Consider the following 262,500-nt stretch of genomic DNA (forward strand, 5'->3'; position numbering starts at 1 on the left):
GTGCTTTTATTTTGATGTAGTCTTTGGATTGTTTTTTTCCCATTTGTTTGAGTTGTGCTTTTGTTTTGATTGTTTTTTTCCCCATTTGTTTTGAGTTGTCATTTTGGTTTGTGCTTTTATTTTGTTCCAGTTCTTGGCATGTTTTTCCCCCTATTGTGTTGGGGTTAATGTATTTTGTGATTTCAGATGTCATTTTGTGTGGTGCTTTTATTTTGAAGGTGTTAAGTATCAGGGAGTGGATACCAGTGATTTCTTTTGTTTTTTTTCATTACACACCTTATATATTGACTCTCAGTGTCTCTTGACTCACCTTGCTGCTGCTGTCTGGTGGGATTCGATCCCAGACCTCCCGGAGTCTTCTACACTATCTCTGGACACAAGATATTTCACCTGATCTGAGGTCTGTGACTCTTTACATTAGATTTATGAACTGATCTGAGGTCTGTGACTCTGAGTTACTGTCTTTACATTAGATTTATGAACTGATCTGAGGTCTGTGATTCTGAGTTACTGAAGGGGTCTTTACATTAGATATCTGAACTGATCTGAGGTCTGTGGAAGAGGTTTGAACTCGTTTTTTTTTTTAAATCACACTTGCTTTTCCAGTCTTGGTATTGAACTCAGCTGAGACTCTTTCCAACAGAGGTTATCAGTCAGAGGAAGGCTTCCATAAAGCCTTGCTGGTCCAGTGGATAGAGAATCTGTCTAGTGATCAGAAGAGCCTAGGTTCAAGGACCAACTGTGTTTACTGTTCTTATTTCAACCAGCTGACATGGTGGGAATTCATTCAGCAGGGTTTATCAGGTCAGTTTCTCCAGATAGGAGATGTGGTCCAGTGGTCAGAGAGCAGGACAGGTAACTAGAAGGTCCCTGGTTTCACATCCTCCAGCTGGTAGTAATAGTGTCTATTAATAGCAGTGCCTCCTTTGGACTTTGAAAGTTGCTTCAGATAAGAGTGTCTATTAATAGCAGTGCAGCCTTTGGACTTTTAAAGTTGCTTCAGATAAGAGCTCATTGTAAAGTCTAGGAGGCTATATATAACTTTATTAACCAACCATCTGATAATACAACCAAATCATCTGGTTGCTTAATTTGGATTAAGTTCAAATTTGTGCACAGTGGCTCCTGCACAGACGCTCCCAGGAACATTAAGCACATATTTGGCTCCACCAAGTGACCAAACAAAGTCAATGCAACAGACCTTTCTACTCCATGTTGTTGTTTTAGTCAGGCTCTCATTTGGCATCAGCAGACAGAAGAGCAGGATTCAAATGAAGTGACAGGAATGGCTTTTAAACCTTTATTTATTCAAGGAAAGTGGACTGAACACACACACGCTCTTTTTCAGCAAAGCCCTGCTTCATATTCATACAGTTACACACATTTCTTGTTAACATACAGTACAGTGGTACAGTCTCATACCCTCTAAATTTTGCTCTTTGCTCTTACATCTCTGTTTTTCATTGGTTTATTCCTTGATTTAATGAAGTGTGATCATGGAGACAGACAGACAAATCATACTACACTAACGCATTCAAAACATCATACTATTTCATAATGTTTTAAAAAATATGACATACTATACTGTGACAGCCAGTAAATAATAATACTATGCTACAGCAAAATATAAAGGTAACACTTTACAATAAGGGTCACTAAGTTAAGGATTATTAACAGTTAACTGATGTGTCTGGTAATCATTTACTAATGGTGTTCATGTTAACTAAGGTATTAATTTATACATGATTTAGGCTAATAGTCATCTTTATAAACTATTAAATAATGTATAAATTAATACCTTAGTTAACATGAACACCAAGGTGAATTACACATTAGTTAACTGTTAATTAAGGGTTATCTAATGCTTATTAAGCATTAACTAACCCTTATTAAGCATTAACTTATTGACCCTTGTTGTAAAGTGTTACCAATATAAAATACTATCTGTACTATAATACTATATATAATACTATATATAAAAAGTGCGTTCACAAAACAACAAACTATGGGATTCAAAAACAATCATACTATATTATAGCATTAAAAAAATGACATGTTTTATATTTAATTTTTTATTTAAAAAAAATATTATCATACTACATTATGCTGTTCAAAAGGTGATATAACATGGCATTCAATAAACAGCATACTAAACTATGGTGTTATAAATATGACATTATACTTTGGTGTTCAAAAATGTTCAAAGTGTAATATAAAGTTAAAAAATGCTATGTTACTTAAATAAAAAAATGTTAACATCATCTATACAATGGCGTTGAAAAACCAGCACATTATACTATTGTGTTCAAAAGAAGTCATACTGAACTGTCTTGTTTAAAAAGATGACAACATACTAAGATATTTAAAAGTCATCATCCCATCCTTTACTGTAGTGGTGGAACTGTATCATTCAAAACTCATATGGCATTCAAAGAATATTTTAAAGATTTTATCCTTATCATATGAAGAGTGCCTTGGATTCGCTTTTTTTTTGACAGAGGTTATCAGAGGAAGGATTCCATAAAGCCTTGCTGGTCCAGTGGATAGAGAAACTGTCTAATGATCAGAAGGTCGTAGGTTCAAGGACCAACTGTGTTTACTGTCAGTAAAGTGTAAAAATGTCCTGAGGCTGCAGATCTGTCTGTTTATTAGTGAGCTCTTCTTATTTCAACCAGCTGACATGGTGGGAATTCATTCAACAGGGTGTATCAGGTCAGTTTCTCCAGATAGGAGATGTGGTCCAGTGGTTAGAGAGCAGGAAGATCCCTAGTCCAAATTCTCCAGCTGGTGGTAGAGTGTCTATTAATAGCAGTGCGGCCTTTAGACTTTTAAAGTTGCTTCAGATAAGAGCTCATTGTAAAGTGTAGGAGGCTATATATAACTTAGTTAACCAAGCAGCTGATAATACAAACCAAATCATCTGGTTGCTTAATTTGGATTAAGTTCAAATTTGTGCACAGTGGCTCCTGCACAGACGCTCCCAGGAACATTAAGCACATATTTGGCTCCACCAAGTGACCAAACAAAGTTAATGCAACAGACCTTTCTACTCCATGTTGTTGTTTTAGTCAGGCTCTCATTTGGCATCACAACAGCAGACAGAAGAGCAGGATTCAAATGAAGTGACAGGAATGGCTTTTTAAACCTTTATTTATTCAAGGAAAGTGGACTGAACACACACACGCTCTTTTTCAGCAAAGCCCTACTTCATATACAGTTACACACATTTCTTGTTAACATACAGTACAATGGCACAGTCTCATACCCTCTAAATTTTCATTGGTTTTTCATTGGTTTATTCCTTGATTTAATGAAGTGTGATCATGGAGACAGACAGACAAATCATACTACACTAAAGCATTCAAAATTTGTCTAATTTAGTATGCTGTTCCAAAATTCAACATCTACTATCATGTTAAAAATACATCATGCTATTTCATGTTTTAAAAATACGACATACTACACTGTGACAGCCAGTAAATAATAATACTATACTACAGCAAAATATAAAACACAATATAAGTGCGTTCACAAAACAACAAACTATGGTATTCAAAAACAATCATACTATATTATAGCATTAAAAAATGGCATATTTTATATTTTATTATTTATTTTAAAAAAATATCATCATACTACATTATGCTGTTCAAAAGGTGATATAACATGGCATTCAATAAACAGCATACTAAACTATGGTGTTATAAATGACATTATACTTTGGTGTTCAAAAATGTTCAAAGTATAATATAAAGTTAATATAAAATGCCATGTCACTTAAATAAAAAAATATCAACATCATACTATACAATGGCATTGAAAAACCAGCACATTATACTATTGTGTTCAAAAGAAGTCATACTGAACTGTCTTGTTTAAAAAGATGACAACATACTAAGATATTTAAAAGTCATCATCCCATCCTTTACTGTAGTGGTGGAACTGACTGTATCATTCAAAACTCATATGGCATTCAAAGAATATCATACAATACTATGGTGTAAACAACCTGATACAGTACTATGGCATTCAAAAAACATCATACAATAATATGACATAGAAAACATCATACTGTCCAATACTATGACATTCAAAAAGATGGAAACATACACTATGGTGTTTTAAAGTTATTATACAATATTGTTAAAAAATGTCATGCAAAAAAAAAAGACATTATACTATGATATCCAGAAATATGTTGTACTATACTATGGCGTTAAAAAAATATATATATATACTATGATGTATAGAAATCATCATATTATACTGTGGTGTACACAAATCATAATGTTCTATGGCATTCAAAAAAAGACATACCATACTATAACAAAACACAACATGCTTTACTATGGCATTGAAAAAGCAACATACTATACTAAAGCCTTAATAAAACAACATGCTATACTGTGATGTTTACAAATCATCATATTATACTCATGGCATTAAAAATACAATATACTATACTATACTATTACATGATACGCTATGGCATTCAAAACATCATCATACTATAATATGACATTTAAAAATGTTACATATTATACTATAGCCTTTATAAAATGAGATGCTATAAAATGACATGCTATAATATGACGTTTAAAGAATATATTTTAGCATTAAAATATGGCAGTATAATATGCCATTCAAAAACTATCATACTATACAATGCCATTCAAATGATTAACATTTCCTAACGAACACGCTGAGCTACTGCATCCTCCAGCCCCACACAGACCCACTGCATCCTCCAGCCCCACAGACCCACTGCAACCTCCAGACCCACTGACCCACTGCATCCTCCAGCCCCACACAGACCCACTGCATCCTCCAGCCCCACACAGACCCACCCTCATCCTCCAGCCCCACAGACCCACTGCATCCTCCAGCCCCACACGACCCACTGCAACCTCCAGCCCCACACCAACCCACTGCATCCTCCAGCCCCACATGACCCACTGCATCCTCCAGCCCCACACCGACCCACTGCAACCTCCAGCCCCACAGACCCACTGCATCCTCCAGCCCCACTCCGACCCACTGCATCCTCCAGCCCCACTCCAACCCACTGCATCCTCCAGTCCCACGCTGACCCACTGCATCCTCCAGCCCCACTCCAATTCACTGCATCCTCCAGCCCCACACAGACCCACCCTCATCCTCCAGCCCCACAGACCCACTGCATCCTCCAGCCCCACACCGACCCACTGCATCCTCCAGCCCCACTCCGATTCATTGCATCCTCCAGCCCCACAGACCCCACTTCTGCCACCAACTCCTGGTTTCCTGAGTAGGAATCAGACCCGGATGCTGATCTTTAACCAGCACACCATCTGGCAGTTTGGTGGAGTAGCTATAACATATTCATGTATGTTATAGAGGGCTTTCAAGTAACATTTCATCACCTGGCCGGCGGCCATATTGGAGGTCTGCAGCTCTTAGGCAACAGTGGCTGTGAATTGATTGTGTTTCTAAACGTTCAAATGGCCTTCTCAACATAATTCAATAGACATGCTTCATTTCTGGGCTGGTTTGACTGATCACTTCAACACTGATACATCTGATTGATTTTGTTTAGATAATGTCGGCTTGTTAGCTAGGTAACCACAGTATCTGGTCAGCTAACCATCACTATGTTCTTGTAAACACATCTGATTAGCACACTAGCTAACACATCTGGTAGGGGCTACAGCCTTAGTGGTGGCTAGGAGTTGCATTTGAACTTTAACATCAGTTGCTTTGCTAAATTGCCAAACACAAGGCATCTCTCTTTTTCTTGGCCCGTTGTTACAGGCTAGTTAATCATTTGAGCACAACCGGTTCTCCACTGGACCTCCATGATGGCACCAGATGTGGTTGCTAGGAGATTTGTGATGCAACTGCTAAGCCTCTGTAGCATAATGTAACACATTACACTATGGTGTTCAAAAATCATCACACTACACTATGGCATTCAAAAACAATCATATAAAACTATGACATTCAAAAATCATTATACTAACCTACTCTATGCTGAGGATTAGAGAAACTGTCCCATCTGAAAGGTCATGGGTTCAATCCCCCCAAATCTAATCCCCCATTGTGTCCAACAGCCATCTCTCCTGTCAGAGCCCTCGAGCAACTCACTGACCCTCTACCTGCTCACTCACTGGAAGGAAGCAGCCCTGGGTTAGAGCTTCAGCTCTACAAAATAAATGTAGATAAAAAAAAAAAAACCATGATAATGAGTTTGTTTATTCAGATCCCATAAATCATTTCATGGCCCTCCAAACTGAGAGGGCGACCCCCTGGGAGGTCCGGCGCCCCAGGTTGGGAGCCAGTGGCCTGGGTCATTATTTTGGGTGGTGAGGGCTCAGCAGACGCACGAGCCTTGGCCACCTGCCACTGTTCTGCTGTGTGTGTCAATGGAATATGCTTCAGGCAGGCTGCGGAGACTGGCATCACAGACAGTAAAAAACACTGGGAAAACCAATTAATCATTTCTTGATGCAAGGACTGCAGCTTGGGGTAGGGAAGGCTTTCAGATAGAAAAACAAACAAACAACAACAACAACAAATCAGACAGACAAATCCCAAATAGACATACACAGCGATAGGCTACATGATATGAAATATAATGAGCTATTCGTTGTATTCTGTTACATCACCACAGATGATTGCAAATGACAACCACAGCCAATGAGCTGTGTATATGGTGCCATATTGATAGGAAATGCATGTGGTCTATCATGGGAATACTAACATGACCATGGAGCCACGTAATATAGTTGCAGTCCTGACAAGATGTTATACGGTCAGTGTGATTAAAGTAGAATAGCTCACCAAATGATCAGCTTAGAGGAAATATTGGTGCTGAAAATATTGGTGCTGAATGCTCCGCTCATGTGAATTCTTCAAATTTCTGTCCTTTTCTGCTTGATCTTTGCCCTCCATTATAATGATATGGCCTAAACTAAAAGTTGAACTCACTTCGGCGAAAGTATGGTGAGTGCCACACCCTGCCATACCCAAACGATGTGTATTAGGCTACTTGCTGGAATAATAAATTCCTATTATTATTATTATTATTATTGTTTAAATATGATTGATTAAAAATAGGCTAAATGATTTGATGAGTTCTATCTTTTTTTTTTTAATTAGTGTGTTAATGCTGTTTTCAATCATGCTTTTGCTTTAGTAGCCTAATGGTGGTTCTACTGCTAAATCTATCCCAGCTAGCACATCCTAACATGCAACAACAGGAGTTGGCCAATTAAGTTCAATGGAAACCCAAACCAAGCATAACATTTTCATATTATGATATTATGTAAAAAAATAATATTAAAACAGCTTTGGAAACTGTTTTCAAGTGACATCAGAAAGATCGGAGTCCTGATTTCCCAAAAATGAAGCAGTTATGGACCTGAAGTCATCTCAGCACTCATTTTCATATTCTTTCTAATAGCCTACATCTATTCACTGTCAAAATATTTGTTGGGATCACTAAATTAAGTCATGTATAAATTGCATTAACGTGGATGTGATGATTTTTTTCTGACTTTCTGATTACTTTTCGGCTAAAGGAAATTGGGGTCGACGTCGGTCACACCCTGTTGTCACACCTGACCTGTCAATCAAACTCGGTTGCCGCGCACACGAGAACGCGCACAGCCGAGGAGGATAGAGAGCGAGAGGGAGGGAGCAGAGGATGCGGGCGCTGCTCTAATGGACGGTCTCTACTGATGCTCGAGTCTGCGAACAAGTCTGTTGTTCTCCCGCATCGGCTTCCAAGGTCGGAAACAGGCTCTGAAAACTAAACTCGTAAGTACTAAGCTCCCTTATAAACTATATACGGATCGGGTTTTGACTTCCATATCAGATGAAGCATGACGAGGCATGGCAAGTTGCAGGTGCACGATCCTCTTAGAGGGTTTTTATTTATTTATTTATTTATTCATTTTTTAATTAAACTTAATCTGAGTAGTTTTAATTGGTTTAGAGAATCTTGACGCAATAACAGTTATATATTTTTTTTAAGTTAATGTCCTATACCAGTAATTATCCATTTTAGTGAGAACAGAATAATTGCAAATTCTATGCGCCAGTAAAAACGCCAAATAGTTTCGGCATCTAAACAAAAGGAGCGAACTATAAAGGGAAATCTACCATAATTATCATAGAACAATCTAATATCTGGAAATCTAAACGGTCTTGGGTGTAAAAGGCTCATAGTTTATGGTAGTATTTTTTTAATATCAGGATAGAGTGGCTGTGCTGTGTTATTGGGAGACAGTGAAAGCCTCCATCCACTCACTGTATCGCAGCAGGAATGTCATGAATGAAGTCTGCTGTATGTGTGAGTTGGCGGTTCTCCCACACGAGACAAATAGGATTGTTCTCTGACATTTCGCCCCATATACACTACATGGAGAGTGAAGCGTGCTGTCAGACTTCAAGAAGACAGTAAAGGACACTTAAAGATTATTATTAGATAGGCTGTTGTTATTATGTTATTGTTTATTATTATTTGATTACCTTTATCACTTCTATCACTCCTCCCCTAAAAGCATCCCAGAGCAGCATTTCCTTTCACTGCTACCATCACAGCAGATAGGGAGTGACTGTTGATGTAATGTAATACTTCCTGCCTTCTGAATAATAAATGGACAAGACACATTCATTGACCATTATATACTGATTTGTTCTCCCTCTCTCTCTCCCTATCTCTCGTTCTCTCTGTCTCACACTCGTTCTTTCTTTCTCCAGTGTTGTCTCTTGACAACGTCAGCCCTTTTGTTTGAAACCTTACTCTGAGCTTCCTCAAACATCCTCTGCCAGGGAACAGCGAGGTGCTAAATGTCACTGTACTGAAAGCGAAGCATCCCGAAGACACAGGAAAAGCTCTGGGAAGCTTCTCCTTGACGACTTCTCAATAACTCTGATGTCTTTGATACTCTGCTGTCTCCTCAGGTGGTCTCTGTTGATAAGATGGGGAACGGCTCGATGAAGTCTAAGCGCTACAAACACGGCGACGGCAACGGCGCCGCTGCCAACGGGCGAGCCCACAAGGAGCAGGGCGGCGGGGTCAAAAGCTCTTCGTCGGACGCGCTGAGGGCCCGGGTGGAGGAGCTGGAGAGAGAGGGCAAGAGGAAGGACGAGGAGCTGTGCGCCAAAGATCACCAGATCAAGGGCCTTCAGGATCAGCTAGCCAAACAGACGCGAATGCTGGCGGAGCTCAGCGAGGAGCTGCAGAGCAAGTGCATCCAGCTGAACAAGCTGCAGGACGTGATGAAGAGCCAGAGCGGGGCCGCGGCGTCCCGGCCCTCCTCGATGAAAGTGAGCAGCAAGAACAGCCCTAACCTCAGCGGTCGCATCAAGGAGACCCTGAACAGGAGGAAAGGGGCGAAGGCCGGGGTGTCGGCCGAACCCACGTCCAGGACCTACGACTCCAGCAGCCTGCCCAAGTTCTCTTTCGAAAAGGCCCGCGTACCGAAGGACGCAAGGTGAGATGTTCGTCTTCAGGTGGGTTCAACACAGCATCAGAAGGGAAAAGGAAGGAGCATCCTGGTGACTCAGTGATCTAAGGCATATTCCCAATGTTCTGGGTTTGAATCCGACCCAGGACCTTTGACGTATGACATCCCCCTCCCCATTCTTTCCTGTCTCTCTCGACTTCGAACTGTCTAATAAAGGCAAAATGCCAAAAAATGATCTTTAAAAAAGGGAAAAGAAAACCAGCCAGTTAAAGGGTCATGAAACCCTCAGGCTGAGCGTTTCTCTGCTTACTGCCTGATTTTGAAAGTTGGCAACAGTAAGCCAGGATTTGCACAGAAAATCCAGTCAAAAAGCATTATGATGTATCATCAAGATTATGACCTGGATGGATGTGTTTCATCATAAAATTGAACAACAACATTGAATAACAGTTGAAAAATATGACTTTTAGGTTTCATACTCCTTGACATGAAAGAGCTGAGATGATACAAAGGTTCTTTTAATTTGACATGGGGCAAAAAAGTGCAACAAATGAAAAGTGAAGATAAATAAAGTTAAAGCAAACGATTCAGCCCACCAGCCTGTCACTCCGCCTCTTACTGTCTTTTCTCGAGGCTCCTTTTCCCTTCTGATGCCGTTTTGAACGATGCTTTAGAGCCAACGCCCCCAAAGTAATCATTAGAGCCTTAGTCCAGTGGTTTTCAATCATGCGCCATCGTGAGCCAACAGTCGGCAGGTTTTACACCACAGCAGCCGATTTCACTGATTAACACACCTTCAGCCACAGAGGAGGAATTCATTAGTGAAAGCAGCTGGTGTGGTGATTGGTTGGAATTAAAACCTACAGGCTCTCGGGTCGTGTTGGCGCATGATTGGAAAGCGCTGCCTTCGTCAACACAGGTGCCGTATCACATGTCTTTATTCACAATGTCTTCAGGCTGGGAAATTATACACCAGCCACCAGCTAAATGTAAGCGTGTGTACTCAGACCTGACAGATTTTCAGACTAGAACAGGACCTCCAGCAGGTAACCAACCATGATTTGGAGGTCCATTCTAAAAAAAGTTGGCAAAAACATGAAATTGGCCAATTAATTTTGAGATGTAGTGTCACTGTGGCTGGACAAAACAAGTTCTTGTTTCCTGCTCTGTTTATTTTTGTTTTAATGATTTCTGCTTTTCAACTCTTAAAGGAAGAAGGGAGCTTGAAAGTGTTCAGCAAACAAGGTTCTGAGCGGTATTCTTGATATTACTCAAGTATTTATTATCAATTACATAGTTGCAGATTTCATATGAATTCACCTGAGGATAGAGTCAGGTGCAGAGGGATCGGTGGCCTAATGATTACAGTTTCTTTCCCATAACCAGAAGGTCACATGTTTGATTCCCAAAATAGCCAATGTGTGTCCTAATCAGAGTCGGGGCCGAAAATTCCAATTCAATTCCTGGAGTTGGAATCTGAATGTCACCCAGCTCTAAGGAAACAGAGTTGAAATTGAATTGGAATTATGAATCAAATAAAAGACAGTTCAACAAATCAAATACATTCAATCATAATGATTTACGATTACATGTTCTGCATCAAATACCACCTGATGAATTACCAGACTCATGAACTGGAATTGATGAGTTCATTCATGAATTGACCCCAACCCTGGTCCTAATGTTCTGAAAAGTGGCTGTCCCATGACAAGAAGGTCACAAGTTCATTTCCCCCACCACCTCATCTATGTCCATCAACAGTCATGTGTTCTAGAGCTGCAACGATTAATCGATTAGTTGTCAACTATTAAATTAATCGCCAACTATTTTGATAATCAATCGGTTTGAGTTATTTTTTAAGAAAAATAAGTCAAAATTCTCTGATTCCAGCTTCTTAAATGTGAATATTTTCTGGTTTCTTTACTCCTCTATGACAGTAAACTGAATATCTTTGGGTTGTGGACAAAACAAGACATTTGAGGACTTTGGGAAACACTGATCAACATTTTTCACCATTTTCTGACATTTTATAGACCAAACAACTAATCGATTAATTGAGAAAATAATCGACAGATTAATCGACAATGAATCGTTAGTTGCAGCCCTAATGTGCCCTGTCCAAGTGTCCTGGAGCAAGACACCAAAGTCCTACCTGCTCACAGTGTCAGTCGCTCTGGCTAAACGGCAACAACACTAAGAGTCTGACAACCCCACCACGTTGAATTTTGTGGAAGCATCTCTGCCGGGAATCGATCTTGGGTCTCCCACTTGAGAGTCTGCAGTCTGTGTGTTTTCACAGGTTCCATCATTTCCACGCTTCCCATTCATTTTCTATGTAAGTGGCCATGCAATGCATTCTGGTATAGCGCAGCGGTGTGTTTCGAGAGACGGCGCGTGACGTCGGCAGCTCCACATTTGCATAAAGTTGAGGTCTAGTCCAGTGAATCTCAACCTTTTTCATATCAAGGACCCTAAATTATTCCACATTAGAGCCACGGACCCCATTTGATGAGATTTTGTCTCTCGGACCCAAATCTGAGAATATTTTGACTGTTAGATATGATTTTGTCCAGAATTCCATGACTATCTGTATTGTAGGTAGAGAGATAACAGTGAAACTATGATCAAAACATTCTTCTACATTCTCTAATTGTGTTAACCTGTAAATGAAATAATGGTGAAGTTTAACAATTCATCAATTTGCTGGCGACCCCCCTGGAATCCCCTCAAGGACCACTGGTGGTCCCCGGACCCCACGTTGAGACCCACTGGGCTAGTCTACTTTATGCAAATCAGGGGCGTCCGACTTGCGTGACTCGCCGGCTCTGGAAACTCCTGAAACAAACTTTTAAACTAGCCGCTGTCGACCTAAAATGAAGACAGATTCAGCAGCTGCACGGCTTATTTCTCGCCTCAAATGTTTGCAGAAACACATTTCGGTGAACTATTTTCGTAATATAAGAGAAAGTTTCCAAACAAGCCCGACGAGTGAAAGCGTTCGTCCAGTCAGGTGCAGTGTTTGGTCTGTGGTCATGGAGGAGAAACCCATAAAGTGGTGAACAGAGCGACCGACCGACTGACAATGCCGTCCATAGAGCCCCTGCTGTCACGGGGCTAAAAGTGAATTTTGCTGATTGGTTGAAAGAGACTTATTAAAGCAAGAACTTTCTTCTCAGGATCTCCAGTAATGACTTCTCTTCATACGCTGAGCCAACAGACAGAAAAGCTGGCCGCACACTACAAGGCTTTAGGTCCAATTTAGCTGTCCCAGACAAGTTCTGGAGATCTGAGACAGAATCCCCATGATGGAGCCAACTCTGTGCCACCGACGCTCATTAAGTCTGAGCGGATCAGAGAGGCGGTGTGACCCGGTGCTTTGAGCCGCCTCAGACATCCGGAAGTTTTCAGACAATGTTTGATTTTGTCAGCAGAAAATCTGCAGCGCTCAAAAGACAAGTACGGAGAAAAGTGAGCAGCAATGGCCAATGAGAGCTTCCAAGGAAACCAGGCAGAAGAGGTGGAAACTACAAAACAACACGTTCTCATCATTTCTTTATAATTTACCTCCAGCTGTCTCTGCAGAACGATGCTGCTTACGCTTTCCCAGCCATTATTTCCTCCAAATTTGGCGTCTAGGGCTCTTCTTGTTTTTCTTTTTCGGCACAAATGAGCGCACACACAATAAGTGCTGCAAGCTGCTCTTTCTTCTCAAGCTCCATTTTAGCACTACCAGGTGAAAAACAAAGTCATGTTGGCGAGACAGCAGGGTATTGAGATCCCTCACGACCAAATCCAAGTGAAGAAAGAATATTTTAATGCGTGACCTTCCTGTCTGTGCCACATCATTTAGTGTGCGCACCAATACATCGGACAGGAAATGAACGTTGTTTAATGTGAGCGGTACAGAGATCGCAGGTTTCCGACAGTTGTGTAGTTTGTGCTCGGTATAAGTCTTGATAGATCTTCTAACATCAAAGCAAATCTGTTTTTGTCGCATTGAGTAAATGCTCGTACTGCGGAGAGCCTGGTTTGCTCGGGCCAGCTGTTGTCCAGACAGACAGCACAAAGCACGCTGAGTCCTTCTCTCACCCCGATGCTCATGTTTTAAACATATGCCGCTAATAAGCCTAGAATGCATTCCATAAGCAACAGGGATGAGCTGAAGTGTTTGGTAAATTAGCCCGTCTGGTACACTCATGCACACACTGGCCCTCTGAAACAGAATACTCATCTTCTGTGAATGACAATGCTACAGATGGCTGTAGTGTGGAGTAGGTAGGAGTGACGCATCTAGGTGGGAGGAGAGGCTGTGGGCTGAAAAATAACGGACTGGACGTCATTTGTTCTTGTTTTATGAAGCCCAGAGTGCTCGTTTGTTTTGGCTGAACGGACCGCCTGCCCTCCGCACCACTCACCTCTCTGAGCGGTGTCACATGTCATGATCTATAGTCAACGTTCTGGACCCTTTCGGCTGGTAACTCCCAAAAGGAACTGATGTCTTCTTACCCGCCCCCCCCCCCCCCCCAGCAGCTGTTAAAATGCAGAATGGTGAACTTTGACACCAAATGATGATGATTTTTTTTTTATTTTCGCTGTTTTACTTGATTCATTGCTGGAAGGAGCCTGGAGGCTCAGTCATTATTTCACAAGAGAAAAGTATTAATCACACAGACTGAAAACAAGATAAGAAATGTGCATGTGGGTGTCCTGGTGGCTCAGTGGGCGAAGACACATATCATGTACCATGTGTTGGTTTAAATCTGCCCAAGGACCTTTGTCTCAAGTCATCCCTCTTTTAGGGCTGGACAATATTGACAAAAAATCGAATTGCCATTATTTGACAGAATATTGCAATTGCGATTTGAACTGCGACTCATATCACAAGTTTTTCTTGTCATAAATTGTTTAGAACTTAGAAAATTGTTTAAAGAAAATTGGTTTTGGTAAAAAAAAATAGATGTCAGTGTGCAGGATTTACTGAGTTTGAGTCTGATGAAAGGTTTTGAATCATAGACCAAAGATTACCTGCAGCTCTAAAACTCCTTTGTTTACAAATCCATTTTGGACGCCCCTCTCTCTTAAGCAGTTAATTGCAGCCTCTGCGATTGCAGAAGTTCATATTGCGATTTAACATTTGTTTTGATTAATTATTGAGCTGAATAAAAGCTAAAATGCCCAAATGCCCATTTTATAAATAAACTAGCACTCCCACAAATCTTTTTGTGATGTCCTGTGGGTTAAATCCTCACAGATCTTACAGTTTTATAACCCTAACCCTAACAAAGCTTCAAAATGTTAAAAATTTGTAAGTTACTGACTCTTGACAGATAACACTTCCAACGACATTTAATAGCACAGCAGAAGTCCCATTTTTCAAACTGGTCTTTTAACTCTTCATATGTTGTTGTCTGTGGCAGTGTGAAGAAGCTCCTCACAGACGCCCTGAACAAGAACCAGTACCTGAAGCGGCTGGAGCTGCAGCAGATCAAAGACATGGTGGAGTGTATGTACGAGCGGACCTACCAGCAGGGAGAGTACGTCACCAAGCAGGGCGAGCCGGGGAACCATCTGTTCGTACTGGCAGGTAGGCCGAGTCGCGCCAAGGCCCCCGTTTGATCAGGTTGTTTGATCCTGATCCTGTTCTGGAGTGACATCAAGAACGGGTCTGGACACTAACTTTATTTGTCCGAACTGCTGAAGCCTAGTCTTGTACTAGTCAATTTATGCATTTGGATTAGACCAGTGGTTCTCAACGTGGGGTCCGGGGACCACCAGGGGTCCTTGAGGGGGTTCCAGGGTGTCCCCCAGCAAACTGATGAATTGTTAAACTTCACCGTTATTTAATTTACAAGAAATTAACACAATTAGAGGATGTAGAAGAATGACTGTTGTGATCATAGTTTCTCTGTTATCTCTCTATACAGTCAAAATCACGTGACAATAAAAATATTATCAGATTTGGGTCCGAGAGACAAAATCTCATCAAATGGGGGTCTGTGGCCCTGATGTGGACTAAATCATGGTCCTTGATATGAAAAAGGTTGAGAATCACTGGATTAGACTTTGGGTGAAGATAGTAGAGTGCGTTAGGGTTGAGCGATAATGTACATTTGAAATTATTGTGTCATCACAATAAAAAAATAAAAAAAAATAAAAAAAATCTGATGAAGAAGTCTACATTTTAAAGGACCAAAGACCAAGATAATTTAAATCGGTAAAGAATCAGCAAGGGAATTTCCACCAAGTGTACATGCAACAGAAATGTAGCCTAGCCTTGTACTGTGGCCTTGGCTTCTTGGACCGGATCAGGAAACTAACGTCTTCTTCCACAGTGGTTGGTACATCCCATAATTCACCAGCTCCTTTCTCCAAGTTACCAGGCAACTAGATTTTTAGTCTGGAACAGGACATCTAGAGGAGGCTGGTCACCTGCCAAAGTCATGGCTGGAGAAGACAACTTTACCAGACACAGACAAAATGTACCAGCATTTGGCCGGTGGCTGGTGTCACAGTGATTTCCCACCCTAGGAAACCATAGCAGTTCGTACAGTAGAGCACTATCTCCAGTAGAATATTATCTACTGTACCAAACTGATCCTGAGAGCCCAGGAACAATCAGATACAAAATCCAGCCAGTCGGGTCTCAACACTCCCAGAACATAATAAATTACATATTACTTGTAACTCATTTTAAAAGGATTACTTTACTTATTCCCTTATTCCTCCTCTGTATGTGCTTACAGAGTCACAGCTTACTGATACAACACTGTAAACACATAGGGGGAAGTGAGGGGAAAGCAAATCACATGGATCATTCAAATTCTGGTGCATAAGAGGAATGATAAAATAGTAACAAGTAACATGTTTTTCATTTTTAACTGGCAACTGGCAATGTTTTTAAAATTGAAATAGTCCTTGGTTACACTAATTGATACTGAGAAAAGTAATAATAAAGGCTAACTCTAACTGTGTAACCACCAACACTGAGTCCAACATGGCCTTTGCTTTTATGCTGACAAATATGTGTAAAATGTAGAAGTTATTGAGCTGTGACGATTGTTCAATGACAAAGGCCCTGAAATCATCACAGAGACTTCAAGAGCCAGTGATTCATTAATCAAGTCTTTAATATGAATCATATTTCATGCTGCCGATGATGACACCTCAGGAATCAAATGCCTAAAAAGACATTTTTGTTTTATGCTACACTATTCACTTTATGGTGAATTCCTCACCCAGTCTGAACCCAAGACCTTAAATACACCCATACTGTCATGGGGGGCAGGGATGGTGGGAAGTTAGGAGATGAGAGGGATATGTTTTTGTTTTTCTTACATATTTTTTTTTAACCTTTATTTATTCAGGTAGTCTCAATATCTCTTTTTCAAGAGAGACCTGAGAACAGCAACAGATAATATACAAAAACAAATCACAAATATCATTAAATAAGTCAGCAATTAAGAATTTAAAATCATCTAATGGGATAAGATGTACTAGTTTCAAAGTCATAGTGGAGTCTTAGTGGATTTTTTAGTGGCTTTTTTCCAAAGCCTACATTTTTAGCATAGTTGGTCCCAGTGGGAATTCTTATATTGTATTTTTATATTGTTATTTTCATGCATTCCAAAGTCTGTGAAGAATCCCTAATGGCTGTAAAAACACCAACAGCTAATAGTGCAGAAAGTAAAATCTTTAAAGTCTGCACGCACTTATTTTTAAAGATTCACATTTTCATAACACAGAAGGTGGGAAATTTCCACCATCAACTTGTCAAATGTTAATAAAATGTTTGCAAATTTTGCTGTGACTGGTAAGTTTGTCTACTCTACCAGCCACATTGGTAACCAACCATCATGTATTTTTTTTTTCTACTCGGCTGATAAAACGGTGAAAACAGAAGATGGATTTTGTGATGTGGTAGCCACAGGATCTGCTGGATGAAAACGTTAGCTTCTTGTCCTGTTGTAAATTAATGAAAATTAAATGTCATTAGATTTGGCCTGTAGCGTGTCTGTGAACCCGTTCCTATTGTCCAGTGAGCCTATTTGTCTGTGTCCTGAATTTGGGTTTGATAAAGTTATTGATTGTCCTTGTTTCATATTTACAGATGGGAAGCTGGATGTGTTTCAACATAACAAACTGCTCACATCGATAGCGGTGTGGACTACGTTTGGGGAATTAGCCATCCTGTATAACTGCACAAGGACTGCATCTGTGCGAGGTAAAGCTCTCCGTTTTTTCACTTTGTTCAGTACAAGCACTAACACTGAACTGAAGCTCTTCATTAAACATGTATTTCACATTTTAGGTGTCTAGTTGACGCTGTTATCCTGAGTGAGCAGGGTTCAGTGTCTTGTTCAGGCACACTGGACAGAACAGACAGCTGTTGATGAATGACACAAGTCACTTAATGCAAGTCAAGTCTCAAGTCTGAGTCAAGTGTCAGACGATCTGCTTAAACCACGACATAAATCATAACATTAAAGCCAGCTGATTCCATTATGCCTTATTTAGCTATTTGAATATGAGGCACCGGTTAAATAAAATGATAATGTAACCTAAACAAAGCTATAGATAGGAGACACAAGTGTATATTATCACTTCATACATTATACGACCCTGTAATAGGAAAAAAACACAATAAAAGTTCAGACTAACTTGTTAAAGTTAGAAACTGTAATTGGCCTTGAAGCGTGAGCATCTCATGAATATGTCAGAGATCAGAGAGAGAGGAACCTTTACTTTAGGTTTCTGGTTTCACATCACTCTTTCCTTTCAGCCTTCCTGAACATCACTGATGGGATACAACTTGACGTCTTCCTCCTCAAGGTCCTTTGAAGTGATTTCACTCTCTACTGCCAGGGTTTTATCTCTGTAACTGTAACTGAATAGAGATCAGATCACAGCATTACTTACAGATAGATTAAAGTGGTAATTCATGACATAAGCAAAGTCTGTATTTTACTCGAATTTACTGACATTATCCCCCAGATATGATGTCAAAATGTTCCTTACTGCATGCTGCCATGAATGTCATCCATCTCGTCATCTTTCGAGATTTCGCTCTTCTGATGGATTTGAGCTTGCTCTTTTTGCGACTGGGTCTCGAGATGAGCCTCCTGAATTTGCACCCAAAATGCTGTCAAAACTTTCATTTATAATTTGCCAACACAGCCTCCATAATTCTCGACTGGAAAAGAGGCAGAAAAAAGGCTCAGAGAAAACAAAAAACCTTGAAAAAAAAAAAAAAAATACGACCCCAAATCACCGAGATGCCGATTCGCACGGGACTAATATTATCACATGACCTCTGTGTTTGGCGAAATATGGTCGGTAATTTGCGGTGGAATTTTTACTTTACAAATTACGGACATGGCAGATTCGCACGGGATTAAGATCACAGACGACCTCCGCAATTATTACAAATTACTAGAGGTCCCCAGGTAATACTAGTCCCGTGCGAATAGGGCTCTAGAGATCAGTTTCACAGTTAAAGTGTCACCAGTACCATGATGTCTTCTTCCTTGGATTTTCTGTTGATGCAGTTTAAGTTTCTCTTTTCTCTGTCTGTTCAGCCATGGTGGCTATCGCTGCTCATGCTAACTACCCGGTTCTTCTTCTGTTTATTACAAAACAAACCACTGACTGTTTCCAGGTTTTTTCCTGGTAAAGACCACCGTGGCATCGGATGTTTAGAACAGCAAATGGGAAAGCTTTCATGGCCTGGGTATATGTGGAAACACTACTGTGTTATATCAACTGACGATAGGGAGTAGCAAAACTGACATTTATTTATATGAAAATGTCATGGATTATTAGTTTAATTTCTCTTGTGACGTCAATCTGCGTTTGTTCCAGTATCAGAATGGGAAATTAATAGTGAAAGTTGCTGGTCATTTTTGGTATTTACCAGCCATTGTGACAGAGCAAATTAGCTTCCCGCCCTTCAGCAGCATGAGCCCCTCACACACACTGCGGCCTGAATGCAATCTGGCTCTTCTCTGACCCTTCCTAAAGCCGAGGAATCATCTGATAGTGAGAAGAAGAGAATCAGATAGGTCATTAGACAGAAGCAAACAAGCTTGTGCGCGGGTGTGTTGACAAAGGCTTTACATCATATCCACAGCGCTGCATTCTGATTGGCTATCACCTCCTTGGCATTTGGAAGGCGCATACCATGTATGTGAGTGCTCTTTGTCCGGAGGGTCCGCGAAGGACGTATTTGTATATTTAACCAAGTAACTGGCTGGTGGCCCTTTGGGGGACGGAGTGGGAGGTGGGAGGTGGGTGGGAGTGGAGGTGGCATTCAGTTGACCTCAATATTCTGAGTCGGAAAAAAACCTCGACAGATTGACAACTCTCCTCAATTCATGACTCTCATTGAGTTGTTTTTTCACGATAACATGAATTGGATAAAGGGGAATTCTGTTGGTTGCTCTTTCTGCAGTAACAATTCACAGCAAACGTCCTGCCTGTCCCAACAGAGGCCTGCCTGAGGTTTGCAGATTGGATAGCGATCAGTATACCATGTTGAAGGAGTGATAGACAGCCAGAGGACAGATTACAATGTTGTTGCCACTTCCTCCTTCCTCCTAACAAAACAAACTAAAAAAAAAAGCCTAATTTCTTTGTGATGGTAGAGGGTTCAAATTATAGCAGAAAAAGAGGAGAAAGATAAGAGAGGAAGAGGTGAAAACATTAGTCTTTCCTCATGTTGTCACTCACTCCTCCAACATGGCGGGGTGTCCCTCGTAACCACCGGTAACCGCTCTCCAAGCTTTCCGGGCCCAGCTGTCGTCTGTCTAGTATTTACTAGCCAGGGGTGCAGGTTAACTGGTTTCTATAGTTGAAAGGTCAGAGCCTGCAGCCTGTCCTGCTGTCTGATGGGTGTGATGTTGCTCTTCTCTTGCAGCGGTCAACAGAGTGCGGACGTGGGCGCTGGACCGCGAGGGGTTTCAGAACATCATGAGGAGGACCGCCGAGACGCGCCACGAACAGTACCGCAACTTCCTCCGCAGGTTAGCCCCAAGCTAGCCGATAAGCTGACACCGCCCTCCTGCTACGGTTCATCTGCTGTTAGCTGACTCTGCTGCACCAAAGCCTATCTGATGGTTGATTGTAAGGTGGGAAATTACCACCAGCCACTAGCCAAAAGCCAAATGCGAGTACATTTTGACTGTCTGGTAAGTCAGTCTAATCTACCAGACACTTTGGCAGGTCACCAACCACCATCTGGAAGTCCTACTCTATTGTAAAAATCTATCTGGCTTAATGGCAAATTTGACCTAACTGTCCTTTGGGACACGATTAAAGCGATTAGGAGAGGAAAATTAATATCAAGGGCAACATATCAGAAGACAGCTAGATTGGATCTATATGAAAAACTGCTTACTGTTAATTTAAGGAATTGGGACAGCAACATAAGAATACCAAAGACATAGCTAAACTGCAACAAATAAAAGAGACAAGAAGACAAATAGGAAAGAAATATGACATCCTCAATAATGAAACTGAAAAAAAAGATGAGGTTTCTGAAATAAATCTAGTATGAATTAGGTCCTAAGGCATTGAAACGCTTAGCTAGAGGCTTATGGACACAAGCTTCAAACACAATACACAAGAAGAAGAAATAGAGAGGGTTTTTATGGACCATTATAGAAAAATGTAGGTGGCTGGTGAAATATATTTAAAGTGGCTGGTGCAAAATAGTTTCCTCCGCTGTTAGACTCCTATCTAAAGGCTTGAGATCCAGTAAAAATGATGATTGTCCCCATATTTACAAGACCAGAGAGAGAAATTAGTGTTTGCTTTAACAAAATGAAAATTATACAATTAAACATTTATTTAATCACCTTGAACAAGTTTTATTCAGCTGTTCTGAAAGACACTTGGGGGTCTGAAGTAGATCCAAGCATTGTTTATATGTATGCTATCACAGAAAACATAACTTTATTAACAGATAATGAACATGCAAACTACCGTAAGTCTAGGTCATGTGATTTTCTTTAAATGAACAATGCTGTCATTCACTCTCTCTGAAAAAAAAGGTGTATCATTGGATCCCTTGACGCAGGAAATGTACTTTTACAAGAGTTCACTGGCTCTGTGTGTATAATTTGGACCAAAATGTACCTGCAGAAGTTAATTGTCATCATCTGTGCTTTGTCTTTTTTTTTTTTGTCAGTGTTTCACTCTTGGCCAATCTACCAGAGGACAAGCTAAGCAAAATAGTGGACTGTCTGGAGGTGGTAAGTTATCCTGTCAAACTATCTCTGTTTCTATTGGAGGGACAATTTTACTTTCATTGTAGTGCCGAACCGTACAGCACAACCCCCTGACAGCCTGCGGGAGCCCCAGCGTTGCAGATAGCTGCTGTCAAAATATCATTACCATTCGGCCATATACCATTACTGCGTGTCAGCATATTCTCTCTACCTCCAGTCGGTAAGACCTCACAAATTACCTTGTTGATGAACAGCTCCGATATTATTCCTGTCATCGCCGGGCCCTGTATATTGTTACCATAATTATTTGACCAAGGCCCCAGAAAGTGTTTATTCAAACGGGGGACGAGTGATTTCTTAAAGATGTGCGAGTGACAGGCTTTTGGTGTGAGAACGTGCAAGTGTGTAAAAATGTATGTGTGTGTGTGTGTGTAAAAACACCCTGGAGAATGGCTTACTCTGTTTCTCCTCCAGTAAGCATTGTATTTCGATGGTGAAAGAGAAAACGGCGTGGCTCTTGTCAGCTGCGGGTCAGAAAAGCAGCTCTCAGCGTCTTTTCACAATGAAAACTTCAAGGACATTCCTCTCAGTTGTTGGTCCCACCGGCTTCCAAACGGGAGAATTTCCTTATTCAATCATTTCTGATGGAGCTGATTATGTTGCGTCTCAGGGGGGATCGCCTGAAACCTAATAGCGGGGCAGATGTTCCTCTAGAATCAGGCAGATAATATTGAAGCCCCTTGTCATTAAACAGTGGGGGAATGGAATTTGGTGTGTGTGTGTGTGTGTGTGTGTGTCTGTGTGAAGGAGCCAAAACCTTGTTTTTAGGGTTTTCTGTCAAGTTCCAAGTCAAATCAGCAGATTGGAGTTTTAGTCGCACCCAGTGGTGGAGCTGCTCTGAGGGCTGAAATAATCTCATTGGTTGAGTTAAACCTCAGTGGGCGGAGCCAAAGAACCACAGTTTTTCAGAGTGCAAGTTCTAACTGGCAAACCTGAATGGCAAAGAAGGGACAAAATATCAAAATATAATTAAAAAATAAATGACTTCTTTTTCCTTCATTTATGACCATGGCATTCATGATGTTGAAGGTCAGCAGCTCGCTAACTAGCTTACCTACCTAGCTATAGGCTAGTATGGCTAGTTTGAACTTGAAGGTCAGCTAACTAGCTAACCTAGAGATAACTTAGTATGGATAGATTGTATTGTTTCAGTTAGCAGCAGAGCGCTAGGCTTCATAATATTAGCCTCCTCCTTCCTTACCTCTTGTCTTTTTCACTGAGCTTCAGTCTAATGTTACTTAGCCAGAAAAACTGTAGTTCTTTGGCTCCACCCACTGAGGTTTAACTCAGCCAATGAGATTATTTCTGCCTCCAGTGCAGCTCTGCCTCTGAGAAATGTTTGTAAAACTAAAACCCCAGTCTACATCAATTCAAGTGAAACAGTAGTATCCCGTATCTCAGATCTGATACCTTGTGCTTAAAAATGACATAATAGTGCAGATAATCGTTTAAAAACAGCATCTATGACATATTTACGTTTCACTTTTTAGGTGTTTAACTGACACTCTTATCTGGAGCAACTCATAATGACTACAACAGCAGAATTAGCATAAATTCCTAGATAACCTAATAGATAGAGAAGTGCTAGAACATGACGTCCTAATGAGAGGTAAAACAGGTTTAAAACAAGCGCAAATTCACAATAGCTGCGACCACGTATGCGCATGCATACACGCATGGGGAAATTTTTGTGGACCAACCAACCGACCGACCGACAGAGCGAGCTATAGAGCTGCTGGTCGCAGCTAAAAATAAAGATTGGGGCATATTAGAGCAAGTAGATGAGGAAGATATGGGAGAAGGGGATGTGATTCAGGGGGAAGGATACTTAAAGTATGTCTTGAAGAGATGTGCTTTAAGCTTTTGACTGAATATGTCCCATTTCTCTCCTGAAAAGGTAAAGGTTTTGGCTCAACTTTAGGGCAGTGATTCAAGCTTGGCAGCTTGGCATAACAAACCCGAGACACCATTCAAACGCTGTCACACCAATGCGCGGATATCGTCCAAACAGTCTTTCTAAACAAAACCTTATGTTGTCTCTGCTGTCATGGACGGGTGTTAAACTCGCTTGTCCTGGAGCGTAAACGGGCCGCAGCAGGTTTGGGACGCTCAAGGAAAACGGCACTTGTGTCAAGAGCGTGGACGGTAAACACGGGGAATGTTTACGCGTGGTTGCTCTGATTTGTTTGTTCACTTTTTACTGAGGTCCTCTACTGTCAACTGGATTACAGCGGCGGACAGTTCTCTGAGCTGCGAGGATTTGGCGCTCATCCCAGAGAACATTTCATCCTGGTCACCTTCACTCTTTGCACTTTTCCTTCTTTACCTAAAAGCTTTAAAATGGAAGGCGATCGCGCAGCCTGCTGAATCAGCTAACCGGCTTTGAAAGTGTGGTCGGCATGGCGTTCTAGGTCACTGGGTAATGGCGAAAGACTGACAGGATGTATCGGTCGAGAGCAGGCTGTGTCTCTGGATGAGATCTCACTGCACAGAACATACGTCAATATTTAATTCAAGTATGTTTCAATGTTTAATTCAATTTCATGAGGGTCCTAAAATTGAATTACACCTGAAACAAACTCTCTGTCAAGTGTGATCATATTTCTCTGGATAGATATTCTGCATGAAGACAACACACTGACTCAATGGAGCGCAACCGTCTTCCTACCAGCTGAGAGCATACTGTCTATTTATCAGACAAAAGTTTCTAAATTAAAATCCGCCTGTAGCAGTTGACATTTCCAATTGAAAATCATTCCTTGGGGTTGGCCATTAGATTGGATCAGATGAGATGAAACTTGAATGATCCCCATGGGGAAATTTGGCCGTTGCTCTAATGGCAAGTAGCCATGAAAAAGTGTCTGTGTCATGAAGCTGTTATTCAGCCGTTGTGTGCTGTTTGTTATCTTATATTGTCCTTACATGGGTAGTTATTCTATTTATCACAAACTGATTTTTCAGTTGATTGATGAATAATGTAGGTTTATGTATGAGTAGCAGGCAAACACCTCTAATTTGCCCTTCTCTAGACTATAGTATCTTAAATATATCCCAAACCTGTTATAGGTCTAAAACCATAAATTAGCTTCTATTGAAAGCACCAGGAGAAGCCACTGTAGGAAGGACGCTGCTGACATGTTAGACCTGTTGAGAAATGTCCTGTCAGAGGTGTTTCATATGGTTGGCTGAATGAGCGGAGAGAAGGCTAGATCAGTGGTTCTCAAAATAAGTGGTCAACCTGCTGTCGAAGGCATAAGAGCGCAGAATGGCGAACTTTGACACCAAATTGTATTTATCCTTTAAAGCCCCAGATACTACAAATATTCAACACTCAAAGATTTAAAACATTTGTATATGAAAAGTAGGCCTACTTTTTTCCAGATTCCATAAATCATCCTGATGCTCATTTCGAGATTTCTTGGACTAATTCAAGAGGCACTCTAGTCCAAAAACAGTCAAGTGCAACATTTACCAAAACACAGCATCGGATGTATCGGGGGGGGGGGGGGGGGGAGCATTCATGACAGACATTAAAACATGATAATAAACTTGAACTTTTGAAATATATTTTTCACATTTTGCGACTCTCATAACCCCCTAAAATCACCCTCCGGCCTCCTGTGGGGTCCTGATCTCCGGGTTGAGAACCACCGAGCCAAATGAATGAAAGTGCATCATTGATGGCTGCACTCCACCGCTCATCCCGCGGGGGCTCGGCTACCAGGAATCACACTGGCCCGGGTCGATTGGCTAAATCAATGCAATGCTTCACGTCTGACTGTTGTCCACCACACAACCCCCTCTGCATCCCCCCCCACCCCCCCCTCCCTCTTACCTCATTAGGAATACTATGACAAAGGAGAGTATGTCATCCGGGAGGGAGAGGAGGGCAGCACCTTCTACATCATCGCACAGGGGAAGGTAACGTGTTTTCTCATGCACTGTCACAGGTAGCACAAACAAGCGCACACACACACACACACACATTTTTGTCTGACTATCTTTGTGAGGACCTTACATTGCCTACATTCATTCTCTATTCCCTAACCCTCGCCACTAAATGCTAAACCCTTACTCTTTCCTAATCCTAATCTGAATAATGACCTTAACCCTAAACTCTAGGCTCTACCCTAAACTAGAAACTCTTGAAAAAGTGACAACCGGCCAAACATGTCCTCACTCAGAAGGTCTAACACTCAAACTGGTCCTCACAAGGATAGACACACACACAAAACATACCACAAAGCAGACACACACACCTACAAACTGTTTCCATCCTTTCCATGCTGTGAATCTTCCATTCAGTCCAGGACTATCTTGCTATGTTGGCAGTTTGGGCGTAGAGTTCGACTGATATGTGTTTTTGAAGGCCGATACCAATACTGATATTATTGTATTGAAGCTGCTTATAGCCAATACTTTGCGGCAATATTCAATATTTTAAATTTTTTCTATAGTCATGCCAAAATATTCAGTATTCAGTGTTTCCCCTCAGAATTGTATGCTTGTCAGGGTGGAAAAACAGCATTTACACCATCATGGGACACTAAAACTCTCCATTGAAATCCAGACTAATTACATTTTAGCAGCTCTTTAAGACAGAGTGACCCACCCCCTATTCAATGGCAGGGGAACTACCATTAAATGAAGAATTACTTTACAAAAAACATAAGTAAACAATTAAATTAATAAATTAAATTTGCAAAGAAAGTAAAATTTCATTGCAGATTTTTTAGCTTGTTTTTCTGTAGCTGTGGTCAGGAGGAACCTCCATCATGATGTCTGATATCTGATATTTAATAAAAGGCCAGTACCGGTCCTAACTCTATTTGGGCATGGGGGGTGGGGTGGGGGGGGGGCTATGACTCACCCGCCTGTCTGTCTGATAAGTCGGCAACCTGACACCAGGCAGCGAGGGGAGCGGCAGAGGGGCCACAGCCTCCCACAGGGGGCCTTCAAACTGCCATTAAGAGCCGATCTGAGACAGCAGCTCTTCAGCGCTAAGCTAACCAAACCAGAGAGAGACATATGTTGTTTGGGAGGAAGCTAATACAGGAAATGGTTCCACTGCACCCTCCCCCCCACCCCCGACCCGCCCCACCCCGCACCCCGACCCCATTCTGTCCCAGACCCCCTGACCAGAGAGGGAATATAAAGTCTGAGAGCGCCTGCCTGCCTGCCACCAGGAAAAACAAGGGAAGTGAGGGTCAGCGAGGTCAAACGGGACGCTTAGCTAAAACACACCCCGCTCGTTACGGCTCTGATGTCATTGTGGCGAGGCTCTTCGACGGGACGGTGCCACAAGTGGGATGTTTGACCTCCTCTGGGGTGGGCCGCGGGGTTTTAAAGCCTCGCAAATTATGGAGTATAGGTTCAACACACTCCCCAACATGCAAGCTGTTGCAGAGTATTTGTTGAAAACTGCTGTTTCTAGCAGGCAGCGTTTGAGTAACTTCAGTCAGAACAAATAGAGGGGGTTGATTTATATGTTCTTGCAATTAATGCCCACTTTGGGGTACAGCATTTCACAAGAAATCTGACACCTCATCACTCATAGGTTGGGCAAGTTACTCTGAAAATATAATCAATTACTCTTTACTTATTACCAATTTAAACAGTAATCACATTATTTTACTAATTCCTCAACAGCAGCCGTAATTAGTTCCATCCCTCGTTCCATTACTTTGTGTTTCGTTGGCAGCAGCGGCTCCTTGTTTTTCCCTGAGTTTCTCATCGCTGTGTTTCTGTATCAGATGCTTTGATCAGCTGGATGTTGTGCTTTTTCTCTGTGGAAAGCGTTTTGCTGCCACACAAAGTTTACAACGGACCAGAATATTCTTTGATCTTCGACTGAGATCAATTCAAAGTAACAGGAAAACTTCCAGCTGCTGAAAGTCTGCGTCTCTCCCTCACCCTCCATCTTTTGTTTTGCTTTTTTTTTTTAGCAAACAGCCGACATAAACCTGCTGCATGTCCTGAAGATACATATGACAATAAAACCAAACCAGGGATTTAACACATTGCCGCCCAAAACTGCTTTCAATTATTAATAATTTGATTTAAAAAAATGATTTGGAGCAAATTGCTAGCACCAGGACACTGACTGCACTATGAATAAATGAAGAGTGCGTTGAGTGTCTGGATACATCACATCTTTTCTTCTCACTAGCTGACTGTGTTGTGCAGGTGAAGGTGACTCAGAGCACCGAGGCCCACAAGCTGCCCCAGATCATCAACATACTGCAGAAAGGAGACTACTTTGGGGAGAAAGCGCTCATAAGGTAACTACAAACATCATGTGACCGCAGACTCTCATGTCACTCAGCTCCTGCTGTGTGTCCACTGGGTGCTTCTGTGTTGTTTTTGGAGGGGAATTTGGGCAAAGCGCTAAGCAAAGCAAACCTGTTTGAATAATATTGCTCTTTTGATAAAAGTTGAAATATTTTAATCTCTGGCGCACTGCGATTAGCGCAACAGCATGCCACCATGAGGGTGAAGTGTTGGGAAAACACAACAGTGCGCCCGTTCCTTTGAAAATAAGAGGAAGAGGAAGAAGCTGTAAAAAGGTTTCTGGTGGAAATGCAGCCTCACTATTGGACAACTTTCAAAATCTATAGATGAAGCAATTGCACAATTCATTCCAGTTTGCAGACTGTAATTTATATAGTATCTTCACCTTTATGTTATGTTTGACCATTATTTCAAGATGTGCATCGTTATGTCTGTACCTATAAACTCACAATGTAAATGTCTTTTCCCATCTAAACATGTTTCTGAGTCTGTCGATTAGAAACATGTTTCTAATCAACAAGTGATGCCCTATTTTTTTCAAAAGTATGCAATCTCTTCTCTTTACAGTAACTGCAAATATTATAGATCGACACATACACATACAGTAATCACATAGATGTTATCTAATTACATGTAATCTGTGACGTTCTAACCCTGCCAAACACTCGCAACTGTGGCCTTGTTCTCACTATTGCTTAAAATCCAATTTTACTGCAACTTTACTGAAGCCATCTTCAATCTTCACTGCCTTGTTTACAGCTGTACTGAAACAATTTGTTTAGGTTTAGCAAAGTATTCCATATATTTAAATTACATCCTATTATGATTTTAATTCCAAAGGAAGTACACTAAACTGCCTGCACAGAACTAACCCTAACCCTAAAATTCTAGATGCAATTTAAATACACAAAATATCTTCCTAACACTAAAATCATTGTCAAAACAGTGGGAGCAGTCAGCAGTGTGTGTGTGTATGTGTGTGACGTACATCTCTCTCTGTGTCTTTTAGTGATGATGTCAGGTCAGCCAACATCATTGCTGATGAGAACGGGGTGGAGTGCCTCGTAATCGACCGAGAGTGAGTATTCTGAAATTTGCAGTGTGTGTGTGTGTGTGTGTGTGTGTGTGTGTGTGTCTTCATGGTGGGAAATGAACAGCAGCCTCCCGCCAAAAGCCGGCAGGTTTTCACTGTGACTGGCAAATGTTTCTTCTTCTGGGAAAGAGGAAATTCCAGCGACTTGGAACTGTTGTAGTGCTGAGAACAGAGATTTATTAGTACAATTGATGTGTTTTGGCTCGTGGCCTTCGTCATCCACATCAGTTCTACTCATAAATCTTTAAACTCAATACTGCAAATAAGAGAATTTCCTCTCTCTTGTTACCTGCATGAACACCTTGTTAGTGGGTGAAGTTGTGCCAGAATGCCTTTTCAAACAAGTCTTTCTTCATCATCAGCCATTTTGACAAGTGACTAACTATTATTAGGTGGTTCCTTTCAATTGTGAAAGTCATGTTTATATTGCATGTTTAAATAGCAAATTTGGTATCAATAAACCGTGGCGGCCGGTGGGTGAAAAAGTTAGTTTCTTGCCCTGATTTTGTTTTCTGAAAAAGAGGCTGTTCATCTCAGTGGGACTAGCCAGCTAAATAAAAGCTTATTATCCAAGGTATTGTGGTTATGAAATATATGAGCCAATATTCCAGTGGTTGCAGTGTTGGTATGCCTTTGTTGTTTCTCCAGGACATTTGATCAGACAGTCGGCACCTTCAACGAGCTGCAGAAGTACCTCCAAGGCTACGTGGCAACACTTGATCGTGACGACAAGAAGAGACATGCCAAGTAGGTGCAGCGCTGTTCCCTCCATTGTTATTCAACTAACCTCTCATCTTTGCTGCATAATGTATGAGAAAAACATTTGTCAATCGATGTCCACAAGTGGAAGCTGTAAATATGACTTGTCGCCCATTCTAGTGCTTTTGGTCAGAAATAGTAGTAGTAGTTTTTAGTAGGTTTTGGTGGCGGTTGTTTCACTTGAAGAATCAAGCAGCTCAGAGCTATTTTGAGCTGCGGTGGCAGAATGAAGTACAGAAAATCCATGTCAGGCATTTTTATTGATGTTTTATTTAATTTATTAAAAACAGACATGTGTGACAACTGAAAGTTAAGCAAAGAATGAAAGTAGAAATATCAAAACAACAATACAATCAACCAATACCAATTATTTACGTGCAATGCCAGATATAAACATGTAGCAATAAAACCCGTCGTAGTTACCACTTTGTTGGGTTGCGTTCATGTGCGCTGAACTCCATATTTCCAACAGCACTTGAAGGCAGCAATTCTATCCATAGCTTCCTCATATTAGCAACCGTATCCATGACTTCCTCCTGGGTGGGTGGATCAGGTCTCTGCGTATCTCTGTCAGGCGGTCGGTGTCGCGGCACCAGAGCCAGCCTCTGTCCCCGGACGTCATCCAGCTGAAGGAGCTGGTGTCCACCTTCCCTCCCGCCAAGCCCTTCGACAGCCTGGACGTCATCACAACGCTGGGAGTCGGAGGCTTTGGAAGAGTAGAGCTGGTGAGACCAAGTGACTCAGCATGTGACTGACTGACTGACTGACTGACTGACTGTTAGCTTGCCTGCTGCCCTTCCAAGAACATGAATGAATGAAAAAAAGAAGTCATTGCCATTTATATCTTTTATTTATATTTTGACCAGAGTTCCTTCTGGTCTCACGTTCTGAGGTTTAATCAACCAATGAGATGGTTTTCTGCGTCAATGTGATCTCATAAAAAGTTGTGAAACGCAAATTCTGAAACGTACTGACAAATTATGTGAAAATTACATTCCTCCACCACAAATTGGATTCTGTGGCTACAGCCACAAATTGGATGTGGCATTTCAGGTAATAGTTGGCGAACGGTTAAGTTTAGGCAACTAAAACAACTTGGTTATGGGTAAATAAGAAAAACTTTAGCTAAAAATTTAAATTTCCCTCACAGTAGAAATTTCCTATCCATTTCATAACTGTTTCGCGCTGGGAACACAGAATTTTAACACTTTATGTTCCACCAACACATAATTTGGTGTTAAAAAGTCTGTTGATTGATTTGGCATATTTGTTTGAGATGAGGTCATTCTGCCTCCAGAGCAGCTCTGCCTCTGGGGAATGTTTGTCGAACTAAAACACCCTGTGATTTCCCTCTGCAGGTGAAGGTGAAGGGCGAGGACGTCACCTTTGCCTTAAAGGTCATCAAGAAGAAGCACATCGTGGACAACAGGCAGGAAGAGCACATCCACTCGGAGAGAAAGATCCTCGCCGAGGCCCGCTCACCTTTTGTCGTCAAGTCAGTTCGCCCGCTCAGCCTCCCCGCTCCTTTCAAACCTTTTCTTCTCCATTAGTCTGGGAAAACAGCGCAGGGCTTATTAGTTTTTGATGAGATCACAGTCTTGGCCCCAAGCAGATTACACCTTCTCAATGGGAACAGAATGGCAGGGGATATTGAGATGTCTGCCAGGAGAATTTAGTTATTTGTTTTGAAATATTGCTGCACTGGCTTTTCCTTGGCTTTTGTTAGATTACACCACTCGCACCGCAACAGGCTGAGATATTAAAGCCATTCTTCACCTTCTGTCACACTCCTTCCCCTCCTCCTGACCCTTTTCTATATGTCATGTGTTTGTCTCACCTTTTTTGTATGTTTTTACTATTTTCTCTCTTTTTTTTACTCTTTTTGTGAGGCTGATTGTATTATTACATTAGTATCACACGCTCCTGGGTAGCTGAGCCTGAGAATTTGACTACAGGGATCAATAAAGTATAACTAAGTAATAACCGATACGTTCAATAACCTCTGTGAGCTGCTTTCTTTTTCTGGCAGCATCATTATTTCCCCTCCCTACTGCTCTTTGTACATGGTTTATCAGTTTACCATTTAACAGGGAGGACTTTTCACAGTAAATCAAGCCTGAGAACTCAAGAAATGAAACCAAATGAAAGCACGAGACAGATTGTTGGGGCTGCTGGTCGTAACATCGACTGTTCACCACTAATTTCACAGTTACATGTTAAACAGAAAATCCTACACACAGCACCTTCATTTTAGCGTCTTTTATTTTAGATCAGAAAGTGACAAATTTTTATATTGGAGCATGACAAAATAATAAAATAAAAAATCATTGATCTGGCATTGTTGTATTTAACAACTAAACATAAAATGACACCTTTTGGCCGCATGCCTTCATCATGGAGTGATTAACACACACATTCAGCAGCATTCACAGCAAATAGAGGAACTAATTGATAAAGGAGCAGAGCCGCTCTGCATAGTTCTGTTCAAAGGTAAAAGTAAACCCCACAGAAAAAGAGAACAAGCAAAGAGGTGCAGATTATATATTACTGAATTGAAAGTTGTATAAATCTTCCATAAATCAGCGCGAATGTTGATGTGGGGGATTAGAGACAACAATAGACTGTTATTCTAACATGGCAAAGCTTACCAACCAAACCAACAATAACCTTACATATCATAGAAAAGGAATGAAGTTTATGTCTTTATTTAGGTCTGGGTATTGCGTAGCTTTTGATCTGAAGATCCAAAAGTTTTCGGCCTCCTCAAAAAATGTTAAATTGCTCTGTCTCTGTCTCTTTCTCTAGATTGTACCGCACGTTCAAGGACAACAAGTATGTGTACATGCTGCTGGAGGCCTGTCTGGGCGGGGAGATCTGGAGTCTGCTCAGAGACAGGTAGGATGGGCCAACCGCTGTCTGGGACAAGGGGTCAAAGGTCAGGACAGATCTGCCCCACAAAGGAAATTGGCATCAGTTCAGTATTGACGGAAATTAGATTTTGTTATTTTTGACTTCGGTCACACAAGGATAGGAGACTAAAAAATAACCTCTTAATCAACAAATCACATTTTCAAAGATCTTTTAAGTCATTTAGTTGGGCCAGTTTTCCTAGTTTCACAATGTAGTTACAGTAGAGACGTTAAAGATATTTTTAGACGGAGCTTCTCTCGAGATCATTACATGATATGAAATTGCTCCCCAGCAGCTCTAAAATCACTTCAGTAAGTGAAACCATGCTCATTCATCATATTCCAACAACACTTCTGCGTCATATATTATAGCTTGAAGGGACAGGAAATTCAAAGTCTTAGCCTCACACATAATCATACTCACTAATCAAAATCTTTTTTAAAGTTCACTGTTGCAGCAAATATCTTAAATCCAACACACTGGAACATGGACGATGGGGAAAGTGCAATCAAAAGTACTGACTATTTTGTCCCTTTTGAGGTCATACTAGCAGCCCATTTCATTAGCAACTCAGTCATCTAGCATTTTGTTGTCTCTCCCCACAGTCCCGCCCCTGTTTGGTACAAATATATAAATTTGGCTCACTCTCCTGTCTGCAGGGGAAGTTTTGACGAGCCCACTGCCAAATTCTGCGTTGGTTGCGTCACCGAGGCGTTTGACTACCTCCACCGCAAGGGCGTCCTCTACAGAGACCTGAAGCCTGAGAATCTCATGCTGGACACAGACGGATACATCAAACTGGTGAGTTTGCTGTAATACTGCAACAAACCATATTCTCAGTCATGAAAACACAAAATTAACTGAAGCTGACAGCGGCAGGGTGTTTTTTGCAAATACATCATCCTGTATCTGAAGAGTCAAAGGTTTGATCCTGTGTTACAATTAGTGTTGCTCTTTTCTGAGCAAGACACTGGACCTGCTACAGGGGGCACTACTTCTGACTGACTCTGCATTGCAACCACTTTTGTAAAATGCAATTACATGGAGGTATATCACATGAGCATGCACAGCAGATTTAACAGAAGCATGGGCTACAATAGCATTTGTGGCAGTGACACATTGTTTAGCTCCTTACACTTACTGTTTTGGATGCAAAATGGCATAAAGAGAATGAGATTCAAATACAGACTGTCAGCTTTAATTTGAATGTATTTTCAGCCATCTCAAAGCATATTGTGTTCACACTCCTCCACAATCACAATGGCAAAAGGGTCTGGACAGATTAAGATTATCTTTAAAAATTAGCACTTTATAAAGTAGTACTTTTTTATCATATAGTCAAAAACTCTCACTGTACAATCACTGGGCAATTGAAGAACTCTGCAACCTCAACATCACCAGACTCTAGTACTTTATTGTCAAGTTCTCTTTCCAACTATTTTGTATTTCACTGGCAAAACTGGCCATTTACATTCATACTCACTGTATTATTTAAAGTGATACAATTATGGAGCTAAAACATCAAACAATATGCTACATTCTAAAAACTAGGAGTTCATCTGGTATTCTTCTGAGATCCCAAAGGAGGCATTAAGCACCTTAGGGTTTCTCAATAAAAATATATCCCTTAAGGGTTCCTTAACTAAGCCTCATGTTAGAGGTTGTGGAAGTCCAGTCAGGTTTTATGAAACCTTTATGAATGGGTTTTTTGGGGTTCCTCTTTGGCTACAATCTGAAGTTTACTGTTTAATTACTGTATGTCTATGGTTGCTAGAAAAGTTGCTAGAGATTCCTTAACTATCTCGCCTTCCCAGGTTGACTTTGGCTTTGCCAAGAAGATCAGATGTGGCCAGAGGACTTGGACCTTCTGCGGGACACCGGAATACGTGGCTCCGGAGATCATCCTCAACAAAGGCCACAACTTTAGTGTGGACTTCTGGTCTCTGGGCATCCTAGTCTTTGAGCTCCTTATTGGCAGGTTTGGACCATGAGAGCATGCTATACAACAGGTGTCAGACCTATAGGTTGAAGACTGAATCTTCAGAAGAGATAGTGCTCTGTGATCTGTGATAGTGATCTGTGTTTCCAGTCTAGCGCAAGCATGAATGGATGGATCTGTTGGATTTAAGCATATTATAATAATCCTTCACTTAGTTATAGCCATCATTCACTTTGATTTCCGCTGTATGCTCAGTTACTTTATCATGTACCTCTGAGCTTTGAGGGGTAAGTTGTCTTGAACCTAATGTTCCTGGAACAGGAAAGAGGTAAGGGCTGTACAAAGGCACCCAAACTTCAAAGGAGGCATATTTAAGTGTTTTATCACAGCAGAGTAATTGTCTCCTGACTCACCCTTTCCAGGAACATCCCTGCTGCCCTGGTATGCAGTATAAATGATAGGTCTGCTCAACACTTAGTTGAGAGACCATGCACATGCTTTATGGTATATATCGCTCTCCTTTCTCTCCTCTCTCCATTGCTGATTTGTAATGAAGTATATTTGGTGACTGGAACAGACTCCACTTTCTTGCTGAAAAGTTGGTTTGCTCCAACAGATCTCAGATGACTCAAAGGCTGAAATCTCTGCCCCTTTGTCTCCATCCCATAGTCCTCCGTTCTCAGGGAGTGACCAGATGATGACGTACACTTTCATCTTGAAAGGCATTGAGAAGATGGACTTCCCCAAGAAGATCACCAAGAGACCTGAGGACCTCATACGCAAGCTATGCAGGTACAACATAAAACACGCAGAGTAACCAGCATTCAAATTTGGAGTATATGAAGCTTTAATAAAATACATATGTATATGTCTACTTCAGGGCAAGACACTAACTTTTTTGTCCACAATTGCTGGTAAATCCAAAAATGTACCTGCCACTTTTACTACTTCCCAGTCACCTAATATTTTGGGGATAGAACAGGACCTCAAAATGATGGTTGATTACCTGACAAAGCGTCTGGGAGGGTAGACACATTTTAGCTAGACCTCCCATCCAGCTGTAGCTGGAAGGTGATGGTCTAGAAACTAGACAGTCTAGTGAGAAAGAATGCTCTCAACCTTTGAGTGTTAAGTTTAATTGGTTGCCAGATATGTCACTAAAACAAGGGTAGGCAGCGTCATTAGGTTGCTTAGCACCTGGAATTTACCTGATGAACAACAACATGGTGAACGTAAATATTAACACCCATCATTTGAAGCAAGCAATGGACGCAGCTGTAAGCGAGCTTATAGCTGTGGGCAACATCAAAGAAAGTCCCCTGATTCTTTGGGTCAAAGAGTCTGGTTAGGACCAGGCAAGACAAATTCACCAGCCACAGACAAAATTTACCACAATTTGGTTTGTGGCTAGTAATAATTTCCCACCCTGGTCTACTTCACAGACGAAATCCCTCAGAGCGACTGGGCAACCTCAAAAATGGAATAACTGATATCAAGAAGCACAGGTAAGAAAGAACCAACTAATTTTGTTGCTCATCACAATGGGAAGCCTAGCAAATTAACAATGATTGGAAAACACATCAGGAAACATGGGGCACAGTGGTTCATGACCTGAGCAAAGGTTCCTTGACACCGGGTCAGTCAAATTTTAACACTAAAGGGGTGTGCACTCGGTGGAATTATTGATTTTAAGCATTTGTAGCTTATTCCTTGGGGCTGTCAGAGTCAAGATCACAGAATACTATGTGCACAGACATAAAAAAAGACATGCAGAATTACTTATATGCTCTCTATAATGTATCTAAAGGTGGTTTAATGGCTTCAACTGGGAGGGACTGAAAGCCAGGACTTTACCATCTCCACTGAAAAGAGAAGTAAGTAAAGAAATCTACCTATCTACCTAAACCAGGGGGGAAGGTTGGAAGGGGCAAGGGGGTCTTTGCAAGTTCTAATACAATGCAAATCTAATGACAGTAGAGGCACAAATATAGTCTTTATTTAGACTTTCTTTGATTTTACTTTATTTAGGCTATTTTGTCAGCTCCGCTACCCCCTGCTTGCCATGTGTCAACACAGACGGCAAACATCTTTCCCCACTGGGTGTTAATTGAAGGGAGCATCCCAGAAAATTAATCTCTCACCCTTTTCTCTTTCCATGTCTTTTTCCACCAAAGCTTACGGGACCTACAGACCACAGCTACTTTGACAGCTACCCTGCAGACGAGGAAACTCCTCCTGATGAGCTGTCTGGCTGGGATATGGACTTCTGAGAGCTTCTCCTCTGTCTGTCCCCAGTTCTCCTTCCACTGCACACTTCCAACAGCAAAACCTCACATCTATAGAGGGTTTTCGGGTGACCTACCGCTCCCTCTGGCAGCCATAGTGGAGGTCCTCAGCTCTTGGGCAACAATGAATAGCTGATTGTGTTTCTAAACATACGATTTGGCCGTCTCAACACAAGTCAATAGATATGGATCATTTCTGTGCTGATTCTGATTGGGAGCTGATCATTCAACCACTGACACATCTGATTGATTTGGTTTAGATAATGTCAGCTTGTTAGTTAGCTAACCATAGTGTCAGCAAACACTGTCCTGTTGTTATCACATCTGATTTTCATGCTAGGTAGTGTATCTAGTAGAATCTAGCGCTGATAGTGGGTAGTAGTGGCGTGTTACCGTTAAGATCAGTTGCCTTGCTAAATTAGCCTGCTGGCTAGTTAGCTAGCTAACAAAACCCAGCAGTTTGTTCAGGTTAACTGAGCTAACTCTTCTCTAGCTACAATAGTGCTTTGGAGTAGAGACTGAGACAAGACGGTGTCCTGTGTCACATTAACCTAATATTCATTTTTACTTAATTAACCTATACCCACACAAGTATCGTTTTCAGATGTCTCTCTTCCTCTAGCCTGGTTGTTATATATTTTACTGTTATTTGAGCACAGCCAGTTCTTCTCTGGGCCCGATGGCGCCAGAAGCGGTTGGTAGGAAATTTGTGACGCAACTGCAAAGCCTGTATTCCTTACAACCAAGGGAGTCTATTATTGTATACATTGTATACAGTTTGTTTAGGGATGGCTGTAGAGGAATGTAAGTGTGTGGAGAGGATAATTCTGGCTTCATGTCACTGGAAGATGGCAAGCAATTGGGAACACACACACACACACACTTGGGAGGAGAAATTCTACTTTACTGTGCAGACACTCTCCCATCCCCCTCAACTATCCCAACAAACAGCTTATGAATCATTTGTGCTTGGAGCACCAGAGCTCCTTGTGCCAACAGTGTTAACGTCGCAATTTCCCCACTGCGCACACCACACACACACACACACACACACACACACACACACACACACACACACACACACCACTTCTCCGCTTAAGTTATAGAGTGTGAGCATCCCAGGGCAGGGTGCCAGACCTGAGGAAATATTTACCTTTTTGAAGCAGAGTCAACTCTGTGGTTCCCAGCTTCTGCTCAGCCTGAGGCGTTGATGATGTGAGGAGTTCAGCACCGAGGCAGAAACCCTTCAGTTTAGCTGACTGCCTAAAAGGTCCAAGTGCATTTTCTGGAATTTAGTTAATACTATAGTTTTGTTTTTTTGGCACTTGAGGTTTACAGTAAATTGACTATATACTGTGTCTATATATACAGTACACTGTAAACCCCAAGCATAAAAAATACACTATTTATACAATCCAAACTAAGCTCTAGAAAATCCACTTGGCCCTTCAAGTAAACTATAAAATTTGGGTTGGCGAATTTTGTAAATATCACATATATATGTATATACCTATGTGACTGTGAGCATGTGTGTAATAATTCCTGTGTGAGGGAGTACCTTAAATGCCTGGGGAAGCTGTGGCCTTAAGATAGTGATTTCAGGATACAGCAATATTAATTAATATTTCAGTTAATGGCACAATTCAGTTTCAGACTTTTATCAATTTAATTAGGTGGTGAGCTTAAATTGGTCCCTTTAAATTTTGTTTTAAAGTAATCTTAATCTACATAGACTCTTGACTGATTCATACCTCAAAATATAGCCCCATTTTCACTCCAATATACACAAACAGAAATGTAAGCCAACTGTTAAAAGCTTTAATATACATTTAAAACTCATGTTCAGTGAACACGTAAAGTCAGTTCTTGTTCCAAAAGCGCTATCAAATGTCTCCAAGCGCATGATTCAGTGTTTAGAATTTAGATTCACGATTGGCCTTTTAACACAAAATGTAAACAGAGAAGAATTTTTTAAATACAAAATTTAATGTGTGATTAGTACACACATTTATATGGAGGATTAGGGCCACAAGTGGAAAATGTATTTGAGTTCTGAGATTAATCTCTCTGTACATTTATGTACAACTGCCTCTGCATAGTGCAATCCTACAAGTATATACCTGTATATAAAATGTAAATATTGAATTTTGGACACCTCAGTATCTGAAAATTGTAGAAGAGTTTCACTGTACATTTATGTGTGCGTTTAAGTTTTCTTGTTGAATTTCAAAAGTTTTGATCCTGTATTTTGGGCAGAATGCTGCCAAGGAGGACATGAAGGAAATAAATTGTGAGTATTTTGCTGGTTTGTGTATCGTTTTATGTCAGTATCTTTCGACACATTTGGGTTTATAAAGAAAGACCTTGATGGATCTGAGTCTTACATACTTTTATTCATTTCTTTGAATGCTTTGTCAGGAGGGCCAGTGCTCAAAGGGGGGGAGACCTTTACAGTTCACCACGCTTTCACATCAGTAGTGACAAATGTCCATCACAGATATAAAGACCATCAACATATCCAAGCTTTTGTCCCCCTTTCCCAGCTGTCTGTGAAAACCGCCCCTCCACAACAATGCACAAGATATGCAACATACAGAAAATAAATAGATGCATGTTAAAGGTCATTTCCATATACAAATATATTTTCTTATGAAGCTTATTGTACAAGCATTTCTTTTTACCTACAGCATAACATTTACAAGATAGGATTGAACAGTGTAATAGAGGAAGCTCTTATAAACTGGTGATATATATTACAAGTGAGTGTCTTTGATATGTGCACTCCAAAAAATGTTAGTGGGGTTTGACAGTTGAGGCCTGGGTTGAGTCACCAAGGCAGTGAAACTAAAGGGCTCAACCGAAGATGTTGGGAATAGACTCGCTATACCAACAGTCTTACTTATGTACGCAGTGTTTGGATAGGTTGTACTGGCACAACATTTTAACCGCAGAGGAGGGCACTCCAGTCAAGAGCATGCATCACTAAAATCTGTATTGGCACAAGATGAGGAAGCACATATTGGAAAAAGTGTCAGTACAAAATAGTCGTATATAAACTAAAACAATCTGCCCTTAGCTATTGACACAAAATAAATGTCTCTGAAATATCAAAATAGTGAATTGTTTTGCAATACAATTAGGAATAAATTCCATTAGCGATCATAATTATCAAAAGAATATGCTCTAAGTTCACTCCTATTTTTGTACCATTACAAAAAAACCTCTTCTCAGATGCTTGCTTTTGACAGCTTCATTGCAAACTGAGCTCAGTTCTCTGTGCGACCGAGCCATTTTGAACAGGCGATGAATTCAAATCAAACTTTATCAAAGGCAGAATCCACCCATTCAAAAGGCACTTCTATCTCAAAGAGACATCATTAGAATATCATCAAAATATAGCGCGCTATATACAAAAACAATGTACAAGTCTATAGAAAAAAAAAAGTTAGCCTCTATATTTCAGTCTATCTGCTCTGAATAAATATTTGGTTTTATGGACTTCATACGACAACAATGCACAACCCAAGGCAAGGGTTCGGCATGTTAGCGGTTCTTTAAGGTGTGCCTGCTGACAAATTAGAACACGTCTGTTACATGTTGACCTGACTCAATGCACATGTGATAAAATAACACACCGTCTAACGTTTTATGAGAAGTCCACTGTATACAGTAATGTTAAAGGCTTGTGAGAACTTTACTGAGCTCCCTCTATTGGCCACAACAGAATTAGCAGAGTTCTCTGCCAGAGAAAGGCGGAGACCGTCGTTTGAGCGGCAGAAATCATCAAAGCTCTCAGGTTTGGGAGTGCCGACCTAGGATAACAGATCAGATCCCCCTGAACACCTCATTCATTATGATATGTAAGACAAAACTGATTCCAGACCAGCAGTTTTAATTAGAAGTGCTCAGATAGCATTTTTTGTTCACCTGTTTACCTACGATTACCAATGACCAACTTTGAGTACTTCTTGATTCCGAGTAGCTGACAAAACCGAATACCAATCTGTGTACTTTCAATTTCTCGCTCTTCTACTTGATCTTAATATATAAAGAACCGCTCAGTTTAAGACTGTAAAGCCTTAGTAGCTTTTAGTCTTCATAACTGCCACCCTATGCTGTAAATCAGATAGCACTTTATTAATCCCCTTGGGGAAATTCAGGATAGATAAGATAGAAACATAACTTTAAACATTATGAATTATGGCACTTTCTTCTGAACTTTAACAATACCGAGAACAAATACTATCAGGCTCATTACCACCACTAGTATTAATCTTAGATGTTTGGTAACTCCCAGCTGTGATTTTATTTCCTTCTGAGGTCTTCCCGTCCATAAGAAGGTCAAACATGCCTCACAAGCATCAAGTGGCTTTTAGACTCTTGTGGTTTTACTCCTGTAATAATATCAAGGTAATATGCCTTGTTTAATGTAGTAGCTTCTTCTTTTAATATGCTTTATCCCTTTATCTTTTAAAATGAAAACTTAAGTTTCTGGACAAATCGCAAACATTTTCTTGGCGTAATGACGGTGTAGTGTGCTTTATAAAGACTGAACACAACAGTTTCTCAGAGAGGGTGATATATTGGTACATGGGCTTCCTTGACCGTTATTGAAGACCACACAAATAACAAGTAGCTTACTCTTCTGCATAAAAATGATTCTTAAAATGTGTGTTCTGTACAACTATGGAGCAGTGATCTAAACACAAAAACATAATGCAATCTACTGTCTACACCACAATTCTGGCTTTGGAATCTAATATATCTCTCTATAGCAGCCAAGGCAATAATTATGCAATAATTTGTCATATAGTGAGTAACACAGTGATAGTACAGACATAAATACATACACATAGTAACAAAAACCATGCAAGTGCGAGCAGAGGTGACTTTGTGGTAACGGTCAAAGGCAACTTCAAGCTAGGAAGGAGGAAAGATGACAAGGACCCTCCTGAAGTCATCAGTTCAAACTGAGGGTGTACGTTCAAGACTTGAAGAAAGAGAGAAAACTTTTCCTGAAATTTTTCCAAGTGTTTTTTCTTTCAGTTTTTGTCTCTCTTACAAGATCGCACCTCAGTCTGTCTCGGGTCCTCTGTATTTCACGATCATTGAGCTCATGAATGCATTTGCCCTGCTACTTTCCAATGGATAATGAGCAGCGATGATGACGACAACGATGATGCTGATGATGACAATAATGGTGAAACTGGAACATAGAGATACGACTTTCCGTTCCAGATTGCTTCCACGAGGAAGACACACTCGATCCGTTCCTTCCCGTGAACGGATCGGTCGACAGTCTCCTCTTCACCTGGAACAACAGGCAGTACTCTCCTCCAGTGCAAAAGGGAAGTGTGTTCGATGTGTGTGTGTTTGCATGTGAACGAGTGTATGACTGTGATGAAACGGGAGGAGAGAGAGTGCGTTCTTGGCTGCGTGTTGTGTGTGACGTGAACCTAAGTGTGTCCTCTTTTTCGTACGATATGAGGTGTGTGTGTGTGTGTGAACAAGCGTAGAAAAAAAACAAAAACATTATCTGCAGGCGCAGGAATCGACGGTCATGTTGGGGTAGACTTTCAGCACCACGTTCTTGTCCTCGTCGAAGAAGAGGATGCTGAGGGAAGACATCTTCTCGGGGACGCAGCAGGGCTCGGGGATGCCCGGCACGACCCCCACCGCCCGCACTATGCTCTGGATGGTGGCGTGGTTGGAGGGCTTCAGAGCCTGAAGAAGAGGGGGGGAAAGAATTGTCAACTACTGGGAAAATTAAAGGTTTCATTCCCAAAAACACCATGTCCATTTTGAAAATGTTTTGCTAGCAGGAAAAATGATTGCAATACTGAAAAAATCAGTATTGCAAAAACACAGATGATTCTAGTGTCAAAAAAAAAAATTTAAAGTGAAGGTTTTAGGAGGATTCACATCTTAATAATAATGCACTTTAATTTCATGCAGCAATCATTTTGTAGAAGGTGTGCATATTTTCATGGTGGATATCTCATTTTGGGTTGAAACTCTTCAGATATAGTTTTCTTGAAGGGCATTTCTTAAGAAGCATTGTCTCCTAATCAATTGGGCTTGAACTCATGCTAACAGCAATCAAATTTCATAGCAACTTTCTCAAGTCAGAAGACTTAACATGCATTATCAATCTGCACAGGACCATTTCATCATCACTTAAGGTAAAGCCAAGAACTGATTTTAAAGGAGCAACATGGAGGAGACACTATATAAGTGTGTATCCAACATGTCTCTCTCTGCCACTGTAAATAGATCAAAGCTGGAGTCCAAGAGCTGGCTCCGTCCCCAGCAGTTAACACCTGTGTGTGCATGTGTGTGTATGTGTCACCTGCTCAGCTGCCTCTCATACCTCAGCGGGATCCAATGAGTGACAGGATTCTTCCCACAAATCACAATAACCTAGGTTAGAGCACCTCCTAATAGCTGCTATTTAGCAGCTTCTAAAGCGGCAGCCTGACAAAGGAGGCAGAACATCACAGGGCTGCCTGACTACACAGCAGACCTGTGGGGGTGGGGAGGGGGGCAGTTGCCTTAGGCCCTAGGCCCTACTTCTGGGACTAATTACATCTGACTACAAAGGCAGGCGACTCCGAACTAATGAATTAAGTGGATGAAACCTGTGCATTCCGGCCATGTTTAAAATACCTGTGATCTTATCTTGTCACTGGGGCCACGAGCTACGAGGGGAGCTGATGTTTAACATCAGTTGAAGCAGAGGTTTCTTTCTTTGTTTACCTTCCTTCTCTCTTTCCTTGACACATTTATAAACCTGTATGATGCTAGCATGTGAAGAGAAACCTTCAAGGACAGCACAAAAGAGTCCTTGACTTCCTTCTGCCTAGGCAGGGTTATAATTTATTATATTAGTTATATTTCTAGGACTGCCGTCTCCTCCTGAGGAAGAGGCAGGTTTATACTATTGGGTTTTATCCATTTAAGCAGGACTGATTTTCATGATTTGCTACTACGCCTATTTGGATGTAGTCATTGTAGTCTTAAGTCTTATCAATTCCTACTTTTTACTGCATGCTTGCTAAACTAGTACCTCACATTGGACGCATCATTTGTGCCAATTTACAAGTTTGGTTCTGATGTATAACATTCAAGAATTAATGCAGGATAGATGCAAGATGAATGCATGGAGGACTTCTATAAGTGCTACTGCAGTAATCTGTTGATCCTCGTAGTTGAAGTTGCTTTAAGGATGGAGGTTTCAATTTCTGACAGTTTCTGTGGCTTTATCATCTGTAGTAATTATAATAATTCCCAACCACGTGAGGACAAATAGGCTATAGGGAGTTATGTCTAATGTTATGCATGTTAACATACTATAGAAAAAAAAGCTATTTGACTAAAGTTAAGTTAAAGACTTTTAACTTAAAGAATGGCAACATTGAAAGAGGTGAAATAAATGGCACTGATAGCGCAGCCTGGCCTCTCCCACTCACATAATGCCATGCTGCCTGAATGCAAATAGTGACTGAGTGCTGAATATATATTTATACAGTGATATATATAATCTTATGTCTATTGTCTTGCACTGCATATGAGGTCCTGGTCTCCTTCTACCATATGTCAGTATAGGGTTGTCAATATGTCTCCAATATCCCCCAATGCATCTAAGACAAATTCCTGTACTGTATATTAATCATGCTTGGTGACAAGAGAGATTTTGATTCTGACAAGAAAACTGAAAAGGTGGACCACCAGATGGTGCTAAGGTTCAAATGTAAGAGGGCTGTTGGCCACAGTAGGGACTTTACCAGCACCTGGCCTTCAATTTGTAAACTATTGACATTAAAGAAAAACAACAGATTTCCAGGAATGTTGGACCAAAGAACTAACAGGCAAGATACACACCATACATACACACCACATGTGTGTGCAGCATTCATATTTACATAAAAAGGCTCACCTTTGGCATGGGGAACTGACAGGACCCTGAGCAATAGTAGGCGTCAAAGGACTTGGGCGAAATAATCCATTCGCTCCAGCCGATGTCGGCAAAGTCCACTTTCAGGTACCTCCGTGCGCAGTTCCTGGGCTCGTTCCACTGCTTCTTTCGCGCCTTTTTAATGGTCTGCTCATCGAACTGCAGCAGGGGCATCTTATGCCGCTGATTCTTGCGTGTCTTTTTCCGTGGCCGACGGGCCTGCTTGTTTTCAAATGGTTCGTACGGACTGGTCTCGTCCCAGCCGGTCGTCTCGTACGGGTATTCGGGCCCAGGGAGTTCGTTGTTTTGTAGAGGGAGCAGAACATTAACCGAACGCTTCTGTCTAGGCCGCAGCTGCTGCTGCGCGGTGTTATTGCGTACGTGCAGTCCCAGTTTGTGGAAGCCAGGTGCGAGCGAGCCCTCTCCTGCCACCGAGTGGTGTCTCTGCAGAGTGGTCACCACACTTTCGGGTTCCGAAATGGCAGAGTCATTGGCGTAGACCAAGATGTAGGGTGAGCGGTCAGAGAGGAGCCTCTTCCAAGGCCTGGGTCCTTGCGAGGCCACGTCGATTCCGATGAGCAGCTCGTCGTGATGTTTGGCCTGGTTGACCACGCGAGTTATGTCCTTCCACTGCCAAGATATGAAGTCCCTGTACAGCGTGGACACGTTGATGACAAAGTGTCCCAGAGTCCTCGTCTTGTTATCCACAGAGGCAAAACTCCAGATGACCATTTGGATGTGGCCGTGTCTCCTGGGGCCGTGACGCCCACAGCTTTTGGACCTGGAACAGCCGTGGGTGCTGTTCTGAAGGTCTCCAATGTAATAGTGGAGTGTGGCTGACAGAACATCTTCTGACTTGGTTAGGGAGGTGAGGTTGAAAATCTGCAGCTGCTTCTTGTTTATAGTGCCTGTGTACATAATGAATAACAGATAATTTACACAGAGCAACACAATTGTCCAGTATTTCAAGAAGTCAGAGGGGCCTTCTGTGTCAAAGTAGGCCTATTCATTTAAAAAATATAAGGCTATGACCACAGGTGCGTTTATTTATAATTCCAGCCTGATCCAAAATTAGGCTTAAATTATTAAATGTCATGACACATAGCTGCCAGTCGATAGGAGGCAGTATACTCTTACAAACTTGGACTCAACGTGCAATCTGATAGTCGTTAATAAAGCCCACCTCCAAGTGATAATAACACAGTGTAGCCTGCAAGCGATTTAGAGCTTATCAGATTTACTGTAACACTAACTGGAATAAATAAATAAGCACCTTCAAAAGCAGTAACCCACCACACTGAAGGCTCCTGCGCCTAAATCTACAGCGTTCCGTGTTGTTTGGGCTGTTGCCAGATACACGTTCCAAGGCAAATCTTACTATCGTTAAATCCTAAGAGGTAAAACAATTGTCTGGCCAAGTGGTGTTGGCATGCAAAGGTCTGATAGAGAACCTCTGTTCAAATCATGCCCAAAGCGTAACAGGTTGCTGACATTTCACAACAAGGACTGGATCAACAGGTGTATTTCAGTTTCAGCTGAGCAGATCAGCATATGGCAGAGTGAGACGTTACCCCCCTTTTGTCAATCACGTTTTAGTTTCAAGACCCAAAACGGGAAAATAAACCCTTCTCTGCTGATATCAGTCGGTATTTTCAATATGCGTAAAATGCGCACACATTTTGTGGATACATTCCCCATTGCGCTTTGAAAGTGCGGATAATTTCAGTTGAGCAAACCAGTATATGGCAGAATGGGACGTTACCCATTTCCAATCAAATTTAACAATTTCATGCACTAAGACATGCATCTAAGCCCTTTCTCTACTGATACGAATCGTGTTATCAATATGCGTAAATGCGCACACATTTGGATACATACCCCAGTGCGCTTTGAAACTGCGGACAGTGTTGCCGTCTTTGAAGGGAAATCCAGCCTGGTTGTACTTGGCGTAAAGCATCTGCATGTGTTCCGTCATTGTATCCTGTAAAAGCAGATCTCCGTCTTCCTTCGTCGGATGCTCTTTATCCTCCGAATGCGTAAAATCCACCTTTCTTCTCGCAGCTAAATGGTCTTTTTTCAACATCGCGCAGTATCCAACGCACAGATAGCTCCATCCGTAAATCAGCACGACCAGAAACCGACAGTAGAGAGCCATGCTTGAGCCAGAACGGAGGGACCTTTCAAAGGTAACTTGGCTGGTGGCAAAACAAAAAAAAAAAAAAAAAAAAGTTGTGGAAAACTGAGCGCGTTTCCAAAAGTGGTCCCTATCTCCAAAAAGACATAGCATCACCTGAAGAAGAGAGTTCTGTTAGAAAATGATACCATCACCTTTGGGACAGGACACTCGCAGCAAGAGAGGAAGGTGAGGAGGGGAAAAAAATAAGAACGTAATCCAAGTTCTCTCTCTCTCTTGTTTTGATAAGTTGTAGAAGATCTAAATGCTCTAAATTCACTTAATGAGTGATAAAGTCCCGGCGCGCGGCTGCAGGGTGTAGTATAAGGTGTAGTACTAGGTGCAGTAGTACTACTAAGGGACCGAAGCTCTTGGTTTTGTATCCGAGGTCTGGGCTGATCTCAGGACCAGCAGCCAACCGTCCCCCTTCTCAGCTTTCATTGAAGGTAAAGCATGTTGTGCTTGGTATTATAGGGCTTGTGGGACCAGCTGGGTATTCCTCTCTCATACAGGGAGAGAGAAAGAGAGAGAGAGAGAGAGAGAGAGAGAGAGAGAGAGAGAGAGAGAGAGAGAGAGAGAGAGAGAGAGAGAGAGAGAGAGAGAGAGAGAGAGAGAATAGTTTCCTGTTCAAGAAACTTTTTTTACGCAAATTCACACTAGGGACAAATTATCTGGATTCATATTATCAAGATATTATTATGATTGCTTATTCAACACGTGGAAAGGCTGTCTTGTGGGATATCACAATGCGTCCAGAGGGACTTTATCCATTAAAGGATATTCCACCAATTTGCTTGATATCCATTTAACACCTGAAAACTGGGTTACCACCACAAACCAGCCCCTCTGTGCGCCAGTGAGTGCGTCATTTCTACTCCGCAAAGCTGTGCGTCTGGGCCGCGCTGGTGAATGAAGCGGCTTATTGTCGGCATTAAAGGCTCTCTCCCCTATTTAGTTTAGTTCAATGGAGTTAAGCACACACATCCTGTACCATCACGGTCCGATCCGGATGCTGTACTGCGTCCCCCCCCCCCCACCAAAACAGCAGATTCATGCGGGGTTTAAACACCCCACCCCCCGCCACTGGGGCTTCTCTTTCAGGGGCACTCGGGAGGAAATGATTAGGCCCATTTCCCCGCCCTTGGACATCTGATGGCAATAATATTAGCATGGCATGTCCTTCATACCAGTCAACACACTGAAGGGATTTAACCCCTTCAGCTGGGAAGAGATGAGATGGAGACATTCAAAATAAACAACAACAAAGAAACCGCAGGGCGGGAACTTTCTGGTTAATGAGCTTGGACACTATTGAAAGAGATTTGAATGAGATAAAATTATGTTGTTGTGAGTTTTAATGGGCCTTTTTAATATGTCTGCTTTGATTTTTTTTTTTTTTTTTAAAAAGCTAACAGCTGTGTGGCGTTTTTGCTGTCAGTACGTATCAGGACGTCCCCTCTCAATCTATTATGGGCTAGTAGTTCAGGTTAAATGGACCAGTAAAATGGCAGGCTACATGCTATATTTAAGTTGAAATTGCTTTATTTAGTGCAATTTTAACCATACATTGACAAGACAACTGTGATTAATATAAAGCCTATCACACTGATAATACATTTCACTGAAAATGAAGAATTGAAGAGTTAAACTCTTACAGGCCTAACTTGGCAAAACAAACAAGAAAACCCGTTCTGTGTGTGTGTGTGTGTGGCCACATGCAAGTATTGAAGTAATTTTAGCTGAAGAATAGTCTAATTTATTTTTTCAAAGTGTATTCAGCAACAATCTGCACCAAACATGGCCCCGAGGTTTAATATTGCCATTGTGTTGATGTTAAACATTTTGAAGTGTTCATCTGTGGAGGCGTGGCTCGACCATTATCCAGTATTGTTTTTGAAAAAGCTCATCAAAACATTGATCATGTATCACATCCTTTGCTTCTAGGCTTATTTCTCAATAATGTATTAATCTTATTATTGACAGGTGAAGCTTTACATGCCAGGCTGCCTCCCATATCAGGTATCATCATCCCCATACATGTGGATCAGCAGAGGCCTACTACAGTAGGTTCAGAGGGTTGGCATCATCCACATATGCTCATAATGGCATAGATCAGTTTAATTCATGTAAATATAGCACCAAAAGTTGAGGCAATGGTTGAAGTCATCCATTGCTGCTACCTGCAACGTTTTGTGAAATCAGGACCTAAAAGTCTTCCGGATATTAGTTCAGAACAGTGGAGTGTTTTAATATGAATTTGCACTATGCCAAAGGGTCATAGTGTGAAAATTGCTTGTGCTTGTTTGGGCTGAAATCAGAAGACATCAGACTAGGTGAAACTGGGTCAGTTTCACAGAGAAGGCAGAACAGTATCTCTATCTGTATCTAAGGCCATTTCAACCTGAATTCACCTCTTTACCTCATGTTGTGTATATTAGGGGCAAGTTAGGCCTCCAACTAATAAAACCACGCTTCAGCTGAAACCCCAACAGCTTAAATGCCCAATAAAGGAAATGGAGAGGGATACAGCCGTTTGGTTTCAGTATTTAATTTAGACTTTATTGTGAAATCTTTAGTATTTACCGACACATGATCTGTCTGAGTGAATTCTAATGACTTGTTTTCTTGGGGTTAGGTCTTCCTGAGAGGTGAGGCAAATAAAAAAAGCGGCCAGTGCATTTCATGAGCCTTACACTTGCTTGTTTGTCCAACCGCCACCCCTCACACCACCCACCCCCTACCCCCCCACCTTTCAGTTGCCTATTTTTCATGTGCACATCTGCTGTTTTGATTGGTAGGTGTTTGGAACGACTTGTGCCACTTTGAGGGAGGGAGGGAGGGCAGAGCGGGCAGTTTCATCACCGCCATTGAGCCACATGAATGTGCCGTGGCCCGTAAATCTAAACAGCTGTAAATGAGGGTGAAATGTTCATTTGCCACCCAGCCGGTTTGAGGTCTTCCTTGTGACTGAATGAAAAAAAAAAAAAAAAAAAAACCCACAAAAACAAATGGCAGAGCAGATAGGGAGATAGTGAGGCGGACGGTCGGTTGATTGCGACAGCCTTTGCCTGAGGTGAAACCCGGGCTTGTGCACAGAGGCCATAAACAACAAAAACAAAGGTCAAAGAGGAAATCAGACCACCAGCACAAGTCTTCTGCCACCTTTGAATTTCCCCTCGGGGATCAATAAAGTATTTCTGATTCTGATTGTCATCCTTGTCAGTCCAGTTACGGTTCAAACCCAGTTGAAACAATGGCTGAAAACCAGTTTCGTTCAAAATAACCCAAAATAGACCTACTTTTTTATCATTTCAAGAAATACATCATCAACAACAAAGAACACATGCTTACATAAAACAGAGGGAGAGACAGAAAACACAACAGGACCGACCAGACAAGACAGAAAAGAGGAAAAGAAAACAGAGAAATCGAAAAACAGGCATCCCCCCCCCTCACCACCCGCCCGGTAACCCAGTCCATGAAGTCTATTAAAAAGTCCATGAGGCATTCCCAGCCGCCGTTGTTTATCCACACCCCAAAACAGAACCAGAGCCCACATCCCCGAAAACCAGAACCCAGACCCCAGACACCAAAACCCGTAGTTTTACAGAACCAGAACCCACATCCCCATGCAAAACAAGTCATCATCCCCCCCCCCCCCCCTCTAATCTTTCACCATACATATTGTTTCAATGAGGCCACTGGATAATAGTCAACAAGGTATAATTCAGTCAAAACAAACAAACAAACAAACAAACAGATGCAGCCATTGGAAGTCTGGCCTGGCATCTAGTCAGCTGATAGACATTAGAGGTTTGTGTTACAATGTCGTAATTTGTTTCAACCTCATAACATTCAAGACAGAAGTAGATGCAGGATAGATGCAGAATAAATGCATGTAGGGGAACTTCTAATACAGATGCCACTGTCTCATATATACTTTTATTTTAGTTTTAATTCTTCAGCTGTCACCTTTTTATGCTTCTGGGATTCACTCTATTACTGAAACACTGAACAAAGATGACATATTCTACTTTTCCTTTGCAGTGCTTTTTTATTAGACAACATTTTGTGGAGCAGTTTGAATTGGGGAAACAAATGCATTCAGGTGTCAGTAGTTGATTTACTGTATGTATTAAAGTGAACATCCTGATCCACAGATGGGACTGTACTGTAATTCCTCCCAAGAGCCGGTTCTTGTGTAAAATGAATACCAACATTTCTGTCTAAATAGAAAAAGTATGTTTTTTTTATAAATTTTTAACACAATTTTTAACATGACGTCATCAAACAATCATTCGTCCATTTGGAGGCTTTGCAGTAATTAAATTCAAAATCTACAGGAAACAGACATTTCTGAGCAAGCCTACTTAATAAAGGCCAAGTTAGTTTTTAGCCATTCGACATAGCTGATGTTACTTCTGGTGGGCTTGATTCCTAGCACGTGTTTCATTAATAAAAGCAAAAAAAAAAAAAAAAAAAAAAGAAGAAACAACACAATCAAAACAAACTAAAAGGGAGCCAGCTGTGAAGTGCCTGCCGCCGTACGAATTTTCTGAAGCAGGTTATTTGCAAACTTCTCTTCCATTCAAAAACAAAAATGTCAAAGTGAATGACTAATATGTAAATGACAGAGCACTTTGATGTCCCGTAAAGTCTGCCTGGCATCTGGGAACATGCGGAATGCTTTAAGCCCATTTCCCTTCGCTTTGTGAAGACTGGCAGCATTCTTCCAGTCCAATTGGAGCTACCGCAGCCTGGGGGAGGACATAAAAGCAACCCCCATCATCTTTCAAAGCTCTTACGCCTTTAATTTGTTTAGACAAACAGCCCAAAACATGCCGGGCCAAAGGATGAGACGAGCCTGGGGTCCCGGAGCAGGTTCCTGCCCCTAACTAAGACCACCGCTTTGGGGACGGCAAACAAACTGGGCCAAACCGGGCCCGGCCTTCACTACAGGGAATACAAACAATTAAAGGCCTAACGTGTGTGTGTGTGCATGTGTGTGTTTGCTTTGGCTGAACTGAAACGCACTCCTTCAAACTCATGTCCAGTTCGGGTAAGCTTGCAAAGTCATAGCAAACTTATTATAGCTCTAAACTCAGCGTCCCAGCATCGTAACGGCGGCCTGCAGTCACGCACTTGGCAGGAGGAGTGCGAGCTGCGGCCGCTCCCCGCCAAGCCCGCTGTCAGCCAGAAAATACTTCATTAACAGCCCAGCAACTCTAAAACAACAGTCGTTATCTTGATCGTGTTTCTCTAACTTAACAGGAAGATGATTTCCCAAAATCTAAAGTGACATATGAAATCTCTGGTTATTTGCAAAGGAAGTCTGCAAGTCGTCCGGCCGGTCCGTCCACCTCTTACTGCAGCTGAGAGCAGCTTCTTTAAGAGCCGCTTGCCTGCAGCGCCCTCCGCCCAGATGGCACGCATGATATGAGAGGAACAGTATGCACATGATGGTGCGACTAAAACAACTTTTATTTCGATCAAATTAAAGGCTTCCAGTAATCTCCAATATGTGCTTAATTGCAGTGTGCGTCGGCGGCAGCCTCTGAGGCCTAGGCTGTCCTGGTGATGTGGTCGTAGAAGACGACTTGGATGTAGAGATCCGACTGCAGGGGCGTCCTGGTCGAGCTCTCACCAGGTGCCGCCTGGAACCCGAGCAGACGTACAGCGGTTAGCAGGCTGGCCTGTAGTCCTGATACAATTTATTCAATTTGACAGTTTAGGACATCCAATTTAGCTGAAAAAATTAGGTGTAGTTACTGACAATTATACTTGATTATTGGCCTGGCATTTGCACGTATGTAACAAGCAATCCACCTCTATCTAGTTTGGACAATGTTGTAGCTTGTGGCTTGTGAGATGTGATAATTTTAAGCCATGAAAACTGCCTCAGATATGTTAGCAATTAAACAAAATCATAGATATCAACAATACATTTCTACATAATAATAGGCATATTAAAAAGGATGCCAAGTGCAACATAATTTGAATGTCAAAACTGACATGGCCCCTCCACTAAGATGTGAAGCCCACACCAGCTGGGAGCATTTATTTAAGGCTAAGTGTGTCAAAAGCCTCTAGTGGGAGTGGACACATAGCCAACCATTACACTCAATTTACACTTTTACCTCAAACACACTTGTGGGTGTCCTAATAAGTAATGCAGTCTTCAGTCTTCCTTCACAAGTTCAAAAGAACGTCAATAAAAATAGACCAATAAAAATGACCTCACAGAAGCATTGAGAGCAAATGGGAAATGCTGGGTCAACTAAATGATAAGCATCTATTTTTATGGAAACCAAAAGGTGTCATTACACTCACGTCATCCGAATTACTAAAACACTCTATACATTTAGAGTTGCAATTTGCTGTTTTTTGGCATAGATTGCATCATGTCATTCCCACAACTCAAACTTAAATATGACTTTTTTTTTTTTTTCCCCTTTTGGCGAGAACAGACAAACTGGTCATGGTATGATAAAGGCAGAAAAACAAACAAGCCACCCAAAATGAGTTGATGTGAGCCTTGATTCTGGAAGGTTCCCCCGAGGAACTGTGGCCACATGAGCAGCTAGTGAGCTCATGGTGGGTTAAAAGCTGGACGGTTCTGTGCCGCTGCATACCGAGCCAATCTGGGCTGAGCTGAGCTGGGTTCTGGGCACACGGGTGGTTTGCTGTGTCTGGCTTCCTGTGCCTCCTCTTGTGTTTTTAATAGACAGCCTGGTCGGGGCGGTGCTCGACCGCAGCTAGAACACTGCGCTGCCATTTTGGCCCTCGGCTTCAAAAAACGCAGTCCCCAAAGCTCTGTCTGCAATTTCAAAATAGTTCGGCCCCACCAACTGACTTCCCTACCCCCCAGCAAAGAGAGAAACCAGAGGGAGAAAAGCTCTGTCTGTCAGTCGTTATTCTTCCCGGGCCCCTGTCGGACTGTCAGCATGGAGGAAGCACCTGTCTCAACCCCTTGATCCTCCATTCTTCATGCAGGTGGAAAGCAAACATTTCTTTCCCTCCCCTTGCTTTCTTGCTCTCTCTCTCTCTAACTGTCTCTCTTATAGGGTTGCTCTGAAAATTACTCATGTCTGAATAGATATCTGCAGCTGATTAAGACAGTAGCTGAGCCTTCAAGTTGGAAGATGGGCTAGAACTCACTGTTTTGTTAAGATTTTTGGCATTTTTGCCTTTGTTTGACAGTAGAAGCTGGAAAAATTGGGAGAGATTGAGGAGTATAGCATGCAGCAAAGCTCCAAGGCCAGATTCAAATCCAGGACATCGTGGGCACATGGTAAGCGCCTTAGCCAACTGAGCTACCAGGGCGCCTCAAACCGACTGTTTTATAGAACTCTGTAGTGCAAAAAAATGGATTTGAAAAGTTTATTTTGTTGCCTTATACTGTTTGCTTTCCTTGGAAATGTTTTACTGGCTCTCAACAGGTGAACGTACGATCTAGTCAGCCGTACCATTTGTCTCCCTGGGGCTTTAAAACAAAGCCAAAAGGCAAAAGGGGAGCAGGGAGTGCCAGACCGGTGTCAGTGTTGGAAAAAGAACAAAAACTTACCCATGGATCCACATTCAGGATCTTTCTGTCCCTCTTGTTCTTGAAGAGCAGGCCAGTGGGGTTATCATAAATCACCTGGTAGTTCGGGCTCGAGTTGGACGTGGACATCTGTGTCTTCCAGTTCTGGTAGCTTTGAAAATAAAATAAACCCACAGTTAGATGATACAGATGTAGCCATTGTGGAGGCCCGAGTTTTTACTGCATGCTTCCCAAAGAGGTTTTTGGGAAGAAGTTGGGGAGAAGTTTTGCTCCATTTTAAGCCAGTCTAAGTTTACATAGCAAGGTCTGGGAACCAGCTCAGAGACACTAAAGTTGTGTGTTATGATGTGCTGCTTTGGTTCTACTAACATTCATCAGTTATCTGCAGCACTAATGCAGGATAATGCAGGATAATGCAGAATACATGCATGAAGGCAGACTTTCTTTTAACTGAACATAATGCAAAAAATGGTAATAATATACAAGTCTTAGGCACATGTAAAAAAAAAATCCATAAAGTGAAGATGCTTTCAAAAATAATGAAATGAACAGTTTCTAAATAGAAAAGAAATAACTATAAAGATCAGTCTATTGACACACTAATGCAGAAAACAAATAAATAAACATCTAAGACAAAAGGTATATACAAATACTGTACTGTACTGTACATATTTCTTTGCATGGTAGGAAAGCTGATAAGGCAAAAAACATGCTGTTGATATGCTAGCGGTGTGTGCTACCTGGCCGTTTGACATGCCTTTATGGAACATTTTCATTTATGGGCTCAGTCAGCAGGAGGCTTTAAAACACCCGGGTCATTCTCCAACACATGCCACATGAGCACCGTGCTGAGGTCACGACTTCGCATGTTTCATGGAGGAAACAAAACATCACGGATTGCACAGTATTCAATGTCAATGTCCGACAGCTGGTTATAAAACACATTTGTTTAGCCGAAAAAAAAAGGAACGCAACCTGCAGAGTAATGTCTCTTTTTGTAAGAGTGGGAGCAAGTAAAGTCTGTTTCCAATTTGATTTGAGGGTGCCGTGTTGGAGTTCGCCAAGGCCAGGCATTAACGTAAAGCTGTGGCTAATAAGCAATTGAAACCATAGAGAGGGTTGAGTTCCAAAATAAATGGCCGATTAATTTACGGCATCCGATTGGATCCTCCGCTCCTTTTCCGCTTTCTTTTATTGACACAAGCAGAGCAGCAACAGTGTGCGATTGTGTTTGCAACACAGTCAGAGCTGAGGGAAAAATAACCGTTGGGACATTTGAGCTACAGTAATATGTTTAAAATGTAGTACATCAACTGGAGGATCTGATTTTATAACATGTCAGTTTGATGTATTATGCATTTAGCAGTAGTTGTGGTGTTGTTCTCTCATCACTGATCAAATAAAGCCCTTCAAGCAGATTGCTGGAGATAAGATTCTTGTTGAAGAAGAGCAGGAAAGAAAATCCATCCATATCAACCTGACATTCCCTAACCACAAAGTTGGCAGATCTTTCGCCTTTGTTGATGGGAATTACAATGAGGCTGGTTGGGAATTGAAAACATCTCATTATAGTAGTTTTGCATTTTGCATTGTTCCCATGGTAAGTTTGCCTGAACTCATTGCAGGCTCACAAGAAGAGTACAAACTGCAGTTGATGTAGTTTTACATAGTAAAAGCTAAGATACTAGTCTCAAAATTCTGTGGACTGTCTGCAGCATGACACCTTTTGGAGTTGGACAACTTTATGTTTGAAGCCTTTGTCCCCTTTGAACATTTAAACCCAAGATGTCTCCCATGCCACAAAAAGGCCCCACAAGTATTTTGAATGTACAACACTCAACTGACCGAGCCTAACGACAGACAGCAGCCTCAATTACACTGCGGTGGTAACAGGTTTGACTGTTATCACAGCACTCGATAAGTAATAAATAAGCTGTGCTCCTGGTGGAGCCGTGCTCCAGACTGTAGTGACATTCTGGCCCTTTTCAGTGGTTCTCATCACTAGCTCCAGCGGTGCGAGAGCCAGCTGCTTTGCAGTAATACAACTCCAAATGTCACACTTTGAGGCGCTCAAGGTTGCTTTAGTGGGCCTCGGCTATTCCCCAGCAGTAGTTTGTGGTCCAAGAACAAAGTTGGACCTTAGGGAGGAGGCTCTGTGTAAATCTGGGGGAGAGGCACATTGTGCAGGGGGTAGAGCGGGTGGGGCTGAGGGTCTCCGCAGCAAGTTGTGCATATCGAATGGGCTCATAACATCATGGAATGATGCCAGCACACTACATGTTATATTTCACTTGCTGCATTGCTTTACTGCAGCCCATACATGATGAACAAGAGATGTAAAATATTAATGAGCCAGACCATAAAAAATAAATCTCAAAATGTTTACATTTACATTTTGAGGAGACGGCAATCTTTGAAATATTGTCCTTGTTTGGCTGGTGTCAGACTACAGTTACGTTTTCTCCAAGATTTGTTTCAGTGGCAATCTCTAGTGCCACATAAAACTTGTTCGCAAATACCCATTTGCATTTGGGCCATAAAAATATTTTCTGACTACAACATATTAAGTAAGCTTGCTACAAATTACAAGCAAACATATAGCACCAGCAACATAAAAACCTACCCATGTGGCCTTTCCAAAACCCACAGACCCCCGCCACGCAATTATGGGAAATGTAAATACGTATCACTGCAGAATGACCTGTTTCTGAATAGCTATGAAAAGGACCGTTCCAGCCAATAAAGGGAGAGCAATGGAGTTTACTGCTGGTATCTTGGCAAGATGACTTTCCTGGATTGCTTGCTTGTCATATACCCAAAGACAGTAATTCAGATTGAGGGGAAAGGATTGACCTTGATCACACCATGGCTAAACTTCTCAATACAGACCGTAGACCCAACTCATGGGACCAGGAGATGTGGCCGACCCATACTGAAAGACCGCTGGCCCTCTCTGGTCATGCTGCAGCTCTGTTCTTCTGTAGGAGCCACCCTCCTTGACATAGAAGCACGAGACTAATCAAAACTAGTAGGTTTTGCTATGACCGTTCCATAGGCTACAATAGTTTTTGTACCGTATGAAAAAACAGACAAACGAAACTCGTTTTCTCGAAGTGAAAGCTGATGGCTCCTGTTAGGTCTCGGCTGGATGCCATCTGGTGTCTCAGACGTCTGTCAAACATCTCCTGTCAGCTTCTGCAGAGGACTGCTCCTGCAGTAAACACACACACTGGACTCCTCCTGACACTGACAGTCCAAACTTTGTGGGGAGATACACTGATGCATAAAATTATAAGGTATGATAGGACGAGAAGTCTGGACGTTTTTTTTCTGAACTGCCAGCAGCGCTGAGTAACGCAGGTTCAGAATAGACTACTGCAATGCCCCAATTATGAAATACAAATTGAGGTTTTTTCCCCCCAAAGCTCAGAGGAAAATTATATTGTCTGAGACTTGCTCACATAGACACATGCATACTTCCTCTCTTTGCAAATTAGGTTTGACAGCGTTTTCAGCGACTATTTATACCGAAATGCCATACAACAATTAACATTTTTTTGGTAGACCACTTTTATGCCATGGTGAACCGCTTGCTTTTGGTAGAGAAATGGGACAGATGTGAGATATTTTAACACTGAACATGAAAAAGACTGACGGAAAGTGTAAAAAAAAAAATGAAGAATTTTTGAAGTACGGCTGAGAATTTCGTACAGTACGTTACTTGGACTTGCCGATCGGACCCGCCTCCTTCACAGTCCCATATGAAATGTCACCGGGGCAACTGACTTCATGGTCGGTGCGCATTTGGTCACAAAGAAAGCCCCAGCAGCTGGATGGCACCACACCCAGACACATGGACCAGTAAAAGTGTGAGAACCTGGATTTGGTGGAAACAATGACGGTGCTCCCTGATCTTAGCACCGGTTCCTGGTTTCCCTATGCATTCACCACTGCCGTTTGACACGTGCACTGTGTCCTTTCACTTTCCATAGTTACCGTGCTTAGCTCTATTGTTATCTCCAGGCGGTCATTTTCCAGAGTAATGTCAACAGTCTCATTACAGGGCTCAGAGGAGCTAAACTCTGTGGACTGGATGATATATATTACAAAAGAGCAAATACCTAGGGTGCATATTCATTCAGCTCGTTTTTTTTTTTTGTCGTAAATGAAGAATACTGGTCCAATAACTGTTTGTCAATTTAATGTTTGCAGTGTAGATCAGAATGGGTCTAGTCAGCGTTGAGAGCAGGGGGGGTTGGGGGGTCCATAATTTACTATGAAGCCTTCTGGGGGTGTCATGGGTCCAATTCGAAGACACATTAGTGATGGGAGATACACACTTGATAACCTCAATGACATACACACATTTACATGACATCCAAGCTGGGATTTAAAATGGGGGGTTCAGTTTAGGGTTCTCACCCTAAACTGCATAATGGATAGTTACATCATATACAGCGCATAGGTATGTATGGCCAATTTAAAGTGATGGTGAACTTTGGTAGCACCTTGGGTTGTGTATCTTCCTCCATGATAAAACCCCAAAATCTGTGAGTCTCTGTGATCTGTTGCTCCAGCAGAGGAGACTTGGAGAATTGTGTTTTTTCTCTCGCTGTTCACTGCCATTGTATGGAGGAACAGTCTGAAAATCACACTTCTAGCACATAAAGGAATGCTGACAAAGCAGATTCTGACAATATATAAAAAAAAAAACTAGTCAAGCTGCTAAATTGTTTTTAAGTGAATTGCTTTATGTTTATTATTTTATTATTATTTCAGTGCAACGCCGAAATCCAGTCAGAGGACAATTATGCCGATGGAACAAAGAAAATTGTATGTTTACTAACTGTAAATAGGGACGAAAAAAAGTGAGACTTGTTTTTTATATAATGGCAGAATCTACTTTGTCAAAGTCCAGTCTCCCAGCTTTTGCCATTTGCATATTAACTTTTTTTTTCCACACGTGAGCTCCTTATTTTGAGCCTATTACACCACATGCTCAAAACAAAGAGAGACCATTTGATGTATTTCAAGGTGTTGTGGCTTGCTGTCAGGTCCTCTAATAGAGCTACACACACACACACACACACACACACACACACACAGGCCAGAGGCATTACATAATGCAGTGACACAATTGGGTGTTATACTCTATTCCATATGACTGGAGCTCAAGAGGCTAATAGCACCTTGACCGAGAGAGGTTAACTATGCAGCGCTCCCTCTGGGTCAGCCTCAGTTTTTAAAAAGGGCCTAGAATAATACCGGGGACTGGCCCAATATCTTCACTCATATTCCAAGAATGCTCACCAACTACAACTTATCAGTCTGGTATGATAACACTTATAACAACGACAGCGGAGATTTATGGTCGTTGATAATAAAGTCTTGAAAGCTTGTGTCATTTTACAGTCCTACTTTGAGCTTTAAAATGTGGACCACTGCAAAATCAACTGATTGTTTCAGACATTAAATCTTAATTATTGCTGACACAGAAAGCCTATCAAACTTGGCAGGAGGTCCCAGATGATGCTATCGCTGGTGGAGCACTGCGTTAATCTATCAAAGCAATCCAAACAGTATCAGCACAGAGAACAAACAATCCATTTGAATGTTGCCCTGAGGATCCAGCCAATAAAATGTGTGTGCGCACCATGTGTGAAGATCGACACACATGACGTGGAACGTTCCGGCTTACCGGCAAATATTTATCAGAGCTGGCAAACTCCATTGTAACAGAATATCCCACCGCCCCCATTAAAGCACGGACACAATGCTTCAGGCCGACCTGCTAAATCACCTTCAGAGCTGGAACAGTTTCTCTTTTGTATTAAAAGTTAATAAAGTAGGACAGCAGTGCAAATATTTTCACAGCAGCAAATGAAGCCAGACACACAGGTGCATTGCAGAGGCTGAGCATGGAGGCAATATGGTTTTGGCCTCAGAGGAGGCATGCGCTGTTTTTCTACTGAGCAGATCCTTCAAGTTCAATGTTTCAGTCTGTCGCCAAATGCACACAGCGTAGAGCTAGCACGCAGGCAAGATTTATAAGTTCCAGCATTTCAAAAAGCACTCTTCATAGCAATTCTGCCTTTGTTACATAATAAAGCTATGCTACTGCTGATCTCAGATGAACATCAACTACATTTACCAGTTAACAGGTTTAACATATAGCTTGAAAAATATTTAGTTTGTTTGGTAAGGCTCTTGCTCTTTTCTGCTTCGGGCTCATGCCTTAACATGGAACATAACAATGTACGGTCCAAAAGCACAGTAAACCAATTAAGACCACTATCTATGCAAGATGGCGCCCAGCCTCTCCAAGCCCTTATAGTGAGTAGAGGGAATAGAGAGCAGGAGACAGAGAGAGAAAGGAGGGAAATGGCCAGAGTGCATAAACAGATGGTCACTTTGCTGGGGAACATTAAATAGACATCAGAGATGCTGGAGGCACATCTGGAGTGGCAGGAAGCTGGGTGCATGGAGCTGCAGATCTGTGGGATAATTAGGTGAGGGTCAGGACTATCGTGTGTGTGTGTGTGTGTGTGTGTGTGTGTGCGTGCGTGCTGGAGGCTCACAGTAAAAAGTAGAGACTTACAAAGCGAAGAGGAATTTGTATTAGCTTTAGCTGTAAGCAAATCCAACATGATACTGTGCATCGTCAGTGAATCACAATGTGTTGTTACAGTAAATATGCGATATACAGTAACTTATATTATTTACTAAAAGCTCAGAGTTTTGATGGTGATTTTGATCCTGGGTGACAAAAACTAATTCAGACTATTTTCACGATTATCATCTCTCTTGGTCTGACATTGCTATACTCATTCATAAGTTTCAGACAAAGTTCAGCAAATCTTAATCAATTATCATCACTCATAATTAATATGCACAGCACTTCTTAACTTTGTCAAGAAAAGTGCTATACAAATATAGTTATTATTATTCTATGTTTTTGTATTTTAACTGTTTCCAACATATCGACTTTCTACAGAAGCAACAAGGGACATCCCCCGAAAAACGCTGCGCTTGATTTATTTTTACCGGTTTCCCAGGAGGGCGGAGGCTTACAACATATGCCTTTACAAATGATGTTTATATGACCCACCCACCCAGTGTGCCTGGTAAAATAAATCAAGCTCAGCGTTCAACTGATTTTGTCCCTTGCGGCTTCTATAGAGTGAACGCAAATGCAGAAATTATGGATGTGAATGAAAGTGTGAAAGACAAAAAGAAAATATGAGAAAAAAAACAAATGTATGAATGAGTTCAGCTCTGTCAGAATACAACTGACCAACCGTTCTGTTTGTTTGGTTGTTATTTGGTTGTTTTTGACTGCTTCTTAAAGATGACTTGTCAAAACACAGGGATCCATTAATGGCTATGCATTAATAAGTCAGAAACCATACGTTTCTCAAAAAATAAAGTTGTAGTTCCTATCATTGTGAAATACAAGTCCCGGCTATTATTATTTTTATTATATTATTATAACCCGGCATTTGTATGGTGTATTGCTTCCGTAATTTGACGCATTTCCAGTTGGAACAGGATGTTGGGGCGGGACATAACACAGGGAGGGACTGTTCAAAAGTTTTCAAAAGTTAAAAATAGTTTGTACAAAATCTTGAGCTATAATTATCAATTTTGATTTTTCAAAATGAATACATTCCAGCCACTGGGGATGAACACCCAAAAATGCACCACTGCACCATGCTGGCTCTCGTGTCATTTTGAAAGCTGTGAAATTGCAGGTTTTACATGATGGGAGGGGCAGAGGGGGGACTGTCCAAAAATCTGTGATTATTGGTTGAGAGTTTTAGGGACGCCTACTGGTACGTGATGAAGTAGCCACTAAAAATTTTCCAGTAAGTAGAAGTGATGGGATTTTGACATAAAAATACAAGAACATGAACATTTTGTATTTTTTTTTGGCATTCACTGTTGAATAGGTTTATGTTATGATATGGATAATCATTTTTCATATCATTATGACTTTAAACACGTTCAGGTCTGCACATTGCCCAGTACAATAAGAGTTTATAACTTAATTAATTCCACTGGAGCAGGTAGGTGTTAAAGTGCCTTAAAGCAGTGGTTCTCAACGTGGGGTCCGGGGACCACCAGGGGTCCTTGAGGGGGTTCCAGGGGGTCCCTAGCAAACTGATGAATTGTTAAACTTCAGCATTATTTCATTTACAGGAAGTTAACACAATTAAAGAAAGTAGAAGAATGACTGTTTTGATCATAGTTTCTCTGTTATCTCTCTACCTACAATACAGATAGTCATGGAATTCTGGACAAAATCATATCTGACAATAAACATATTCTCAGATTTGGATTCGAGACAAAATCTCACCAAATGGGGGTCTGTAGCTCTAATGTGGACTAAATTAGGGGTCCTTGATATGAAAAAGTTTGAGAATCACTGCCTTAAAGGGCTTTTGAAAGTTATTGTCAAACAAGGGAAGAGCAAGTGTGCTTGAGTGTCCAGCATCCAGCTTGTGAGTGTGCTGGAGTTTTGTTATGAGAATCCAGACAGTAGCTGGCATTGGTTTTCTTGAGATATGAGTCTCATTATTCACATAGCACTCTGAGATTAATCACACAAAGTTGGCCCGTCAAGATACGTTTTCCTCGCCCTGATGCTGCTTTACTGGTTCGCTCTAGCGCGGAGATATACTTTCCAATACATGCCAATGACATTACTTTCTTCAAAATGCATCCAACTCATTCATTTGTCTTCTTCTTGTGTTCGTATTCTACATAGTTTTTTATCAAGGGAGACGCTCGCTCTGCGACTGCTCAGATTGCCTGTGTGAACCTATCCACCCTTGCTGGAGGTGGGAGGTGGAGGCTGGAGCTGGCGCTGGTGTCGCTGGGCTGCGTTCTTTGTGGCTGTGGAGGAGGAGGAGGGACAGGATTCAGAGTCCTGCGGTGGGAGGTTTGGTGCACCGAGTGGGCAGCAGCTCCAGCATCTGCTCCCTCTTAGTGGCAACCACACTGGGTGTTATTGTTCCCGACAGAGAGGCAGAAAAAAAAAAAAAAAAAAAAAAAAAAAAAAGCAAGGCGGAGGAGGAGATAGGAAGGCGAGAGGTAGCAAAGCACAGAACCAGAGTTTGCGTAAGTTGTAAATAAATACAGATACACGTAGAAGGCAGAGGAGATACAGATTTAGAGAGTGGAGGAAGAAAGAGATGAGGAGGGGGAGTGAGACGTCGGACGGGGAGGAGGACAGGGAGACCCATGGAGGGGAACGCCTCATAAAAGCATCATTAGGGAGGAGGAGGCCGTACCTCCAGGCATGCTCGCTCACTGACTCACACCTCCAGCTCGTTAGGGCTTCCACTCCACAGAGAGGAGGCAGAGTTCAAGGCTGCGAGCGGTGAGTGTGTGTGAGTTCACATGGTGAGACACGGATAAATAAAACAACAAAGCTTTACACTTCGGACACTTTTGTGCCCAAGAAAAGGGAAAACCACTTCCAACAATAAAATCAGACCCTCGTTCTTCGTTCTCCTTTAATTGTGGAAGTAAAAAATGTTTTCTACAAACCGCAAACTGTTCCACTTTGAACACTAATATGCTCATTGTGTTTAGAAGAAGACAGCTTTCTGAGGAGTTTTGTGATTATCAATAGCCTCTTTTCCACTAAGGAACTTAAGCCCAGGAACCTAAGCCTAGGACTTTTTTTGTTTTCCACTTTGATTTTTGGACCTTCAGTGGGGCTTACTTGGGGCTTAATTCAGGTGCTTAAGGACCAGCTAAACACCCTGGTCCAAAACTGTAAGCCCTAGTGCTTATATTACGTAGATTGCTTGTTGTCACAGAAACTACTGATTAAACTTCTACTAGTGAGCAAGTTTTAGCATTGTAGGCTATTCTATTTTTAGTAATTCTATTTATATATTTTACATATTTTGTTCAACAAAAAATGTCTAGACAACACAGGTGTCTAGGTGCTGTCTACTGGGTGGACCGCAATATCCAGAAGCAGCTGGTAACACTTTACAGTAAGGGTACATTAATTAAGGGTTAGTTAATGCTTAATAAGCATGAACTAACCCTTAATTAACAGTTAACTAATGTGTCTGGTAATCATTACTAATGGTGTTCATGTTAACTAAGGTATTAATTTATACATTATACATTATTATTTAATAGTCATCTTTATAAACTATTACATAATGTATAAATGAATACCTTAGTTAACATGAACACCATTAGTAAATTACACATTAGTTAACTGTTAATTAAGCTTATTAAGCATTAACTAACTCTTAACTTAGTGTACCCTTATTGTAAAGTGTTACCGACGAACCAGTGCGGAGAGATGCGCCATACAAAATCAAAATCATACTTAACGAATTGGCCAAAATCAGTGGACACATATCAGGCCAAATAGCAACAGACACAGAGTCATAACTGTCAGCGTCATTTTCTTGCAAGTTGTTAAAAAGTTACACTGTTAAGTTAAATTGTCCATTGCCCGTTGCCATGTTTTTTTTTATTTTTGTGTGATGATCATGCAAAAATAAAAAATTGTTTGAGGCTTAAATTCTTGGGCTGAAGTTTCTTAGTGGAAAAGGAGCTAATGGCGTAGGTCGTCCTTAAACTGCACCTCATGAGAATGCACGATACCTATTGTAGAATGACAGGACATTGTATGTGTTATACTGCTTGACATGCAAGGAACTTGTCATTATTGAGAAACAATATTTATGGAGGCATGGTTGAGACAATTTATACTCTGTGGCATCCTGAATTTGGAATAGTAGATGGGGTTTTATAATTAGTGAACCCTAAAAACATTCACATCTTGTTTTTTTCTAAACTGGAGCATTTAGAAAACATGTTTAGTCCTAACTGTGGAATTTGGAGCTACGGTGTCACTGAGGTTGTACGGGTTGCCTGTTGTTTGGCTAGGTGTGAACATAACCATGTAATACACACCCGCATTCTCTCCCCTGTCCAGGTGTGTTTGTCCTCATGGGATTTCTAGCACATATCTGAAATGTAGGGAATATGTTACTATGCAAGAACATGTGGAATGTGGGATCGCTTTTGGTTCCAAGGATTTGCTGCCAGCTCTCTATGTACACAGCTCCACTGTTAGACAATTACGAAGAAGATGTTACCTGCCCTGCTGAAGGATGCAGGCGAGATTTGAGCTTTCACCCATAAGTTCAGCAGTTCAGGTGGGGGATGACCTGGAATCGTTCCATTGGCACTGACACATGTAGTTAGCTGTTGAACATAAGTCTGTTTATCACTGTCTTGACGGCTAAATACCCCCAAATGAATGGAGACAGGAATAATAGGATATATTCTTGCTTAGTGATTCAGCCATTTATATAAATTCAACTTGCTGCTTGATCAGATGGCAGTGGCCTAGAGGTTAGTGAGGCAGGATTGTGACCAGAAGATCACCAGTTCAAATCCCAGACTGGCTGGACAAGTGGATGAGAGCGTGCTTCCCTCTTGCCCCTGAGCAAGGCATTTAACTCCCAATTACTCCAGTAGAGCTGCTCAGTAGCCAAAAGTAGGAAACTGTCACATGTGTAACTGTGCAGACGTGAAGCGGGGTGTTGCTGAAAATGAGCATGCGTGCTCATTCAACTTCCCTTGGATCAATAAAGGTTAAAATAAACATAGTTGACAAAGGAGGCGTTCCTTGTTTCTTAAGTCCAGGCGTAGTCTCAGCCTGCAGCCCTACTTTTGATTAGGGATTCAGGATTACAGTCCTACTTTTGTGTGTAAGGCTTCTTTTAGATTTTTTTTTTCCTCTCACTGATATCTGTTTTTTTTTTTCCTTTTACTGATATCTAGTGTAGTACTGGATGTAATCCATGTATGAGAATTCAGGCCTTAACATTTTCCATCAAAATGAACTCTAAAGACAAACTACAAGATTTTTTACTTGATTCAGCTCTAATTTAGGCTGCCTCTCAAATTTAGAAGATTGCAACTACTGTGTGTTTGTGTGTATAGCTGCTGTAATGCTGTAATTTCCTTCTGTGATTAATAAAGTATCTATCTATCTATTTATCTATCTGGGTAAAAAAAAATTGCAAGCCTGGAGGCCTTCCCAGAGCAATAATATCTAATAAATGTATCCCAGATGACAAATTTAGATCACAGTAAATCAAGATCCAAATCTCATAGTTTAAGCGCACTCTAAACTTAGCCCATCATCCCAACTCAACCTAATCATGTCTGTCTTGTCCAGGCAGAGTCAGCGCTTTGGCAATTCTTTTCTTAGCTTCTCTTGAGTGTATATTTATTCCACGTCGATGTAGAAAGGAGATTTGGTGCCTTGATGGTGTGCTGAAGCCACAATGGCTGGTGTTGTACATACTAACCACACCGGCCCTTTGCACAGTTCCTTCCAAGCCTGTTGGTCTCTCACGTCAAACTAAATCTTTAATCCCGGATAATAAGATTTCCTTACCCTTCACATCTTGTCAAATCCCACTCAACTCAAGGCCTCCCCAACCAACGTGGACATGTTACAATAAAAGTAGACTCACCATAAATCAGATCGTCTTGGCATGAGCCTCTTCTTTCCGCTGAAATATGGTTCAAAATCTTCGGTTTTGAGTCTGTGGGCGTAGTCTATATAGCCAGACACTTCCTGTCCAACGGCATTATGGTCCCTTATGAAAATGACTGACTGTAAAAAGAGAGAAGAAGGAGGAAACCCTGTGTAAATAATCATGACCATCCAGCCTCCTGAGTAAAAGCCAAGGAGGCCAATGTCACTTGTTAATAGTGGAGAGATAGAGGGGATCTGTTACAAATACACCCACTTTGAAATACAAAGGCTCATGTTATACTATGTGAATCGGCCTCGAATCAGAACGACTCCAGCTTGTGTGAGCCTGCGCCGGCCCGGCCGACCGAGGTGGGCTGTCAGCAGAATATCCTGCTCAGACAAGTGAGTGGGACTCGGGTTGAGTCCTGCGACTTAACTAGAGTCTCAGTTCCGTTCCAACACACCTACGGCCGGGGCAAGAATGCAGCAGATATAATATTCAGCTTGAAATGACAGCGGGGCCCTGAGTTAGGTTAGGCTGTGTGTATTGTTTGGTTAAGGAGTGCAAAACAGAAATGTACTTCCACAGTCAAAAAGATCAAGAGTATCAGAATGATAGATGCTGCTTTGGAGGTAGAATTGCTGAATTTAGACAGCGTAAGCCTACAGTGTAAACACTGACTTCTGATTGGGACAGTACAAGTAAGGATAACAAAAAGTTGGATTCTTCGATGCAAACAAAACACTTATTTCTACAGATTGCTTCCCTGCAGACCGTCAGACACCAGTTCTTTGAAGTGAACTCAAACTATGTCTACCTAGACAAAAGAGGGGAAAAAAAACGGATGATAAATGAGTTTGTCACCAGATTCAGACAAAGCAAATGAAAGGCAAGTTGTCCAAATCCCCTCGGGTGACAGCAAAACATGAAATGATCTTTTCATGTTGATTTGATGGTTTAGATAACACGCGATGACAATGGACGGGAAAAACTCAAAACAGAATACACACTCAGGTGTGAAGAGGGTGTTTTGTCTGCCTTCACAAAGATAAAAAGGAGGCTTTTCTTTCTTTTTTTGTCTGCCTCTTCTTGGGAAAGGAGGCTTCTTTTTGTGTCTGACTGGTCTTGTTTACTCTGGGCGTGAATGAATCCCACTTGTCAACCTACAGTAACACAGTAAGAGGATCCGAGCGGAATACCTCTGCCAGTGATATCACATTTGTATTACTGTCAGGACACGGGCCATCTGTGGATCCCTTTACTAAAAGGCGTGAGATAACTAGTGCTCCAGAACTCCAAGGAAAAGAGGGCTCCTCTCTCTCTCTCTCTCTCTCTCAAATGTTTAAAACAGATGCTATCAGGTTCACAGCTGGCCGGGGGCCGGGGCCAGCTACCCTATCGACTAGCTTCTGTGCTCCCGCGGCCAGCCTTGAAAACACATCATCAGGTGGAGCTGGCAAGAGCAAAAGATAGCGAGTAACAGTTGGGTAGCGGCAGAGTTCGAAATTAACACCCACCAAGTGCCAAATGACAGTAAATTTTGTCTTAGGTGGATAAATAAATAAATAAGGGTCTTCTGCCATAGTGGCCAATAACTTTTTCTTGTAAACATCTCACTTATATACAGTCTTCGGTCTTTGCCTGTATTCAAACTTTGTACATGCTGACCACTGTACTCTCTCTGACTGTAAGCCAATCAAATTAAGGTAAAAACAAATGGCTCTGTATCAAACAGGCTCCTGATTGGCTGCCTGTTATGCTGCTCTACACAAAGCGGTAGCCTCTAAACTTCTGTTTCTCTGCTGCCTGGATGGTTAACTAGCCCAACATTAGTGGAAACTTAATGTTGTTCCCATGTGGCAACAACTAGCAGGTGTGAGGCCACCGAGAGGAAACAGATCCACTGTACGAGTAAACAAGTTTTAAATTGAATGAATTGATCTGAATGTTTCACACAATACCTGAATTGATACTGAAAATAGCCCTGAAAACTGGTGACATATTGCTGTGAAAAAAGTTTATTAACTACTGGGTAGCGGGGGGGGCAGAAGGATCAAGTCAGACTCTGCTGCCTTTAGTTATTGGCTACAAACAAGCAACACTAGTTTCCAGCCTGAGTCTTGCAGGGAGACGTGGGACCTTCACCTTACACCATGGAAAACAAATGGAGGCCTTACGTCACCTGCCAGCAATTACCGGGAACAGGTGCTGTGACCTCACAGGGCAGCGAGCGAGAGGCCCCCGCTTTATGGCAAACATCCCTCCGCTTAGCGCCTGAGAAGCTCCGCGCCGCACAGGTCCCAGGTAAAGGCTGGCTCTTTGTGATACTCAATATTCAGGTGCTCCTCTTTGAAACTCTTTTTTTTTTTTTATGTGTACACAGTTGAAATTTCAGATGGCTGGAAGGAAAACACCGGTGACCTTAAGATGAAGGTTACATAAACCACTACAGAACAGTAGAGCGGGAGTTCCCTTTAAATCCATGATCCGTGCAATTTATAAACACAACAAAGCATCTCAAATCCTCTTGGGTACCCCACCCTCAAAAAATCCAATATGGACATGTTTATGTGCTCGGAAACAAACAGTGAAACTTGAACACTGTTGACAATTGTAATCAGTGAGGTCTGTGAAAACCGTGGAGGGATCCCCTGCCTCTTGACAATCACCAAAACCTACACAGATGTGAATTACTCCGCAAACCCTTAGCTAATCTTTCAAAGCCCCGTGGCTGAAAGAGAGGGATTTACAAATTCAAGTCAAACAGAAGCTGACAGCAGACTGACACGTACTGTGCTGCTCCTTTGTAGTTTGACAATGTCCTACAGGTGGTGACACAATGGTCGGACCACCTGACATCCTGTGGCATGAGGTGTGTATGTGTAAATGTGTGTGTGTGTGTGAAGTGTGTATGAGAGAGAGAGGTGAAGAGAGCGATAGAGTAGAGCTGACTTGCCACCCTGTGGTATCCACCATCCATCCATGGTTTCTCCCAGTAGCAGGGAGGAAATTACTGAGTGGCTTTCATCACACAGTAGCACCCACGCATAAAAGGCTGGTTTTCCATTGACACATGCATCTGAAGGTATGTGTGTGTATTACAGCTGAACAATTAATCGGGGAAAAAAATCGAAATCGCTATATGAACTTACTGGTGAAAACCTTTCATCAAACTCAAACTCAGTAAATCCTGCACACATTTTTTTTTTTTTTTATATAAAATCACTTTTCTTTAAACAATTTTAAAGTTCTAAAAAATGTATGGCAAAAAAAGTGCAGTTTAAATCACAATTGCAATATTGTTTCAAATAATCACAATTAGATTTTTCGTCAATATCCTTCAGCCCTGGTGTGTATGTGTGTGTGTGTTGTGAGAGAGAGTGTGTGTATGAGATGTAGGTGTTAGCACCAGGTCAGCGAGACAGCACCCTCACAGCGGAGGATAATACTTTGACTATGTTTACTTTAACTACCCCGCACACACACACACACACACACACACTCACACACACAAACACACACACACACACTACCACCAACCCCTCCATCAGCCCCCATGCCCCCCATCCGCCGGCCCACCTCTGCCCACACCAACCCCCCAATCCCTGGGAACAATCCTGCACTGTCAGGGAGCTGTGCAGGTGTCTTGCGGTGTCAGCTGCCATACTGTTTATTATTGGTGGGCTGCGCTTTAGGAGGAATCCCGGGCCATCACTAACAACTGTGTAAATTTGTTGGGGTAATGAAAACACGGCCTGTACTACAGGAATGTTTTAGGTGGGAGTCCTTTTTTTTGGCAGACTTTGCCCTTGTCCCCTTTTTAGATATTCCTTGAGGGGTGCGTACGAGTGTGTGTGTTGGGGGTTTGGGAGGGGTTGAGGAGTAGGATGAGGAGGGGCCGTTGCTTATTTGACTTGGAAGTGACTTCACACGGCCGGCTTGTGTAATAGATGCGACGGTGGAAACCATATGTGCTGAGGTGTGCGGCATCTGCGGGGATCTACCCGAATTACACATCCTGCAGGATATGCGATCCAGAGCTCACTTACTGAGCTGTTTGTAAGCACCAGCCAGGTCACCAGTCGCTAACCTGCATTAGCCAGCGCAAGGGGACCAAGAGCACTAAGCCTGAGAGAGCACCAGGAACCCCTATTAACTGCTCCTAACCCTAACTCTTCTTTTTCTTGTTATTTTCAATGTGAAGGTCACTCTGAGAACTTGTTTTAACAATCAGATCACCAAGCTCTAGAAGTTAAAGCAGAATTCCAGCTATTTTAAACCAGGACACTATATTCTCATCATTTTCCATCATACTGATCAATTCTGACCAAAATCTCCTCCATTGCTTCACTATATAGCTACTTACATATATTTACATCTGGCTTACCTGGGCTCTCCAATACAGTCCTAATGTGCCAACAGATACTCAAAACTGACCCCAAAAGCACCCAGAGCATGTCTTTTTTTAAAATACTTTGCTCACTCTGTGGTACATGCATATATTTAACTTTGAGATTATCCATGACCTGAGAACTTTCACTATTTATTTTGCACTAATTTACACAGTGGATGCGTTTTACCTTGTTGAAACCACTGTATCTTTCAAAATCGCCTAAAAAAGGTACTTTAAAAGGATGCTTCCTATGTGTCCTACCCAAATGAGACCATACTACAACTTGAAAATTTTTAATTTCCAACCTAGAAATGCTAGCTAAAATATCAGTAAAAGTCAATAAAGATCAATAAAGTGCTATTTTATCTTATCTTCTTATTTTTTGAGACAGAGCCAGGGTGTCACAATATCCCAAATAATTGCAATAATTATTTTTACGAATAGCCTAATTCAACTCTTCAGAACAGCAGCTGAATTCAGTTCAAATCAGAGCTTTGTAGACAGATAGGAAGTAACGGGCTGCAAAGACACCACACATGCACACACCTACTGTACACACTCAATCAGGCCCGTGGCTTTGTGCAATGTGTCAGCGTGTGTGCTCTGACAGTATGCTTTTTAGATACAGGAGCAGGGCTGTGAGCTGTTTGCACTGCACAGTGAGTCACGGTAATCTGGTTGAGCAGCCTTTAACACAACCTCTCATCACAAGCCTCTGCATGGACGGTTGATAGACTGCACCCACCCTTTCCACACTCCGGACACTCTCCTGGCAAACGTGCGGCTTTTCCATCCACCCAGAAATTTTAATCCAAGTTATATTTATAATAGGTTTATATCTAAGAAAATAAATAAAGACGATAGCTTTGATTGTTCCCTTCCTGGACAGAGATGAACACATTTCAACTTTTCCCAATAAATTCAGTGGCTGCTATGATTTTACTGTCTACAGTGTAACCACGGCAGTTTAAATCTTGTCATTTCTGTCACCGTCTAGGATTCCACTGTGCCATCATGTCACTGGGATACCCCCCACCATGCAGAAGAAAGGAAATCCCAAAATAACTACTTTTCAATTTCTAAGGTTTCCTTTCTTGTTGTAATGGTCCTAACAGGCCTGATTGTGTGCGCACATGCATGCAATAAGGATGAAAATAATCAAAAGACGCTGTTTCCTTTTCGTTTATAATTATAGGGTGTGTCACTAGACAGATGTCTTGGCACCAGAAACAAAAATGCACAAGTTAACTGTTCAAAAAGACTTCTTGCTCTGCACAGTGGTTAAATGTTATATCTGTATTCTCTTGAAGCTCTTCACAGAGCAGGCCAGCCAGGCCACACAAAAAAAAGGTGCAAGGAAACTTTTGTTTGTTTTTCTTTTGAGGGTGTCTCTGTGCAATAATGTTAGCAGCCTACAACACACTTGCGGATGGGACCGTTTGGTGATTCGGTGATTGGATTGAGTTGTACTCTGTTGCAGTGTAATTTTTTGTGCTCAGGTGTGTGTATGGGGGAAAGCAGTAAGAGAAGGTGTGTGAGCGCGCATGGATATGTGTGTGGGTGTGTGCGCGTGCATGTGGGATAAATGTAAGGGAGGGTGTTTGTGTGACTGCATGTATGAGAGAGGAGGTTTAGAGTGACTGGTTAGGAACAGTACTATGTTTTTTTTTTTATTTCATGTTTCTGTGTTTTTATGCATTCATTGACCACAAGAATTTCCCCGAATGGGATAGTAAAGAATACCTTAATCTTGAAAATATGCAAAGGACAGAACGCCGACCAGTGCGACCAAGAGCTCTGATTAGAAAATACTGCAGTGTTTATGTTTGGCTAAATGACACTTCTGAGTGATGTGTGGCAAACTGCTTCAAAGGATGCATTATTCAAATAAGGATGCTAAAATATGGGGTGTTTGGATGTTGTTTAGAAAAAAGGGGGATTTGGGCATTTGTTTACCCCATGTGCTCTCCATCTGCATCCATAAACAGAATGCATGGGTGTTTGTGCAAGAGACGGAATAAATAAATCCAGCGGCAGGTGTCCTCCTATTGGGCTTTCTAAACACCCAATGGACAGCTACGCCCAGTGAGGTTAGCCATGAGGGCAGAACAACTGTGGCCAGATACCAAAGGGGAAGCGGCTTGGTCAATCAGTCAGGAAGGCAAGGCAGCTAGCTCAACCCTGGGTTGCGTTGGCCTCTGCCTTTTCAGAGAACTCACCAGTAAAGCCATTACCACAAAATAAGTGGCTTGAACCCACACACTTCAAATTACAGGGCACTCAGAATCAGAAAATGCTATCCTGCTTTTCGCAATTGGTGTTTTAGAAATTCTATTAAAACCTCCTTAGTTTGGCCCTTGGTATAGCTTTGCTTTTTGTTCCAACTGCACAAGTTCGCAATTGCTGACAGAATTTCTTTTTACCATTTGAGCTTTGTTTGGGAATGTTCATTGTGCTAACAAATGGTGCATTACGATAACTGGCCAACATAGAGTAAACATGGCTACATGCAAACATTGTGGTGTGATAGACAGAGCAACAGAGCGGTTTCTGATCTGGAAGTTGTCCAGATCCTATGGTTGTGCTCAGAAGATATGTCGGGCCTGTCTGTTAGAGTGTAGAGCTTACAGGGGAAGAGCATCAAAGCCTGAAGCCACACCATGCTCTTAGTGGAGGCAGAGCAACTCCCTGCTGCACCATATGGCGGTAATGGGTAGGAAACATCACCTGGACCAGCTGTTCTCAAAACCAATACTTCAAATATCTTAGAGAGGGACTGAACCTTTGTTACAACCCATTCAAAACCTGTTTTAATGTTGATTCTTGTAAAAAGGAGTCACAAACTAAAAAAGGCATTGCCTGTCATATCTGATCAGCTAACTCCTGAAAATGCTACTCAAACTCAAGTAAAATATTCCTTAAAACAGCCTAAAAGACCAAAAAGCTGGAGGAAAGTCAAGTACAGACCCATATAGATATTTGCATCAGTAGACCATCTACTGTGCAGTTCAATATAAAGGGAAGGGGTTTACAATGTTGAAAGCCTGAGTTGCTTCTGCTGCCACAACAAGACACTGTCTCCCTGTAGCCTGAAGAGACCAGGATCCACATTCACTATCACCAAAATGGGCTGCAAAATAAACAGACAAATAGACATAGAGTACAGTAAACTAATTGAAACATTCTGGAATATCAGCAACCTGCTGTGAGGGTTAAAGGTTTAAAATCCTTGGCAGGTGGCAGACATTTTCCTGGTCCCCACAACTGCAGCTGATAAAGGCCCTCCCCATATGGAGAATAAGCTGTCAGCCTGACAGGTGGCATCACTTACAGTGCTTGGTGGAGAGCCCTGTAACAGAAAAGGGGTAAGGTTTCTGCTCCATAGAAGAAAAAAAAAAAGCCTATCCCTACAGTAAATTAGTCGCATGCCTGAATTCAGGGAGGAATTACGGGTTGAGAATAGCAGGCGGGTCTGGCACATGTGGTCGAAACACAAATCAGTCAAACGCCGTCTCAGCTACAGATTTCAGACACCAAAGTGACCAAGCAAGGCATATCTTTTCCTCCCCCTCCACTCCTACAATCATTTTCCACATTCCACTGGCTTTCAAATTACCGGTGGGAAGAAGAATACAAGTTTAGCCTAAAATATATGCGAAGCAGTGCAGCAGAGTAGCTTGTGCCTTGGTGGATCTGTAAAACCCTGTCCAAAAAATGTAAAACTGGGATTATGGTCTCATTAATATTGTGGACACTTTTACCCTCTTCGTTGCATTTTCTTGTCCTGTTAAGAGACCAATTCGTATATTTTATTATCTTATATGTCTGACGGCCAAACTCAATTGGGCTTACACAATGGAAAATGAAAATGGTCCGTACATTTTCTTTTTGTAAATATCACCCAGTTTGCCTACATGTTGGAAAATGATCTTACATGATGAGAATAGAAAAGTACTATAGTGAGCCTTCCTTAAACAGGAATAGCCCATACAACAGGACCTCTATCTTGTCTCTGTAGCGTGAGGCAGACTGATAGAGTTATATTGTAAGTCCCCCTTCATGCCTTTGTCCTGCATCCATGTTTCATTAGTACTGCAGACAACTCAGCTTTGAAGATTCTAGAGCAGAATCAAACTACTATACTGCAACACAAAACTCTACTGTCTTTAAACCAACTAGTTGCCACCTTGGGGTAAATTTGGATGGCTGAAAACTGAGCAAAACTTGTTTTTTTTATCCAAAAATAATTCCTTTGGGAATGCAGCCACTGTGCAGCAGTAGTTCAGCAAGCATGCAGTAAAAAGTGGGACCTCTACAATGTAATTCTGCAATGGCTAGGCTATATCTGTGCAAGTACATTCCCTTAACAAGAGGCTTGTCTATCACAAAGCTTTACCCCCCCCCTTGAAACACTACAGTACTGTAGGCATTGAATTGAACCTAGTCTGTAGGCAGACTAGGTTCAATGGTTTTACAGTCTTTGGCATTATCCAACTAGAGAGCCTGAACCTTTCATTTTCAAACAACAAGGACACAGAGCTGGGGTTAGGTGCCATGCTGTAGGGCATTACAACAAAACATGAAGGAATAATATTAGCATTGAGATCAAAATAGTGAGTTTTCTAGGTCATCCTGAACTGGACAGCAGTACGGCTTTTTCTTAAACAGGCCGTTTGTCTGACTAGGCAAAATTGGGGTAGAGGAAATTTTGCATTTAAAGAGAAATTTCATGAAGTTGGTAAGCTGGTCCTCTACCACTGTGGTTGTCAGCTGTTTTGCTCATAACCACCAAAAACAAAGCAATGCATAACTGCAACCTCTTGTTGAAAGCGTAAACGTGCAGAATGGTGAACTTTGACACCAAAGGATTATTTTTATTTTCCCCTGTCAGGCTATTTTACTTGAATAATTATTGGAAGAACCCTCAAGGCTACAAATACTAATTATTTAACAAATATTCTCAGATTCCATAAATAATCGTATAATGCCAAGGTTGAGGATCTCTGCGCTGCCCAACTTAATTCCTCTTCCTTTCCTCTGCCTTTTACGAGCAGGCCTTGAGAAAGTCCTGGTGCCTTGTATGAACCAGAAACCATTTTGCAAACTAATGAAGAATTTTCTGTCCTGAGGGCTACTCCAGGAAAACACTCTTGTTTTGAAACCTCTCCTTTTATTAAAACAAGACCTTAACATCTGTACAAAAGCATGCAGCACACAAAGATTGTGGTGTACCAGCATTAACCCACACTCATGACATTCAACCCCAACATGCTTTTGATAGTGAAGCTGTGACCCAATATTTGATGCATGAGATAGCACTGATGAGTTGTACAGTAGAGGAGCCTAGATTTATTATGTTTTCTAGGAATGATAAAATACTAGGAGAGAGTTGATGCGTGACTTTCTTTACTGCATGTGGAGTAGTAGAAGTGGAAATAGTATAACCAATGTCCAAGATACTCACTGTCATGCACTCTTTTATTGTATAATCTTTTAAAGCTGCATTAAGCAAATTAATATGTAAAAATAAACATAAATCATACATTGGGGCTGCCACTGAGAAGAGTGTGCCATCCCCACTAATTGAGACCACAAAGATTCCCAAATTAATTTCTGGTGTTGGGTATGGTCACCGGCGGGACATTTTCAAGGCACGTGGGAAATGACGTAAAAAAAAAACCTACGAGCGAAATACAAAACTTTGTCCCCGCAGCGAGCAGTCCATCTAGAGAAAGGTGGACTCACCAACGATGGCTGAACCGCTTCACTTTTTAGTGTCCCAGGTCACTATTAAAGTCCCCATGAAATGAACTCCCATTACTTTTTACTTCCTGGAAACAAAGTATCTTTCATACTGACCTCATGCTGCACTAGGAGGTGTAAATATAGATTTCTAACCAATAAAACCATCAGATTTTTGAACAATGCCACTGCACCATGTATGAAGATTACTTAGGATGTTCTCAAACCACATTTTCTATCTTTAAAGGTTCCATCTCATGGAAAACGGGATTTCCCTTGCCTCTGTGATGATAAAGGAGTTGGATGGTCTATCTAAACATGGTGAAAGTATCAAAACGCACAGTCGCCAACTAAATCCACACAATCCATATTAGAAAAGCGAGCCTCTAAATGAGCTGTTTGGACTTCCATAACTTTGTGGCGTCACAAAGGTTTGCTCATTATCATTTTTGTAAGAAATAATAGACTAACAAAGTGCTTTTTTCAAAGCGGTTGAGCGTCACATTTCACTCTTGAAGTTAGCCAATCAGAACAGAGGGGTTGTTAATATTAATGAGCCTTAAAGACACAGCAACAGTCTGTTCTTGGCAAGGTTCAGAGAGATGCTGGAAAATGGATTGAGAGGCAGGTACAGTTTTTGGTACATGATACCACACAAACGGTTTTTAATGGACCTCAAGACATAAAATAAACACTGGAAAGTGTAGAATATGGTACCTTTAACAATTGATTGTAAATTGTCTCTCCCACTCTTTTTTTTCAGTGAGACAGTGGTGAATGTTTGCTCATACATGGCGAACTGTCCTAAGAGCATATGAAAAACGTATTTGTGTTGCTGAAATCGGTGGTATTCACCTTTCAAAGTACCAAAGATTAATACAAAACCTAAACTGCTAATGCCCAGAGGATTGCTTGTGCAGGTGCATGTAACGGGTAGCAGCTTGCGATTTGTAAAGCAAGCTTTTATCAAGATTAGAGTCCCTGAGAATTTGCTCATAGGCTCCTGACATCAAAGTTTTGAGGTTTTTCTTGCCTTTGTTTTTCAGTGGGGGACTGCTCAGAATATTAGCTTATGTGTTTTCTTGGGGGAAAGAAAGCCAAGACCTTCAGGTAACCTTAGCTGTGTTAAGGATTTTACTTTTCATACATCTGTGTGAAAAGGGGGCATGCAAACAATATTACCATCTGTGGTAGACGCCATCTCATCTGTGAGAACTGCTTCAACATTGTGCAATAACAAGGTTATTTTTATTGAAAGTGATATGCTAAGAAATTAACACAAGAAAGTGAGACTGTCAATCATCACATTACTGGGTTGTCTGGAATAATAATTCCCAGAACAAGTACAGGTCATCTTTCTAAATAGACCATCAAAGGAGCAGTTAAAGGCTTTAGACTTTAAGACTTGGGTGACCTTAGGATTACCCCTTTCACATGGATTACAATGTTAGCCATTGTAGAAGGCCTTCTTCATGCTGAAACAGGGTTCTCCGCGCATCTTCCAGCAAAATGCGGCTGAATCAGGTGCTTCTCAGCTTGAGGACAGCAAACTTCCAGAAAACAAAAGGGACTGGAGCACACTGATAGATTCACAGCCTTTAATTGTGCAAACAGACTAACGTTTCGACACTACTGTGTCTTCATCAGAGTCAAAGTGGACAAAGACATGAGGCAAACAACATATATAGTCAACCTAGACCAGGTGTATAATTGTCATTGGATAATTGGTTGAACAGGGTTTCAAATCTATTGGATAATGAATCCAAGGGTGGGAGTTGCCATAGTCAGTGTCCAAGTGCCACACCCCTAACAACATGTCAGAAACAAAAGAACATAGACCTTTCTTAAAGTTACAAAGATAAAAGTACAAAAAGTACAAGTACTTCTTCATGCATTTGTCCTGCATCTATCTTGTATTAGTACTGTAGACAATTTGTTACAGTACAACAAAATTATTATCATTATTATATTGGAACACAAACCTCAAGTGTCTCTCTACCAAATCCACCCACTGCATCTTTCAAAGGCTGAAGGGAGAAAAACCTACTTTTTCCAAACATTTCCTCTTGGGGATCAAGAGTGCAGCAGCAGTTCAGCAATCATGCAGTAAACGTGGGACTTCTAAAACGGCTACATCTGTACATCTGGCTAACGCACAGAACACATGAAACATTTTTTGTCTGATGTTAAAGGCTGTACATTACAAACATCCTAAAGCCGGGAAACCACTCAACTGGAAACAGAAACAAACTCGTCTTGGTGGGTCCAAACACTTGTCATTGTCACCTTGGAGACAAATCATTACACTGTGGTTCAATTTATCATACACAGTTACCCGCAGTCCAGCTATGCAAAAATTACAGTCCCCTCAGTTCTAAAGTGGGCATGAACAAGGCCGCCACAAACAACTTTATTTTTGAGTGCACTCCCTTCCTGTTATTTGAGACGGATGTTTTAACAGATTTTTGAGTGGAGGCAAATAAATGTTATATTGGTCAGCTGCAACTGAGCTTGACAGATACAGCAGCGCACTGTTTTCTCACAGATGCACAACCTTACATACTGTAGCTTAGGTTGCGCACAATATGACCACAGAAGTTGACTCACTACAATAACCACATGATGAAGACCCGGCAGCAGTAGGCGCATACCAACCTTTCACTCAGTCACCAAAATTAGGAGGGTGACCTACACTGTCACCCACCACAAAGATGATTGGGATCTGAGCATCACTCCAGCTTTCATCGCTTATAACCAGGAAAATATTTACTTTGAGGCAAGCTTAAAGAACATTGCACACAAGGCGTTGGCACCAGCACAGATTACAGAACTGCTTTCTAAGTGGGGGATTTGTGGAAAACTATCACATACATTGGGAAAGGTGCAATGCACTACAATCCCAAAAAAAGACATTGACATTTTATAATGTACATTTTCAAACACACATTTCACATAAATCATTGGTTTTCAAGGCTTAATGGGAGTAATAACCAATTCCTGCCAAGTGAAGGAAGCACAGCTGTGCATTTGACTATAATTTCCTAGATGCACACCTGCACCAGATTTCAAAGTTTGCCATTACGTTTACTTTTGCTTAATTCGGTAACAGCAGCTGCTCCGTAACTTCAGCTCAGAGAGATAACAGGACTTATGTCACCTGATAGCACAGACTTTTGTAGAGAGGGGAAAAATTATCATTCCTGCAATGGACCATGTGCATAAAGCACGTCAACAGAGATAAAGTCAGCAAGCTAGTGTCCTATCATGCTCTGGAATAACTTGCAAATGTAAACTTATTAAGTATTAAGTATTTATAATGAACAGCATTTTGATAGAAGTATGCTGCCTCACAAGCCAGTCACCAAACTAGACAGCTGATCCCACTACGTAATTGATCTGTAAATGGACAGTTTCAAATGCACCCTGATAATATTTCCAGCAGGTGTTACACTTGTGTCCAACTCTCCTAGCTTATCCTCCCCTCTGTCAACTTACAACTCAAATACATTCAAGCTGCACAGACAGAAAGTCCTCAATAAAATATGGGGACATACAAGTTTGTCTTGTTTATCTGTTGCATTGAGCCCATGCAGATGCCTTGCTAGCTTTGCCAGATGGTCTGACCCTGTCAATACAGGGGGTAGTGTGAAACAGAACCCAGCTGTGGGAGCTCATCCTGCATGTTTATAATTTGAAGCCCCCAACTTCTTCGCGAAGGAGTGTCAAAACAGAATTTGTTTGCTGTTCTGGTGGGAAGTTCAAGAGCAAAGGGCCATTTAAGATTTGATGTCTATACGTAGGTATGAATTCCAAGTGACTTTGATGAGCTTTGAAGCCAACACAGGTGTACATCGCCTTCACTTCAGTGGAGGTGTAGAAATGAGAAGGTGAAAAAGACAAGAAGGGCAGAGAAAAAGATGAGGATGTTGAGTGGGAGTTGTCCTCTGAGTTACCTCTGTGAACACACACACTCACCAGAAAACCCCTGAGACGCAATTATTTTCCTTCCTTCTTTTTCTTGGACATAGGTTGGTTGTGCTTTTGTCAGATGAAGTGAGACTAAGGAGTTTAGTGTCTTTATTTCCCACGTTTTTTACTGACTACATGTCTGTGTTCTGATCCAACAGTGGCATAGATGTCCACTAGTTAAAAGATTGCCTCTCTGTGTGTTTGGAATTGAGTAAAAGAAAACTGGTAGCAATTGCAGAAGTGGCATTTATCCTGCATCTATCCAGCATTAATACAGCAAGTTCTTTCTTGAATTTTATACAGTACAAAATTCATATAATCTGACACTTAACTATAGTGTCTCTCAAACAGTTATGTTACCAGACCATTCCTGGAAACGTCTGATAGCTGAAAATAGAGAAAAGTTTAATTTTTCCAGATACTTTCCAAGCACCAAAGTGCAGCAGCAGTTCATCATAGATTCAGTAAAAAGTGAAACTTGTGTAATGGCTAAATCTGTGTCACAATGAACAGCTTTCAGAATTGCTCTGATTATATTATTCGTTTTAGTTTGCTGATTGAATAGTATAAACATGATGAAAACCTAACAAGTGTGTGACACTATGAACAACTTGATGTGGTGTGTCTGTCCCCGCTAGACGTTGTGTGTCTTTGTCCAAATGCTGCCGGAGCAGGATGTTGAAAAGGTCACATTACTCAAAACCATGACCAACCACATAAGGCTGTAAAAATTACTGAATCTCAAAGTCATTTCCTCAACATCTTGCATCCTCCGATACAGGAAGCCACATAGTGAGTGCTTCATGCATCTTGATATTGTTTACCACAATCCAAACACCAAGCGTAAGTGCACAAGTTACATGTACGGATACTATCATTGTTTGTGGAAAAATATCCAATATAAAAAAAAAAAATAACATGGATTGTAGAGCTGAAAACATCTTTAAAAAGTCTACCTTTCTTCTTAGCTCTTATTTCTACTCTTTTCGTGCACTTTGCCCTCGCCTAATGATTCTAGGGTCACAGGAATATTGTCAGAGCACCATGGCTCTGACCTTTGACCTCCCTACTTTTGGTTGCTTGTAATGTTGCCAATCTATGAATTAAAGTTTATGCTAATATTGCATTCATTATACGTTGCTCTAGATAAGAGTGTCAACTAAATGCCTGAGATGTAAAATGTACAATGTAATACCACTGTACATAATACTGTGGGCTTTTCTGAAAACACAGATATTAGGAATTTATCCTGCCTTCACTCTCTTTCTGAGATGTAGAAGGACAGGAGAAATATAGTTTACTTTGGAATTTATAGTTTACAGAAAACAGAGTAGTCACTTGGCCCTGGAGAAAACCCGGTGTGGCTCAAATGTGTTAGCAAGTCATGTAGTAACTCATAGTTGACCTTTTTATTTAACAGTCAAACTTTATCAGCAAGCTGGTGAATTTTGGCAAATTCTCACTTTGATGGCAAATGTCATGGCATCCCAAACCTTTCCCCTCTTCAGAAAACGGCCATGATACACTTGATGTGGAAACAAATTTCAGCAGGTTTGTATGAGCAAAAGGACACATTTCTGAGAAAAACAAAGTGTTGGATTGGCTTTGGACTGGAAATAAGAGCTGAGGAGAGACAGCGAGAAAGGAGTCTTCTTTATTCTAAGATAAGAGCATATTAGAGCAAGCAGAAGAAGAAGACATGGGAGAGGAGGATCTGGTTCAGGGGGGAGAGGGGTTATGATTTCATACGGAGTAGCTGCCTTCATTGTTGCTCCAGTACACACATCCCCCTTCCATGAGCTCAGCTTCCTCCAGCTTTTCATGTTTTAGCATAAACTGTCATTCCTTTGACAAAAAACATGACTTGAAAGCCATTGGGTGGGGCATCATTTCCTCCTAAAATGTTTGGAGATTGGTCTGATCTTAACAAGTCTACCAAAACGCAATTTGGAGGCACTAAACAATTAACTCTCTGTTCAAAGCGAGTGTGCCATGCGTTATTACAAATCCTCTACTGAGCCATTAAGACATTACAACATTCCACCTCTCCAGGATCTCCAAAAGAACCGGGCGACCCTCGTTTTCATCAAACTGAAATATATTTACGATGTTACTATTTGTGCTGTGCGACTGTCGCAGCAGGCTTCTCTTTGAGGGATTGAAGTGAATAAGCACTTTTCTAATTGTCAGCTCTTGCTCCCACTGCACATTAATCTGGGTAGTGCAGCCAGGGATTAGCTCCAAAAAGAGGGGAAGTCCCTGCCTGTTGATCCCACATGAACCACACACACACACACACACACACACACACACACACACACACCACACTTACCCACCCACCCGCACCGAACGTGCATATGCATGCGCATGCATACACACACATGCAAACAAGCACACACGTATGCACACACACACATACACACACACAATATTGAATCCAGTCCATGTGCTAATGAGAGCCATGCTTTTCTAACCGCTCACTGCATATGACATGATGGAGTTCCACTGTATTAAGTCTGTTAACATTTAAGAGTATGACTGAGTCACGCCAGGAACCATCGGTGTGCCAGAGGCAGCAGGGTGGCCTCGTGGTTACAGACCACCTCGTAACCAAAAGGTCACAGGTTTGATCCCTGCAATGACCAGTGTGTCCATAAACAGCTGTGGGTCCTATCAAAGTGAAGCCAAGTCACTTCATTCATTGTAACTTACTCTAAATAAGAGTGTCAGCTGAATGCCAAAAAAGCAAATGATATGCGTTGCGACTGCTATGGCCTCCAAAAAAAAAAAAATAGATTTTTAAAATTCATCGGTGAGAAGTTCTGTTCTTATGCATATGAGACCCTGACTGTGAGTCCTGCTAACTTTACTAAAGACTGTCCCTTTCCATGTTATATGACATTGACATGAGTTGAACCTGCTACATAGTTAAATTAAAGTAAAATTATGATACATTTGTTTTAGGTAAGAACACAGATTGAAGCTGCACCAGGCAACTTTGAATGTTGGCGGCTCCAAATGGCAATGAGAAGTAACTGTTTGAAAAATTTGAACTTCAATACCCAGAAAGCCAGCCAGTCTGTGATGCTTTATACCAAAGGAGACCAAAGAGACGAGAGAGGAAAAGATCCAACGCTGGCGAGTCCAGCTTTCTCTGGACGGAGCGCTGCTCACTGCTGTTTAGGAGACAGTTTGGATTTCACTCTTAAGTTTTGATTTATTGCTTCCTGTGGTGAAGTGTACATACCCGACACCAGAATTTAATTCGGGAATATAAAATATAGGAATATAGAATCTGCGGCGTCTCAATTAGTGGGGATAGGACACTATTCTCTGTTGCAGCCCCACTTGCCTGGCGCAGCTTTAAATAGAAACATTGACTTGTGAACTGTTGGTGTTGTAAAGAGACTCATGTGTCTAGGAACTGAGCCAAACACATAACCGTTGTAATGGAGCCCCGCTCACAGCATAATGAGGAGTTGTTCCGTGATTAGTGTTTACTCTGGTTAAAATAACTTATAAAACAGGTGCAGCGTTATCACGGCCTAATATTTGTGGACGCATTCCCCAGCGGACAAAGCCGCAGGTGTTGGGTTTTGAAAGGGAAAGTGTACACAGCACAATCAGTCCTCAACACAGACAAATGACTGCCAGGGCACAGGCTGGGCACAGCTTAAGGAGAAGGTTTGCACTCAACTCAATTACTGTTGTTCATGGGCTATTGAAAGTATTTGTTAAAGGCAGATTCCCAACATGGGAAAAAGCATTATTAGTTTGCAAATAAGTGCAATGCAAAAGGTGGTTCAGTGTGTAATAACACTTGAGGCACTGGGTCAGTTTTCTCACTGCCCACATACTGTAACAGCAAGGAGTTTTATCTATCTGCAAAACAGAAACAAAACAGGAAGATTTGTCGATGTGCACTTAAGTCCAAATTCTTTTTAAAAAACTTTGTGGAAGCAAATGAAAAGTGACAAAACCCAGCTTTATATATTTCTATGCACATGGAGCAAAAATATACTACTCTTTTCTGTTAGAGGGACAGAGGGGAAAGTTTGGTCTCTCGATTATGCTCATATCCACATACATGTTCCCCCCCACAAAATGTGGTAACATTTTATTGGTGGCTAAATGCAGATAATAATTTAAGTGGTCAAACACAATCTAACAAATGAAAGACCTGCGAGAGATTGATTTTCAGTTTGGTAATTAAAGGTTGAGCAGACAGAAATAAACACAGCAGAGGAAGGTTATGATTAGGCCTTTGAAGATGCAGATAGGCTTCAGGATGGAGGGAACTATATTTAGAATTCAGTATGACACACTGAGCATTGAAATACTTGAGCTTTAGTCTTCCATAAACGCAATGTGAGTGACTGAGCTGCACATACTGAAAATAAAGTATTTGGAAGTGATTCTATTATTTGTAAATTGTTCAAGGCAGCAGGGCGGCCTAGCAGAGGAAGACCCAGTTTCAAGCCACCTTGTCAGCAAGCATCCGCCCTGCTCCAGGGCTGCTGCTCTGTATCTGACCTCTGACCTCCCTGGAGGTGAGGATGAGAAAAAGAGTGTCTAGAAGAAGAAGAAGAAGAAGAAATTGTACATCAAAAGACATAGTTACAGCTGAAATTACTGAGCGTTTGATTTGCACAGGATTGTTATTATCAGGGAACCTCTGTTTTCACCTAAATACAGTAGGCAATGGAATTTTACCTTACAACATACAGACAGGCAGATTCGCATGGGATTAAAATCACAGACCAAATAGGGCTAAAGTAACACATTATTTTCCATACTTGCTATTTGGTTTCGGTGCAGAGTTCACCAGTGTCTCTGTTTGTCATCTTGATATTTCTTCACTCTTCAAGTTACATTTCACCCCAAAAGAAGTCTGACTTCTTAATAACTTGGGGTTTCATTGCCTCTCCCGCACAGATTCTATTTCTTCTTCCTGATCATTTGCATACACAAATACACGTAACTAATGATGGAATACACACGCACGAATGACAAAAAAAAAAAAAAAAACTCTTGAAGGTGTTTTAGATTCACGTAGATTCACTAAAATTGTGGTTTAATGTAAGAGATAGAAAAGCATCAGAATTTTAGAGAAAACTTTATAGTATGATCCCTGAACCATATCAGCTGGATCGACATAATATATAGTAAACAAAGGTATGGGTTACTATAATTTGGAAGTATTTCTAATTGATTCAAAATCAATTGTCTAGTCTTTTGAGTCCATTCAGTGGGCTATCCCTTTAAAATAGCAATGTTAAGCCACCAAGTAACATCAATAAGCTAACAAGGCAAACATGTGTCCTGGTAGTCAAGCCACAATACCCCTAAGCCTCGGTTTCAGCTAATCTGAAAGTATGCTGAGTGTCCTTGTGTGGGGAGAACAATGAGGGTGTGTGGTGGGAAGAGGAGGAAATCTTACACATACCAAGCAGGGCACACAAAATTAACTGAAGTGTGTTTTTAAGAGTGGGAGGGACCCAAAATAAATCTTGAAAGACCTGACTATCATGCTCCTTGTCTGACTCTTATCCAAGTTTAGCCACGCACACAACTAGAGGTTAATTCTTTTGACCTGAGACAAACTCTTTCCACGTTATTAGGCATTTCTGCCGTTGACAGAAGCTTTCAAAGCCTGTTCGTTACAGACCAAACATGTCAGAGAAAGTACCAAGAATGCCAACCATCTCAATGAGCCTCCTATTTGGTGGTCCAAATGAGTGAACTATTCATAGGACTGTGAGCAACTATCATATGCAATCACTCAGCTATCGGTTTCTTTTTACTTGCTCTCTATTGAGTTACAATCACCCAACCATACCGACTGTTAATATCACAACTGCAACAGAAAAAAAATATTGAAGCTACATCTTTATAAGATGGGCATTGGTAATGTTTTTGAATTTTACTTTTAAAGGTCTTAATTTAACCTTTACCCTGCTTCACATTCATTCACTTACTCACATTCACATCTGGGAGCTGCCCAGTACAACCGCAGTCTTCTACTGTTTGCCACTGGCAGCTAGGGCTGAAAGATATTGACAAAAAAGTCTAATTGCAATTATTTGACAGAATATTGCAATTGCGATTTAAACTGTGAATCATATCATCATAAGCTTTTCTTGTTCTAAATTTTTTAGAACTTTAAAATTGTTTAAAGAAAAGTGATTTTGTTACAAACAAAAAGTAAATGTCAGCGTGCAGGATTTACTGAGTTCGAGTCTGATGAAAGGTTTCCATCAATATTGTACTTGATTCATGGACCAAAGATTACCTGCAGCTCTAACACACCTTGTTTAGAAATCCAGTTTGGACGTTCCCCCATCTCCTCCCCTCGTCCCTCTCATCCCTCCCTCTTAAGCAGTTAATTGCAGCCTCTGGGATTTGGAAATTGCTGAAGTTCATATTGCGATTTAGATTTTTTTTTCTGTTCAGCTCTATTGGGAGCATCCCAGTACAGCCACAGTCTTCTACTGATGCACACTGAGCTCCACTGCAGCAGCTGGGGTTAGGCACCTTGACGCTGATTAATAAGTTCCCTTGAGCATTTGTCACTCACTTCCCCAGTACAGATCCTTCCAGTCATTTCCAGGGATTCAAACTGCCGATCATCCGGTCACAAGCCCACTTCTCTAACCTTTAGGCTGCTGCTGTAGTTTTTCCCCAGCACCTTTATGCAATGGGATATGTTTATTTAGAGTACCTCTTATTAGTTGTGTTTACTCTGGGCGAAGGTTAAAACGTTACATGGCTGGATGAACTCACTCTTAACATAGGCTTAAGTTCCAGTGAAAACATTTCCGTAACGTTGTCAAGCTTTCTCGCAATCTAAACCAATCAGTGTTTAGAAATCCAGATGGCTTGTTTATCTTATGAATGGTAAACATCAAGGTGAAAGATGTAAATCTAAACATTCAATGCATATTATTCCTAACATCTGAAGTATTAAAAAACGGACAAAATGTTCAAAAATGTGTTTCGAAACAAAAGGGTATTTTTCACACCGTTATCATGTTTCATGATTAGACTCAATATCAAGTTATTAAACTAAAAAGTAGGAGTGTGCTTGATGAGGCCGTGATCAGGCTACAGGACATGAAAACATCCTGTAGCCTGTATACAGTATAGTCATCATGCAACATGCTGTTATTCCATTTTAGATTAGACATTACATTAGATGTGATGACTCCTTGTTTTCCTGATTGATGAAGCTGTCTCACACAAAAAAACGTTTTTCTTATCCACAAAAAAAATTGTGTATGTTGAGCTCAGTTTCCTGTGGGATAGGAATTTGTTCAATAATCATTATGCGTTATTAAAACTTGCTCAATATGCTACTGGCCTTTTCATTATTATTCACTATCTGCAGTATTTATTTTAATACAGACCCACTGAGAAAATAATGATTCAGCCATAGGCTTCTCAGATGATTTTTTTCCAGTGAAATTCAATTCAGTTCAAATCTGTATTGTCCCATACGGGTCAAAATAAAGACACTTCACAAATAACCGCAATACCATGAGAGACAATTAACAAACATACAAATAATACCTCGACGTGATTGATGAATCACAAGATTCACAAAAATATGTTGTAAAGTCATTTGGTAGCCATTACAGGTGAAATTCTTCCCAATTTGACTGACAAATTGCTATGATCACGGCAGTCATAAATAAATGGAGCGAAGCCAAGCGTGTTGAGCTGGCACAGCTAACAGCTGGTGATAATGGGGTCAAGTGCCACAGAGCTCTTTACCAAACAACTCACACCTGCGGACGGTAAAAGATGGAGGCACCATAATGACCACAGAGCTGTGACACAAAGCAGAGCTCCTCCACTCCTTGTAATTTGAAAGTTATTTTACAAACCATTATCGTAAATTTCTCTTTGCAAGCCCTTTCTTTAGTATCAGTTTATGATCCGCCAGTAGGGCCTGAGGGGCAGGGAGAGGGAGTGGGGGGCGGGGGGTGGGGGGGCGCTGGACTTGCTCTCTGTAGGCTAAGTGGCAGCTCAATGTGTCATGGGAAAGAAAACATGCCCCCTGTGGCTGGCCTGTTTAAGGTATCCTTTCAAAGGTTACCGTCTCTCTTTAATGCCAACATCACAGGCTGGTCTGGCCCCGAGCGAGTCGCAAACAGGAAGTCTCTGCTAATCCTGGTCTTCCCTAATGACGCAGAGGAATTCTCAATATTCCCATTGTCTTCCTTGTGCACTTCCTCCAAGTCTTGGACCGCATTGTTTGGTCCTGATCCTTTTCAAGAACTGGGCAGATTAGGGTTTCCAAAAACCATTCTCACTATATTAAGAGTATCGATTTTAAAAGTTAAAAGGGTAATCCAAGTAGATTCTGTTTTTTTGGTTTCATTTTGTTGGCATCCTTGGTGCTCAGCACTCATTGCTATGGTGTTTCTGCACTGCACTTCCCAGAGATCACCTGTCAATCAAACAGTGTGGGTGGGACTGTGACGAAATCTTTTTCCTTGGATTTTCTGTTGATGGAGTTTGAGTTTCTCTTTTCTTTGTCTGTTCAGCCATGGTGGCTATCGCTACTCATGCTAACTACCCAGTTCTTCTTCTGTTTATTCTAAAGAAACCAATGTTGCTGCTTTCAGTAACGTTAAATGAATGATTTTTCCCAGGAAAGACACATCCAGGTCTGACCGGGTGTGTAGAACAGCAAAGGTAAAATCTTTCATGAGCTAGGTATAGGTTGAACCGCTATTGTGTTAAATCATTATATATCCATATATATCATGATTGAGGGTAGCAAAATGGAAATGTATTGATATGAAAATGCCACAGATTGTTAGTGTAAAAACAGTATAATTCTGTTGGACTATGATAACTTGAGTGCATGCAGAAGTGTTGTCCACTGACAGAAGTGCTAAATGTTACTCTAAATGCTGATGCGTCGATTAAAGCCCAAGCCTGTCATGGGTCGTACAGTCCAGCTCAGCTCCTATCAGCATTATTCTAAAGCACTCATCCATGACATCTGCCAAGAGGCCTGCTGCAGGGTTTGGCCTCATCGCCAGGAACATATCCAAGTCAAATATTGTTGCCCTCGCACATTGTGGGGCAATACCCTGTCACAGCTCCTCTTTAACTAGGAGGTGATGTTTATGACAGTGCTCGGAAAATTAATGGCACTGTTTCCATACAGGGAAAAAGAAAAAAACACGTGGGAGGTACCACATACCACACACACTCATACGCTTAGGAGGTGGTGGTGGTGGTGGTGGTGCGGGGCGGGGAGGGGTGTCAGGGCTTTTTTTTTTTACTGCTCTACATCACAAGTTGACCAGTGTTATCGGCGGCAGCTCTCCAGAAGAGATATGTCCTACACCATGTTCCAAAAAAGTAGGATCAAAGTGGATGACATAAGCCAGCAGAGCCTTCAGAGGAATAAGATAAATGTACAGAGCGGAGTCTTTATCAAAGGCTTGCCTGTTTTAAGATCCTGATTAAAGCGTGCGGAGCTCCCCCCCCCCCCCGTCCCAGTGGAAATAGGTGTTCAAACATGATTCTGTTTTAGTTGGCCTGCAGCTCTGCTGAGAAGCTCCCCCTTTGGGCTTGCCATGAGACTCAGCAATCGCAGGCTGTCACATTACGGTACAAGGAATTCACAGTGTTTTTACTGTGTTTTCTAAACCATGAAATGCACTTCAGTTCAGCCCTGCAAGAGGAAAAGAATAATAGAGACTGTGATTTCCTTTGATCTCTGCTTTCTGTGGCTTTGAAATAACTAAAAGGGGGCTTGTGGTTTAAGACAACACTAACATTGTCCGACCCAATAAGAGCAACGTTACACGTCTGGTAGTGAAAACATGTTTATCTTTTTCACCCTTTTCCTGGTCTCCGCTGACTGATATCAGACTGTTTTCCTCTTGAGTCAAGATGAGCAGATTTTTTTGTCATGGGGGATAAGATAAATGAGGGGGATATCCATATTACAACCAGGCCACCGCTGTGATATCAGCTGTGCCAGATGGTGGCTGGAAATACATAGCTGATAAATAAAAGTCAAGTAGGAAGTGAGAACACACAATGAAAGAGACCAATAGGGCAAGGTGGGAAGTCAGTACCAACCCTCAGCCAAATGCTGGGGAAGTCTGGCTGCGGCTGGGAAGTTTATCTACTCTACCAGCCACTTTGGTAGGCAACCAAAGAAAACATTGAGAGTGGCAGGTGAATTTTGGGATGTAGCAGCCACTGTGGCCAGTGGACTAAAAAGTTAATTTCCTGCCCTGCCACAGAGGGTACAGTAGATACGTGATGTGGAGTGGAGGAGATACAGGTATGCTTACAAAAAATGGGCTGTAGTGAGCTACAGATATAAAAACTAATTTATACCTTGTGCAATAACCTTACTAAATTTGCACAATGTCTCCATACACAATACACAATGCACTTACAAGGGTGTAGCATAGGAAATGTACACAAACACACAAAAAAACACACAAACGCATATAAGTACAAAGTGTAGAAATGCCAATGTTTGTACTCGCATTGCATTGTGACAATCCCACTACTAATAGTAATAGTCTGCGCAGGCGGCGAAAACCAAAAGTGAAAGGAGTAAGATGTAGGGTTCGACTGATATGGGTTTTTAAAGGCCGATACTGATAGCAATATTTTTGGGTTGAAGATGCCAATAGCTGATATTTTGTGCTGAAATTCAATATCTTTAAATTTGACTATTTACATGCAGTGTTTCCCCTATAATTGTATTCTTTGCAGGGCAGAAAAGCCTCTGAAACAGCATTTAGACTCTGGGAAACTAAAACTCTGCAGATAAGTCATATCTTCATGACAGAAAGTACTTTGTCTCCATTGGAAACTGTGTGTCCGAGCAGATGGCCATGACCTGCGAGGTTCCACAGGGGTCCATTTTGGGACCTCTCTTGTTCAATCTCTATATGCTCCCTTTAGGCCAAATCCTACAAAATAATAAAGTAGCCTACCATAATTATGCAGATGACACGCAAATCTATATATCACTTACACCAGGTGACTATGGACCTGTTGAATCTCTGTGTCACTGCATCAAACAAATCAATGACTGGATGCGGCAAAATTTTAAACAGAGATAAGACTGAGATAATTGTCTTTGGAGCACAGAAAGAAAGACAGAATGTCGGCTCTCACCTTGACTCCCTGTCTCTCATAACTAAGAGTCAAGCCAGAAATCTTGGCGTTATCCTTGACTCAGATTTAAATTTCAATAGCCACATCAAATAACTTCATAACTTCGTCAGCTTACTACCATCTAAAAATATTGTGTCTAAAAAAAAAAATAATATTGAGTCAGAGGAATAATGTCCAAACAAGACCTAGTAAGGCTTACCCACGCCTTTATTTCCAGTAGATTGGATTACTGCAATGGTCTGTTCACAGGGCTTTCAAAAAAAGCTCTTCAGCAACTCCAACTTATTCAGAACGCCGCTGCCAGGGTCCTGATGAAAACTAGGAAATAAGACCACATTACACCAGTTCTAAAATCCTTACACTGGCTACCAGCCACTCAGAGAATTGATTTCAAAATCTTGCTGCTTGTCTACAAATCACTCTGTGGCTCTGGGCCCAAATACATCTCTGACATGCTTGTGCCATATGAACCTTCTAGGACCCTTAGGACACCTGGGACAATCTGTCCCAAGAGTTAGAACAAAACACGGTAAAGCAGCATTTGTTATCATGCAACACAGACCTGGAATAACCTCCCAGATGATATTAGACAAGACCTGACTCTGACCACTTTTAACTCAAAGCTTAAAACTTTCCTATTTTACACTGCCTACTCTACCCTGTAATGGCTAAAAACTTAGCTTTTCAGCTTAGCATTTAAATAGCCTTCATTTTAACTGTTTCTGTTCAGGATCCCAACAGAGCTGACACGGGCAAGTACGAATTTTCATTCGTCTTGTCCGGGTAATGCTTACTTACGCATGAGTGAACACTATATGTGGGGGGGACAGAGCATCTAGGAACTCAAAAGAGCTAGATGACAGAGCTTATCTAGGAACTCAAGAGCTAGATGACAGAGCTTTATCTAGGAACTCAAAAGAGCTAGATGACAGAGCTTTATCTAGGAACTCAAAAGAGCTAGATGACAGAGCTTATCTAGGAACTCAAGAGCTAGACGACAGAGCTTTATCTAGCAACTCAAAAGAGCTAGATGACAGAGCTTTATCTAGGAACTCAAAAGAGCTAGATGGCAGAACTTTATCTAGGAACTCAAGAGCTAGATGACAGAGCTTTATCTAGGAATTCAAAAGAGCTAGATGGCAGAGCTTTATCTAGGAACTCAAGAGCAAGACGACAGAGCTTTATCTAGGAACTCAAAAGAGCTAGATGACAGAGCTTATCTAGGAACTCAAAAGAGATAGATGACAGAGCTTTATCTAGGAACTCAAAAGATCTAGATGGCAGAGCTTTATCTAGGAACTCAAGAGCTAGATGACAGAGCTTTATCTAGGAATTCAAAAGAGCTAGATGGCAGAGCTTTATCTAGGAACTCAAGAGCAAGACGACAGAGCTTTATCTAGGAACTCAAAAGAGCTAGACGACAGAGCTTTATATAGGAACTCAAAAGAGATAGATGACAGAGCTTTATCTAGGAACTCAAAAGATCTAGATGGCAGAGCTTTATCTAGGAACTCAAGAGCTAGATGACAGAGCTTTATCTAGGAACGCAACAGAGCTAGATGGCAGAACTTTATCTTGGAACTCAAGAACTAGATGACAGAGCTTTATCTAGGAACTCAAAAGAGCTAGACAGAGCTTTATCTCCTGTATGATTCTCATCCATCTGTGGACCAAGAGGAGAATCTATGATTCTCGTCTGTCTTAGGCAGTGAGATCTGACGTAAATATCAGATCAAGAGTAGAATCAGGAAGGACAGGGGATAAGAAAATTAAAGAAAAACATATGGGTTCACTCACAATGTGCATCTAAAAGTGGGAGTATTTGTTGTGTTCTTTTATCTTTCTATTTCACTTGATTTGAACTGTACTAGTTTACTTTTTAAGTCTTTTATCTTTTGTATCTCTTGTCTGTACTTTTGCACTTTTTAATTGTAAATCTTTTCCCTTTACTGTATTTTTTATTACTCTGTAAAGCACTTTGAATTGCCTCAGTGTATGAAATGTGCTATATAAATAAAGCTGCCTTGCCTTGACTTGCCAGATGATATTACTACTAATAATAATAATAATACAACATATTCATTTGGGTGGAATCTGATCAAAATATTGCATTAGAGATGTTGCAACAATAAATATGTTCTCAAACAAGCATATTAATCGTTTTAGAGGTGCATGACAGTGAGTGGTCGCTATCTATTTTTTATTTTATTTTTTTAATTACTATTATTATTATTAGATGTTTCCATGCCACAATAACCAGCAGGTTATTGTGGCATGGAAATATTGGTGGCTTGATACAAACCCCTGTGATCAGTGACATTATTCAAATTAGCATTCACTGTGTTTTTTAGAACTGCAGACTGCAGTTTGACAGATTTAATTGATCAGTCTTTGTACCATTTCCAAAACCACATATATGTAAGCAAGCCTGTGGCATCAGCTGTCATTGTGACAGAGAAAGATGGATATTGTGGATAAAGCCAGCTTGCTAGCTCGCTAGATGACTAACATTGCCTAGCTAACTTTGACTCTAAATGGCTTAACTTACTTGGCCAGAAGTTAATCCGTCTTCAACCGTCAGGTGACTGTGTAAATGATCAAGTTGTTGCCTTCGATAATTTTCACTTTCATTTTCACATCGGGAGACTGTTGGATTGAGTACAATGCTGCTGGTCTGCTGTCTGTACATCTCCACATGACAGACATGACGTGATGTGACTTCAGGCGCATTAGAGATCAATTTAGATAAATTTCTACACATCGACCAACTTTTTATTTTGTGGCAGAGCCACACATGAGCCTATGTAGGAGAAACACTGCATCTCACAGCTGAAGATGCCCTCTAGTGGCCATCTGACGAAGCATTGATGGGTGGCTGACAAAGTTGATGTGACAGTCCCATATCAGTCACTATCACATTTTTTGTTGTGTTTCTGTCTGTATCAGGCAAAAGAGTGCAATAAAAGTTTCTATTAAAAATAGTTTTCCCGAAGAATCGTGAGAGAGAATCATGATCTCAATTCTAAGCAAGAAAATCAAGATTCTCATTTTATCCAGAATCGTGCAGCCCTAGCACCTCATCATTTAGAATAGGGGGATAAGTTAGGCAGGGGGTTAGGCCTATATGAACATGCACAATACCCAAAAACCCCCATCTCCCAACCAATCACATTCCACAAAGCCACTGCATAAATTTCCCATCTGCAAAAGTCTTAAAAACAATGTGATAAAGAAAGATTGAGTCACCCAATATGAAACTACATTACTATAAAGTCATCCTGAAGCATTTAAAATACATCACAAACAAATCTTAAGAGCGTACTATCTGACATAAGATAAATAAGTTACATATTGCTTTTGCGACAAACATGGGTGTGCACATTTTCACGCTTGTGTTTGCCTTCCAACAAAGATCATTAAAACAAATACCTTTATCAGTTCCAACACCTATATCACAAATATCGCAGAGCGGAGCACTGGTGGCATAATAAGAGAAATTCTGACCTAAATGTTTACTTCACTTTTCCATGTACCACAGCGGTTAGTGTTCTTTCTTGTTTTACAAGGGCACATCTCATTTGGTAAGACACTCTTTATGCAGACTACTATTTTAAAAAGAATGAACTGTGTAAACAACCTTAGTATGTTTAATTAATGCCTCTAAATGTTTTACTTCTTCATGAAAAGAGTTAAATGATACAAAACTAGGTCAGGGGCGGCATTCCAACTGTGAAAAAAAGACTCATCTCAATTCTTCACTTTGCTGTCTTTTTCCTTCTTTTTTGTATTCTGATCCTTTTTCTTTTATTAGGACCCATGCTGACACATTACAGCCTAATTTTGGTGGCCTTAAGGTTTAGTTTTCCCTTAGCGTCCATTAGCACCCAGTCAAAGTTGGAAGAACGCATTTGATTTCTTTTTCCTTTTAATTAGAATAATAAACACTTCTGATAATACCCTAGTTTTAAAGTGTCTTCTAAAATCTAGGTTAGTACTGTCATGACATGCAAGAAAAAGTTAACTCCATGGAAATCAAGTTAAGGTAGCCTATAACTAGTTGATGTCAGGTAGCTCTCTGACATAACAAACTCAAAGTCGTTTGTATTTGGTAATGGACTCAAACCATCTGCACTTCTCTCTGGCAAGAGCCCTGTACACCTGTTAATACGCATTACAATGACGTGCAAATATGCAGAGAATTTGGCATGTCTGGATTTCAGAAACTTGAAGTTAAACTATGAGCTCAAATCTTTGGTGTTTCGATAGAACTGTATATGGGAAAGAGAGACAGATACTGCCATCGATTTGATGTGAAACTACTCGCGGTAAGCAGCTGGTCCTTCATGATATGAATCAAAAACATGCATTCCTGGACTTCCTCTTAGCTGGCAGGGAGTGGTAAGGCTCTGTTATTGGGCTGGAGATTGGGAGAGACAGGGCAGAGGGGCCGAAGCCTGCCTCTGGAAGACATGTGCACTGACCTAAGTGGGAGAGATGCCGTGCAGTATTTACTCAGGTGGAATAATACACAGCCAAAGCAGGCCAGTGTGTAGTGATAAAACAAAGAAGATTCCAAAGAATGTGCTCCATGTGTTGCTAAGAGTGCATGAGCATAAGCTGAATTCCCAGATCAAGTAGCGCGGCTTTGACCATAAACAGACTCCTTCATCCCTCACTGGGATACCTTGCTGCAGATTAGCATCCCTCAGAGCTAAACTGAAAAAACTAGATTCAGTTTGAGGTTTATACAAACAGATATTCAGAATTTCTGAAAACCGTCACATCCATTTGTAATACTGTGATGAGCGTGGCAAAATGAATGGCAAAATGGTTAGCTGGCAGATTTATGCTGTGCTTTAAGGAGATTCCCTAGCTACTGCACAGTCAAGTCAGTTTTATCATATTACTGAGCCTGGGTTTTACATTCCCTTTTCACTGATGAACAGAGACTTTTCATAATCCATGTTCTGATTCTAGCTACTTTATACAGTTAGACAACGGGTAGTTTTAACCAAGTGATTTGATTGGTCAAAGTCACGTCCCAGTCACGCTAATAATTCCTACTAGCTATAGGCTATGTTATCAAAATTGGTTGCCATTTTAACACTTGCAGAAAAAAAAAAAACTAATAATATACAAATAATTTAATTTGCACAAAACAGTGAAGTGCTAAAGACAGCAATAAAAACAATGCTAAAAAAAAAAACAGAATAGAAAACAAATACAAATTTGAGATAAAACAAAAAAACCCAAGGGGCTTACCAAAACATCTCATCTTAAATTGTTATCATTATTAAGTTTTTCAAAAATTACAATTTAAGTCTTCACAGAAAGACAAAGTGTTTATTTGGAGCTTTGGCAGTCTAAAAAACACTGCCTGAGCATGGCAGGTGCACATTCCTCCTGGGATGAGCCTTTTGGTAGTATTTAACACAGAGGTTAAATGGTTCCTTACCCGTAGCAAGCACATGCGCCCTGTGTCATCCTGATAAATGATGACTGCGGATGGGAGTTGCAGGAATAAAAACACGCCAAGGTTTGTGAGTCGATGAGACAAGTGCAAATGAAAGGAATGCAAAGGGCAATAAGGGTGTAAATGATGTTTGATTACAGCAACGGATGATTTCAATCTCACTGTAACTGTGCAAGACTATATTAAATACTGTATAAAATACTGAGGTGCACAGTATGGCCCAGCTGAACTCAGAAGTAGTTTTGATTGTTTTTTTGTTTTTGTAGGTAAGACAAGGCACTGCATATTGCAGAATGTGATCTGCTAGTGTTCTACATTAGCTTACATTGTAAAGCTTCACCAGTCCAGATTTAATGTAAAAACACATAAAAACACACAAATAAATAAATAAATAACAAATGACATCACAGTTTCCCAAGCTCTCCACCCAAATTATATTATTTACACTTTGTAATGACATTTTTAAATTGTTTACATTCTAGCAAGTCAATGCCATTGCTAGAAAGATTTGTGTCTCAGAAATAAACATAATTCTGCACAATCAGACTTTGTTGTCATTGAACATTTATTTGTTCCATTGTATTGTGGTTGGATTGAATCGTAAACCCCATATTGCATATCGAATCGTATCGTGAGATAAGCATATCGTCCCATTCCTAGTATTAAATTGAATGTGTAAAAGAGGAGGGAGTTTATTGTGTTTGGGATGGTATAATGTGATAAAGTCCCAACAGTAATCCCGCCTGCTAAAAACCTCAGATTGGGATAAGGAGAAAAACCGCCCAATTTCATAATGAATTCTCCTTAATACTATGTTATAACAAGAGCTCCATCAAGATTCCTTGTTTGCTTGTAAATTAGGAGACTCATGTAGTGCAACCTCTTTTATTCGCAACCTCTTTATATCAATTGAGATTTGGGACTTTTAATATATCTTGCAGGATGCCTTTGAGGGGCGTGTTGGGCCACCAGTGTCACAAAGGGACTGAAACTGGGGATAACCATTGAAGTGAGTTCTTCCCCTGTATCTAGAGTCCTCTTTGCCAGTGACTTTAGAGGTATTAATAGAAAACAAAGCACAAGAGACTGCCTTAATACCAAAAGAAAATAACAGAATCCCTTCAATCATCTGCCTCCCTATAAATCTTCAACTATGTCCAAAATGAGAGCTCTTAAGACTGGCGGCATAGAACAATTGTAGTTTATCCAGACTCCCAGATGGCCTCCACTTAATGCAAGAGTTTCCTTTGATACCAAGTAGAAAGCTTAATACAACTCCCCATCTTCCCAGTGGCAAATTGGGCTGATGGATGTTTTGATGGTGATGGTTCGCAGCCCAAATGTGTTCCGAATGTATCTGAAAAATCCACTAAACGCGTGAGTAAGAGAAAAAGCCCTGAGAGATTAGATTAAGTGTATCCTTTTTCATTTGCTCTGAAAATGGTCCAGGGGCCACATTTTTTGGGCCGAAGTCTCAGGACGCCTGCAGCTGTTCGCGGGAGGGGCGGGGCGGAGGAAATCATTAAAGAGGGGCTCATCCAGGCACTCGGAACAGAGAGGCCAGTAGTGCCACTTGCATTCTGGGATGGGTCTGATATATTACGTGATGTTTGATTTCAAGGCTAAACGAGCCTTTCATCCATCCTCGGACGGCTTCCAAATGGCCTACTGTATGTTCTCACTGGACTCGGCTTTTGTAATTTAAGTAACTTATTATGCTTTCATTCAAGGAAATATTGCATGGGAAAGCCCTCCCATTGATGGCAGCTGCGTCTCTCAGAGGAAACTACGTCTAAGTATTTCAAATACGCATAATTCAGATGGATCACATTCTATTATTGTCTTTGGAGTGTCATTTATTAACAGTCTTGGAAGACAATGGCATATCATTTGAGGTTAGTTTAATCTTCTTTTTCCTCCCATCTCCTCCAAATCCCTCAGTGGCAGATACGGCGCATCTAGAGATGGGGCACAGCTGCCATGTTGGCTGTGTGGGCTAACATAACACATAATGCTTTGGCTATCCATTTTCTTTTTATAGACTAAGACACTAGCCATGAAATCCATGTCTTGTAATCAGCCAAGAGTAATATTTCACAGTTAAATGTTGTGGCTTTCCTCTAGACCTTTTAACTGTGAGAAAATGGAGCAAGTGAATTGTCAAGCTTAAGTATTACAGTTCAATGCTTAGAAAGTGTGGTCACAAGAATTAAGAACCAAAAATCATAGTTACAGGGTTTATGTCATTTATGGTATATCATATAGGTTTCATATCACTTTGGTTTCAGTCTGTAGAAAGTGAAATAAACTCTCGAAGAAAATAGTATGTTTATCAATAATTGTAAATAGGCAAAAAAAGGTGGGAGACAGGACTTTGACAAAGTAGATTCAGCCAATATATAAAAACAAGTCTCTCACTTTTTTCCCACCTATCCGACCGGATTTCTGTGTTACACTTGTTCAAACTTTACCTTGCGAGGCAGCTGGATTCGCGAGATCATGATCACGCGAGAATCCATCTTGCCAGGCTTCAAGTTATGCGTTTGTGGCCGAACCACAGTGGATCCGACCAATCAGTGTCCTATGAAGGCAGCTGTGGGTGTGGTTTAGGTGTGACGACAGCGAGAAGCGACTGTTCGTTCACAACAATGGCGGCTCCTAAAGAGGCTAGCGTAGATGCTGCTATAACATCAGTTAGTCCTGAACTGGAGAGTATTTCTTCATTGAAAGAAGAGCAAAGAACGGCACTGAAGGCTTTTCTGGATGGAAAAGATGTTTTCACTCTTCTCCCGACTGGCTTCGGCAAGAGTTTGTTTATATGGTTCGTTGATCTGATTGGTTGAAGTTAGCTCGTGATAGACGGTGATAGACAGATGGTTCATCCAATCACCTGTCAAGTATTTTTTGAAAGTGCCTGCCCTTTTCCAAACAGTTTCCAAGGACGACTTCCCAGATGGTTCTGTGTAACAAACCATCTGGCGCGTCAGGTTAGTTCAAACTGAAAGGTTTAATAAAAATAAAGAAAGCGATTCACTGACTGTTTTTTTAATATACATACATATATATATTGTCAGAATCTGCTTTGTTGGCGTTTGTTTGTACTAGAAGTGTGATTTTCAGACTGTTCCTCCATACAATGACAGTGAATGGAGAGAAAAAAACACAATTCTCCAATCTCCAAAAAAAGATAACAGAGAATCACCGATCTTTGGGGTTTGGGGTTTTACCATGGAGGAAGATACACAACCCAAGATACTGCCTTAGTTCAACTTTAAAATTAAAAAAAAAAAAAAAAAAAACTTGATTAGGTGATTCTCGTGCATCACAATGGTTGCTTCTTCACACAAAAAGTCCTTTTTGTCCATTTGATAGATGGTTGCAAACTGGCGGGGCCTTATCCCCACCTCTCCTCAACTCTGTGACACCATTCAAGTCAAGGTCATATGATAGCCTGCAGGACTCTTTCCTTTCTAAAGGCCGTCCACCTTGGCCCTGCTGCTTTGAAATCAAACTTGCCATTGTTATTTTTACTGCCCATGACAAGGACAAAGGGACTGGGCAGTGGGGACACACACATGGCTTGTAATGCAATAGGGCTGGGAATTCCTCTTTAATTTCAATGCTATACTTGATCTCTGGGCTGCATGACTGACCACCTTATTATCTATAGCGACAGGAGCTTATCAATACAGAACTCACTGGGTCCACAGACCAAAGACAAACACCTCCTTTATACAGGACGTCCCCCCTGGGCATGGGACACGCAGCAGAGGCCAACCACCTAAATACCACAACTGAAAGGGTGAGAAGCTGACAACAACTTCCAAATAGTCAAATTAAAAACCAAATGCAGGCTAAGGTCTTACTGACACTGGAGGACGAATGTCACCTCTTGAAGGGAGCTCTCCTCAAAGTCTGATTTAACAGAATCTACATTGGTAATTAACACAATATTTCACAGGAGACCGTATGTAAAGTTGAGTATTAGCTATAGATGAGATAGGAAACCTGTCTCTTGATGATGAAAAATGTAAGGCACCACGTTGTTTACAGTTCCACAATAATAGATAGGCTACATCAGCAAGCTAATCACAAAATAATTAAGCTTACAAGTCTATGTTGGTCTACCATTGTACCCCTGTAATCTACTTAAGTTATCAAATATCCTTGCTTAGCCAGATAATCTACTGGCTGAAAAACATTAAAGTCACAAATCAAAAGAAGAAATTTGATGCAGATGGAAAAACAGCAAGACATATTTAAGAGCTCTGGAAATATGGGGCAAGGATCTCTCCTTTTTAGTCCAAAATACCTACCTGAGATGGCATGACATTTACTTCTACTTACTACTTCATTTCAATCTTTAGCGAAAAACTAAATAAATGAACAATTCCCTGTGCAAAATGCCACTGACCTCCCTATTAACAGTAACTCATTAGTAGTTTGTTAACTGGAATAGATGTGATGCCATTACAGTCTACACAAATGTTCCCTTTGACCTCATAAGGCAAGGCACAGCTAACCATCATTAACCCTACACACTATATCATGAACCGGGCAGCAATTCAAGGATGCAATAAACATCTCTAAAGAGAGAGGGAGAGAGAAATCTGACAGGTGTAATGTGCCTCGTCTCAGATGGGTCCTCACTAAGTCACAAACAACTTCTGTGATAGCTTTGCTGCTTGGGAATGAGCCAGGAGCGAACATTCACTCTTTATGCCAAAGCAGTTTGCCAGGTGCATTGTTTTCATGATTAATTCCCCTCTTGTTGCTGACTGAGTGATGGCTTTACAGATGAAATAAGAAACATATTTTTTATTTGCGTCTTGAGGGCAGAGGATATTTACTTTCAGGGTACACTATACCTCCACTGGTAATTGGAAAATCATTTGTAACCAAGGAAAAAATGATTCAGCAACATTTGATGGAGATGAAACTACATCAATCTTCTCTCTGTAACCACATTTCTTTTTAAATGTCCAATATTATTCACTTTTAATGAATTTATTTCAAAATGTGCTATGCCTTGGGTAGATGACTAATATGCCTCACAATGTTTGTCAAATAAATGTGGCTTAGTTAATAGGGGACTTCTTCAATGAATTTAAAGAATAACTTTTCACTGCAGTTGTTCAGGGAGGGGGGCCTATCAAGACCAAGTCCAGATGTGATGTATTAACTCTTAATCTGAATGTAAAAAAAAACAAAAAAAAAAACTTTTTTCTAAAAAATCTAATCACTCAAACAAAATTCAAATTTGAAAGTGTCTTAATTAGTTCCCATTTAAATAAAAATACAGAAGCAGAATGACCATTTTTAATTTGCATTTTTATTCAAATCCCCATTAGTGTACGCCATAAACCCCATCTCTCTGTGTATATCAAATTTGTCTGAAAAACCCTGGCAAGTAATTTATTTTTCTCATTAACACATTAGCTTTGGCATTTCTCTTTTAGTTAGTATTAGTTTGATGGTGCAACTTCACGCTGATATCATCAGGGCCTTTCAACAAACGATTGAAAACAAATAAGGAGCGGGGTGGGTGGTGGCAGGACACCTTCAATTTCAGATGCGAACCTCCAACAATGGACACCCTCAGGCATCCTGTGCAGGTGTGACCTGGATTTGATAAAAAACTTAACTTCTTACCCAGTGCAAATAAAGCCAAAGCTGCCCAGGTGCACCTTTTGTTTGTCTGTGGAGCGGCTTTCGCAACAGGGCCGGGGAAGAAAAAGCACAATGAAGGCTAGGCAGCAAAGGCTTTAGAAGTTCAGCTGATCAGAAAGATAGTGCAAGGCTCGGGAGTCGTTCAGCAGCCCAAATGCTGGCTGCTCATACGAACATTTAGAAAAATAGAGAAAAAAAACAGTTAACTGCAGCAAAGTTATTATTTTGCAGTCAAAGTGGGAGGCAGGAGGCCTCGGGACTCGATTGACTTCCTGGGCATGAAAGTTTTTGTTTGTCTCGATCCTAGAGGGAGGGAAACAGAAGGGGGGCAGGGACTCCACACAAAGGGAAGATGAGCTGTTCATTAAGAGTCATGTCTGCTATCAATCTTTTGTAACGCCACTCGGGGCAGGACAGATGAGACAGATTGACCTGAGAGTGTATTAACTGACAGGTGTAATTTCAACCTGACTTGAAAGGCTGAGCACGACATGAAAGGAGGATAAAAGAGTGACCCCTCTGACGAATGAGACAGAAGATGACATGGAATATATCATGCATTCATATGAAAGCCAATAACTCAACTTTAAGTATTTTCTTTTCCTCTTCTTTTGTACACCTAAAATGGATGATGTTCTGTGTCCTTACAATCGTTCACAACAATGATGAATCCCTCATGATGAATTAGCTGAGTGATATTTGAGACTGAGTCAGTCAACACTGGTTGAATTTACAACAAAGATTGGTTTAAATTGAAATAATGTGAATAAGGCAATTTGTGTTTGCTTAAGATTTTGATTCTCGGAAGAGAACCCTGACCTACTTTATAATATGGACTTTGATCTCAAATCCAACCAGCTAGCAAAGAAATCTTAAAAATGACTGCATTTTTTTTCCAGGAGTGGTGGGTCTGCTTAAAAACAAGATAAACAAGATACAAAAAACAAGATAAAAATAATGCACCAAAAGTGAATAGCATGTGAAGAACAGGGGCTGCCTTCCATCAGAGTTTGGGAAAAGCCTTGTAACTGACCAAGGGGACATGAGGACCTGGAATGTGTTAGTGGACTGATCCTGAGGTTTGAGGAGTGAGGCCAGTAGGGGCTCCTCACGCTGTGCCCTCTCTGAGTCGTGTGTTTCTACAGTCCATCAGGACAGCTCAAGCTGAATGGTGTGCATGATACCTTACGCCACTGGGTGGTCTTATTATTGAACCTTATCGAAGATTAACGTGGGTAACTGGACACTTTCATAAAGAGGATTTTAGGCCCAACGGAGGACCTGGTGAAAAAATCTGAACCGTGTTTTGTTGAGATAGACAACAAGGACTTAGTTCTACCAAAAGCTCAGATACAGTGCACTAACAAAAATGAGCCTTATCCGAATCCATGTTCGAATTCTTACTACTTCACAGATGCAGGAACAACAAGACTAGGGGGCCTATTTTCATGAATCAAGGTGCAGATGTAGGTGGTGGCACAAGCTAACGCGGGCATGACCAACAGATTTCTGGGAATTTTGTGACCACAGGTGCTAGCACACCAGTCAGTCATGGCCAATTAAATCAGCTCTTCTCATCCCATTTAAAAGCAGTGCATGGTTGAGCCACCAGGGCGCCCCCAATCTTGATTGTTACTTACACACCCCCTACTGTGCCTCTCCTTCCACTTAGGCATAGTCATGTTCATGCCAAGTCACCAAAATACCAAACGGGCGCAGGCAAGAAAAAAACTCGAAACATGGGGACAAACATTAGAATCAAGCAAAGCAGAAAATAGGGCGTAAACTAATATTATCGAATGACTCCATAAACCCAAATATTACACATCAGAAGGCTCATTGGATATCAGATAAATTAAAATTACATTCATACCATAATCATAAAATAAAGTATTAATGATTATCCACAATGAGAATATATGGCATGTATCAAACTACATACAACAAATCTTGCATATGCCCACACATGGGCAAATGTTGGCTGGAATATATTTGAGTAATGTAAACATACCAAAGAGGTCAAGCCTCGTCAAACTGTATTAAGATTACCTGTTACTCAAACAGTTTCAAAGAGAAGAGGTATTAAGTGCTCAAATGTGGGTTCGATTTTAAACAGAGAGCGGCTCGGAGGAAAATAAACATTTTCCCAGCGCAGTTTTTCAGCAGAGGAAGCACTTTAGTGAGGAAAAATAAAAAGAGGTGGGGGGAGATCATGTCAGCATAACATTGTTGGTGATACACAACATGATATTTTGTTCATGTTTTTTCTTGCTCTAGGTATTAGACACTACTTGATTTTTCACTTACAGAGGTTTCTTTGAAAGGAACAAGCTGTAGCCGATGTCTCTCTACTGGCCTAGGTTATGAAGGGCTGAAAAGCCAGAGTGGGGGCTTCTGCATGGGATTGTTTACACAGTCAACATCCAGTGGGAAAAATCTGTTTCTGGTGTTACTACCTCTACTCCCCTCCATGCACTTCATGTGATCTCATAATTGCAAATCCCACAGGGGCAGGTAAGGGGAGGTCAAACAAAACCCCTTTTCTCTGCACTCTACCCCCACCGTTTTGGATGAATCATTCGAAGCCTATTAGCACTAACTCTCCTTGCAGAATAATGCCATGCGCAATCCCTCATCTTCTGAAATGTTTCACATTCCATTCGTCAAATGTTCTCATATTCTAGCTGTGTCGAATGGGGCCGGAGAATGGTGTGAAGAGTAATGCTTGTAGTCATAATAAATAGTCAGCCTGACAATAGAGGTTAAATCCTCTCCCTGGTGCCTCTTCGTCCAAGTTTCATTTAGCGTGCAGGCTTCGCCTATTGGGCGAGCACCTCTCCGTCTGGCCCCTCAGGCCCACTTATACAGCTAGGCTGACTAAAGCCACCAGACTGATGTGGCAGCAAGCAATAACAGAACAATACAGAGGAAACCCAAACAATGTGTTTGCAGTACTTTCAGAAAACTAAATGTCCGTTTTGCCACTCTCCATCACCGACTGACATAACAGTCGTGATTTAATTTAACCTATAACCATTTGCTGCTCTAAACACCCGCTGCCGGTCTTTTCCAGGAAAAATCCTCTGGTGCACAAGAAGTGATGTGTTTTATGTTTCCGGCAACGGCAACAACCTTGTTTGGAATAAATAGAAGAGGAACTGTGGAACTTGATAGGTAGCATGACCAGTGATAGCCACCATTGGCTGAACAAAGAAAGGAAACTATGGAAACTCAAACTTCATCAGCAGATAATTAAAGGAAAATGACGTCACAGTAGGTCATACTGTTTTGATAGTCAAGTGGTCTCTGGGAGGTGCAGTGCAAAAACACCACAGCAATGACAGTTTAGCACCAAAGATGTCACCAACGATGTCACCAAAATAACAAAAAAAATAGGATATAAGAGATAAGAATTAACCCTAACCCTAACCCATTTCCCATAACCAAAAAGTCGCAGGTTCAGTTCCCACAACAGTCACATTAACCCCATTTACACCTGGCATTTCATATGATTGTATCCGGATGCAATTTCCAGATGCAATTTCACATTACATTTACATTTGTTATCAAAAATGTGTCTTCGGCAGCCAGACAGAAAACCGATTGCCCACCGCACTTTCCCCTGCAATATGCCAATTCCATCACCAATGACAGTAAACAACATGTTTCATTTGTACTCTGCTGTAAATCTCATCCATATCTAACCAATGGTAGAAGTTTTTGCCTGTAGCCTGATCCTGTTTGCTTCCTCAGCTCAGCTCAGCTCCGCTCACATCAAAACAAAACTGTGTGCTACTTCTCTTTCCGGCTGGGGATGTAATGTTTTGGGAGTAGAGATTACGTATGTGGCTTGAAGAAACATTTCCATTTATACTTGGCCAATTTACGGCCACAATGCCATCTCAAACCACCTCCCAAAGTGTTTTAAGCAATCAGATTTTAATCCAACCCCAATACATCTTGGGTGCATTTACACCTGGATTTCTATATAGATAAGTGCGTTCGGATTGCTATCCAATCAGTGAAGACACATTATTAATGCCAGGTGTAGCCTAAAGCGTCACTGTGTGACACTGAATCCCAACCTGCTCACTCACTGTAAGTTGCTCTGGATCAGAGCATCAGCTACTGTAAATGCCTAAAATGTGGAAAATATCATCCAGGTCATTGTTTGTCTTCTTGGTCATTCTCTCTTTTTTACCATTGAACTAATGGAGTAAAAATGAAACAAAGTTGCATTTGGGGCCACTGTCAGCTTAAAGCCACTGTCTTTGTTTTTTTTTGTATCTTAATCTTTGCTAGCAAATTCCTTTGCTGTTGCAGAGGTTGTGAGCTATGCGCCCTGCTGAGAAACTACAGTACAGTAGAGTTAATGGCACCTTTTGAGCCACATTTTGGTCAAAATGTTCTCTAGCCATATTGTATGCACAGAAAATTGCTTGAAAAAAGCTTGAAATGCATCACAATTATTGGCAGGGCCAATCAGGGCCAAGCTTTCCTCAGATCAGCACTTTTCTTAATTTATGAATACAGGTTCTGTAGATGGAGGAATTTTAAAATTGCACTAACACAAGCTTCCACTTGTGAATACAGAAACTATAGAATGTTTTGCACTTTTTTCTGATAATATTCATGCTACTGATTAACACCTTTAGATATCTCTGTTTTCATATCCATTCCTAGGTGGAGTATATGAATGTTTCAGCAATGACAAGCTTGCGTGACAACCTATGGGGCCCAAGGTGTTTGACAATGTCTATTTTTATAGTACGTACTGTTTTTTTTGTTTTGTTTTGTTTAATGCATTAGTATAAAGCATTAATGCCTGAACACAGGTAGATTGATGGGAATAAATAAACTTTGTGACAAAGCGTATGGGATGTGGAGGTGATAAGTAAACCCAGGGGTAGAGACACATAAATAAATCTCCTCTTATATATACAATAGCAAGCAGACGTGGATGAATATATGCTATTAGAGGACCCCAAGGAAACTGCAAACATCCACTGACTGAATGGAATACAGAGTGCCAGGGAATAAATGCAGTATAATGAAGCACATATCGTTCCAGACTGAAAAGAACAGGAAAAAATGATAGTGAACCTGAACCTGAATTTACAGAAATGTGAATTCAGGATAGGTACCATCCAGAAGAGTAAGAAGATAGTGCTGGTTTTAAAAGACATGTTACTGTTACTGTTTATTCCATCACATTATCATTAGGGCTCTCTACACAGACTCAGAACTGACTACAACCCCACTACTGTTATTGTTTGGTCCATTCTATTTAATATTGCCTTGTTTGCGTAACCTTACGTTCTGTCTGCACACAGTGGTGCACATAGACTCTGAGTGGGGCAGGGGGGGAAATCTCAAAAGGGCATTTCTGGGGCGTCCTGGTGGCTCACTGTGATGATGTGGGTCTGAATCCAGCCTGGGACCTTTGTCACTGTCCTTCCCATCTCTCTTGTCTCTCCTCACCGTGAACTGTATAATAAAGCCGAAATGCCACTAAGATCATCTTTAAAAGGGCAGTTCCCCAGACATGCTGCGGGAGGCAGGGGGGCATGATACTCCCCCGGAAGGATTGTTTTTTAAATCTGCTTGCATGTACGTAATTTTTCAAGGGAGAATATACAATATACTTGCATTTCTGACCTATTGCCGAGATTAGCATGTATCCAATCTAAAAATTACAGGTATAAAATGAAATGGAAAATGAAAAAGGAAATTAATTTCTTTGTTTAGCAAGACAGCTTCCATTTACATTTTCCAGAAACTAAGAAAAAACATGTTTTATACAAGCACTCAATCAGTATTAACAATTCAGGTCACTCAGTTTACACAAAATAGCTAACCTTGGTATTCAGTCACTAAAATTTCCACTTTCCACCATTTTAAAAATATGTCCGATATGCAGATAAAAAGTAATCATACAGTTAATGATGTGAAAATTAGGGGAAGGGGTCTGGGCAAGGTTAAATAGCATGCATGTACTGGGAATACTGATTCAGATTGGTTATGTTGCTTTTAGCTTACAGCTCCTCAGATAATGCAGTAATGCCCCTTTAGAAACTACCTTGGTGGTTCAGTATGAACAGGGCACCTAGGGCAAGGTAGCTGGAGTTGGGTAACTGGTTGTGGATGGGAGTGGGGCAGGCAGCTGGCTCTCTTGGTATTTGGAGTGGGGGGAGAGGGGGGGGGGGGCATTTCCACTCAACTTGACACAGTATGGATTTTGTTCCCGTCCTAATGGAATAGCAGAAATATTTGAGGGGAATCCCATTACGTAGCAATTGGAGTGCTGTAATAATGTACTCACAGTCATTTTCCCACTGCGGTTGGCCTCCTCTCGCTCTGCCAGGGCTTTCAGGAAGTTATCTTTGAGTTCTTTTCCTGCACTTGCCAGTGTCCTGGAAAAGACAACATTGAAACGGTTTGAAATGTTTCTTTTAACCCAAAAAAGGCACATGAAGCCTTAAAGGTTCTTTATGGAAGCTCTGTACCTTCTAACATACTGTAGCTGCGAGCTACTTTTTCCTATCTCTGCTCTAATTAGTAACAATTAAGTGAACAATGGTCTGCGTTGAGATGAAGTGAGTAAAACTTGGCTTTGGTTTGAAATCATAGCAGAGGGATTTTCCCTTTCCATGAGTTTCTATTAGTTGTTGTTTCAACTGCTTTCTCGCAAGTAAGGAAAGTAAGTAACACTGTTTATCCAATTAAACAATTTTATCAAAAATCATTAGAGAAAAAAACATCAAAAATAATAATAGAATAACAAACTGATCGGGGAAAAAAATCATTTTCTAAATTTGCCTGTAATGTAAAATAAAAACAATGTGTAGTTAAAAACCCATGCTAGAGCATTGCTAAAACAAAAAACAAAATTTCAAATGTTTTTTTCAAACCAGACTAATTGTATAGCATTTCTGCTTCACTGGGCAGCATAATGAAGAGTAACAGGCGAGGGAAGGGAGGAGGGTATGAAAGATCTGAGCCAGACTCGAGCCTACAACACTGTCACACTGCCAGGCCACCAGGACACTCCCCAATACTCCCAATACTGTTTCTTTACACAAATGATCCTCGATACTTTTGATACAAGTACATTTTGTTATTCTAAAAGAAAACTGCAAAAAATCATGAAGACTGTCAGATGTCATTGACGCTTTTGCTAATTAATCACACTTGCAGAGCCAGTATGCAGTGTAATATTAATTATATCAGGATTAAATGATTTTCTATCATATTATGACAGCTTCTTACACTTAGGTTGGCCAGTTTCCATGGAACATGGTTTTGGCGCACTACTAATATCTCCACACCTGACAAAACATTGGCACTAATGTTTCGTACAGTTAACACTGCTGCACGAGCAACAGAACATTGGCACTCATCCAGAATTTACTGTGCAAAACATTCATCAGGTCCACACCAAGTTAACATCTTTAAGGCAGTAAACAGCTCACTGGAAACCTTTCAGTTGTGGTTTAGACCGTTTTCAGTGCAGGGAAAACTACAAAGAAAGTACAAGTAGCAACAGAAGAATAAAAGTAGGAGAAAGTGGAAAGGTCATGTTTTTTTAATTAAAGTGAGTTAAAATTTCAGCAAAAAAAACAAACAAAGCAGTAGAACCACTGTTTATCTGAACCTGGACTATCTGAACTGATGGATTATCTGCATAAACAAGATTTAATTCTACATGTTGTCTGTATGTGACATTATTGGAAGTTTCATGTTAACGCATGCAAGTGTTTCAACCCCAAATATGAGTTTTGTATGTGTACGTGTGCACGTAGATTACATTTTTTTGTATAACCTTTGGCCAAAAGCTTCAGTGTATTTCAGTCATCTTTTCTCTACTGTGAACTAACTCCATCCTCAAGTGATTTGGATAACCAAGGTTTAACTATATATTGGATTAGTTTCATCTTTATAGAAAATTAACAGAAATTTTACAATTGCAGTTATTTGTCTCAACCATTATTCATGCAGGGAAAGTCGGGAAATTCTTTTTCAGCAGCGCTTCACATTCACACACTGAACACTTGCACAGGAGCTAAATGGGGGTTTAAGTGCCTTGCTCACAGGCACTTCAGTGGTAGTTGAAGTTCAAATCAAATATAACATGACAGGGACATATATTCACTCATTAAAACACTGAAAAAAAATACTAAGGGCAGGGGGCTTCCCACGCTCCTTGTAAAAGAGAAACACAGACACCTCTTTTTGCACCAGAGTAGCCTACTTAATGCAATCCTCAGGACTGTGATAATACCTCCTCAATTCTCAGAGTATCAGGGGATAAATAATGAGCTGTAATGGGCCCCTCCTGTGTGGGAAATTAGCACCAGACACTACCTAACTCTTGGTAACTTCTGGCTCTGGCTGGCAAGGCTGTCTACTCTAACAGCCACTTTGGCAGGTAACCAACCATTCAAATTGTCTGCTAAAACAGTGAAATGGCAGGTGAATTTTGGGAGCGTCCAGCCACTGTGGTTGATGGATGAAGAAGTTGTTTTCACACCCTGGTATCTTCCATAATAAACTCCATGTGACCTCCTCTATAGAGCAAGAGACATCTGTAGCACCACAATGCAAGCCAAGGTGAGGGTGACAGCTGAGCTCAGGAATGCAAGGGGAGAGAACAGAATTTTGCCAAACATTTATTGACGTTTTAGTCATTTAGTTCATGCTCTATCCAGATGAACTACAGTGAGTGAGCAGGTGTCTTGCTCAAGGACACTTCAACAGGACAGATGGCTACAGGAGTGTCTCTCTAACACTAAGTAACTCTGCCACCATTACAGTCATTTTTAACCTTTATTTATCCAAGGAAGGATGTTTGCCCTTTTTGTGCACCACCCAACTTTACATTCATATAGTAACACACATTCACACCTGGGAGCTTCCCAGTACAACCACAGTCTTCTACTGTTGGCCACAGAGCAGCGCTAGAGTCATTTGGGGTTAAGTGCCTTGCTCAAGAGCACCTCAGCACCACCGCTCCACCAGTACTTGTTGAGAGAGAAGGGAGTGATACTCATTCACTTTCCCTACACAGATTTTCCCGGCAAGGCTGAGGATCTGAACCAGCAACCTTCTGGTCACAGATCTCTTTCATCTTTAAGCTACCGCCTAACATTCAAAATCACTGATCCCAGTTCTCTCTGCTGCACTAGTCAAGGAGAGGACAAGTTCACTTATACTCTGCATTAATGGCTCCCCAAATCCACTTTCCACCCACGGAGCCCTGTAAAAAGCCGGCTGCCGCAACAAGCACTGAAAACTGTCCAATTGCTGCTCCTTGCCTTGCTTAAAATTATAATAATAGAGAACAGGATCTGAATGTTCAAATTTACTAGAATTCGAAAAAGGAATGTAATTTATACTAGTCTTTTGGCCCGTGCCCCATAATGAAAGTCTTAGAGGAATCACACAGTGGTAAAAGTGCAGGGACAGCACATATTTGGAGGCTGGGAGCTCACTCCATCTTCTGAGTGAGTGAAGGATTGCTGCTGGATCATGGGGGCCGAGGCCCCAAAGTAAACACAGGTGTTGAGGAGGCAAGTGACTGGGGTTACCCCATCCAGTAGCTAAAGAAACACACACAGTCACGCTTGGAGAGTGAATAATACCTCAGCGAAAAATATGGAGTGCTGCATGTTTGAGTTTCCCCTCCATCGACAAATTTCTTATCAAGCCTCATTTAGGAGGGATAACAAGAATTTGGCTATTAGACGGTGGTTATTAGGGCTAATGACCAGGTATTAAGCTAGCTGTGATTTAGCCATGTTTTTGAAGTGTCTCATGTTTGGCTTGTGGTCCAGGCAGGTGGGCTCTGAAATCTGTGGAAAAATAGAAAGGAAGGGATGCGAATAGTCATCAGCTGGCTTGTTGAGAAAAGCACATTAGCATCTGTCCTAACAGATGAAACTACTTTTGCACTGTATGTATGCTGTCGTGCTGAATATTGCTTTCAGTCAAAAGAAGGCGGCACCGCAAAAAAACATATAGCACATCAAATTTAGCAGGTGAACATAGGAGTATCAGTGCTTCTGATTGGAAATACCAACGCTGCTAGGATATTTTTGTATTCCTAAGTCTAGGTTTCAGGATTTGGAAAAATTGTCAAAATTGCATCATGAATCCTTGCGCAATGTTTTTGAAAACTACAACTCTTAGGAGATGTCTCTCTGTTGGCTCCACGCCTCCTTCGCCTCAGGGGTGGGACTGTTTTGTTATGGGAGTGTAGCAAAATGCGAGCAAATTAGCCAGTTAGCTGGTGAGCTCTGCTTATTTCCAAAAGCTGAGGTAACTATGGCTGCAGACAGGAATGCCACTGTCAAAAATGCACAAAAAGTCACATTATCAACCACATTTTACCAGAATCCACACTTGAGCCATTCTTGTATGAACCACAATACATTACATAAAATACAGTAGATGAAGCAGACACAGTAGAAAACTACTTCTAAATCTAAGACACAATAAACCCTCCACTTTAAAAAATACTGAAAGGAGAGGATCAGAATTTTAAAACTGAAATTGAGACTAAGATGGCTCCTTGTCACATTAGAAAAGGTGAAAGGTGTCTCTTCTTCTACAGTTGATAGTGTAAAGAACTGTTCAAACTGGCCTCTCTCTCTCTGTAATTCATTTTGTTCCATCAGCTAGACATAGTAGCTTTATATTTTGGTTATCGTTTGTGTCTTGGAATTGAGAACTTTTATATTATTACTATTTATTTTATATTACCCTAATAGAGCGGACCCATTGTTTAAACAATGTCAAATCACTATTATTATTTTTTTCCTGCTATTTATCCATGAAGATACAAGTAATGTATCTTAGTGTCATATGTCCAAATAAGGGATTGCGGATAAAACTGCAAATCCACACCCTTCCTGGCTGCAGTTGTTGCTTAGGACACGTCAACTGTCTTTATCCAGTAAACGGCCTCTCTGGTCTTTCAAACCTTGAGGAATTTCTAAAAAGACACTCAACTGTGACATCAGGGGAAAGTAAAGGCAATTCAAGTGCAGTTTCCCAGGTCTTTAAGACTTGGGCTTTAAGACTTGGTTAGTGTTGTTGAGGTTCCACTCTTGACCTGCTCTACGGTCCACGTCATGCACTAAACTCTGCTTTTACTTCAGTGTTTACTTCAATATTGTAAACAACCCTTTACAACCTCGAAATACATTTAAAACACATGCATAACTGTCACATACTGCCAGTCGTTGCTTCAATAGCTTAGTCAATTTATTTGAGGGAAAAAAAACGTCTTGAATCAAACACATTAGATTAATAAAGGCAGTGTTTCAACATGGGATGCCATAATGCAATCATGGATAAGGGCTTTAAGTCATTCCTTTATTATTTTGTAAAGTCCACTGTCCAAGACAACTATGGAAAGAGAAAAAACAAAAGCATGCATCATAGCCTCAAGTATATAAATTAGTAGTAGTCTTGGGAACCAGCCTATGGCTACAGTACAGAAGAGTCTAGTAGGTAATGGTCAGGAGGCCTTGAAATTTCCACTTGATAAATGGACTCGCTCTTCCACTATGCCACAAATAACATAACTATGACATAAACACCTATGAAAACAGACAAAGACTGACTCATACATTCATCAATGTGTCCATTAGCCATTATGAACCTGTTGTTCAATGCGTTATAAACTGGAGTTTATGTAACATTTTATCTAGCTCTGCTGGGGGTGAACAGCTGTCACTGCTGAGCAACGATCCACCAAGTGTGTTTACATGTGTATAAACAGAGCGGTAGAGTGAAACGTGCTCAACCAAAAGCCTGGTCCAGGGGCCTGTTCGCTGGACCTGGTGCCTCCTAAAATGATGTTTCAAACAGTTTATTTAGTTCAGCATCTCTTCAGCAATACCTACACTCTGCAAACCCGGGCAGTTGTTTTGAAATGTATCTTTCTAATGTCTATCGGCTTAGATGATTTCATTGTGTAGATTTAGCCCCATAAAAATAAACACGGGTTTGAATAAAGCCTCTGCAGAGTTGGCGTCTAATGAATGAGGGAATGTGACAAATTGTAAATTATTCCTTGAGCTATTGCATCACCAGAAATTTCCAAATAGGATCTTACTGAATCACCAAGAACTGCCAATTCATCAAGCAAATGCTTAATGTGGAGGTTAATCAACATTCATTAAACGTAAAACCTGTTTTTTGGAGAAAGTTTGGCTTTTACCATTTAAAGTGATGCTGAACTTTGTTAGTACTTTAGTAGTTTGGGTTGTGTAGCTTCCTGGACATGATATAACACCAAATTCATTACAATTGTTACAATTGTTTTAGTTGCTTAACCTTAACCAAAGTTTTAGTTTTAGTAGTCTAAATCTGCCCCTAACCTTAACCTTACCCAAAGCGTTTTTACTAATAAATAGGTGGAAATGGCATGTCCAATTCATGATATTGTCACATAATCCAGTTTGTGGTATTTGTCCCATAATCTTTTAGTGGTGGAGGAATGTAATGTTCCCATAATTTGTCTCCACAACACATAATCTGAGTTTGAGTTTGTTCATTTCACAGTTTCAAGAGACTGCGTTGAACTCTGCATGCACCTCTTTGCTTGCACTCTGCCTCCCATCCAAAGGACTGCAGCTCATGTGTTTACCACCCAATACACTCCCATCCTTTCACCTTATGATTTGTGCTCACCTCACTGTCATTGACCTGCAATCTCAATAATGATTTATCTCTCTACTGGTCTCCAAGTCAATTTTATTATCTGTTTGCACAGCTGAGAGGAACAGGTATATTTACTGCAGGGAATGGTTAAGAAATTCAATATAGCACATTGCCCCAAGCTCCAACTTTGTGCAATTTCATCACCCTTGCCAAACAAATCTGATCTGTACCAAGGTGTGTCCTCTTTCACAAGTGCCAAAATTTGCAACAGCAAACAATTCCAGGCATAATTAATGGAATGTCATTAAAAAGTTCTTTGTGGGATGGAGGTTAGCATTCCTCCTTAATTCTTGGCTTTCATTTTGCAAATAAATATTCGGCAGTTGGCTAAATGGTGGTTTTCTGAGAGATTTTGATTTCATGACGGGTAACAGATGTTGTGCTTTGAAATAATTTCTTCTTTTATTCTCGAGACAGATTAACAGATTGAAGCTTTCATTAGCCTGTACCTTTCAACAGTATGGCAGATGGGAACTTTCAATAATACAGTGATTTCTCGAGAATCAACACATACTGTACCAGCATATTTTTCCTGAGAGTGCTTGGGAAAATGAATCTTATGGAAAATATTATTTTGGGCTGGTGGACGTCAAGGGAAATTCCACACAGCATGACAATTTACTTTATTTTGGGCTTTTTCTAAAATCCTCTGTCACCTCTGATTACAATGAGCTGAATGTATCAGTTACACATGTGCTACACATGATATTCTACCTGAGCCCTCTTTGTGTATTGTGGCCACCCTGGCTTTTGGGGGTTGGGGAGGTTGTACATTGCATTCCTGCCATAGAAGTATGTGTTTTTGAATGTGGATCAAGCAAATCATTGTCATCCTTTAAACACTGAATTCATAGGGGGCCAAATTAGATGTATTCTATTTGCAAACAAAACCTGCAGTTGCTGGCAGCTAAAGTACAGCTTTGCCCGATTCAATGATAATGTGATAGTAATATTGCAATGATTCAGATGCATGTCGGCTCGTATTGAAGGCAGATCGTTTCAATGTTTGACTGCAAAGTGAAATTTGATGTGTAGATTTGGATGCAGCTAACAGACAACATCAAAGTAAAAAAAAAAAAATCTAGTCAGTTAAAGTCCTAGTATGAGAGAACAAGAAGACCTCATCCCCCAACGGCTGTCTGGGTTGCACGTGTTGACAGTGTGGTTTCTTCCTCATCAGTTTATTAGCCAACAATTTAATGCAAAGCAACATGTAGGCTATCACAAAATCACTTAAAAGTCTTCTTCAACTCCATGAACCATTTCCTTAGTAAACAATAAAATTCACACAGGCCTATGCCTTATTTGCGGTTTTGTAATCTGTTAGATTTATTTATTCAGTATGTGGAACTCGGCTCTTTCTTGTTCAAAACTCAAGTCAAGTTCACACTCCTCAATGAATGCAAACAAGGTGGCAATAATGAACCTATGTGTTGGGGGTTTTGGCCAGGTTCCACACAGTGAGTCCTGCAGAGGGACGGGCTTCTGCTCCAGACAGTACCTTACTGCAGAATCCATCATACGCATCCTCTGTTTACAGCACTCTCAACTACAAAGCAGAAGATGACAGCGCGGCCTGGTAGCTTTATAGCGAGAGCTATATAATGTGAAAACCACTTCCACCCCTGCATCAGGGCAGGGGGAACTAAGCAGGGGGGAGTGGGGGCGGTTTCTATCGCGGGTAATCAAACATCAGAGACCTTTTGAGCCCATGGGTAAAGGATGTGAGAGATAAAGCTGAACAAATCCCATCCTTGGCAAGTCACTAATTGCTGCAACAGCTTATTATAAACCACTTTCTTTATTTTTCCACAGCATTGAAGTCACTGTGGAAAAATAATGAAAGTGGTTTAGTGTGACAGCCACAGCATCCATAGGATGGAGATATAGATGAAGCAGTGCCTCCAGGACCATTGCATCTAAAAGAGGAAATGGTGACCAGAAACAACAACATCAAGCAGATGTTTCCATTAAATCACGAAAGGAGACACCACTCCTGAGTGCGTCTTTTGTTTGAGCTTGCCTTAGCTTTCACCATGGCACATTAAGGGGAGTGGCTAAACTATGAAAAACCCTCTCATCCACCATGTTATTTCTATTGATTTCGCCAAATGTAATGAGTGACAAGAGGCCAATAACAGCTGGGCAATTGATTTGTTTTCCCTTTCAGTCCAAATTTACAGGAGGGTCCCCAAAGGGATCAAACATAAAACATAATCTGAAACTCTGACTTACTCATTGTGCAGAAGAAAATCTGTGGGTTAAGAAACTACCATAGCTACCAATCTGGAGGGCTGCTGGAAACACCTTGACCTAAGAATCTCAAACTCAAAACATCTCACGATTTTTAGGACTCTGGGACATCTAGTAAGAGTTGGGTGCTTCATGCCAGTTTGAATGAGGAACACTAACAGTTCTTTAGTTAACTAAACTGTGTCAATACAGAATGTGACAAATGTGGGGAAAAAACTGAGGACTTCTGCCATATATTGGTAATTATGGAAATATGCCTAGGACTAATGTTTCTAAGAAATTTTGCCACTGGTGCTTAAGTTCAAGGCTTGAGGCCCAGGATCTAAAGCTCCCGGGTTTTTGTGCCACAGCAGGAGGAAGGCTATTATTAGTCACATATTTTGATGACTAGTGGGCCAAGATGTTGTAAACTGCAGACAGTGATCTATATATTCTTGCTAACTTGTGTTTTGAGTTGTTGATGGGGAGTGGACTAATTTAGACCACTTGAGTTAGTTGATGTTTGTATATGTTTCATGATTCAACATGTTTTTATCTCTGGTCTGTATCTGTAAACCCATATGTCCTGTAGTTATGAATACTTCATTAACTGACAAAATGTGTTTTTCCCTACAATGTGACAAATTCTTCTTGAAGAAAGATAATGGAATAAATGTCAATATATTACATTATCCCTTTAAACAAACCCTACTCAGTGTCTAAATTAAGAGTTACATGAAACTGGGAAATAAAAAATGTATGTATCCACATTTTGCATTTATCTCTGATAGCACACAGAAAACAGCCTAAGGAAAATAAATAATGCAAATGGTAGCATTCTCTTGTGAAGCTAATGAAAACAGGCCCAGAGAGTATCATTTGTGCCTGGCTCTGTAACACGTCTTTGCTCACACATAATTGCTCACATCCTAATGCTGTGGTTGTTTTCTTGGGGAGATGCGATCCCTCCCTGTGCTGACTCAAGACACAAAGATCAGAGTCATGCCTGGCTTGATGCAGCTATGAATAAAACAGTGGGATGACGGGAAAAAAAAGAAAAAGATGTCTATCTTCAAAGGGTTTCAGTCAGCCATCAAAGTGGTCCCCATTGCTCTTAATGCTCAGTAGCCCTGGTAGTCAGCGCAGAATCTTTGCTCTGGCACAAAATCTTACAGGGCAGAGGCCTATGGTCCTCTGGCTTAGTATGAAGACTCTAGCAACAGCAACAATTTAATAAAATATACACATATTTCTGTCTAATATGCCATAAATGTTGCCATGATTTCCACTAATACTGCAAAGGCAATTTTGAGTATGTGGTTAACACAGTATAAGTGGTATTAAGTAATCTATGACCTTTTTCATCTTTTATCTGCAACCAGTAGGAAATTCAACAACATCAACAGAACATCACTCCTCCCACACAAGTCAGTTGAAAATGTGAGTAGGTAGAGGAGGGGTTCGGAAGATAGGGGCTGGAAAGTGAGTTTTGAAAGCCAGAAATATCAGTACTTGGTTAAGTAATTGTTGAGTCATTGGTATTGATCAATAACCCTTTCAACCATCAACAGATATATTATATCTGTTGATTTATCTATATTAAACTTGAAGCAAATGAATTGGCCTCTGATCAATCGGAATGGTATTTAAAGCAATTTGACGGCTCTCCACAGCTAACCGAGATGTGTCTTCCTATTTATGTGAGTTTTTAAGGAATCGTCAAAGGAGAAGGTACTAACAGGCTTTAAATGTGCTGAGTTTAACATCACTGAGCTTTGCCATCTCTAGAATGATGATTTGCAGAGCCAGAATGCACAGCAAACATCCCTCTATTTTTTTTTTTTTAGGTAGCATGCGCCCTCTATATCCTAGCAACAGGTGCTACATCAGCATCTTGTGTACTTTCCCAAATTGTGTGCCATCAGCTGTATGCACATGACCATCAGGGCAAAAGACCAAATTTATAGGAATAGGGAAAGAAAGAAAAAATTCCATGAAAATTCAATTGGTATGTCATGCCAACATGATCATAACAAGTGTTTGTGTGAAGTTTCTGGGGTCTGCCCATGATTGTGTGAAGTTTCTGGGATCGGCCCATGACTCCTTCACTTTGCAGTGCCCTAGTTTGGCCTTCAAGATGAGTGATGCAAATGGAGAGCGTCTTGTCAGTGAGTTGAGCAGAAAGCAGTTGTCATTAAGAAACTCATCTTTCAATATAGTACTTTTTTTGAAAACTTCTTTCAGTGATCTCGCTCTTCTTTCAGGCAAAAATGCGGAATATCCTGAGAAATGTCAGATTTTGTAAAGTAGATTTTATTATATTTTTATACAATTAATGTCCCAGGACAAGAGTCGGCAGAACCATCATCAGATCTGATTAATGTATGTGTGCAAAACAGATGAATGGAGAGACAGTCTCATGAATTTCCACTGTGGTTTTATTTGTTTTTTTCCATGTCACTGCTGGTTACATTTACAAAAGTCTTTGATTAGTTGGTTATTAAGTAAGTGCAACAACTGCAACAACTTTTGGAGTTGTTAAAAATAATACATTTCAAATTGATTGAATTTTTTTAATTTTCAATTTACTCTTTTGTTCTTTATTTTTTTTTTGTCATTTTGCTGCTGTATATAATGAACTGTGAATATCATTTTATAGTAATAAATGGGACAAGTAGAACTTTGACCTGTGGAAAACTCCCTAAGGGACTGACTGATCCATCAGAAATCACTATCGGAGAAAATGAAAAGTCATAAATCCCACTTATTTTATGGTAGCCAGTTTCCACACTGAAACACAGACAGATGAATTTGCTCCAATTAGACACTTGCTTCAAACAACTGATGTCATTTGTACTCTAATAGGCAAAGCTGTACATTACATTTTGTTTATAATCATAATACTCCCAAGCAAGTCCATAGAGATGAACAGGTGCAGCCTTCTCCATTAGCTAGCTATCCATCTGGCACAGTGGAAACCCCTCTAATCTAATAAATGAAAAGTGAAGATTTATGAAGAGAAATGTTATGAATTAACATTTCTCCTCCGCAGTACCGAAAGCATACAGAACCGTGACCCCAGCATGGAGGTACATACCAAACCGTGACTTTTGTACAACCAGTCTTTGAACAAAATGCATGAGCTACCATTTGGTTCTGACTTGAATTGGCCTTTTGATTAAAAATAGGTCATAATATTTTGTTGGCCTCTCACATGCCAAATGTAGCCAATGAAAGAAGACAGTTATTGCAGTAATCACCTTATTACTATGAAATATGGGATGACTTCTGAGATCTGAAAACATCCAGGTCAAACGGCAGCTTGTCATACATTCGCTGCTGCACTGGCTAGTCCAAAAGTGGCATAAGTTGATCTATGTGCTGCGTGGATGGGATGTGGTGGCTGGCTTGAGCCTGGCAGGATGTGTGTCTCTGGACAGAGCTCGCAGGGAGAGCTCCAGAGTCACACACCCGTCCAAAATCACAAAGTGCAGGGGAGGCAATTGGCTTGACAGCACATGTAATGGAGACTGCAAAACCTCATAGCCTGAGGCCCGTGCCAGAGCGGCGGTGGTGGAGAGTGGCGGGGGCTTGGCTCAGTAAAAATGAGTCCAGGATCAGTTTGTGAGGCTTCTCATGTCAGTCACATCCACAATCTTATTTTCGCTAAGCATCTGGAGGTTGGATTCGCGCTGAAATCTATTCACTGTACGTGCATGTTCGTGGCACTGGTTTTGCTTGGCACAGTAAGTGATGGCTCACTTTTAATATCGAGTAGAGAGCGGAGAACTCTCGAGGCGGACTGTAAAAACGTAGCAGCACAATGGACAATGAGCGTGGCTGTGGTTTGGGCCGTGGGGCGATCGAGGGGAGCCTGATGGAAACCTCAGAGGGCTGCCACGAGCACGCGAGGTCAGGGCATCTGCTGACACGGACTCCTGGGCCCGAGCCAGAGCCGGAGCCGAGAGGAAACTGAGGCCTCAGGTCTACTCAGCAATGCGCCCCTCGTCTTCTGGCTTGTCTCCGGGTTTATAATATTAAAAGTCATGTTCTGCTTGTCCAAGATAAAATGGGTTACTATCATGTGTGCAGACCTCAAATATATGGCCGGAGCAATGAAAGTTTATTTTTTGTTTGCTTTGAAGAGAACACAATTTCCTTCATCTGACAGGTTTAGGAGGATATGTGGTTAAGAATATGCAATAATATGAGCAAGACATTTTTATCCTGCTAAATTCAAAACATGTCCTGAAGTACTCACGGTATGAAACTGACTAAATAAAGTCTAAGGCTTTGAAACAAATGAACATGCAAAGCCTAATTTGTATTCTCTCTTCTGGCATATAGGAATAAACACTAAATGTTCATTTTCTGAGGTGACTGTTGATCTTGACTCTAGCCTTTTGGAATAGGCTTCACCCTAACCCAACAACCGCACAACTGACTAAGCATCCCATTCATTCAAGTTTTCTTTTTCAATCACGTATTGAATTTCACCAAAGTCTGATGAGAGCACCAGTTCTTTTGTTTGGTCTTTTGTGATGTGCTGGCAAAGCCCCCTTTCACAGCCAAGCTGTCAGGAGAAGTGTGTTGTCCTTAAGAATGAGACAGGGCAACAACAGGGCAACATCTGATTAGCATTCACGGCACTATCTCCACTCCCTTGGTATTTTATTACCACAGGTGCAGGGGCATTCATTGATCAGATGCACGCTACAGGCGAGGTTAGCCCTTAATTGAAAACAGCTCTATTTATACACCTGCAGGCACTAAAGGTCTCCAAGAGAGCACAGGGAGGTTGAAAAGAAGAGAAAGGAAGGGAAAAAAACACATAGAGCAGTGACAGAGCGGTGAAAAAAGACATGCCTTGGGAGACATAGGTTAAGGCCTACAGAGAAGGCAAAAGGCATTCCCGAAACAGCATGGCTACCCAGTGCCATGAGTTGACAGCCCTGCAGGTGCTAAAATCTTTGGTGGACTATAACCCCCCCCCCCCCCCTCCCTCCCTCACAGATACACACACAGTTTTTGAAACAAACATTACCATTTGTTGAAAGGAGACCCAAATGAATGCAAATCCAGTTGCAACGTTATTCGATAACATCACTTCGGTAATTTGGTGTCGCAGAAAAATTTGCTTTGTTAGCTGAACAAAATCTTCAGTCAGATTGTTTACCGTTCAGCTGCCAATTTGTGCAGCAACACTAGTTTTTTTCAGAACACTGCGGTGATTGTGCTCAACCCCTTTGCAGGTGGTACATTGCATCCTGGGCCTGTGTTTTCACAGTGTGACCACAACAGGAGGTCAGGGGGTCAGATTGGTTTAAATCCAATCAGAAAACCACAGAGGAAAGAGCAATCTGCATTTAAACAGTGAGGGAGACACAGCTGAAGCTTGCCACTTTTGATGGAAAAGGTCTGTAGGTGCTGTGTGTTTTTTTTCTGTCTTGTCAAGGTCTTTTTCAAGATGTCAAATAGCCATGTGTGGGAAAGTGATATGTAGACCCTGTTAATTAGTTCAAAAGCACCATTTAAAAAGTATGTGATACATATATATATATATATATCCCGCGCTGGCTTATATTCGCCTACAGGTCGCTGGCCTTGCAGCAATAATTCAAACTGCATGTGAAATCTGCAAAAAACAATATTCTTTAACTACATTTTAGTCTCAGAATGTGTGATGAAAGTGTGAGAAAAACAGCACATGGTATCAGAGGAATATTTTGGGGTAAATTTCAATATAAAAAATATCTCTAAATTAATTTACTACAGGCTGTCGCTTACCTAGAACAGGCTCACGGCCAATTTAAAGTGTTTCTCTTTAGAAATAACATCAACATTATTGGTTAATTACCTTGGAGAGGATTCAAAAACAGACTGTAAAACAGCTACGAGTGATGCCTTTCCCAGCAATGTCCACTTATTAATCAAGCTCTCCGCTGCAGAGCGCTGATTAAAAGGCAAGCTACACTGTAAATGATAATGGGAAAATCACTTAAAAGTAGAGCCAAGAAGGGTAGGAGCTTTACTTTGTATGTGAACCAAATCTTTAATTTATTCCCTCCATGTTTCAAGAACAGGTGCCTTAGTATTCAAAATGACGGGCTGAAGAAGAAGCCAAAAGGGAAAAGTCTACGCTCCCTTATTACACATATGGTGTTGACATTCATTTTCAACAGATGTGCCTGGCTTCGACAAAATTCCATGCATTTAGTTGTGCATTGCTAGGTGCTAATCTGGTTTGGTAACGGTTTCGGTAAATATATGTCAAAATCATTCTGTAAGATAAGATGTCATCAACGTGAAATAGCTGATACTGTGCACCAGTCGAATTTAGGGGCTCTGGGCCACACGTTTCAGGACGCCAGGCTTCGTAACATTCTCCACATGGACACAGCGCTGGGAAAAGGAGCGGGCTAACTGTGGATATAACGTCCCAGTGTTCCTTTGCAACATTTCCCTGGATCCTGTTAGGACAAGATGAAAGGCTTTGTGGCCTAATATCACTGTAACTGCAGGTGTGTTGGCTCCCATTACACCAGTGTCACTGATGTTCAGAGAAGTTGGGAGGGGAATAAAACAACGGCTAGACATCTGCACCTTTGGATAAGCATCTGAGAGTTCAATCAAATTCAACACCTATCAGGTAAATGTTTGGATACCTCCAAAACCTGTGTGTGTGTGTGTGCCGGTGAAGGGTCTTATCAGGAGTCTGTTCTGGCTTGTCATCAAACGAGATACAACCGCAAGGCTTTATCAGGAATGAGAACAACATCTCTGTGATCACTTTACTCGGGAGGGGCAGTTTATAGTGTTGTTTGTAGTTTGTCATTTGCCTTCTTGATGTTGAGTTTCTAGACTTGAATTTAGATATACGGGCAGGCCTTGTTCAAATAAAAGCCCTATTCGCTCGGGACTAGTATTATGCAGGGGCCTCATGTAACTGATGGATTAACCCCAACCTCTGTGTTTTGTGAAATTCAAGCACACCACAAAATGTAAAATGTCCCGATTTGTCACAAAGCAGAACTTGCACAAAAATGCATCCAAAATCTTCCTCTATAGATTCCACTACTGCCTCCAATTTTCATGGCAGGAGGAAGACAGGAATTCTGCATCTAAATAAAGATCAAGATCAAAAAGAAATTGCGCACCAAGTTTAACTAGTTTCACGTTTTACATCTTCACATTTAGCTGACGCTCTCATCCAGCGACTTACAGTGAGCAGAAAGCGGTTCACTGTGTTGCTCAAGGACACATGGGTGTTGACGGACACACATACACTATTATAGGAATTAAACGTCTCCAACCATAAGCAGGGAGGTCAGAGGTCAGGGTCAGCTACAGAGCAGCACCCTTGCTCAATGACACTTTGAGAAAAACATTTGAATAAAACTGGCCTGAGGATTGACTTAAAGCAATATTCCACTTAGTTTTAACATAGGGGTTATTTTGTAGAGTTTGTAGCGTTCAGATTTTTACCTCCCATTCATTTGAATGAGGCCACGAAAAAAAAAAAAAAGCCTGAAAACTGACATTCAACACGTTTGTGAACAGATTCAACAATAGATCCCGCTTTTAAGACAATAAAGCAAATTCTTGCTTTACACTAAAATGAGTATTTAAGAATAAAAGTAGATCCGGTCTCCCAAACAGGAAATATCTCTCCTAAATGCCGCCACTATGTTCTCTTCTATCAATAAAAATGCTATTTGGCCAAATTCTGTTCTAAAACGTTGGACCCACACAGTCCATTGAAAATCACAGTAGCAGGAAGTGGAAGTGGCTGAGGCAGCGGCACCACAACACCAGTACAGGAAACCGGTGCAGAAACCAGCTCACACTGTAACAAATGCGGTGAAGGCTGCAGACAGCTTAACCTAAACTACTGTTCCTCCACCGTAGATGAGAAGTTAACAGGATGAACACACAGAACGTAACAATAACGTTTGACCTGTCCTGTGGCTGGTGTTAATTTCCCGCCCCTGACAGACAGACACACAGACACCTCGGAGAGCGTGGTGCGAAGTGAACTCACATCGTCTTGTTGGACAGAGCGTTGGCCTCTGCTGCCTCTGCAGCCTCGGCAGCTGCTTTCCTTGCCTCGAATTTCCTCTTGCTCAGGACATTGCCTCCCTTGTAGCCAAGCTCCACCAGCTGGCGGGCCAACTCCCTGCTCTGGAGGAGAAGTGAAGAGCAGACAGTCAGTCAAGGAGAGAGCGCTCTGCCTACAGCCAGGGCTGGAAAGTCTCAGTTTTATTCTCAGTTTTTTTGGATTTTGGCGACATCTTTGGTGCCAAGCGGTCAGTGCTGTGGTGTTTCTGCACTGCGCTTCCCAGACATCACTTGGCAGTCACTGTGTGCGCGGTACTGTGACGTTTTTTTTTCCTTGGATTTTCTATCGATGAAGTTTGAGTTATAGGTACCACATTTTCTTTGCCTGTTCCCTGCTCATGCTAACTACCTATTTCTTCTATTTATTCCGAGCAAACCGTTGTTGCTGCTGCCGGAAACGTTGAACACATAACTTCCTGTGCAGCAGAGGATTCGTCCCGGTAAAGACCTACCAGACACCCGAGTAACAAAACTGACATTTATTTATATGGAAATGTTGCAAATTGTAACTTAAAAAAAAATATAGATTGAAAGGCACACCAGTATTAGTGGGGTGCCGGATCACAGGAACAAAACTTCAAAGTAAAAAATTGTAGCCGCACTCCCATAGCTCCGATGCAGAGTTCTTTGTTGTCTTTAAAAAAAACAACGTTTCGACAGCAACACTGTCTTCATCAGGGTATAAAGCAAAATGTCACTGTCCACTCCCATCAGGCATCAATAATCATTAGAACACAGGTGGTAGTACCCATAGACTAATTAGTAGAGAGTACTAGACATAGAAATAGAACATGCAGAGGTACCACCCAAAGTAACCTCAATAAAAACAATAGAGAGGCAATTCTAGAACAATTTTGTATTGATAATGTTCTAGAATTGCCTCTCTATTGTTTTAACTACTACTATCACCTGTGGTCTAATGATTGATACCTGTCTTGTATTTAAGGGAGTTGACAGACATTTTGCTTTTATACGCTGACACGTTGTTTTTTGAGACAATAAAGAATTCTGCATCAGAGCTATGGGAGAACGGCTACAATCTTTTACTTTGCAAATTGTCACTTAAACATGAGCCTCAACCAAATGCTGGTATTGTTGTGGCTAAATGTTTGCTGTGGCTAATAAGTTTATCCACTCTACCGTAGGGCTGAACGATTTTGAAAAAATATCTAATTGCGATTATTTTGACTGATATTGCAATAAGGAATGATAATTTTGACATAATTATTCTCATTTTCATTGAACAACGTATTAAAATGATTATGGTGTGATTTTTGCGGGGATCTGTACCAAACAAAGATGGTTTCTTAAGTCTGTAGAATATGATGTGTGGGCCAGGACATCTCTGCAGCACGACAATATTTAATTTAAAATGGTATTTTGACACATTTCACCTTTAACAAATGTTGCGCCTCCTGCGATTTGAAAATTGCAGTAGGCCATATTGCGATTTCGATAAAATTTTGACTAATTGTTCAGCCCTAATCTACCGGCCACAGACAGATAATCAACCAACACTTACAGCAAGTTTAAATTTTGCAGGTCCAGGCATTCTGGGGGCTCAGTTGCGTAAGGCAAGGCAATGGGTTTGAGTTTAGCCTGGGACCTTTGTCGCACGTTGTCGCCCCGTTTCTCACTCTGTAAACCTTTCCTGTCTTTCTACACTGAGTACTGTCAGATGAAGGTAAAACGGCACATAACTAGTCAATTTGGGGATTTACCAGCCACTGTGGCCTGAAGATATAAACATCAGTTCCCTGCCCTGCCTATATCCCATGGAATGTGGAAGTGATGATTAGCTTTAAACTCTACAGACTTTAGATTTTGTTTAGTTTTGTTTTGTGGTGGCAGTGTGATTTCACACATGTGCAGAGGTCCATTAATTTTCCAATCTTGGGATACGTTTTTTGTTAAATCTGAATCCCACAATGTTTGAGTATGTCTGTCAGGATGTCTTCAGGGATTGTAAACTACATTATTGTAATCTCTGTTTGCAGACCCACCATCATTAAGGCCAAGTCATAAAGTCATCATCTAGAACCAAATCTTACTGTCAAATCCTGTGGCTTGTTAGATCAAAGCTTTGCCACATGTCATCCTACCCAAACCCCAGCGCTCATGCAGCCAGGCCTCTGTGTCCGCACCAGGGAGGAAAAGTTATATTTTCCTTCAACTTTGATGTGGCTTACCCGAAATGAGTCTCAGACATTTGCCGGTCCCAAAATGGCCCTGAAAATCATTGTCTTCATTTTCAAGGCTCATTGAGCGAGATCGTTCGAATAAGCCGCTTCTCACAGTCAACACACCAGGAGCTGGCCCAACACTACTGAGCGTCTACCTTGGCAAAGGCCTTGCTGCATCTGTAGTGATTGTGTAATGTACATACTGTGACTACTTCAGGCTCTTGAACAATCATACTTTGCCAAAGGCTCTAAACAAGAACATCCAGGAAAAATAGGTTTATAATTAGCAGATTTATCGGCACTTAGGTCTTATCAGCATGACTGCACCGGTTAGACGACCTGGGCTGACTGTGGTGTGTCACAACGCTGGGGTGATTGAGTTTGATAGTGATTGACTGCAGCTGATTATCAGGTTAGATATGAGCTGTTCTCTAACCTCTGTAGACACAGGTGTTCAAACAGTATGGGCGCTATGGCAGCTATATCGTTAGCAATTGTGCCATCTACTGGTCGAAAGCCGACCTAACCTTTTTTGACACTGTCTTATATACTGTGTCTGCAGTTTTAAGCCTTTTAAAAACGTTTTTGACACCAGTTAAAAACATTAACACAATTTTTACCACAAAATTAAACAGACCTATCAAAATATCAAAATATGGTTCAGTGTGACTCCACTGATATGAAGATTTTCATTCCAAACTGATGTATCAACTGTTTGAAAAAACTGACTCTAGCTCTTACAAAATCATACTTGGCATAAATGTAAAGCAGGTTACTATTTAAGTTATGGGTCATCATAAGACCTTTGGTTACAAAATAGTGTTCTTGAGGACAAAATCATATGTGATTTTGAAATATTGACAGATAGGTTTTCAGGGAGCCACATTATTCTCTAGTGTTTTGGAATGAAATCCTTAATACCTTCATAACTTACTAGACAAGTAGGACTTGGTGAAAACACTCTAAGGCAATTATCTAGACAATTAAAATTAAGGGTTTTTTTAAGGCTTTTTGAGGACCTGTACACACAGCTGGACACCCTGCAATATCCTGCCAGGAGTTTGGGCCTCACTAACCTCATGACTGTGCCAGAGGAATATTGGTTTAGTTAAAGTGAGCCCAATTAGGTGTCAGGGTTGTGGTGACCAATGCTGATTTTGGGGGAACAGCATCAGACATTGTTAGTAATCAGCAGCTTTGAAATGATGCTGGTCATTCAGCGACGGCAAACCTTTATGCCAAGAGGTAAGCGCTGATAACTGGACCAGCAAGGGAACAGGTCTATGTAGGGATTCACCACCTTGTTCATATCCAGGGCCCCAAATACTATTTAGACCAGTGGTTCTCAACCTGGGAGTTGGGACCCCCCAGAGGGTCGCAAGATAATTTGGATGGGTCATGACATAATTTGTAGGTCTGGAGTCGAAGTTGATCATCTCTGATAATCAAGTGAAACAACCTGAAAAGGGAAAATCTTCTATTCTTTGGTTGACAGGGGTCACGCGTAGGCATCGCTCGTTTTAAATGAATGAAATTATGAAATTTAACAAATTTTCATTTTGTTCAAGACCCCTGGGAACCCCCCCAAGGGCCCCCTGGGGTTCCTGGATACCAGCTTGGGAACCACTGGTTCGTGGCCGCCCAGTTGTGGGAGACCCTGACCCTGTGTGTGACTGCCACCTAGCCTGCGGCTATAATACTACACCAACAAAACTTAACCCAATGCAAAGACCACACAAGTTAACTTGTGCTCAGAAAATGAAACTTTGAATGACGTTAGAGAGGCGAACAAGAATTTCGACAAAACACTTGTTTCTAGACTTCCAAATAAGTTAATTTTAACCAACTGTAGTAGCCCCGACACATGCCGTGCTCTCTTTGTATGGTGACACTGTATCGCCAAACTCCATTCAACATTCTGTCAGTATGTTGCTTCGCTCATCGGCAAACATGCATACCTGGTAGAACATTAATTACGACAATTTACGAATAGTTATGAACCACTGTTCAATTCGGCCAACATGCAGTACACCAATCCGTACTTACTCCAAAAAAATGCCAACTTTTAGAACTGGTTTGCCTGTTAACTCACACAGTCTCCTCCGACTGTAATACAAAGTGGAGGTTGGTACAAGTTTGAACCAACTGTAAACGTTGAAATTTGACGGTAGTAAATTCTGGCCGGTGGATTGGATAGATGCCGAATTGAAGAGTGGATCCCAACAATTCAGAAAAGGTTTAAAGTCATGGTATAATCGTATGGACGGTTGCCGATATAAGCATTTCAACGTTAAACTGCCAGTTTAGTGAATGCAGTGTGACGCGACTTTCTCCATACATACAAGGCTAACTAACCTAGTTACTAACGTTAGCCGGCGTACTTACATCTAAGTAAAACAAATCCAAAGGCGTGACTTTGGAGTCGAGATAATCCTCGTAGGTGTTAAACAGTGACACGGAATCGTCGAAAGGAGCGGTTATGTTGTCCTCCATCTTCCCTGCGTTGATGTTGTATCATTTTAGAACCATCGGCTGCTATAGCAACCACGCTGTATCAAAGGAGCGTGGTGGCGGCGGGCGGCACTGTTTCGAATGCCGCGTTCAAGGCCAGTTGGACTTACCGTAAATACCAGCTTCACTCGGGGGGAAAAACCCGTTCACAGCCTCCTACTGCTAGGCTGTGAACAAGTAGGACATGTGGGAATTTTTTGTGGGCTCTGATATCTCCCACTGCAGCAAAGATGATGAAAATCAAAATGATCAATTATATTCTCAGTAATACAATCAAGTATACTTACCAAAAGTGAGTAATATCTGCTACAGTTCATTTATGGTATTTTAAATTAATAAAAAAAATACATTCTTGTTCCAATGAGTTAAACACCCAAGCGCTTCCAACTTAGCAATGAGATGTCATCAGATCCTTCGTCTGATATGTCTTGAACGCAGCATAATGAAGGGGAATATGGGCATGTGCCATTCAATAAGTGGCTTACACCCAAACCTTTCCAAACTTGTTTCCTAACTTTGTTCATGTGAAGAGCCAAACAGACACACTTTAGACCTCATTTGATAAGAATAGAGAGAGATGTATTGGTTATGATTCAGTAGGCTATAGAGCTGATACTCAAAGTCTGGCCTGCAGGTGACATAGAGGCCACAAAAACATTCTCTGTGGCCCCCCAAGAGTCCTCCAAATCCCATAGACGCACTATGAAACCAGCCTAAATGTATTAAATTGATAGATGAATATTATTAACCCAGTATATACTCTTAAACACATCAACTCACAGTACTTGTGCTTATTTGCATTTCTATGTTTATTGTTGTAGCCTGCATAATGGAAACAGTTCAATGTGTGGTAATATAGCTCCAATGAATATGTGGCATTTTAAAAAGTTTATATTGCTACTGATAAGATAACACATTGCAAATTGTATGGTAACTGATGTGGTTTCAATTAACGTGTAGGTTAATTAATGTAAATACACATTAAAAATAATGTATGATTTATTGTTTGTATTACACAGTACATTGCACACATATACAACATACCTGTTTTGAACTTCTATCATTATACCTTTAAAAAATACCTCCCCTACCAAAAATACAAACACTTTAAATTAAATGAAAACTAAACTAAAACTAAATAAAAATTGAAAACTATGTAAAAAAAAAAAAAAAAATCCATCCCATATCCATGCTCCACTTTACTGCAACAGCCACTATTCTTTCTCAAATGTTGTAGAACTCAATAGGGTTTGACTGTAAAACAGGGATTTTTGACGGTCGATACTGATAACAATATATTGGGATTTAAGCTGCCAATGTTTGATATTTAATTTTGACCATTTCAATGCCAAGAAATTACAAAAATTACAAGGATTCAGTGTTTCCCCCTATAACTTTATTCTTGGCAGGCTGGAAAAACCTCTGAAACAGTCATGGGACAATAAGACTCTCCATTAAAACTCATGCTGATGAAATTCTGTGGCATGTTAGCAGCTCCTTGGGGCAGGGTGAGGCTTCACTGCAGGTTTTAGACTGACACCTCTGAAGCTGCTGAGTAAAATCACATCCTCACCTCCATATCAACTGACTGGCCGATATCCAACTGTTCCTGAAATGCCAATATCAGCCACATATATTGTCAAACTGATACATTGGTCTAACCCTGCACCTGAATACACAAAGCTTTAAACTTTTTCCACTTACTACTAGGAGCAGCTGATAGTGTAACTAATAAAAAAATGAATGCCATACAGTTTGTGACATGGACCCAAGAAAAAGAAATCACTGTCATCCAGTATTTTGAAGGTTTAGCTTAATATTGTCATATTCCAGGTAGTTTAAGTATTTCCCATGCAGAAAGTTAACTTGTCAGTGGACATTAGCTGGCGTTAGCTTAACCGCTAACTGTGGACATAGCTTATGTTATGTTAATAAGACACCACAGAGAAGAGATTTAATATGCTGAATTATTAGTAACTTTGTAACTTGATGTCAACACAAAATAGTTTGCTGTCTGCTGTAAAACATGACTTGCCCCCCCTTTCAACCCTTTAAACTATTGTAAAGCATATTGTTGTGTGTAGTTTTGAAATGCTTTGTGTAACAGTAAAGTTGCATGAACCTCATGCAACTTTAGTGAACCTCATGCAACTATACTGCAACTTTAAACTCATGCAACTCACTAAGTTGCATGAATAGTTTCACTGTGTAACTGTTCACACGTTCTGATGGCTGAAAAGGAAACAAATTTTGAACTTTCCAAACAATTCCTCGGAGTCGGAGCAGCAGCACAGCAGTAGAGCCTCAGGAACGCTCCATCTGTGTGTAGGGTGTGTTGTATCTGATAAACTTCTTTCAGCTCAACTTACAATTCATCTTGGGCCTAAAACTGGAATAATGTACCACATGACAAAGTTATCCAGCCGAATGATGTCACTCCCTAAATCCTGGCAAATGCACACTATCTGGCAACTTTATTGACTGTAAAGTATAGAATAAATGTTCAGTGGGAATGTTCTAGTCTCCGTTTACATTAATACTGTGTGACTCTTGGCTGTCATTATCATCTTTTATTATCATTTTGTTTAATTTTCTCACGCAGCATGACTTTTAATGGCTCTGCAATGACGTACACGGAAAGTGAGGTAAGGATGAAAAATATTGTTATGAATATGCTCTCATGCGACAGCCATGTAACTTTCAGCGTGATCATATCCATGGTTAATATGAGCACAGACAGACAAATTAGACAAAAGGAGCTGGAGCAGATTCCAGACAGGTTTAGAGAGGAGAGGACAGTGAGGTGGAAGCTGTGGACCGGCTCCTTCAAGATCAGCTTCAAACAAAGACTGTCACGCAAACCTAACCTCCTGTCTGACTGTTTTCTTACCTAGAAATAAAGATCCACTTCATTATTTACAACTATTATGAATAATGCACGCATGGCCTCTGTTGTTCTTCTGTTTTGAATTCTCTTTTCCATGGTGCAAATATACACAATTACTCTTTCTTCTTCTGTCTCATGTTGCCTAATTTTCTTATGAATGTACTGTATGTCTCATTTTAAATCAGTAACAATCTTGATAAAAAGTTATTGTCCTATTACAGTTTAGCTTGGTTCTGTTGTCAGCTGGATGAGCTGAGATGTTCAACAAAGAAATACAAGTAAATACAGAAATACATGTTGGCGCTGTTGGGCGAAAACCTTGCGTCTCCAAAATGTCAACTTTTCAGGAATGAAGAAAAACAGCCTTGTTTTTCAGTTGATGACAATGCATTTTGGATTTTATCCGATGGGTTTTGAATGGGTTTTACAAGAGAATTTTCTCAACCCACAGAGGAGCATGGAATCCTTCAGTTGAAGTGAAAACATGAAAATCAACAAAATTGGAGATATGAAGTTTTCACCCAGTTGAAGGAATTGGAGGAAACAATGGCCACTTGGTATAATTTGCTCATTTCTGCTATTTCCAGAAAAATGGGCTGATTGTGGAAAAGGGAACCCACTTGAAGTAAAAAGACACATTTTTCACTTCAAATATGATTATTTTAGTTTTTGTACTATCCTATCGCTAGTAGATTATAGGTTTATAAATTTAAAATCTTGTGATCTAAGCAATACATGGTGCCACGGCTGGGAGGGGTGGGGAATGGTTTTGGGAATGTCATGAAATATCATGACATTCGATAACATTGAATATCGGCCCAAGCCTATCGTCAGGGCACTTATGACTCTGACTCTTGCACTCCTTACTAATGGTTGCTTGTAATATACAGTATAAGCTTTTTCTGCTGTTGCACTCATGGTAAATCACTCTGGATTACAGTGTCAGCTAAATGCCTAACATGTAAATTTGCATCTCATACAGCAGGAAAATGTAACAGGGATCATCTAACGCAGCCTCCATGCTGTTCCTGTGACTGGGGCAATGTTAAACATAATTACAGCAGTCAGTGAACAGGGGAAGCAGTGATAAAACATTCATATGTGATATTGCACGACAGGAGACAGACTGCGGGCTGCTGTTGTATCGGCTCTCCTGGGGTTTCTACATCTTTGACTGGAATTAGAATTTCTCAGAGAATTAATACACGTTTTTTTGGTAATTTTTAGATAAATTAGACTTCATAGATTAAGATTAATTCCTGAGAAAATGGCACAAGTCAAAGAGAGGGAAAAATCTAGCTGAGTAAATGCATTGTTCTCCAGGCAAAGAGAAATCATGTGAAGTAGAGGATGTCATTCTAAGATGTATAACTTCTCAGGAAGTGATTTTTCCTCTCTAGAATCTGATTGGCCGGCCCTGTCCAAGCCCTGCGGGTGAATTGCTGCGGTGCTGGCCTCCTGTTGATTGGGCTTCCTTTTAGACCAATCAATAATCCTTTTTGGGCCGCTGGTTAGAGGTTAGAGAAGTGGACTTGTGACTGGAATGTTGAATCCTGGACTAGCTGGGAAAATCTGGGAGGGGAAGATGAAAGAGAAACACTCTCCTCTCCCTCAACATCTTCCACCATGGTGCCTTTAAACAAGACACTTAACTCCCATCAGCTTCAGTGGATCTGCTCAGTAACCAACAGTAGTATAGTATAAGTAGAGGGAAATGTAACTGTATGACTGTGAAGTAGGACAGTGCTGAAAAAGAGTGTGCATTGCTCAGTCCACCCTTCCTGGATAAATAAAGGTTTAAAAAAAAAAAAAAAAACATTTTACAGACTGGTTCCTCAAAGCAGCTGTTTCCATCCAACTGTCAATTGAATTTTACACAAAGTTTTGAAATGTTACAGAAAACAAAATGCCAAATTAGGTGTATTTCATTCAGCTGGGTTGAAATGAATTAATAGGCTTCCTGAAAGTACAAAAAAATTACACATCCAGAGAAAAATGGGCTCAAAAAACTGTCGTCTTAAGACAAAAACACAGAAATGCAAAATAATAATAACCATGATGGAGATTTATACATTGGAGTGACAGCAGGTATGATGTTTCTGTAAAGTCATGATGGTTGGATATTTTACAGAAAACATTTCAGAGTGTCTAAAGTCACTTTTGAACTGTTGTGTTGTGCAGTGAGACTGATCCAAGAACCAAGCCGACCCCGTTATTTCTTCGTCAAATGCGTTTCGATCAATATTTATCGCATAGTTTCTTTATATTGGGGAAAATTTTAATCAAATTTTGCTGTTTCCATTCATTTTCTTTCTACTTTTATACATCACAATTCACAAAAAGAAAATAGTCGGACAGAAACCCAGCTAGAGACACCAGAGGCAGCCATGATGGAAGATGTGAGGCTTTCAGACTTCAGCTGGAAGACCTGGGTTTAAGAAAACAAGCCTCCACCCTGCTGAAGTGTCTTTGAGCAAGGGACGCTGCACTGTAGCTGAACCTGACCTCTGACCTCTCTGTGCAGGGGGGGGGGGCAAGAGACAAGAGGATTTCCCTTTGGGGATTATCAGAGCGTCAGAAAACCTTCCTGGGGTTGGATGTTGTTGGGGAGCAGGAATCCCACCCATGCTCACTTCTAAGGGAGCTGAACGATGTTAGTCAGTAATCATGGCTCTTGGCTTGGATCGAAGTGAAAAGTCTGTCATGACCTCAGTGGGCTTGGAGAATATCAGCCAACCCAAATCTGTCAACACTGGGACGGCCGCACCTGTCTTGCATTAGTCGGCCATAGTGATCTTGGATTCCTTCTGTGACCAATTCCTCCTTTATTTTCTTCAGATTTCAATGAGATAACGTGAACATAGTGCGTTATCTCGGTACAAATGTCCTAATCTTACCACTTGTAACCTGCATAGTAATTAAACCTTTATTGATAGCAGGTAGTTTCTTAAAACACATCCCAAAATTGAATTCACAAGAACCGAGAAGGAACTGTAATACTCAAAAGAATAAAGCCACATTGTAATTTCAATACAAATCGAAGCACCATGGAAAACAAATTATCAAATACAAATGTGTTTGTAATCGAATTAGAGAGAAAACCTCCATGTAGATCTGACACTGATGTGCTGTAATACTGTATAGGTCTAACCACTTGCTGCGTTTCACTTCATGCCATATATTATTAGAAAACATATTAATACATACTGTATGTATAACCATTGCCACCATTGATAACCATTGATAGATTTATTTGTAATATTCATATTATATAAAAACTCTTTGCTTCATACATAAGTTTTTATAAAATTTATCAGTACAAAAAATATTTCTTTGGGACGTGAGGAACATATAATGTAATGACAACACAAAAACATCATGGAAAAACAAGTTGAGTGTCAAGATACCTGCAGGTTGTGAATGATTCATGAAACAATTAATAACCCCCAAAATAATTATATTATATTATGTCAGAAAGATGCTCAGTTCATTTGCTACATGTTCTAACTATACACTGATGTATGTCTAGACAAGGACAATCAAAATATTGGGTAACATTTGGAAATGGCCTTATTCTAGTGTATTAACCTGTATATTAACCTTTTTCAAAAAGTATATTTTACACTTTTTAAGCGTTACTTCTCCACTTCTTGTGCCTGTTTATGATTTTGGTTATTATGTTTCTGTTACTGGCTTTCTTTTTCATGACTCTGAACTGTTTTTAACCATGTTTGTGAAAGCACTTTGTTGTATGAAATGTGTTATATAAATAAAATGTGATTGATTTTGATTTTAGAAAGTATTGTAAGTGCACATTAACACTGTGTAAGGACTTCATGAAAATGTACTGTATCCATATGTATGCCCTAATCCCAAACAACACAATGTAAATATGAAGTGTACAGATGTAATTGTACTTACCATGTGTTGTTACCTGCTTATCAGTAATTATACAGAGAGAGATTTTCATTTGTGTTATTGTGTACTTGCAGTACTTTTCTTTAAGTTAATACACAGGTTCACATATTTGAAAAAGGCCATTGTAAAGTTTTACCAAAGATTGTAAAACATTGTTTACACTTGAATTTCTTTGTCATGATTCTGCAAATTGCACCCCAGGCTCAAATAATTCAAATTATTAAATGAAAAACAGCATTCGGCACAGTTCAGACTGCTGGGCAGGTCATGGGTCTGTTCTGCCTTCCTCCTCAGACATGGCGGTGCTTTCCGACACGTTTTCATACCACGGCTGTCTGCCATCTGATATACCTTCGGCTTGAGCCTTCTCCAAAACACGGGTCCGCTCTCGCCCGGCATCTTTATCCCCGTGGTGCGCGCTCCTCCTGGGTGGAATGCCCTGAGGTCGTGACTCGGGATTTTTCGGGGGACAGCCGGTTGCTAAAATGATAGTTTTGATGGACAGTTTTCTCCTTGATCCCCCACAGCTGTCCAGGAGGAGGCAGAACTCAGGAGTGCCAATCCTCTTTTTCGTGTCGATTACCATAAAGTTACCTAGTGTTAGTAGATATAGTTGGTTGGTGTTTATGTTTGGACAGAAGATATGTCCTTAGTACTTTTCATGCCAGGCTTGAAAGAACATTTTGTGTCTCAAAAGTGGCTGGAAAAATATAATTTATGGTCAAATTTAGGAATAGTTTGGTTGCTGGAAATGAATCATATCATTCAGCCCAGAGGGACAACATACATTTTTTATGATGTAATTATTTCTCAGTGTTTAACAGCTATCTATCTCATTATGAAAGAGATTTTAATCAAGCTGGGGCACTAGTGAACTTCACAACGTACATGAAGGAAAACATAAAACAGAACAGTGCATCATCAACTCGAGCGGAGAGGGGACGACTTTAAACAACTCCCAACTATCATCATAGCTTCATTAGGAAAAAGCTCAATAGTTGTGTTTGGCAGCCCTTTGGGTTTTTGAACACACTTCACAGATAACTGGAATGCTTTGAAAATGATAAATGACCATTGTCTATTTTTTTGAGCAAGTCCATTCCTTATATGTCCAATATCTATAAAACATGTATTCCCCTGATAGAGCCAAACCCTATGACATCTATCCGAATCGGTACTTGGGCCAGTACTTGACTTGAGCCCGTCTCGGCGCCGCGCCCGCCGGGACGCTGACCTTCGCCACGGGAGGTTTGGGCGGCGGCGGCGGCGGGGTTTTCCGTCTCTCCTTGCTCCTGTCGGCGATGGTGAAGCCGCGCTCGCTCTTGTCATGCAGGTCGACCCTGGGCAAGAAGTGGGTGGAGACGTGCTGGGATTTGACCCGCGGGCTGGAGCCCATTTTAGCTTTCCCCCTCTTGTTGAGGGCCACGAACCACTCGCGGCCAGTCCTGTGGTTCATGTGGATCACTGAGGCGTACGTGTTGTAGCTGTTCTCCTGAAAACGCTCCCTGAACTTGCAGTCGTCCGTGAACCATTCCTAGAGCAGAGGGAGAGAAAAGGCGTTAACTAGAGAAGTGAGGATCTTCAAGTGCAGGATTAGAACAGTAGGAAGAGTTTCATTCCAAAAGGAGAAATCTGCCATTTGAGTAAAGTGACACACACTTTATGAAATGACTGTTAGCACAATGTTCAAATACACCAAATACACTGGTAGATGACTTAAGCCCATGGTTGACAAAATGACAACACTTTGACAGACTAGATCCTCTATATTTTAGAGACATTGAATGATTGATTGGTGATTGATTCAGGTAGATAGATAGAGTCTGGAAAAGAACGCCATTGTAGAAGTCCCAATTTTTACTGAATGCTTGCACTCTTTTCAGCTGTTGGAAAAATGAATCTCAGAACAAGATGAAAAACAGGAATTTTGTTTTAAAATATCACAGTTTGGTTTGACTGTCTAGCATTGAAGAAAGATTTAAACTATAAACTAAAAGAACCAGTTTTTCGGAGCGCAGCTGGCAAACTAGCTAACCTAGATAACTTAGTATGGATAGATTATAATTGTTCAGATAGTAAGCAGAGCGCTAGGCTTCATAATATTAGTTTCCTCCTCTCATACCCCTGTCTTTTTTCATTGGTCTTTGGTTTAATGTTACAGAAAAACTGTCTCTTTGGCTCCGCCCACTGAGGTTTAACTCAACCAATCAGATTATTTCTGCCTCCAGAGCAGAGAAATGTTTGTAGAACTAAAACTTCCAATCTGCTAAATTTGTGGACAATTCCACCAGGTCCATGCCTGCCACCTTTCTAAATGACCAGTTCCCAAGTACCTGATACTGGATCTGCCCAGTAAAGCAGATGTAAACAAGGCTCAGCTGGCTAACATGTGGGAATTCTGTTTGCATACTACCATGTAACCCAAGCCTGTGTTTCTCTTGTCGGCTGCTGCTTAGATAATTGCCTTTATGTCTGAGAGAGAAAAAGAAATGGCCCCTATCCCTTTACAGGAAAACTCTCATCCAGCAAGCATCTGGAAGCTGACCCAGTCTCCTTTATACTCCCCACTGATGACATTTATTTCCATATAAATCCTGATCTGAAGGACTGGCCCACAATATACTCTACACATACACGTGTTCACTGGGACACAGGTGTACACACACACACACGCACACACACACGCTACCATGAGAAGCTCTGATTGGACTTGCGTGATATTCTTGGTAAACTGTCAGTAGAAGGATTGCTTCCTTATTGATGACAGACCAGATCATTTACAGCCTGAGAAAAATGAGCGAGAAACACAGAGCTGTGACTGAAGCCCCAATATGAATTTTTTTCACTAGGATATATTATACATTATCAGTCGATGTCATAGCAACAAAAATTATAGCAGAAATGGTGAACGGTGAATAGCAAACACGGTGAACAACTGTTTTGCTTTTTTTAAATTTCAGATTGTCCGCATTCACCATCTTCTACTTCAGTGTCTGTGGTTTACAGATGCCGGTTACCTCAGACTCAGACTAGATGTCATTTTAAAGTAGACATAAGTGAACTTGACCAGCTGAGAGGGAGGAGAGCGGGACAAACAACACACTTCGCTGCCTCAAAGTGAAAAGTTGCATATTGCAGCGCAGTGTGGGTGCAGGCTGCCCTTTCCTCTTGGGCAACTTTCATATTCCAGATCACCAAACATCACCTCTACCACTGTGGTTCTCAAACATTTCAGCTTGCATCCTCTAAAAACAAAACAAACCCTACTCACAACCTCCTGTAGGCGTAAACATGAGGAATGATCAACTTTGATACCACATGAAGATTTATTTCCCCCTTTCCAGGCTATTGTAGGGCTGGGTGATAATTCAATATTATCGTTTATCGTCTTTCAATGGAATCATATCGTGATGATATGAAGATATTTTGATATCGTGACACACCTTTCAGCTGTCTGAATTGATGATGACAAGCAAATTTTACTTAAAAACTCTGATAAAATGAGGTATGGTAGGAATATTATTTGAATATTTCTGTTTTGTTTGACATCACACCTAACATTACCATTCGGTTCAATGAGATGAACATTAATTTGATTATTTAACGTGATTTTGCATACATGAACCATATCGTGATATATATTGATATTGAGAAAAGTCCTTATGATTATCATGATATTGATTTCAACCATATCGCCCAGCCCTAGGCTATTGTACTGATTAATCATTGGGAGAAGTCTAGAAAACAGAAGAAAACAGCACTTCAACATCACAAAACATCACAAAAAATTAAATGTATGCTAGGAATATATACCATAAATCTTATCGCAACCCTCTGGAGGACCTTAACCTCCAGGATGAGAACCTCTGCTACCTTGAGTGTGACTGATATTAATAATCTCAGTGTTGATACAGCTCTAAAGAATATGTATATCTAATGAAGATGACTCCAAACTCAGCTAAGCATAGATCTGATCTAATATGATATACAGTTCTTGTTGTAGCATAGTACATTAAATCAAAATTGTAATATCTGATATCCAACTACTTGTTGGACCATTGCTTACAGCTTCCAATGGTTGAAAAGAACAACACTTGATTTTTTCGAACAGTTCCTCTTGGGGATGGAGCAAACATGCAGCAGTTGTTCAGCAAACATGCATTAAAAATGTGGGACTTCTGTAATCACTACATCTGTATCATGTCATGTCCTGTTATCTCCCTTGTTTTGCTGAACAGTGAAATTACATTTTCTCACACAACAGTAGATCAAGGAGAGCTAAGTAATGATAAAGCAAAGAGGAAGGTGAAATTAGGCTTATTATGTAATGACCAAACTTGAGGGGAAAAACATGCACACTCTAGTGGAGGAGAGTGACTAGATTTTTTATCACTATTCTATAATTCATATTTAAACCCAGAAATATAACAGAATTCAGAATGCATTGAACGCTCTCTCAACTCAACCTGTAATTGCCTGCTGCACGCCCCATTGCAGGGCATCATATCATCATCTGATTGCGATCTGATTGGGTTAGCGCCCGCAAAACTAACAAACCAAACTCTCTGAGCCGAGATAGGAGACACGGAACAACCGGCACAGACCGCTCCAAAGAGGGAGGGGGAGGTTACAAAATAATTGAGGAGACTTAACTTTCATCTTAGGGGGGCAGGTTTCAAAGTCATCTAAATGACTTTCCTTATCAAAGAGATGCACTGACTGACAGCAGCAGATTCTCCCTTTGTACTGGCCAGAAACTCATTAGGGCCGGTGAAATAACTCCATCCAAGCCAGCCGCTGAAAGAAGACACAGAGGCTGTTGTTTCTCTGATCGTCTTGTTTGTTACAGCAGTGATGGACTGATAGGAAGGATTACTGCGCTTCACAGAACTGTGTTCACATCACATCTGTTCATCACATCAACTTGGGAAGAGTATTGTAGAACTTTTTGGAGGGGAAACACTTTGACATTGAATTTTTCATTCATTCATTCAAACCTTTATTTAAACTCGAAGAACCATTGAGGTCGCCCTCATTTACAATGATGTCGAGTTACAGACAAGTTTAAAGTTAAAAAATAGGACAAGACATAGATGAGAATAAAGAAAATCAGTTAAAACCATTACACACTGAGGCAGGGAGGTTTGTGATCATGGTTTTAAATTGTCCATAGGTTAGTAGAGTATTGATTTTTAGCGTGTGTTGAAGATCATTCCAAGAATTAGGGGCACTAAAATAAAAGGCTGACTTTCCAAATTTAGGACCTTAAGCATAAGCAAGTCATTTGAGCGAGTTTGATAGGGTCCAAAGTTCCAATCCAGCATCATTGAGATGTAAGGTGGTAGCTTTCCAACAAGATCTGTATATATAAACAAATACCAATGTTTATTACGCCTCTCTGCCAGAGAAGACCAACCCACTTTATCATACAGAATACAATGGTGAGTACCATAGCTATCCCCAGTACTAAATCTAAGGGCAGAATGATAGACTGTGTCTATGGGTTTAAGAGTGGAAGGAGCAGCATTTCTATAAATTACATCCCCATAATCCAACACTGATAGGAAAACTGCTTCAACAATCCTCTTTCTACTAATCATAGAGAAGCTGGTTCTGTTTCTGTAAAAGACGCCAATTTTTTGACGCAATTTGCTGACAAGATTGTCTATATGGTATTTAAAAGTAAACTTCTCATCAAGCCAGATGCCAAGATATTTATATTCAGTAACTCTCTCCATGTTAGATCCATTCGCAGTGGATATATGCATGCTATTGTAATCAGTATTACTGGCTCTAGTAAACAGCATGAATTTTGTTTTATTTGCATTAAGTATCAGAATAGATGTTGATACGACGGCCTGCACCAACAGTGATAAACCGTGTAAACAAAGCTCCAAAATGACAGTTGAGATGACGTCTGGAGTCCAGAGCTGCTACCTGCATCGTTTTGGAAAATTGGGACGTAAATATCTTTCTCATATCAGTTCAAAACAGATTCCAAAGCTTGTGATGCATCATGTCAATTATCCAATCATGATTGCTTCTCTTGTCTATATACAGTACATGTATGTAGACTGTTCTTTGTGTGATCATTAGTAGTCTGACTCTGCTGAAGACCAGTCCGTGGTCGATACGCGTTAGTCACTGTTTTTATTATGTAGCCACTATAATAAAGGCTTTTTACATTTTTTGTACCTGCAAATGGAGTGCCGTGGTTTTTCTTTGCTGATTTCATGCTTCCTCATACATACCATATATGACTGGCAAGGAATATCCCTTAGTATATTTTTAATCAGATTTTTTTCCGTGCCATACTGCATGAGTGTCCGTCAAATGCTTGCCGGGAGTTTACACATGAAAGCAAGAGGTGATGAGGGCTTGTGCTTGCTTTGAATCTGCATGAGTTTATCATCTGGTCTACTCACAATTTTTTATTTTGAAACTTACTGAATGGACACTGTTCTTCGTCCAAGCTTTGATTCTGCTTTGATGCTTAGAAATGTGCACATACTGTAGTGTTCCCTTCTGTCTCCTTAGCTCTTGTTTTATTTCTTATCCCAGCACTTCTCTCTTAAATGATCATTGGCTCTGATCTTTGTCCTTTGTCCTTTGTCCTCTACTGGATGCTTGCAATGATGGTGATCTAGGGATTGAAGCTTATTCTACTGTTTCCAACTGTGTCCTACAGCTAAATGCTTAAAAATGTATAAACAGTATTGGCATGCTGTGTTTATAATGCACCATGCAGCCCCATAACTCAATGTCATAATCTGAGATCCAGATATTCTTTGAATGTTCCCCGTTTCGTGCCTAAAAATACCTTGGGTGGGAACTCTAACATGTACCCAGGGATGCCTGCTTGTTCGCCGCAATATGATTTCCTTGTATAACCTCTGCCTTTCTGAAACAACACAAACTGTTCTGCTTTGCTGAAGAGTGCAGCATAGCAGAAAATGATGCCATTACAGCATTTGGTAAACATGCCAGTCACCAGAGAGCGTGCTCCGGCGGCCGCAGAGGAGAACAAACGCTTAAGTTATTCTAAATGACCAGCTATGCCTTTTGGCTGTTGTTTTTAAAGATGATTAGAAAATTGTACGGGACTCGCAAGTGACTGCTATGGGTGGCTTGCAATGATATAACTGAACACTCAGTTTGACCAACATACCAGCTCTGTTACCAGCCAGGGAATTACACTTTTGTATGTGAATGCAGAGGAGCACGTACACTACAGTCAAAAGTTTAGACACACCACATTTCTCTTTATTTTGACTATTTTCCACATTTTAGAATAATAGTAAAGACATCAAAACTATGAAATAACACAAATGGAATTATGCAGCGACAAAAAAAATGTTAAATCAAAACTATCTTATATTTTAGATTCTTTAAAGTAGCCGCCCTTTGCCTTGATGGAAAGGCAAAGGCTTGCTAAGAAACTCATTTCAGCAAACTAATTTCAAGCATTTAAGCAGAAGCCCTTAGATCAAAATGGCTTTAAAAGAATGAAAAACATAGAACATTCAATCAGGTGGGTCCAAACTTTTGACTGGTAGTGTATGAATGTGCTCACACACGCACACACACACACACGCACACACCAGGAAGAAGCTTTGGTCCCCGCTGTGTTTCATAGGTTTAACGGCTGCAGCCAGATTCCAGAGATCTTATTGTTAAAATCATAATGCTTGCACAGCTGTTTAACCTGGCTCTTGCCCTGCTGGATTGGTCACACTCTTTTAAAAGGACCTTTCCCATGATCCTCAGGGTTAGCTGTGTCAAGAGCAGAGGTGGAAAGTTACTAATGACTAACTACTCTGGTTACTGTACCTGCATAATGCTTCCAAAGTCTGCACTTTTCCTCATGCCTCCACTTCTGAGACAAATGTTTTTAGTCATTACAATGCAATGTCCAAAAAGGCAACGGTTACTCAGCCACTGCTGCAGTTTTTCTCCGCCCCCAAGAGGAATTGTTTGGAAAATTCAGGTTTTGCTCTATTTTCAGCCGTCGGAAAGTTCAGTACAAGGACTGGACTGATAATTGAGAGAAGCTGTATAAGATTTCAGAAAGAATTGTCTCCAGCACTAATGCAGTACAGATGAAAGGGAAATACGACATCTACAATGGTTACAACAGCTGAGAGATGACAGGACAGAACAAATAAAATTAATTTATACAATTCCCAATGCCTTATCGACATTTTCTGTTGCTATCATTACATTCTCACTTTGGTTCTGTATTTCTCTCTCTCTTTGCCTGCCTCTCCCTCCCTCTCTCCTTCCCTCTCTCTCTCTCTCTCTCTCACTCACTCTCTCTGTCTTTCTCTCTCTCTCTCTCTCTCTCTCTCTCTCTCTCTCTCTCTCTCTCCCTCCATCTCTCACTCAGTGTTTGTTCAACAAATGCAGGTGACCCTTTCACCTTTGAACAGATTATGTTTGTGATGGCTTGCTGGGTAGGTCACACAGTGTAATGTGCATCTGTCTCCCTGCCCATTATTCGGGCAATAAATTGCCACTGTGAAAACATCTAAATATTAAATATGACAGACGATGCAGTGAGATAAGGTTCAGTGTGTCACCTGACACCCGGCGTGAGGCCCTGCCTGTCTGGGAGCGTTGTGGCCCCTGGGGTTTACATCCACCCCAAATCAACAAGGCAGTTAAAACTGGCAGCTGGCAGATTGGAGATTTAGTTCTACAAACATTTCTCAAAGGCATAAATAATCTCATCGGTTGAGTTAAAGTGGGCGGGGCCAAGGAACCACCGTTTTTCAGAGTGCAAGTTAGCTAAGAAGGAACTCTGGTCAAAATATCAATAAAAATATAGCAATTTCCATTAGCAGGTTAGCAAGCAAGTCATGAACATGGCATTTATGATTCATGATGTTGAAGGTCAGCAGCTAGCTAACTAGCTTACCTAGATCAGTGGTTCTCAACCTTTTTTATATCAAGGACCCCTAATTTAGTCCACATTAGGGCCACAGACCCCCATTTGATGAGATTTTGTCTCTCAGACCCAAATCTGAGAATATTTTTATTGTTAGATATGATTTTGTCCAGAATTCCATGACTATCTGTATTGTAGGTAGAGAATGTAGAGGAATGACTATTTTAGTCATAGTTTCACTGTTATCTCTCTAATTGTGTTAACTTGTTGTAAATGAAATAATGGAGAAGTTTAACAATTCATCAAGTTGCTGGGGACCCCCTGGAACCCCCTCAAGGACCCCTGGTGGTCCCCGGACCCCACGTTGAGAACCACTGACCTAGATAACTTAGTATGGATAGATTGCAGTTTTTCAGTTTCTCCTCTCTTACCTCTTGTCTTTTTCACTGGGCTTCACTCTAACCTTACTAAGCCAGAAAAACCTGTGGTTCTTTGGCTCCGCCCACTGAACTCAAGCAATCAGGTTACTCCTGCCTCTAGAGCAGCTCTGCCACCAACAAATGTTTGTACCACTGCAATCCAATGTGCGCTGTAGACGGGCAAAAACCAAACCTAATTCAACACAGAAGCATTGGCTTAGTGAACAGAGAGGCCGCCCTTCAACTGTTAGAGAGCATCCCCCCCTGCTGAAGTGTCCTTGAGCAAGACAGTGACTCCCCGCCGGCTCCGGGCTGCTGATCTGTAACCCCCGCGCTCTGATCACGACGATCCATAAAGACTCACGCTGACAGACGCACTGCAGCTGGTCTAATTGCTGTCCTTGCCCGCCGCAGCTCCGGGGCTCGTTCACATTTACCCCAGCCCTCCCTCGGCCTCGACCCGGGCCGTCCCTCCACGCTGGAATCAAAGCCTGCGAATAGTTCTGCTCTAAGGGCACCGACTTCAGTCTGATTGTGTTGATTGGGGGAGTCATGCAGACACAACAAATAATTCAGACACAGACGACGCGAGATGAACGACCTTTGGGTTGATGCAGAGGGACTGGGCGTAGAAAGCTGGACTTTCATTTCTGACATTTAGACAGTTCGGAATGGGAGATGGGGGCAGATGAGAGTGGATTGCAGACATTTTGGACCACAAGAATGAACCCCTTGCAGCAGGCCACCGCTGAGAACAGACTGAGACAGACTGAGACAGACCGTGGCAATGCATGACAAACCTCTAGCAGAACAAAATCACAGGTCTTTAGTTCGAGGCAACACACCGCATTGTGCTGTTTTGTCTGGCAAACCTGTAACAGCTTGGTTTTCATTCTGCTCTCATTCAGAATGTGCTGTGACCCCAAGAAAGTTTTTTTAATTTCACTGTGCGCGGGAACAACAATACAGTCGAATCGAGCTGAATACGCCGCCGGTATCTGCTGGTGAACAGCGAACGGTCGCATTAGTGGATTTTCAGCAAGCCGCGGGCAGAGAATGCAGGTTCACGGGGGACGCAGCAGTGGCGATGCACGCAGTTAATAACGTCCCACATCCCTCCCCGCTGCCACGGGTTCATGAAACAATAACGGGAGTTGAGGGGGCAGAAATCACCGGAGCACAGCATGCGAACCCGCAGCTTTCTGGATACGACTCGCGGTCTCACAGACTCTGCGGCTCTCAGTGTTGCCGCTCGCCTGGCTGATTGTTTACCCGACATATTGATTTTCACTTTGTGGCTCGCTCCTCTGTATATTATCAGCCATCCCAGACAGGGCCTAATCTGCTCTTCCCATTAACACATGCTAATAGGGAGCCGCTTCTATCTCTACGCCTGCCAAGGCTCCCGCAGATGACTTGTCAGTGGGGCTGGCTGGCTGCAGCAAGGCCAAGCTGCTGTGGGCAGATTTGGGCTTATTCTGTGTTTGGGGGGATTTGAAAGTCTTCGAATTTGTGACTTCTAAAGATTACAACAGTATGCCATGACATGCTGATGTCAGATTTAGGGATTTTGCTATGCAGTGCAGATGCAAAGCTGTCAAAACTAATGAAAATATCAAATATATTTGCGCTTAAAGCTGCAGTGGCAAGATTTTTATGTAGAAATACACCGGCTTACACCTGTCTAAATCACAAAGTGGAGCCGCAGCAGAGAGAAGTGTCCTGTCCCCACTAATTGAGACACTGTAGATTTGCCCTATTTGCCCAAATTCAATTCTGATGTCGGGTATGGACACTGGCGGGAAATCTTCTCAGCGCACAGGAAGTGATGGATTGAAACTTTAAAAGGAAATACACAACTTTCTCCTCAGCTGCAGTTTGTGAGCGAGTGGTCCAGAGGAAGCTGGACTCAGCAACAATGGCTGAACGTTGAGTAGTGAAGTCCTTCAAACTTTCAAACATTTAAACAGTTATATCCCGCTGACACTCGAGGCCGCCAATGTGCAATGTTACCTCATGCAGCTTTAAGAAAATATATCATAGAAAGTCAATAAAAAAATATCATCACTGAATAAGTTGTGAAAAATTGTTGTCAACCCACTATATTACTGTCAAAGTTTGTCACAAACTCTTAAAAGGATGTGTCTCAAACAAACCTGTGTGTCTAGTTTGGGGATAACACACATTTATGTTACATTTCAACACAATGTATGTTAATAACAGCATGTGTTGTGACATTTTATACTGTTATTAGCATACATTGTGTTAAAAAGTATCACAAATGACACTTTACAATAAGGGTACATTAATTAATGCTTAATAAGCATTAACTAACCCTTAATTAACAGTTAACTAATTGTCTTGTAATCATTTACTAATGGTGTTCATGTTAACTAAGGTATTCATTTATACATTATTTAATAGTCATCTTTATAAACTATTAAATAATGTATAAATTAATACCTTAGTTAACATGAACACATTAGTAAATTACACATTAGTTAACTGTTAATTAGCATTAACTAACCCTTATTAAGCAATAACTAACCCTTAACTTAGTGTACCCTTATTGTAAAGTGTTACCAGTTCATTTAGCATTTTTGATAGTTTGGACCAGGCGCAATCAGCAAACAGATTGGACAAACAGCTGTCCAATCAACACTTAAATAATTGTCACTGAAAAGTAAACCCTCCGTAACACACACAGCACAATTTGCTTTGTGGATGTGTTGAAAGTGACATATCAATTTTAAGAGTGCAGGGCGATGAACAAAAGCAGTTTGTAATGCTGCCTGGAAGCATGTGGGATACTTACAGTGGCGTGGAGCCGTCCTCTTTTATTCATGGCCAGGAATCTGTTGCTGTAGACCCCTTTGATGCCGATGACCCCCTGAGACACCGCAAAGAGCTCCAGGACACCTGGGAGCACAAAACAACACGCTGGGGTGAGTGAGGGGTGACACTTTTATTTTTATTCCCCTTGTCGTTTTCTGCATCTTGTCACTCTTTCTACCTTCTTCCACCATGTTGTGTTCTGCTGTTGTTTCAATTCAGTCATCCAATTCATTTTCTTTTATGTGTCTTTTGTTTGTTAATTTGTTTCTTTCTTTTTTTAAGGTGAGATGTTTTTTTGAGCCTTCTTGGGTCTTTTCCAATGTCACTGTACAAATTAAAGAGCTTAAGTAATATGACTTTGACTTTTATCGATGACCAGTAGGAATTTCAACAACATATACAGGTTTCTGGCATAGTTTACGGTGGCCTGGAACTGACATAAATTATAAAGTCACATTTTCACAATAGAGAGGAGTAAGCTAGCTAATTAGAGCAGAGATCCAACAGAAACATCTAGTGAAGAGGTAATATATCACCATGTTAAATGCAAAAACTCCAGTGGGTGGGAGGGGGATGAACAACCCTATCATCCCATCACTCTGTTTTTTCTCACTTTGCCATTGTTTTATCACTGTGAGAATAAATTAAATTTAGGTAAAACAGACTATACTCATGGACGCTCCATTTAAAAAACAGCAGCAGCGATGAGAGAAACCGCTTCCACCTCTGCTGCTCTGAAGTGTTCGGGCCGGTCCCACATGCAGTTTGTGTGGCTAATGTCTTTTGGCTGCAGACACAAAGGACGCTGGCATCGCCTCCTCTCTGAACAAAGACTTTTAAGTGCCTTGCACCTCGTTGATCTTGTCTGTGTGTGTGCTGATTTGGCAGAAGTTGAGTTGACGCTGCTTGGGGGACGATGACGAAACAAGGTCAAGTATAACAGCGGTGGCAAGATTGCGATCTGAGGGTCAGCAGGTGGAAGCACAGACCGGCTGGGAAAATCTGCGTGAATAAGAAACGCATTCCCCTCCCTCAGCAACTACACTGAAAAAAAATATCCCTCTTAACAAGTCATTTAGTCTCATATTCATTCTTAAAAACTTCTTAAAACAAGTGAAAAAATCTACCAGTGGGTTTCCAGTGTAGTTTCAGGAATTTTCGGGAACAAGTAATATCTTGAAACAAGGCAGAATGAGGCAGATCACCCTTCTAGTATCATGAAAATGAAATTCTTGAAACAAGTTGATTAGCATTGGAAATGAGTGAAATTATCTCACTCCACTGGCACATTTTGTCACTTACTTTAAGAAAATTGCGTTTGGAAGTCTGGAGATGAAGAATCTTAGGCCCCCTTTACACCTTGCATTAAAATGCGTCTCGTATCCAGATTGTATCTAGATATGATTTAACCTGATTACATTTACACCTGGTATTAATATGTGTCTCCAGTGTCCACATTGAGATCCGATTGAGATCCGATTGCTCTGTCCAGCTCAAACAACCGAACGTCACATCCTCCTCTCGTTTGCACGGGTCCAAAAAAAAAAAAGACTTATGCTTGCTTTTGGAAGCGGGGGAAGAAGCCGTCTTCAACAACTGGAATGCCGGAGACGAAAGTCGCGCGCGATTACGTATTTCCGCCCACGTAGTTGTTGTATGTGGATTGAAAACGCAATTGCATTTACACTTGTGTTCAATGTGGTCACAATGCGTCCCTGACCACCTCCGGAGGCGGTTTGGCCGATCGGATCACAATCCGTCCTCAATGCGTCTTGGGTGCATTTACACCTGTACTTTCATGTGGTCAAGCACTATCCGATTGCAATCCGATCACCCAAAACGCATTTTAATGCGAGGTGTAAAGGGGGTAGTAGATCAAGAATACGAGATGAAATGACTTGTTATGGTGGACATTTTTTGCAGTCTACTGTCGATGTGCCCTTGATCAACACTTGACCCCCAGATGCTTCAGCTGGGCTACCAGTGTGGTAGGATTGGTGCACTGGGCAGTAGGGTTCCATCTATGTGTTTTTAGTTTTTTCATCGCCAATGAGTAGCCGATATTTTGTGCCAATGTCCAATATCTCTAAATTTGATGACTTTTCCATGCCAAAACATTCATTGTTACCACTAGAATCACTGATTTAGACCATCATGGGACACTAAAACTCTCCACTGAAACCCAAACTAATGAAATTATTTTAGTGTTAGCAGCTAGAAGTTATGGCGACCCACCACACCTATTCAATGGGAGGGAAACTCTGGGAAACATTAGGAATTTAAATGAAGAATTAACACTACTGACCAATTAAATGAGTACACATTTAACTGCAGGTATCACACATATGTCGGCAAGCTGATATATATATTGATCTAACTCTCAGTCAACTTTCCCTGGATGAATGAAAGTTACAAAATAAAATAACACATAACACACATACAATTTCCCTGATTAATATTCTCCCTATAGTAGATGTAAGAGCTACTGTAAAAGATATTCTTTACAACAGCACTTTAGTAGGCGATGTGAAATCTAATGCAGTGTGATGATAAAAGCATCTTCATGTTACAGATCTAAGACTCCCAGTCTGCTGGTGTCTCCGGCTCTGTCATGCAGCAGCCACAGACACATGGCCGTCACACTGAACCCATGTAACTTGACAACTCTTCTGAAGGAGACCATGAAATGGAGGCACAAGTGCAGTAGTGCACTTTCACGGTGAGCGTCGGCTGTTTCATCAACAGGCGAGCGATGAGAGATCCGATGATGCAGTAAAAACTGAAATTCTGATTTATGACTTGTGTCTTTTGGCCTAGAAGTTCCACATGCAGGACTGGCAGAGAACTTTTGCATCTGAAATGTAAGAAATGCTGCAGCCTATAAAGTTTCTCATACAAGTTTGTGGTCAAAAGTCATGTTAAAAGTTTCTCCTGGTGAATATTGGTACATAATCAATAACCCAGCTGATGGCAGCCATCTTCACTGTAACAACATTCATCTTAGTAAGTAATTTTGTCTAGTTTTGAGTCTTCAAATCTTTTCTTAAATCATGTGGAAAAGTGGGGGTGAACAAATTGTACTTGTTTCCAATTCAAATCAATTTATTTCAAGAATTTTGTTAAAATCAAGTGACATCTTGATATTAGTCATATCTCAATATATAGTTTCAAGTTCTCAAAACAGGTGAATCTGTATTGAAAACAAGGAAAATGATTTTGTCCCAATGGCATTTTTTTTTATTTCACTTGCTTGATCAAAAGTCATATATTCTAATTTTCCCCATTTATATTTGTGGATCCAGGTAAAACAAAAAGTAGGCTGCAGTAGAAAACTGGTATGTACTGGTATGTAATAACCCTGCTGATGCCTATACTGCACTTTTTTTTTTAGTCCACTATTCAATCTTAAAATCTTATTTTCCTTAAATCAAGTGAAAAAGTCTTCCAGTAGGTTGAAATAAATCCACTTGTTTCCAATGCAAATTAACTAATTTCAAGAATTTTCCTGACTCAAGTGACGTCTTGATGTTAGTGAGCCACCTTATTTCAAGATTCTGTCACTTTTTTCAAGAAAAATCTCAAAACAGACGAATCTGCATTGGAAACAAGTGAAATCATCTCACCTGACTGGTGTTCTGTCACTTGCTTTAAAGTAAAACTAGATCTGAAGACTCAGTAGACTAAGTGACTTGTTCAGATGGATATTTTTTGCAGTGTTGGACCGCAGCGTTGTTATGATGACAATCATGCTGATTGGCAATCCAAAACATCCTAGTCCCTCACTGCTGCACCTGTTACTTCCACAAATAGTCTACCTGCCAACATCCCGAAGAGATACAAACAAGGCATGTCAACCAGATGGCCGCTACTCAGCTATTTCACAGGGTCAGGCAGCCTAAGTTTAGGTGCACTGTCCTGAGCGCTGCTGTGCTGGCTTAGTCACCTATACTCTACTCATGTAAGCATGTAAATCATCAGAGTTACAACCTACAGGGATGACATTAAAGATTAGGCACAACTGCATACAGAGGTGTTTCAATTTGGGTAAATGCAGTGCGCATTCTCCGTGGGAACGCGCTGGATCCATCTGTGCGTCAAACATTTATAATTCAGTAGTTACACTGCGCTGTGCGCGGTGAAATATCCATGTGAACAACTTACTCAGCTGGTTGGGCTCATGGCTGCCGTTGACTCTGCCGTCGGGATGAATCTGGAGATGGAAGCCGATGCCAACCCTACAGTAGAGCCTGCAAGTCCTGCGTCCCGAACTGATCCCCTCCTCCAGAAGTTGGCCCTCCAAAGAGACGAACTCTGCTCCGGCGACGGCGCAAATCAAGTGAGCGAAGGTCAAAAGGTAGAAAGGAACATTCATTCTTCCAAAAAGGAGACGCTCGGTGACTTCGCTAGGCCACCTCTAGCATGTTGGTGTCGCTCCTGAGGTCCGGGCACCACAAGCCGTGCGCACACGCATGGAGTCCCAGCGCTCCTGGGCATTACCCCGGCTGCAGTAGCTGGAGCTGTTCTGCTGGCACGGGGATATTTATAACGCCAATGATCTCACTCCTTGATGCATGCCTGAGCTCTAAAGGACGCTCTTTCATCCAGATTTTCTCGCCGAAATGCCACTCCTGCTCAGTACCGATCCACAGCAGCGGGGCGTAAAGAAAACGCGACTGACAGCGCACATTTTCCAAGGAATCATCCGCGCCAGGACGCACTAAGCGCGGCATTTTACGCACAGGGAGACATAGTTTTGATAGATCGGAGACGCTAATAATTCATAAGTGAAAAGACAGAAATGAGTCTGAACAGTCGCCTCGAAGCCTCTTTCCAAATCCGAGATGTGAAAAGAACAGATCAACCAAGCGCTGCACCGCTCTGCTGCGGGAGGACAGCGAGGTTAAACCAGATGACAGATCCTCAGGTGGCGCAGGAGAGTTTTAACACTGGCACACACCGGGAGCCTCACGCAGCCGTATTTATAGGCTTTAGTCCACCTTATCATCTGATACGTTCACATGGTTTCTGGAGAATAACATAGTCAAGTAACATAACACTTAAGCCTGATTGAGCAATATAGTGGGGGAGAAGAGACACTGTAATTGTGTGTCTTACTGCAGAGCCATATTGGGAGCACAGTAAATTCATATTATATAGTAATTTAAACATATACCCTAGTTTTCCCTTTTGATTTTATTTCATTTCCTTAAGTAGAACATTTACTTTCCCTCACTAATATGTTTACTTCTTACCTCGACCTGTAAATATAATCACTTACAGTTATCTGAATAGCTAATTGGGTTGACAGTGTCACCCAGCAGTCAGACAGACCGTCCTGTAACCAGAAGGTCTCAGGTTCGATCCCAGCAGCAGCCATGTCCTGAGCGCTCTGGATGAGTGCCACCTGGATGACTAACATGTAAAATGTAGTTTAAAGCCTTGGTCAGAAGGCAGATAAACCACATGCTATGATCGATGTGAAGAATCAACTCTGGCTTTGCTGTGATGCCAGACGGGATCATATGGAGAAACTCCCAAAGCACAAAAGAGATAAACACACACACAAAAAAACCCTAAAATGCTAAATTGGTATGGCAGGAAAGAGATTGAATGATATTCTGGCACAACTTCACCCTCTAACAAGCTGCATGGACTGTGTAGGAAACACTGGGAGGAAATGCCAGGAACATTTGCAGTACCGAGAACAAAGATTTTGTTTTTTACTAATAAATCTTTGTTTGTCCATACTGCAAATGTTGCTGGAATTTCCTCGTTGCCAGTGGAAGGAAAAAGGCAATATAGAAGTTTTTCCAGCAGCAGGGTGGCCTAGTGGAGTGAAAAAGTGAAAAAGTCACAGATTCGATCCCTACAAACGCTGACCCCCTACCTGCTCACTCATTGCAAGTTGCTCAGGATTTGGCATCAGGTAAGCACGTAAAATGAAAAAGATTTCATTTCATTTAATCAACACTGCCTAATATTCATGTTTTTCCCAATACACACAGAAAAATAAAGGTGTGAACTAAGAAGGTTCTTTAAAGAACCATTTCTGCTCTCTTTTGCTTAGACTCCTGCATTGTGTTTTTGTTTATCTGTCCTTGTATCGCCTCATTATTGCACAATATATACTATGGAAGGGTTTGGTTATTTTCCACATTTATGCCATCACCCACCATCCAATATCTAAGAATTAAGATTTTAATATCCTTTTAATATCCCAAACGTTCTTGAGAGGTTCTTTGTGGAACCAGAAGTGGTTCTTCTTCAGCATTACTCCAAAGAACCATTTTCGGTTTCCACTTTTATTTTTCTGTGTGTAGTTTGTCACAGTGACTCTGACTCTGAAATCACACCCAAAACACAAAAACAACCTGGAAAACCTTTCTATACTACAAAGTCCTCACCGATATACTAGATGTGAAGGGGCTGAGTTTATTAATTCTCTGCCTTCACATGCGTTCAGCGCTGTAATCCTGACCCTCATTGTTTTCCGGGGGCAGCTATGTTTGAATTTGATTACCTCGCACCCGACTGTGGATTACGGCTCGTATAGGGGCCTAATTGTCTCTCTCACACACACAGCCGAGGCAAGGCCCGCATTACCTTTTATGTAAACGATAGGCCAGTGTTTAGTCCCACTGTTCTAATGGCCAGTCATTCCTGTGAGGCCATTCCAGTAACAGTGAGGTAATCCTCCTGAGTTGTATAAACACGGATGATCCTGATTGATTCCCCCGCCCGATTGATCCCAGCTTTTAGCAGCTTTTTAGTCTAAGCAAAGAGCAGACACTGGGTTCTGCTGCGGCCCGGCCAGTCTGGGCCGCGAGACGTTGATGAATCTGAGGGTCGAGGGCACGGTTTGGGAACGTCCGATGGGACGCTGCCTCATTCACTGACATATTGTCAATATCGCTCCGATGTTCAGGTGATACCGAACTCAGATTTACACTGGTATCCACCGGGGAAGTCCTGCTAGCACTGCCACTTAGTTTCTTAGTACTGACACTTCTTTCTTGAATGTTGTACAGTAGAAGCAAATTAGTATATTTTAAAACAAAATTCTAATGTCTGTTTTAATGTCCCATGATGGTCTGAATGCTGTTTCAGAGGCTTTCTGGGGGAAAATGTTCGTACTTTTGAGGAATTTTTGGCATGAAAACAGTCAAATTTACAGTATATGACATAAAATATTGGATACTGGCAGCTTCAATCGTAAAATATCAGTATTGGCCTTTAAATACCCCTATCAGTCAAACTCCATTATTAACCTGCTGATCCCGATCCTCCAGGCAGTTAGGGTTAGGGTTGGGGTGAGAAGATTTTGAGGAATCATAAAAGGAAGATGCCATGTCTTGAGGCAAAGTAAGTTGTAGGAAACTATCAAGAAACCTCTCATGCTCATTTTTTGATGGTGTGCGGCTTTCCTTCTGCTTCTGTCTCTTCTTCCTGAATGAATGGGTATGGCTTGTACTGTGTGTAAAGGTGATAGTCAGAACTAATGAACTGTGTCTTTGATTGCCGTACATTATTTTGCTTCCCGAGCTCAACGTTGTGAGTTGGACAAGCCAACATGCTCAATTTGACTGTACATATTCTGCGGCCACTCAATAATTTAAGTTCTTTAGTATGGCTCTTTTGTAGCGGCTTGGCCAAGACATCTGCTATGACTGAAAAGGTCAGCCAAGTTCCCTTCATATTCATCAACCCTATTCATATATGATTCACCGTGTTTATACTAGCGGTTAGTAAAAGAATGAAGACGTGCCCTGGTGTGTGTGAAACGGCCATTTTCATCTGTACACACAAACACAAATGACTGCCAGCTGATTGTGTTGACTTTAAACCGGTCTGATGAGAACATCACGTCGACTGCGTCACTGAATCCACAAACGAGTCATCGCCGTCAGCACTTCCCATCCTCCGAAACCCGTCTGGAGCCGAGCCGACGTGCCGGTCTGCAACGTCTTCAGCGTCTGAAGCGCGGCGTCTGAAGCACAGCGTCTGAAGCACGGACGCGTTGTTCTTCCCAGGCGGCCGATGCCTCTCTGTGAGCTACAGCAGATCCCCCCCTTTCCCGAACCTCCACACCCCACCTGACCCCGCCGTGCCACTGGGAAACACATCCCTCCTCTTGTGAAGTTCAAAGCTCTCTCCCCGAAACTCACCGGTGAGAAATGAGACATTTGTGAGGAGTTGGGGGGAGGAGTGGGGGTGTGGGGGATCAGAATGGCTGCGTTTTCCCTCCAAAGCCCCGGCTCAGCCAGGCATTTGAACAAAAAGTCAGTCGAAGATGATCAACAAAGCCCTCGCACAGTAATTAGCGGGATAGGGACACTGCTGCTTGTTTGTTGTTTCTGCTTGATGCTTGCTGTCTCTTGGCTGAGTCACAAAGCGACACCTGTTCACTTGTTACAGACACACCACCTGTCAGTGTGGAGAGGGGTGGGACGGGGGGGTGGGGGGTTGGGGGGGTGGTTGTCGATAAGCACCCTCAACCGCCGCTGTGACTGGAGGGCTATGAAAGAACACATACCTGCCCCCCCCCCGCACTGTGAATCACAGTCATTTTATTTGCCAAGTCGCGTCAAGTTTATTTAGTGAGCGATTTTGATAAATCAGATTGCCACCAATTCAGATAAAAAGTTGAATAATTAAGGCATACAACAAGTGTATCGCAAATAAAAAGCAATGGGACCAGAGCTTGAGCCTATGTGTATGTGTGCTACTTGTGTGTGAATGCGCTCATCTACAAGAAATGTGCAGGAATTTGCCTTGGTGAGATTGGTACATATTGACAATTCACATAGTGATGCAGGCACATGCTGGCACACATGGCACAGAGACAACAGGACTTCATATTTAGTGCAAGAGGCCGAGAATAGAAAGTAGATTATACATGTGCATACAAAAAAGCATTCTATCGCAATGTGCGTTCATGCACCGTGGCAAGCAGCTGTAACAGAATGACAGAATAACACACCAGGAGATGTGAGGCTACTGGGAAGGATGGACATGTGTGGAATAAACTCTGATCCTTGCAAAGCCTGGATACAGTTTCTGAGGCTAAAGTCGCGTAGTGTATGGAGAGCTTTCAGGTGACAAAATGTATCCTCTGGCGGCCATATTGGAGGTCTTCATCTCTTTGTTGACAACAGCTGAGAATATCTAATTGCTATTCTAAACTGTCTGAACAAAATGGAACAGAAATGATAAATTTTTGTGCCGGTTGTGACAGGGGACTGAACAATCAATTTAGTTTTTAGATAATGTCAGCTTGTTAGTTAGCTAAACCGCTAACTATCACTGTCTTGATGTTAACACATCTGATTTGCATAATAGCTAACATTAGCTAGCAGTGGCTAGTCGCAGCTGGACGTGGAAATTAACATCAGTGTCTTTGCTAAATGAGCCTGCTGGCTAGTTAGCTAGCTAGCTAACAGTTTGTTCAGGTTAACTGAGCTGACTCTTCTTAAGCTACAACTCAGAGTGTTTTGGAGTAGGGACTAGGGCTAAAGACAAGACAGTTTACTGTGTCACAGTAACCTACATTTGGAAACAAATCCACCTTATCACACTATTCAGTTGTAGCTGCGTCAAAGCAGCCAAAGATAGCAAGAATAACAGCCAAAACAATATCCACATTGCCTTCAAAATACTAGTGTGAAATTTGTCACTCTTAAGATTGAACTGATGGCCTTTCAGTGTTTTTATATACAGTATATATATGTAGACCATATATATGGTATACATAGATCACTGTAGCAAGTCAGGAAGGAGAGGAGGGAAACGTGTCCACAGTGGGAATTGAGCCCAGTGGGACGTTCCAGCTGACTGAGCCACCAGGGGAACATGAACTTCAGCATTCTGGAATGGTTTCATTAAGTAAGAAACTGAACCTATAGCATCTTGCATATGCATATGGCTGTGAATATCTCTTTTTGGAAAAAATAGCATTTGCATTTTAATTAACAAAAAAATCCTCCTTAAATAATTCTTTACTTTCTCTTTGGTACTTTGTGTTACTCAAACTTCCTCCTGTCGTGTCCAGAGACAGTGTAGAGGTGAAGAGCCTCGCCTCTGGAGTCACATGTGATCTGGAGGTTGGGGATTGAAACCTACCAATGACCAGCAGCAGGGTGAGTTGTCATACAAGGTGAGTGAATAAAAAATGATGTGACCTGATACCTCTGGTTTCAAATTACATAAATAAATGAAAAAGACCATACCAAACAATATCAAAAATAAAAGCAAGTTCTAACACAAAAAAGACACCTGATCATCCCGACCAAAATGCTAGAAAACAAATCCAACTCAGAATGGCTACAAACCACAATGACAAAAAAACAAATCCAAAACTAAACAAAATGAAAACCACAACTAAAAATGCATAATCCCCAAAATACATCCTGCAGTTACCTGATGTTCCAAAAATTAAAATGGGTGAAACATTGCATAAAAGAAGATTGGAAGTGGCCACCTGACTCACACTGCAAGCACTTGCACCACAACAAATAGAAAACATTTTAACTGATCCAATACTTGGGAAGGATCCATCAAATGACGGGCTGTGCTGCTGCCACCTGAGTTGTAGGATGTTCAACTTTTCCAGCTCGCCGCCTCTCAGTTGTCCGACGACTCGGTACTGTTGTACAAAGATCTAAATTAAAAAATTGGGTGTTCATTTTTGTTTATGGTTTGTATGAGAACCTCTTGCTTGTCTCTTCCTGTGGTTTAACTCCTAAGATACCACATAAAGAACATCAACGTCTCTGTGCAGCAGAGTCTGCAGTTTTCTGCAACCCATCGGTCACAAGCCAGCTTCTCTAACATCTCACTTACCACCAGCCCCTTCATGCATTTATCCTGCATCCCTCCTGCATTAATAGGCTGCAGATAATTCATTTTTGATTGTTACACAGTCGAACCAAATTATTGTACTGAACACAGAACTCTAGAGTCTCTCAACTGACTAGCTACCAGGCCATTCCTTATACCTTCCGATTGCGGAAATGAGAGCAAAACTTGATTTTTTCCCCCCAAACAATTCCCTTGTGGATGGAGCCAAAGTGCATCAGTAGTTCATCAAGCATGCAGCAAAAAAAGGTGAGACTTCTGTAATGTCCCCATCTGTAACTGTGAGGCCCGCTGCATGCAGAATGAGTCCTGAAACAGATCTACAGGTCACAGGTTTAGGAAGACTCTTCACGCCTTTGTTCTGTTTTGGTGAAACCTACAGACTCGACTCATAGTGCCACATCCATTTCCCTCCTGAAAATCCCTTCTGAAGATATTTACACATCAGACTTAGATCTTTTCCCCCTAAGTGGTCCTTGGGTGGCCGAGGAGTGGAGGACAGCAGATAAATCCGGTCTGTTTTTCCTCACAGGATACAGCAGGACTGAACAACACTGATCTTCCCTAATCCATTACCCACCTCTGCATCTGGCCCACCCCCGGGTGCCAATACGTCTTCATTTGGACCTTTCACTGGGCTCGCTCACACGCTCGCGCTCCTAAGCTTGTTTGCAAATTGCGCACACCACACACACACACACACACACACACACACACACAAAAACACACACACAAAAACAAAGGCCTGCGTGGGAGACTACCACTCGTCCTCATGTGTAGCCTTTTCTTTCAGTCTCTTCCAAACAACCTTTTTATCTTTATTTAGTCCTGTCTGGTTCTGACGTAAAGACACAAACTTATTTTCGTTGCTGAGTGCTCATGCTGTTTTTCAGCAATGTCCTGCTTCATGTTCCCACAGTTACACACATTCACAACTGGGAGCTTCCCAGTACAACCAGTTTTCTACTGTCAGTCACTGAGCAGCTTCACTGGAGCCGTTTCCTCAACAAAGGGAGGGGAAGGGAGAGTTTGTCTCATTCACTTTACCAGCTCAGATTTTCTTACCGAGACCAAGATTTGAATCTTGGTCTCGGTAAGAAAATCTGGCAGCCTTTCTTCACCAGCCAGTTTTATCCAACCATTCGTCTTCTACCAAACCTATGTCTTCCACTCCACTAGGAAGAATCCACCTACAGATATTCTTACATTGTTATATATGATCAATCTGTGATGTTCACGGCATTCCAGAAGTTATTTTGTGTTCAAGTGTTGTCATTTACTTTTTTGGTGTACGCACTTTCCCCAACCTGCTTTGTCTACTTCTACTTCAGTTTGTGATTTCCTTTGTTTCCCAGAATGCCTTTCGACAACCCCCCAGAGAAGGGGGTTCTCTGTGCTGTACATGTGTAGGGGAAGAGAGTATAGTGACAACATAGTCAATTTTTCCAGTTGAGTGAAAACTGAAAGTAAAGAGACACCGATGTCTTGTCTTGTCAATGTCTTGCCTGCTACAAACAACAGATCCACAAAGATACAAACTGTGACTGCAGTGCATTCTGGTCTCTCTCCTGCTCCTGTGGGTGGAGAAACTGGTCTCTCTCCTCTTCTACGATGGATTTCTCCCTGTATGATTGTTGAACGTCTCTCGGTGCAAAATGGCGGCTCTAGAAAGAAGAAGCCCTCGCTCTTTGATTCTGAGGGACTGACACCAAAACCTGACGTTTACCCCTGATGTTTTACATCCTGAAACATTTTCTGATGTCAAACTCCACTGTAACTGTGTTTAAAATATCTCGAAGAAGAAAAAGACACCAAACGGTAAAATGTGCCCCAAAATGCAAGGCACACAAGTATTTTAGGGGGATTTTCCTCTAATCCTGCTCCTACTTTTCTCTACCTGCCTCTGCTTTTCTTATAGGCGTGTAACGAAAGCGCTCTTGAAGCGGCACGCACTCTCAGCAGTGGAAAAGATTAGTTCCGTCTAGTTTTACCCTGGATTTCCTCTGCGGTCTACGGAGGGGTGGTGCAGGGGGGGTGGGGTGGGGTGGGGTGGGGGGGTGTTGTGAGCTTAAAGCGGACGGCTGCCGGTTGTAAATAAGTAAGATGTCCTCTGCTGTTTTAGCTGTCGCTCCGGAAAGACGGGCACGCGGCGGGCCAACTCAGCCTGAACCCAAAGCCAAAAGCTTTTGCGCCCCAAGAAGCAACGGGGCGGCCGGCGCTCCTGTCCCTGCTGCATCTGATGAAGCTGGGTTGACTTTCATGACACGGAACAGGGGTGGAGGAGGGGGGAGGAGAGAGGGGAGGAGGGGGGGCAACATGCCTCTCCGGCCTCCAAGAAAACTGTATGCTGTGCCTGCTATGTAGATGTACTTCAAAAGGCGGGGAGGGGGGGGGGCATGAGCGGAATGTGTAACAAAGTAATACGACTACATTGAGTCATCCGCCGAGCTCCTGCTGCATGCTGCGCGCTACATCATGGAGGTCAGGAGCCAATACTGTATGTACATGACTTTTATTCCAGAGTGAGATGTGAAAAAAGCGACAATTAAAATGATGCAAAACACAAAACTAGAAAAAAAAAATACTGAATTGTTTTTAAAGGAGAATATGTTATTCAAGTCCTTCACTAAAAGAACGGTAGCAATTTTACTAGTAGCTGGATACAGATTACGGAATGATAAACTTTAAACTTTATTTGAAATGCAACTGAATTGAAACCAATGCTGAATTTGAGTTAGCTCCACAAATGAGATACACAGTGTTGAACATTATTAATATTTAGTTCATCAGGTTGATAATACCTTTTTCCATACTGACAATTCTGAGTAGGTCGGTGTTGCTGATACAGTATATGCGCCCCGACAGGAAAAACATTAGAAAAGTTCCTAAGTTTTAACAATGAATTCAATAACAATAATAAACTACTTATCATATTATAAATATTTGTGATATTTGTGTTGTAAATCATCACTAATGACAGCTAAGCTTTTATATCTGATTCATAAGTGAAGAATACTATTTGCGATTACATCATTTCTACATTGTTAATACATGTACAATTAGACCTACATACAGACATACATTATTTTTTAGAAATTATGCGTAGATTATTTGGCAATTAATTTATTATTGCTTAAATACTTATTTAAGAATTGTCTGTGTAAAATAAAAAAAAAGTATTTCTTATTTATGAATAATAAATTATTCATGAATGTTAATTGTTGCACTAGACTGTACTTATGTTTTATTAATGCATTATAAATCATTTGTTAGTACATTGTTAAACAAATGTTTTACAGTTTAAGTATAAGGCTTTTGATGCCATTTGTAAGCTTGAACTTTTACTGAACAATTTCTAATCCTTCATGAACGTCCTGTTAATGAAATTATTGCTAATCATTAATAACTGAATAGTGCGAGCAGTAACTGAATTCATCACTATTTATTTAATTGTTAAGGCTTATAAACCTAAATTATAAACCTTAATTATTCTAAAGTGTTACCCAATGATGCAAATTTGAAGTGCTCACTAAATTCGTGCTGTAAACCAGTGGAGCTGAAGGTTAGTAAAATGGTTTGTTTGTTTTTTCATGTTTATGTTTAGTTTATTTGTACAAATGAGAAAAAACTATCCAGGAATCTGGGATAAAGAGAGAAGAAATACAATCTGTGGGAGTGAAACTTAAAAACCCCAAGGGGCTTCTGAAAATGCCTCACCCCAAAAGAGGAAGCACACACACACACGCACACACACACACACACACACACACACACACACACACACACACGCACAGGTGAATTTGGCAACAGAAGCCGAGTGACACTGAAACTCAACACGAAAGAGAATAGTAAGAATAGTAATAATGAATAATGATGAATAATACAAATAGAAGACCAATGAAGACCAATTTTAGAAGTTCCTTTAACCTCAGAGGACGTGGAAAAGGAAGGAGGACGAGGTAGGAAGGCATGTGTGAGCGTGTGTGTGTGTGTGTGTGTGTGTGTGTGTGTGTCTGTGTCTGTGTGTATGTGTGTGCAAGCGTGCAAATATATGTGTGAGACAGTCAATTTTGTGACAAAGGACTTTCACAGAAAGAGCAGGAGTTCCTATATGATTTTAGCATGTATCAACCTGCCAGACAGGAGAGAGATGACCGGATAAAAAATTATCACACGATGCCAATTAATTATTCCTTTTACAATTATTTATGCACCTAAAGAATGGAACAGTTTGCCTACTGATCTTAGACTCGCTCCAACACTGTGTTCTTTCAAAACCAAACTAAAGACCTTCCTTTTCACTCGAGCGTTTTCTTAATTGAACACACTGTATTTGTACATTATGTTTGTTTGCTATATGTGTTTTTATGTGTATGTATGCATGGATGTTCCTGTTTATTTGCACATTTCTGCTGTTTTATTCTGTTTTTATGTAAAGCACTTTGAACTGCTTTTGTATGAGATGGTGCTATACAAATAAATTTGAATTGAATTGAATTGAATTACAGTAATACTACTACACTGGTTTGTAAACAGAGCAGCAGCAGAACAAGCAGCCTCTGAAACTCAGTCTCCTATTTCCTTTAAGTCACTTCTCAAAAAGCTTTCAGTGAACCTTACTGAATCCTCTGATCCGCACTGTGTGTATCCACACTCTGCTTTACAAGGCAGAGAAGCGTTTGAGGCTGGGAAACAGGTGTAACCTAAATAACAAGCCCCTGGAGTCTTTGCCTTTGCCACAATGCCAAGAATTCAAGACTCAGACATGACTAGGAGACAGGTACGAGTCCCAGAGAGAGACGCTCTCTTAACGTTAGACAAAGGTAGGCGACTGTCTTAGGCCCCGGCAACCAGAGGGCCCCGGCAACCAGAGGGCCCCGCAAAAAGACAAGAATAGACCTAATATAAACTTATTTATAATCAATATAAAAGAAATGTACACTACTAGTCAAATGTTTGGACCCACCTGATTGAATGTTCTGTTTTTCATTTTCTTAAAGCCATTTTGATCTAAAGGCTTTCTGCTTAAATGCTTAAAATTAGTTTCTTAGACAAATATAAATAGTGAAGTTGATCCTATGTATGAATTTCTTTCCAAAGCCTTTTGCCTTTCCATCAAGGCAAAGGGCGGCTGCTTTAAAGAATCTAAAATATAAGATAGTTTTTATTTGTTTAGCACTTTTTTGGTCAATTCAAAATTCCATTTGTGTTATTTCATAGTTCTGATATCTTTACTATTATTCTAAAATGTGGAAAATAGTAAAAATAAAGAAATATGTGGTGTGTCCAAACTTTTGACTGGTAGTGTACTTATTGAAAAACACCCCTCTTTTTGTTACAATAAATTATTTCAATCTTGACTCATGGTCACCATGGTGACCCCTCTGAGCTGAGAGAGAAGTGACGCAAAAAGACACAAGCAAAGCAACACAAGTGGGGCAGAAAAACAAAAAAAAGTGCTCTTGCATGCATACTTTTCTCAGCCACAGCTTGAAGGTAATATATAGAAATGATGGATTCAAATGGTAGAGGGCTGGGATTCCGGGGGCCCCCATGCTTGCCTTTACCTATAGGGCCCCCGAATCACTAAGTCCGCCCCTGACTGGTCTCAAAGGGGACGGGACGTGTAAATGTGTCCCTGTCAGTGAAGCTGCAGATTGAGTGTGTTGTGCGTTGAAAATAGTGCAAGTGCACAGGAGACGATGCTGCTCATGTATATTTAGCCTTACAAAACATAATGTGACACCGATATCCTAATCAGCCGGCAGAAGGCGGAGCTGGCTTTGCGTAAACTCCTGGACCACGACAGATCCATAAAACAGATCCAACTTGTAGCATGAGGCTGGTGTCAGTAGGGCGGCGGTCCAGGACTTTCTGTCTCTCTCTCTCTCTGTCTGTGTGTGTGTGTGTGTGTGAAACGGATACTTCTGAACCTAACTTTTCTTTCAGAGCCTTGTTAGCCGCTGTCCAGCCCCCTGTGTCCACTGGGCCGCTCTGTTTTAACTAGCAGTGCTAAACAGATGCTTTGTTGGGGAAGCGCTGTTTGTGGCTCTTGTTACTCCACGACTATTGAAAACCTGATAGATATAAAACATGCTAAACTCTCTGTTCTGGAATACACAACATCATGTCCTTTCCATTGAAAGCAACAGTAAACATGCCGCCCCCCCAATGAGAGATGCAGTCCCCCTCATGACCAATCAGTAACAAATACGTCACCTTGTTCGGACCTGTAGTTGCAGTGCCCCCCTTGGGCCAATCAGTGTAGAACGCAGAAGTGTAAAGCCTAATTCCCCAAGTTTTACCCAGTGTTTAAGACGGGGCGGACAAATGAACGAACAAACACACAAACAAACAAAAGGACTGAGACTGAGCTGTAGTCCTCCGACTGAAGGAAGAAACAGCTTTGTTAAAACAGGTTTCCAATGGACATATGACTCACACTTCCATACATCCAGCTCAACGTTTGACCGCCATGGCTGAACAGACAAACAAAAGAGAAACTCCAACTGCATCAACAGAAAATCCCAAGAGAAAGACGTCCTGGTCCAGCAGACCCAGGCCGCTGGCACATTTGTTCTTGTACCTAAACTTCACAAGCTTGTTTTGGACACATGTGCCTTGGAGCTTTGACTGAAAATTATGACAATTCACCGTTAATTCACCGTTGTTCTGTTAACTCCCACTACCCTTACTTACTGTTTCTACGTCTGATAAACTGTGAAGATGGATGCTACCAAAGACGTTACTATCTGCCTCAGAGGTTCCCCAACAACAACAACAACACCTTTTTACCTTCGTATGTCCTTGTCATGAGTCAAACTGCTGCAGCAAAAGCCGTACTGCGATCCTCTCAGTGTGTGTCAGAGCAACAGTGTCTGAGAAAGTAGATGGATGCTTAGCACAGATTGGTAGAATGTTAAGTCAATCATTATTTCACAAACAGTCAGTTGTCTCAGGTGAATTTGAGCAAAAGTCCGATTTGAGCAATTTGAGCAAATACAAGTCACATGCCTCCCTGATGTTCACCATGTTTTTGAACGTTAAGCTTCACTTTCTTTTCTTACTGCTTTCCTCCACTGATGTTGTTGCTGTGACTTGTCTGCTCTGTGGCCACTAGCCTCACCTTGATAGCCACAACCGGCTCACTGCTGGCCACGCCCACAGGAAATGGTATTCATCCCCAAAATGTTTCCAGCATCACAGAAAAGCCAATTTCAGGCAAACGGTGGGAGATTTAGGCCTGAACGCACAGGCTGATAATGTGGAATATATCCTATTTTTTTTGCCATGTTAATGTCAAAAAAGGTGTGTATTGCAGCTTTAAACATCACCTCATCAGCAGGCACACACACATGCTCACACAGAGGCTATCAGGGTGGCCCAGCGATTCAAGAGACCGTCCCGCAGCCAAAAAAAGTCACTGGTTCGATTCCAGTAGCGGGCCACGTGTCCCGGGACACTGAATCCCCCCCCCCCCGAAGCCTCTACCTGCTCGCCCGCTGCCCTGTGAGACGCTGCGGACAACAGTACAGCGTCAGCTAAACGCCTGAAATGCAAAATGCAAAAACGCAGTGTGACCGGGGCCGCGGGCCAAATGGAAGTGCCAGCTTAGCGGAGATATAAACTGTCCCACGCCGCTCCGCGCTGAGTGATGCAGTGACAAATGTGTGTGTGTGTGTGTGTGTGTGTGTGTGTGTGTGGGAGGGGGTGGAGGGGTTCACAAAAGGGACGATGACACCAGCAGCAAAGCATGGGGGCAATAAATATCACAGGAAGGGGCACTGGAGTCTCTTGAGTGAGTGTGTGTGTGTGTGTGTGTGTGTGTGTGTGTGTGTGTCTCCTTCTCTTCCTGTCGATCACATGCTCGGCGGTGAAATTGACCTGTTTGGATTGCTGACATGAGAGGTGTGTTGATGTGAGATGAGATGTAACATTCGGACATGTGTGTCGGAGCTGTAATTCATCATCCTGTAAGCTGCAGCTCTGTGGTGTGTTCAAGTCCTTCCACCTCTCTCCTGTATTTTTTATTTCTTTTTTTTTTTATCTTTCTTATATTTGCGTGTCTCTCTACGTTCACACTGCAGCTGAATGAGTCCAAATTCTGATGTTTTTTCCCTCCTGTGTGACACAGATCTGATGGTTTCAGTGCGGTGCGAACAGCCAAAAAAAACCACACGGAATCAGGTTTTTTCACTTCTGATTTGGACAAACATTCATATATATATGTGTGGTCCTAAAATCTGTTAAATACAAACTGTCAGATCAGAATTCATGCGGTCTTTGCGTCCCTCTCCATGGGACAGATCGCTGTGTCCATCTGACTGGATAAACAGGAAAGACAAAGACTCGAGCAGCCAGTGGTGAGGTCGCAAATTCCTCCATGTCAGCGAAAACTCAAGAGCCTCAAAGCCAAGTTCGAGGAGGTGAAACACTCATCGAAGTGGCCATAAAAATAAACTCGACCATATTTTGTGCAATAAAGGTCTTTTGTTGTTCATTTGCGCAGGATGGAGGTCCGTTCAAGCTGATATCGAATATGGGTCACTTTGAAAAATGAGTGTAAAGTCAGAAAAAAAAACCCCAGATCTGAGCAAAAAATCGTAATTGAGCGTTAAGGCCTGCAGTGTGAACACAGCCTGTGATCATTCAAGAGTCCTGTAGGAACATTTTTCAACACACTCTGGCTCTGACCTTTGACCTCACTGTCGGTTGCTTGTAATGTTGGTGATCTAGAAATTGAAGCTTATTCTACAGTTGCACTGATTGTACACCCATAATGCAATGCAGAGCCTGCAATTCTCTTTCGTACAAAATCACTATAATACTCCTGTAATATTCCTATAGGAACTTATACTGTGTTTGTGGTATTCAAAATGGAGCTTATAGTGACATTATTGTGCATTATTTCTTTTAAATCTCCTATAGTATCACTATATTTTTGCTGTGATATTTGTATAGTATCCTTCTAAAATTCATTATAGGAATAGATATTTTTCATGGCTTAATAATAATAATAATAATAATAATGATAATGTTACATTTACATTTAATTTTACGTTTACAAAGTGCTTCACAATCAGTAAAAAAACAATGGGCGGTTAAAACAGTAGAATAGAATAAAAAAAGAATATTCAAAGGTACATAGAACAATGCAGGTTATAAAACAGAGTGGAATGGTGCATATAAAACAGGTAAAAACTGTTATAAACAAGCTTGCTTATAAAAGTGAGTTTTAAGAAGGTATTTGAAGGATGATCTTGTTAACTGGATCAGTTGTGCGCGTGCTGTTCAGGAGGCAGAATGAATGACATCACTGTGTTTGACTGACCAGCAGTCCACGGACACTGCTGTAATACACACCACGGCCACTTGATGGCGCTGTTGAACTATTTTCCACGGTTCTTGTTGGTTTCTTTTGCTGAAAAATTCTCAGTGACATTTTTTTTTTTTTTTACCATTATGCATTGGAATCGTTTACAACGAACGGCGGTTATTGATCCACAGACATTTCCACACTTGACTCAGTCTGTCTAGTTTATTAAAAGAAAAATATTTCAATAGGAAGAGCTAAATATAGATCTGTGTCATTTTGTTTGTTGTACTATCTCATGATTTACTTTGAAACCTTTAACAAATGAAGCAGAGGAAACAGAACGCTGGCAGATTATTATTTACATTTATTATAGTCAGTTGATGGGTTTGGCAGTTCCTTAAGTCTACATCCTCTCACTATACGTTTATTTAGCATATTTAAGATTTTAGAAATGTATCTTCATTTTATTTCTTGGGAAAGTGTGTTTTATGTATATAGCCTGCTGTCCTCCCCCCCCCCACCCCTGCGATTTTATATACATGCTATCCTTTCTGCAATTAGCCTACATATTAATCACAAATGCAGATGTCTGCGTTTATGTTCAACGATGTCTTCTATAATATTATGGCCCTTCACACAATCTCCTTATTGTGCCGGCCGGCAATAATATCTGTATTTTCTGCTGTATTTTCTGCTTTGCTGAGGACTGAAAATCTGAGCGAATTCCACCTCGTTTTCTCGGTCTTTACACGCTGTTTCATGCCGGTAAACACTGGCCTTTCATGAAATTTAAAGATATGAAATTGTATAAAACCTGTTCAGGTATGGGAATGCTTTTTTCTTAATAATGTATATAACTGGAGCGATCTCTCAAGGGAATAGATCAACAGCGCAGGCTTTAACGTTGCCCACTTTTAATTAAGACGTATTTCAATGAATATGAATTCATATAGCCTAATAATAATAATAAGAAGAACAATAACAATAAGAACAATAATAATAATAATAATAATGCGGAATATAATCCTATCCGAGGTTTATATAATTTTAACCGGGAATTAATTACCTAGGGATTCAGAAATTATTGAACTTTTATATCTATCTTACTCACATTTTTGGATTTCTTTTTGTTTTGGTTTTTAGCTTTATTGTGACTAGAACATACAGTAATTCTCCTGACATTATGGTTGGAGGCCAATACTATTTTGAAATGGTGAAAATATATTATAAAATAAGAATAAAAAACATGATTGCATGTGGGATGTTGCCATGATCTTTGGCCTTCACAAATAGATATAATAATAAAACAATTATGTTGATCATGTTTCACACCTTGCAAGTTGCAGGCTATTGGCTGCATAGATAATGAAGGAATTTCATATTTCATAAACACACAAAAAGAATACAGGAGGAAGGCAGGTGAAAATAAAGCTATTTTATTGTCAATGCATTCAACATGATTAGATAAACTATCAAGTAGTAAATTTCCGCAAAAGGAAGAAACACTGAAACTATTCCCCACTGACACAAAATATTACACTTTGTATTTCAAATAAAACAAGTTATTTACATTGTAATGTATAGACTGCATCTTAAATCAATATTATTTAATATTACATGCACTCTGAAATATAGTCTGACATAATATTCCCAATTTGTGTCCATATTCATTGTAGACATGAAAAACTTGCTGCGTTGTAAACCATGAAGTGTGACTACATTTGTATTTCTTCTCTATATTTGCATTTATATGATATAAAATACAACTTACTGTACATTTACACATATTTAAATCTTCCCTTATTTTCAAACTTTAAGTGCTTCATAAATAGATTCAATTTTTGAAGTCAAAACGCATTTGCATACACCCAAAACATGACATTTTGTATAGGGGAGAAAAAGTAACAGACCAAAAAGGAAATACAAGAGCATCGTCCGTGATGGTGAAAGTGAAAACAAGTGCACAGGGTGTTTTTGTTTTTTTAAGTGACCTATCTCCAGTCGGAGCGGTTATATCCACATCTGAGCCGGACGGCTTCAAAGTCCCTCCCTGGTAAAAAGTCCCTCCCTGTTCATCTTTAGAAGTCAGTTATGGGAGGTCATGTGACGCGACAGGTGATGCCGCTCCCGGAATGACTCGTTGCAAATGGGGCACTTGAGTTTCTCCTCGCGCCGCCGCTTCACCAGGGGCTCCATGGCGTACTCCTTTTTGTGGTGGGATCGCATGTGGTAAACCAAGTCCGAGGTCATGCGGAAGGAGGCGTTGCACTTGGCGCACCAGTTCTGCGCCGGCAGACAGAGGGAGGTGAAGGAGGGCGGGAGGAGGGTGAGCGCCGACGGCATCTGGAGCTGGATAGGTCCGGAGCTCTTGGGCCAGAAGGCGGTGGCGTAGACGAAGGGGCTCTGCTTGGCCATGCCGCCCGGCACGGGGCAGTTGGCGCCCAGCTCGGCCCCCTGCAGCTTGGCGGCCAGGTGGTCGGCCTGGTACAGTCTGCTGGAGGAGATGGTGTCGCCCACCGCTGGGTGGCAGTCCAGCAGCTTGGGCGGCATCACCAGCGGCGAGATCTGGGAGAAGGAGGAGCGCGACGGCTGGCTGAAGGCGCTCTTCCTCTCTCCGCTCCCGCCGCCCTGCTGGCCCACGGAGGTGAAGGCGCTCCCCATGGGCGAGGTCTGCGGCGGCTGGGTCTCCGACAGCACCTGCCTGATGTTCAGGTGCTTCTCCGAAGGACTGCCGCTGGGACGCCCGCCGTCCTTGTTTTCAGAGTTGGAGCTCTGCAGGTTTTTGGTGCCGCTGTGCTGCTTGAGGCTCTGCGGTGACTTCTTGACCTCGGTGAAGGCGCTGCGCTTGGCCTCGACGTGTTCTGTGGCGCCCGGCGGGGAGAAAGACCTGTGGTTCTCCTCCAGGCCGTACGCTCCTCGGTAGTTCTGCGCCGAAGTGGCTAGCTCATCTTTCGACTTGGACTGGGGAAGGCCGGGCGCTCGGCACTCCCTGTCCTCCATTTCTGAGAACTTCCTCTTGCCCGAACTCTCGCTGCGGATCTCAGCCTCCTTGTCGCTGGGCGGACTGGTCCGGTTGTTCTCTAGATCCCTGGCCAGGTTGTGAAAGTCCGTGGAGGGTTTGCTGCTGTCCTGCGGGGCGACAAAGCCCTCGGAGCGGCCCAGCTTGGGGCTGGACCGGGTCGGGGTCGTGTTCGAACGCTCGGTGCCGCTCTCCTTGCCGGGCTCCTCGTCGGCCCCCGTGATGCTCTGCAGTCTCTTGGTGCAGCGGAACCGAAGATGGGCCAGGAAGGGGAACTCAAACTGGAAGCGCTGGCTGCAGTCGGGACACGAGTGGGGGGACGAACCTGGGGAGGGGGGGGGGGGCGACAAAAATGAGTTCAGTCACCAGGAAAATCTGCATAATCTCAGAAAAAAACAATCCTACTGCAGTGTGGTGTTTAATAATCATGCAAGGAGATATTTTCCAAGATTGCCCAAAAAAATAATGTCTCAGTGCAAATTTGAGCTTTGAGCGTGATTATATTAATATATAAATATGCAATGCAGCAGGAGATTACATCCTAAATTTACCAATGATGAACACTCAATAATTCCAGAATGAGCATGTAATTCCAAAGAGGCTGCAGCAGCAAAATTAATGTGATTGTGCACTCAAAAAAAAAAAAAAGCCATGGTGTAATGATGATTTGATTATTTTGGAGTTGACTGGGCCCACAATGAAGCCTCCTGCCCAGCTAATATTGCATGTTCCAGTCTGGATTGGTTTCCTCACCCTTGCTTTTGGCCGGCGCTCTGCTGGAGCTGAGCAGCAGCAGGTCGATCAGGTCCTTGCCGTACCAGACCAGCAGCTCCTCGTCCTTCTCGATCCTGCGGAGCGAGCGGTAGAAGAGCTGGCCGTTCTTCACGTAGGCCTCCAGGTTCTGCTCCTCCTTGTCCCGGGCCGACTGGACCAGCCGCAGCCACATCAAGCCCTCCGAGGTGCTGTTGGCTGCTGAAGTGTCCACCTGTGCAGCACACACACACACACACACACACACACACACACACATAACACACACACATGCCGTTAGATCACAGGCAGCAGAAACATGGTGCTGCCTCATTCATATTGTCATGCACACTGCAAAAAATGTCATTCAGGCTCATATTCAGCCTTCAAATCTTATTTTTCTTAAAACAACTAAAAATTCTGCCAGTGTGGAGAGAGAATTCCACTTGTTTCCTATGCAGTTTTCTGTTGTTTCATTTTTTTTTGTCTTGAAACAAGTCTGAGTATGTTGAAACAGGCAGGATGAGGCAAATCACTCCACTAGTATCAAGAAAATGAAGCTTGATTCAAGAAACCTTTTGTTGATTTGCATTGGAAAGAAATGACAATATAGTATTTTTTAATTTGTTTTAGGAAAAACAAGATTTTAAAACTCAAAACAGGATTAAATGACTTGTTCAGAGGGACACTGTTGCAGTCTAAAGGCTATAACCGTATGCTTTAGGTCAGTCAAACTGAAAACATCTAAGAACATGGGGAATTTGTCTTATGGCTGACTGTGTAGGCCCAAATATATATATATATATTTAATATATGGATATATGGATTCCATGCTTCAGTAGAATCAGGTCTTTGCAATAATTACCTGCATTTTATAGGGAATAGCAGGCAAGACATAGGGATTTTTGGTCGGCCTGTGTAGAGTTTAACTGAAAAATACTTGTAGCTAATATTTGCATGAAGTAAAAAATGCTAATGAAAATCACTAGGATCTTTATTAGGAAAAATAAGTAGAAAACTGGAAAAATTATGAGGATCTGTAATAAGAAAAGAAAACAATACTGGGTGTGTATTAGAAAAACAGACAATAAGAAAAAATACTGTTGTCTGTATCAAAAAATATAGAAAATTTGGAAAAAAATGTATTTGTATTAAGAAAAAATAGATAAGTAAAAAAAAAACAACAACACTCACCCTGAATATATAAGGCGCTGTCCGCTTGTCGGTGGATTTCAGGGCGATGAAGGCGATGCTGTCGTACAGCGACGTGTGGCTCAACACACACGGGCCGAAAATGGCGTTTTCTGGGATGTCACATGTTGTGTAGACGCTGGTAAAAATATCCGTCAGACACTGCTGGACCGCTTTGGCGTCCCCGTCCCAAACCAACTTCTGAGAGCTGGACTCCTCCATGACTGACTGCAGACAGACAGAGGGAAACAGATTCAGGGTCAGTAAATTAAAAAAAAAGAGGATGAACTGCAGTGGCCTATATGAGCTCCAGTCGGTGATTATTAGCTATGAGGAAAACAAACATTAACATAAATACAAATCAATTCTATTTCATCAAATCATTCATTTATGCCTTTTGAATCCTATTTATCCTCTGAATTTATTTCCTACAGATTTCTGTCATCATAAAAAAGGAGATCAACTCTATTCCGCAAATAAATAAAAATAAAATCTGGGTAACCTGGTTGTTCGGAGGGTTTACCCTCCACTGTCCCGGGTGTTGATGGGAAATAAATCTCTTCCTAGACAGATTGGCTAAACCAGCTGTCAAGGGCGTCGTTTGGGGGCCCTTCTTTTTTTTTTTTTTTTTTTTTTTTTTTGGCCAGGCTTTCTAATTAATTCAAACCCCATAATAAGTTCATGATGGCACCACCTTCAGCATATTGATGCTATGGTTGCCTAATTTAATCAATTATGTAAGAGTAAAAATAAAAAGTTAAAATCATATTTGAACGCCATAATAATAATGCACATAATCGCTTTTATTATAATTATTGATATTATTATTAATAATATTAGGCATATTATTAAGCCTATTATTATTATTTTGTTGATATTAAATGTTATATCTTAGGCTAACAGGTTACAATTAGCTTGATCTATTACATATACTTGATAACGTGGATATTATCAGGATCAACACACAACGTCAATTTCGACCAATTACACAAAATATTTGTATATTTTTTGGGGAGATTTATTTGGCGTTAATTACGATAGACCTGTACTACTCTATTTAGCTACATTATTATTATTATTGTTATTATTATTAATATTGTTATTGTTATTATCATCATTTTTAGGCCTTCATGTTCTCCTCCCACCCTGTATAAAGCCAATATTTAGGTATATTTGTTTTGATTCGCCTGGCCTCCCAAACGAAAAATTCCTATAATATTCCTATAATATTCCTATAATATTCCTATAGCAACTTAAAGTGTCTGTGGTACTAAATAGTGAGTTTACAGTGACGTTATCGTCGGCTACTTCATGGTATTTTTTTTTTTTACTGCTATGGTGTCAATATAGCCTAATAGCCTAATATTCCTAGAATATTCCTATAGGGATTTACAGGTTTGGTGTGATATTTGTATAATATCTGTATTATAGGATTACTGCACGTTATTTCTGCTCCAGTCCTTGTGAAAATAGAAATAAAGTCAGAAATAAAGAGTTGAGTGGGAGCCGGTGAGGGCCGTGTCAGATGGAGAGAGCATGTCCAATGGGTTTCAAGTGGACTGTCAAAGTCAGTGATTTCATGTCAGCCAACCTTTCTCTCCTTTCTACAAGCGGCAGCGTATGTCGCCTCATTACCATAATCCACCACTTTCCCCTCTGAGACTGTAATTAAGGCAGCACGACCAGTTAATTATTTCTTTTTTCCCTTTCTAACCTCTGAATGTGTGTTTAGACTCTCTCTCTCTCTCTCTCTCTCTCTCTCTCTCTCTCTCTCTCTCTCTCTCTCTCATTCACTGCCGTCCTGCAGCAGATATGAGCCGCACCTGACTCACTTGTTCAAACTGAAATTACAGGCCGTCAAAACAAAACAACTCGACACCTTCCGCTTTCAACGCCATTCCTGCAAAGCTCAGACTGCGGACTGATGTCCGAGTCCGGTGACAGAGTGAGTGGAAACTGACGGAGCCGAAGTCTAAACTGAATAAATAGCCCAAAATATTAATATCCCTGGGTCTGCAGCGGGATAGATTACTGTTGCACTAAATCATTTCGACACTGAACATGATAAAACAACAGATGATAACTCTAGCAGCGCTTCACTGGCCTACAGGAGCCTACAAAACACTTCAGATTGCCTATTATTATTTCTAGCCACTGCGCGAATTATTATGACGCATATTCTAGATTGAATTCTCCTTAATATTAGATAGGGAATAATACGGGCTAAAATAAATCACCGCCGAACAAATGCAACCAATTCCAGGCGTGCCATGGTGCGGGATAAGCTATCTCCTGTAAAATAAAAATATTTAAAAAAAATAAAAAATAAAGAAATCCACAGTTTGATCAAAAGTTTTCTTCTGCGCAAAATCAGGAAGCGACGATGCGTTTGCGCATCTCAACAAATCACTTAACTATCTAAAAATATAGACCAATATTAACAACAATAATAATAGCCTAATAACAATGAAAACGTCCAGCTGGGCAAAAGCATTTTTTTCTCTCCATCCCTGATATCGGCTGCTGTGTTGTGACTATACTGTATATAGAAAAAGAAAAAGAAGGGTTCTCCAAAGGTTCTGGTTTGGTGCTGCTTCCACCTTCTGATTTGTTCAAATAAAACAACGGGAAAATCAGAAGTAAGAGCTAAGCTAGCCGGTTCTTTAAAAGTAACTTTAATTCTGCTGATTCTGGAGCATGCATTACCTTCCTAAACGGCTCCACAGCAGCGTAAAGCTCCTCTGTAGAACCATCTGCACATGCTGCTGTGTGGAGAACCTTTCCAAAAGGGTTCTTTAGCGCACCAAAAGGGGCTTTCTGCTGTGCTACAAGCCTAAAGAAACCATTTTCTGGTTCTATACAGAACCCCTTTTTGTTCAGAGTGTAGAAAGGTCGCTCTCTCTCACAGGGAAAAACCACACAAAAGGTCCGATGAATATGCATCCCGGTCGGGCTCAAATAAGAGAGAGAGAGAGAGAGAGAGAGCGAGAGAGCGAGAGAGGAAAAGAGCGGAATGTATGCATATCCATAAACTGGAGGAAAGCGAAACCCCCATTCAACCCGCAGCCCACTGCGGGTGGGGGTGCGGGGGGTGTGTGGGGGGGGTTCACCCGTCTCCTAAAGCCGTGCCAGGCTAAAACTGTCCTAAATCAGCGCTTTGACTGAACTGCGGGTTTTGTCCGCCGCGCTGAAACATCTGCGGGTTTCTCTGCGCTCCTTTCAGCGCCTGCAGGATGCCGCTCTGCCGCTCTGCCGCGCAACACAAACACACAAACCGCTCTTTCCCCTTTCCACCTCCTATAAACTAAATCTAAACCGCAAGGCTGCGTTTCACAAACCTACCTTTCCGTCGATGAGGAACAATAATCCACAAACTGCGACCGATGCCGGGGAATCACGGCGTCGCCCCCCAAAAAACCAGAAAAGCGGGGATGAGGTGACGGTGATGGAGGTGGAGATGTGATGGTGATGCGCTCCCGGGTTTGTCCGTAGTGTCAGTACATTTCCCCCCCAGTGTGGTGAAAGTGACAGTGCCGCTGCAGATATACTGAGAGTGACCGAGCGGGGTGGAGAGAGCTAGACGGATAAAGGGAGAGAGAGAGAGAGAGAGGGAGAGAGAGAGAGAGAGAGGGAGAGAGAGAGAGAGGCGTGCAGATGGGGCCCGATGCTCTGGCTGACTGGCACACCGACACACACTTTTTGTTTGCGGCACATAATCTACCCAATGAGGCGTGTCACTCTCCGTCTCCTCCCTTTAACTCTTCACTGGCCGACTGTCATTTGATGCGATTTATGGACGTGCAGACGGCGAGAGACCCCCCCTTTTTTTTATATATATTATTTTTTATTATTTTTTATTATCATCATAATAGCTGGTGGTTGTATTAGAATAAAATGGCATAAATAAAAGGATTTAAGTGTAATTCTAAGAATGACAACAAAATAGTAATAATAATAATTGTAAAGGACTGATTTGATTTATTTAAACATATTATTATTATTATTATTATTATCATTATTATTATTATTATCATTATTATTACAATTTTCTGATCCTATAGTGCACATGAAACCTCACTTTAAAGGCTTTTACATGAAACCTGACCTGGTTTTACGCACAGTGCCATCCAGGTGTTTGAAGTGTGTTTAACCTGAACCGGCTCGCTGCTGGTTTTCCTCCAGCCTCTGAAGCGCTTCTTGTGTTTTTCTTGTTTCTCTCTCGGTTTCCACCGGCAGGGATTTGGACCGGGACTCGCTTGGACAGCTGCCCCCGGCCGGAGCAGCACCGGGGCGGCCGAGCTGCCGCCGCCGCCTCTCCGCCGCCCGTGCCAGCAGGCTCCGCGCGGCCAGAGCGGGGTGAGCATACCGGGGATTTACACCGTGAAGCGCGCGCTGCTGGCTCTCTGTACTGTGTGCTGGCTCATTTAGGGGGCGCCAGTGTATAATTTGCATTGTGTGAACGGTTTGATTTTTGATGGAAAGGAGAGAGAACTTCAGGTCAGGTGCAGCCAAACACTCATGTTTATCTTTATATTTTTAAAACCTTTATCTTCTCAGTGTCATTTCAACAGTTTAATTTAATAAAACAAACTCTTAAATCCTTAATTAAACATATAGATGTGTGTCAATTTCAACTTATATTTGCTATCAGCTTCTGAACCTATGACCATGAGTTCATGACCTGGCACTTAAAATCATGAGCTGAAAGAAAATCTTACCAAGCATTCACTAAACTGATCATATTAAAGTTGAATAAGAAACACTGTTAGCTTGTTAGCAGACTTCCCAGCATGCATTGCATCTGAGTTAACTCTCCAGAAACCATTCATCCTTCTTGTTTGAATAAAGTTACAGGATAGAGACTTGTAATCTATGTATGTTAGATGAATCAGAGGTCGGTTTCTGTTTCCCTAACCCCAATACTTCACATCATTGAATTCCTACAAGGTGTAAGCAGCCATTATGTTACACAAGGCAAGTAGTGACCACTTTTCTTCTTGCAATTAGGATAGGATTGCACTTTATTGATCCCAGAGATGAAATTTCAGCATTACAGCACCCACGACATTATATGACAATACACTACTGAATAATAAGCAATGCACATAAGAGTAATACATTTAAAAATATATATATAAAAAAGAAAGAATACAAGAATCCAAAAACAGGTCCAGAAAGTGTATTAGTGCAGATTTAGCTGCACTAACCCACATTCTGAACAATAGAAGAGAAAGAAAGAATAAAAATCAGTAGAATGCACTTCATCAGTTGGTGGCTTCAGCTGATAAACACTTGTCCACATGACTGGACATTTGCTGCTTGAGTGAGTTTTACTACATCAGAACAACTGATGAACTTTGATCAAACTGTTCACTATGATTTCAGTCAACTTGCATTTTTTTTCATGAGGCAGCAAAGACACTTTGTGTTTTTAAGATGAAGTGCCTTCATGTGTTTTTGGAGTGAACATTTTGTCACCAAGCAGAAGGAGAGGAGGAGAGGAGAGTTTGGGCAGTTCAAAGGTTAATCAGCAGAAAGGATTAAATTAAAAGAGTTTTTTTTTTTTAAATGATCTAGGTCAAAGGTCAGAGGTCAGAGGTCAGGGTCTGGAGTTGGTAGGGATTCAGTGTCTTGCTCAAAGACACTTCAGCAGAGCGGATGCTTGGTTTGAACCCGGGTTCGTCTAGTTGAAGGACAGAGTCTCTACTAAACGTAACTTAAGTAAAAGTAGCAAAACCATAATGGAAAAATACTTAATTAAAAGTAAAAGTTCTGCATTCAAATGTTAACTTCAGTAAAAGTATAGATGTATTAGCAGTAAAATGTACTTAAGTATCTAAAGTAAAAGTCCTCATTCTTTCAGAGTGTTAAATTATTGAAGCATTAATCTGTAAGAAGTATTTTAACGTTGTCGGTCTAACTGCTCCATATACTGTTGTGGAGTTTAAACTCTCACAATGCAACATATTTTATGAGCTCATCGTATGTTTTGCATGTAAAACCTTATTCTGCAAAGTAACTAGTAACTCCAGCCGGCAGATAAATGTAGTGGAGGAAAAGTAGAAAGTCTCACAGAATGGAAATACTCATGTAAAGGTGTTTTCAGCCACATGATGCAGCTCCACTGGGTTGTGATGATTTGCTGAAGGCTGTAAGTCACCTGATCCTCCTCCCGGTGAAGCAGGTGGCAGCAGCATCAAACAAATGGCACTGAACCTGAACTCAGCATTTGTTTCTAGGTGAGCAGGAAGCAGGTCAGAGGATGGATTTACATGCTGTGTGGGGGGGGGTTCTGAGGTGGAGAGTGGTGTAGATGTTGTTGCTTCTCGACCTTTTCTGCCTCACAAACCACAAAAACAAACCGATTCCTGCTCATGACCCTCTGTTGCAGTAGTAAGACACCAAGTGATGCTTTTAATTTTCCTTTTTCAGGCTATTTTACGTATTTAATTATCGTATAAGAAATGTCGAGGCTGTAAATATTCAGTATTTCACAAGCAAAATGCATTCATCACAAACGCTCAAAATAAACAAAAATATAAATATGTACATTAGAAACATATTTTTGCCACATTTCATAAATCTTCTTGTCACCCTGGTTTAGATTCCCAAGTGCTGTAGTGTGGGTTAAACTGTGCTATATCGTATATTGGTGTAATTTATTCTGTCTGTAAGAAATGATGCAGGTATTGTGCAGAAGACAGTGTAAATGCTGTATGATGCTCATTGTGGTTTTTTTTGTTATGATTGTTTCTCCTCTACAGCTGCTGCACTGTGACTGTGAATGTGAACTGAAAAAGACGATATTCTAACAGTAACAGGACACATAAAATGCTGATTAGCAGAAATGCTTGATAGCTACCAGCAGTAGGTATTGTGTTAAGTAAAATCTGAATGTGAATTTTACCTTTTCTTTTTCTACATTTTTAGCTTCTTTGGTGAGTTGAAACTGATGGGCAGACTCAGTAAGGAGCCATTTTTGTTTTGACGTTCCACTTATCTTTTTATGTGATTTAGTTACTGTATATTTTGTTACTTTCATGTTTGCCTTTAGTGAGCAGGTCCGCCTTGAAAAAGAGATTCTTCACCTCAGTCACTCCCTGCTTAAAAAAAAAAACGGTGGACAATTTGGAAATGGCCTCAGATCAAAGCGTGGAACCACTTTCAGGTTTTTACGTTAACGTCAAAACAAAGATGGCTCCTTATTGAATCTGCCCATCCTTCATCATCACTTTCAACTCACCAAGAAGAACTGTGATTATAGGAACCTGTTCAGTTCTTGTCCCTCAAGGGGAAATTCATTTTGCAGAAAGGCACAATAAAAACAATTAGAACACAATGCCACGTAGTACAGTACAAATACAAACGATTCCATTCAATGAGTCCTTAAAACAAAATAAAGTGCTCAAGTGTGCAAAAATGCAGAAGTAGAAAGTGCAGCTGTTTACATTGTGTGCAAATTAAGCATATTTATTGCACATGGGATAAAGGAAAAATTTGATCTATTGCACAACGTTGCACTGTCGTTTTTTTCCCCTCACATTTAAGTTTCCATACAAAGAAACTAATGAGAAGGTTACAGTAAGACTGACTCTATACAAGGTGAAGAAGGTGAAAAGGTAAAAAAAGATAAATGTAAAATGTGTAAAAGCATGGAACCACATTCAGATTTTACTTTCTGCTTATCAGCCTTTTGCTACCGTTACATATCATGGAAGCAGGTAAATACAAGTGAAGTGCATAACTGATGAAGCATGATGTCAGTGCACCAAAAATTGTTGAAGAGGCACAAATTGACACAAACATCCACAGTGCAAATCAATAGAGAACGTAGACGTTAACACAGTCATGCTTTCTGTGAGTCTTAGTGTGTGTTTGTGTGTGTACATGCACTGACAAAACATTTCCATGGGGTTTTGATTGATTTCGGTGAATTAATTTACATCATTGGTTTTAAAAAACAGACCTTACACCCTCAGATGAAAGATCAATCCAGCAGATGATGGGATGAAAGCTCTGTTATATCGTTGGTTCTCAAATCTTTTCCAAAAACTGACCCGTTGTGTTGCTGATATAAAGTAAAAAATGCTCAGAATGGTCAAACTTTAACAGCAAATTCTGATTTTTGTTTTCCCTTTTCAAGCTATATTCTTGATTAATTATTGGGAGAATCCTTTAAAAAGCCTCAGATATTCATTATTTCACAGCAATAAAATATTAATGGCAGTTAAAAACATGATAAATTTGTACATTAGAAATATATTTTTTCAGATTCGAGAAATTATCTTTAGGCCTCTTACAGTAAAATCAGCTTGCAGAACGGCTGTGTTGTCTGACAGTTGTTTTTTGAATTGGTTTCTTCTCTCGTTTGGTCGATTTTGTAATCAGGCTGTCATTGAATTGAGTGTGAATTAGATTTTGGGTTCAGGTTTAACTTTATCTGCACTTACCAGTGATAAAGCCTTGAGAAGGGAGAGAAGAAATACAAGCTGTGTAGATGAAACAAATAAATTAAAACGGCACTGATGCTTGAAATGTGAGTGTGGAAGTGTGTGTTCACAGAGAGAGAGAGAGAGAGGGAGGGAGGGAGTGTGTCATGTTGTTGGTAGGGTGTTTGCGTGTGTGTGTGTGTGTGTGTGTGTGTGTGTGTGTGTGTGTGTGTGTGTGTGTGTGTGTGTTTCTGTGTGTTTCTGTGTGTCTGTTTAAAGAGAGAAATTCACAGTTGAGAAATAAATCCTGCACTCCAGGTCATCTGATGGTCTGACAGCTGCATTACTTCTTCACTCACTTCATTCCGCATTCAAATTTTAGTCTGATTCCCACTTTATACACTCTGTACAGTCAATAGTCTCACACTGAAACACTGAAACACTGAAAGCATTGGATTTGGGCAGAGAGAGAGGGAAAAAGAGCAAGAGAGAGATGGATTGAATTGCGAGGGCGTTTGAAAAAGCACAAAGGAAAGGTCATTGAGATTGGAGTGAGTCATTTATAAGAGACAGAGTTTGAGCTGTGAGACAAAATGAATGGGATTTTCCTCCCACAAATGACGTTACATCACTTCTTAATAAAAGCGATGCTGAGATAGTTTCATATCAGACGGTTATTATGATGATTGGGATCTGAAGGAGAGTCAAGAAATGAATGTTTCAATCCCAAATGAGACGTGCAGCATTTGAAAAACAGTGCAGAGGTTGTGACACTTAAACCTACAAAATGATTTCTGGCATCAAAATTTGGTGCAACTTCTTAATTTGATCAAACTGTTGTCTTATATTATGGTGTACAGTATATAGGGTTTTTTTCTTTTGTTAGTTTTTTTCATGTGGCTCTTTTCTGTTGTCTTTGCATAAAACCAAACAATTTTCCTCTCTGGGTACAATAAAGTTGACATGTACCTGCTTAAACTAACTATTGATTATATTCAAATTTTTTGTTATCTCAAGACCATTTCTTACAAAACAGAAACAGGTTTGAAAACCTAATGAGATGTATAAATAAACTACTATGTATTTGAGAAACTGAGCAATGAAAATGAGTTAAAAATCTTCTGTATATACAGGATAAGCCGAAAGCCTTCAAATAAGCATGACACTATTCAAAAGCTGTAAAAATGAAGGATTCTGGGTATTGACAGTTAAAGTGGAATTCTACTGAAACCATTCAAATGAATTGTGTCATTCACACAGTATCAATCTCTCTCACTGTATCAGACTCTATTTAGTCTGTTTTTGTGATGTTAAAGAGGCAAAAGAGGCTGTATAATTATTGTCTTGACCGTTATTATTATAATAATTGCGCTCAGTGCAATTTTAACATTACATTTACAGTTTACTTTTCACACTCTTATCCAGAAGTGATTTGGGATGAATTAACAAAATATTCCTGTGACCGCTGTATGATCATGTTTGGCTGAGAAGTGCGAGGTAAAGAAATAATTGATTTCACCATTAAGCAGGAAAAAAAACAGTCCAGGTCACACTGTATTTGGATCGTCCAATACTGATACTGAACTTACTATCAAGTGACTGTAATGTGTCACCAACACCGACACCTTTTCACAATAATGTGGAAAGTATTCTATTAAATGTCTGGTTTAGGGTTCGTTTTAGTGTTAGAAATGTGGTCAGGTTAGGACTGGGGTTAGATTTAGTAAATCATTAGTTTCTTTGGAACCTCATTTGGGTTATTTGCACCAGTGGTGGAAGAAGTATTCAGATCTTTTACATAAGTAAAAGTAGAAATACCACAGTATAAAAATACTCTGTTACAAGTAAAGGTCCTGCATTCAAAATGTTACTTAAGCAAAAGTACAAAAGTATTAGCATCAAAATGTACTTAAAGCAACAAAAGTAAAAGTACTCATTATGCAGAATGGCCCATTTCAGAATAACACAGTATATATTATATTATTGAATTATAATTATTGATGCATTAATGTGTAAGCATCACTTTAATGTTACAGCTGGAAAAGGTGGGGCTGATTTCCACTACTTTATATACTGCTGGGTAGCTTACAGTAATCTATAATAATAATACATCACAATTTATTAGTTTATTATATTTTGTATTAATAATCTGAATCTGCAAAGTAACTAGTAACTTAAGTTATCAAATAAAGGTAGTGGAGTAAAAAGGACAACATTTCCCTCTGAAATGTAGTGGAGTAGAAGTATAAAGTAGCATAAAATGGTAATACTCAAGTAAAGTACAAGTACCTCAAAATTGTACTTAAGTACAGTATTCGAGTAAATGTACTTAGTTACTTTCCACCTCTGATTTGCACTGTCCGGTGGTTCTGGCTCCACTCCACATAATGAAACCTTTGTTGAGAACCAAAAAAATGATCAGGTTAGTGTTAGGGTCACACAGTCTGAAGAGAGGTGAAAGTGACACTTTGTTGAGCATCTACTTTTTGTCACCATGTATTTATTTTTCTTGCTTGTTAAATTTACACCAAATAATGATCTGTGGGAGACCGCCGCCTGGGTTTTAAGGGACAAAATGTACAATAAAGGTAAAAAATGTCTCAAGCATGGTGACATGAAGGCAGGACGGACTAGAGGGACGGTTCTCCAGTGTTTTCATGTCACACACCTTCAAACACACACACATTAGATCCCCTATGACAAGATTTTGTGAGATTTTTGTTGCTGTTGATTAAGTATTGAATTATATATCAGTCTACACTAGCAGATAACAGACGTGACAGTGACACATGTGACTAAAACAGACTTATATATTCTCTAACTGGAATAATTTCTAGTCAATTAAGGTTAAAGTGAAATTAAGCTATTCCTCCTTTTGCTGCAGGACACGCTAGAATCCCCTCAGGGACTCCCGGGGGTCCCTGAACCCCAGTTTGACAGCCACCGGTCTAGTCGTTAGAGCAACCATCCCATAATAGAAAGGGACGCCTCTGAGTGATCACCCACAGAGTCCATTACTGCCCCGTAATCTGTGTATTTTCATATTTGCCAACACATTTGTGTTCGGCAGCAGGCCAGAGGTTGGAGGAGGGGGGGAAGTGTTGTAACTGGAAGGTCACCAGTTCAGTGCTGGACTGACTGGGGGAATCTGGGTTAGTAGTGTGGTGAGCTGCCCATGAGCAAGGCACTGTAACTCTAATTAGTCAGTGGCCAGCAGGAGAAGACTGTTTGGACTGGGTGTGTAACTGTGTGAGTATGAAGCAGGGCGTTGCTAACCTTCCCTGTATAAATTAAGGTTGAAGAAATTGGTCAGTTTGTAACGTGGAGTGACTTGTTCATTTACTTTGTCACTTGGCTTTTTGTATTACACACACGGCAGCAGTCGCGTAGAGCAGCGGTTCTCAACGTGGGGTCCAGGGACCACCTGGGGTCCTTGAGGGAGTTCCAGGGGGGTCCCCAGCAAACTGATGAATTGTTAAACTTCACCATTATTTCATTTACAAGAACTTAACACAGGGAGAAATTGTTTATAAGCACAGCTAGTCTGTATGTTTCACTTACCAAGCAATGTATTGAGAAGTTTATTTTGGAGCGCCGTGAATATAAATCTATGACACAATGCACTGCTGAACACTTATAGTGAGAGAAAGCTGAAAGCATATATGTAGAATGATATGTATAGTCAGCTGTTTGTCCCACACTGTCCCATTGTACTGAATGTGAGGTCCTGTTATCACTTTAACATGATGCCACCATGTAAAGAAGAAACCAGTGTCATTTAGAGTTATAGTCCATTTATAAATTTTGGCTTCATGTTTCCTGTGATGGATTCTCTCGCTCTGCGGAAGTTGTTTTTCATACCGGACAAGAATGAATGAGGGAGGAAAGGGAGGAAAACGAGCGCTGATATCTCCAACTATACTGACTGTGTGCAGAAACCAGAAATTAACCTATAGACCTTTGGCACAAATGTAAAAAAAAAAAATATTCACCAGTATTATCCTTTAAATGAGTTGTTGATATTCTCCTGCACCGGTGCGACCGACCGAAGTTGCTGTACGTTCACATTACCTGGTGAATAAATACTGTATGAAAGAAGCAGGTTGTTGCACATGCCATGATTAATTCACACTCATCACACCGCGTCTTATGGGAACAATCTTTTACTTGTGAACACCATGCCATCAATTATGAAACGCGTTTTTGACGGAATCATATTTTTGTCATGGGTCACCAGGCGTTCTTAAATATTTCCTCACTAAAACCCGAGCAACTTCGTCTCCTTTGGGAGCTTGCCTAAACTTTGCTTTTAACCTACTTATATGTAATGCAAAATTCTCTGATAGTGATAAGTTAATTCCCCCTTCTTTCATTCGACATATCACCAGAATGACAACAGAAGCTTCGCAAATGGGTTTGGGCAGGCGGAGCTGGCAGCGGCCCCGTCCCGGACCGACTGTCTTCCTGTCACCGCGTCTCATCAAATATTAGGCGTGTTTTGTGCTTCGGAAAAAAAAAAAAAAAAAGCGACTCGGGAGACGTTTGCATTGATCTTCCGCGGGTAAACACATCACAGCCAAACAAAGTTATTCATTGAGACATGAAAGTCGTCATCTTGTGTCCGTGTTGACATTTATTGTTAATGCCAGGGGTTTTCAGCGAAACTGTTTAATAAATCTCCGCGTCTCTTTGATACGTGGCGTGGAGTGTGTGTTTTTTTAATGACTCGACCCGCGGCTGCGACGACGAGGGAGGCGACTGGCTGGTGCTGGACGCCTCACTTCCTCGTGGCGACCCGGTCAGTGGAGCTGCAGAAGAAGAAGAAGAAGAAGAAGAAGAAGAAGAAGAAGAAGAAGAAGAAGAAGAAGAAGAAGAAGAAGACGGTGGTTGTGCTGGGAAGCTAGAATAAAGAAATTGCTCGCTCAAGTCCCAAACTCTTCTTGATGCCTTCAGGATGCAGACTCTTGTGCATACAGATTAAAAAAAAGGAGGGAAGTCTGTACTACTAGATGAATTACAAATGTTTATTATAACACACAACAGCAAACAAAGAAACAAACGTGTTTCAGCACTAAGGGAAACGCTGATGAAGGCTTAGTGCTGAAACACGTTTGTTTCATTCATTTATTTCTGTCTGCTGCTGTGCGTTTTAATAACCATTTGTAATTTATTTGGTAGTTGGGAAGCTTCCAGTGTGAATGTGTGCAGCCGTATGAATATGAAGCAGGACATCGCAGAGAAAAAGCCGGCATACTCAGCTGTCTTTCCTTTCTCAGTGTATTTCCATTCGTAGCGTTTCTCTATCTTATATAATTATTCTACAGTCACAGGAATAGGTTGATTTATCTATTTTCAGGCCTCTGTGGCTCTGAACCTTTGCAGTCTTTATTTCTGGTTGCTTGCAATGTTGCCGAAAGAATTTAAGGGAAGGAATTTAAGCTTATTTCACCGTTGCAGTCATTACACCGCACTCTGAAGATCAGGGAGGAGAAATCGTCAGTCTAAATGTAATCCCAGTTTCCCAGAATCTACTCCTGACATCATTTTAGTTCAGATGAGTCAGCGGGACGAAGATGACCCTCGCGCCGAGTTTTTGAAAAACCCAACCCAGATGCAATGGGGAAGAGTTACCAGAGAAAAAAACTGATCCCGAGTCAGTGACAGAGCGGTGGACCGGACCTGCAGCGAGGAGCAACATGACAAACACACACACACACACACACACTGTGGAAGTGGGCGTCACTCTAGACCTTCCATTCTCTTTCCAATGGAGGGCAGAAGAGGAGAGGGAAGAAAGAGAGGCAGCGAATCTGAGGCAGGAGCAAAGAGGAAGTGTGGGATGTTTGTGTGTGTGTGTGTGTGTGTGTGTGTGAGAGAGAGAGAGAGGGAGAGAGGGAGAGAGAGAGAGAGGCATAGACACATAAGGAGGCAGAATTCCTGTGACAGAAGAAGAGGAATGTGAAAAGTGTTTGTGCGAGAGCGAGGAGGCAGAATGGGACGTACGCAGCGGTGAAAGGCCTTTCTGAGTTTCTTTATTTCAAACCAGTTGCTGCATAATCTGAACCTCGACACTCTGCCTCAGCCTGCTGCCGGTAAAACACACGGCATGGTGAAGAGCTTTGCCACAGTGGCTCATTCAACATTTTCATATAAATAAATGTCCATTTTGCCACTCTCTCTCTCTCTGCATTGATATAACACAGCAGTGATTCAACCTATGGCCATCCAGTTCAGGAAAGCTTTTCCATTGTCTGGTAGCTCTTTCCCGAGAAAGAGCTACTCTGCCGCACAGGAAGTGATGCGATTTACGTTTCCAGTTTGTTCAGAATAAACAGAAGAAGAAGAACTGGGTAGTTAGCATGAGCAGCGATAGCCACCATGGCTGAACAGACAAAGAAAAGAGAAACTCAAACTGCAGCAACAGAAAATCCAAGCTCCGCCCACATTGTTTGATTGACAGGTGATCTGTGGGAAGGGCAGTGCAGAAACACCACAGTGATGAGGCTGAGCACCAAAGATTTCACCAAAATAAAATAATAATTAAAAAAAAAAACAAGAATATGGAGGATTGTACTTTGGCTCCACCCACAAGATATTTGGAAAAAATTGGTTTTACTCTTTTTTTTCAGCCATTAGAAGTTACAAGGAATGGTCTGGTAACTAGAGTAGAGTTTTATGTTACAGTATACCTATTTGGTTCTGATGTAAAACCATAGCTTCTTCATTAGCACAGTAGTAATGCAGGATAGATGCAGGATAAATGTGTTCTTCAGTGGCTAAAATCCCCACATTTAGCTTTGAATTAACAGGAGCTTTAATCCCCTCAGTGTACATCAAATTAACTTGTCGTCCCTGTCCACATAAAATGGATCTGGAAAATGAACGGAAAGAAAAAAAAAATGAAAAGAAAAACACAGAGGGGAACTGAAAAGAAAAGAAAAAAAAAAACTGGGAAGGAATGAATTAATAATGAGCCACTTTTATACCGGATCCAGCGATTATACAAATGGGGGAAACGGCCAAAAAATATTCTGTATGGCATATGGCACTTCAGCTGCCATATGTGCCAGTTTTCACAAAAATTGGCAACGACGTTCATGATGGTCAGTAGTAACTGCCAAAAACACAGCAAGGCCTGAACAGAGGGAGAGAGAGAGAGAGAGAGAGAGAGAGAGAGAGAGAGAGAGAGAGGAAGAGAGAGAGAAAGACAGAAAGGGAAAGGGAGGGGGGGCGATGCTTCAATAGCTTTGTTGGCTCGCTTGGATTCTTCTCTCCACAGCTTCTGGTGCTCTAACTACAAAGAGACAGAGAGAGAGAGAGAGAGAGAGAGAGAGAGAGGGAGAGAGAGAGAGAGAGAGAGAGACAAGGAGAGGAAGAGAGGCTAAAGGCACGTTCACACTAATCATGTTCCGATCGGTTTATCTGAACTCTGCAGTGTTTCTTACTTTAGTTCAGTCGGTTTGTCCATGTGAGAACAATGACCTCTGAACTCTGGTGGCACCAGATAACGGCACAGAGAGTCTCAGTCCTCTAACAAGAGAACTGCGGTGCAAGAGAACTTACCTTCACTAATTTTTAAAATTTGACTATGTGTAGTGACTTGGTTCAGGCACCAGGAAGGGAGTGGTTGAGGTTAAGAGTTTGGGTCTGAGTTAGTTAGTCAGAAAACTGTAGGAATATAGGAGTATTATAGGAAACTATAGGAAAATAAAAAGTATTATAGGAAAATCATAGGAAAACTATAGGAACATTAGAGTATTATAGGAAACTATAGGAAAAAACAAAGTATTATAGGAAATCATAGGAAAACTATAGGAGTATTATAAGAAACTATAGGAACATGGAGTATTATAGGAAACTATAGGAAAAAACAAAGTATTATAGGAAATCATAGGAAAACTATAGGAGTATTATAAGAAACTATAGGAACATGGGAGTATTATAGGAAACTATGGGAAAAAAACGGAGTGAAAACCAACTACAGGGAACCACCCCAAAACACAAGGGATTGTGGGTAGAAGGAGACGGATGTTGACATCTGAGCAGTTCCTCATGCTTGGAAAGCCGAGCAGAACAAAATGAAGTCTGGACTGATGCTCATATTCAGCTACTTCTTCATGTGTTCTTAACTGGTATGAAAACCAGAGAAGAAGAGCACACACAATCAGATTCCACCAAATCTCTAACCTGACAGGATGACAAGTCACCAAACTCTCTTCAATAAACAAGCTACTTGTGAGTCATGTGACTTTTGTTTACAAGCCCTGGTTCATTTGTAATTGGGCAGTGAGAATCAAAACAAACCAAATTGGCAGTGGTTCAGGCTGGGGATGAAGACCCTCCATGGGGTTGTAAGATAATTTTGGGAGGTCACAAGACTCCCAAAGAAGAAATAGTTGAAAAATAATTGATAGTATACAAATTTGTCTAATGTTTAATTTTTTCAGATTTTTTTGCTAATTTTTGCTTTTTTTTTCCTGTGAAATAATGTGAAATAGTTTTCAGCCTCTAGGCCTCTAATCAGATGAAACAACCTGAAAAAGGGGAAAATCATTCTCTGGTTGACCTGTACTAGACTTTGAATATTAACTGTTGGTGTGATCGCACCTTAAGACAGACAGAGACATGGAGACCAGTTGTTGAGGTGAGATCAAATAAAATGGGAGCTGGATGTCCATGCCCCCCCCACCCGCCACCCCCTCCTCAGTTCTGCTTCTCCTGTTTGGGCAAAGTGACAACTCTTTCAAACCGGTTATTGTGAAGCGGAGGGGAAACTTGACACAAACTCACAGACGCTCCGAAATTGATTTGGCCCGGCGGACGCTTCCTCCTCGTTATCTCCGGCGATCCGCTAATCAAACGGCTCCCTGCGCTCTTTGAGGCCGGCCTCCTGTTTGTTCTGACCATGAAAAGCTGGTGGGAAGCGCGTCAACGCCGCTCTGACCTAGCTGCCTTTTGAAGATCCCCTGTCATGTAGATTCGTGTGTTGTTGTTGTTGTTGTTGTTGTTGTTGTTGTTGTTGTTGTCGTTCAGCTCGTTCCCCAGCAGCCGCGGAACAAGCTGGCGTCCACTCCAAAGCTGATCTTTTTGGGGGAATCGTCAAGGGGGGGTGGCGGCGGCACATTTTCTGTCTGTTCGTGCAGGTTGTCCAGCCGATGAGCACGACCTGCTAATTTGCACCGGTCTCCCGAAATGTTTTGATTCTTGTTCTTCTCTGTTGTTACCGGCCAAGTTTTCACTCCGCGGCATACGTGATTCCAAAAATAAAACAACCAAAACAAGTCATTTCCACCGGCTCGGATGGGAAATGGGTGTGTGTCCCTGAAGAGTGAAAAGGAGTGAACTAAAGGGCCTTTTCAAAAAAAAACCTTTGCCGCCCCCGCCGCCACCCCGACCCCGACCCCCAGGCGAGCTGCCAGAGCCGCTCAGCGCTCAGAGCGCTGCTGAGCCGCCGTGGCAAGACTTAATGTTCCAGGTTCCTCTGCCCTCAGGCCGTCCTCCCATACACAACCCCACACACACACACACACACACTTTGGGGAGAGGGGCGCACGTCTGCCACGGTCAGGACAGGGCGAGGTCCTAGAAAAACTCTTCAAATGGTCTGTTCTGCTTTCCTCTCATTTTACAGACAGACTGCAAACAATTCCCAACTCGAAAAGTTCCAGTTAAAAAGTCACAAATCTTATTAATTTAATTTGAGATGAGTTTAAATACATAAAATATTGTACTACTTTAAGTAAATGCAACCATTATTTCCACCTGTGCATAGATGAAATACACTTTATTTTCATTTAAGCAAAAAATGCATACTGTATTTTGTCACACCTCCAGTTCATCCCTATTCACACAGGACTAATATCACCTGGGGAGGTCCAGTCATTTGTAATAACTGCAGAGATCGACTGTGATTTTAATCTGGTGTGAATCTGCCATGTCTGAAATTTGTAAAGTAAAAATTCCGGTGTAAAATTGGTGAAGACAGAGGTCTTCTTATAATACTATACTCTCTTATAAGAATTAAACTCTTGGTAATTTCAGCAGAGATTTGTTTTTGGCGCACGATTTCTTTTTCTTTTTCTGCTTCTAAAAATATGATTTCTATTTTCCTCCTGTCGTGCAAGATGGAGGCAGTATGGGACCTGTAGATGAAGGTTTTCAATGCATTTTCAGGCCAAACTTCAGGTTTTGCTTTGCTAAATCAAGAAGTGACAAATTGTAAAATCTTGAACTTGTACAACTGTATCCATTCATTCATTCATTAATTGCATGAGGTCCTCACATCGTACTAGTCCTGTGTGAATATGCCTCACGTCACCAGTTCTAATTGTAAACCTCCATTTGAAATAGTTTGTCTTTTTTTTTGGAGGTGGGGGGCTGTTTTGATGTAGCAGAGCGGTTAAAAGAAAAAGAAAGAGTGGGTGGGTGGGGGGGGGTGAAGATGACAAATGATGTGGAATGCCTTGAGGAGGGGCTGTCAGCGCCACTGCTTCCCCTTCGAAACCCGCGGCGGCCCGGGACGGCTGCAGGACAGCGGCACAAAACAGAGAATCAAAGCCAGGAGCAGCAAACACACAGCCGGGTCCCGACGGGCCGCGGCAGGCGGACGCCGACAGCGAGGAGAGCAGGAGGGGAGCGGCACAGGAGGAGGAGGGGGGGAGGGGGGGGGTCCTTTAAAGCAAACAGTGGGACACAGCTGCTGAGTGGAGGGCATTTGAGGTGTGTAGATGTGTGTGTGTCTGTGTGTGTGTGTGTGCTAGGGGTGTGTGGCCCCACTCAGACTCCCAGCGCAGGGAGAGCGCCGCGTTCCATAAGTGCATCAAAGTTTTATCTCAAAGAGACAGACAGAGAGATAGAAAAGAGAATGAGAGAGAGGACGGGGTGCAGGGTGAGGGGGTGTGTGTGTGTGGGTGGGTGGGGGGTTGGCGGGGTGTTTGGCTGACAAACTGAGGAGTTGGAAAAAAAAAAACATTCACACTCTGAAGACAATCGTATGGGGTGGTGGGGTGGTGTTAGTGGTGCGGGGGGGGTTTGATGATAAATACCTTGTTTGGGAACAGTCCGGAGAGAAATGTTCAAAAAGGTGAATTCAAAAAGTGTCTGATTCTGAACGCTGTGGCTAATGAGCTGTTTTGACAGCGAGATGAAAGAGGCTTCAGTGCGGCCCGGGCGTGGAGGGACGGGCCGCGCCTGCTCACCGCTTCACTGGGAACAGTCTCAGGATGAGCTGCAGTGGTGAAACAGTCAGGGAGAGAGAGTGTGTGTGTGTGTGTGTGTGTGTGTGTGTGTGTGTGTGTGTGTGTGTGTGTGGTTACAGTACAGATGCAGCCGCTGTAGAAGTTACACTTTTCACCACATGCTGCTCTTGCTCCAGTGCCAGGAGGAATTCATACAGGAATTCATCTGTTTTGGAAAAATGTTTTGCCGTCTTCTGTGGCTGGAAGTTACCAGGAATCGAAATCGGTTGAGAGACACTGGAGCTTTGTGTAAACGGATTAGATTCGGCTGTATTCAATATTTACTTATCTGCAGTACAGATGATAGCTGTGGGATAAATGGAGGACTTGCACAATGGCTTCCACTGTATTACTAACGAAAAAATGGATCATGTGATGACAAAATGGTGAATCGAATGATTAAAAAGGCAGTAGTTGTAACCCCCCCCCACACACACACACACACACACACACACACACACACATACACACTCACACGCACAAGTGACGCCTACTTGTGACCCCTGTTATAGCTGTAAAGAATGGTACACTTTCACACCAAATAATGATTTTTTATTTTTCCTTCTGGACTGGTTTTACTGGATTAAATATTTAATGAAGCCTAGAGGCTGCAAATATGCTTTATCTCACAAGAAAAAGGCAATGTTTCCCATATTAAAGTATAGCATTGAATATTAGTAATACATTTTTTTCACATTTCATAATTCAGCCTGTGATCCTGGACTCCTGGGAGGTCCCAAACCGCAGGTTGAGAACCACTTTTTTATAGAATAGAAAAAGTCTGACACGTTTTTATCATGCAAATTGTTTTAGTGCCATACAGCTTGCAAGATTTGATGGTACCAATACCTGTACAATGAGAGAGAAAATGAACCTTTTTAACTTGCCTGTTAAAAATTCCCTCTGGACCTCCAGTGATGCCTCATGGGACAAGGGGGCGGGGCCTGGGGCTCCGACCCCAACATACTGGGACACGCCGACAGTCAGCAGGGATCCTTTAACTTCTGACCCTGGTCGACATGGATAACCATGTCTGACCATAATCGCTTTGAAGCCCCCCTCTCCTCCAAGACATTTAAGGCGAGGGAGGGATCCCCAGCCTTAATGAGTGACCCCCTGCACCCCGGCTTTAACGAAGCGCCGGGATCGCCCCGGGCGCTTTACTCCTCCGGCCCACTTAAGGGTCACGCACCCAGGGCACATCGACCTCATTCTTGTCACGGCAGCGCTAAGCAGACGGCATTGTCCTGCGCACTTTATACGTGGGGGAGAGATTTCACAGCAGATTTACCTCGTAACGAGAACTCTTTGACTCATCTTCCCCGCAATTCTCTGGGGAATCCCCCCCTTAATTCCCACTGTGATCTCCTTTGTCTTTGTTGTTACGCATCTAAGCCTGGCACGCACGGCGAGCCACCCGTCCCCGTTTGTCTTGCGCGGTCTTGGGAAACGGTGCAGAGAGTGCAGAGGCTTTTTGGAGCAAAGAATGTGCAACGTGTTACCAGGACGCCTGCCAGGAGAAACGACGGTGGTAGGACCCTGCTCCGAGTTTTAATTGCTCTCATACTCTTGGCCTCGAGCACACGGAGATTGAAAGAGAGCGTGCAAGAGGAAGAAATAGAGGGAGAAACAACATGACAGAGTGGAGAGGGATGACTATGTGACACAGCTCACTCCAAATCTGTATTGTTCTGTAGGAGAAATTTAGTTGGGAGAAAGAGGTTTAAATAAAAACCCATATCAACTTATCAAACACTGATACCTTGCAGACAAATGCCAGTTGTCAAAGACAGAGAGGGAGTTAATAGGTGCAAAAACAGTGCAAAAAAACCAAGAAAAAAATCCTTGTCAGTCCAAAATAGTTAGTTCTTTCACAGGCACAAGAGCTCACATAATGTAATGGGCAAATTATGGAATTGCAGGAGGGATGAAATAGTCCCTGGCTGTTTTACTATTTATTATTGTTTGGGTTAGGGCTGAGCGATACTGACAAAATCAAATATCACAATATTTTAGACTGAATACCTTGATATCGATAATGTGATAATTTTGGGGAATGAGTATTCGTGCTTTCATAAGATATTTACACACAAGAACATTTTGAAAATTAGTAATGATCATTAGTAATCAATAATAAGTAATGGTAAAGCCAATCACTGTTCATTTTACTCAGCCAGAACAGGCTAATAAGTTCAGAAAATTGTATCAGTTTACTGTAACGCAGCCTTTAAGACCAGGAAGAAGTGACATTTCAAGTTATTTCACAATATTACGATAACCAAAATCCCAGATGATATCTAGTCTCATGTCATGATATCGATATTATATAATATATCACCCAGCTCTAGTTTGGTTTACAGGTTGACTACTTGAGAGTAACACTTACACGCACAACTCAACACCGAGGAAGTTTTAGCGAAAGACGTCGGGACAACGAGCAGCAAATGCTTCATTGCCAAGCCAAGTATGTAACCCGTTAAAATGTTTGTCAGTGGCCTGGCCTCGGTTCGAGTCTCAGCTTCTAATGGAGCGTCATGTCAACCCCCCAACCCCCCCCACCCCCCCACCCAACACACACACACACACACACACCCTCCCATCCCCTTGTACTTGAGTGGCGCTTCACGTTAAGTTAACGCGACTTGAGGCTCAGGCACTGCGGCTCAATGTCCGGCTAAATATTGCTGAGATTGGCCAGAGTTTACTGGTATCGTAAGTGTGCCCATTTAATCCCGCAGCCTCGGACCACACATCCGCAGCGCTCATTACTGTCACAGCCCTTTAATATTAGATTAGTGACCCTTTGGAAATTAGAGGATGGCCAGAGAAGGAGGCCGGGGGTGATCGCCAGGAGGGATCTGCACGGGTATCGCCCACCATCCATCCAAACCTCTTATGTTCGCTCTGGGAAAACGGACGCCGCGGCCTGGACTCATGTCAGCCTATGCGGTCGGTAATCGCATTAAAAGTTCACACAGTAGTCCAAGATGAAAAAACTGTGCTGTGCTGCGGCTGTCCTCAAAGGGATCCCATGTGAGGGGAGATGCAGGGAAGATGCAGGGGGGGGGGGGGGGGGGGGGGGGATGCGGCACTGTGGTGTACGTTACCGGGACACGGCCCCGGGGTTAGATGGGACTTGTTAGCTGACGGTCCTGTGGATGGTTAGGGTTAGGGTTGCAAAAGAGCGATGCAAAGACACTGAGTGGATTCATTCCATCAGAAGATGTGAGTACTGAGTTGAAAATGCATTTAACTGACGGCATCAAACTTTGAGACTGTTTCACTTTCTCTCAAATGGATTTTGAACTCAATTTTTAGAATACTGAGAGCCAAAATGTTGACTTTGATCCTGTATCCATCTATTCTACATTGATACCAAGGCAAAAAAAAAACCTCTGAAACAACTAGAACCGAAGCTGGCAAGAGTAAATATGACGTGAAAGCAATGCAAAATACAGCAAGTTCTGGAAATACTCTAGTATCATTTCTCAAATCTGCTTTTTTCAGTTCCAAGTCTAACTACACTGTAAAAAAAAAAAAAAAATCCATCTTAACCATCATTTAGTCTCAGCAGTGCAGTGCCCGTTCAAAACATGCCTGTTCGGAACGGGCCGATTGCTTGGCCTCCTGTATTGCTGCTTGCAGCTTTCTGGAGAACCGCTCATCCAAACAACTTCACACTCGACTCTGCGCTTCCAGTCGCTTGCTTTGAGCCGCGCTGCTGCACAGAGCGCTGTTCGCTTGTTTATTCGAAGTTTATTAATATTGAACATGTCCAATCCGACACTGCACGTCCTTGGGTCCCCAGCAATACACCCGCCAAGTGTGAAGTAGATCGGACGGACGGTTCTCGAGATATGCAAAGGACACACATACAGACAGAGATTCCTTGCTTTATAGTATGATATTCAGCCTTCAAATCTCATTTTTCTTAAAACAAGAGAAAAATTCTAGTGAGAAGAGATTACTCCACTTGTTTCCAATGCAGTTTCACTTGCTTCAGGATTTTTCTAAATGAGTGTCAGTATGTTGAAACCAGTCAGAATAAGGCAGATCATTGCACTGCTATCAAGAAAAAGACACTTGATTCTACAAAATTCTTGTTGATTTGCATTGGAAACAAGTGAAACTATCAAACCTCACTGGCAGATTTTTTTCACTTTAAGAAAATTACGATTTTAGGAATAATAGACTAAATGACTTGTTAAGATGGAGATTTTTTACAATGTAGTTTGTTACCAGACAGGATTTTTGTTTTAAAGTATACTAAATAAGTTCTACCAGTTCTAGAAAGAATCACCAGTGTTATTAACGCAGGATAAGTTGATGAACAAGAACTTCTACAATAGCTATCACTATACTGTAAATACAAGAATAATCCATCAAACTGTGACGACTGCTGCAGGGTGGAGTGGTTTTACAAAGATAAAATGTTTCAGAAGTGGGATCTGGAGAGGAATTAAACATTTTTTTTATAGCTGAAATAAAACAAATAAAACGTCCCTCAGAGAAACAAACGAGTGAAATATGATCGCTGATTCCCGTACCGATGCCTCTTCCATGAGCGTCTGAAGGCTGTGAGGGAAGGAGGGTATGTCATTGTGTTTTCTCTTTGTTTTGCTGCTTTCTAGGTTACAAGAGCTGAACTTGGACGGATCCTTGTGTTCTCCGTCCATGCAGCACATCCTCCAAAACAACAAGTTCTCTAAACAACGGCTGAGTTCACTTAAGCCCATCGCCCAGCGTGATTTTACATAAACGCTCTGATACTTCTACAGTACAGGACATGTGTTTTCTCTCTCTCTCTCTCTCTCGGCCTTGGCTCCGAGGGGTTTGTTGAGGTTATTGATTATACTTCTGAGGACTGCGGATGAGCAGAGATTCACTTGTTTGTCAGCCAGTGTAGCTTAATTTATGTGAGCGGCGACTGTCCTGATCCAGCGTGTCGGTTTGTCAAAGCAGGGTAATTTTCTTGTTCGTTCTTGTCCAACATTACCCTCGATCCCTGGCTAAAGCGCCTTTTTAGTCATCGCTGTGTTTTCCACCTCAGCGAACCAAAATTGATTGTATGATTGTATGATTGCACCACACTGAATCACTCAGACATCTCAGTCATTCGTCTCTGCATTACTTGCATCACTTCCCATCAGCCTAGTAATGCAGAGCAGGTGTTACAAAACTCACTGTGATCCAGGGAGTTTTGCCTGACTACATACTAGTAAGGTACAATCCAGCATATAAAGTCAAAATTTTCATCATTGTGTACATGGTACACCAGTAAATACCTAAAGATAATATAGAATATACTGTAGATCCTCATCAAAAAACTCCTTTATTGATCCCCATGAGTTGTTTTCCTGTCTTGCTTTATTTTACTATCAGAAAAAAATAAATAAGGGAGGGTAAAACCACCACCCTGCTTTTTGAAAACATAATTGAACAGACTGCAACATACAAGAGGAGGCCAAGTTCAACATCAACACAAACAAGCACAAAATGTCATATTATGGCACAGTCTTGAGCAGATAGAAAGATATTTAGGCCTCGATTTCCCAAAACCATGCAGGTAGCAGTTTTGCACGACAACTTTCATTTTGACGTTTTATTTACACGGGTTTTCAGCGTTGGTGCGGGCCGCCGCCGTATCAACATTTATTCAACGTCAAACGGAACATCCTCTCCACCTCAGCCCGTCTCCAACTCTTCACAAAGTTGAGGATGTTTTTCATTTTTTTTGCCATTCATTTTTTTTTTTTTTTTTGTCTTCTCCAGCTATCACTGGGGCGCGGGCGGAAGCCTGTTGGGCCTCAAAGCCCTCGCCGCTAATCTCCGGCGACGCGGCGCCAACTCCCCTCGCTGTCGCCGGGGCCTGCGCTCTGGAAACCTGAGCAGGAGAAGGCGGCGGGAGAGCAAAGTTGATGGGGACTTGGCGGTCGGCTGGCGACGAGGGCGAAGCTCGCTACTGAAAATGGCAGCTGTCAGGAGAAGTGACGCTGAGGGGAGCGGGCGAGGGCCGACCCCCCCCTCCCCCTCCCCTCCCCTCCCTCCCCGCCCTGTCTGAGCACTTTGTCACATGCGTTAGATATTCCTGGTCGTCAGAGTAAATGCGGGCCGGCAAGCTTGTCAAGTTGAGTGAGGAGGTATGTCCGTGCGTGAACTCAAGTGTGACTGCTTAGGTAAATCCATTAAAGGAGCGAGAACAGGGGGGGGGGGGATTTCTTCATTTCTTCATTGATTCAGCCCAGCCAATGAAAATATCACATCACATATAACATCAGAGCAGGGGCGTAGTGCACCCAAATTCACACAAACATCCACAATGCAAATCAATGGGGAATGTTGACATTAACTTAGAGACTGCAGGCTCTGCAAAAGTTCCCACTATTTCGACAACTCATTTGAGGAAGGAACTAAAAGAAAGGAGGAAGGGGGGGAAGGAGTACTGAGGTACGAATCTGTGACGCTATCTGAATGGAAAACTACATCTTACATTTCTAGCTACTGATATGTAAGAATCATTGTTTTTTGATATGTAAGAATCATTGTTTACTGTACAAATGTAAACAAATGATAAGATGACTTAATGATCTCTACTTGTCTTTCATAATGCAGCCCATGTCAAAGTGGTCCTAATTTTTGATTTTATAGTATTTTTTGTGAAACTTTGTGAATATGTTTTGGATGTATATTGTGTTTTAGTGGGACCCCAGGAAGAATAGCTGACAGCTAATGGGGATCCTTATCAATAAAAAATAAACAATAAACATTTCTAGCTCAACATCAGTGCAAGCAACCAATAGCAGGAGGGTCAGAGTCACATTACACTGACAATAGATTTCATAAAATATTCCTGTGGCACCACAGTCAAGTTAAAAATGAACGAAAACGAAAGAAATGAGAGCTGAGAAGGGAAGCAGAAAGAATGTTTTTTTTTTAGAATAAAAGCAAAGCCAACAGATGCCAGAACAGAAGTGTGTGGTCACTGAAAGGTCACGCATGATTGAAAGGCCCGCTGGTGGAATTACATCCATACTTCATACGATTCTTACATACAGTATACGACCGTAAATGTTTAATGCCACCGCTCATATGATGTGTCGGTTAACGAGCACCTGTCCCTCGCGCAGGTCGTGTGAGGTCGAAACCTCCTCCTGAGCCGCGAGAAGAAAACAACAAGTTTTCTTCCAGTGCTGGAAAAGTGCAAAGACTCCCATGACAGGCTGGAGAAAACATCGGCAAGATGAACCGTAAACACGGCGATTGTTCTTTGCGATCTAGCTCCGAGCGCCTTGGGCGGTTTGAACCGGTGCTGGTGGAGCGGGACAGGCGAGGCGTGGGGAGGGGAGGCGAGGGGAAGGGAGGCGCGGGGAGAGAGGGAAGAGGGTTGGATTGGAGGTGACGAGGTTGAACGGATTATTTGCCGCCGACTTAAGCGACAGCAAGGCCGGTAGAGTTCCTTCTTTAAAAGTGTGTTTCCCCTCAAGGGACAGGGCGCAGTGGAACAGTCATTAAGCTGTGGAGGGAAGGGCCCCGACCAATCAGAGCCTGTCAGTGTTCAGCGGCGCCGCGGCCTGACATGTGAAGCAACAGCTATTTGAAAAAGGGCTTCCGCTCTGCACTCTTGCTGTTCGTTCTCTTTGTCTTTCTTTGTCTCGCTCACTGTTTCAATGACTCTTATTCACTCAATCGGTCACACGCACACACACACACGCACACACACACACATACACACAAACTTGTATTGCTATATTTCTGAGGTAACCCTAACCCGTAAACATAGCTGTCAATTGACTGTCTTCATTTCCTAACCCTTAGGCCCTCACCAACACCTGCCTAACATTTACCCTCAACCCAACCATATTCAATTCAATTCAAACTTTATTTCAGACTCAGGGTCCAGATAAAAAACAGGACATAACATACAATGAATTACATACAAAGGATCAATAAAAAAATCATGGTTTAAAATATATATTCATGTCTTTCAAAGAGACAACTGTACCAATGTCTCCACAGCTGGGACTGGTAGTGTATAGTAGCCTACTAAACCTTATGTTTGATAAAACCAAGATGATTTCATTTACAGAGTCATTAAGCTGGCAGATAAATTTATACATGAGATTTCTTCAAACAGCTTGGAAAGTATTGACTCCTGCAGCCACAAACATTTCACTTGCACTACACCATCTAGGTCTTTTAAGTAATATTCTCATAGCATCATTATAAGCTGCTTGAAGTCTCTGTAAGCTTGCTTTTTTGTAGTAGTAGTTATAACTTTAAGCCTAAACTTTAAATAAGGTTTTTATTATGACTTTATAGCATAAAATGACCATGACATATCTGATGATAGGGTTGATAGGGTTGTCGATCGATACCAAAGACTCAGCAATTATTTGGCCAGGTGCTGAGATTTCTGTCTTTCAAAACTTACTTTGCATTTCAAGACACTCAACATTTTCAACTGCTCAACATTGCTATGAATAAGCGACTGCCATTGCAAGACATTTTGGTTATGAAGGCTAAAAAACCTCTTTTCAAGCCAAAAAGCAAATGACGAAGCATTTTTTTATTATTCCAGTATTTACTATCGTTCACTAGACGTTTCTGTTGGATCTCTGCTCCAATTAGCTAGCTTACACCTCAATATTGTGAAAATGTGACATTATTGTTTGTGTCCAGTACAGGCCAGAGACTTGTGTAGGAGGAGACAAGTTCTGTCAATGTTGTTGCAGCTCCTACTGTCGCCGATAGATGTTGATAAAAGTCACAGATTACTTAATGCCCCTTCAACCCTTTCTCCTGTGTCCTCATTCCACCGACTTATACACATTGCCTTCACTTCCTCATGGTTTGACGTACTGAAGCCCAAGAACACACACACACACACACACACACACACACACACACACACACACATCATACGCACAGCTTTCTATACGCTCACTGTATTAGTAATCCACTCTACTGTAGGTGTGCTGTATGTGACACAGCACCAGACAATGTGCTGGAGGGCATGTGAGCAGTGTGTCGACACATACATGCATTTCTGTGCGACCTCCTCCTCCTCTTCTTGCACTAATATTCTCCCGTCTTAAAGTAAAAAACAAGCTTTCTTCCTCTTTCCTCATCTCCTATTTCATTTCCCAACACTTCTCTGTCATATATCATCATTTTAGGGCCACAGGAATATTTTTATCAAGGCACTGTGGCTGTGACCCTTGCACTGTAATATCAAGGAATTTAAGCTTATTATACTGTTGGACTCATTGTAACTCCACCTGGATAAGAGTATCAGCTAAATGCCTAAAATGCTAATGTGACTTATAATATATATAACATATACTAACTTTATTTTTATAGCACTTTTCTAAAAACAATGTTTACAAAGTGCTTTACAGACAATACAACCCAAAGAAACTGTGATGTAAAAGTACCACAATTAAATAAAAGTTGAATAAAAAATAATAAATAATTGAATAAAAAATAGAAATAAAGGTAATACAAGAGATACAGCTAGAAACAAACAGAGACGCACGTGCATCATGATTCTGTTTTTTTAGATGATGCCTGTGTCACGAGGAGGTGTGGTGAGGACCCAAATGCAGGACAGCGAGGCAGGTGGTGGTCAAAACCCCAAGACTGGGTGTTTACTGAAACAGGTTGCAGGTGACACAGGAAACCAAAAACGAGAGCTCTACACACAAACTGACACATGTAACAGAAAGCAATGATCCGACGAAGACTGACTGGGGAACAAGACTAATAAACACATGGGGGGTGATTACAAATGAGACACAGCTGGGGCAACTAAAAGAACTAGACAGGGAAACAGAATACACAAAGAAATACAAAACCTAGACAATGAACAAAGGCAAAAAGTCACAACCATGACAGCCTATACTTTGCCTTTAACTTTCCCCAAAATTGCCCAAAGCCATTTTTATTGACTGTCTTGTACCTGGAAGTTTACAAGTTCGATCCCTGCGGCAGAGTGTGTGTGTGTGTGTGTGTGTGTGTGTCAATCCACAGTCATGCATCCTGTTGAAACACTCTAAACCCCCCACCTGCACACTCACAGTAAGTCACTGGATAAGAGTGACAGCTAAACGCCCCCCCAAAAAAAATGTGGTACAAGAAATACCGATATCTTGACATGCACTTTGAGACTCCATGATTGGCAAGGCGGTCTCATGTTAGAAAGAACGTCTTGTACCTGTAAGTTCCCAGGTTCGACCCCTGCAACAGTCGTGTGTTTCGAAACATCTTGAGCAACACTCTGAACTCCCTGCCTGCTCTCTCACTGTAAGTCACTGCAGAAGACTGTCAGCTAAATGCCCCCAAAATGTGCTAAACGTAACAAGATGATGAAAGTATTTCCTGCTTTGACACCCGACCTGAGATACCCGGCATACTTCAAGTGTTTTTCAGCGTGACTTTTCAACAATATCTTTATTGGTTTTGTAACATAGCAGCCCTTGGGCTGAAAGAAGCAACAACGATACAAAAAATACAGTCAAATAAATGCCAGATAAGCCCAACCCTCCCTCCCCAAAGCCCATCCCCCAAAACCCACACATGACCATCCCTCCCACCCACCCACCCCTTCAGGTCCAACCACTAATCCTTTCAGAGTACGTACCTATACAAAAAATAAATAAATAAATAAAAACAGTACAGGAAAGAGAAAAGAAACAGCAATCACTATAAAACAAACATGTCTGACCTACACATGACAGCTTTCTTCCCGTCTGCAGCTGGCCTCATCAACAAGGCCCGGGACCCCACTGACACAGTCCCTTATCCCCCCCCCCCCCATACCTTTGCACATTCTTGGAAAAAATTTTGCACATACCTGTACAAACTGTACATTTCATTCACTTGGAAAAAAAAAAAAACAGTTATATTGTTATATTGCACATATATATTTTACATATTTTTATTTCTTATTTCTTATTATATTTTTTATTACATTTTTAATTGTATTATTATTATTTTTATTTTATTTTATTTTATTATTTTTATGTTATTGTATGCACCTCCATGCCAAAGCAAATTCCTTGTACTGTGAAAACTTACTTGGCAATAAACTCTATTCTGATTCTGATTCTGATTCTGATTCAATACTTGCTTGAATATAAAAGGAGTATTATGTTGTGGACTCTGTCTCCAGAAATGTTAGAAAACCACCCCAAATATTTTTAAACTCTCCAGGCTTTCCCGTCAGGTTATACATTATCTTTTCATTTGGTATACATGATGCTAATTCATTAGTATATGTAGGTGGTTTTCATCTTTCCATTGTTCAGCGTGACTTTTCCACAGATGACCTGATGTTGTTTACACGGGCGGCCTGGAAGACAGAGTTTCATCAGAGTGGGAAAAAAACACCCCCAAAAAAAACACTGCTGACACTCAGCTCCAGCGCTCCGGACAGGGAGGTGAGCAAACAATCAGCAGGAGCAGGTGCCTTTTGATGGACGAAGCTGCCAGCGCACCGCGAAGGCTGCGTGTCAGCCGAGTAAATAAAACAGAGAAACAAGGAGGAGGATGGAGGGGGGAGAGAGAGAGAGAGAAGAAACGACAGATTCAAACTGATGGTTGTGTTTTCACAGTGTCTGAACTGAGAGAGGAAGCAGGTAAACTTTGACAGTTTTTTTTGGGGGGAAGCAGTTTTGAAACCAAGGCGCACTCGGCAATATCCTGCATGGATTCATTTACAAAGTAGTGACACCCACGCTCCCTGCACACACACACACACGCACACACGCACACACACACACACACACACACACACACACACACACACACACACACACACACACACACACACACCCACTGACCTCATTCACAGATTGCACAAAGAGACAAATGCATTTCTGTTTTTACAGTGGTAGTAGAAGTCTCCCTTAAAGTCATAATGAAATGAAACATGGCTTTTTCCCCCTTGTTAGCTTAATTTTCCATGTCAAAATATACTCCTATTAAACAATAAAGGCCAAGAAATGCACATAATTTTTGCTTTTACAGTGGTAGTCACTGTAGAAGTCTCCCTTAAAGTCACAATGAAATGAAACATGGCTGTTTCACCATTCATTTTCCATGCCACAATATACAGATATTTAACAATAAAGGCTAAAAAATTTACAATTTTTTCATTTTCTTGTATTTTTACATCAAAATCCCATTCCTTTTACTTCCTAGAAAACAGAATGACATAGTGGCGTGGCAGTAGGCGCACATTAAAATACAAACCAATAATACCATCACAGATTTTTCAACCACTGGCTTTTCTAATGTTAATACTGTAGTTCTAGTTCTTTCTTGAATTATTATTATTATTATAACCTTTATTTAAACAGGGAGGGCCATTGAGAGCAAGCTCTCTTTTACAAGGACGCCCCGATTACTGTACATATAAAAACAATAAAAGCACACGAAAGTTACAGTATATATCAACAACAAATCATATATAAGAACAATAAAAACAATAAAATTACATATAAAAACAATAAAAGCACACGAATAAAAGCACACAAAAGTTACAGTATACAACAACAGATTATACAACAAAGAGGACAAAGACATCAACATAAGGGACAACATCAATTCAACGAAAACACATGCATTCACACTGCTCTGTCAGTCAAAAGAGATTTAAATTGATTAAAAGGGATTAGCTTGTCTAATTTTGCAAGTTCCTCCAGGTTGTTCCACTTGTGTGGAGCAGAGTATTTAAAAGCCAGTTTCCCAGTCTCAGTACGAACACGATGATTTTTCGAGGACCAAAGAGTTTTGGGACCTAGTGCAGTGTGACAATGATCTATAGTTAAATGTGAGATACCCAGGAAGTTTGCCAAGAAGTGCTTTGTAAATAAATAGAATAGAGTGCCGTTCACTTCTCACTGCCAACGACTGCCACCCAACTTTCTCATACAGACCGATTTGGAGCGGACGTCACGGTTACGTCTCTGCAGCTGCACGTGCATCATGGTGGCAGAAAAACAGAGGAAACAAGTAGAGGGAAACGGGCGAGATCCGCGGAATAAGGGAAAAAAATGTCTTGTTGTGCCGTTGGATGTCAGAATAGGAATACAAAAAAAAGATTACCTTAATTTTTATAGAATACCATCATCCAAGACGCCCTTTGAAGCTAAACGCAGACGTTTATGGTTGCAAGACAGACTGGACTGATGAAATCATCCGTAATTCTCATCTCTAAATAATATTTAGGCCTATAACTAGAAATAACATTTTTACATACACCTAAATAGTAGTAGCAGCAGTAGTTCTAGTGATGTACATTCTTCTAACATTAAACAATGAAAAAGAGTTAATACTAACCCAGCCATGCAAGTGTAGTTCGCCGTCAGTATGTATGTTGTTTGACTTGTTGATGATAGCCCACGTCTTGTATAGCTGCGTTTTATGTCCTTGCCACTGGCTAGGAAGCACATCGGTCCATAATACACAAAAATCATTCGACAAATCTTGGTATTCAAGGTCCTGGACGTGACCGCAAAGTACAAAATTGTATGCATCAAGAGATTTGTATGCTTTGAGTTTTTCTTTCGTATAGACGCTGGGTTTTTCCACAAGGTATACGAAGATGTCCGGCCACTGTAACTGTGGCCATTTAGTTGGATCCTTGACCCATTGACCTGACAGTGAGTACGGGTCAGGAAACCTGACCCCATTGCTAAGGGTTAGCTTATTAGTGTAAGACAACCTGTCTTCTGCTGGCAAACCATTCAAATAACTGGAGAAGGCATCCGGATGATCCATATTCCTATGTTGTAAATTGACACCTGATACCGCTAACTGTCACTTTCTGCCTCCAGTTTGGCTCCGCCTACAAAATACGTCATCGCTGTTTACAAACACAAAAAAGGTCTATAGTATACAGCGATGCGTTCTAACCTAAGGGCGGAATGATAGACTGCATCAAGAGGTTTAAGAGTAGAGGCAGGAGAGTGCATATAAATTATATATGCCTTATTTCTATAAAATAATGCCAGTTTTGCTTTTAAAGACTTAGTCAATTCAATAATATTTTTTTTGAAGCACAGCTTGTCAAATGATGAATGATGAATACACTAGAGCCAAATTAGTATATTGCAGCACAAAACTTCCAGTAGGCCTATCTCTCAACCAGTGAGTTTAAGTTTAATAAGGACAAGCCTTAGTTTTGATGGCTGAAAACGAAGCACAACCTGTTTTTTCCCCCCAAGCAGTTCTTGGAGAAAAAAATGCAGTTGCAGTTGCAGAAAGTGTAAAGGTAGTGCAGTGAGCGTTCAGTCAAAAAGTGAGAAATATGCGGCAGCTCGTCCACAGCTAACAGTGACAGGAACAAAGGGTATTTCTTTTGGTATTGTATGGCCTTGAAACGCACTGATGTGTTTGGCCTGGACTGACCACAAATTCCACAAAGTTTTCAGAGGAGTTATGGACTTTGGAAGAGACTTGTGGAAATATACTGTCCTACTCCCCTGCTCTCATGAGTCCAGACTGGTTGGGGAAATAGTTCATGTCAAGTATATATATGTGTGTTTGTTTCTGTCACAAGAATCAATTTAAAATCAGTATTTTGAATTTTCCGATGCTTTTTTGCAGTGGTGGAAGAAGTACTGAGATCTTTTACTTAAGTAAAAGTAGCAATACAACAATGTAAAGATACTCCATTACAAGTAAAAGTCCTGCATTCAAAATCTTACTTAAGTGAAAGTACATAAGTATTGGCTGCAAAATGTACTTAGAGTATCAAAGTAAACGTACTCATTATGCAAACTGTCCCCATTTAGAGAGTTATATTTTTCATAGATTATTGGAATATTAATACTGATTTATTGACATACATGTACATGTGAGCAGCATTTTAAAGTTGTCAATGTGAAGCTAATCTTAACAATTTAGCTATACTTTTTGGTAGTCTAATCTATAACAATGCTATTTTATAGTTATTTTATAAAGATGATCAAATGTTTTAAATATAACATATTGATCTGAAAAGTAACTAGTAACGGTAGCTGTGAAATAAATGTAATGGAGTAAAAAGTACAATATTTCCCTCTAAAATGTAGTGGAGTGTAAGTACAAAGTAGCATAAAATGGAAATACTCAAGTAAAGTACAAGTACCTCAAAATTGTACTTAAGTACAGTACTTGAGTAAATGTACTTAGTTACTTTCCACCACTGCTTTTTTGTGTGGAAAAATATTCATTTCACACCTAGTTAACCCTTGTGGGCAGAATTTTAGCCCCAGTGTGGGAAAAGAGGAAGTACAGTGGTGAAAGATATGTTTGTGTGAGATGAGTGAACATTCACATGAACTGTAACAGGAAGAGCAAACGGTAACAATGAACTGCACTTACCCCGGATTCATTCCCTCCCTCCTTCCTTCCTTCTTTCCTTCCAGCCCAGACAGAAGGAGGGATGATGAAGACAGACGAGGAAGGCCGGCCGTCGCTCCATATTGTCACTGATGGAGTCTTGATTTCATCTGACTCGGAATCAAAGACGTGGAAAAAAAGGCCACAAGTTGTCATCACTAACTATGTTGGGCTGAAATTGAAGAGTTTAATTCCAAAATGACGCGTCCTCCAATTTAAAAATGTGACTTCTAGTCTGACAAAATGATTGTCGGCATGAAAGTTAAACTCACCGTGGATAATTTAATTTATTTAATTTATTTATTGGATGTGGACAGTGCACATTAATAAACATTTCTGTGCAGTAAATATGCCAGCGGTAGCAAAAAAGGCTAGTTTTCTTGTTCCAGATTTATTAGTTACTTAACAGTACAAAGTAGTAACATTTTAGATGACATAATCAGATTTATTTTTTTTAAATACTGAGGCATGAAAAAGTAGAGTAATAAGGTAACTTTGTTTTCCAAAATGGATTCATAGCATTTTTGAATGAAACCCTTCAATTTTTCTAGATATTTCAACTAGTAATGTATCTTAGAGTTTCTGTACCACTGAATAGGTGTGGTGGGTCACTCTGCCTTAAAGAGCTGCTGACACTAAAAGAATTTCATTAGTTGGGTTTTAGTGGAGAGTTTTAGTGTCCCATGATGGTCTAAATGCTGTTTCAGAGGCTTTTCCACCCTGAGAAGAATAGCATTATGGGAAAAACACAGAATCCTGGACATGTTTGACATGGAAATTGGCAAATTGGCACAAAATATCGGCTATTAGCAGCTTCATCATTCATTGTTGGCCTTCAAAAACCCGTATCAGCTGACCCTAATTTCAACCCACGTCTAACCAAGTCATTTCCCAGACTCATAGAGAGATAAAAAGCCTTGCATTGCTGCACTCCGGCCTGTCGCCTCGTCTCCGCGGCGAACAGTGACGACTGAACTTTCGGAAACCGTTGCATATTCCCACTTTGACGTTAATCGGTTCAGCCTCATGTTTCCCTAAATTAAGCCATACACCCTTACACGGGCTTTCATATCCTCCCATGATACTCCGCGCCGCTGAAATCCTTGACGTCTCAACAGTGCTGCGAGAGAAGTTAAAAAGGTACTCTGAAATGACTTCATCACCTGTTTTCCCCTCATCCGCCCCTCCCCGGCGCCCCGTCCGAGAGCGTATTAATCCCGACTTCCCTCTAATCCAATTAAACATGGGTAGCAGAGGTGCTGTCACTGCCAAACATGTTTCTGCGGGAGCGAACTGAAAAAAAGCCTCAAGACACATTAAGGCAAAGAAGATCCTTAATTTGTTAATCACTGAACTCTGCTGTCACTGATAGGGGGAACGAACATGTCTTCATACGCCGGCCCTGATATGAGTGGTGAAGTCATGCGTGAAACACAAAGGGGGAATCACGAACAATTACCGGGAGACGGCGAGAGGATCAAACCGTGGATTCATTTCATTATCTGGACGATGCCTCGCTGCCTGTCCTTCCCTAAATGGAACCGTCTGCCTCTGAGGACGATGTGGCCAGTTAGACGAAGGCTGCGGTTCAGGCCCATCATGCAGGGATGGAGCGGAGGCTAAACCCACCTAACGTCCATTTTTTATCTGCAGAAATAAGTTTAGCCATTTTTTTTAGAAGTTTGCCCTTTTTTTTTAGGCTGACATACATCTTTATGAGGTGAATCTATAGTATGCAGCATAGTAAGTAGTGGTGGAAGAAGTACTGAGATCTTTTACTTTAAGTAAAAGCAGCAATACAACAATGTAAAGATACTCCATTACAAGTAAAAGTCCTGCATTCAAAATCTTACTTAAGTAAAAGTACATAAGTATTGGCAGCAAAATGTACTTAGAGTATCAAAGTAAATGTACTCATTATGCAAACTGTCCCCATTTAGAGAGTTATATTTTTCATAAATTATTGGAATATTAATACTGATTTATTGACATACTTGTACATGTAAGCAGCATTTTAAAGTTGTCAACGTGAAGCTAATCTTAACAATTTAACTATACTTTTGGGTAGTCTAATCTATAACAATGCTATTTTATAGTTATTTTATAAAGATGATCAAATGTTTTACATATAAAATATTGATCTGAAAAGTAACTAGTAACTATAGCTGTGAAATAAATGTAATGGAGTAAAAAGTACAATATTTCCAAAGTAGCATAAAGTACAGTACTTGAGTAAATGTACTTATTTACTTTCCACCACTGATCGTAAGTAGCATCAAATTGTAAGTGTATGTGTAGAGATGGGTTTTTTTAAGGGGAATAAAGCATAAATCAAAGCTGCACTAGGCAAGATTTTTAGGTAAAAATACAGATCCTTTGGGCAGCCTGGTGACTCAGTTGGCTAATACCATGGCACATACCGTCTTACCCATGATGCCGTGGGTCCAAATCCGGCCAGGGACCTTTGTCACATGTCTTCCCAATCTTTTTCTCCCCCATCTTTCCTGTCTCTCTCTGCTGTTATATATCTTATACACCCATCTTATCAGCCTAAATCACAAAGTGGGGCTACAACAGAGAAGAGTGTCCCATCTCCACTAACTGAGACCCTGTAGATTCGCCCTATTTGCCCAAATTAAATATGGTATGACCACTTCTGCCACGGGAAATGACAAATAGAAACTTCACAGTAAAATCCAAAACTGTCTCCTGAACAGCAGCAGAGAAAGCTGGACTCACCAATATTAGATATTTTCCTCTCTCATCTCTTTGGTTTCCTTTGGTATAAAGCATCATAGACCGGCCGGTTGGTGAACAGTTTACTGATGTCACACCACAGGATTTCTGGATATTGAAGTTCAAATTCAGCCACAACAGTCACATCTTTTTCTCCATTTACAGCATAGTTTGAACAAATTACCACCACACCAATTATACATTTTCTTTGCTTTGTTAGGGAGGAAGAGCTGACAACATTACAACCTTGTGTTTGTAGTCACTCTTCCAACATGGTGATGTTGCTTGTAGCGACTGGTAACTCTTCAGTGACAGCCTGACAGACCTCTATTTTATGACAAAATACAGTGGGGTTCAAGTACAATCCAGCCCCCGACTCGACCTGCAGTAGTGATGTAAGAAAGAGAGCATGAGGAAGTCCCAGTGAGCTGAGGAGTCTGAACTTGTATTTTGTTCAGTGATGAGAAACAGATAGTTGCCCTGCAAAGCATCGCAAAGGAACATACTGTACCATGTGGTCACTGTGTGTATAATTACCATGCACCAGGTAGGAGCTGTCTAACCCCCCTACACACACACACACACACACACGTTTGCCTTTTGTGCGTTTTGACACATGGCCTCAAGTCATGATTGATAGATGCTGTTTACTTCTGGGCAAGGCACTCAATTTCAACTTAAGATGCCATTAGTGACAAACAATGCTTTCTCAAAGGAGGAAAAACAAGCTAAAATAACAGTTATTAAGGTAATTATGAGTTATAGATGCTATTAGGGCCCGATGAATCTTTGTTATTGTGACTAATATTTCTTTGGTTGGTTTTCTTGAGGCGCCTTGATTTTCTGACGCCTCTCCAATTATCGATAACGAGGTTTTTCTCCTGATGAAACAGTGGCATCGTAAATATTCTGCAGTTCTGAACTTCAAGGACCTTCAGAGGACGAAGCTGGAGGGGACAGACAGTCTTCTGGCTGCAGGACCGTGGTTCAGACCCATATTGCTAAAGAACATTTTTCATGTATACTCATGTCACTTTTATAGAGGCTTCGCAGTTGCATCACAAATCCGACCGCAACCAACAGTGCCATAATGGAGTGGAAAATTGGCTGTGCACAAATAATACCTAAATATAACTAGAAGGGCACTTGGAGAGCGCAGACCTCCGCCAAGGTCCGTGTTATTATTGCTTGTTCGTGAGTCGGATCCAGATCTGCTCCAAAATGTAATGGGTTCTTCCTTGGCCCATGCTACACCCTTCCACGAAGTTTCATGAAAATCGGACCAGTAGTTTTTCCGTAATCCTGCTAACAGACAAACAAACAGACAAACGGCACTGAAAACATAACCTCCTTGGTGGAGGTAACAAGTAAGAAAAAGACAGATACCTGAAAAACGTAAAAAGTTTAAGCTTAAGGTGACACAGCAAACTGTCTTGTCTTTCGTCTCGAGTCAGCGCAGCTAACCTGAACAAACTGTTGGATTTTAGATTTGTTTGCTAGCTAAATAGCCAGCAAGCTAATTTAGCAAAGTAACCTAATATTAACATTAGCCACTAGCCACTAGCTTCTACTAGATATGTTAGCTAGTGTGCAAATCAGATGTGTTTACAACAGTGCAATGATAGTTAGCTAATCAGACACTATGGTTAGTTAGGTCATTTACTAAAAACAAAATTTATCAGATTTATCAGCGACAAAATAATCACTTACCAGTCAAAAACAGCACAGAAATGAACCATGTCTATTCAATTCTGTTGAGACGGCCAAGTTGTACATTTAGAAACTCCAATATGGCCGCCAGAGACTGCATTACGTCACCTGACAGGCACTCAGTCGCCAAATTATATTTTGAATATATTTTGAAAGTCATAGAAAAGTCATGGAATTTTCCATCATGGCCACAGTTCCCTGAGGAAATGAGGCTTAGGGCGTTTTCACACCTATAGTTCGTTTGCTCTGGTCCGAATCAGTTGATGAGTTTGTAAACTTGGAGCGTTTTCCCCTTGGTTCGGTTTCTTTTCACACTGAGAAAAATCCAAGCGAACCGAAATGCATCACTACAAACCACGTGAGAACGTTCACTCTGCTTATTGGTCAGATGTGTCTGGGGCGGGAGCAAGAAAGTAAATACAGGAAGAAGGTCCTGTGTTCTGGACTAGTGCACATTGCTATGCAACATGGAGCAACGGCAGAGTTGGCATTTGCTCATACCTGTTGTAATTATCTGGGCAATATACCAGGCAAAGCTGTACCAGCAGAATGCCCAATGCACTTCGAGGAAACGTCTTGAAAATGCAAAGCACACCTGGCTACAGGAGCCGTTTAGCTCAAACTTGCAGAGTAAATTGAGTACACCTGGTGGTTGGGTCGGATCGAGGTCGGATCACGTTCCCACCACAAACGAACCGCTCCAGAGTTTGTTTGGGACCAGACCGAGACCACCTCTTCTAAAGGGTCTCGGTGCGGTTGTTTTGGTCCGCACCCGAGTGTGATTACTGTGTTCACACCTGACCAAACAAATCGCACCAAAGGGGGAAACGAACCAGAGTCCGATTTAACCGGACTAAAAGCGCAGGTGTGAAAACGCCCTTAATCTGCTGGTGTTCTCACTGTATGTCGCCCAAGTGAAGCGTGTCCTCCAACATGGTGGCATGTCCCTGATAATCATTAGTAATCACCCTCCAAACATCTCTATTAATGCAGCTATGTAATTGTAGAAGTTGTAGTAGCAGGTATAGGGACTTATCTGAAGTCTTTGTGTTGTTTGATGAGGTGATTTACTTTGTTATTGTTCTACCTATTTTCAACCATGTTGTGTTTAATTTTTGTTGAAGGTGAACTGCCATTTTAAACCTCTTCTTTTTTTTTTTTTATCTTGCCTGCAAAAATGAGTCGTTTATCTTGTCTTTGTATTTCTGACATTGTCTTTTATGATTGTGCTTTTCACGTAGTCTCTGTGTTTTATCACTGTGCAGTCAGACCGCAGTTTCTCTTAAGATATCTGCATGAGGAAGTAATAAATTAAGCAGCGAGGTCAAAGGGCACATAAAACTACTTTGCTTTGATTGATTTGGTCTATTTCTAGCTTCGGGTCTCTACACTCTAAAAATAAAAGGGGTTTGGGAAGCTCCTTCTAAAGGATTCACTGACATGGGGGGTCTTCAGAGAACCGTTTTGGGAAATATTGGCTCCGCTTGGATTTTAGAAAGACTCCTGATGATCGCCAAGTTTTTAGAGTGTACTGCCAATAGAATGGTTGCTAGATTTCTTTCTTGACTATTGGAAATATTTGTTTGCACTTGCACCTTTGCAGTTTGTCATGGGCTCCTCTGCTGATGAGCTTCAACACCTCACTGCATCCATAAATTAGAATTGTTGTTTTAACTGTCACATTTGATTTCTTCTCTAGCTTAAAAAACACAACCCATGACAAATCGATGCACTACAACTATTGTCTCAAGCCACTGGATTTCCATACACACATATACATCCCCAACACACTGGGAAGTACATGCTTGTTGTTTGTTTGTTTTGTTTGTTTTATGGCACCCTGCTCAGGATACACCGAGTTAGGTAGCATATACTGAAACCAAATGCCGTGCAAGAGAATTAACATTCTAATTAAAATCTAATTAGAGTTTGATTTGCCAGATAATTATACTCGTGTGTTCCTGTTCTCTGGACTATTCAGATTTGATGAGGTGTGTTAGCGGTAATTGCCTTGTTGATATGGCGTTGTGTGACGGGACACTTTTCACACAGAGACAAAACAAAAGAAAATGGATTTAGATGCTTTGCACGCTCCATGGTTGAGTGGAGGCTGTGTGGAGAAGGACAGGGGTTCATAACCTTTCTGGGGTGATGTGTGTGTGGTGCTAATTAAGAAAGGGGGAAAAGAACGAGCTTAAGGCAGTTAGGATTTGACCAATATGGGTTTTTGAAGGCCGATACTGACACTCATATTTTGTGTGGAAGCTGCCGATAGCCAATATTTTGTGCCAGTATCCAATATTTTTTTAAATATTCAATTTTCATTCCAAAAACATATTAGTAGCCTGAGTTTGAAGAAGCACAAACTTTAATTAAATATAAAAAAAAATCATATTAAAACAATCTGGAAACTCTTGAACTGATATCAGAAAGATATTTAGGTCCTAATTTCTCAAAACGATGCAGGTAGCAGCTATGGCAAAAAAAAAAAAGTATGATGTCGTCTCAACTTTTATTTAGGTGCCATATTTCCATAGATTTCAATGTTTGTGCATCTGTAAAACCAGTAAACAAACAAACAATATGTTGGCTTTTTTAATGATTTAGCCACTACAATAAAGGCTTTTTAAATATTTTCTTCCTCGTGGTTATATTTTTTATATTTGGAGTGCCTGGATTGTCCTTTTGTTTATAGCACTCTTTTTTTCCCTGTTTTCCAAGAGCACCCGATACATTTTTCATCCTAGTTTGACAATATAGAGGCAACCAGTCATTTCCTTTTTTCAGACAAACAATCATATCTAAATGAATGACACAAATGGCAACAAATAACTAAAAACACCTTTTAACTCCACCTTGGTTCAACACAACACTTTGCAGCAGATACAGGTAAAAGCCACCAACCACCTCTCAGCACATGCAGCCCTGCAGCAGCTGTGAGGCGTTCTCACTGTGAGCGCCTGTCAGTGTTTCACCTAATTCCATAGCCTGGAGCCACATCCTCAGCCAACAACACATACTTTGTTCAAACAAGAGACGCGAGCGAGCAGATAAGACCACAACCGAGAACTTGGAATTTCCTCGCTGTCGTGGAAAAAGCCAGGGGGGAGGAAAGGTATCACCGGCTTTTATTGTCACCTGGGGGGGGGGGAAGGTAGACAGATACACAGGAGTTAGGAAACGCAATTACTCATCTTGAGTCAATAGACACGAATGTGCGAGCGTTTGCATCATCCTTCTCGGTATTTCCCTCAAAGACTTCTGGTTTTTGAAATGCTACTTTGCCACATGTTCATGCTGCATGCAATTAGGTGGTGCTGTGTAGCTCAATGGGAAGAGCAAAGCATGAACGCTGCCAGGTTTGGGGATTTGATTCATACTGAGAGCGAGAGCCACCCATGCTGGAGATGAGGTGGAGGCTCTCATGGTGCTGTGAGGTGGAAAACGTTATTTTATGTTAAAGGAAAAATCCATCCTCATATACTCTTACACTGTTGGACATCATCAATCTGTGATGTTCAGTGCATTCCAGGAGTTATTGTGTGATGAAGTGTTGTAATTTACGGAAGCCCATTGAGGACATATATTCATTTTTATTAACGCTGTGTTCTTGTGATAACTAGTTAATTTGCTTTGTTTTCCCGAGTTATCAAGTTATTTATCTCATTTTTTTGGTTTCTCAAGATTTCTCAAGAACAAAATATTCAACTCCAATGCCATTTATATACATTATAAACAGAAAATATTCAACTCTGTCATTTATAGAGGCCTACATATATACATACCCATATACCCATATAAACAGACATACAGTATATACAATATATTGTACTTGCTAGCCAAGTAGTTGGTGAACATTGGGCCGTTTCTGCGGTCTCAGCCGAGCCTCTTATGTGACTCAAAACACAACATGTCTTGTGGCCGCACTGTGATTCTGCATAACTGTTTTCTAACGCTGTGAAAGTGTTTCAGGGTGGAGTTTTCCTCTGAGTGTGTCATTGTAGTAGAACAGGCCAAGGTTATCCACAGCTTGACACGAAAGTCCTAGCTTCAGTTTATTTACACATGCAACTGATGAAAGCTGAAAAAGAAGGAATGAAGAAATACAAGCCGAGTGGGTGTGACAAAGAGACCCAAAGGGGCTTATAAAAACACAAAAGAGGAAAAAATACAAGATAACATACAGAGTCTGAATGATAAACACTTTTAAATAATTTCCAAGTAAATCCTATGACTTTTAGACCATAACTGCAACAGGATATTTTCTTATTACTGCCACATGCCTGCATTTCAGAGGAAGACATTCACTGTTCATGCGCAATATTAATTCTTTTACATTTATATTTCAATTCAAAAGCCTAAGACTCTGTGCTCATGCAGCATATTGTGACATCTTTCTCTGAAACGTTTTTTGATTTCAAAGCTTCACACACACATGGCCTCAACATCTGCAGCGTCTTCCTGCTCTTTTTTTTTTTTGGCCAACAGACTTTTCCGTTTCCCTTGCTAACAGTCACTGTATTGGGAAAAGAGTTTTGGATGTGCGATGCTCTTTTGCCACATGTTCATACTCTATTAAATTAAGTGTGTCGTTGCAGTAGCGCAGGCCAAGGTGAGATCCATGGTTGGACACGTGCCCCATCAACGCTTCTCAACCTGGGAGTCATGAGGTGATTTTTTGGGCTTGCAAGATGATTTATGGGAATGTGAGATAATATATTCCTAAAGCCTGTTGGTGAACATCAGTCTGTGCTTCTTCCAAACATTAATCAAGTCAAATGGCCTGGAAAGGGAAAATCAAAATCATCTTTTGGTGTCAAAGGTCCCCATCCTGTGTGTTTAACCCTGCAGCAAGGGGCTGCAAGCTGCTTCGCTGCTGCAGGTTGTAGGCCAAAAAGTTGAGAATAACTTACTGGTTTATAAAATAGCCTACATTTTCATCTCCATATTAGAGCTGCAGCAGAAGTACTGTGATGTGAACCATGTGGTTTTCAATACAGATTTTTGATTCATATAGAAGCTGCTCTTCAAAACACCCAAGTTGAATATAGATGGATTATCATGGCCAAAATCCTTTTTTTTTTTTGGATCAAATTTATATAAATATTCCTCTTTTCTACGCAAGGTAAAGAAAACTGAACATGGCCAACATTGTTTATCATTCAGCTAAATAGAATTCTATCAAACTACATTAAGTAATAGAAAAATAGCCTAGATGGTATTTCAACCAGGATGACAGAAAAATCATTTTTGGTGTAAACCCTTGGAAAAATTAAAATATCATACGTCATTTGTCCAAAGCATGCTACAGTACAAACATTTTTCTTTTAGCATTGGTGGCCCCAGTGGGAATCAAACCCCTAACCCTGGCAGAGTTAGTACCTTGCTCTGCCCATTGAGCTACACAGACCACATTTCATCTAAAAAGTTTTAAGAAATACCTCAGATTAAAATAAAAAGTGCAAGTAAAACAACTTTGTCACATGTGAATATTGTTGAAGTAACATTATCAAGTAGCGTTGTGTTAAAGATGGTGCAGATGTTGGGTGTGTACTCTGGGACCTGCAGACCTACAAAGCTCCAACAGCTGGTTCCGCCGGAACGCATGCGCACTGGAGTGATTAGTGGAGTGAGTAATGATGCCTTCAGGTGCCGTTGGAAATATTGCAACTAAAACTTGAGTATACATAAACGACTCAGAGTTGCAAACAGGGCTGGGGTTTTCAACTGTCTCTGGTATGCTAGTTGCTGAGATGTGACGTTTAGGGGGCGTGTCTTGAGGGAAAAGACACGCCCCCTAAATGTCACATCACTAGCTGGCTGATCCTGCGCCACCATCAAAAGGCAAAAAGAGAATTTCCCCCTTTGAATATTAATAAAGTTATCAAATCTATAATAAAAAATATGTATACCACAACTTCTGTCTAATAAATTCATGAAAAAATCAATTACATTCTTATGCACATTTTCTCATCTTCATTCTGCCGTTGCAGCACAAAGTAGCTCTGTACCGATGGATTTCTACTTTAAAACTACGCACTTGCATTCATTTTGTCACTATTCCCAACTAAAATAACTTCACTGGTCGACACCTTGTGTTCACTACTGCAGCACTCAGAAGTACGAGTTTGCGAGGAGCACCTGAACGCGGCATAACTTTGGTGTGGCGTGTGTACTTTAGCATAGGGGAAGTTTCTTCAGCAGGGATTTATCTTCTAAACAGATTCACATTGAGCGCAGGAGCCAGGTTGGACTTTATTGAGGATATATGAGTGAATAAGAAGTGAGTCAAGAGGATGGCGAAACAAAGCCGGTGACGTCGGCCGCGTGATTTCCCTTATTTCGCAGGTCAAAACAGTTAACTTTGTTGTTTTGCAGGAACTTTGACATGTTGCTCCTCAGACTCCGGGATGTGCACGTCGGATTCAACTGTCTCTCTTTCCTCGGCGCTCTGTGACGCGGACTAGGAGCTACTTTTTTTTATTTTTCACCAAAGTTTTTCCTCATCATTTATTTTCGTGGCAAAAAAAATGTTGGAACAGTTGTCACGTTTGACCATGGAGGATAAAAATCTTCAAGGAAGGACTCAGTGGATTTCGGCGGCAGTTGCTGTAATCCTCCTGGGTTTGTTTGCTTCGTCTTGCTGTGCGGAGGAAGCATCCTGTCACGGAGCTTACGACTTGTACTTCGTTTTAGACAAGTAAGTAAAGAAAGAGCGGGGTGAGTGTCAGACCGGGGTCGGCCACGTTTGAAGCTAGAGAATGGAAACAATGTTACAGCTGCACGTTATAGGACTGTTACATCTTGAAATGTTGTTACTATGCATTATGAAATGGTTTGACTTGCTGAACTCTGGAGTTGGTCGGCCGAGAGATACGAGAGTTGGTGCCATGGGCCAGGAGGAGGAGGAGGAGGAGAGGGGGGGGGGGGTTGTTACCGGAAGGTTGCCGGTTGGAGTCCCCGGTCCGACTGCGAAAACTTGGGTTAAAGGGGAAAAAGTGAATTAGAAACCCACTCAACCCTCAACAACTACTGCCGAGGTGCCCATGAGCAAGGCACGTGATAGACCTGCTAGGCCAGGGCTGCCTGGGCAATGTGATTTAAATCAATATCACGATAATAATTACGATTTTTATCGATATATATATATATATATATATCACGATATGGCTCACATTGCAAAATCACATGTTAATCAAATTAATGTTCATCCTGTTGAACAGAATGGTGATGTTTGGTGTGATGTCAAACAAAACTGAAATATTCCAATAATAATCCTTAAAATATTTAACAGTTTTTAAATAAAATGTGCTTGTTATCATCATTTTAGACAGCGAATCACCTTATCATCACCATATCACCATATTATTCCAGTGAAAGATGATAATAGGAACGATAATACTGAATCATCATCAATTGCCAAGCCCTAAGGCCTGCCCACCTGCTCAGTAGCCAACAGTCTAATCTAGTCCAGTGGTTCTCAACGTGGGGTCCGGGGACCACCAGAGGTCCTTGAGGGCGTTCCAGGGGGTCCCCAGCAAACTGATGAACTGTTAAACTTCAGCATTATTTCATTTACAAGAAGTTAACACAATCAGAGAGTGTAGAAGAATGACTGTTTTGATTATAGTTTCTCTGTTATCTCTCTACCTACAATACAGACAGTCATTGAGTTCTGGACAAAATCATATCTAACAATAAAAATATTCTCAGATTTGGGTCTGAGAGACAAAATCTCATCAAATAGGGGTCTGTGGCCCAAATGTGGACTAAATTTGGGGTGCTTGATATGAAAAAGGTTGAGAATCACTGGTCTAGTCTAGTCTAGTCTAGTCTTGTATATAGCCCTTTATCACAGTCAAGTCTCAAAGGGCCCTTATACTACATGTCATATACCATACTACATCATACATATACATACACATATACATCCTATACTAGGTCATATACATACCACACTACACACAAAAACCAATGGGCAATTTAGAGTCTTCAGTTACCTGAGACTGTGGTTGTACTGGTCAGCTCCCAGCTGTGACTGTGTGTAACTAACTTGAGAACCAGCATGCGTGCTCAGCTGACTCTCCCTGGATAACTAAAAGTTACAAAATGAGTCATTGGGAAATCGGCACTAAATCGCTGAAATGGGTCAAGTTGAACTCGAGGCAGAATGGTTCTGGGCCAAACTCTGTTCCTCTGCTGACTGTTCAAATGCAACACAGATTAACAGAACAATTCCTTGTGGTTTCAATGGTGGGAAATATTGCCATGTTGGAGGAGTGACAACAAAAAGGGAGAATGTTAGATAATCACCTCTTCCTCCCTGACAAAGCAAAGAAAACGCCTAATATCTGGATCACACAATACTGCAAGAGGGGAGGGGGGGGGGGGGGGGGGCATCAGGGAGGAAGAGGTGGAAAGTTACAATCTTTTCTTTTGTTGTCACTCCTTCACCCAACATGGTAGCAGGTTCCTCTTAACCAATAGTAATCATTCTTCAAACATTTTGTGACAGGCATCTATTAGGGTTAGACCAAAATGTAAATATCAGATATCAGCTGGTCATGCTGGAGGTTCCTCCCTGACCACAGATACAGAAAAACAGTCCGTAAAACCTGACAAGAAATATTATTTACCCATTTTATTTATTAATTTAAGTGTTCAATAGTGTTTTTTTGTAAATCGACTCTTTATTTAAAGGCTGTAATGTACCACAATTCCCCTGCCGTTGAATACATGTGGTGGGTCTCCCTGCCTTCAAGAGCTGCTGACACTAAAAGATTTTAATCAGTCTGGAGAGTTTTAGTGTCCCATGATGGTCTAAATGCTCTTTCAGAGGCTTCCACCCTGATAAGAATCAAATTGTGGGGGGAAACCCTGAATACATGGATTTTTGTTGACAAAAGTTGTTGAATATCGGCACAAAACATCAGCTATCAGCAGCTTCAATACAAAAATATCGGTATTGGTCTTCAAAAATCCATGTCAGTTGAATTCTAGTCATTAGGCTGCAGCCTTTCAAAGTTTATGGAGATGGATGGTGGAATATCCTATCACAGAAATAAGTGGATGACCATTTGAACGGACCATGGCCTTTTAACCCTTTTAATCTTGCAGTCAAGACACTTGTTGTTGCACGAACAGATTCACTCAGCTCAGCAAAAGATTACTCTGCTGAAGTTGCTCCATGCTCACAGGCCTTCAGTATATTAAAGGGAGTTTTCACCCTTGATAGTAAATGTTTTTCATACTGTCCTCCCCAAACTTGGAGAAAGTCCGCCTCTCAGGGCCGCTGAGTGAGAACACGGCTCTTCTCTGCCCTACATTCAAGCCCCTCCGCCCTGATTTAAATTGCAAAATTACAGGATGATGACAGAGATTGTTGGCACAAGTTTGACCCAGTAAATAGATTTTACTTTGCTCTGCTTTGTCCTCCACGCTTGTAAGTGGAGGGGCCTGGCGTCATTTAGCCTACAGATGCAAGTTTATATTCGTGTGATGGTGATTGCTCTTTCCAGGACTTGACAACATGGTTAATAGTTGCAAGGCTCATTCCAGAAAGTTGATGGATGATGTTTAGCCCCACAATGCCACACTGATAGAATAGCCCTAATGTAGGATTATCTGATTAGGCTTTACACAGAGCGGGTGAAAAACAGTGCCCCTTTAACCGCTGCACCATCACTGGGTACAACTGCCAGCTATTAACCACAGTGCTAATGACCAGGTGACGTTACAATATTGTCAAAGTGCAGTGGAACTTTCCTTTACCCCCGTTCATCGTCTCCCCCCTCCGCTGTGTGACCTTGTCTCTGGACACGGGGGAGGAGAGAGGCGGCATGAAAGATGAGCTTCCTAATGGTCAAACTCTTCTGTTTTATGTTCTCCGCACATACATTGAATTGTAATTATTGGTTTAATTACCCCCTTCCTCGTTACATCAAGGGCACATTTTACGCACTGTGTTCATTTTGGTCAGATTGACTTATCGAGGGGTGAGAGGGGCCAAGGGCTACAAGTTGACACCCACATAACATTGGTTTGCCCTTGATTACACCTGGAAATTTATGCGTCGGTTTCGACGATTACGAAATCTTAACGTCCTCGTTAATTCTTTTTAATGTGACCAATTGATTTCCAGTTCATACGACTTGGTTACTGTATATCATTTTTGTAATTTTTCAATTTTTTTATAGATAGGATGAGAAATTGGCACTAGCCACCAGCCAAATGTAGGTAATTTCTAGCTGTGGCTGGTAAGTTGTCTAGTCCAGTGTTTCCCAACCCAGTCCTCAGGGACCCCTTTACCTGCAAGTATTGGTTCCAGCTCTACTCTTGCACACCTGATCCAGTTAAGGTCTTAATGCTGATTGGTAGAGACAGATCTACCTGAACAGAGCAGCATGAAAGTGTGTAGGCCCCAGTGGGATCAGGTGTGCAAGAGTAAAGATGGAATAAAAACTTGCAGGACAGGGGGTCCTTGAGGACTGGGTTGGGAACCACTGGTCTAGTCTACCAGCCACTTAGTTGTTCTTTTGAAGGTCCTGTTTTATTATAAACACCTAGTTGGCTGGTGACATTGTTAAAGTGGCTGGTAAATTTTAGGCAAGGCAAATTTTAGTATGTGATATCCACTTTGGTCAGATTGTTAGTTTACCATTACTATCACAATAAAAAAAAAAAACAACAACTCCTGACTCCCAGCAGGCAGTGAAGTCCATGGGTTTGATTTATATTGCATTTGTGAAGTATTCTATTTTCCACAGCATGAAATTGAGATGCAGTATTATTTCTCATCCATTTGAAAACATGTTTAGCTAACTCACAAAGTTCACTCAGTTAAAGAGTAAGTTAACACCAAACCCAAATCTGTGTAAAGCCTGACATCTGATGGTGAAAAGCATGCTACTGGAATGGCCATCTGATATTGGCTGATCTTTGGTGCCAGGTGATGATGTCACCTTCTATAGAGTATAACAGATGGTGACATCACCTGGCACCCAAGATCAGCCAATAGCAGATGGCAATTTCAGTATCATGCTTTTTTGCCTTTAGATATCAGACTTTATGCAGAGTTTGGTTTGGTGTTTAGATACTCTTTCACATCGTGCCACAGAAATGTGATCATAAATGTGATTAGGATGGAAGAGAGCCTCTGAACATTTGCTGGTTACCTGCTAATGTTATCCCTTACAAAAAAAAAATCACATGTGCAAATACACGTGAATTCAAAGCACATGTGATTTTTTTGACACATATTAGTTTTCATATGTGAATGTGAAATTTCCCTCTTCCTATGAGAAAATGACATTTTTACCTGTGAATTGTATGTCTGTGTGTGAAATTAAGTTTTCACATGTGACACAAGTATTGCCATATGTAATGTCAGGGTGAAACGTGAAAAAATGTGGGGAAAAAAAAAGAAGTAAAAACTGTGATGTCAGAATACAATGTGAAAAAATTGTTCACATAGGAAAACCAACATGTGTCCCAAAAGCATTCACATGTGGGTTTTCACAATGTGACTTTTTGGTAAGTGATAGTAGACAAACTTATCAGCACAGTTGCCCAGTATGCGTCTGGTGTTAACTGCCCACTCTGGTTGTGCTACACTGAACTGACCAGCACACTGTCTGCTGGCTCTGATGCCCACAAGCTGACAATGCTTTCTCGCTGCAGGTCTGGAAGCGTTTCTGCAGACTGGATCGAGATTTACTCCTTTGTCAAGAACCTCACCGACCGATTTGTGAGGTGAGTATGCAGTCGTCGGTGTCAAGATCATATGTTTTCTTCGGACATATAAAATTACAAGTCAAGTTTATTTGTATTGCCCGTAATCACATTTACAGTCTCAAAGGGCTTTGCAGTTCCCACAATTTGAAATGAAACAAGAACAAGGGAAAACTCCCACGAAAGCCTCATTATTAGGAAAAGAAATGGATGAAACCTTGGGAAGGGTGAGGCAGGGGGAGAGGGAGGCCACTTCCAGGACGGTCAGGCGTGCAGTGGGTACTGAGAGTGGGCAAACAAAGATTAAATGTTGATGTAGCATAAACACAAAATACACAGCATAAAAAATACACATCATAAACACAAAATACACAGCATAAACACAATAAAAGCTTAAGTACAAATGTTGGATCCAGTTCTCCAAAATGAGATATTCACCGTTTTAAAAAAGTGATATCTACACTGACAAAGTACTTCATAGCACAAGGTTTAAAAAAATTATGGTAACTTAGGTGCATTGGTTGAGAAAATGGTAAAACATTTTTAGACAGAATCCCCTTTATTTTAGAGATATTGAATTCTAAACATCAGGTAAAGATTTGTTTTGTTTACCAAAGGGGATATCGTGCTTTGTTTTGAAATAGATCATTTCACATGAGTTGCATCCTGTTATTTGCACAGATAATGGACTTCCCATCTATATTGCAAACTATCAAATTCCAAAAACTCCTTTGCGTCCGTCCTTCCGTACGAAAATTCATTAAAAAAAAGACAAAAAACGTCAGACCGGGGAGCCGGCTCGAAACGTCGAGCTTGCATAACGTTTGAGTCAAACGGCGCCTGCCTGCCAGCACAGTACAGACGGTAGCGACCCAGCCAGAATGAAGTGGTTGGTTGAAGAAAATAGCAAAGGCACCAGGTGGGAGTGGGTGGCAGAGAGGAGCAGTCTTCTGGGCTGTGAGAATGGCCATTTGCACCGGGGGGGTCCGGCTCCACACTTATCCCCTGCTTCCACCACAGAACGGCTGACAGGCAGACAATGTACAGTAAAGCAAAAGAACACTGGAAGGCGACGAGGACAATCTGCTAAACAATGCTCGCTTACCAAGAGCACTTCTGTTCCGCCATGTGGAGCAAACTGGACTCCTTAATCAACCCCCAACCCCCCCCCCCTACTCTCCACCCCCCACCCCCACCCCCCACCCAATCCCACCACCACCCTCTGATTTGTCCCTGGCATCGCTGTCTCTTTTATCAGAAGAAAGAGTTGATTGTCAAGTCTTTCTTCTGACAAATAGAAAATATCTCTCTACAACGGGTGATAATGTGTACGATCAAAAAGCTCCTTCCCCCACCCGGTTTATTGAAGCTGAAGTTAAATTAACACCCACGGTTTCTCATGCATGACTTCACACGGTTAGTTTTATACTCCACATATGACTCCTATCAGGGCTCTCAAAGTGGAACTTGCAGACAGGATGCGGATCTATACGGCTGCCGTCGCTACCCTGCCAAATCTGGCCGTGTGGCTTAAAGATTGTGCTAATGTTTGCGGGGGAGGATCGCGACTGGGCCATGTGTCATGTGGGTGAGAAATATCAGCACCTCTCCTTATGCTCTCGGAGGCTTTGGATCTCCGAAGGCCCCCGTCCGGGAAGCACTTTTTTCGGTTAATTTCTCTCGAAGTTGAATTCGCCCCGTGGGAAGGTTGCGTTCTTTTATAGCTGTCAAACACCATGCGGGGAACTTTTTCTAGGACATTTATGCGGTGGGAGTATGTTTTCCTTATCAGAGTGCTGTGTTTTTTTTCCTAGATATAGGCTACATAGTGGCTTATTTACTCCGGGAACCAGCTGTGTTTGCAAAAAAAAAAAAAAGCAACTCAGAAGTTTGCAAGACAGTGAATCAGTGCTCTGATATGAGAGAATAAACAGTAACGCCTGTACAGAAGAGACAGTTAGTCCGATGCCAAGCTCACAGGTCTGGGAACACATTGGAGTGTCCAGTTGCCGTTCACACCCTTAAAAAGTGACAGGTACAAAGTATATATTTGTGCAACAGGATGCGTGTGTGTGTGTTTACGTGTGACTCATCATCACGACAACCTGTTTCCTGTCTGTGAATCAATTAATCACTTCCTGCGTCCCCTGGGAAGCCAGAAATGTTGCTTTAAGTCATACTCTAATATTAGTTGACATTATGGAAGGCCCTTTGTGTTTGATTAGTTATTAGCGCGCTGCTTTTATTTCTGATTAACTTGAACATGTGAAAGCTTTATATAAAACCGTCAATCACGCTGACTTTATTCAAGCAGTTTGAAGGGTTTTTACGTCTCAGGCTGTGTATGTGATTGTTTGATAAAGAGTTTGACTGTTGATACAAGGAAGGATTTTAACTGAGTATGAGACACTGAGACTCTTAAAATTGAATTATAGTCATGAAATTGAATTAAACGATGAAATATATTGTCATTAGCTGAGTGTATTCTATTCCTTTTAAACAGACATTTAAGTGGAGCATTTCTATTTCCTAATGTTTGATTTTTTTTTTTCCCCTACAGCCCAAGCATGAGAGTGTCCTTCATCGTTTTCTCAGCTCAAGCTCAAGTCCTGCTGCCTCTGACTGGAGACAGGTACTGAACGGTGTTACGAACTCTCACAGAATTAAAGGAAAATGATGACGCTTTGAATTTAATTTTTTCGTCAGCAGGCATCTGTCACATTGTTATGGTCCTGTATATCTGACTAGGGTAAACATAACACAAAGTTGAGACGATGTCCGTAGTCGTCCATAGCTGCTACTGCATCTGAAGAACCATTATTGAGAGTTAAAGAACCATCTTCAAATGTCAAAATATTCTTTAATCATGTAAAGTTCTCTGAAGAACCACAAAGCAAAGTGCAGAACTATTTAAGGACCTTTTTTGTTTTTTGTTTTTGTAGCTGCAATCCTTTTGGGAAATCAGAACCTAAATATGTTTCTGATATCAGGTCAAAACAGTTTCCAAAGCTGTTTTGATTTAACTTTTTACTCTGTGTTACAATATCATAATGTGAAAGTTTTGTTCTCCCCTGGGTTGACGTTGAACTCGGCCTCCTCTTACATGGCACCGTCTGTGAAATTCCTGCAGGGTGCCACTGCCAAGGTTCGGGGTTCAGTTCCCACCGGGGCTGCAAATGCTACAAATAAATAAATAAATAAATGAATGTGCTCATGGTGCTGTGAGACGCTCTGGATAAACATGTCCAACAAATTACATATGAAAGAAGTTTCTGCTTTTGTCCTCGTTGTGAAAACAACTTCATTGTAACCAGTTGTTACCATTAGCCTCCAGCCACTGAGATAGCTTGCAGCTAGCTGTGCCCATTGTTGTGAATGAGGAATGCTAACATGTTGTTTTTCAGTTGATTTTAGTGCTAATACAGAAACTTTTACCCACGATGTGACAAGAGAAGAAAAATACACATACTTAAAAATGCCAAAGTATCCCTTTAACACATTTGGTGTGATTTCACTACAGAATAGTACATGTCAGCGCTTGGTTGAAATCAATATCATGATAATCATAAAGATTTTTTTTCAATATGGATATTTATCACAATATGGCTCACGTATGCAAAATCACGTGCAAATGAATGTTCATCCCATTGAACCGAATGGTGATATGTGTGATGTCAAACAAAACTGACATTTTCAAATAGTATTCCTGGTCCATATTTAATTTTGTCGGAGTTTCTAAATAAAATTTGTTTGTTACCATCAATTTAGACAGTAGAAATGTGAGTCACAATATCCCAAAATCACCATATCATCACGATATAATTCCACTGAAAGACGATAAATGATAATATTGAATTATCGCCCAGCTCTGGTACATGTACCCAAAGTGTCAATCACTCATTACTGTTTATCTCTGTCTTAAGATACGAGATAGAGGAGGGTCTGAAGCGTTTGCGGGACGTAAAACCAGCGGGCGAAACATACATGCACGAGGGAATTAAAGAGGTAAGTTTCTCGCTCCCCTCGTTACTCCAGTGGCTTTCTTGTTATTTTGATCAAAATTTGAACAAATATTCAAAAACAGCATGTGGAATGGCCTTTTAATCAGCTGTTCTTCTTCCTCTGTTTGAACCTAAAGGCCTCGGCTCAAATACAGAAACAGACGACTAAGTCCTCGAGCATTATCCTGGCTCTGACAGACGGGAAACTCGCGGTGTACGTTCATGAACTCACAGTACGGGAGGTGAGGTTCACGTTGTTACACGTTATTTTCGTTAACATGCTGAAAATCCACCTTTTAAAACAGAATTCACTGTCACTAGTTGATACTGCGTTGTGTCTCGACGACATCCAGAAGGCTTTGGCTTTGGTTTATTATGAAGACTGAACTCTCAAAAGATCATAGGAGTGTAAAGATTAGTTTTGTTTTATGTCACTTTATTTTAGGTTAGTTTAGTTTAATTGCAAAAACAATGAAACATGAGAAAATAAATGAAATCTGGGGGTGGGTGGGACACATAAAATAAAACAACCCAAAATGCCAGAACGACTTATGTAAATTCTGTTTCATGGTGGATTTTTTTTTACCCTTTTAAATTCTACATGCTGCACATCTTTTACACCTTTTTCTATGAACCGCAGGCTGATGAAGCGAGGAAATATGGCGCTCGGGTTTACTGTGTGGGCATCAAAGACTTCGACGAGCAGCAGGTAAGACATCAGGTTCATCTGTAGCAGTGAGGTTTCAGTGTTCATCGGTTACAAGGGAAACGTCACCGTGTTGGAAGAGTGACAAGAAAGGTCAAACTTGGAGCATCAATGCCACCGCCTCTCTGAAAAAACAATGTCTGTGCGGGAGGGAGGGAGTTCAGATTATACTGTAAAAGGGGATTGAAGATAACTAAATTCCCAACTCGTGAAGAAGTTTTCTGCAAAAGGTTTTCTCTTTTAACAATGACCAAAACCTTACACTAACCTTAACCAAACTGTTTTAGTTGGCTAAACCTAACCGAAGTTATTTTACTTGTTTAAACTTAACCGTTACCTAACTTTTTGTGATGAATGGCATGTCTAATTTGTGCGACTCTTACATAATCCTTGTGGTGGAGGAACCTAATCTTCACATTAGGGGTGCACCAATTGATTGGCCACCAGTTAATGTTATAAATAGGTTATCAGTGATCGACCAATCACCGTTTCAACTCCCCGATAAAAAAAAAAAAAAAGTTTCAGGTAACACTTTACAATAAGGGTACATTAATTAAAGGTTAGTTAATGCTTAATAAGCATTAACTAACCCCTAATTAACAGTTAACTAACTAACTAACAGTTAACTTTACTAATGGTGTTCATGTTAACTAAGGTATTAATTTATACATTATTTAATAGTCATCTTTATAAACTATTAAATAATGTATAAATTAATACCTTAGTTAACATGAACACCATTAGTAAATTACACATTATTTAACTGTTAATTAAGCATTAACTAACCCTTAACTTTGTGTACCCTTATTGTAAAGTGTTACCAAGTTTGAATTGCCGGATCAGGAAACCGGTTGAACGTGTGCCATAAAAACTACGAGCCAATTTACGTCAGTCAGCAGCAGAAGGTTAGCAGCGAAGGCATGTCGTCCATCTGGCAATATTTCAAAATATCTGCAACAGATCATGCTGTCGCAGTGCAATATGTAATGTCATGTGCTACCAGGGGCAGGGGGTGAGTAATCACCTCAGTCATCATACACACACTAACATGTAATTACCATGTTTGGATAAAACCTGTGATGCATGTACACATGGATAGGCCAGCTATGTCGTGCAGCCATAAGAACATAATGAACGCAGTGCTATATTGGAATTTGCTGTTTGTGATTCTGTGCACTCTTACATGAAGCTGTTGTTAGTGGAAATTCTGTGTAAAATGCATCATTTCAGGCGATCGGATCAGTGATTGGCAATCGAAAACCCGATCAGCGCTTCCCTAATACTCGTTATTCATCTCCACAACATGTAATCTTCCTCTCCGAGTTTGTTCTCATTTCACAAAATTCTGTGAAACCGTGTTGGCTGCACAGAAGTCGTCGTTTTCTCTCTTTTGTCATGGAGGAAGAGGTGATAACGTTCCGGTCTTAAGTTTTGCTGTCACTCCTCCAACATTGTGGCCTGTCCCTTGTAACCATTGGTAACCGTTCTCCCAACATCCTGTGATGAGCATCTATTAAGTCAAAAACAAAGGCAATATTGCTCCCAGTTTGTGCTGCAATGTTTTTTTCTTTTTTATGGTTGAGCAAAGTGTTTGCCACAGTCATGCCATCTGCTATGTCTCCTCCTGCCCATGGTATGAAAGGATAGACAGTGCTCAGTCATAATGAAGAAAACAGAAAAAGATGAACGCACTGTTAAATCAGCAGTACTTCTTGTTTACTCGTGTAATGACTCTTTTATGATACGAACAGCTTGCTGATGTCGCGGACTCCAAGGACCAAGTGTTTCCTGTCAAAGATGGCTTCCACGCACTCAAAGGCATTGTGAATTCTGTAAGTTCGCCTCCTTTCCGTGTGCGTCTGTGCGCGTGTGTGTGTGTGTGTGTGTGTGTGTTACAAAGCGTCATTGAATTTTTTTGTTTTGATCAATTCAGGGTTGGGATTGGGTTTGGGAAATTAACAGCTGTGCCTGCTAAATTTGTCTACTCTACCAGCCACTTTGGCAGGTAACCAGTCATCATTTAAAGGTCCTTCTCTATTCTACAAATCAGTGAAGGTGGTAAAATAGTGCAGATGGAATCAGATGGACAAATGGGCAAAACAAGCTGGTTCCCTGCCCTGGTTGTGACAGAAGTTTCTCAAAATGTATGTAAAAACACAGTGATCGTTCTACTAAGGTGCATGGAAAAAGTCTATGGAAATAACTACTAGTTGTGTCCTCAGTTTGCAGACAGAGGAGGAAATGTCTTACCCACTCAACAGCAAATTAGACAAGGGAATGGGAGCAGCTTGACAGTTAGTCACTGCCCATATGACATGCTTTTCACAGTGTTTTTATTGTGTGGAGATCGTACAATGTCACAACAACCCTCTCTGCAGCTATTCAATGCAAGTTATGCTTTAAAACGGCAAATATTGTATTTTTTATATACAAAGTTAAAAAAATAAACGTCTAAACCAGCTCCATGGATCAAGCAAATATTGTCCGGGTGATGCTATAATCAGTGAATAGCTGTCAAATGTTTAATCTCAGCAGTAACAGTCCCTTAAACAGTGTTTATATGAAGTTTCCCAAGCAGCCTCCTCTTCTCCTGCCAGCCAATTAGTGATACTTTCCATTTGCTGCAGCTTTTAACTCGAACGCTTTCAGCCAAGGCGGGGGTTTTGCATAGTAATGTTTTCACATTACAGTGAGCCTCCAGCCCCAGTGAGGACGCTGACCCTCGCTGGAGCGCCTCGGCTCAGTCCTGCATCCATGTCAAAGCCGACACTGCCAGCAATGTTCGGCAAAAGAGCAGAACTACATGTAGCTGTCAGACGCGGCTGGAAGTACCGCATGCCAAAGGGTGTGTCTTGTTGCTGTTGTGTGATACTAAGTACAAGACTATGATTGATTATGTTGCCTTTCGAACAACTGCCAACCTGTTCTCAATCTCTCTGGCTCATGCCCCCTAAAAGTGGAACTGTGCCAACTTGTGACCGCACGTTGCAGAAGAAAATGTGCAGAATGGCGACCGTAGATGCCAAATGATGCCTTTTTTATTGTCCCTTCCCTTTTATTTTACTTGATTAAGTATTGCAAAAAACATAGAGGCTGCATGAATTTTTTGTATATTAGAAATATATTTTTTCAGATTCCATAAACCAACCCATTGTTCTAGACGAGGCATCAACTGGGATGCAGTTACACTCATTTTGTGACACTCAGAAAATGACGGTGATAGAATTGGAACCATGATGCATTCAAAGACATCAACAGGCTTGGTTGTTTCTTGTCATGTTATAAAGTAGTAAAAACATCACTAGCAGACTGCAGGGGATCAATAGAGAATTCTAAAAAATATATATAAAAGGAAAGAATGGTAAATCAGTTTTCTCTCCTAGAATACCAGTGTTTATGAAGGGAATGTTATGCCAGCCCTTAATGATTCAGATTAAAATGTTTTTGCAACCCCTGAAATGGTGGATTTGATGGTTTTAATTAACAGAAAAATATGCACATCACTTTGTCAGTGCTGGGCTAGGGAAGTCTCGTAGAAAAAGGAAAGAAATCACATAGAAAAAGGAAAAAGGAGTTGTGCTTGAAACGTCCATTCATTAGAAGTGTGCAGACTCTTCCTTTTTCTTTTTCTATGGTTTTAAAGCACCGCAGCACTTTTTAAAATGTGTTTTAAAGTGTGTATAAGAACATGCAGCACAACAAAAACCCCCTAATCAACCTCAGTCCTCGGAGGCAGTGTGCAGAGCGACTCTCTCAGCATCCAAATGAAACGCGGAGCATTCCTCTCTGATTAGTAATACTGGATTCCTCACTAGTTGGCCTCCTTGCTCCTCGGTTGGATTTCGAGGATTTGAGATCATCTGTGCAGTCTTTCGGTGCAGGATCCACGCCGCCTCTGTGACCGGAGTGACAGAACTTGTGGAAAGAGCAAGTCAAAGTTGTGTTTCTGGTGTGTTTCTAGAGTTTGTTGCCAAAACTGCCTGTTAGGCTGTTTATTTTTTCGATAATATACTGGGCCTTTGTTGTCTGAACTGTGGGCCTTTGGGAAAACCCCAAATTGCAATCGAGCCACAACATAATCGTTAACTTCCTTCAGCTACTGAACCCATCCAGTTTGTCTTGGAGCAAAAGCTGAGTATAGCACGCCGTATCATCGACTTGAAGATATTAGGATATTAACTTGTGATGGCATTCTCATTAGATGACGTAGGGAAGAGTTGCCTCTCAAACCTTTCCACCTAATTATTCCCACAAAACGGCTAATCCAAGCCTCATCCTTTCAGATCCTCTCGCCAATTACAGCGCTGGCTGAGAAATTTGGATGACGGCCTTCTTTCCCCAAAAGCCCATAAATAATTTTGGTCACTAGATCCCAGAGAAATGAGTAGCTCCCGTTGAGTTCAGCCAAACTGAGACCTCGAATCTGATCATTCAGAGTTCAATTTAATGTCTCTAAAATATCGAGGATCCATACAGAGAATCTAGTGTGTAATCTTATCATTTGTCAACCAATGACTTATTTACTATCCTTTAAAAACTTTAAAAATTTTGCTTTAGTCATTTTGTGAGAGTAGATGCAACATTTTTGAAATGGCAGAGAGAAAACTGTTCAGATTCCTAAACTAAACTAAAAACCAGCTCAGTGGATGGGTTCTCCTACCGTTTTGAGCTCAGGCAGGCAAACAGTCAATTTTGTTTTTTCTCGGGAACTGCCAAGCAAGTAATTAGACAGGGAAAATAGTGGCACAGAGGAGCAGCAGCAGATCCTTTTCCTCCCAGCTGTCATCTACAACCCTCTCCCCTTTTAACGATTCCATATCAAACCATCATATTTAATAAGGCCGCTGTAAACGCTCCCCCCCTCCACACTTCATTGAAGTTGAAGTTTCGCCCAACGTCAAATGAAAGGTTCAAGTGTCCTATATTGCAGTTAATATGCTCCTTTTTACCGACTGTGTACTGGGATTTGCATAGTTTGTCCTTTGTTGATTTATTGAATCATAGAAGATAGTGCGGTTCTATGACAGTGGGCTCACATAGGCCTCTTTATATGATAATGTAGGATCCCGGAGGTTTTTAATAGAACGGAGGAATGTAATAGTCTTGCATAATTTTCCCATAAAGGCTGACACAGCTGCCGTTTCTCCCTCCTGCTCTCTCCTCAGCTCTCCCCTTTAGCCGCCAGGCCCTGATCAGACGCAAGACATTTCTCAGGTGTTGCACCCTAATCTGTTTTCTAAACTTGACAGAGCCGATAACGGCCGGGCCTTGATGTATTTATTCTTGCTCCCCGTGCAATAATGTATCCATTTCATTTTTTTTTATCCTCCAGATATTAAAGCAATCGTGCACAGAGATCCTGAGTGTGGAGCCCTCCAGTGTGTGTGTGAACCGTGAGTGGATCTTCCCTACAGCTGTGTACAGATAGCTTCAGTTGTTGTAGAAATCCCTCTTTTTATTGCATGCTTGCTGAACTACTGTTGCACTTAGGACTTTTCCCCAAGAGCAACTGTGTGGAAAAGTTTAGTCTCAACTTCCCACCGTTTTCAGCTGTGGGAAGTTGCAAGTAATGACCTGGTAGCGAGTTGATTGAAAGACACTAGACTTTTGTTTTACAGTTAGGGTTTGACTGGTGTGTTTTTAAAGGCAGATGCAGATATTTTTAGACTGAAGCCACCGATAGCTGATATTTTGTACCAATATTTAATATCTAAAACTGTTCAAGTAGGCTAGTCAGTGTTTTCCCCCCAGGAATGTATTCTTATCAGCATGGAAAAGCCTCTGAAACAGCATTTAGTTCATCATGGGACACTAAAACTCTCCACTGAAACCCAGACTGATGAAATTCTTTTAGTGTCAGCAGCTCTTTAAGGCAGAGTGACCCACCACACCTGTTCAGTGGTAGAGAAACTCTGGGAGACATTACTGCCTTTTAAATGAAGAATTCATTTACAAAAACACATAATTGAACAGTTAATTGAATAAGTAAAATTACTATAGTCAGGGAGGAACCTCTATTTTAGCAGTGACTGGCCGATATCTGATATTTAATAAAAGGCTAATATCGGTCCAGTATATCAGTCTAACCCTAATTACAGTATTCTAATTTGTTTCTGCTGTATAGCAGTCAAGAAGTAATTACCTACAGTACTGGTGCAGGATAGATGCAAGACAAATGCATGGAGAACTTGAGCTGTACATGCTGGTTCATTAGAATGCTCCCGGTCTAATCTGTGTTCTCCTCCTGCTTGTTTGTTTACATACCGCAGAGTCCTTCGACATCGTCCTCAGAGGGAACGGCTTCACTCTTGGCCGCAGCAACGAGGGCGTCGTCTGCAGCTTCATCGTCAACGAGCAAACCATCAGTAAGTGTCGGACAGTTCAGCAGTAACTGCACTCTCTCTGTTGCTCTGTCGTATTTACAGGCAGAGCTTCTCGCCCATAAGGCCCGACCGAGGCCGGGTTTCATTCATCGGCTGCGTTCACACTGCAGCTGAGAGTGTCCCGATTTTGTTTTTTTAGTCCCTCACATGCAACACAGATCTGATGTTTTCTAATCGGTGTGAACGGCAAAAAGCTGCATGGAGTCACATTTTTTAAGTCCACATCTGGACCACATGGATATGTTGTGCAAATTTAGATCCTAAAGCATGCGATGCACATGCATTTAAACGCTGAAATCGGAATTTGTGAGCATTGCCATGACTATAAGTAAATCTTTCGTCATTCACTTGAGAAAATTGACACAATTTTTTGAGCACTTTGACTCTGATGAAGACTAGTTCTTGGTCGATGCGCGTTAGTCGCTGTTTTTAATATCTAGCCACTATAATAAAGTCTTTTTATATTTTTGTACCTGGTTTTTCTTTGGGGAATCCACGCCTTTATTTCCTCATATGTACCTTACGTGACTGGCAAGGAATATCCATAGTATATTTTTTGTCACTTTATGCTTTATTTGAGAGATATAGTGAGAATCCGGCCCGTGGAAGGTATGGGAGAGAAAGCGAGGGGAGGACATGCAGCAAAGGACCACGGGCCGGATTCGAACCCGGGTCGCTGCGGGAAGGACTGAGCCTTATGGTACGCGCCCTACTCCGTGAGCCACCAGGGTGCCCCTTGTCACAATTTTTTGCGTGGAGGACAACGAGACACAATGGAACGAAAGTGAAATGGCCGACTTGATTGGTATTTAGGGAGACGACTCAATTCAGACAAGCAGGAGATGCGTAGGTACAAAAACAGATGTTTATTGTTTATTGTTTATTGATAAGGATCACCATTAGCTGTATTAGCTATTCTTCCCACTAAAACACAATATACATCCAAGTTTAAAACCAGGCTACAGTAAAATCAAAAATTCAGATATGAGCAGCAATTTGGAAATGAGCAAGAAAGCCTGCAGTGTGAACATAGCCACAGGTTACACACATGTTTTTTTTTCAAATAAAGCTCCATCTTTTTTCATGTGTCAAACCTTTGAAACCTTTTATTTCTTACATTTTTTTACACATCTGTTGTAGAGCCAGTCCTCACATATAGCATATAATACCTCTTCAGCCATCACATAATGGTTTAAATGACATGTCAGGGAAATCCAATGAAGAAAAAAAAAGGAAGCATTGCTACTAAAGTGGCAAACAAGTTTATTGGCACTCAGCAGATTGTCCTCAGTGACAGGTCATATCTAAAACCCAGAGCATTATAGCCTCTTCTGGTCGCCCTGTGTGTGGACAATTTCCGTTTCCTTCAGGTTAGGAACTTCTCATTTTTCTCACATGCCGCAAACTTGCTTAACTGCAACAGACTCCTGACCCTCCCCTGCTCTTTTAATGTGTCTTGTATGTTAATGTTTGTTTGTTTTTTTCATTGTGAGCATGCATTGTGCTTTATTGTATTTTATGCCTTGCTCCAAATCAAAGTCTTGAACTCCAGGACCCTAAACATCAGATAACTCGTGTCTCCTGCCCAGAGCTTATAATTCATCTTCATACCCTCCATTGTTGCTGCGGTGTAATGGAGGACATGGTGGCTCTTTGGAGGAAGGAAGTGGCAAAACAAACGCTGGCCTGGACTTGTACACTTATCTTGCAGCCGCTTCTTATCTATGCGATCTAAATTCAGCAGGGGGAAAGAGGCTATGTAGGTCACTCTGCTCCTTATTTTGAGCTTGCAGTCTGTTCTGTTGAGAAATCCTTTTTTCAGGAAGCAAATGGGATTTGGCACTAAAAGCCAAACTTTTCAAGCACTCATTTGGCCGTGGGATCTGTGGAATTGATGATTGCCAATGACAACACTTCTCTCCTTGTCAAGCTATTTTTGATATTTCAACTTGACTAAAATACCTCAGCGTAATTTTTAAAAATAACTTCATCAGAATCAGAAGTGGCCATTAGCAGATGTCTTCCTGTTAGTCCTTTCTCAGTTTGGGCTGTCTCACGTTCGCCCACTTGGGGCTATTTATTCCCTCATTGGCTTTTGCATGTGTTCTGCCCAGACCTTTTTAACAGGAGGGCACCTTATAATTATGGACAGGCATTATGGCAACTATGGAACACACGCCACATATGTGGAACAGATGCTACCATCTTCTCCATCACCAAACCAGTTGGAGCCCCTCGCAGTGAAGTGGCAGGAAAAAGCCTGAATTTAATGTGAATTACCTCCGTGGCTGGAGATGGGTTCGGCCTCAGTGAACCTGTGCGGGGTGGAACACACACACACACACACACACACACACACACACACACACACACACACACACAGGCCAATGTAAGCACAGATCGTAATCCAGGACCCGCTTCTTCTTATCTGCTTATCTGCCCTTTTTTTTTAAACCCCCAATGACAAACGACTGCCCAAGTGTGGGAAGAGTGTCAAAATGTCTTACTCAGTTATTGTTACTTTGCTGAAATATTTCTTAAGTGGAAGTAAAATTACCGGTGTAAAAATCTACTTGAGTAACAGTAAGTACATTTAAAATGTACTCATTACTTAAAAAGAAGATGACAAAACAGAGTTCATAGCATCTTTTGGCTAACTGTGATCTTAGAATTATAAGGTTCTATATATATATATTTTTTTATCAAGATTGAGTTAATTATGATCCTTGAATTTTACTTATGATCCTTTGAATGCTTCTTTAGGCTTTTGTGAAAACAAAAGTTAGATATTTTTTACCAGATGGGAGGTCAAATCTTTGATGTTCAATATCTCATAACTTCTCCACCTAGATAGAATATCTATAATATATATAATTCCAAGCTCCAGAAATGTTACCAAAGCTGCTATAAAGGATACATTTAAGTGCTTAATGTAGCAAAGTGCAATACTTGCAGATAATTGTTCAGGTGAAGTCGGACAGTCTTATGCACCTGTGAAATGAAAAAGCGTTTCATTCACTCAGTAACGTTGTGTGGTAGGCTAATGTAAAAATAATATCTAAATCTAATTCACCGATAGATTTGAACACAAGAATTTGTACATTTACAGCTTTCTCACAGTTGAGACAATGAACTGAGAAACCAATTATGAGTGTCGTTCACACAAACTATTTGTAATAAGCAGCTTTTGTGCTCAGTTTAAAAAAAAAAGAAAGAAAAAAAAGTGCAATACTCCGGTCAAATTACTGACTTAAAAGTACAAGTGCAAGCACACAAAAAAGCTATTCAGTTACAGTAAAAGGAGTAATTTGTTTCTTCCAGCCTGTTATACATCTGGAAACAAGTTTATTTTGAAGTTAATTTTTCCTGACTGTCATGCATGGAGCTCATAAGTGTCTTTTTGTTTTTCTTTCCCAGATAATAAGCCAAGCACTGTGCGTAGTGATTACCTCCTGTGTCCCGCGCCAGTGCTGTACGAAGTGGGACAGTAAGTACCCAGTATGATTTGTGCTGTGGGGGGCATATGAGGGGGATTTCTGTTAGGGTTACACTGATACATGTATATCGGTTTGCCAATATATGGGATCGATATTGGCCTTTTATTAAATATCAGAGTATTGGCCGGTCATGTGGTCCACTGTTCCTCCCTGACCACAGCTATAGAAAAACAGTGTAAAGTTGAGTGGAGAGTGAAGAGTTTTAGTGTCCCATGATGCTCTAAATGCAGTTTTAGGGGCTTTTACACATTGTACACAAACAAATCACTCCATTCAATTCAACTTTACTGTCCCCGAGGGGAAATTCTCCTTGCCGCCAGATGCATAAAAACAAGTGTAAAACATATAGATGTAAATACGCAAAAGTACATAAGACACAAGAGTAATAAATTCAATTAAAACAGCATTAAAACATATGGGATTACACATATTTTCTTTCTATATCACTCCCAAACTGATTACCAAATACTGTACAAGTATGAACAACGGGTTACAGCTAAATGTTAGTCAAAGCTGTATAAAAATCTGAGTATAGAAGATCTGTATTTTGAATTATGGTAACAAAGTACAGAACAAAATGAACTAGTTTGTGGTTTAGTCGTTCCTTTGTTATTACACAATACTGTATTGCTGCTGAAGAAGTCAAACACTGGGAGCCCACACATGAAGAAACTGCTGATGGTAATATTTCTCATGAATTAGGTTGTACACAATTACTGGTATTTTGCCTATTGAAGCCCGTGTTTGTACAGTAACAAATCTACGCATGTTGACTGTCGGAAAGGTGTGCAAAAGTAATTACAGTCATGGATTATAATGACATTGTAGAAGTGATTGTAGAATTAAATGTGCAGACACAACAGTTTTTTATAAATCCTGCATCTATAAATGGCATTGTCAAAATAGGTTGAACTTTATTTTTTTCCCCCAAAATCATCATTATGCTGCCATGAAAGTCATTGTAACTGATACAAAATGTGATATTGCGTAAAGAAAAGGAATGTTGTATTTGTTGTACTCCGGGTCTCAGTGTCCCATCTTTCTCTTTTTCTTCTCTTTCTTTGTACGCACACACACACGCGCACACACACACACACGTGCACACACACACACGCACACACACACACAGATACTTCCTCTCTCACTACCAGGCTTACTGTTTTTTGCCTTCATTTGGGCTATTTCAAATTATTTTACTTCCCCTTTTCTTCATGCATTTTGTTGTTTTTATACTGTTCTCCTCCTGTTGATTTTTGACACAATTTGGTTTCTGTTTTCATTTAATTCACCTAAATCTCTTTTCCTTTGTGGCTTTTACTTGCACAGTTTCTATTTCTTCTCTTCTGTTTCAGTTTTTCATCGTTCGTATGTACAAATAAACTAAAGCTAAATCTATAAATTGTCTGTATGGGGAAAAAAAAACACTGGATGAATTCTGTGGAAATGAAGACTGTTTCACTTCCCACAAAGACACAGTAAACATGTAGAGCCTGACAAAAAACAATCAATACCTACAACCCACAAAGAATTAAGTAAAAACAGTGTAAATATGCGTATATTCTCGGTTGGATAGCTATTGTTTGATTTCGACGTCATCTCTTATAATCCCAAACCATAACAGATGATCGCTAAGGCATTCTAGATGGAACAACAGATTTTAATGTCCTCACTGACTACAATCCAATCAAAAATGTATGATTATGAGTGCCGCTGGCTCCTGAAGGTCTCTGAGTTTCAGCTCAAAAGGAGATTATGAATCGTATGATGACGATGTTGTAACTACTCCAAATCAACATTAACCTCACCTCAGATAATCCTCTCATTTCCAATCCAAACTACTTGTGATAACATGTTTTTCTAGCAGACGGCTGAAAGTCGAAAATGGAACTGTCAAGTGATGGATGGCATAAAGTTAGGCCGATATTTTCCGATATTTACAGCAGGCCGCTCAGCTTCAGTTCACCAAACTGCTGACAATAACATGTTTTACACTCTTTTCCTCTGGTGTCAATATTGGAAGTTAAAAGTGGAGATAATGCCCTGAAGAATGTGGAAACGCTCTGGTCTTCTTCACTTTGGGATTTTGTCATGTAACATCAGTATTGAAAGTGGTAGCTAGGGATGCGACGATATATATTGAAATTCAATATATCGCAATGCAAAAAAATGTGAGAATACGTATCGTGGGGCAGAAAAATGAATGGTGATATTAGCTCCCTTTTATTCTGCTGTAGTAATCACAAATGAGACGCTTGACCATCACAGTTTCACAAGCTCTCCATCCGAATTATATTATTGTCACTTTGTAATGACATTTTAAAATTGTTGTTTACATTCTAGCAAGCCAGTAGCACCGCTAGAAAGACTTGTGGCTCAGAAATTAACATAATTCTGCAGTCAGACTTTGTTGTCACTCAACTTTTATTTATTACATCGTATCGTGGCTGTATCGAACTGTGAACGCCATATCGCGTATCGAATCGTAACGTGAGATAAGCAGGTCATCCCATCCCTAGTGGTCGCCATTGCAGAAGTCCTCTTTCATGCTTTTATCTTGCATCGGTATCGTAGATTGCAGATATTCCTCCTTGAACGCTACCCAGAAGAACCAAAATAGGATATTGTAAAAAGAAAATGTGGTTTCTTTCACCAAGGATACAATAAAAAAATGTAACTTCTTCAGTGTCGACATGTGTAAGCCTCCAGCCTCCAGCAGCTACGCCCTGACAGGACCTGAGCCGGTGCTACGTGCCCGCCATTTGAAAAAGGCCTGCTTAATTAACTCTTGGCTGCCGATGGTGACCCATTAAGTAGTTAGCTGGTACGGGCGGTGAGTAAACACATCTGCTGGAGGGGCTTTAAAAGGATGTGCGACAGATGCAGCCATTCCCTTTTCCACGCTCCCCATTTAAATAATTCACCATGCACTGACAATCCCTGCACCCCGGACCACCTGCATGTGATGTCGGAGCCCGGAAACTTCCGTCTCCGTCCATCTGTCTGCTTCTGCTCCATCACCGCTGCCGGCGCTCGGGGTGCTCCGTTAACATGGCTCGAGTCAGCTGAGGGAGCATTGTCTTTTTCTTCCACGTTTCTCCCCCCCACTTCCCTGTTTTTTTTATCGTGTTTTGCTGCACGCGAGGCCGGCCCCTCGGCGATCTCTGCTTGAGTGTCTGGCTGTCTATGCGTTCGACCCTGAAGGCTTGAATTACTGGGGAACATATTTCGGATGCGGCGGTCGTTGGAGCTGAGGTGCTCAGCTGCGGCTCCCGGTCCCACCAGGGACCGGGAGCAGGCTGCTCCACATCCAACCTGGATGTCCAGGAATCACAGTGTCCTCAGTTGGTCATTGAGTGATGTAGCAGCACTCATGGCGGAGGCATCATCTGCGGTGACAGCTGCGGCATCAGGCTGGAAACACTGGCATCTGTTGACGCCCCTCCCTCCTCGCCGCTCCAACCCCCCCCCCCTGCCCTGCCCCCGTATCCCCATTAGGAGACCCCGCACGCCCTTCTGGGGCGTCGATCGAGAGGTTAAGTGGCGGTGCTCTTGCACCAGCATGTCCTCACCTGGTGTTTTCACAATAATGGTGGAGGGCAAAAGATAACTGAGGGGGAAGTCGACACCTGCTTTACAAAGCAGGTACAGTAGCTAATGCGGCGGGCCTCGTCAATAATGAAGCAGCCTGTCCCGGGGCGGCTGCTAGCTGCACCACGGTGACTCCATCTGCTCCAGTGGGGGTGGATGTTTATGATAGAAATGCCCTGTTGTTTGACTGTCCTCTGTGTTGTGGTATGGACATGATGGATGTGCATTGACTTGTTGTCACAATGTGAAGCTGGAACCAATTCTCTTTGATTAAAGGATAGATACAGAATGCAAGGAGCTGTTCCTGTCAGTTTGGATGTGCAGTTGTAGTAATGATCCAATCTCCTCCAAACAGAAACTAAGAAGAATATTCAATTCTGAAAATTCCTAATCAGTCACAACAGATTCTTGAATATAAGTCTAAATTGACGTCCAAATTTCTTCAACTCCAATTTTCAAAATGCTTTTTATGCTTTTTTTTTTTGGGGGGGGGGAGAGATATCATGACCTGACATCCATCATTCAATAGCTCTAAAATATACAGGATCCAGCCTGTTAAAGGGTTATCCTTTTGTTAACCAAGGGCTTAAGTTACCTGCTACCCTTTAAAAAATGCCATCATTCTTTTTTTAAATTTTGTACTATCAGTCATTTTATAAGAGAGAGTCCATGTCTCTCTCTCAGAATGGTGGATGTCTCACTTTGGAGCGTGACTCTTCATCTGGTCCCCAGGTTTTTGTAAGGCACTCCCTCCCTCCCTCCCTTCAGCTTCCTCCTCTCCTCCGTCAGAACCTCCAAACGCCACACAGACCCGCGCAGAGTGATGCCTCCTGGATGCCGAGTGACAGGCCTCGCATATGCTCCGCTGTGAATTATTCAGCCTCCTCAATTTTCACATCTTTAAGGGAAGTTTGAAAGCCATTAGCGACACCGGTGTCAGCCGGTCCAGCTGCATCGCATCACCGAGGCTTAGCGTCACGCCGGGGCTTACTTTCTGACAGATTGGCGAGTGCCGGGGACAAAGTTTTTTCCCGACGTGGAGCCGGGGATCTCCGGCAAGAAGAGGCCTTCTGCCGTTCAAGCGGTTCCCGGCGCGTCCCTGGGAGCCCGCGCCGCTTTCCGCCGAAGTTTGACTGATCCCTCGGCCCCATGACAATCTGCCCTCTCATCTCCCATTTATTCAGACATAACCGTTCGACCCACCAAGCAGCTGCAACCCTCTCCTCGCTGTCACTCACTCTCCTTTATTGTGGAAAAGTTAAGTGACAGTGAGCATTGTCGTAAATTATTCATCTGCCTTTTTTTTTTTTTTTTTGTTTAAAGTCACACGATTGCTTTTTTCCAGTCCTTTTTATCCTCATTTCCCTCTTGATTACCTTTTCATGTTTTTTGCGCTGCCTGTTCCACCTTTCCACAATGGCACAGTTTTGCGAATAGGTGAAATTTAATCAGAACAATAATGTTTTGGTCCACCATCATCAGATATGCATAGGCTTTATATACCAGTCTAAAGTCTGGACACACCTGATTGAATGTTCTATGTTTTTCATTCTCTTAAAGCCATTTTGATCTAAAGGCTTCTGCTTAAATGCTTGAAAATATAAATATAAATAGTGAAGTTGATCCTATGTATGAATTTCTCTCCAAAGCCTTTTGCCTTTCCATCAAGGCAAAGGGCGGCTACTTTAAAGAATCTAAAATATAAGATAGTTTTGATTTGTTTGACACTTTTTTGGTCTCTGCATCATTCCATTTGTGTTATTTCATAGTTTTGACATCTTTACTATTATTCTAAAATGTGGAAAATCGTAAAAATAAAGAAAAATGTGGTGTGTCCAAACATTTGACTGGCATTTACAAATTTGCTTTTTAAATATAGCTTCAAATTCATTTTTTCCTTCAAATATTCTGGCGTTTTAATAATTATTGCCCACCCAATTACTAAACAAACCTTTTTTTTTAATATTCCTGAAAATAATGGGGGAAAGAAAGGGCCAGGAAATATGACTTATGCCTCTTTACTGGAGCAGATTCTGCCTACTCAACAGTAACTCCTGACAATTACCATTTTGTGTCTCAGGGAAAAAAGAAAAAAGAGAGAGAGAGAGAGAGAGAAGGCCTTACTGACTATGGTTGGGTTGTGGTGCGTTAAGGATGTCCAGCGGTGTCAGGGGGGAAAAGCCGAGCGTTCGTCAGCGTAACTCGCTTGGGAGCTTTTCCTCCTTCACACGCTGGGGTCCGCACCTCCGGCTTGATTAACAACCTGCCTACCATTATCACGGATTGAGGATGTCAGCTAAATTAGCCTCTCCCCTCACCCATTCAGCAGAAGCACTTAGTTAACATGCAAGAACCTGTAACGGCTTCGCACAACCGCAGAGGCGTTCAGCATCTCAGAAAATCAAGGACCACAGTGGAAATAAGTCTGTGAGTTTATTGTGTTATCCTAGACGAACGAGCTGTAAGCTGATCCTGCTTCTCGTCTTTGTCGAATAAACGAAACTAAAAACATTTCAGAAAATCCACGCTTTGCACAAACAAATATTTTGATATTCCTCAAAGAAAATAAAAAACAATTCAAATCAATGCAAGTGTATGCGTCAATAAGTTGCATTAAATGTCAAAGTGCATCAGATTTTAAAAGTTCCATAAATCGTATTTACGAAACTAAACTAAAAACATTTCAGAAAATCCACATTTTGCACAGAGGAATATTTTAATATTCTTCAAAGAAAATGCAAAAAACTGTTCAAATCAATGCAAGTGTATGCGTCAATTAGTTGCGTTGAATGTCAAAGTGCATCCGGTTTTAAAAGTTCCCGTAAATCGTATTTACAAAACAAAACTAAAATCATTTCAGAAAATCCACGCTCTGCACAAAGGAATATTTTGATATTCAAAAAAACCCCAAAAAAGGTTCAAATCGATGCGAGCTTACGCATGAACAAGTCGAGGGAAATGTCAAAGTGCATCCGGTTTTAAAAGTTCCCGTAAATCGTGTTTTAAATATTTAGTGTGGGTAAATAAGGATAGGTGCAAAGGAGTCAATTTGGAATATTTAGAATACACTGCATAGTAATGGACACAGGGTCTGGTTGCTCATCTGTTCCGATCCACAGGAGAATTGGTGGCCCAAGGCACAGCCCCGGGCAAAATCCTAAGCAAAGAGAGCTCTCTTGTTATTATTCCACTGCACCGGTTTGTATGCAGGCCTCCCCTGTACGCCACCACACACTCACAGCTGGCCCCTCGCACACAATGCCGCTTCACATACCTCTTTCTCTCCTCTTTTCTTGTCGGAGAGGGGAGGATTTCAGGCGTTTCGCTCGTTCCATATCCTGAATTCTCATTAAACCTGCGGTAATTGGATTGGGCGTAATAGACATATGGAAATTGCGGTGCCGTTCATCATTAGGGTTTTAATTGCGCCCATTTCGGCCTCCCCGTTTCTCCCCCCTTCTCTAAATAAGTCATAGGAGTTCAGGCGCCTTGTTACTGCCAGTCAGGTCCCTTGTTCTGCACACGGTGACGGCGAGGATAATCAGAGCGTTTGCATTGAGTGTCTCTGAATTTGACCGTTTAGTTTGCTCCCTTTGTGTTCTTTACTGAGCGATGGAGCCTCTGCAGAAGTCCCTCTTTTTACTACATGCTTTACTACTGCTGCGCTCCATCTTCAAAAGGACATGTGTGTGAAATAATAAAGTTTTGCTCTTTCTTCCGTCGTTTGAAGTTACAAGGAATGGCCAGTAGAGTTTTGTGTTAAAGTCTACTCATTTGATTCTTCTGTATTACATTCAAGAAAGAATTTCCTGCAGGATTGATGTGGGACAACTGCAGGGTAAAAGCATGAGAAGGGACATTTGCAATGGCTGCCACTGTAAAGTCCATTTACTACACCTTGTACAGTGAAAAAGCCTTGTATGCTGGTTATGGCTGATCGAGTATATTATTGTGACACTGATTTAAATGTTTTATTTACAGGACGATGGATGTTCTCATCAGTTTAAACAGTGGCAAGTCGTTCATCTCCAGTGCCTACACCATCACTGCTTCAACATGTGTGAGTCTCAGTTACCTTCTTGTTAAGAAATGATAGTTAGCTCCTTTCCCCTTTTTACTTTTGACTTAAAGTAAGAAAAAAAAAAGAAAACGTCCTATTTCATTTCCCTAACACTTATCATACAAGATCTTTCTAGGGTCAAAGGAATATTTTGTTACATTTATTGAGAGGGCATTATGGCTCTCTGGCCTAAAGTATAAATATAAATATAGATTTTTTTATGGCATATAAACATTTCCTCAAATCATGCTATTGCGTCCTTGGCTGGATGTTGGGTGTTGAGGCCTTTTTCTAATGTTTCAGTTAGTGTTATTGGTTTTGAGTGTTTTTAGTTTTTGACAAATATATATAACTATGGGATCAAACCATAACGATTTTACAAGCGTGGGCAAACAGCGCTCCTCCTATTCTAATACTTATTATGTGAAGAGAGGAGACCAATCTCTGCCCCAAATAGGCTTCAATACTGATCTACACTATCTTATAGTGTGTTTGTCTGCTACGACTGCACAATTAAGTGCAATTCTTTCTCTTTTTCCCCTCTAAACAAGTCCTTGTATGTGAAGTTCAGCAGTAGTTCCAGAAAGTAGAAACTTATAAACTGACTGCATCTATATTGTCCTGTTGTCTTCCAGTCGGACGGTTTGGTGGTGGCCATCGTGTTCCTGGTGCTGCTGTTGCTCGTGGCCTTCGCTCTCATGTGGTGGTTCTGGCCTCTCTGCTGCACACTGGTGAGTGTTGTGATGCTCATAAACCATTCAGAAGACATTCAACTCTCATTCAACACATTCAACTTTAACTACAATGGGTTTGGATGGGGATAACTTTCAGTATGGCGAGACATAACACAGTAGGTCCTTTAGTATTGTCGGGGATGTGTGTAGTAGAAGACATGGGAGCCGACAAAAGATGCAGAGAAACTCTCATGCGTTGTCTCATTTGCTGGCAGTTAAAACATAATTGAAAATACTCATTGCTAACTTTTCCAGGTCGGATGAATTTCACAGAACCTAAAATGTTTATTGGCATTGAAACGTTTAATTGCAAGCAACAGACTGTCAGCGCTTACGAGGTTGAAACACCTTCTCAAAGCTTTTTATCCTGCAAAATGCGAACATCCTGTTTTTGCAAATGCAGGTAGTCTATATCCTTTTGAAAATGCTAAGTTGACCTGAAAACGGTGCTCTTTAACGTAAAATCGTGGTCGGCCTGTAGTGGGGAAGCGGTCCAAGGCGTGTGAAGTGTGTATGCCCACTTAAAGCCAAAAGCCAAAAGCCAAAAGCCATAACCGTAACCCAGCGATAGCCAGTGGGCCGGTGCCAGGTTCAGCGAACAGCCGCGTCCGAGCCGTTCTCAACTCAGCGGGCTCGGCATTGTTCACAAGCCTGCGCTGAAGGGAAGTGGTGTCGAGCATCTGTTCAACCCCTCACCTCCCGTTTACCTCACTCACCCGCGGTGGCTTAGCAACACCACAGAGGAAGAACCTCAAACAGGAAGCAAAGAGCCCACATCCTGTGCATCACCGGCTGGTGGCTGCGCAGGGTGAGAAGTGAGTTCCAAGAAGAGAAGAGGTCAGGTGGTGTGTGTATGTACAGCGTTTTAACAGAGAGGATTGTCACAAAGTTTGTAAAAGAAAGCAAAGATAAAAACAAGGGTAACAAAACAAGAGATAGACCAGCAAGTATGTGAATAACAGATTGCATGAAAGTAAACAAAAGCCAGCTATTTGCACAGGACTAACATCACCTGGGGACTGAAGTGATTTGTAATAATTGCGGAGATCGTTGGTGATTTTAATCCCGTGCGAATCTGCCATGTCCGTGCTCCAGCTCAAATTCCTGTTGTATTTCGGTGAAGACAGCGATCCCCTGGTACTAATGCTAATCCCCTGCAAATCGAACTCTGTAATTTCAGCTGCAATTTGTTTTTGGCACTTGCTTTCTCTTTTCTTCTTCTTCTTCTTCTGCTGCTTCCTCCTCTTCTAGATGTGTGATTTCTGTCTTCCTTTCTGTCATGAGAAATGGAGGCAGCAGCTGAGTCTGTAGAGAAAAGTTGAGAATGCGTTTTTGGCGCAAAAGCTTCATGTTTTGATTTGCTTTTTGATCAGGAAGGGAAGAACTATAAAATTCACCTTCACCTGGTGATTCCGGAGAATTGAATTATTCCTGTGCAAATGTGTTTTTTTTCACGAAATGCAGGCGTTGGGGGGGGGGGGATAATTCATGAAATACATGAGGTCCAACATAATACTAGTCACATGCAAATAGGGCTAAAGAGAAAGGAATGGTTGATAAGGTGGGACTTAAGGTCGTTTGTAGGGTGTGTTGAATAAATGGGCCTTGAATCTGCAATTAAACACTGAGCTCTCGTTTTTTGTAGATTTTATATTATGGAAAACATTTTACTATTTACATATCTACTATAATAAATTACTCGCCCTACTCGCCCCCTTTGGAAAACAGTCTCACCCACTTAACCATTTACAAAAATCCACAGCAGATTATCGTTTGGGGCGATGAGAGAGGGGCTACAGATGGTGCACCCCGATCTCTCTGTCTCTGCTTCTGATAAAGGCAAATTTACCATCCACATCCCCACAGCAGTCCCCCCCCCCCACCCCCACCCTCCTCCAAACCTCCATCCTCACCCCCGCCCCCCACCACCACCCTTAAATGATAGACGTCACCTGGCTTTGAGGACCTGAAGGGAGCCCATCCAGGATGAGATGGAAGCATATTTTGGAAAACCAACAAAGGCATTAAAATGTAAACCCCCTGCAGCATGTCTGGCCGCGGACGTGTTTGTCTTGGTAGAGAGAGCTGCTGTTGCCTTCCATCGAGGGACGCGGCAGAAGAGGAGGGCCATGTGTGGCTTGTTAATATTTAAACCCCCAGTCTGCCAGGTTTCAGCAGTCAGGATGAGGCCATGCACACACACACACACACACACACACACACACACACGCCCAACCTCTCTCCCGCAATCCCTCTCTCTCTCTCTCTCCCACATGGATTGATGCCAGCAGAGAGGTCATACAAGCTGTGGTGTGGTGATTTCTTTGTTTATGATTTGTTTGGAAATTAAACTCAGAAAGGCGTAGCCTGTAGTTCAAACCAGACGAGTGAGTCAGGACCGGAGACGCAGATTTGAATTGCATCACCAGTTTCCAAATTACGAGTGATTTACCGCTAATCGGATGCACCTTTTGGTATACAGTGACTGCGGCACAACGTTCGGATACTTTTTCACCTCAGTCTGTGCTTCATGTGTTAATATTCTCTGATTATTTCATGTTAGATCATGCTGAAAGAGGTCAGTGAGGCTCTCTGTCTGTCCTCTTATGTGTAATTACTGGCATTGTGCTTCCCTTAGAATCGTTACTTGCACATTTTCTCACAAGTAGGTTAATCTGTCCACAATTAAAAGTGCAAATAATTGTTTTTAATTTGCAAATATGCTACCTGCCTCCGATCTATCACCATAAGCCTCCTGAAACAGCTTGACACAACACGGTATGAGTTTGAGGTTGGAGAACGAATGGATTATCAACTCCAGTTGGACAATTACGGAGGCAGCCATATGGGGATGATGCCCTCAGCGCCTCTGATTGGTCAGATTCCCCGGTGTCGTTTTCGCGGTGACGAGCCGCTGGGGCTAATGTCAGATGGCTAAGTATCCTGCGGTTTAGTTTTTAATTATGCCGTGCGCTGCCACCGCGTTGAGGAGCGCTCCTCATCACATCTGTCCATCAGGTTAGTTGGAAAAGAGCAGCAGAGCCCAGTCATTTGTATAATGCTTTATTTATCCCACAATATGTCCAGGAAATCTGCTGCATAATTACTTAATAAAAGGAGGTAATCCTGTCAGCGTAAGGTGCGCCTGAAATGATGTTAATCAGCGTATGGAGAGGCTACCAATAGACCTTTACTGGATTTACTTACAGCCAGTTGTGTGTCAAAGAGCAATTAATTAACCCTAATTGATTATTTTTCATTATTCTAATGACAACAGTATGTGGGCAGTGTAATGGTATCCCTGCGCTTAACTGTGAATGAAACAGCTGTTAGGATCTATGATATGCCATAATTACATTGCTCTTTTTTCTGGAAAACCAATTTAGCAAATGCATAACCAGCAATGGCAGTGTAGTATCCATCTTTGATGACTAATGGACAAAGGTCTGCCTTTCACACCTCAGCTTGAGACATATCGTCTTGGTGCTAATGTTTATTTATAGGCCAGCCGCTTGTGTGGAGTGTTAAAGTCCACTATTGTGTAAGAGGGAGACGGAGGGATGAGGAGCGGCCTTATCACCGGAAGATTACCGGTTCAAATCCCAGACTAGACCAGCTGGGGAAATCTGGGTGGGAGGAGTGAGCAGGAAACACTCTCCCCTCCCTTAACAAACACTGTCGAAGTGCCTTTGAGCAAGGCACTGGACCTCAGCTGCTCCAGTCGAGCTGCCTGTCCCCACACATTGAAGACTGTGGTTCTGCTGGAACATGAATAAATGCTAAAGTGTGAATGTGATGCACAAGAAAGAAGAGAGAGAAAGAGCGTGCTGAATTTCCAAAAGGACCAACAAATATCTATTAAAAGCTCAGTCATACTGTTTGAGGTTTTGTCATGAGTAATGCTATTCAGGCACCACACATAACCCTAAAAATAAAAATAACTATTTGCAGGCATATTTGAAGCAGCTCTTACATCAGTTCATCAGTTTCCGGCCTGCTGACCAAGGCAGTTTCCTATACAGCTGTAGCCATCGTAGAAATCCCCCTTCATGTTTTTATCCTGTGTTAGCACTGCAGACTATTGTCTCCTGATACAGCTGAACCAAATGAGTAGAATTTAACACAAAACTGTATCTCTCAAATGACTACACCACTTGAGAGACGATTCCCTACAGCCTCCGACACCTGAAGAGAGCAGAACTGAATCTTTCCAAAGCGATTCCTCTTACAGAGCGTGCAGCAGCGGTTCAGCAAACACGCAAAAAAAAAAAGTTGGACTTGCACGGCGGTGACGTCTGTATGCGAAGAGACGAAATGTCTGTATCTGACTGACAACTGACAAGTGTCACTGTCGGGGGTTTCTGCTTTGCCATGCACATCTAAAAACAGTCAAGGCATCTTGTCCTTGAGTGGAATCGCATTGTGGACAACCTGCTACTCAGGTGCCATGTCATCCAGTGTTGTCATGAACAATGCCGCTGGGCCGGTCACTCTGGGTTGTGTTTCTGTGTGTGTTTGCGTGTGTGTGTGTGTGTGTGTGTGTGTGTTGAGCCACTCATCTTCCACCCAGACACCGTTTGGAGCCGAGCCCAAGCCTCCTCCTCTGTATCTCATTGGAGCTAATTAACTCCTTAGGACTTTATGATTGGGGGGATTGCTTGGGAGCGCTGAACCCCATCCAATTAATTAAGAGCTAAACGGGCAGCGGCGCTCGCCCCAAAGACTCCCCTGTCAACAAGTTGATTTTCAGCTTTTCTTTATTTTGCACCGGGGGGCCCCTGATGTTGGTTTACAAGCAGGATCCTTGTAATCAGTAGTCAGCGGGGCGATTTGGGCGGCAGTTGTAGTTACAAAGCAGCCTGGCAGCGGCGTCTCCGCTGTAAGACGAGCTCAGGGACGCCTCTGTTTGACTCACTCACCTGTCACGCATCGCCGCCGTCAGCCACGTCTCTGCTGACAAGGTGTGCGTGTGTGTGTGTGTGTGTGTGTATATGTGTGTGTGTGTGTGGAGTGTGTCTGTATACATCTCCTGATGGACTTTCTGCTGACGCTCTTTTTCCTTTTTATATTCATCCAGGTCATCAAAGACCCGCCACCTCCACCTCCACCTTCCCGTCCTCCTCCACCCGTGAGTACATCGCTGTAGTGTTGCCACCGTACCACAAGTTTTACTTTAGTGCCATCCTGGTAGGAAAATAACAGGTGATTGTAATAAATGACAGCCACAGCCAATGAGCTGTGTGTATGGTAAAGCACCATAATGGTAGGAAGTGCATGTGACATCATGGGAATACTCTGAATACTAAATGTAATATCTAAAAATTCGAACAACCACTGTCCTTCAGTCTAACCAGAGGTGTGACCAACTTTGTCCCAAGTCAGTCTCAAGTCTGAAGTCAAGTCCCAAGTCTAAATGTAGATTACCAAGTCGAGTTCAAGTCAAGTCCATGTCATTAATGTCAAGTCTCAAGTCTAAATGTCGAACAGCAAGTCAAGTCAGAACAAACCAAGAGTCCAGTATCAATTTAATATCTTAAAGAAAACTAAATATCTAGGACTTTTCAATGCAATATGGTTTTAATAGGATAAAAACTTGGTAAGAGCATCATGAGTTTGATTTCTATAATCAGTTTCTACTTTTCAACCATTATAAATTCAGAAAAAACAAATTTAAATTCAGTCCTCTGGTGGAACAATCAATCCTTTTCAAGTCGTCAAAGTACAAGTCAGAGTCAAATCCCAAGTCACCAGAACCGAAGTCCAGTCTCAAGCAATTCAAATTGTGACAATTGTGAGTCTAAGTCATGTGACTTGAGGCCAAAAGCACCATGGAAAGCACCATAACATGACAATATGAATAGCGTTAACTTGAGTAACTTAATAAATATTAACTCTGCAATGAGAACCAATAAATATATCAAAAATTAAAAGTGCAGTGAGCTGCTTTGCTGAGTTTCTTCTGTTCCCACAGTCGGACAGCTTTGCAGCAACCTTTGCACAGAGACTTGATGTCGGTCGGATGTTTGTCTTTGTCGGCTCTATAAGTGAAATAGTTCCATATTTCACTCCTGGCACCGGTTTTGCCAGCCAGTTTGGACTGGGACTGGGATCCAGTTCAGGACGTGGCAGACTGTTTGATGCTGTTGCCCGTTTTCAGCTGTCTGACTCCCTGCTGCTGCAGTCTGCTGTCAAGAGCCAGACTGAGACTTTGTTTATGACGCTGAAATGGAGTTTGAGCTTGCAGATAAATATCAAAGCATTAAATATCAAATTCACAGTGGTATCAAAGTAGTATTTGGATTTCTGTTATCATGACAATGCTAAATCAAAGCCACCAGCAGGTTTTCTTCTACTCTCCATGTGACCTCCTCATATACAGTAGTTACAATAGCTTGAATCATGTAGAGAGAAAATATAGAAACGTAAGATTTTAACATTATTGCCTCTCCCTCCCTGATGAAACAAAGTAATAGCTGAGTTTCTGTGCGGTCGTAGCACATTCAAATACTGTAAAATGGGAAAGAAGGATTAGTAGAAGAAAGAATTGTAGACTGTCAAGCAAAGCCCTGCACAGAAATTAGGCTTTTTTTAAATTTTTTTTTAATGTTTTTTTCAACGAGGAAGAGGCGATAGATACAATCATTAGTTTTGTTGTCATGGTTTCTACAACAGCCTAGCCATTGTTTTATCCCTCATCCCTGAAGTGATCACAGGCCCAGGGATGAAACTGTAAATCATTCCTGTTTTCGTATATTTTCAGTGTGCTCCTAGGTTATATTTCCTGTTATTCAGGATTACACACCATTATATCTCTCAGTCCAAGCTCAGTTGGTGACATATGTACGACTGTGTTCCCAACACTGCAAAAAACATCCATCTTAACAAATAATTTATTTAGCCTTTAAATCTTATTTTTCCTAAACCAAGAGAAAAATCCTGCCCAGTGAGATGAGATAACTCCACTTGTTTCCAATGCAGCTTCACTTGTTTCAGCAATTTTATAGAGTCTGTTGAAACCAGTCAGAATAAGGCAGATCGCTGCACTACTGTCAAGAAAATGACTCTTGGTTCTACTAAATTCTAGAAACAAGTTGATTTGCATTGGAAACAAGTGAAATTATCGAACCCCACTGTCAGATTTTTTCACTTGTTTCAAGAAAATTACGATTTTAGGACTCAGTAATAGACTAAATGACTTGTTTAAATGGAGATTATTTTGCAGTGAAGAAGTACATTTTCTTTAATTTCTCTCCCTCTCCTCCTCAGGAGCCAGACCCTTCGCCCAAGAAGAAGTGGCCCACCGTGGACGCCTCCTACTACGGAGGGAGAGGAGCCGGAGGGATCAAGCGCATGGAGGTCAGTGTCCGTATATCATCCTCCAACATATTGCTTTCAGTTGTATGAAACTCATTCGTCAAGTCCCTCTCTCTCTCTCTCTCTCCCTCTCTCTCTCTCTTCCATTATGTTTTATCCATTCATTTCCTTGATGTCATTGTCTCTTCTTGGACTGTATCCTTGGACTCAACCTGCACAGGAGTTATTTATTACACAGGACTTAATCCTCATTACCACTTGAGACACTTTTAATAGTTTTATATTTTTATCTTCATAGTTTTACATTTATTTACATTACCTTATCTTTCCCGTACTATTTTTATTAGCTTTCCTGCCTTGGCGTTGCTCTGCCAATTGCTGCTGTGACACCCAAATTTCCCCTAAGACAGTGGTTCTGAACGTGGGGTCCGGGGACCACCAGGGGTCCTTGAGCGGGTTCCAGGGGGTCCCCAGCAAATTGATGAACTGAACTGAATGAATTTAACTTCAGCAATATTTCATTTGTGGACTAAATTAGGGGTCCTTGATATGAAAAAGGTTGAGAATCACTGCCCTAAGAGATCTAAATCTTAATCTTAATCTTAATCTTAGATGTTAAATGATTTGACCAGCAAACTGCATTTTGATACCTTGGTTCAGTAATACTCCCTAGTCCTGGGAAACCAAATCTAGCGTTCATAAAGAAAACTGGAACCGCACAACACTGAAATAAAGCGTAGCAGAAAAAAACAAAACAGATTTTTATGGTATTCTAGAGCAATGGTTCTCAACGTGGGGTCCGGGGACAACCAGGGGTCCTTGAGGGGGTTCCAGGGCGTCCCTAGCAAATTGATGAATTAAACTTCATTATTTCATTTACAAGAAGTTAACACAATTAGAGAATGTAGAAGAATGACTGTTCTGATCATAGTTTCTCTGTTATCTCTCTACCTACAATACAGACAGTCATGGAATTCTGGACAAAATCATATCTAACAATAAAAATATTCACAGATTTGGGTCAGAGAGACAAAATCTCATCAAATGGGGGTCCGTGGCTCTAATGTGGACTAAATTAGGGGTCCTTGACATGAAAAAGGTTGAGAACCACTGCTTCTAGAGGTGAATGAACTCCGGCCCTCTCTGAACCTGCGACACGCTCGGAGAGAAAAAAAAGCGCTGACGTGGCGTCTTTGCTCTCCGGAGCTGGAAGTTTGCGGAGCGTTCAGGAGGAGGAGGAGGAGGAGGAGGAGGAGGAGGAGGAGGAGGAGGAGGAGGAGGAAGAGGGACCGGCCTCCTGCAGCCGGGCCGCCTGACGACTCCGACGTGACAGGCCCTGCCAGCTCGTCCTTGGCCGTCCGAGCCTGATTGGATCAAGTCGTTGCCGGGGATGAAGGATTGAGCTCTGCTGTCAACTTGACGCATCCGTCTCACCCACCTCTCCACCCCCCCACCCCCCCCACCCCACCCCCCCCTCGCCAACCCCCGACTCCCAAACCTTGGCAGCCCCTTTGTTATCCGCCTCGCTTTCCCCTCTCCTCCGAAGGGAATCCAGGTTTAAAGGCTCCCACCACCCCTCCATCCCCCCCCCTCGCCTCTACCCCCTCTCTACCACTTCTCAGCCCCCGAGGAAGTCGGTGGGATTGCGGGGATTTCCCAGAATCCTCAGGGAGCGCCTACCTCTGGCTTTTTCCCACGGGTGTTAGCGAGCTATCCCGTCCCGTCCCCCCTCTCTTCTTCCCGGAGCGGGTTGATTCTCCCGGACAGCCCCGTCTTCCACTTCTGAAGGTTTCCCCCCCCCTGTGGATCGGGGGAAGAGGTGTTTGTTAAGATCAACCTGTCCTCTTCTCTGCATCTAGATTTAAGACATCATGCTGATAAAACCACCTCTCCGTTACGCTCGCTGCCAACATTTCAAACGCGTTATTCAACCTGCGGTCGTGACAACGTATCTTTTATTCATCGGGACGCGCACCCCTCTCTTTTCTTGGTGACGCAGGCGGGCCGGGGGAAAATATCCCACAGATGATTCTGAAAAGCTGTTCTATATTGTCACGGCTTAACCTACAGCTTGAAAACTGTGTCGCTAATTAATCACCTCTCCACCATTCATGTGACAGTGGTTTTTTTTTTTTTTTTTTTTTTTTTTTCCTCCTTGCAACAGATGTGATGAATTCAATTAAAAAGCAGGACAGCTTAACACACACACACACACATGCATTCACTCTCTCACACACACGCACACACACACACACAGACAAAAACACATGTTGTACAGTATGCAAATGTGCTTAGTAATACAATAACAGGTTTTCAGTCCATTTCATTTTTCAAAGCATATACAGTATAGTGATAGCAATTGTATAAGCCCCCCTACATTATCATCATATTGATCCTGCATCTATCCTGTACTGATTAGAACAGTTTGGTTCCGTTAGCCGGTTCCATTTTGGTAAAATACCTGGATTCGTTAAGCTCCAAGTCCAACAAATTTCTTATCAAATCTTTTTTTTGTCCTCTCAACTACAACTGTAACTGCCGTCTGCAACTGATGAGGTAATACGGTTTGTTTTCTGGACTGACTGAGCATGGCAGACTGCCTCAGAAAAGTGTGGCTGCACTTAGGGCTGGGCAATATATCGATATTATATCGATATCGTGATATGAGACTAGATATCGTCTTAGATTTTGGATATCGTAATATCGTGATATGGCATAAGTGTTGTCTTTTCCTGGTTTTAAAGGCTGCATTACAGTAAAGTGATGTCATTTTCTGAACTTACCAGACTGTTCTAGCTGTTCTATTATTTGCCTTTACCCACTTAGTCATTATATCCACATTACTGATGATTATTTATCAAAAATCTCATTGTGTAAATATTTTGTGAAAGCACCAATAGTCATCCCTACAATATTGTCGCAATATCGATATCGAGGTATTTGGTCCAAAATATTGTTATATTTGATTTTGTCCATATTGCCCAGCCCTAGCTGCACTTCACTAAAATCTATGAACAAATGGCAAAATTTGCCGGAGGTAACGGTTAAACATTTATCTACACAGTATCAAATCAAAGTAAAAGAGTTTTTTACAACTTTAAGACCTAAAAAGATTTGATAAGGGATTCGAAAGGATTCGGATTCAATACGCAGATTCGATACTGGATTCATATTCGATAAAATGCTTTCGAACCCCGACCCTACTGGTTAGTTCTTCCTCTCTGGTTGAAGGTGTGCCAGTCAGTGGAATCACCTGGTGTACTTGGCCCTAACCTTGCTGTTGCTGTTGCTGGATCTTTTTGTGCGTCTAGGTGCGCTGGGGAGAGAAAGGCTCGACTGAGGAGGGAGCCAGGCTGGAGATGGCCAAGAACGCCGTGGTGTCCATACCAGAGGAGGTGGAGGAGCCCATGATCAAACGTCCCGCCGCCAAGTCCGCCCCCAGCTACCACCAGACAGAGACCAAATGGTACACTCCCATCAAGGTGAGCGCAACAGATATTCATATGCAGCCGTTTCTTCCTTTATTTCAACATACACACACTTACAGCCTCCCACTCTTCTCACATAATTTCATTTTCCTCTTATATATATGCATTTTGTTGTTTTTGCACCATTCTCCTCCTTGTTGAGATGTCGTTTGTGTCATTGTTTGGCATAAACAACATCTTGATTTTTGTTTTGTTTTTTTGGAGTGAAACATATTTTATACACCCCTCAGTGTTTCTGTCTCGCCTGCACAGTTTCATCTCTCTTTTCTCCCAGTGTTTTTATTTTTTTTTCATCATCTGTGCAAATCAGCAGAACTAATAATGCAGCCATGTGAAGTCCCGACTCTTTTTAACTGAAAGGCGTCTCTCTCTCTCTCTGTCCTGTCAGGGTCGTCTCGATGCTTTGTGGGCTTTGCTGCGGCGGCAGTACGACCGGGTCTCCCTCATGCGCCCCACCTCTGCAGACAAGGTAAGGCGGGGGGGGGAAAGAACTGCTGAGATTTTGGTGCAAAAATTCAACCCTAAACCTTTTGGCAATGAATCCTGAAACCGGTAGAAAGACACAAAGGTTTCATGCTTTTTTTGTCCCCAGTGGAAAATTTGCAGCAAGGCATAATATATATATATAATACAAGACATACTCACGATAGAGAAAATATGCAGAAGTGTACGAGACACATTAGAATGACGAATGGAAAGAGTGGTCGATTTAATCAACAGGGAAGTGTGTGTGTGTGTGTGTGTGTGTGTGTGTGTGTGTGGAGGGGGAGCGGGGAGCATGTGGTTGCGACTTTGATGAGCGTCACTGTGTTTGATTCAGCTTTTGGGTTTTCTGAAGCTACCTCAAAAAATCTCCCAAAGTGGTGACCAGGACAGTTTATGATGCTCGAATCTATAAATAGGAAATTCCTTACATCAGAGGATCAGTCCGCTTCTATTTTTCACCGTTTTATTATGCTGACTTCCTTACTTTTTCAGTCGGCACACATGCGATGGCAAGAGGGCATTATTCACTCTGATTACGGGTATTTTTATGCTGCCAACTCACCACAGCTGTGTCTGGTACCTATTGCATCACCATCCCATAATAACACTGAAGAACTCCCTCTTCTATCGCTGTATTATGTGACAGTGAGGGAGGTGGAATGAGATTTGTCTCGGGTTGCAAGAGCAGAGGAAGTTGCTGGCGTGCGTTGAGCATTGTGTTGTTGTTACCTAACCGGGCGATGTGTGCTGCAGCTGCACAGCCTCACAGAGATAGCGAGATGTGTGACAGCGACGACCTAATATGGTCAAACTCTGGACGTTTCTCAACCTTCCTCGGGACAAGAGGTAAAACACATCGGCTCCACAGACTGACACAAGCGAAAAAACCCCCAGCGCCCCACAGGCGGTTAAGGGAGCAGCCTGTGCAGAAACCACGACCAAATCAAAGTTAACCAGATGTTTTGATATGTCCCACGCTCGCTCAGGCTGTAATTAATCCACAAAACCACACCATCTGCTGTGGAGATTGAGCTATATGCCTAATCCAAAATGAATGGCATAGATTAGCACCAATTTGCAGATGGATATACTGTGATGGAGCGTTCAAACTTCATTCCTAGACCGGTTTAGAGGTCCAACAACATCCAAAAGCGTCCAAAAATGTGGTGGTCATAGTATAAATCCTCCCTCTTTCCCACATTAGTACTGCAGGCAGTTCTATCTATCTATCTTATCTACCTTAAATGTTATACAGTACGTAGTGAAATATTAGAATTGTGTAATAGAATATGCTGTGCCAATGTGGCTCTAAGATAAAATATGATAAGATTGTACTTTATTGAATTTCCCCCCAGTGGATCAATAAAGTTCTATCTTATCTTATCTTATCTTATCTTATCTTATCGTATAATCCCATTGGCACTGCATATTTTATTACAAAATTCAAATATTATTCCACCTACTAGTTACCAGACAGTTCCTTGTAACTTCTGGCAGCTGAAAGGAGAGCAGGATTTAATTTTTCCAAACACTTTT

The 262,500-nt window shown here is 41.4% G+C and overlaps 6 protein-coding genes across 7 annotated transcripts in view; 2 read left to right on the forward strand and 4 right to left on the reverse strand.

The window, feature by feature from the left end:
* Positions 1–8,949: 8,949 nt before the first annotated feature.
* prkg2 (protein kinase cGMP-dependent 2) lies at positions 8,950–36,998 on the forward strand. 2 transcript variants are annotated; one of them, XM_071515238.1, is made up of 18 exons: positions 8,950–9,479; positions 14,870–15,036; positions 17,560–17,673; positions 20,365–20,470; positions 21,637–21,700; positions 25,580–25,657; positions 27,923–28,017; positions 29,037–29,105; positions 29,769–29,867; positions 30,454–30,604; positions 31,238–31,374; positions 32,685–32,774; positions 33,449–33,590; positions 34,604–34,767; positions 35,398–35,520; positions 36,171–36,233; positions 36,536–36,602; positions 36,903–36,998. In XM_071515238.1, exons 1-18 carry the CDS (start codon positions 8,965–8,967, stop codon positions 36,996–36,998), a joined length of 2,340 nt encoding a protein of 779 aa, XP_071371339.1. In that variant the 5' UTR covers positions 8,950–8,964. The 2 variants fall into 2 exon arrangements, with proteins under 2 accessions (XP_071371339.1, XP_071371340.1); XM_071515239.1 differs by having other exon boundaries at positions 8,965–9,479; positions 30,454–30,517.
* Positions 36,999–39,255: 2,257 nt separating this feature from the next.
* Positions 39,256–47,530, reverse strand: bmp3 (bone morphogenetic protein 3). Its single transcript, XM_071515235.1, has 3 exons — positions 46,846–47,530; positions 44,950–45,875; positions 39,256–42,737 (listed from the first exon to the last, which is right to left on the reverse strand). Exons 1-3 carry the CDS (start codon positions 47,252–47,254, stop codon positions 42,546–42,548), a joined length of 1,527 nt encoding a protein of 508 aa, XP_071371336.1. The 5' UTR covers positions 47,255–47,530; the 3' UTR covers positions 39,256–42,545.
* A 5,171-nt stretch (positions 47,531–52,701) lies between these two features.
* On the reverse strand, positions 52,702–131,384 carry cfap299 (cilia and flagella associated protein 299). The gene is made up of 7 exons (XM_071515240.1): positions 131,277–131,384; positions 126,632–126,771; positions 117,647–117,652; positions 109,952–110,042; positions 67,211–67,353; positions 54,705–54,834; positions 52,702–52,794 (listed from the first exon to the last, which is right to left on the reverse strand). The coding sequence occupies exons 1-7, from the start codon at positions 131,382–131,384 to the stop codon at positions 52,702–52,704; spliced, it is 711 nt and encodes a 236-aa protein (XP_071371341.1).
* A 7,985-nt stretch (positions 131,385–139,369) lies between these two features.
* Positions 139,370–154,720, reverse strand: fgf5 (fibroblast growth factor 5). Its single transcript, XM_071515242.1, has 3 exons — positions 154,510–154,720; positions 150,329–150,432; positions 139,370–139,741 (listed from the first exon to the last, which is right to left on the reverse strand). The coding sequence occupies exons 1-3, from the start codon at positions 154,718–154,720 to the stop codon at positions 139,370–139,372; spliced, it is 687 nt and encodes a 228-aa protein (XP_071371343.1).
* Positions 154,721–172,603: 17,883 nt separating this feature from the next.
* On the reverse strand, positions 172,604–175,700 carry prdm8b (PR domain containing 8b). Its single transcript, XM_071515241.1, has 3 exons — positions 175,482–175,700; positions 174,291–174,522; positions 172,604–173,862 (listed from the first exon to the last, which is right to left on the reverse strand). Exons 1-3 carry the CDS (start codon positions 175,698–175,700, stop codon positions 172,604–172,606), a joined length of 1,710 nt encoding a protein of 569 aa, XP_071371342.1.
* Positions 175,701–221,215: 45,515 nt separating this feature from the next.
* The window catches only part of antxr2a (ANTXR cell adhesion molecule 2a), an 84,107-nt gene continuing 42,822 nt past the window's right edge, over positions 221,216–262,500 (forward strand). The window contains exons 1-16 of the mRNA XM_071515237.1: positions 221,216–221,677; positions 226,657–226,728; positions 229,268–229,339; positions 230,631–230,712; positions 230,846–230,950; positions 231,349–231,417; positions 233,166–233,246; positions 236,747–236,807; positions 237,684–237,779; positions 241,215–241,284; positions 248,864–248,942; positions 249,578–249,673; positions 254,754–254,804; positions 256,943–257,032; positions 260,302–260,472; positions 260,867–260,947. Coding sequence (XP_071371338.1) covers positions 221,508–221,677; positions 226,657–226,728; positions 229,268–229,339; positions 230,631–230,712; positions 230,846–230,950; positions 231,349–231,417; positions 233,166–233,246; positions 236,747–236,807; positions 237,684–237,779; positions 241,215–241,284; positions 248,864–248,942; positions 249,578–249,673; positions 254,754–254,804; positions 256,943–257,032; positions 260,302–260,472; positions 260,867–260,947 — 1,446 coding nt within the window. The 5' untranslated portion in view covers positions 221,216–221,507. The remainder of the gene's footprint in view (positions 221,678–226,656; positions 226,729–229,267; positions 229,340–230,630; positions 230,713–230,845; positions 230,951–231,348; positions 231,418–233,165; positions 233,247–236,746; positions 236,808–237,683; positions 237,780–241,214; positions 241,285–248,863; positions 248,943–249,577; positions 249,674–254,753; positions 254,805–256,942; positions 257,033–260,301; positions 260,473–260,866; positions 260,948–262,500) is intronic.

The sequence above is a fragment of the Centroberyx affinis genome, unplaced genomic scaffold, assembly GCF_046629955.1.
Source record: "Centroberyx affinis isolate AG114_WGS23_722 - 3 ecotype Tasmania unplaced genomic scaffold, CSIRO-AGI_Caff_v1 ptg000333l_1, whole genome shotgun sequence".
Taxonomy (NCBI): domain Eukaryota; kingdom Metazoa; phylum Chordata; class Actinopteri; order Beryciformes; family Berycidae; genus Centroberyx; species Centroberyx affinis.

What these genes read in the sequence shown, in the direction of transcription:
- prkg2 (XM_071515238.1), top strand. Translation starts at nt 8,965, where the DNA reads ATGGGGAACGGCTCGATGAAGTCTAAGCGCTACAAACACGGCGACGGC. An exon ending in AAGGACTGCATCTGTGCGAG is followed by an intron (nt 17,674 to 20,364) that starts GTAAAGCTCTCC and finishes CTTCTCTTGCAG; the next exon opens with CGGTCAACAGAGTGCGGACG. An exon ending in ACATCATCGCACAGGGGAAG is followed by an intron (nt 25,658 to 27,922) that starts GTAACGTGTTTT and finishes TGTGTTGTGCAG; the next exon opens with GTGAAGGTGACTCAGAGCAC.
- bmp3 (XM_071515235.1), bottom strand. Translation starts at nt 47,254, where the DNA reads ATGCTATGTCTTTTTGGAGATAGGGACCACTTTTGGAAACGCGCTCAG. An exon ending in CAGTTTCAAAGCGCACTGGG is followed by an intron (nt 45,876 to 46,845) that starts GTATGTATCCAA and finishes TTATGTACACAG; the next exon opens with GCACTATAAACAAGAAGCAG. An exon ending in GTCAGTTCCCCATGCCAAAG is followed by an intron (nt 42,738 to 44,949) that starts GTGAGCCTTTTT and finishes CCTCTTCTTCAG; the next exon opens with GCTCTGAAGCCCTCCAACCA.
- cfap299 (XM_071515240.1), bottom strand. Translation starts at nt 131,384, where the DNA reads ATGGAGGACAACATAACCGCTCCTTTCGACGATTCCGTGTCACTGTTT. An exon ending in ACCGCAGTGGGAAAATGACT is followed by an intron (nt 67,354 to 109,951) that starts GTGAGTACATTA and finishes CTCTTTTTACAG; the next exon opens with TCAGTCATTTTCATAAGGGA. An exon ending in CCAAGACGATCTGATTTATG is followed by an intron (nt 54,835 to 67,210) that starts GTGAGTCTACTT and finishes TTATTTTCAAAG; the next exon opens with CTACCAGAACTGGAAGACAC.
- fgf5 (XM_071515242.1), bottom strand. Translation starts at nt 154,720, where the DNA reads ATGAATGTTCCTTTCTACCTTTTGACCTTCGCTCACTTGATTTGCGCC. An exon ending in CCATGAGCCCAACCAGCTGA is followed by an intron (nt 150,433 to 154,509) that starts GTAAGTTGTTCA and finishes TTGTGCTCCCAG; the next exon opens with GTGTCCTGGAGCTCTTTGCG. An exon ending in GAGGACGGCTCCACGCCACT is followed by an intron (nt 139,742 to 150,328) that starts GTAAGTATCCCA and finishes CCTCTGCTCTAG; the next exon opens with GAATGGTTCACGGACGACTG.
- prdm8b (XM_071515241.1), bottom strand. Translation starts at nt 175,700, where the DNA reads ATGGAGGAGTCCAGCTCTCAGAAGTTGGTTTGGGACGGGGACGCCAAA. An exon ending in CAGCGCCTTATATATTCAGG is followed by an intron (nt 174,523 to 175,481) that starts GTGAGTGTTGTT and finishes TGTGCTGCACAG; the next exon opens with GTGGACACTTCAGCAGCCAA. An exon ending in AGCGCCGGCCAAAAGCAAGG is followed by an intron (nt 173,863 to 174,290) that starts GTGAGGAAACCA and finishes CCCCCTCCCCAG; the next exon opens with GTTCGTCCCCCCACTCGTGT.